General features: G+C 46.1%; 7 protein-coding genes and 4 long non-coding RNA genes across 13 annotated transcripts; 4 read left to right on the top strand and 7 right to left on the bottom strand.

Moving 5' to 3' along the window:
* Positions 1–40,543: 40,543 nt before the first annotated feature.
* Positions 40,544–44,256, bottom strand: LOC115208276 (uncharacterized). Its single transcript, XR_003881133.1, has 3 exons — positions 43,858–44,256; positions 41,339–41,423; positions 40,544–40,874 (listed from the first exon to the last, which is right to left on the bottom strand). It is a non-coding gene; the product is annotated as an uncharacterized LOC115208276 (long non-coding RNA).
* Positions 44,257–59,503: 15,247 nt separating this feature from the next.
* Positions 59,504–132,068, bottom strand: LOC115208269 (tubulin-specific chaperone D-like). The gene is given in 24 exon segments (XM_029776206.1): positions 59,504–59,730; positions 65,098–65,236; positions 67,487–67,572; positions 71,241–71,301; positions 72,043–72,160; positions 73,308–73,381; positions 74,248–74,328; positions 84,101–84,186; positions 85,032–85,061; positions 85,381–85,438; positions 96,066–96,199; positions 96,202–96,224; positions 107,762–107,856; positions 111,610–111,684; positions 111,936–111,996; positions 112,716–112,761; positions 117,353–117,485; positions 118,880–118,935; positions 119,047–119,193; positions 130,143–130,244; positions 131,056–131,153; positions 131,262–131,312; positions 131,522–131,855; positions 131,959–132,068. Coding segments are annotated over 22 exon segments (1,833 nt in total). The 5' UTR covers positions 131,706–131,855; positions 131,959–132,068; the 3' UTR covers positions 59,504–59,730; positions 65,098–65,202.
* Positions 101,441–107,529, top strand: LOC115208264 (zinc finger protein 750-like). The gene is made up of 3 exons (XM_029776192.1): positions 101,441–101,595; positions 104,469–105,820; positions 106,267–107,529. Exons 2-3 carry the CDS (start codon positions 104,496–104,498, stop codon positions 107,066–107,068), a joined length of 2,127 nt encoding a protein of 708 aa, XP_029632052.1. The 5' UTR covers positions 101,441–101,595; positions 104,469–104,495; the 3' UTR covers positions 107,069–107,529.
* LOC115208283 (uncharacterized) lies at positions 119,073–119,972 on the top strand. Its single transcript, XR_003881134.1, has 2 exons — positions 119,073–119,149; positions 119,245–119,972. It is a non-coding gene; the product is annotated as an uncharacterized LOC115208283 (long non-coding RNA).
* Positions 132,069–132,816: 748 nt separating the features above from the next.
* LOC115208245 (ketosamine-3-kinase) lies at positions 132,817–140,903 on the bottom strand. The gene is made up of 6 exons (XM_029776148.1): positions 140,640–140,903; positions 139,839–139,990; positions 136,204–136,295; positions 135,845–135,918; positions 135,046–135,168; positions 132,817–133,663 (listed from the first exon to the last, which is right to left on the bottom strand). The coding sequence occupies exons 1-6, from the start codon at positions 140,778–140,780 to the stop codon at positions 133,322–133,324; spliced, it is 924 nt and encodes a 307-aa protein (XP_029632008.1). The 5' UTR covers positions 140,781–140,903; the 3' UTR covers positions 132,817–133,321.
* Positions 133,843–134,975, bottom strand: LOC115208258 (uncharacterized). Its single transcript, XR_003881128.1, has 3 exons — positions 134,950–134,975; positions 133,946–134,573; positions 133,843–133,881 (listed from the first exon to the last, which is right to left on the bottom strand). It is a non-coding gene; the product is annotated as an uncharacterized LOC115208258 (long non-coding RNA).
* Positions 140,904–140,907: 4 nt separating the features above from the next.
* On the top strand, positions 140,908–148,073 carry LOC115208251 (ADP-ribosylation factor-like protein 16). Its single transcript, XM_029776161.1, has 5 exons — positions 140,908–141,215; positions 141,573–141,631; positions 141,743–141,859; positions 142,768–142,883; positions 144,906–148,073. Exons 1-5 carry the CDS (start codon positions 141,155–141,157, stop codon positions 145,069–145,071), a joined length of 519 nt encoding a protein of 172 aa, XP_029632021.1. The 5' UTR covers positions 140,908–141,154; the 3' UTR covers positions 145,072–148,073.
* Positions 148,074–148,086: 13 nt separating this feature from the next.
* Positions 148,087–189,866, bottom strand: LOC115208235 (epsin-3). 2 transcript variants are annotated; one of them, XM_029776125.1, is made up of 13 exons: positions 189,693–189,866; positions 187,713–187,871; positions 187,377–187,460; positions 187,096–187,209; positions 186,337–186,514; positions 168,859–168,980; positions 167,317–167,394; positions 166,482–166,571; positions 163,178–163,264; positions 157,488–157,683; positions 154,182–154,355; positions 150,742–150,984; positions 148,087–150,458 (listed from the first exon to the last, which is right to left on the bottom strand). In XM_029776125.1, the coding sequence occupies exons 1-13, from the start codon at positions 189,759–189,761 to the stop codon at positions 150,169–150,171; spliced, it is 1,884 nt and encodes a 627-aa protein (XP_029631985.1). In that variant the 5' UTR covers positions 189,762–189,866; the 3' UTR covers positions 148,087–150,168. The 2 variants fall into 2 exon arrangements, with proteins under 2 accessions (XP_029631985.1, XP_029631994.1); XM_029776134.1 differs by lacking the exon at positions 167,317–167,394.
* On the bottom strand, positions 160,861–161,171 carry LOC115208263 (uncharacterized). The gene is made up of 2 exons (XR_003881130.1): positions 161,136–161,171; positions 160,861–161,074 (listed from the first exon to the last, which is right to left on the bottom strand). It is a non-coding gene; the product is annotated as an uncharacterized LOC115208263 (long non-coding RNA).
* A 37,632-nt stretch (positions 189,867–227,498) lies between the features above and the next one.
* LOC115205929 (dexamethasone-induced Ras-related protein 1-like) lies at positions 227,499–228,964 on the top strand. Its single transcript, XM_029772407.1, has 2 exons — positions 227,499–228,241; positions 228,438–228,964. Exons 1-2 carry the CDS (start codon positions 227,557–227,559, stop codon positions 228,962–228,964), a joined length of 1,212 nt encoding a protein of 403 aa, XP_029628267.1. The 5' UTR covers positions 227,499–227,556.
* Positions 228,965–236,936: 7,972 nt separating this feature from the next.
* LOC115208225 (radical S-adenosyl methionine domain-containing protein 1, mitochondrial) lies at positions 236,937–255,693 on the bottom strand. 2 transcript variants are annotated; one of them, XR_003881124.1, is made up of 12 exons: positions 255,296–255,693; positions 254,406–254,539; positions 253,208–253,412; positions 248,584–248,806; positions 248,037–248,179; positions 247,372–247,435; positions 246,925–247,072; positions 240,035–240,089; positions 239,117–239,220; positions 238,418–239,085; positions 237,986–238,053; positions 237,651–237,777 (listed from the first exon to the last, which is right to left on the bottom strand). XR_003881124.1 is itself a non-coding variant. In XM_029776109.1 (10 exons), exons 1-10 carry the CDS (start codon positions 255,437–255,439, stop codon positions 237,612–237,614), a joined length of 1,386 nt encoding a protein of 461 aa, XP_029631969.1. In that variant the 5' UTR covers positions 255,440–255,693; the 3' UTR covers positions 236,937–237,611. The 2 variants fall into 2 exon arrangements, 1 of the variants encoding a protein (XP_029631969.1); XM_029776109.1 differs by lacking the exons at positions 237,986–238,053; positions 238,418–239,085 and having other exon boundaries at positions 236,937–237,777.
* Positions 255,694–257,522: the final 1,829 nt, after the last annotated feature.

Here is a 257,522-nt window from a genome sequence, read left to right as displayed (position 1 = left end):
GTGTGTGTGAAGTGAATATATATATTTAAACAAACCAAATCATCAAGGACAAAACCAACCTAGAACGCCCACAGACAGACTTCAGTGTTCGTGGCCATTTCCTATTGAAGACTTTCATTGTTCCTGTTAGGAATGTTTAGTCTCCTCACCTTGCAGGGCGGTGCAGTTACATGTCTACTCACAACAGACAGGTCAGTGTGTTGACATGATTAGAGGTTAAATCAGTGAACATTAGTAGACACTGATCACATTAGGGGCTGGATTCAATCTGTTTCGCTGAAGTTCAGCGTTACAGTGTGATTTAAAATTGAAATGCAATGTTCCCGAGTTAACGGAGACTGCATTCACGGTAAACGCTGCTTATGTCGGCTCAGTAGGAAATGAACTTTAACCACTAGACGTCTAAGCCTTTGGGGGGTAGGATCATTTACCTATTTGATTTTCAATTGTAAGACCACTGTAGGTATCAAAAAATAATATAGAAAAATTTAATTTGGCCTTTACTACTATAGCCCATAGAAACATATTGAATAACACATTTATAAATGTCAAACTAGACAGTCAAAAAATCAATCATAAGGAATCCGATTTAAGTGTCTGTGCTGTATCTAGGAAAGCTCAGGAAATATTTGTAAAAACAAATTGGCACAGTTAAAGCTGCAATATGTATCTTTCTGGTTGACATGAACAAATTCACATAGAAATGTAGTTATAGATTTGTCGTTGAAAGCAAGTCTAAGAAGCTGTAGATATGTTCTATGTGTGCTATTGCAGTGCTTCCAGTTCTTAAGTTTAGTTTTTTGCGTCTTTTACTTTCGGTTTTGTACACCAGCTGAAAATACAATATTTTTGGTTATGGAAAATATATTTCACAGCAGTTTGGATGGTACAAGAGCATCCTGTCGGGCTGTATCACCGCCTGGTATGGCAACTGCTCCGCCCACAACCGTAAGGCTCTCCAGAGGGTAGTGAGGTCTGCCCAACGCATCACCGGGGGCAAACTACCTGCCCTCCAGGACACCTACACCACCCGATGTCACAGGAAGGCCAAAAAGATCATCAAGGACAACAACCACCCGAGCCACTGCCTGTTCACACTGCTATCATCCAGAAGGCGAGGTCAGTACAGGTGCATCAAAACTGGAACCGAGAGACTGAAAAACAGCTTCTACCTCAAGGCCATCAGACTGAAAAACAGCTTCTATCTCAAGGCCATCAGACTGTTAAAAAGCCATCACTAACATTGAGTGGCTGCTGCCAACATGGACTCAAATCTCTAGCCACTTTAATAATTAAACATTGGATGTATTAAATGTATCACTAGTCACTTTAAACAATGCCACTTTATATAATGTTTACATACCCTACATTACTCATCTCATATGTATATACTGTACTCTATACCATCTACTGCATCTTGCCTATGCCGCACGGTCATCCATATATTTATATGTACATATTCTTATTCATTCCTTTACACTTGTGTGTAGAAGGTAGCTGTTGTGAAATTGTTAGATTACCTGTTAGATATTACTGCATGGTCGGAACTAGAAGCACAAGCATTTCTCTACACTTGCATTAACATCTGCTAACCATGTGTATGTGACCAATAAAATTTGATTTGATTTATAATGATTTTCTTTTTACAATATACTTGCATGTTTTGTCACAAACTTAAATTAGGAAAACAAAGATTTTTGCAACCAGGAATTGGCGGAGTGATTTCTGTCTACATAATGCGCCTTAAACCCCTTTTTACTGTTGGCACAAAACTACTTTGATACCATTTTTTTTAACCAGTACTGGGTTTACCTTCAGAGGTAAATTGTTCAAAGTAGCCCTTGTGCATAGAGTTGTATGGTTTGTTAAACTTCAAAATCAAAGGTTTTTGTTTGGCAAACATTTAAAGTGAAATATCTGAGTCTCTGTTACCGTAGAATTGCCCTTCAGATAACGTCACTTACTGGTTATTAGGCTCCTGTTGTGCTCTAAAGGAACGACTGAGGCCCCTAAAGCAGCGACACGATATCAGGGAGATGCATTAAATGTCAAGGTGATGAAACTGTCCTGTGTTGTTGTTATCTGTCCTGTGTTGTAGAACTGTCCAGCCAGCCAGTCAGACAGCTAACCAGACAGCCAGTCAGACAGCCCGTCAGCCAGCCAGACAGCCAGCCAGCCAGTCACACAGCCAACCAGACAGCCAGTCAGACAGCCAACCAGACAGCCAGTCAGACAGCCAGTCAGACAGCCAGCCAGTCAGACAGCCAGCCAGTCAGACAGCCAGCCAGACAGCCAACCAGACAGCCAGTCAGACAGCCAGCCAGTCAGACAGCCAGACAGTGAGTCAGACAGCCAGCCAGACAGCCAGTCAGACAGCCAGTTAGACAGCCAGCCAGACAGACAGTCAGACAGCCAGTCAGTCAGACAGCCAGTCAGACAGCCAGTCAGCCAGCCAGCCAGCCAGTCAGCCAGTCAGCCAGCCAGTCAGCCAGACAGCCAGTCAGACAGCCAGTCAGCCAGCCAGCCAGCCAGCCAGCCAGCCAGCCAGCCAGCCAGCCAGTCAGTCAGCCAGACAGCCAGTCAGACAGCCAGTCAGACAGCCAGTCAGCCAGCCAGTCAGCCAGACCAGGTCAGAGATCAAATCAAATCAAATGTATTTATATAGCCCTTCTTACATCAGCTGATATCTCAAAGTGCTGTACAGAAACTCAGCCTAAAACCCCAAACAGCAAGCAATGCAGGTGTAGAAGCACGGTGAGGGGGATGTAGCAGCTTTGCCTTTCCTCATTCTGCTCACCTGGCTCTGTTTGGTTTTGGAGTGTTGGGGGTGGTGTTTTGGGGTGGTGTGTCAGGCAGGGTGTGTTGGGGGTGGTGTGTTGGGGGTGGTGTGTCAGGCAGGGGTGTGTGGGGGGTGGTGTGTTGGGGGTGGTGTGTCAGGCAGGGTGTGTTGGGGGTGGTGTGTTGGGGGTGGTGTGTCAGGCAGGGTGTGTTGGGGGTGGTGTGTTGGGGGTGGTGTGTCAGGCAGGGTGTGTTGGGGTGGTGTGTGTTGGGGGTGGTGTGTCAGGCAGGGTGTGTTGGGGGTGGTGTGTCAGGCAGGGTGTGTTGGGGGTGGTGTGTCAGGCAGGGTGTGTTGGGGGTGGTGTGTTGGGGGTGGTGTGTCAGGTAGGGTGTGTTGGGGGTGGTGTGTTTGGGGGTGGTGTGTCAGGCGGGGTGTGTTGGGGGTGGTGTTTTGGGGTTGGTGTGTCAGGCAGGGTGTGTTGGGGGTGGTGTGTCAGGCAGGGTGTGTTGGGGGTGGTGTGTTGGGGGTGGTGTGTCAGGCAGGGTGTGTTGGGGGTGGTGTGTTGGGGGTGGTGTGTCAGGCAGGGTGTGTTGGGGGTGGTGTGTCAGGCAGGGTGTGTTGGGGGTGGTGTGTTGGGGATCTGTGTGTTGGTTTCTGTAGCCTCTGAGAAGTACCTCTTGAGGCAGCCACCTCTCCCGTCCTCCCCCTCACACCCTGTCCTCCCCCTCACCTCTCCCGTCCTCCCCCTCACACCCTGTCCTCCCCCTCACCTCTCCCGTCCTCCCCCTCACCTCTCCTGTCCTCCCCCTCACCTCTCCCGTCCTCTCCCTCACACCCTGTCCTCCCCTCACCTCTCCCGTCCTCCCCCTCACCTCTCCCGTCCTCTCCCTCACACCCTGTCCTCCCCTCACCTCTCCCGTCCTCCCCCTCACCTCTCCCGTCCTCCCCCTCACACCCATCCTCCCCTCACCTCCCCCATCCTCCCTCCCCCCACACCCGTCCTCCCCCATCCTCCCCCTACCCCACACATCCCCCTCACAGCACTAGGCCTGTTTAATGAGTAGCCCCTGTCCTGTACGACGGACGGACGGACGGACGGACGGACGGACGGACGGACGGACGGACGGACGGACGGACGGACGGACGGACGGACGGACGGACGGACGGAGGACGGACGGACGGACGGACGGACGGAACGACGGACGGACGGACGGACGGACGGACGGACGGACGGACGGACGGACGGACGGACGGACGGACGGACGGACGGACGGACGGACGGACGGACGGACGGACGGACGGACGGACAGACAGACAGACAGACAGACAGACAGACAGACAGACAGACAGACAGACAGACAGACAGACAGACAGACAGACAGACAGACAGACAGACAGACAGACAGACAGACAGACAGACAGACAGACAGACAGACAGGACCAGGTCCTCTCTGTTTGGTGTAAAATCATAGTCCATGACAGGAGACTCCCGTCCTACTGCCTGCCTGCTTGGGCCACTTGTTATACTCCTGTTCTGCCTGCCTGCTGGGGCTGCTGGGTAAATAAACAACCATCTGGGAAACATGAAGTTAATTACAGCGCATGTCTCCCTGCGAGCCACAGCCCACTTCCTGTATGTGTCGAGCACGTGCCTGGTGCCAATGACTGGCCTTGTGTGTCTGTTATTGAGGTAGTTGAAGCTGTAAAGTGCTAGAGAAAGTGGTAGAGTTGATAGTAAGTCTGTGACAGTAAATGTTGTATGACATAAAAGAGTAACAGCATCTATTTTGTCTCTTGCTGGACATGGTATACTACAGCTGTCTGCCTTTCTTTTGGCCTGTGGCTCATCCCTTCTTCTCTCTCCACAGAGGGGTGCAGACAGACAGACAGATGGACAGACAGTCTGGCCCAGACACTGTCTTCCTGCTCTGGTGCTCCTGAATGTTGCCAAGCAGCATTGCGACTGTTGGACTAATTTCTCAAAGCCAACATTGTTGTTGTTGTGGAATGTTCATAGCCTGTTCCGGAATGTTCTAAGACCGTTCTGGAATGTTCTAAAAGTGTTCCATTGACGTTCCATTGGAATGTTCTCAGACTTCCATTCTCTGAGTTGTACATCAACTGTCAGACGATGTGAGGTTTGTAATATAGCAGACCCTCTCTGGAGCTGATGTGTAGAAGATGTGAACAATCAACATTTCTGAAACAGAGGATCCAACTGCTTTGTGAAAAGCTTCATGTACAGTTTTGAAGATGTTTCTTATGAAAGAAATGTATACATTAAAAGCCTGCTTTTTAATTTTAATTTTATAAAAATATAGAAGTATAAATTGCAGTGTGTATTATGTCCCTAGGCTGGTGAATTATAAAAACGTTATTTATTCATTTTTCTCCAGTGATTAAAAGGTTTTATTCCCTGGACCATAGTGTTTGTCTTGTGTGTGAAGTGACTATATTTACACAAACCAAATCATCAAGGACAAAACCAACCTAGAACGCCCACAGACAGACTTCAGTGTTCATGGCCATTTCCTATTGAAGACTTTCCTTGTTCCTGTTAGGAATGTTTAGTCTCCTCACCTTGCAGGGCGGTGCAGAGCTCAACTTCTATTCACAACAGACAGGTCAGTGTCTTTGCATCACTAATGTTCAGCGTTACAGAGTGATTTACATTTAAACGTTAGCGGAATCTGTATTCACCGTGAATGCTGCATATGTCGGCTCGGTAATTTCCTACTTTTACATTTCTATCAGGCAATCTGTAAAGCTTCAGTGATCCGGTTTGAATTGAGCCACTAGATCTTCTAACTGATTGGTTATTTAGCTCCAGTCTTCTGGTTTGAACAGATGCCCCCTACCCCTCCCATATGAAACAGCCCTAATTCAAGGTTTCCCTCAGACTGTGGCTGCTGGGAGACACTGGTCACTCTGGGGGAGATTAATATCACTGGTTAGAATGACAGAGAGAAACGGAGAGAGAGAGAAAAATGGAGAGAAACAGAGAGAGAGACAGAAAGAAAGAGAGATGGAGAGTTGAGAGTGTTCTTCCTCTCCCCTGGTTCCTGTGGTGTTGGGGGTGACAGTATTCCTCTCCCCTGGTTCCTGTGGTGTTGGGGTGGCAGTATTCCTCTCCCCTGGTTCCTGTGGTGTTGGGGTGACAGTGTTCCTCTCCCCTGGTTCCTGTGGTGTTGGGGGTGACAGTGTTCCTCTCCCCTGGTTCCTGTGGTGTTGGGGGTGGCAGTATTCCTCTCCCCTGGTTCCTGTGGTGTTGGGGGTGACAGTGTTCCTCTCCCCTGGTTCCTGTGGTGTTGGGGGTGACAGTGTTCCTCTCCCCTGGTTCCTGTGGTGTTGGGGGTCGCAGTATTCCTCTCCTCTGGTTCCTGTGGTGTTGGGGGGGGGCAGTATTCCTCTCCCCTGGTTCCTGTGGTGTTGGGGGTGGCAGTATTCCTCTCCCCTGGTTCCTGTGGTGTTGGGGGTGACAGTATTCCTCTCCCCTGGTTCCTGTGGTGTTGGGGGTGACAGTATTCCTCTCCTCTGGTTCCTGTGGTGTTGGGGTGGGGCAGTATTCCTCTCCCCTGGTTCCTGTGGTGTTGGGGGTGACAGTATTCCTCTCCCCTGGTTCCTGTGGTGTTGGGGGTGACAGTATTCCTCTCCCCTGGTTCCTGTGGTGTTGGGGTGACAGTATTCCTCTCCCCTGGTTCCTGTGGTGTTGGGGGTGACAGTATTCCTCTCCCCTGGTTCCTGTGGTGTTGGGGGTGGCAGTATTCCTCTCCCCTGGTTCCTGTGGTGTTGGGGGTGACAGTATTCCTCTGGTTCCTGTGGTGTTGGGGGTGACAGTATTCCTCTGGTTCCTGTGGTGTTGCGGTGACAGTATTCCTCTCCCCTGGTTCCTGTGGTGTTGGGGGTGGCAGTATTCCTCTCCCCTGGTTCCTGTGGTGTTGGGGGTGGCAGTATTCCTCTACCCTGGTTCCTGTGGTGTTGGGGGTGGCAGTATTCCTCTACCCTGGTTCCTGTGGTGTTGGGGTGACAGTATTCCTCTCCCCTGGTTCCTGTGGTGTTGGGGGTGACAGTATTCCTCTCCCCTGGTTCCTGTGGTGTTGGGGGTGACAGTATTCCTCTCCCCTGGTTCCTGTGGTGTTGGGGGTGGCAGTATTCCTCTCCCCTGGTTCCTGTGGTGTTGGGGGTGACAGTATTCCTCTCCCCTGGTTCCTGTGGTGTTGGGGGTGACAGTATTCCTCTGGTTCCTGTGGTGTTGGGGGTGACAGTATTCCTCTCCCCTGGTTCCTGTGGTGTTGGGGGTGACAGTATTCCTCTCCCCTGGTTCCTGTGGTGTTGGGGGTGGCAGTATTCCTCTCCCCTGGTTCCTGTGGTGTTGGGGTGACAGTATTCCTCTGGTTCCTGTGGTGTTGGGGTGACAGTATTCCTCTCCCCTGGTTCCTGTGGTGTTGGGGTGACAGTATTCCTCTGGTTCCTGTGGTGTTGGGGGTGACAGTATCCCTCTCCTCTGGTTCCTGTGGTGTTGGGGGTGACAGTATTCCTCTCCCCTGGTTCCTGTGGTGTTGGGGTGACAGTATTCCTCTCCCCTGGTTCCTGTGGTGTTGGGGGTTACGGTATCCTCTGGTTCCTGTGGTGTTGGGGGTGGCAGTATTCCTCTCCCCTGGTTCCTGTGGTGTTGGGGGTGGCAGTATTCCTCTCCCCTGGTTCCTGTGGTGTTGGGGGTGACAGTATTCCTCTCCCCTGGTTCCTGTGGTGTTGGGGGTGACAGTATTCCTCTCCCCTGGTTCCTGTGGTGTTGGGGGTGGCAGTATTCCTCTCCCCTGGTTCCTGTGGTGTTGGGGTGACAGTATTCCTCTGGTTCCTGTGGTGTTGGGGGTGACAGTATTCCTCTCCCCTGGTTCCTGTGGTGTTGGGGGTGACAGTATTCCTCTGGTTCCTGTGGTGTTGGGGGTCGCAGTATTCCTCTCCCCTGGTTCCTGTGGTGTTGGGGGTGGCAGTATTCCTCTGGTTCCTGTGGTGTTGCGGTGACAGTATTCCTCTCCCCTGGTTCCTGTGGTGTTGGGGGTGACAGTATTCCTCTCCTCTGGTTCCTGTGGTGTTGGGGGTGACAGTATTCCTCTGGTTCCTGTGGTGTTGGGGGTGACAGTATTCCTCTCCTCTGGTTCCTGTGGTGTTGGGGGTGACAGTATTCCTCTCCCCTGGTTCCTGTGGTGTTGGGGGTGGCAGTATTCCTCTCCCCTGGTTCCTGTGGTGTTGGGGTGACAGTATTCCTCTCCTCTGGTTCCTGTGGTGTTGGGGGTGGCAGTATTCCTCTGGTTCCTGTGGTGTTGGGGTGGCAGTATTCCTCTCCCCTGGTTCCTGTGGTGTTGGGGGTGGCAGTATTCCTCTCCTCTGGTTCCTGTGGTGTTGGGGGTGACAGTATTCCTCTCCTATTCTGGTACCTGTGGTGTTGGGGTGACAGTATTCCTCTCCCCTGGTTCCTGTGGTGTTGTATGTGGTGGTGTATCAAGGTCAACGTGAAAGGCCTCTTTGTTTCAGCGTAGAGCCCCAGTATGAGGACAGAGGAGAAGAGACTGACTACACTGAATACACTACTGTGAATGACTGGCCACTGGACAGAGCACAGGAATCTGGAAATGGAGGTATAGCTTTGATTGGCATGTCAAATGAATCCGGTGTTCCCAGAGGACTCTTTTTTCCATTTTATTTTCCCCTCAAAGTAAATACGAAGAGAGAGTCTAATGGTATTTATTTCTGAACTGTGTGTCACTGCCCACCACACTAGATGCTGCTGCTAATGCTACCCTGATATCTGTGTCTGTTAAGACAACATCCAGAGGCTGCTAATGCTACCCTGATACTGTGTCTGTTAGGACAACATTCAGAGGCTGCTAATGCTACCCTGATTCTGTGTCTGTTAGGACAACATTCAGAGGCTGCTAATGCTACCCTGATGAAGTGTCTGTTAGGACAACATTCAGAGGCTGCTAATGCTACCCTGATACTGTGTCTGTTAGGACAACATTCAGAGGCTGCTAATGCTACCCTGATACTGTGTCTGTTAAGACAACATTCAGAGGCTGTTAATGCTACCCTGATGCTGTGTCTGTTAAGACAACATTCAGAGGCTGCTAATGCTACCCTGATACTGTGTCTGTTAAGACAACATTCAGAGGCTGTTAATGCTACCCTGATAGCTGTGTCTGTTAAAACAACATTCAGAGGCTGCTAATCCTACCCTGATAGCTGTGTCTGTTAAGACAACATTCAGAGGCTGCTAATGCTACCCTGATAGCTGTGTCTGTTAAGACAACATCCAGAGGCTGTTAATGCTACCCTGATTACTGTGTCTGTTAAGACAACATTCAGAGGCTGCTAATGCTACCCTGATGCTGTGTCTGTTAGGACAACATCCAGAGGCTGTTAATGCTACCCTGATAGCTGTGTCTGTTAAGACAACATTCAGAGGCTGTTAATCCTACCCTGATAGTTGTGTCTGTCAAGACAACATCCAGAGGCTGTTAATGCTACCCTGATACTGTGTCTGTTAAGACAACATTCAGAGGCTGCTAATGCTACCCTGATAGCTGTGTCTGTTAGGACAACATCCAGAGGCTGTTAATGCTACCCTGATAGCTGTGTCTGTTAAGACAACATTCAGAGGCTGTTAATGCTACCCTGATAGTTGTGTCTGTCAAGACAACATCCAGAGGCTGTTAATGCTACCCTGATAGCTGTGTCTGTTAAGACAACATTCAGAGGCTGTTAATGCTACTCTGATAGCTGTGTCTGTTAAGACAACATTCAGAGGCTACCTAATTCTACCCTGATGGCTGTGTCTACCAAGACAACATTCAGAGGCTGTTAATGCTACCCTGATAGCTGTGTCTGTTAAGACAACATCCAGAGGCTGTTAATGCTACCCTGATACTGTGTCTGTTAGGACAACATCCAGAGGCAGTTAATGCTACCCTGATGTCTGTGTCTGTCAAGACAACATCCAGAGGCTGCTAATGCTACCCTGATAGCTGTGTCTGTTAAGACAACATTCAGAGGCTGCTAATGCTACCCTGATAGCTGTGTCTGTCAAGACAACATCCAGAGGCTGCTAATGCTACCCTGATACTGTGTCTGTTAAGACAACATTCAGAGGCTGCTAATGCTACCCTGATAGCTGTGTCTGTTAAGACAACATTTAGAGGCTGCTAATGCTACCCTGATAGCTGTGTCTGTCAAGACAACATTCAGAGGCTGCTAATGCTACCCTGATAGCTGTGTCTGTTAAGACAACATTTAGAGGCTGCTAATGCTACCCTGATAGCTGTGTCTGTTAAAACAACATCCAGAGGCTGCTAATGCTACCCTGATAGCTGTGTCTGTTAAGACAACATCCAGAGGCAGTCTTTTTGTCTCTCCTTTTCCCTCAAGACGGAAATGTACCTCGAATGTCTTTCAATAAGTTGACCCAAACAGACAATTGCTATTCCAGACTGCGCTGTGTGCTCAGTTGAATGTGTGAATTCCAGCTGAGGCCCCAGAATCACTCACTGGGAAATGCAAACAGAGTTCCTATGGTTACACTGCTGTGCTGCAAACCTTCTCTCTCCCTCTCCCTGCCTCTCTCCCTCTCCCTGCCTCTCTCCCTCTCCCTGCCTCTCTCCCTCTCTCTGTCTCCCCTTCTCTCCCTTTTCAACTGTCTTCGTCTCTGTCTCTCTAACGCTCTTTCTCTCTTACCCTCTCTCTGCCTCCCTTGCTCTATCACTCTCTCTCCCCCACTTACTCTCCCCCTCTGTCTCTCCTCTCTCTGTCTCTCCCCCTCTCTGTCTCTCCCCCTCTCTGTCTCTTTCTTTGTCTCTCCATCTTCATCTCTCTCTCCATCTCTCCTTGTGCTCCTGAGAGGGGAGAGCAGGAACAGAGGAAGAGAAGAGAAGGCAGGAGAGCTAACGGTTGGCTCTTTGCCGTTGACAATGTATTCTCCTGCACAGCTGTCTGTCCTGTCTGGCTTCTCAGACCACCTTTCTCTTTGAGTGAGTGAGTGAGTGAGTGAGTGAGTGAGTGAGTGAGTGTCTGTGAGTGTCTGTGAGTGTCTGTGTATCACAGAGGGGTGAGCAGAGCAGCTGCTGGGTCCAGACGGTTTCAGTCCTCAGAGTTTTACTTGGCTTCTGAAGAGTGACGTCATTTCCTCCATAATGACCAGCTCACCTCAGCATAATGTTTAAATAGAACTTTGGGTCTCTCTCTCTCTTTCTCCTCTCTTTCTCTCTCTCTTTCTCCTCTCTCTTTCTCCTCTCTTTCTCCTCTCTTTCTCTCTCTCTTTCTCCTCTCTCTCTCTCCTCTCTCTCCTCTCTCTCTTTCTCTCTCTCTCTCTTTCTCCTCTCTCTTTCTCCTCTCTTTCTCCTCTCTCTCTCCTCTCTTTCTCCTCTCTCTCTTTCTCTCTCTCTTTCTCCTCTCTCTTTCTCCTCTCTCTCTCTCCTCTCTCTCCTCTCTCTCTTTCTCTCTCTCTCTCTCTCTTTCTCCTCTCTCTCTTTCTCCTCTCTCTTTCTCCTCTCTCTCTCTCCTCTCTCTTTCTCCTCTCTTTCTCTCTCCTCTCTCTCCTCTCTCTCTCCTCTCTCTCTTTCTCCTCTCTTTCTCTCTCCTCTCTCTCCTCTCTCTCTCCTCTCTCTCTTTCTCCTCTCTCTGTGTGTGTTAGGTGGGCTACTTTACATCTTATTTTGGTCAAAAAAAATATTTGTACAATATCTTTTGTACAGTACTGTATTTTCCATACATTGTCGTACAACGCTTTGGCTGTCGGCTGAAGAATGAGTCAATACTATTACAATTCATTGCTGAATAATACTGTAGGGTTTACAGTAATCATTCCATCCAGATGGCGTAGCAGTTAGACGTCCTTTGTCCTCGTCTTGTCGTGTCCCTTGTATATATATATTTACATATTTTCTTCGCATATCTTTTTATATTTTTTCTTCTTCTAAAAACTCAACTTCAAAACACTCTCCTGCAACCCGCCTCACCAATTGTTTTTTTTAAAAGTATTATTCACCTCAAATCTGAAATCCACAACAGAAGCTAGCCAGAAGTTAGCCAGTTCACTGACTAACGTTAGTATTCAGCTAACCACGGTTGGCGGTCATCAGCTATCCTTTAGCTCGAAAAGCTATCGCCAGTTTTTGTACAACGCAATTCAGACCAGAGCATACTGGACCTATTTTCTCTCCATATCCCCGGATTTCTACCACAAGCTCTGGACATTTACACCTGGATCTCGCAGCTAGCTAGCTGCTATCCGAGTAACTATTGGCTAACGTCGGTCCCGGAGCAAACATCAATTATTCCGCAGCTAGCCAGCTGAAGAGTTCCATCAGCCACTCCTGGGCTACTATCACCTATCCGGACCTGTTTTACTGCCGATGCGGAGCCCCATTGGGCCTTCACAACTGGAATTCCGACGTTATCTGCCCGAGGGAGTTATCCAACTGGCCCCTCCGTCGCAACGTAACCTGAACGCCCATCTGCGGCCCGCTAATCGTTAGCTGCCTTATCGGCTGCTATCTGAATAGGTCTATCGGACAATTTTCTCGGGCCACTATAACTATAACTATTTTGCCAATTGGATTGGTCCCCTCTACCACACGGAACCCCACTAATCTACCGACGGAAACGCACGAGGTGGCTAAAAACAAACCATCTTCTGCCAGCTTGCTACCCATTGCCCGGCTAGCTGTCTGAATCGCCGTGACCCCAACAAACCTACCCTTATGATCACTCGGCTACGCATGCCTCTCCTTAATGTCAATATGCCTTGTCCATTGCTGTTCTGGTTAGTGTTTATTGGCTTATTTCACCGTAGAGCCTCTAGCCCTGCTCAATATGCCTCAGCTAACCTTTCAGTTCCACCTCCCACACATGCGATGACATCACCTGGTTTCAATGATGTTTCTAGAGACAATATCTCTCTCATCATCACTCAATGCCTAGGTTTACGTCCACTGTATTCACATCCTACCATACCTTTGTCTGTACATTATACCTTGAAGCTATTTTATCGCCCCCAGAAACCTGCTCCTTTTACTCTCTGTTCCGGACGTCCTAGACGACCAATTCTCATAGCTATTAGCCGTACCCTCACCCTACTCCTCCTCTGTTCCTCTGGTGATGTAGAGGTGAATCCAGGCCCTGCAATTCCTAGCTCCACTCCTATTCCCCAGGCGCTTTCATTTGATGACTTCTGTAACTGTAATAGCCTTGGTTTCATGCATGTTAACATTAGAAGCCTACTCCCTAAGTTCGTTTTATTCACTGCTTTAGCACACTCTGCCAACCCGGATGTCCAAGCCGTGTCTGAATCCTGGCTTAGGAAGACCACCAAAACTCTGAAATCTCTATCCCTAACTACAACATTTTCAGACAAGATAGAACAGCTAAAGGGGGCGGTGTTGCAATCTACTGCAGAGATAGCCTGCAGAGTTCTGTCCTACTATCCAGGTCTGTACCCAAACAATTTGAACTTCTACTTTTAAAAATCCACCTCTCTCCGTCTCTCACCAATGCCGCCTGCTATAGACCACCCTCTGCCCCCAGCTGTGCTCTGGACACCATATGTGAACTGATTGCCCCCATCTATCTTCAGAGCTCGTGCTGCTAGGTGACCTAAACTGGGACATGCTTAACACCCCAGCCATCCTACAATCTAAGCTTGATGCCCTCAATCTCACACAAATGATCAATGAACCTACCAGGTACAACCCCAAAGCCGTAAACACGGGCACCCTCATAGATATCATCCTAACCAACTTGCCCTCTAAATACACCTCTGCTGTTTTCAACCAAGATTTCAGCGATCACTGCCTCATTGCCTGCATCCGTAATGGGTCTGCAGTCAAACGACCACCCCTCATCACTGTCAAACGCTCCCTGAAACACTTCAGCGAGCAGGCCTTTCTAATCGACCTGGCCCGGGTATCCTGGTAGAATATGGACCTCATCCCGTCAGTAGAGGATGCCTGGTTATTTTTTTTAAATGCCTTCCTCACCATCTTAAATAAGCATGCCCCATTCAAGAAATTTAGAACCAGGAACAGATATAGCCCTTGGTTCTCTCCAGACCTGACTGCCCTTAACCAACACAAAAACATCCTGTGGCGTTCTGCATTAGCATCGAACAGCCCCCGTGATATCCAACTTTTCAGGGAAGTTAGAAACCAATATACACAGGCAGTTAGAAAAGCCAAGGCTAGCTTTTTCAAGCTGAAATTTGCTTCCTGCAACACAAACTCAAAAAAGTTCTGGGACACTGTAAAGTCCATGGAGAATAAGAGCACCTCTTCCCAGCTGCCCACTGCACTGAGGATAGGAAACACTGTCACCACCGATAAATCCACAATAATTGAGAATTTCAATAAGCATTTTTCTACGGCTGGCCATGCTGCCCACCTGGCTACCCCTACCCCGGTCAACAGCACTGCACCCCCCACAGCAACTCGCCCAAGCCTTCCCCACTTCTCCTTCTCCCAAATCCAGTCAGCTGATGTTCTGAAAGAGCTGCAAAATATGGACTCCTACAAATCAGCCGGGCTAGACAATCTGGACCCTTTCTTTCTAAAATGATCTGCCGAAATTGTTGCAACCCCTATTACTAGCCTGCTCAACCTCTCTTTCGTGTCGTCTGAGATTCCCAAAGATTGGAAAACAGCTGCGGTCATTCCCCTCTTCAAAGGGGGGGACATTCTTGACCCAAACTGCTACAGACCTATATCTATCCTACACTGCCTTTCTAAGGTCTTCGAAAGCCAAGTCAACAAACAGATTACCGACCATTTCGAATCCCACCGCACCTTCTCCGCTATGCAATCTGGTTTCAGAGCTGGTCATGGGTGCACCTCAGCCACGCTCAAGGTCCTAAACGATATCTTAACCACCATCGATAAGAAACAATACTGTGCAGCCGTATTCATTGACCTGGCCAAGGCTTTCGACTCTGTCAATCACCACATCCTCATCGGCAGACTCAATAGCCTTGGTTTCTCAAATGATTGCCTCGCCTGGTTCCCCAACTACTTCTCTGACAGAGTTCAGTGTGTCAAATCGGAGGGCCTGTTGTCCGAACCTCTGGCAGTCTCTATGGGGGTGGCACAGGGTTCAATTCTTGGGCCAACTCTCTTCTCTGTATACATCAATGATGTCGCTCTTGCTGGTGGTGAGTCGCTGATCCACCTCTACGCAGACGACACCATTCTGTATACTTCTGGCCCTTCTTTGGACACTGTGCTAACAACCCTCCAGACAAGCTTCAATGCCATACAACTCTCCTTCCGTGGCTTCCAACTGCTCTGAAATACAAGTAAAACCAAATGCATGCTCTTCAACCGATCGCTGCCTGCACCTGCCTGCCGATCCAGCATCACTACTCTGGACGGTTCTGACTTAGAATATGTGTTCAACTACAAATACCTAGGTGTCTGGTTAGACTGTAAACTCTCCTTCCAGGCTCACATCAAACATCTCCAATCCAAAGTTAATTCTAGAATTGGCTTCCTATTTCGCAACAAAGCATCCTTCACTCATGCTGCCAAACATACCCTCGTAAAACTGACCATCCTACCGATCCTCGACTTCGGCAATGTCATTTACAAAATAGCATCCAATACCCTACTCAATAAATTGGATGCAGTCTATCACAGTGCCATCCGTTTTGTCACCAAAGCCCCATACACTACCCACCACTGCGACCTGTACGCTCTCGTTGTCTGGCCCTCGCTTCATACTCGTCGCCAAACCCACTGGCTCCAGGTCATCTACAAGACCCTGCTAGGTAAAGTCCCCCCTTATCTCAGCTCGCTGGTCACCATAGCAGCACCCACCTGTAGCACGCGCTCCAGCAGGTGTATCTCACTGGTCACCCCCAAAGCCAATTCCTCCTTCAGCCGCCTCTCCTTCCAGTTCTCTGCTGCCAATGACTGGAACGAACTACAAAAATCTCTGAAACTGGAAACACTTATCTCCCTCACTAGCTTTAAGCACCAGCTGTCAGAGCAGCTCATAGATTACTGCACCTGTACATAGCCCATCTATAATTTAGCCCAAACTACTACCTCTTCCCCTACTGTATTTATTTATTTATTTATTTCTACTTTGCACACCATTATTTATATTTCTACATTGCACTTTCTTCCACTACAAATCTACCATTCCAGTGTTTTACTTGCTATATTGTATTTACTTCGCCACCATGGCCTTTTTTGCCTTTACCTCCCTTATCTCACCTCATTTGCTTACATTGTACGTTTGTTTTACTCCATGTGTAACTCTGTGTTGTTGTATGTGTCAAACTGCTTTGCTTATCTTGGCCAGGTCGCAATTGTAAATGAGAACTTGTTCTCAACTAGCCTACCTGGTTAAATAAAGGTGAAATAAAAATAAATAAATAAAATCTTACTCCCTCCCAGCAGCTCGACCTCACTGTGTGACCCATGTAGACCCTGATGACAATACAGTTCAGATCACAGTGAATGAATACAGAGGCTCTCTCTCTTACATAGGCTTCTCTGTGCTGCCCATCTGATCTGATCCAGTCAGAAGCCGGGTCGGGGCTGTCTCGTGGGCTGCCCATCTGATCCAGCCAGAAGCCGGGTCGGGGCTGTCTCGTGGGCTGCCCATCTGATCCAGCCAGAAGCCGGGGCCAGGCTGTCTCGTGGGCTGCTCATCTGATCTGATCCAGCCAGAAGCCGGGTCGGGGCTGTCTCGTGGGCTGCCCATCTGATCTGATCCAGCCAGAAGCCGGGTCGGGGCTGTCTCGTGGGCTGCTCATCTGATCTGATCCAGTCAGAAGCCGGGTCGGGGCTGTCTCGTGGGCTACCCATCTGATCTGATCCAGTCAGAAGCCGGGTCGGGGCTGTCTCGTGGGCTGCCCATATGATCTGATCCAGTCAGAAGCCGGGTCGGGGGTTTCTCGTGGGCTGCCCATCTGATCTGATCCAGTCAGAAGCCGGGTCGGGGCTGTCTCGTGGGCTGCCCATCTGATCTGATCCAGTCAGAAGCCGGGTCGGGGCTGTCTCAAACTGCACAGTCACTTGGCAGCTAGAATAAGGGCCAACCGAGAGAGAGAGAAGAGAGAGGGAAGACTTGAAGAGAGAAAACGAGTGAGTCTTCAATGTAATGGAGACATTTCTGCCTCTTTATGGAAGTAGAGGAATCTGAGGAATGTGTTGACTTCACACAAGCGTGCACCGCTTCTCCCCGACCCCCTTTCAGCCTCCCAGCCCCCCTCTCCGCCCCCCTCCCAGCCCTGATTAGTGTGAATCAATGGAGTTCTGTGTTGTGGTGTCTGTTCTGCAAGTGGTCCCCTGCCCCCAGCACAGAGACACAGCCACCACCCACACTGAGCTGAGCCACAGCAGCAGGGCACTGCCTACGGCTGCACAGTCAGACCTTCTATTAGTTCTGACAGCACACTGCTGTCGCCCTCACATCTAAACAGTACCTCCGTCACAACTTTACATTCACCTTGAAAGTCCAACCCACATCAGTCCCGCAGCACAGCCAACGGTTTGATTTGTGATTTAAACCTCTGCTTCAATATTTGTTTCGGGGTTTTTTCACACTAAATTAAGAGACGTTGAGTTTTTCTCTAATCCAGTACTAGACAGCTGTTTTTCTCTAATCCAGTACTAGACAGCTGTTTTTCTCTAATCCAGTACTAGACAGCTGTTTTTCTCTAATCCAGTACTAGACAGCTGTTTTTCTCTGATCCAGTACTAGACAGCTGTTTTTCTCTAATCCAGTACTAGACAGCTGTTTTTCTCTGATCCAGTACTAGACAGCTGTTTTTCTCTGATCCAGTACTAGACAGCTGTTTTTCTCTGATCCAGTACTAGACAGCTGTTTTTCTCTAATCCAGTACTAGACAGCTGTTTTCTCTAATCCAGTACTAGACAGCTGTTTTTCTCTAATCCAGTACTAGACAGCTGTTTTTCTCTAATCCAGTACTAGACAGCTGTTTTTCTCTAATCCAGTACTAGACAGCTGTTTTTCTCTAATCCAGTACTAGACAGCTGTTTTTCTCTGATCCAGTACTAGACAGCTGTTTTTCTCTAATCCAGTACTAGACAGCTGTTTTTCTCTAATCCAGTACTAGACAGCTGTTTTTCTCTAATCCAGTACTAGACAGCTGTTTTTCTCTGATCCAGTACTAGACAGCTGTTTTTCTCTGATCCAGTACTAGACAGCTGTTTTTCTCTAATCCAGTACTAGACAGCTGTTTTTCTCTGATCCAGTACTAGACAGCTGTTTTTCTCTGATCCAGTACTAGACAGCTGTTTTTCTCTAATCCAGTACTAGACAGCTGTTTTTCTCTAATCCAGTACTAGACAGCTGTTTTTCTCTAATCCAGTACTAGACAGCTGTTTTTTCTCTGATCCAGTACTAGACAGCTGTTTTTCTCTGATCCAGTACTAGACAGCTGTTTTTCTCTGATCCAGTACTAGACAGCTGTTTTTCTCTAATCCAGTACTAGACAGCTGTTTCTAATTCCAGTACTAGACAGCTTTTTCTCTAATCCAGTACTAGACAGCTGTTTTTCTCTAATCCAGTACTAGACAGCTGTTTTTCTCTAATCCAGTACTAGACAGCTGTTTTTCTCTAATCCAGTACTAGACAGCTGTTTTTCTCTAATCCAGTACTAGACAGCTGTTTTTCTCTGATCCAGTACTAGACAGCTGTTTTTCTCTAATCCAGTACTAGACAGCTGTTTTTCTCTAATCCAGTACTAGACAGCTGTTTTTCTCTGATCCAGTACTAGACAGCTGTTTTTCTCTGATCCAGTACTAGACAGCTGTTTTTCTCTGATCCAGTACTAGACAGCTGTTTTTCTCTAATCCAGTACTAGACAGCTGTTTTTCTCTAATCCAGTACTAGACAGCTGTTTTTCTCTAATCCAGTACTAGACAGCTGTTTTTCTCTAATCCAGTACTAGACAGCTGTTTTTCTCTAATCCAGTACTAGACAGCTGTTTTTCTCTGATCCAGTACTAGACAGCTGTTTTTCTCTAATCCAGTACTAGACAGCTGTTTTTCTCTAATCCAGTACTAGACAGCTGTTTTTCTCTAATCCAGTACTAGACAGCTGTTTTTCTCTAATCCAGTACTAGACAGCTGTTTTTCTCTAATCCAGTACTAGACAGCTGTTTTTCTCTAATCCAGTACTAGACAGCTGTTTTTCTCTGATCCAGTACTAGACAGCTGTTTTTCTCTAATCCAGTACTAGACAGCTGTTTTTCTCTGATCCAGTACTAGACAGCTGTTTTTCTCTGATCCAGTACTAGACAGCTGTTTTTCTCTAATCCAGTACTAGACAGCTGTTTTTCTCTGATCCAGTACTAGACAGCTGTTTTTCTCTAATCCAGTACTAGACAGCTGTTTTTCTCTAATCCAGTACTAGACAGCTGTTTTTCTCTAATCCAGTACTAGACAGCTGTTTTTCTCTGATCCAGTACTAGACAGCTGTTTTTCTCTGATCCAGTACTAGACAGCTGTTTTTCTCTAATCCAGTACTAGACAGCTGTTTTTCTCTAATCCAGTACTAGACAGCTGTTTTTCTCTAATCCAGTACTAGACAGCTGTTTTTCTCTGATCCAGTACTAGACAGCTGTTTTTCTCTGATCCAGTACTAGACAGCTGTTTTTTCTCTAATCCAGTACTAGACAGCTGTTTTTCTCTGATCCAGTACTAGACAGCTGTTTTTCTCTAATCCAGTACTAGACAGCTGTTTTTCTCTAATCCAGTACTAGACAGCTGTTTTTCTCTGATCCAGTACTAGACAGCTGATTGTAGGAAATGTACAACTCTGCTACCTCTTGACATACATCGGAGGTTCACAGAACTCTGTCTGGCTTGATTTTCCAGTTTTTTGTTTATATGTATGATGTGATGTTTATTTCAGCATGTTTTATTAGTATTCACCATCAATAGACACTGATGTCCTTATACAACAGGATTCAAGGGAGACCCAGAGAGTGGAGAGGCGTGTGTGATTTCTTTTAGAATGCATTGTTTTGAATTGTAATGACCCAACCGAAACAGGGCGGGTTGTCTGCTTTGATGCCTCGCTCAGTTAGAACGTGTCTTTATTTTTGCGTTTTATCGTTGCAGCTGTAGTCACACGAAACAATATAAATGCCATTATTCACTTTTGGGGAGGGGGGGGGTCATTTGAATTGGAAGAGGGCTGAGGCTTTATCATACCTGCTAAATTAGACCAATTCATCCACTTATAGAAACACAACATCAGAGAGAGTGTCAGAGAGAGTCAGAGAGAGTCAGAGAGAGAGCCAGAGAGAGTCAGGGAGAGAATCAGAGAGAGAGTCAGAGCGAGAGTCAGAGAAAGCCAGAGTCAGAGAGAGTCAGAGAGCCAGAGAGAGATTCAGAGAGCCAGAGAGTCAGAGAACCAGAGAGAGTTTCAGAGAGCCAGAGAGTCAGAGAGCCAGAGAGAGAGTCAGAGAGCCAGAGAGAGTTTCACAGAGCCAGAGAGAGATTCAGAGAGCCAGAGAGAGATTCAGAGAGCCAGGGAGAGAGTCAGAGAGCCAGAGAGAGAATCAGAGAGCCAGAGAGAGATTCAGAGAACCAGAGAGAGAGTCAGAGAGCCAGAGAGAGAGTCAGAGAGCCAGAGAGAGAGTCAGAGAGCCAGAGAGAGAGTCAGAGAGCCAGAGAGAGATTCAGAGAGCCAGAGAGAGAGTCAGAGAGCCAGAGAGATATTCAGAGAGCCAGAGAGAGTCAGAGAGCCAGAGAGAGATTCAGAGAGCCAGAGAGAGAGTCAGAGAGCCAGAGAGATATTCAGAGAGCCAGAGAGAGTCAGAGAGCCAGATAGATATTCAGAGAGCCAGAGAGAGATTCAGAGAGCCAGAGAGAGATTCAGAGAGCCAGAGAGATATTCAGAGAGCCAGAGAGAGTCAGAGAGCCAGAGAGATATTCAGAGAGCCAGGGAGAGTCAGAGAGCCAGAGAGAGATTCAGAGAGCCAGAGAGAGAGTCAGAGAGCCAGAGAGATATTCAGAGAGCCAGAGAGAGTCAGAGAGCCAGAGAGAGATTCAGAGAGCCAGAGAGAGAGAGCCAGAGAGAGATTCAGAGAGCCAGAGAGAGATTCAGAGAGCCAGAGAGAGATTCAGAGAGCCAGAGAGAGATTCAGAGAGCCAGGGAGAGAGTCAGAGAGCCAGGGAGAGAGTCAGAGAGCCATAGAGAGAATCAGAGAGCCAGAGAGAGATTCAGAGAACCAGAGAGAGAGTCAGAGAGCCAGAGAGAGAGAGAGAGAGTCAGAGAGCCAGAGAGAGAGTCAGAGAGCCAGAGAGAGATTCAGAGAGCCAGAGAGATATTCAGAGAGCCAGAGAGAGTCAGAGAGCCAGAGAGAGATTCAGAGAGCCAGAGAGAGAGTCAGCGAGCCAGAGAGATATATTCAGAGAGCCAGAGAGAGTCAGAGAGCCAGAGAGAGATTCAGAGAGCCAGAGAGAGAGTCAGAGAGCCAGAGAGAGATTCAGAGAGCCAGAGAGAGAGTCAGAGAGCCAGAGAGATATTCAGAGAGCCAGAGAGAGTCAGAGAGCCAGAGAGAGATTCAGAGAGCCAGAGAGAGAGTCAGAGAGCCAGAGAGATATTCAGAGAGCCAGAGAGAGTCAGAGAGCCAGATAGATATTCAGAGAGCCAGAGAGAGATTCAGAGAGCCAGAGAGAGATTCAGAGAGCCAGAGAGATATTCAGAGAGCCAGAGAGAGTCAGAGAGCCAGAGAGATATTCAGAGAGCCAGGGAGAGTCAGAGAGCCAGAGAGAGATTCAGAGAGCCAGAGAGAGAGTCAGAGAGCCAGAGAGATATTCAGAGAGCCAGAGAGAGTCAGAGAGCCAGAGAGAGATTCAGAGAGCCAGAGAGAGAGAGCCAGAGAGAGATTCAGAGAGCCAGAGAGAGATTCAGAGAGCCAGAGAGAGATTCAGAGAGCCAGAGAGAGATTCAGAGAGCCAGGGAGAGAGTCAGAGAGCCAGGGAGAGAGTCAGAGAGCCATAGAGAGAATCAGAGAGCCAGAGAGAGATTCAGAGAACCAGAGAGAGAGTCAGAGAGCCAGAGAGAGAGAGAGAGAGTCAGAGAGCCAGAGAGAGAGTCAGAGAGCCAGAGAGAGATTCAGAGAGCCAGAGAGATATTCAGAGAGCCAGAGAGAGTCAGAGAGCCAGAGAGAGATTCAGAGAGCCAGAGAGAGAGTCAGCGAGCCAGAGAGATATATTCAGAGAGCCAGAGAGAGTCAGAGAGCCAGAGAGAGATTCAGAGAGCCAGAGAGAGATTCAGAGAGCCAGAGAGAGATTCAGAGAGCGAGTCAGAGAGCGAGTCAGAGAGCCAAGGCACCTCTCTAATCCCCAAGGGGACTGTGTGTCTAGACAGACAAAATACCTTGTAGCCTCCTCCATCACACCCCGCCTCACCCACACCTCTACCCTCACTTCACCCTCCACTGTAGGGTCAGAGGTACAAAGGGCCTGGTGCCCCAGGTGTGTGTGTGTGTCACAGGGTCATAGACGTACAGGAGGATTAGGACCCTGTGGGTGTGTGTGTTGTGTTGTGTTCATCCACCTCTGGCCTGCTGGCCCCCCTACCTCTGAGGAAGCACAGTTCCCGCTCAGCCCAGTCAAAACTGTTCGCTGCTCTGGCACCCCAATGGTGGAACAAGCTCCCTCACGACGCCAGGACAGCGGAGTCAATCACCACCTTCCGGAGACACCTGAAACCCCACCTCTTTAAGGAATACCTGGGATAGGATAAAGTAATCCTTCTAACCCCCCCCCCCTTAAAAGATTTAGATGCACTATTGTAAAGTGGTTGTTCCACTGGATATCATAAGGTGAATGTACCAATGTGTAAGTCGCTCTGGATAAGAGCGTCTGCTAAATGACTTAAATGTAAATGTAATGTAAATGTTGTGTGTTAGGTGTTTCCTGCAGAAGGTGGTGTTGGGACCACACCACAGTCCAACTATCACAGCACTAGTCAGGGGATTGGAACTCCGCTCTCAACTGTGGAACGGGGCGGTGTGTGTGTCTGCTCCATGTTTCAACTGTGGAACGGGGCGGTGTGTGTGTGTGTGTGTGTGTGTGTGTGTGTGTGTGTGTGTATCAGGTACCGTTGGGATTACGCTGCAGTCAAAACACTGGAACGGCCAAATTACACTGAACCCAAAGACTTCAAAGGGTGACACGCACATTTGCCAGTAATACTTCAAAGAAATTGTCCCAGACGTTATGCTAAGTTATCCCTGTAAAAAATAGATATGTTTCTTCAATCTGTTGACATCCTTTGAACTTAATGTTATATTACCATTGAGCTCTGATTGTAGGCTACAGCTACCAGTAATATCTCAATCAACCAACTGTCATCCAACTGTTGTGGTTGGCTTCCTTGATATTACCAATGGCTCCTGTCCTGTGACTGTCTGTCTATGAAAAGGGATGTGGTTTTGTGGTCATGCGAGGTTGGCCCCCTTCTCTCCTTTCCTCTCTCTCCCTCCCCATCCCCTCTCTCCATCTCCCCTGCCCCCTCTCTTCCTCCCCATCTCCCTCCATCTCTCTCCCCCCGACCCCCTCTTCATCCCCATCTCCCTCCCCCTCTCTTCATCCCCTCCTCCCCCTCTCCATCTCTTCCTCCCACTCTCCCTCTCTTCCGCCCCCCTCCCCCTCTCCTCTCCCCCCACCCCCCTCTCTCTCTTTCCTCCTTCATATAATTAACTTAAAATAATGTTCACAACCACCAAAAACAATAACTGTAGCGACCCTTCATGAGGAATGCTTTTCCAACAGTCTTGAAAGAGTTTCCACACATGTTTACACATATGACACTTTCTTTGGTTACTACATGATTCCATGTGTGTTATTTCATAGATTTGATGTCTTCACTATTATTCTACAATGTAGAAAATAGTAAAAATAAAGAAAAACGTTTTAATAAGTAGCTGTGTCCAAACTTTTGACCGGTAGTGTATCTCATACTGGCTGTTGGGGGGGGGGGGGGGGGGTCACCTTGTTTTTTAACATAGGTGTAGCTATGTGTAGCTATGTTTTTCTGTTTTTCTGTAGTGCTTAAAGGCACAATCATTTTGGTGGGGGGAGGGGCTCATTAAATATCTTTAATGTATGGCTCAGGTAGCATCAGGCTCAGGTAGCATCATGTTCAGGTAGCATCAGGTTCAGGTAGCATCAGGCTCAGGTAGCATCAGGCTCAGGTAGCATCAGGCTCAGGTAGCATCAGGTTCAGGTAGCATCAGGCTCAGGTAGCATCAGGCTCAGGTAGCATCAGGCTCAGGTAGCATCATGTTCAGGTAGCATCAGGTTCAGGTAGCATCAGGTTCAGGTAGCATCAGGCTCAGGTAGAATCAGGCTCAGGTAGCATCAGGTTCAGGTAGAATCAGGTTCAGGTAGAATCAGGCTCAGGTAGCATCAGGCTCAGGTAGCATCAGGCTCAGGTAGCATCAGGTTCAGGTAGCATCAGGTTCAGGTAGAATCAGGCTCAGGTAGCATCAGGTTCAGGTAGCATCAGGTTCAGGTAGCATCAGGCTCAGGTAGCATCAGGCTCAGGTAGCGTCAGGCCCAGGTAGCATCAGGCTCAGGTAGCATCAGGTTCAGGTAGCATCAGCCTCAGGTAGCATCAGCCTCAGATAGCATCAGGTTCAGGTAGCATCAGGTTCAGGTAGCATCAGGTTCAGGTAGCGTCAGGCTCAGGTAGGATCAGGCTCAGGTAGGATCAGGCTCAGGTAGCATCAGGTTCAGGTAGAATCAGGCTCAGGTAGAATCAGGCTCAGGTAGGATCAGGTTCAGGTAGAATCAGGCTCAGGTAGAATCAGGTTCAGGTAGAATCAGGTTAGAATGTTCATGTTGATCAAAGCTCCAATCAAATCCAGACATTAATATGCTTTATAATGCTTTATAATGCTTTAGAATGCTTTATATGCTTTAGAATGACACTTCTGGTTTGGATGGGAAATACCGGGTTACCTGGGAGAAAAGTGATTATTCTCGAGATGGTACATTTGTAGAATACCGTGAAAATATTTAACCCTAGTCTATAGCTTATTCTTTAGATGTTTGGGGTTGCTGGTGATCCATGATGTGCAGGTATAATCACAGTGACACTGGACTAGTCCACCTGTCAGAGTCTTTAGGGGGTCTATATGTTTCCATCTAATTGGCGACAGATTTTCAATATGCACAGTTAATAACCTGTTAAGGTGTAGGGGGCAGTATTTTCACGGCCGGATGAAAAACCTACCCAAATTAAACTGGTTACTACTCTGGCCCAGAAACCAGAATATGCATATTATTAGTAGATTTGGATAGAAAACACTCTGAAGTTTCTAAAACCGTTTGAATGATGTCTGTGAGTATAACAGAGCTCATATGGCAGGCAAAAACCTGAGAAAAATCCAACCAGGAAGTGGGAAATCTGAGAATTGTAGTTCTTCTTTTGAATACCTATCGAAACTACAGTGTCTGTGGGTTCCTAAGGCTTCCATTGGCTGTCAACAACCTTTAGAAACGTGTTTCATCCATCTCCTGTTATTGGGCAGAAAATAGGAGCTCAGTCAATGAGTGGACTGCCTGGGACCAGTGAGTTGTTTACTGCGTGGGCACGTTTGGCGCGCCACTCCTTCTTTTTCCTCTGTAATGAATACGCTATTGTCCGGTTGGAATATTATCGACGTTTTATGTTAAAAAGACCCTTAGGATTGATTGTAAACAACGTTTGACATGTTTCTACGAACGGTAATGGAACTATTTGACTTTTCGTGTCTGGATTTACGCTCACGCCTTATGCCTTTGGATAGTGATCTGAACGCACGAACAAAACGGAGGTATTTGGACATAAATATGGAGTATTTCGAACAAAAATACAATTTCTTGTGGAAGTAGGAGTCCTGGGAGTGCATTCTGACGAAGATCAGCAAAGGTAAGAGAATATTTATAATACTAATTCTGAGTTAGTTGACCCCAGAACTTGGCGGGTAACTGTATAGCTTGCGTTGATGGCTGAGCAGTGTACTCAGAATATTGAAAAATGTGCTTTCGCCGAAAAGCTATTTTAAAATCTGACACAGCGGTTGCATAAAGGAGTACTGTATCTATAATTCTTAAAATAATTGTTATGTATTTTGTCAACGTTTATGATGAATATTTTTGTAAATTGATGTGCTCATTCACCGGGCGTTTTGGTGGGAAAACATTTTCTGAACATTACGCGCAAATGTAAAATGCTGTTTTGGAGATAAATATGAACTTTATCGAACAAAACATACATGTATTGTGTAACATGATGTCCTAGGAGTGTCATCTGATGAAGATCGTCAAAGGTTAGTGCTTCATTTAGCTGTGTTTTGGGTTTTTGTGACACATGTCCTTGCTTGGAAAATGGCTGTGTGGTTATTTTTGTCTATGTACTCTCCTAACATAATCTAATGTTTTGCTTTCGCTGTAAAGCCTTTTTGAAATCGGACAATGTGGTTACATTAAGGAGAAGTGTATCTTTAAAATGGTGTAAAATAGTCGTATGTTTGAGAAATTGAAATTATTCGATTTTTGATGTTTTGTATTTCACGCCCTGCTGTTCCATTGGATGTTGGTTTCGCTAGCGGAACGCCTGTCCTCAACAGGTTTCTTTTAGAAACATTTGGCGCCGGACATTGTGACCGGGAAGATTTTAATTTACCAGATATTTGAGAAATGTACAGGACATCCATATGGATTCAGCTCCAACCTGGCGCAGCCAGCTCCATCAATGAGGGATATTGGCCAAATGAGCCCAGTTCTTTAGATATGTTTAATTCTGTTGAGACATTTTCATTGGTTAAATTAAATTAGGTCTGTCTTTTTAACTGTGTGCTCCATATTTAGATGAAGTCGGGTCATTAGTAGGTCTCTTGTAAAATACATAACATTAGCCTGTTGCTGTCATGTGTTGGGTATGGTAGGCACTTGCCTTTGTTGGTAATTGCTGCAATATAGCCTGTTCAGAAGGTTCAAAACAGTTTTGTTTGATTCTGTTGAGCCATTTGCATGTCTTTAAAAACAGCCTATAATAGATTACAAAAACACTTGCTTGTGTTTGACTAATATGCAAAACTTTATAGCAATTTTTTTATAGTTTTTTAGGCTACTTTCCTAAAACAACAAATGGTTCAGCTGTCGGAGAGTTGAACACTAAATGCATCAGGGCATTGCATACATAGGCTTAGATATCCACTGTATGATATTAATATAAAAAATATATAGCCTGTATAAAGGAAGTGAAGCTTAGGCCCCAAAGAGATAGAAAGAGAGAGAGAGATATGCTGGTGCCATGTTACAATCCCGACATGTATTTCTTTATAATAGATGGCTACTGCGTCTGCTATACAGAGAGACTTACAGAAGGAGGTTAATCCAACATGTATTTCTTTATAATAGATGGCTACTGCGTCTGCTATACAGATAGACTTACAGAAGGTTAATCCGACATGCATTTCTTCATATGAGAAAGCTACTGCATCTGATATACAGATATTACCTTACAGAAGGAGGTTAATTTGTTAATTTTCAATCAGAATATGTTGTATAAAGACATGCATTATATTTTGTTATATTATAGGAGTAGCTCTGGTAGGCCTGGAACATTCTTCCTCACCTCAAGTTCAACTGTCAGAGTCAGTAGCTAAAGCTTAATAATAGTCACAACAAACCTTCACAAAAGTTCCTCAACTTTATTAGGGTACTATCACAAGTAAGTCAAGCCATTGTTTATAGGGAAAATACAGTGGCTTGCGAAAGTATTCACCCCCCTTGGCATTTTTCCTATTTTGTTGTCTTACAACCTGGAATTAAAATAGATTTTTTTTGGGGGGGGGGGGGGGGGGGGGGTTGTATCATTTGATTGACACAACATGCCTAACACTTTGAAGATGCAAAACATTTTTTATTGTGAAAAAAACAAGAAATAAGACAAAAAAATGAAAACTTGAGCGTGCATAACTATTCACCCCCCCAAAGTCAATACTTTGTAGAGCCACGTTTTGCAGCAATTACAGCAGCAAGTCTCTTGGGGTATGTCTCTATAAGCTTGGCACATCTAGCCACTGGGATTTTTTCCCATTCTTCAAGGCAAAACTGCTCCAGCTCCTTCAAGTTGGATGGGTTCCACTGGTGTACAGCAATCTTTAAGTCATACCACAGATTCTCATTTGGATTGAGGTTTGGCCTTTGACTAGGCCATTCCAAGACATTTAAATGTTTCCCCTTAAACCACTCGAGTGTTGCTTTAGCAGTATGCTTAGAGTCATTGTCCTGCTGGAAGGTGAACCTCTGTCCCAGTCTCAAATCTCTGGAAGACTGAAACAGGTTTCCCTCAAGAATCTCCCTGTATTTAGCGCCATCCATCATTCTTTCAATTCTGACCAGTTTCCCAGTCCTTGCCGATAAAAAACATAGCCACAGCATGATGCTGCCACCACCATGCTCTACTGTGGGGATGGTGCTCTCGGGGTGATGAGAGGTGTAGCGTTTTCCTTGATGGCAAAAAAGCTCAATTTTAGTCTCATCTAACTAGAGAACCTTCTTCCATATGAGTCTCCCACATGCCTTTTGGCAAACATCAACTGTGTTTGCTAATTTCTTTCTTTAAGCAATGGCTTTTTTCTGGCCACTCTTTCATAAAGCCCAGCTCTGTGGAGAGTACAGCTTAAAGTGGTCCTATGGACAGATACTCCAATCTCCACTGTGAAGCTTTGCAGCTCCTTCAGGGTTATCTTTGGTCTCTTTGTTGCCTCTCTGATTAATGTTTTGGTGGGCGGCCCTCTCTTGGCAGGTTTGTTGTGGTGCCATATTCTTTCAATTTTTTAATAATGGATTTAATGGTGCTCCGTGGGATGTTCAAAGTTTCAGATATTATTTTATATCCTATCCCTGATCTGTACTTCTCCACAACTTTGTCCCTGACCTGTTTGGAGAGCTCCTTGGTCTTCATGGTGCCACTTGCTTGGTGGTGCCCCTTGCTTAGTGGTTTTGCAGACTCTGGGCCTTTCAGAACAGGTGTATATATACTGAGATCATGTGACAGATCATGTGAAACTTAGACTGCACACAGGTGGACTTTATTTAACTAATTATGTGACTTCTGAAGGTAATTGGTTGCACCAGATCTTATTTAGGCGCTTCATAGCAAAGGGGGTGAATACATATACACACACCACTTTTCCATATTTTTTTTGCTTCTAATTTTTTGAAACAAGTTATATTTTTCATTTCACTTCACCAATTTGGACTATTTTGTGTATGTCCATTACATGAAATCCAAATAAAAATCTATTTAAATTACAGGTTGTAATGCAACAAAATAAGAAAAATGCCAAGGGGGATGAATACTTTTGCAAGGCTCTGTATGAGCAGGCTGTTATATTGTGGCGAACACTCAGCATTACAGTTGGACCTTAATTTGGACAGAGTAAATGGCATCCCAGTGGACATTTGAGGGGAGGTGGAGGGGCCATTCTCCAAACACTCTGACAGAGAAGGAAAGAGAAGAGGGGTCCTGATCCTTCTAAAGCTGTGTCTGTGTGTGTGTGTGTGTGTGTGTGTGTGTGTGTGTGTGTGTGTGTGTGTGTCTGTGTGTGTGTGTGTGCTATTGAAGGCTCTGTCTGGGTCCTCTGCAGGACTAATAACAGAGATGTATGGCTCCAACAAGAGGAAGTTGTCAATGTCAGGGCTGCAAATAGCACTTTTATATACTCACACCCACGTCACCCCTTTCCCACACCCCTCCTCCACCACACACCCCTCCTCCACCACACTGACCTCCTCCACCACACACCCCTCCTCCACCACACCCCTACTCCACCACACACCCCTACTCCACCACACCCCTCCTCCACCACACACCCCTCCTCCACCACACACCCCTACTCCACCACACCCCTCCTCCACCACACACCCCTCCTCCACCACACACTCCTACTCCACCACACACCCCTACTCCACCACACCCCCCTCCTCCACCACACCCCTCCTCCACCACACACCCCTCCTCCATCACACCCCCCTCCTCCACCACACCCCCCTCCTCCACCACACCCCCCTCCTCCACCACACACCCCTACTCCACCACACACCCCTCCTCCACCACACTGACCTCCTCCACCACACTGACCTCCTCCACCACACACACCCCTCCTCCACCACACCCCTCCTCCACCACACACCCCTCCTCCACCACACACCCCTCCTCCACCACACACCCCTCCTCCACCACACTGACCTCCTCCACCACACACCCCTCCACCACACACCCCTCCTCCACCACACTGACCTCCTCCACCACACACCCCTCCTCCACCACACACCCCTCCTCCACCACACTGACCTCCTCCACCACACACCCCTCCTCCACCACACACCCCTCCTCCACCACACACCCCTCCTCCACCACACACCCCTCCTCCACCACACACCCCTCCTCCACCACACACCCCTCCTCCACCACACTGACCTCCTCCACCACACACCCCTACACCACACACCCCTCCTCCACCACACTGACCTCCTCCACCACACACCCCTACTCCACCACACCTCTCCTCCACCACACACCCCTACTCCACCACACACCCCTACTCCACCACACACCCCTCCTCCACCACACACCCCTCCTCCACCACACACCCCTCCTCCACCACACACCCCTCCTCCACCACACACCCCTCCTCCACCACACACCCCTCCTCCACCACACACCCCTCCTCCACCACACACCCCTACTCCACCACACCCCTCCTCCACCACACTGACATCCTTCATTTACTAGAATCTGCTGCAGTTCCGTTTAGGCAGCAGCAGCTCCATGGCAACCGTAGGCCCTGTCAAAAAGGACAACAACTTTCTCATGATGTCACCATGGCTTTGTGATTGGCTGGTCTATTGTTGGTCTGTGTGTTACATTCAGGTTTGGATGGTGCGTCTGTCTTGAAGTTCAGCCTTTACTCACTGCCATTCAGAGAGGAACAGTTCAGTAGAGGGTTAATGGAAGTAAACACAGTTTACCCTCCTTTTGAGGACCGGCAGGCAATCAGAGTTGTCCCACCTATTTTTTTTTTTAACCCCTACATGACTGAAATACACATGTTGAATATTCAAACTACCGGTCTAAAAGTCAGATACAGAACTCAATCAGTGAAAGGTTGCTGGATTGAATCCCTGAGCTGACAAGGTAAAAATCCGTTGTTCTGCTCCTGAACAAGGCAGTTAACCCCCCGTTCATAGGCCGTCATTGAAAATAAGAATTTGTTCTTAACTGGCTTGCCTAGTTTAATAAAGGTTAAATAAAAATACAAAATAAAAATGAAATAGCAGAAGTCTCTCTGTAATACGATTACAGTCTACAAAAGCATCAGATGTCATTCAGTGGCCTGGTCATGAACCGTGTAAACCATACACTCTGAGTTTTGGACTGTGTATGGGTCGAGCTTTGGTTTCAAATTCATCCCCCTCCTTCCAACTGGCCAGCTCAGTCTCCCCTGGCTGTTTTCATCCCTCCTCCCACATCATCCCTCCTCTACTCATCATCACCGTTACATTGAATGAGACAATACATGGTGGAAAACTGAAAGTGACCAAATGAAAATAACAATAGCTGTATATTATCATAACGGGGTTGGAATGCTTTGTGTTTGTGTGTGAGTTCAATGCATCCTATCATTAACCCTGCTGTCTGACTGTAACTAAGGACCCCGTAACCAAGGGAGAGCACCGTTCCCCCCCCCCCCCCCCCAGACTCCTTCACTCAGTGTCAGGGTGAGACCCTGGATCGGGATCGGCTGTTTGCACAGTCCAATGAGCTTTGTGTCACCGCGGGACGTCGTCATAGCAACCAGACTGACACCCCGCCGACCCCTGGCCCCTGGCCCTATGTCACGACTTTCAGAGAGAGAGAGGAGACGCATTCTGGAAATAACCACATAAATACAGACATTAGACATATAGATGACAGGGGTAGGAAGAGGGGGGGGAGGGATGAAACAGGGGGGAAGAGGTGAGGGGGGGGCAGGGGTGAGACATGGGCGACAAAGGGGACAAGGGCATGCCATCATAGCCTTCAGGAGAAACAACACATGTTTATGAGACATGATGCTGACGACACAGACATCTTAAGAGTATCGTGGAATGCCACAATGACCACCAACCTTGCTGGGATGGGTGGTGTGATGGCTGGTGTGATGGGTGGTGTGATGGGTGGCGTGATGGGTGGCGTGATGGGTGGTGTGATGGGTGGCGTGATGGGTGGCGTGATGGGTGGCGTGATGGGTGGTGTGATGGGTGGTGTGATGGGTGGTGTTATGGGTGGTGTGATGGAATGTGTGATGGGTGGTGTGATGGGTGGTGTGATGGAATGTGTGATGGGTGGTGTGATGGGTGGTGTGATGGGTGGTGTGATGGGTGGCGTGATGGGTGGCGTGATGGGTGGCGTGATGGGTGGTGTGATGGGTGGTGTGATGGGTGGTGTGATGGGTGGTGTGATGGGTGGCGTGATGGGTGGTGTGATGGGTGGTGTTATGGGTGGTGTGATGGGTGATGTGAGGGGTGGTGTGATGGGTGGTGTGATGGAATGTGTGATGGGTGGTGTGATGGGTTGTGTGATGGAATGTGTGATGGGTGGTGTGATGGATGGTGTAATGGGTGGTGTGATGGAATGTGTGATGGGTGGTGTGATGGGTGGTGTGAGGGGTGGTGTGATGGAATGTGTGATGGGTGGTGTGAGGGGTGGTGTGAGGGGTGGTGTGATGGGTGGTGTGATGGGTGGTGTGATGGGTGGTGTGATGGGTGGCGTGATGGGTGGCGTGATGGGTGGTGTGATGGGTGGTGTGATGGGTGGTGTGATGGGTGGTGTGATGGGTGGCATGATGGGTGGTGTGATGGGTGGTGTGAGGGGTGGTGTGATGGGTGGTGTGATGGAATGTGTGATGGGTGGTGTGATGGGTGGTGTGATGGAATGTGTGATGGGTGGTGTGATGGGTGGTGTGATGGAATGTGTGATGGGTGGTGTGATGGGTGGTGTGAGGGGTGGTGTGAGGGGTGGTGTGATGGAATGTGTGATGGGTGGTGTGAGGGGTGGTGTGAGGGGTGGTGTGATGGGTGGTGTGATGGGTGGCGTGATGGGTGGCGTGATGGGTGGCGTGATGGGTGGCGTGATGGGTGGCGTGATGGGTGGCGTGATGGGTGGCGTGATGGGTGGGTGGTGTGGTGGGTGGTGTGATGGGTGGTGTGATGGGTGGTGTGATGGGTGGTGTGATGGGTGGGTGGTGTGGTGGGTGGTGTGATGGGTGGGTGGTGTGATGGGTGGGTGGTGTGATGGGTGGGTGGTGTGATGGGTGGGTGGTGTGATGGGTGGGTGGTGTGATGGGTGGTGTGATGGGTGGCGTGATGGGTGGTGTGATGGGTGGTGTGATGGGTGGCGTGATGGGTGGTGTGGTGGGTGGTGTGATGGGTGGCGTGATGGGTGGCGTGATGGGTGGGTGGTGTGGTGTGTGGTGTGATGGGTGGTGTGATGGGTGGTGTGATGGGTGGGTGGTGTGGTGTGTGGTGTGATGGGTGGTGTGATGGGTGGCGTGGTGGGTGGTGTGATGGGTGGGTGGTGTGATGGGTGGCGTGATGGGTGGTGTGATGGGTGGCGTGATGGGTGGTGTGATGGGTGGGTGGTGTGATGGGTGGTGTGATGGGTGGGTGGTGTGGTGGGTGGTGTGATGGGTGGTGTGATGGGTGATGTGATGGGTGGTGTGGTGGGTGGTGTGATGGGTGGTGTGATGGGTGGTGTGATGGGTGGTGTGATGGGTGGTGTGATGGAATGTGTGATGGGTGGTGTGATGGGTGGTGTGATGGGTGGTGTGATGGGTGGTGTGATGGGTGGTGTGATGGGTGATGTGATGGGTGGTGTGATGGGTGGTGTGGTGGGTGGTGTGATGGGTGGTGTGATGGGTGGTGTGATGGGTGGTGTGATGGGTGGTGTGATGGGTGGGTGGTGTGATGGGTGGCGTGATGGGTGGTGTGATGGGTGGTGTGATGGGTGGTGTGATGGGTGGTGTGATGGAATGTGTGTCTAAATGACAGGGATAAAGGATGAGGTGATGGATGAGAAGGAAGTAGAGGACAGAGGGTTTCATACAGGAAAGGATGTGAGCTGCTCTGGGATGGGGGTGATAGATCGATTCAGAGGGGTGCAGGGGTGAGGAGGGAGGAGGGAGGGGTGAGGGAGGGGTTGGGTCTCACACAAACCATCCTGACCCCAACATAAACACACACACACACACACACACACACCTCTGACAGTCCAGACACACAGACACACCCTCTGACAGTCCAGACACACAGACACACCCTCTGACAGTCCAGACACACAAAACACACCCTCTGACAGTCCACTCACAGACACACCCTCTGACAGTCCAGACACACAGACACACCCTCTGACAGTCCAGACACACAGACACACCCTCTGACAGTCCAGACACACAGACACACCCTCTGATAGTCCAGGCACACAGACACACCCTCTGACAGTCCAGACACACAGACACACCCTCTGACAGTCCAGACACACAAAACACACCCTCTGACAGTCCACTCACAGACACACCCTCTGACAGTCCAGACACACCCTCTGACAGTCCAGACACACAGACACACCCTCTGACAGTTCAGACACACAGACACACCCTCTGACAGTCCAGACACACAGACACACCCTCTGACAGTCCAGACACACAAAACACACCCTCTGACAGTCCACTCACAGACACACCCTCTGACAGTCCAGACACACCCTCTGACAGTCCAGACACACAGACACACCCTCTGACAGTCCAGACACACAGACACACCCTCTGACAGTCCAGACACACAAAACACACCCTCTGACAGTCCAGACACACCCTCTGACAGTCCAGTCACACCCTCTGACAGTCCAGACACACCCTCTGACAGTCCAGACACACAAAACACACCCTCTGACAGTCCAGACACACTTCCCTGAGCCTAATTTGAACTCATAGTGTGTGTGTTTGGGGGGGGGGGGATATCCATGTATAATCATTAGGGCAGTAGTGTGTGGTCAGTGTTGGAAAAAGTATCCAATTGTCATATTTGAGTAAAAGTAAAGACACCTTAACAGAAAGTGACTCAAGTAAAAGTGAAAGTCACCCAGTAAAATACTACTTTAGTAAAAGTCTAAAAGCATTTGGTTTTACATATACTTAAGTATCAAAAGTAAAACGTATAAATCATTTCATATTCCTTATATTAACAAACCAGACGACACCATGTTCTTTCTATTACTGATATCCAGGAGCAAACTCCAACACAACATCATTTACAAACTAAGCTTGTGTGTTTAGTGAGTCCGCCAGATCAGAGGCAGTAGGGATGACCAGGGATGTTCTCTAGATAAGTGTGTGAATTGGACCATTTTCTGTCCTGCTAAGCATTCAAAATGTAACGAGTACTTTTGGGTGTCAGAATGTAAAAATTTATGGAGTAGAAAGTACCTTATTTTCTTTAGGAATGTAGTGAAGTAAAAGTTGTCAAAAATATACATTTTAAAGTACAGATTCCCCCAAAAAGTACTTAAGTAGTACTTTAAAGTATTTTTACTTAAGTACTTTACACCACTGTGGGTGGTGTTGTCCATGTGTAACCATTAGGGTTTAGGCAGTAGTGTGTGTGTGTGTGTGTGTGTGTGTGTGTGTGTGGGGGGGGGGGGGGGGGGAGCAGTAGTGTATGTGTGTGTGTTGTGGAGCATTAGTGTGTGTGTGTGTGTGTGTGTGTGGGGGGGGCAGTAGTGTGTGTGTGTGTGTGTGTGTGTTGTGGAGCAGTAGTGTGTGTGTGTGTGGGGGGGGCAGTAGTGTGTGTGTGTGTGTGTGTGTTGTGGAGCAGTAGTGTGTGTGTGTGTGTGTGTGTGTGGGTGTGTGTGTGTGTGTGGTGTGGAGCAGTAGTGTGTGTGTGTGTGTGTGTGTGGGGGGGGGGCAGTAGTGTGTGTGTGTGTGTGTGTGTGTGTGTGTGTGTGTGTGTGTGTGTGTGTGTGTGTGTGTGTGTGTGTGTGTGGAGCAGTAGTGTGTGTGTGTGTGTGAGTTGTGACAACAGTTCGTTAGAGGACAAGTGCTAGTGACAGCTGAACAGTCAGCTGGGGAGAGAATGGCTGAGCCCAGGGAAAGTAGAGCTGTACAGGAACACACACACACACACACACACACACACACACACACACACTACTGCTCCACACCACGCACAGACACACACACGGTGAAGGGGTGGACAACTTCCAAATATGACTTCTAGCCCAGCTGTACCATACCCACAGCTGACAATTATCCTTACCACTGGATATATTGTATATTGAAGGCTTAGGACGTTGACGTTCTACCAAGCATAGACCCCCCTTGACACTTCTCAGAGGGGCCAGAGGAAGGTAACAGGTCATCCCGTCTAACCTCTGACCTCTACAGGCCAAGCAGAGAGGAAGTAATTAACAAGGACAAACAGGCATGGAGCCCAAACTGACAACGAAAGACTAATTACTACTGTTTTAGTGGCTGTCTGAGGGTAAACAACTCACTGGTTAATGATTAATGATTTCCCGTCACGAAGAGGAATGGAGGCAGGCTGTCCAACTCAAATAGATGAGGCTTCTAATAAACCCTCTACTAGGAGATGTGTTCACGGCTGAAAGAAACCAAAAAATAAGCTGAATTGTGGGTATAACTATCATTTTAAATATATATCTTTTTACAAATGTCCTAAAACCCAAATACAAGCAAAGAAATTAATGAAAAGAATCTGAAACGACAATGGTCATTGTCCACCGCCCACGACGTCAACACTGAACATTCTGTTTGTTGTGTTGCTACGTACAAGGACAGACAGCGTTCAAAGACACAACAACTAGCAGCCTGTCACGACAAGTAACCAGATACTGAATGACAAAAACACAGCAGATACAAGATATGGACTGAATGAATGTCAAAGGCACTCACCCCCCTCCTCTAAATGACTTTCACACACTACAACACAGCCTGATTTGTTGATGTAACTTCCATGGATAGATAACCTGGGAAAAACAACAACGAGCAGCCTGTCACAACAAGTAACTGCTGTTGCGTTTGCTAGTGGTGCACATGCTCTTCCATGTCCCTGTCAGTTGAAACTAGAAGCACAGAGGGAAAACTCCTCCATGTCCCTGTCAGTTGAAACTAGAAGCACAGAGGGAAAACTCCTCCATGTCCCTGTCAGTTGAAACTAGAAGCACAGAGGGAAAACTCCTCCATGTCCCTGTCAGTTGAAACTAGAAGCACAGAGGGAAAACTCCTCCATGTCCCTGTCAGTTGAAACTAGAAGCACAGAGGGAAAACTCCTCCATGTCCCTGTCAGTTGAAACTAGAAGCACAGAGGGAAAACTCCTCCATGTCCCTGTCAGTTGAAACTAGAAGCACAGAGGGAAAACTCCTCCATGTCCCTGTCAGTTGAAACTAGAAGCACAGAGGGAAAACTCCTCCATGTCCCTGTCAGTTGAAACTAGAAGCACAGAGGGAAAACTCCTCCATGTCCCTGTCAGTTGAAACTAGAAGCACAGAGGGAAAAGTCTTCCATGTCTACAGCTGGCCATGCTCAGATTGGATGACATAAGGTACAGATTTAATGGGTATTTAAGGGGTATTATCACTGCTCTACTATGGAATGTGTAGCATGTCAGAAGAGAGGGGACAGGGTGGGAGAGAAGGGAGAGGGATAGAGGGGGGGGAAATTCTCACTATCAAATGTGCTGACGGGCAAATTCCCTCACACCCTGCTATCTCAGAAATGCAAGGCTGCTGAAAGACTGTCTCTTTTTATTAGGATCTACTCTCTCTCCTTCATTCCTCATCCTATATTCCTGGTCTCCCTCCTCTCTCTCCTTCATTCCTCATCCTATATTCCTGGTCTCCCTCCTCTCTCTCCTTCATTCCTCGTCCTATATTCCTGGTGTCAGGACGTTGGCCTGTGGGTGAGGTTTATGACCCCCCCATAAATACCTTTCTCCCTTCCCTCTCTCTTGACTCTACAGAAGGACTCTTGAAAAGTCTTTGTTAGCGGTTCTGGAGGGGGCAGGGGGGGCCAGTGCCCCTGTGACAACAATTTTGGACCCCCTTGTGGCCCCCCTAAATGTGCAGTATGAAATAATTTTTACATAACTCATTTTTGCTATCGTTCTTTTTTTACATCCGTTATTAGACAGTGGCAACGATGATGATTATGAACATGGTCTTTTGCCTGCTAATGCAGTGAAGAAAACGATATGACAACAATAACGTCTAATGTAACTGGCCCCTCTAACAGTACAACTGGCCCCAGCTTGCCCCCCCCCCCCCCCAGTTGAAATGGTTTAGAACCGCCACTGAAGGTGGGGGGAAAGGAACCATATTTCAGTAATCCAACCAGCTGAAAATATGCGTTGGGACTAAATGAATATGATGCCAGATCAGTTGGCGTCTGAGACATGATGACTGATGACAGGACGACATAAACTGTATCTTGAAAAGTCTACAGGTTACAGTTATCAGATTCACATGGAATTGTTGTGCAATTTAAATGTTTAAATATGAAACTATTTGTGAAAAGATTAAATGTAATTTAGCTTCTTAATGAACAGTTTGTCATAGAGTAAACTATGCTCAACTCAGTGGCCCTGCCCATGTGAACAGACATTGGTTATAAACTATGAAACACGTCCTTCTCTCCCCTCCTATGTAAAGCCCTTGACGAAAATGTAACTTCCTGTTCCGAGGACGTTAGGGCGACAGTCCTACGTTAAACGGGCTCAGATAATAAGCTGTTCCAAGGAAGGACAAAGACCACCTACAGAACTAAGCCGACCTCATCAAGAATCTAACGAAATTAGCATCGAATTTCAACGTGAAGGTGACGACCTACACGCCGGACGGGTGAATTTCGACTGTACCAGCCAGAATATAGCATGAGCTTAAAGCATGGCAACTTGGTATGAACTTTGAACTCTTATTCACTAAAAGAAGTGATACCTCCTAGCCGTCGCGTTAGCGCAGCAACTGTAGACGTGGGCTAGGAGAGGACGGACAGAGTATCTATCCTACCACACGACGACGGTACTACCAAGTATCCATTCTACCATCAGAGATCCAAGCTGGACAAACCGGCCTTCCATCGACGACCAATCTACCGAAGCGCAGCTCAGAGTAAATATTTATTGCATTCTCCTTTTTCAAATGGTTGGTAATTTAGAATGCTAGAGATTCTGTATTTACGATAGCATAGCTTCTCCCTTTGTTCCTCAGTCTTCCCGCTCTTTCACTCAAACCCCCCTTTTCTCTGTGTAACCAGCCGCTATATCCGCTCCGTCCATCAATGTATGATTCATTCTGTGTGATTAGTTAGGTATTTAGTAAATAAATAATTAAACCAAATTTTGTATTGCTGATTCAACTTGTTAGCCAGGGTTCGTGAAGATAACCAAGAATTTACAACTTTCAGATGAGACTAAATAAGGTGAGGATTAAATATTGACTGCTACCGATTACCAGGTCTTTAAGAGTTTATTCGGAAGATAACAGCTCTATAAACATTCTTTCGTGGTGCCCCGACTTTCTAATTAATTATTTACCTGATTAGCTTAATCAGGTAATATTAATGACAGAGAAATTATTTTATAGAAAGCACGTCATATCACTTAATCCGGCATAGCCGAAGACACGACACTGGTCTCCCTCCTCTCTCCGTCATTCCTCATGATTCATTCCTCATCCTATATTCCTGGTCTCTCTCATTCATTCCTCGTCCTATATTCCTGGTCTCCCTCCTCTCTCTCCTTCATTCCTCGTCCTATATTCCTGGTCTCTCTCATTCATTCCTCGTCCTATATTCCTGGTCTCCCTCCTCTCTCTCCTTCATTCCTCGTCCTATATTCCTGGTCTCTCTCATTCATTCCTCATCCTATATTCCTGGTCTCCCTCCTCTCTCTCCTTCATTCCTCGTCCTATATTCCTGGTCTCTCTCATTCATTCCTCATCCTATATTCCTGGTCTCCCTCCTCTCTCTCCTTTATTCCTCATCCTATATTCCTGGTCTCTCTCATTCATTCCTCGTCCTATATTCCTGGTCTCTCTCATTCATTCCTCGTCCTATAGTCCTGGTCTCCCTCCTCTCTCTCATTCATTCCTCATCCTATATTCCTGGTCTCCCTCCTCTCTCTCCTTTATTCCTCATCCTATATTCCTGGTCTCTCTCATTCATTCCTCGTCCTATATTCCTGGTCTCTCTCATTCATTCCTCATCCTATAGTCCTGGTCTCCCTCCTCTCTCTCCTTCATTCCTCCTAGACACAAGCACACACTTCCCTTACTAGGAGAAAACTGTTTAATAACCACTGAACTCCTTTTTCCTAATCAATGATGAGTATTGAGTCTGTCATGACAGTGTTTCTCAATCTTCTCCTCTCTAAAAAAGTTAATACATTGGAAACGGGAAAATCATGATGCGGTTCCTGTTTGTTTATTGACAGATTGTTTTTGCTTTTGCAGTCCACATTCTCATTCAAAGACGCTCCACAAGCACAGAGAGGCAGAGAGGCAGAGAGGCAGAGAGGCAGAGAGGCAGAGAGGCAGAGAGGCAGAGAGGCAGAGAGAGAGAGGCAGAGAGGCAGAGAGGCAGAGAGGCAGAGAGGCAGAGAGGCAGAGAGGCAGAGAGGCAGAGAGGCAGACAGACAGACAGACAGACAGACAGACAGACAGACAGACAGACAGACAGACAGACAGACAGACAGACAGACAGACAGAGGAATGCTGAATCCCAAATGGACCCAGACTACTATCCATTCCATGACCATACTAGCATACCAATTAGAATGTACTGTAGCAAAGTGTGTGGGTCTTGGAACATCACTGAAGGCTGTGACCTTTTAGAAGTGCAGCTGTACTTTGTGATGTGTCACACAGAATGCCATCCTGAAGGATCTTGTGCTACAGTTCTTCAGTTCCTACTGAGAATAGTTTCCCCCAGGCCTACTGGACAGGACCCTATGGAAGAAAACAGAGCGTACAAAAAAGAGAATAAGTACAATATTGAAGTTAATCACGTGTCAAGGAGCTAAAAGTGGATAATATTGTCGTTTCTTTTCATAGACAAACTAAATCAAGTCCTTCCTCTGATAAATAGTTGAAGGTCATATCTTTGAAAGGTTTTCTCTTATCGGAGCAGACCTCGTTCTCGACTAATTACAAAGTAAAGTGAATCATGGTTTGGCAGGCAGAGGAAAGCATCTGGGTCTAATAAGGAATAGTCAACCTCGCTACCAAACAGCCAGTCCTCTTTATATTACAACCCTGATATGAATGGGCTGCTATTCTGCAACAGCACCTGACTTACGACATAAGGGCCAAACATCTATTTCCTTTAGACTAATAAAGTATTCAATCATTGATTCATTCATCCATCCACACACACACCAACATTTTTGATTAGCAGTTCTCAAAATGGTTACCTTGGCAACGAGCTGGGGCTTCTGCACTCCTAGCCAATCACAGAGCTGGTTTCTGTGGGTCCTCACCGTGGCGACGTCCTCCTCCCTAAAACCAGAGGAACCAGAGAGGACAACATAATGTGAAGACAACAGACTGACCCTACAGTAGGACTGACCCTATAGTAGGACTGACCCTACAGTAGGACCGACCCTACAGTAGGACCGACCCACCCTACAGTACGACCGACCCACCCTACAGTACGACCGACCCTACAGTAGGACCGACCCACCCTACAGTACGACCGACCCTACAGTAGGACCGACCCTACAGTAAGACTGACCCTACAGTAAGACTGACCCTACAGAGGACTGACCCTACAGTAGGACTGACTCTACAGTAAGACTGACCCTACAGTAGGACTGACCCTACAGTAAGACTGACCCTACAGTAGGACTGACCCTACAGTAAGACTGACCCTACAGTAAGACTGACCCTACAGTAGTACTGACCCTACAGTAAGACTGACCCTACAGTAAGACTGACCCTACAGTAAGACTGACCCTACAGTAGTACTGACCCTACAGTAGTACTGACCCTACAGTAAGACTAACCCTAAAATAAGACTGACCCTACAGTAGGACTGACCCTACAGTAAGACTAACCCTACAGTAGGACTGACCCTACAGTAGGACTGACCCTACAGTAAGACTGACCCTACAGTAGTACTGACCCTACAGTAAGACTAACCCTAAAATAAGACTGACCCTACAGTAGGACTGACCCTACAGTAAGACTAACCCTAAAATAAGACTGACCCTACAGTAGGACTGACCCTACAGTAGGACTGACCCTACAGTAGGACTGACCCTACAGTAAGACTGACCCTACAGTAAGACTGACCCTACAGTAAGACTAACCCTAAAATAAGACTGACCCTACAGTAGGACTGACCCTACAGTAAGACTGACCCTACAGTAGGACTGACCCTACAGTAAGACTGACCCTACAGTAGGACTGACCCTACAGTAAGACTGACCCTACAGTAAGACTAACCCTACAGTGCAATGACTCCTCTAGAAAACACTGTGACCAATGAGCAGTTAGTAGAAAAGGGAAAAGCCTCATTCTCTGGAACTGGTCTTTAGTAGTTTAATAAATTAGCAGCAGTCCCAGCAGGAGATAAAATAGTCTGTCTGTCCACTGCTCATCTCTTGTTAAAACCCTTTCCAGGAAGTAAGGGGTTTTCCATTTCTAGTTCATGTCCTTAAAACCCTGCACTCAAAGACCTGTTCCAGGATCTGTCCTTAAAACCCTGCACCCAAAGACCTGTTCCAGGATCTGTCCTTAAAACCCTGCACCCAAAGACCTGTTCCAAGGACTGTCCTTTAAACCCTGCACTCAAAGACCTGTTCCAAGGTCTGTCCTTAAAACCCTGCACCCAAAGACCTGTTCCAGGGTCTGTCCTTAAAACCCTGCACCCAAAGACCTGTTCCAGGGTCTGTCCTTAAAACCCTGCACCCAAAGACCTGTTCCAGGGTCTGTCCTTAAAACCCTGCACCCAAAGACCTGTTCCAGGGTCTGTCCTTAAAACCCTGCACCCAAAGACCTGTTCCAGGGTCTGTCCTTAAAACCCTGCACCCAAAGACCTGTTCCAGGGTCTGTCCTTAAAACCCTGCACTCAAAGACCTGTTCCAGGGTCTGTCCTTAAAACCCTGCACTCAAAGACCTGTTCCAGGGTCTGTCCTTAAAACCCTGCACCCAAAGACCTGTTCCAGGATCTGTCCTTAAAACCCTGCACCCAAAGACCTGTTCCAGGATCTGTCCTTAAAACCCTGCACCCAAAGACCTGTTCCAAGGACTGTCCTTTAAACCCTGCACTCAAAGACCTGTTCCAGGGTCTGTCCTTAAAACCCTGCACCCAAAGACCTGTTCCAGGGTCTGTCCTTAAAACCCTGCACCCAAAGACCTGTTCCAGGGTCTGTCCTTAAAACCCTGCACCCAAAGACCTGTTCCAGGGTCTGTCCTTAAAACCCTGCACCCAAAGACCTGTTCCAGGGTCTGTCCTTAAAACCCTGCACCCAAAGACCTGTTCCAGGGTCTGTCCTTAAAACCCTGCACCCAAAGACCTGTTCCAGGGTCTGTCCTTAAAACCCTGCACCCAAAGACCTGTTCCAAGGTCTGTCCTTAAAACCCTGCACTCAAAGACCTGTTCCAAGGTCTGTCCTTAAAACCCTGCACCCAAAGACCTGTTCCAAGGTCTGTCCTTAAAACCCTGCACCCAAAGACCTGTTCCAGGGTCTGTCCTTAAAACCCTGCACCCAAAAACCTGTTACAAAGTCTGCATCCCAATTCTCCACACTTTTCCTAAAGTGTGCATTTGTACAGTCCCTCTCCGGCATTTAAAAGCATAGGATTGAAGGGGGCTTACACCATTGTTAACTTAATGACCGGGAGTGTGCACATGCACACCTGGGGAAGGGGGGAGAATCGGAACGCAGCGCTACGGACTAATTGAGTTCCTGTCTCTGATTCCACTGACCAGTTGGTGTCACTCAGCGACGTCATGACATCATCCATCACGTCAGGGTCGATGACATCGTCGTAGGTCAGCAGCATCTCGTACACCTGGCTGGCTGTGGTCTTCCTGATCAGTCCACTGACACCCCTATCAGATCACAACTTCCTGGGTAAAACGTTGCACTGTAATAGGGAAGGTGTAAACTTGGCAGTAGAAAACCTAAACAGTATATTTGACTTTGAGCTTCTCTATCAAATCTAAACATGGCAAGCAGAAAACCTTAGAAAATTAACAACAATGACAAATGGTTTGATGAAGAACCCAAAAACCTAAGAAAGAAATTGAGAAACTTATCCAACTAAAAACATACAGACCCAGAAAACCTGAGTCTATGCCTTCACTATGGCAAAACACACACACACATTTCTTTCCACAGGGCCGTTTAAGCCCCACCCTCTTCAACATATATATCAACGAATTGGCGCGGGCACTAGAACAGTCTGCAGCACCCGGCCTCACCCTACTAGAATCAAATGTCTACTGTTTGCTGATGATCCGGTGCTTCTGTCCCCAACCAAGGAGGGCCTACAGCAGCACCTAGATCTTCTGCACAGATTCTGTCAGACCTGGGCCCTGACAGTAAATCTCAGTAAGACCAAAATAATGGTGTTCCAAAAAAGGTCCAGTCGCCAGGACCACAAATACAGATTCCATCTAGACACCGTTGCCCTAGAGCACATAAACAACTATACATACCTCGGCCTAAACATCAGTGCCACAGGTAACTTCCACAAAGCTGTGACCGATCTGAGAGACAAGGCAAGAAGGACCTTCTACGCCATCAAAAGGAACATAAAATTAGACATACCAATTAGGATCTGGCTAAAAACACTTGAATCAGTTATAGAACCCATTGCTCTTTATGGTTGTAAAACATCAAATAATGCATGCAGAGCAGAATTAGGCCGATACCCGCTATATTCTACAACCACCTAAAAGGAAGTGATCTATTGGGTGAAATACCACAGTGTGACATCACAGCAGCAAGATTTGTGACCTGTTGCCACAAGAAAAGGGCAACCAGTTTTTGTACTTTAACTATTTGTACATCGTTACAACACTGTATATAGACATAATATGACATTTGTAATGTCTTTATTCTTTTGGAACTTTTGTGAGTGTAATGTTTACTGTTAATTTTTATTGTTTATTTCACTTTTGTCTATGATTTATTTCACTTGCTTTGGCAATGTTAACATATGTTTCCCATGACAATAAAGACCCATACAGAGAGAGAGAGAGAGACAGATGAGAGACAGGCAGAGAAAGAGACAGAGACAGATGAGAGCGCGAGAGACAGATGAGAGACAGATGAGAGATGAGAGAAAGATGAGAGAGATGAGAGACAGATGAGAGACAGGCAGAGAAAGAGACAGAGAGACAGATGAGAGATAGAGAGACAGATGAGAGCGAGAGAGACAGATGAGAGACAGATGAGAGATAGATGAGAGACAGGCAGAGAAAGAGACAGAGAGATGCAGAGAGAGAGAACTAACTCACCACAGGGAAGTGGTGACAGAACCTTCTTACGGACCTCTCCCTGGAACTGGATCAGACCACAGAACCTACAGGAGGGGAGAGAGTAGGGTTAGAGGTCAAGGGGCAGAGTGTGTATATCAGGTTGTGTGTTATGACTAAATGTTTTAACACTGTATCAGAAGTGAGATGCAGTGGAGATGTATTTGGAGTATGAGTGTCGTGTGTGTGAAAACAAACCTCACTCACACAGCGATGGCGGAGCGGAGCTTCCGAGTGTACTTGGACTTCTTAATCTCTTCCTTACAGAGAGACAACAAGACCACACAGAACTGATGACTACAGGAAGAGAGAGAGAGAGACAGACAGACAGACAGACAGACAGACAGACAGACAGACAGACAGACAGACAGAGAGAGAGAGGAGAGAGAGAGGAGAGAGAGAGAGAGAGACAGAGAGAGAGAGACAGAGAGGGAGAGACAGAGAGAGACAGAGACAGAGAGAGACAGAGACAAGAGAGACAGAGAGAGAGGAAGACAAGAGAGAGAGGAAGAGAGAGAGAGAAGAAGACAAGAGAGAGAGAGAGAGAGAGACAAAGAGAGAGAGAGAGAGAGAGACAAAGGAGGAGAGAGAGAGAGAGAGACAAGAGAGAGAGAGAGAGAGACAAAGAGAGAGAGACAAAGAGAGAGAGACAGACAGAGAGAGAGACAGAGAGAGACAGACAGACAGACAGACAGACAGACAGACAGACAGACAGACAGACAGACAGAGACAGACAGAGACAGAGACAGACAGAGACAGACAGAGACAGAGAGCATAGAGAGGGAGAGAGAAAAAGAGAGAGAGAATAGAGGAGAGAATAGAGGAGAGAATAGAGGAGAGAGAAAGAGAGAGCAGAGGGAGGAAACAACAGATTAGCGTAGCTTCTATTCATTCAATCAGACACTATATTACATATCTTCATGTATTCTACATATACAACACTATAACTCTACTATATATCCTGTTTCTGCTGTTTCTGAGAGATAAGGAAGTAGTACTGAGTCCTACCTAACAGGCATCAGTAGAACAACAGTATATAACATGAACACTACTCACTCCTAGTCTGTAGTGAAGGTGTCAAAGCAGGCTCTAGCCAGCATCTGGTCCAGCATCTTCAGGAAGGGGATAGACACCCTACACAGACACACATTACACACATTAGACACACATTACACACAGGACAGACACACATTACACACATTACACACAGGACAGACACACATTACAGACACACAGGACACACAGGACAGACACACATTACACACAGGACAGACACACATTACACACAGGACAGACACACATCACACACAGGACAGACACACAGGACACACAGGACAGACACACATTACACACAGGACAGACACACAGGACAGACACACATCACACACAGGACAGACACACAGGACAGACACACATTACACACAGGACAGACACACAGGACAGACACACATTACACACAGTTTACCACTAGTTTTATTTTGTCTTTAGTTTACCAGGTTAGTTTCATTGAGATTGACGTACCTGTCATTTCTCAGGTTGTCTCTGAAGACGCGCAGCAGTGCATCACTAAACTGTCCCAGAGCTGCTGTGTCCTGCTGAATCAACATCAGGTGGTCAAACAGAGACTGGGAGGAGAAACGCACCTGGAGACGGAGAGACAAGGAGGGAGGGAGAGAGAGAGAGGGAAGGAGGGAGGGAGAGAGAGGGAGGGATGTAGAGAGGGAAGGAGGGAGGGAGAGAGAGGGAGGGATGTGGAGAGAGAAGGAGAGAGGGAGAGAGAGAGAGGGATGTAGAGAGGGAAGGAGGGAGGGATGTAGAGAGGGAAGGAGGGAGGGATGTAGAGAGGGAAGGAGGGAGGGATGTAGAGAGGGAAGGAGGGAGGGATATATAGAGAGGGAAGGAGGGAGGGAGGTAGAGAGAGGGATGTAGAGAGGGAAGGAGGGAGGGAGGTAGAGAGGGAAGGAGGGAGGGAGAGAGAGAGAGGGATGTAGAGAGGGAAGGAGGGAGGGAGGGAGAGAGAGGGATGTAGAGAGGGAAGGAGGGAGGGAGAGAGAGAGAGAGGGATGTAGAGAGGGAAGGAGGGAGGGAAAGAGGGGGTGTGTGGGGGGGTCAGCATGACTGATAGACATCAGTGTGTAGTAACATCAGACAGAGGACTGATAGATAGACATCAGTGTGTAGTTAACATCAGACAGAGGACTGATAGATAGACATCAGTGTGTAGTTAACATCAGACAGAGGACTGATAGATAGACATCAGTGTGTAGTTAACATCAGACAGAGGACTGATAGATAGACATCAGTGTGTAGTTAACATCAGACAGAGGACTGAGACATCAGTGTGTAGTTAACATCAGACAGAGGACTGAGACATCAGTGTGTAGTAACATCAGACAGAGGACTGAGACATCAGTGTGTAGTTAACATCAGACAGAGGACTGAGACATCAGTGTGTAGTTAACATCAGACAGAGGACTGAGACATCAGTGTGTAGTTAACATCAGACAGAGGACTGAGACATCAGTGTGTAGTTAACATCAGACAGAGGACTGAGACATCAGTGTGTAGTAACATCAGACAGAGGACTGAGACATCAGTGTGTAGTTAACATCAGACAGAGGACTGAGACATCAGTGTGTAGTAACATCAGACAGAGGACTGATAGACATCAGTGTGTAGTTAACATCAGACAGAGGACTGAGACATCAGTGTGTAGTTAACATCAGACAGAGGACTGAGACATCAGTGGTGTAGTTAACATCAGACAGAGGACTGAGACATCAGTGTGTAGTTAACATCAGACAGAGGACTGAGACATCAGTGTGTAGTAACATCAGACAGAGACTGATAGATAGACATCAGTGTGTAGTTAACATCAGACAGAGGACTGAGACATCAGTGTGTAGTTAACATCAGACAGAGGACTGAGACATCAGTGTGTAGTAACATCAGACAGAGGACTGATAGACATCAGTGTGTAGTTAACATCAGACAGAGGACTGAGACATCAGTGTGTAGTTAACATCAGACAGAGGACTGAGACATCAGTGTGTAGTTAACATCAGACAGAGGACTGAGACATCAGTGTGTAGTAACATCAGACAGAGGACTGATAGATAGACATCAGTGTGTAGTTAACATCAGACAGAGGACTGAGACATCAGTGTGTAGTTAACATCAGACAGAGGACTGAGACATCAGTGTGTAGTTAACATCAGACAGAGGACTGAGACATCAGTGTGTAGTAACATCAGACAGAGGACTGAGACATCAGTGTGTAGTTAACATCAGACAGAGGACTGAGACATCAGTGTGTAGTTAACATCAGACAGAGGACTGAGACATCAGTGTGTAGTTAACATCAGACAGAGGACTGAGACATCAGTGTGTAGTTAACATCAGACAGAGGACTGAGACATCAGTGTGTAGTTAACATCAGACCAGAGGACTGAGACATCAGTGTGTAGTTAACATCAGACAGAGGACCTGAGACATCAGTGTGTAGTTAACATCAGGACAGAGGACTGAGACATCAGTGTGTAGTTAACATCAGACAGAGGACTGAGACATCAGTGTGTAGTTAACATCAGGACAGAGGGACTTGAGACACTCGTGTTGTAGTTAACATCAGGACATAAGGACTGAGACATCAGTGTGTAGTAACATCAGACAGAGGACTGATAGATAGACATCAGTGTGTAGTTAACATCAGACAGAGGACTGAGACATCAGTGTGTAGTTAACATCAGACAGAGGACTGAGACATCAGTGTGTAGTTAACATCAGACAGTAGAAACTCTGAGATCCAGACCAGAACAATAAAACTATAAAATAGGATATTCCCAGTCCATTGTGTAAGTCTGGAATGACCGTGTGAGAAGCCACATTGAGCAACATTAAATCTAAACAGCTCATCTCCCTGTGTACCAAATGACACTCTTTCCTACATAGTGCACTACTTTTGACCAGGACCCATAGGAAGAGGGTCCTATTTTGGGACGCACCCTCTGATTTCCTGGCATCACTTCCCTCACACAGTGATGACATGCTGGAGAAGAGAGGAATTCTGTCTTTTCTACACTGGCAGTTACAAATGTCTGTAGTGATGACATGGTGGTCTTTCAGGGGTATGAGAGGAGAAGAGAGTTGGACTAAGCAGTGGGAGAGGGGGGAGGGGAGTCTCACAGGAGACGGTTTATGAAATATAGCAACACAAATGTGAAACGGCGGTAAAGGAGACTAGGACGGTGAGAAAGAGTTCCCAGGATCCAACAGGATGCTTCAGCACTTTGGACTCTTGTGTGTGAGAGAACTAGAGGTCGGCCGATTATGATTTTTCAACGCCGATACCGATTATTGGAGGACCAAAAAAAGCATGTCGTTCTGCCCCTGAACAAGGCAGTTAACCCCCCGTTTCTAGGCCGTCATTGAAAATAAGAATGTGTTCTAAACTGACTTGCCTAGTTAAATAAAGGTGTAAAAAAAAAAAAAAAAAAAAATCGGTGTCCAAAAATACCGATTGCCGATTGTTATGAAAACTTGAAATCAGCCCTAATTAAATCGGACATTCCGATTAATCATTCGATCTCTAGTGAGAACCAACTCCAGATCAGCCCAGGGACACAGTTCTGGCTACCTCAGAAGTGTCTGTGTGTCTCCAGTCCAGTCCATCCAGATTATAACAGGAGTCTACCAAGCCACAGGTCGAGAGAGAGAGAGAGAGAGACAGAGACAGAGAAACACAGAGACAGAGAGAAAGACAGACAGAGAGAGAGAAAGACACAGAGAGACAGAGACAGAGAGAGACAGAGAGAGAAAGAGAGACAGAGGCAGAGAAAGCGAAAGAGGCAGAGAGAGCGAGAGAGAGAGAGAGAGAGAAAGAGAGGCAGAGAGAAAGAGAGGCAGAGAGAGAGAGAAAGAGGCAGAGAGAGCGAGAGAGAGAGAGCATGGAGCAGGCCAGACCACCTAACAAGGAATAGGTTTACAGGCATTGCTGACAGATGACTGTAGCTTTACTAACCTCACTACACCCATTAAAACATCACCTTATTGTTCTACATTCCCTCCACAAACACTGAGCTGGGTTCTAAATAACCCCAACCACCACCAATCATCATCAGTGTTGAGGGTGTCTCCCCAGGGACATTAGTCTCACCAGAGGGGTTGTCTTTCCCTAGCTGACTGGGGCTGAGAGAGAGAGAGACCAGGGACATTAGTCTCACCAGAGGGGTTCTTTCCCTAGCTGACTGGGGCTGAGAGAGAGAGAGACCAGGGACATTAGTCTCACCAGAGGGGTTATCTTTCCCTAGCTGACTGGGGCTGAGAGAGAGAGAGACCAGGGATGTCCCTAATGCCATGCTATTCCCTTTATAAAGCACTATTCCCTTTATAAAGCACTGTGACCCTCTATGGGCCCTGGTCAACAGTAGTACACTGTGTAAGGAATAGGGAGCAGTTTGGGACACAAGCCTAGGGCTAAGAGGGAGAGAGGAACCAGGGTACTGGGTCTAGCAGCAGTTGGAGGTTCAACCCTCCCAGTTTGAGAGCCCCTGTCTGAGCCGGGGTCGTGCAGCGTGATGGGAGCCAGCCTGGAGTGGTGGAGGGTCAAATCAAATGGTATTTGTCACATACACGTGTTTAGCAGATCTTATTGAGGGTGTAGCGAAATGCTTGTGTTCCTAGCTCCAACAGTGGAGCAATATCTAACAATACACACAATCTAAAGTAAAGGAATTAAGAATATAGAAATATATGGACAAGCAATGTCAGAGTGGCATAGACTGAGATACAGTAGATGGTATAGAATACAGTATGTACATATGAGATGAGTAATGTAATATGTAAACATGATTAAAGTGACTAGTGCTCCATTATTAAAGTGACCAATGGTGTTCCATTATTAAAGTGACTAGTGTTCCATTATTAAAGTGACTAGTGTTCCATTATTAAAGTGACTAGTGTTCCATTATTAAAGTGACTAGTGTTCCATTATTAAAGTGACTAGTGTTCCATTATTAAAGTGACCAGTGCTCCATTATTAAAGTGACTAGTGTTCCATTATTAAAGTGACTAGTGTTCCATTATTAAAGTGACTAGTGTTCCATTATTATAGTGACTAGTGTTCCATTATTAAAGTGACCAGTGTTCCATTATTAAAGTGACTAGTGTTCCATTATTAAAGTGACTAGTGCTCCATTATTAAAGTGACTAGTGTTCCATTATTAAAGTGACTAGTGTTCCATTATTAAAGTGACTAGTGTTCCATTATTAAAGTGACTAGTGTTCCATTATTAAAGTGACCAGTGATTTCTAGTCTATGTACAGTGGGGGGAAAAAGTATTTGATCCCCTGCTGATTTTGTACGTTTGCCCACTGACAAAGAAATGATCAGTCTATAATTTTAATGGTAGGTTTATTTGAACAGTGAGAGACAGAATAACAACAACAAAATTCAGTCCTTCACGGCGTAGTGTGTTACCAATTGTTTTCTTGGTGACTATGGTCCCAGCTGCCTTGAGATCGTTGACAAGATCCTCCCGTGTAGTTCTGGGCTGATTCCTCACCGTTATCATGATCATTGCAACTCCACGAGGTGAGATCTTGCATGGAGCCCCAGGCCGAGGGAGATTGACAGTTCTTTTGTGTTTCTTCCATTGCGAATAATCGCACCAAATGTTGTCACCTTCTCACCAAGCTGCTTGGCGATGGTCTTGTAGCCCATTCCAGCCTTGTGTAGGTCTACAATCTTGTCCCTGACATCCTTGGAGAGCTCTTTGGTCTTGGGCATGGTGGAGAGTTTGGAATCTGATTGATTGCTTCTGTGGACAGGTGTCTTTTATACAGGTAACAAACTGAGATTAGGAGCACTCCCTTTAAGAGTGTGCTCCGAATCTCAGCTCGTTACCTGTATAAAAGACACCTGGGAGCCAGAAATCTTTCTGATTGAGAGGGGGTCAAATACTTATTTCCCTCATTAAAATGCAAATCATTTTATAACATTTTTGACATGCGTTTTTCTGGATATTTTTGTTGTTATTCTGTCTCTCACTGTTCAAATAAACCTACCATTAAAATTATAGACTGATAATTTCCTTGTCAGTGGGCAAACGTACAAAATCAGCAGGGGATTAAATACTTTTTCCCTCACTGTACATAACGTCTGGGCAGCAGCATCTATGTGGTAGGATCAGTAGGGCAAAGGTTTATATAAAACATTCATTCATTACAGACACCCACACCCCCACACACACACACACACACACACACACACGAATGGTTTAAGATGGGAAAGGAGGTTTCCTTAAAGAAAAGGAAAGACTGCACCAGTCCTGCCAACATCACTAAACACAGATCCATTTGTTCTGGATGAACTCCCATCTCTGTTTTGGGTTTTAGCTTGTTGTTTACAGGAACCAGGTGGATGTGGGCCAGAGGAGCATCAAGCTGATGCCTGGTGCCTGAGAAACAGACTGATAGAACAGATGAGAGTAGAGGTACTGGTGTCCTCGGTGGTGTGAATATTAGCAGTGTGATGGGCTCCAGCCCCCTCTGCAGGCCTTTAGACCCACACACTGGAGAGACCAGTGGTCAAACCACTGGTTCACTAAGGTGCTTTTCCAGAGACAACAACACATTTGCAATAACATGCAGTCTTTGGACTGTAGCAGTGTGGGAACCACAGCTGATGTACCATGGACACACTGAGGGCTAGTGGTGTGTGGTACTGGTACTGGTACTGGTACTGGTACTGGTACTGGGGCAGACAGTGAGATACTGTAGCTACAGACATAACTACAGACACAGGCTGTGGCTATAGACAGATAACAGATACAGACGGTGGCTATAGACAAATAACCACTGACAGATAACAACAGACACAGACTGTGGCTATATACAGATAACCACTGACAGATAACAACAGACACAGACGGACAGATAACCACAGACAGATAACAACAGACTGTGGCTATAGACACATAACCACTGACAGGTAACTACAGACGCAGACAGTGGCTATAGACAGATAACTGCAGACACAGACGGTGACTATAGACAGATAACCACAGACAGATAACCACAGACACAGACAGTGGCTATAGACAGATTACTACAGACAGATACTGTAGCTACAGACAGACAACTACAGATACATACTGTAGCCACAGACAGATAGCCACCGACACATAACTACAGACACACACTGTAGCCACAGACGGATAGCCACAGACACATGCTGTGGCCACAGACATATAACCACAGACACATACTGTGGCCACAGACATATAACCACAGACACATACTGTGACTACAGACAAAGTGGCGGTCAGTGCCGTTTATGATGAGGGAGGATAATCATTTTTTTATGAGCGTGGCCTTATTTCTATTACAGCATGTTGGATGACGATCATTCATATTCCTTCCACCCAGTTCAATGTAACATCAATGGGTTCAGGCTACTACATGATACTGGAATTTCCCCTGTACCCATCATGAGGTTGCTACAACCTAGCCTATGAATGGACGTTTACAACGTAGCTGCACACAGGTGACAGTGATACATTCAATACCATCTTGCACACTCTTGCCTGCATCTAGCTGATCTAGGGTGTAATCATTAGTCCAACAGTTGCAAACGAGAGTTTCTATTGGACAAATTCAGGTGTGTTTATCCCGTTTTTTTCAACAGAATCGGTGCAATGAACACACCCCTGATCACACGCAAAACACAGTTCTCTTTCATAGCAGCCACATACAAACAGCTCATTGTATATATACATTCCTTCTCACATCTATCTACGTGCTCTCCTCCTCTCACCTTCTCCCTTCGCATGTGGACTTCAGTGGACAACACATTAGCTGTCTGTGACCTGGCGAAAAAACCTTTCCAAGCCAAACCTTCATATCATAACGCTAACCGCTACACACAGCCTACATTGTTGTCACGTCATAGTCAGCATGGCTACTAGAACTAACCCGTTAGTGAACCTGCTACAATCATGCAGTACAGTGTACAGTCAGCAAGCAGTTTAGCAGTTACACAGTCAGGCCCTGTTGGCAATACATTAATAAAACCAAAAGCTACCTTGACTTGGAAAAGTTCCAGTGTTGGATAGCCATAGCCAGCTAGCTAACATAGCATCCCTCTCTGTTTGAGACGGGTGTTTCAGTAAGCTAAACTAGCTAGCTACATTAGCTAGCTAAGTAAGTGAAAAAAATATGGAATAAAGCTAAAGTAGCTCTCTCTATCTCACAAACTCTTGCTTCTCCTTCTTTTAACAAAGTATTTGTTAAAAACGGTTGAACTATTGTCTTACTCGCTCTTTGAGTCCACGACTCACCACGTTATGCACTGCGGTGCTAGCTAGCTGTAGCTTACGCTTTCAGTAGTACATTCTGGCTACACCATGGTACTACTGTAGACATTCATTGCAAAACCGTTTTAATCAATTATTTGGTGACATGTGAAAAAGGATAACTTTTTTATACTTCACAATGTGTATTTGTATGAAATTCACTCAGAGGAGCCTCCACTGCTACAGACACATGGCTACAGACACATGGCTACAGGAGCTACAGACACATGGCTACAGACACATGACTACATGAGCTACAGACACATGGCTACATGAGCTACAGACACATGGCTACATGAGCTACAGACACATGGCTACAGGAGCTACAGACACATGGCTACAGACACATGACTACATGAGCTACAGACACATGACTACATGAGCTACAGACACATGGCTACAGGAGCTACAGACATGGCTACAGGAGCTACAGACACATGGCTACAGACACATGACTACATGAGCTACAGACACATGGCTACATGAGCTACAGACACATGGCTACATGAGCTACAGACACATGGCTACAGGAGCTACAGACACATGGCTACAGACACATGACTACATGAGCTACAGACACATGACTACACGAGCTACAGACACATGACTACATGAGCTACAGACATGGCTACAGACACATGACTACATGAGCTACAGACACATGACTACATGAGCTACAGACATGACTACAGGAGCTACAGACATGACTACAGGAGCTACAGACACAGAGCTACAGACACATGGCTACATGAGCTACAGACACATGGCTACAGACACATGGCTACAGACACATGGCTACAGGAGCCACAGACACATGGCTACAGACACATGGCTACAGACACATGGCTACAGACACATGGCTACATGAGCTACAGACACATGGCTACAGACACATGGCTACAGGAGCCACAGACACAGAGCTACAGACACATGACTACATGAGCTACAGACACATGGCTACAGACACATGGCTACATGAGCTACAGACACATGGCTACAGGAGCTACAGACACATGGCTACAGACACATGGCTACAGGAGCTACAGACACATGGCTACAGACACATGGCTACAGGAGCTACAGACACATGGCTACAGGAGCTACAGACACATGGCTACAGGAGCTACGGACCGAGCAACAGACACCGCGCTGCAGACACAAAGCTAGACACGTGGCTACAGGAGAAACAGACACAGAGCTACAGACACATATCCACAGACGCAGAGAAACAGACACACCGCTACAGACACTACAGGCACATAGCTAGACACAGAGTTACAGAAGCTATAGACACAGAGCCACACACACTACAGACACAGAGCTACAGACACCACAGACATAGACACAGAGCTACAAACACAACGCTACATGGGCCACAGACACTACAGACAGAGCTACAGACACATACCTGCAGGAGCAACAGACACAGGGCTACAGGAGCAACAGAGCTACAGACACAGATCCACATACACATAGCCACAGACAGAGCTACAGACACAGAGCTACAGACAGAGTTACATACACATAGCTACAGACACAGGCACATAGCTACAGACAGAGTTACAGGAGCTACAGGGCTACAGGCACAGAGCTACAGGAGATACAGACACAGAGCTACAGGGCTACAGGCACAGAGCTACAGGAGCTACAGGCACAGAGCTACAGGAGCTACAGACACAGAGCTACAGGAGCTACAGGCACAGAGCTACAGGAGCTACAGACACAGAGCTACAGGGCTACAGGCACAGGGCTACAGGCACAGAGCTACAGGAGCTACAGACACAGAGCTACAGGAGCTACACGGCTACAGGCACAGAGCTACAAGAGCTACAGACACAGAGCTACAGGGCTACAGGCACAGAGCTACAGGGCTACAGGCACAGGGCTACAGACACAGATCCACAGGGCTACAGACACAGAGCTACAGACACAGAGCTACAGGGCTAAAGGCACAGGGCTACAGACACCGAGCTACAGACACAGAGCCACAGGGCTAAAGGCACAGGGCTACAGACACAGAGCTACAGACACAGATCTACAGGAGCTACAGACACAGAGCTACAGGGCTACAGGCACAGAGCTACAGACACAGATCCACAGGGCTAAAGGCACAGGGCTACAGACACAGATCCACAGGGCTAAAGGCACAGGGCTACAGACACGTACCGTTGACTCAGTCAGTCCTCCTACAGACACGGTCAACCCCAGTAGTGTGTGGTACTGGGGCAGTCTCAGCAGCTGGGTGATGTGGGGGAAGGCCTGAGACGGAGCATTCCAGTTCAGACTCTCTGCCCCTTCACTGAGAGAGAGAGAGCAGAGAGAGAGAGAGCAGAGAGAGCAGAGAGAGCAGAGAGAGCGAGAGAGAGAGAGAAAAGTGAGAGAGAGAGAGAGAGAGAGAGAGAGAGGGGAGAGAGAGAGAGAGAGCGGAGAGAGAGAGAGAGAGAGAGCGAGAGAGAGAGAGAGCGAGAGAGCGGAGAAAGAGAGCGCACAGAGAGAGAGAGAGGAGAAAGAGAGAGCGAGAGACACACACACACACACACACAGGGTAAGGGTCAATTTAGTTTTTCAATTCAATAAGTGAACTGAAATGTTAATGTTTCATTGAAACTTGCCCACTGTCTGAGATTACCCTGAGCCATCCATAGAGTCTTGTATGAGATTACCCAGAGGCATCCATAGAGTCTTGTATGAGATTACCCAGAGGCATCCATAGAGTCTTGTATGAGATTACCCAGAGGCATCCATAGAGTCTTGTATGAGATTACCCAGAGGCATCCATAGAGTCTTGTATGAGATTACCCAGAGGCATCCATAGAGTCTTGTATGAAATTACCCAGAGGCATCCATAGAGTCTTGTATGAGATTACCCAGAGGCATCCATAGAGTCTTGTATGAAATTACCCAGAGGCATCCATAGAGTCTTGTATGAGATTACCCAGAGGCATCCATAGAGTCTTGTATGAAATTACCCAGAGGCATCCATAGAGTCTTGTATGAAATTACCCAGAGGCATCCATAGAGTCTTGTATGAGATTACCCAGAGGCATCCATAGAGTCTTGTATGAGATTACCCAGAGCCATCCATAGAGTCTTGTATGAGATTACCCAGAGGCATCCATAGAGTCTTGTATGAAATTACCCAGAGGCATCCATAGAGTCTTGTATGAAATTACCCAGAGGCATCCATAGAGTCTTGTATGAGATTACCCAGAGCCATCCATAGAGTCTTGTATGAAATTACCCAGAGGCATCCATAGAGTCTTGTATGAAATTACCCAGAGGCATCCATAGAGTCTTGTATGAAATTACCCAGAGGCATCCATAGAGTCTTGTATGAAATTACCCAGAGGCATCCATAGAGTCTTGTATGAAATTACCCAGAGGCATCCATAGAGTCTTGTATGAAATTACCCAGAGGCATCCATAGATGCAGAACACATATCCAATATGCGTGTCATTAATGGATACATGGAATGCTCAAAAGGCACTAACATGGCGTCCAGTTGGCCAAAGTCTTACATGGCTCGGACACGACTTCACTCTTTCAGATCCCTCAAGTCCCTAGAGGGAGATTCAGGCTAGGAGATGTTTCTGGACAGGGCCTTAGACACACAATGGCAAGTCCCTAGAGGGAGATTCAGGCTAGGAGATGTTTCTGGACAGGGCCTTAGACACACAATGGCAAGTCCCTAGAGGGAGATTCAGGCTAGGAGATGTTTCTGGACAGGGTCTTAGACACACAATGGGAATAGTGCAGTTCTCTAATCACTTTCTGACTGACTGCTGATAGCCGCTTGCTTAATATGAATGTGATATGTGGTTGTCTCACCTAGCTATCTGATAACTACTCTATTGAGGGATAATGTGGTGACTGTGATGTGGTTATCTCACCTAGCTATCTGATAACTACTCTATTGAGGGATAATGTAGTGACTGTGATATGTGGTTGTCTCACCTAGCTATCTGATAACTACTCTGTTGAGGGATAATGTGGTTGTCTCACCTAGCTATCTGATAACTACTCTGTTGAGGGATAATGTGGTTGTCTCACCTAGCTACCTTCAGATCTAAGTCCCTTTGGATAACAGCATCTGCTAAATGACAGAAATGTAAATGTGTTTAGACTCACGTAGGGAAGATGGCGAGCAGCTCCTCTCGGTGGCGAGCAGCTCCTCTCGGTGGCGAGCAGCTCCTCTCGGTGGCGAGCAGCTCCTCTCGGTGGCGAGCAGCTCCTCTCGGTGGGGGATGTGAGGTACTGCAGGGTTGTTACTATGGAGGAGCCTGACGAACACTGATCCAGCATGGGCTCTGTAGCGGTCGATCTTCTCTGCTGACTGCTGGGCCAAGCGACACATCATACCATTCACCCTGAGGAGGAGAGGAGGAGAGGAGATGAGAGGAGAGAGGGATGAATGGAGAGAGGGATGAGACGAGGAGAGATGGAGGAGAGGAGGAGAGATGGATGAGTGGAGGAGAGATGAGTGGGAGGAGAGGAGAGAGGGATGAATGGAGAGGTACAGCCATCATCCCCAATAATATTTGTAATTCCTACTATATCAAATAACATACATCTATAAATAATCTATGAAGCATCTATGAAGGCCTTATGAAGGGTTTATGAGGGCGTTAATCCATTGCTATTCACAGGTCTGGTGAGAGTAGTTGTGGAGCGGTGCCCACCACACACAGAGTCATCTCCATCAGGCTAGTCATGGCTGCCTCTCTCACCCTGGAGAGAAGAGAGATGAATACCTTAAACACACACAGAGTCATCTCCATCAGGCTAGTCATGGCTGCCTCTCTCACCCTGGAGAGAAGAGAGATGAATACCTTAAACACACACAGAGTCATCTCCATCAGGCTAGTCATGGCTGCCTCTCTCACCCTGGAGAGAAGAGAGATGAATACCTTAAACACACACAGAGTCATCTCCATCAGGCTAGTCATGGCTGCCTCTCTCACCCTGGAGAGAAGAGAGATGAATACCTTAAACACACACAGAGTCATCTCCATCAGGCTAGTCATGGCTCCGCCCCCGGGTCCTAAAAGCTAATATTCAAATCAGTCTGTCATGTCCCGAGGGCAGCTTTTGTTTGTGTGATATGGTAATCAGGACATCTACTCTAATGTCATGCCCTGAGAGGGGAGCCACAGTGTGTGTGTGTGTGTGTGTGTGTGTGTGTGTGTGTGTGTGTGTGTGAACGCACGTGCGGAGCGACAGTTGGAGTGAGGTGGTGGAGAGAATGCTGTAAAAAGGGTCCACTTCATTAGACAGACAGACAGACAGACAGACAGACAGACAGACAGACAGACAGACAGACAGACAGACAGACAGACAGACAGACAGGTTGATGTAATATTAAGGTTGTAATAAGGAGTAAAGGTCATAGATCAGATTTATCATTCTCTACAAGCCTCCTCCCTAAGTTTGTTTATTCACTGCTTTAGCACACTCTGCCAACCCTGATGTCCTAGCCGTGTCTGAATCCTGGCTTAGGAAGGCCACCAAAAACCCTGAAATGTACATCCCTAACTATAACATTTTCCGACAAGATAGAACTGCCAAAGGGGGCGGAGTTGCAATCTACTGCAGAGTTCTGTCTTAGTATCCAGGTCTGTACCCAAACAATTTGAGCTTCTACTTTTAAAAATCCACCTTCCAGAAACAAGTCTCTCACCGTTGCCGCTTGTTATAGACCCCCTTCTGCCCCCAGCTGTGCCCTGGACACCATATGTGAACTGATTGCCCACCATCTATCTTCAGAACTTGTGCTGTTAGGTAACCTAAACTGGGACATGCTTAACACCCCAGCCATCCTACAATCTAAGCTTGATGCCCTCAATCTCACACAAATTATCAATGAACCTACCAGGTACAACCCCAAAGCCGTAAACACTGGCACCCTCATAGATATCATCCTAACCAACTTGCCCTCTAAATACACGTCTGCTGTTTTCAACCAAGATCTCAGCCTCATTGCCTGCATCCGTAATGGGTCTGCAGTCAAATGACCACCACTCATCACTGTCAAACGCTCCCTGAAACACTTCAGCGAGCAGGCCTTTCTAATTGACCTGGCCCGGGTATCCTGGAAGGATATTGACCTCATCCCATCAGTAGAGGATGCCTGGTTGCTCTTTAAAAGTGCTTTCCTCACCATCTTAAATAAGCATGCCCCTTTCCATTTTTTTTAAACCAGGAACAGATATAGCCCTTGGTTCACTTCAGACCTGACTGCCCTTGACCAGCACAAAAACATCCTGTGGCGTTCTGCATTAGCATCAAATAGCCCCCTTGATTTACAACTTTTCAGGGAAGTTAGGAACCAATATACACAGGCAGAAAGCCAAGGCTAACTTTTTCAAACAGAAATTTGCATCCTGCAGCATAAACTCCAAAAAGTTTTGGGACACTGTAAAGTCCATGGAGAATAAGAGCACCTCCTCCCAGCTGCCCACTGCACTGAGGATAGGAAACACTGTCACCACCGATAAATCCACAATAATTGAGAATTTCAATAAGCATTTTTCTACGGCTGGCCATGCTTTCCACCTGGCTACCCCTACCCCGGTCAACAGCTCTGCACCCCCTACAGCAACTTGCCCAAGCCTCCCCCATTTCTCCTTCACCCAAATCCAGATAGCTGATGTTCTGAAAGAGCTGAAAAATCTGGACTCCTACAAATCAGCCGGGCTAGACAATCTAGACCCTCTCTTTCTAAAATGATACGCTGAAATTGTTGCAACCCCTATTACTAGCCTGTTCAACCCTCTCTTTCGTATCGTCTGAGATCCCCAAAGATTGGAAAGCTGCTGCGGTCATCCCCCTCTTCAAAAGGGGAGACACTCTAGACCCAAACTGCTACAGACCTATATTTATCCTACCCTCTCTTTCTAAGGTCTTCGAAAACCAAGTTAACAAACAGATCACCGACCATTTCGAATCCCACCGTACCTTCTTTGGACACTGTGTTAACTAACCTCCAGACGAGCTTCAATGCCATACAACACTCCTTCCGTGGCCTCCAACTGCAAGTAAAACTAAATGCATGCTCTTCAACTGATCGCATCTGCCCGCCCGTCCAACATCACTACTCTGGACGGTTCTGACCTAGAACATGTGGACAACTACACATACCTAGGTGTCTGGTTAGACTGTAAACTCTCCTTCCAGACTCAAATTAAACATCTCCAATCCAAAATTAAATCTAGAATCGGCTTCCTATTTCGCAACAAAGACACCTTCACTCAGGCTGCCAAACTGACCATCCTACCAATCCTTGACTTCGGCGATGTCATTTACAAAATAGCCTCCAACACTCTACTCAACAAACTGGATGCAGTCTATCACAGTGACATCCGTTTTGTCACCAAAGCCCCATATACCTCCAACCACTGCAACCTGAATGCTCTCGTTGGCTGGTCCTCGCTTCATATTCGTCGCCAAACCCATTGGCTCCAGGTCATCTATAAGTCTTTGCTAGGTAAAGCCCCGCCTTATCTCAGCTCACTGGTCACCATAGCAGCACCCACCTGTAGCACGCGCTCCAGCAGGTATATTTCACTGGTCACCCCCAAAGCCAACTCCTCCTTTGGTCGTCTCTCCTTCCAGTTCTCTGCTGCCAATGACTGGAACGAATTGCATATTGCATGACCCGTATCTCCCTCACTAAATTTAAGCACCAGCTGTCAGAGCAGCTCAACGATCACTGCACCTGTACATAGCCCATCTGTAAATAACCCATCCAACTACCTCATCCCCATATTGTTATTTATTGTTTCCCTCCTTTGCACCCCAGTATCTCTACTTGCACATTCATCTTCTGCTCATCTGTCACTCCAGTGTTTAATTGCTAAATTGTAATTATTTCGCCACTATGGTCTTTTTATTGCCTTACCTCCCTTATCTTACCTCATTTGCCCCCACTGTATATATACTTTTTCTCCATTGTATTATTGACTGTATGTTTTGTTTATTCCATGTGTAACTCTGTGTTGTTTGTGTTGCACTGCTGTGCTTTATCTTGGCCAGGTCGCAGTTGTAAATGAGAACTTGTTCTCAACTAGTCTACCTGGTTAAATAAAGGACTTGTTCTCAACTAGTCTACCTGGTTAAATAAAGGACTTGTTCTCAACTAGTCTACCTGGTTAAATAAAGGACTTGTTCTCAACTAGTCTACCTGGTTAAATAAAGGACTTGTTCTCAACTAGTCTACCTGGTTAAATAAAGGACTTGTTCTCAACCAGCCTAACTGGTTAAATAAAGGACTTGTTCTCAACCAGCCTACCTGGTTAAATAAAGGACTTGTTCTCTACTAGTCTACCTGGTTAAATAAAGGACTTGTTCTCAACCAGCCTACCTGGTTAAATAAAGGACTTGTTCTCAACTAGTCTACCTGGTTAAATAAAGCTGAAATAAATAAATACATTTAAAAAAAGAAGCAACCAGTTCAAACTAACAGTTAGTTGATGTTTGGTGAGCAGCAGCATTGAAGGCCAGGCAACAGGTCTGGTTAAATCAATCAGAAACTAACAGTTAGTTGATGTTTGGTGAGCAGCAGCATTGAAGGCCAGGCAACAGGTCTGGTTAAATCAATCAGAAACTAACAGTTAGTTGATGTTTGGTGAGCAGCAGCATTGAAGGCCAGGCAACAGGTCTGGTTAAATCAATCAGAAACTAACAGTTAGTTGATGTTTGGTGAGCAGCAGCATTGAAGGCCAGGCAACAGGTCTGGTTAAATCAATCAGAAACTAACAGTTAGTTGATGTTTGGTGAGCAGCAGCATTGAAGGCCAGGCAACAGGCCTGGTTAAATCAATCAGAAACTAACAGTTAGTTGATGTTTGGTGAGCAGCAGCATTGAAGGCCAGGCAACAGGTCTGGTTAAATCAATCAGAAACTAACAGTTAGTTGATGTTTGGTGAGCAGCAGCATTGAAGGCCAGGCAACAGGCCTGGTTAAATCAATCAGAAACAGATATCATTGCCACAGGACTGTCCTGTTAGAACAAAAGGTATGATGATTCAACCTCACGACATGTCTCTCCTTCCCCCTCTCTTACTCCACCTCACAGAGGAATGTGTCCCCACTGGAGAAGGGAGAGAGAGACCGACAGATAGAACGACAGAGAGAGAAAGACAGGGAGAAGGACAGAGACAGACAGAGCGAGAGAGCGAGACAGACAGAGCGAGAGAGAGAGAGAGAGACAGACAGAGCGAGAGAGCGAGACAGACAGACAGAGCGAGAGAGCGAGACAGACAGAGCGAGAGAGAGAGACAGAGAGAGAGACAGAGAGAGAGACAGAGAGACAGACAGAGCGAGAGAGCGAGACAGACAGAGCGAGAGAGAGAGACAGAGAGAGAGACAGAGAGAGAGACAGAGAGAGAGAGAGAGACAGACAGAGCGAGAGAGCGAGACAGACAGAGCGAGAGAGAGAGACAGAGAGAGAGACAGAGAGAGAGACAGAGAGAGAGAGAGAGACAGACAGAGCGAGTGAGAGAGACAGACAGAGCGAGTGAGAGAGACAGACAGACAGAGCGAGAGAGCGAGACAGACAGACAGAGAGCGAGACAGACAGAGCGAGTGAGAGAGACAGACAGAGCGAGAGACAGAGAGAGACAGAGAGACAGACAGAGAGAGAGAGAGACAGACAGACAGACAGAGAGAGAGAGAGAGCGACAGACAGAGCGCGAGAGAGAGAGACAGACAGAGCGCGAGAGAGAGAGACAGACAGAGCGCGAGAGAGAGAGACAGACAGAGCGCGAGAGAGAGAGACAGACAGAGCGCGAGAGACAGACAGAGCGCGAGAGACAGACAGAGCGCGAGAGACAGACAGAGCGCGAGAGACAGACAGAGCGCGAGAGACAGACAGAGCGCGAGAGACAGACAGAGCGCGAGAGACAGACAGAGCGCGAGAGAGCGCGAGAGACAGACAGAGCGCGAGAGAGCGCGAGAGAGCGCGAGAGAGCGCGAGAGAGCGCGAGAGAGAGCGAGAGAGCGCGAGAGAGCGCGAGAGAGAGAGAGAGAGAGAGAGAGAGAGAGAGAGAGAGAGAGAGAGAGAGAGAGAGAGAGAGAGAAAAGAGAGAGAGAGATCAAACAACAACGAGAAAGAGAAAAGGAGAAAGTCCGTCCCACAGCAGGCCCAGGTGACACGCCAGGTGACATTCCTGTCAGGTAAACTAACTAAACATTGCCCGGGGCCACCAGGTGTGACACATGCCTGTAGGGCAGGGAGAGGAGTCTTGAAGGGGAGTGATTCAGGCCCTCTGGGCAGGGGTAAACTTGGGGTAGTGTGTGTGTGTGTGTGTGTGTGTGTGTGTGTCTCACTCACCAGGCTCCTACGTCTCCTCTGCTGTCCAGTGTGTAGTCAGTCATACAGTCCAGCAGAGCTCTGTAGACAGCTGACACATTCCCCTCACACACCACCGAATCAGAACTACCCTGGGCGGATACCCCCACTGTCACACACCCTGACAGAGAGGGAAATAGAGGGGGTTAGGAGGGGAGAGAGACAATAAAACTACTTTTTATTGTTCATTTCACTTTTGTTTATTATCTACTTCACTTGCTTTGGCAATGTTAACATATATGTTTCCCATAACAATAAAGCCCTTAAATTAAAATGTAAATGAAATTGAAAGAGAAAATCTGAGTTGGATATATTGAAAGAAAAGAACAGTGAGTTAGAGAGGAAGGGTAAGATTCAGACGGAGTAGGAGACGGAGTAGGACACGGAGTAGGACACGGAGTAGGAGACGGAGTAGGAGACGGAGTAGGAGACGGAGTAGGAGACGGAGTAGGACACGGAGTAGGAGTAGGACACGGAGTAGGACACGGAGTAGGACACGGAGTAGGACACGGAGTAGGACACGGAGTAGGACACGGAGTAGGACACGGAGTAGGAGACGGAGTAGGAGACGGAGTAGGAGACGGAGTAGGACACGGAGTAGGACACGGAGTAGGACACGGAGTAGGAGACGGAGTAGGACACGGAGTAGGACACGGAGTAGGACACGGAGTAGGAGACGGAGTAGGAGCAGGACACGGAGTAGGACACGGAGTAGGACACGGAGTAGGACACGGAGTAGGACACGGAGTAGGACACGGAGTAGGAGACGGAGTAGGCGACGGAGTAGGCCACGGAGTAGGAGACGGAGTAGGAGACGGAGTAGGACACGGAGTAGGACACGGAGTAGGAGACGGAGTAGGACACGGAGTAGGACACGGAGTAGGACACGGAGTAGGACACGGAGTAGGACACGGAGTAGGACACGGAGTAGGAGACGGAGTAGGAGACGGAGTAGGAGACGGAGTAGGACACGGAGTAGGAGACGGAGTAGGACACGGAGTAGGACACGGAGTAGGAGACGGAGTAGGACACGGAGTAGGCCACGGAGTAGGCCACGGAGTAGGCCACGGAGTAGGACACGGAGTAGGACACGGAGTAGGACACGGAGTAGGACACGGAGTAGGACACGGAGACGGAGACAGAGTAGGACACGGAGTAGGACATGGAGTAGGAGTAGGACACGGAGTAGGACACGGAGACGGAGACAGAGTAGGACACGGAGTAGGACACGGAGTAGGACACGGAGTAGGACACAGAGTAGGACACAGAGTAGGACACAGAGTAGGACACAGAGTAGGACACAGAGTAGGACACAGAGTAGGACACGGAGACAGAGTAGGACACGGAGTAGGACACGGAGTAGGAGACGGAGACGGAGTAGGACACGGAGTAGGACACGGAGTAGGACACGGAGACGGAGACGGAGTAGGAGACGGAGACGGAGTAGGACACGGAGTAGGACACGGAGTAGGACACGGAGTAGGACACGGAGTAGGACACGGAGTAGGACACGGAGACGGAGTAGGACACGGAGTAGGACACGGAGACGGAGTAGGACACGGAGTAGGACACGGAGACGGAGACGGAGTAGGAGACGGAGACGGAGTAGGACACGGAGTAGGACACGGAGTAGGACACGGAGTAGGAGACGGAGTAGGACACGGAGTAGGACACGGAGTAGGACACGGAGTAGGACACGGAGTAGGAGATGGACGGAGAAAGAGGCGATTAAAGAGAGAAACATGAGGGGAGGACAGACATGATAGACAGGTCCTGCAGGTACAACCAGCTGGCTGTTTACTTCTGACTACAACTCTAACACTACAGTTAACCTGTTACCCCAGAAGACAAACAACTAGACAGACAGACAGGGTGAGAGGGAGGGAGACAGACAGACAGGGAGAGAGGGAGGGAGACAGACAGACAGGGAGAGAGGGAGGGAGACAGACAGACAGGGAGAGAGGGAGGGAGACAGACAGACAGGGAGAGAGGGAGGGAGACAGACAGACAGGGAGAGAGGGAGGGAGACAGACAGACAGGGAGAGAGGGAGGGAGACAGACAGACAGGGAAGGAGATAGACAGGGAGAGGTGGAAGAGTACAGGGGGGAGGAGTAGAGAGGTGGAGGAGAGGAGAGGGGGAGGGGTGGAGGGAGAGGGAGTAAAGGGGGAGGTGTAGAGGTTGGGGGAGTGGAGGGGGAGGAGAGGAGAGGGTGGAGGAGTGGAGGGAGGAGGAGTAAAGGGGGAGGAGAGGAGAGGTGGAGGAGTGGAGGGAGAGGGAGTAAAGGGGGAGGTGTAGAGGTTGGGGGAGTGAAGGGGGAGGAGAGGAGATAGATGGAGAAGAGGATGGAGGAGTGTAGAGGACAGACTCACTGTGCCATGGCCTTGGCAGCATCTCTCCTGGCCTCTGTGAAGCACACCTCCCTCTGACTACAGCTCTGCTGAAGACCTGACAGGATCTGATACACACAAGGTAGTCTGATATAACGTGTCCTGTTGAAACTGACCTGAGACACTGTGTACAACGCTGCTACAATAGAATAAGGTCATAGTGAAAGGAGGCTGCTCTTCCCAACATGTCAGGGTTAATATATCAGTACAATAGTGAAATCAGGCTGTATATGTGGTTCTGATGTTATTAACTACCTGGTGTAGTGTTATTAACTACCTGGTGTAGTGTTATTAACTACCTGGTGTACAGTACCTGGTGTAGTGTTATTAACTAACAGATGTATAGTACCTGGTGTAGTGTTATTAACTAACAGATGTATAGTACCTGGTGTAGTGTTATTAACTAACAGATGTATAGTACCTGGTGTAGTGTTATTAACTAACAGATGTATAGTACCTGGTGTAGTGTTATTAACTACCTGGTGTAGTGTTATTAACTAACATATGTAGTGTTATTAACTAACAGGTGTAGTGTTATTAACTAACAGGTGTAGTGTTATTAACTAACAGGTGTAGTGTTATTAACTACCTGGTGTAGTGTTATTAACTACCTGGTGTAGTGTTATTAACTACCTGGTGTAGTGTTATTAACTAACATATGTAGTGTTATTAACTAACAGGTGTAGTGTTATTAACTAACAGGTGTAGTGTTATTAACTAACAGGTGTAGTGTTATTAACTACCTGGTGTAGTGTTATTAACTACCTGGTGTAGTGTTATTAACTAACAGGTGTAGTGTTATTAACTAACAGGTGTAGTGTTATTAACTAACAGGTGTAGTGTTATTAACTACCTGGTGTAGTGTTATTAACTAACAGATGTATAGTACCTGGTGTAGTGTTATTAACTAACAGATGTACAGTACCTGGTGTAGTGTTATTAACTAACAGGTGTAGTGTTATTAACTAACAGGTCTACAGTACCTGGTGTAGTGTTATTAACTAACAGGTGTAGTGTTATTAACTAACAGGTGTATATAGTACCTGGTGAAGTGTTATTAACTAAAGGATGTAGTGTTATTAACTAACAGATGTACAGTACCTGGTGTAGTGTTATTAACTAACAGGTGTACAGTACCTGGTGTAGTGTTATTAACTAACAGGTGTAGTGTTATTAACTAACAGGTGTATATAGTACCTGGTGTAGTGTTATTAACTAACAGGTGTACAGTACCTGGTGTAGTGTTATTAACTAACAGGTGTAGTGTTATTAACTAACAGGTGTATATAGTACCTGGTGTAGTGTTATTAACTAACAGGTGTACAGTACCTGGTGTAGTGTTATTAACTAACAGGTGTACAGTACCTGGTGTAGTGTTATTAACATGTACCAATGTTGGTCCAACTGACTCAGGACATTGACAACATTAACATGTACCTATGTTGGTCCAACTGACTCAGGTGATTGACAACATTAACATGTACCAATGTTGGTCCAACTGACTCAGGACATTGACAACATTAACATGTACCTATGTTGGTCCAACTGACTCAGGAGATTGACAACATTAACATGTACCTATGTTGGTCCAACTGACTCAGGTGATTGACAACATTAACATGTACCTATGTTGGTCCAACTGACTCAGGTGATTGACAACATTAACATGTACCAATGTTGGTCCAACTGACTCAGGACATTGACAACATTAACATGTACCTATGTTGGTCCAACTGACTCAGGAGATTGACAACATTAACATGTACCTATGTTGGTCCAACTGACTCAGGACATTGACAACATTAACATGTACCTATGTTGGTCCAACTGACTCAGGTGATTGACAACATTAACATGTACCTATGTTGGTCCAACTGACTCAGGTGATTGACAACATTAACATGTACCAATGATGGTCCAACTGACTCAGGTGATTGACAACATTAACATGTACCTATGTTGGTCCAACTGACTCAGGACATTGACAACATTAACATGTACCTATGTTGGTCCAACTGACTCAGGACATTGACAACATTAACATGTACCTATGTTGGTCCAACTGACTCAGGTGATTGACAACATTAACATGTACCTATGTTGGTCCAACTGACTCAGGACATTGACAACATTAACATGTACCTATGTTGGTCCAACTGACTCAGGTGATTGACAACATTAACATGTACCTATGTTGGTCCAACTGACTCAGGTGATTGACAACATTAACATGTACCTATGTTGGTCCAACTGACTCAGGTGATTGACAACATTAACATGTACCTATGTTGGTCCAACTGACTCAGGTGATTGACAACATTAACATGTACCAATGATGGTCCAACTGACTCAGGTGATTGACAACATTAACATGTACCAATGTTGGTCCAACTGACTCAGGACATTGACAACATTAACATGTACCTATGTTGGTCCAACTGACTCAGGACATTGACAACATTAACATGTACCTATGTTGGTCCAACTGACTCAGGTGATTGACAACATTAACATGTACCTATGTTGGTCCAACTGACTCAGGACATTGACAACATTAACATGTACCTATGTTGGTCCAACTGACTCAGGAGATTGACAACATTAACATGTACCTATGTTGGTCCAACTGACTCAGGACATTGACAACATTAACATGTACCTATGTTGGTCCAACTGACTCAGGTGATTGACAACATTAACATGTACCTATGTTGGTCCAACTGACTCAGGACATTGACAACATTAACATGTACCTATGTTGGTCCAACTGACTCAGGTGATTGACAACATTAACATGTACCTATGTTGGTCCAACTGACTCAGGTGATTGACAACATTAACATGTACCTATGTTGGTCCAACTGACTCAGGTGATTGACAACATTAACATGTACCTATGTTGGTCCAACTGACTCAGGTGATTGACAACATTAACATGTACCTATGTTGGTCCAACTGACTCAGGTGATTGACAACATTAACATGTACCTATGTTGGTCCAACTGACTCAGGTGATTGACAACACTTGAGACAACATGTATGTGGGTGAAAAGACACTGGAGGAGAGAAAGAGGGCAAGAGAGAGAGAGACAGACGGGGGGGTAGTGAAAGACAGACAGACGGGGGGTAGTGAGAGACAGACAGACGGGGGGTAGTGAGAGACAGACAGACGGGGGGTAGTGAGAGACAGACAAACGGGGGGTAGTGAGAGACAGACAGACGGGGGGTAGTGAGAGACAGACAAACGGGGGGGTAGTGAGAGACAGAGAGAGAGAGACAGACGGGGGGGGTAGTGAGAGACAGAGAGAGACAGACGGGGGGTAGTGAGAGAGAGAGAGAGAGAGACAAGGCGGGGGTAGTGAGAGAGAGAGAGAGAGAGGAGAGAGAGAGAGAGAGAGAGAGAGAGAGAGAGAGAGAGAGAGAGAGAGAGAGAGAGAGAGAGAGAGAGAGAGAGAGCGAGAGAGAGAGAGAGAGAGAGAGAGAGAGAGAGAGAGAGAGAGAGAGAGAGAGAGAGAGAGAGAGAGAGGAGAGAGAGAGGAGAGAGAGAGAGAGAGAGAGAGAGAGAGAGAGAGAGAGAGAGAGAGAGAGAGAGAGAGAGAGAGAGAGAGAGAGAGAGAGAGAGAGACAGACGGGGGTAGTGAGAGAGAGAGAAAGAGAGAGAGAGAGAGAGAGACAGACAGACGGGGGGGGGGTAGTGAGAGAAAGAGAGAGCGTAGCAAGCGAGAAGTGAACTAACCCTCTGGTGAATGCTCTTGAGTCCATCCACACAGTCTGAAGAGATGAGCTCTGTCACCGTTCTACAATCCAGTACAATACAATGTTACTGTCCACAGCGAACAACAGTAACGTTCAACACCCCCAGATAGCACATATCTCACACACTGTTGGGTCTACAAGAGACATAGAGACGGTCAATGACCTATGACTTTATAGGAGCCAAGGGCTTAAGTCAAAGCAGGAAGTCAAATCACGGGTCGATATGCAAAACAGAAAAACAAAGGAAACCCACACACTGCTCCTTATTAAAGCTCTACGTATGAGACCGATTCGTAAAGCGTATTAAAAAGCTTATTAAAAAGCTTATTAAAAAGCTTCTTAAAAAGCGTATTAAAAAGCGTATTAAAAAGCGTATTAAAAAGCTTATTAAAAAGCTTCTTAAAAAGCTTCTTAAAAAGCGTATTAAAAAGCGTATTAAAAAGCGTATTAAAAAGCTTATTAAAAAGCGTATTAAAAAGCGTATTAAAAAGCGTATTAAAAAGCGCATTAAAAAGCGCATTAAAAAGCTTATTAAAAAGCGTATTAAAAAGCGTATTAAAAAGCAGTGTGTGGGTTTCCTTACCTTTCCCTCCTGTTATTCAACTGTTACCAGGCACCTGCAAAAACAGATGGCTCAGACGTGCGAGTGCCTTTTCAATTCCGACACGCAAAACAAAAGCTGTCATTGCGGATGGATTTGACTAAATAACAACGTTTATGTGGTTTTCCTATAAGTACGGCCAATACTGTGATTGGCTGGTTGAGAGGTGAGGTTGCAGTACCTGTTGTTCTGATTGGCCAGCTTGTAGAGGGCGTGGCTGATCTCGGCAGATGCCAGAATGGCGCCATGGCGACTGTGTAGATCAATGCCCAGCGCTATGGGCAGCAGCTGAGGCATAACTGAAAACACAACCATCAAAATTTAAAATGTCATTCTAACTCAATTATTGTATGTGTCTTTTCATTCTTTGCAGGGACACCTGACAGAACATAAACAGTCTACACAGGGGTGTGTGTGGTTGATTTGTTTGAATATAACCTGAATGATTTGTGGCCTGGCTGGTCTACCTGTAATGCCACAGCCTCCGGCACACGTCTACGATATCACTACAGTTTCAAATCTGTCCGACTGCCCTTTGACCTCTCTCTGTGTGTTCTCTATGTGTTCATTATAAACACATAACTCATTCAGTAACAACTTGACAGATTTACAGACCCAGACACAACAACAGTGACTGTCACCCAGTCCATCCCACAGTAAGACACTGTGTTGTGTTACAGCAGGTAGGGAACAGTGACTGTCACCCAGTCCATCCCACAGTAAGACACTGTGCTGTGTTACAGCAGGTAGGGAACAGTGACTGTCACCCAGTCCATCCCACAGTAAGACACTGTGTTGTGTTACAGCAGGTAGAGAACAGTGACTGTCACCCAGTCCATCCCACAGTAAGACACTGTGTTGTGTTACAGCAGGTAGGGAACAGTGACTGTCACCCAGTCCATCCCACAGTAAGACACTGTGTTGTGTTACAGCAGGTAGGGAACAGTGACTGACACCCAGTCCATCCCACAGTAAGACACTGTGTTGTGTTACAGCAGGTAGGGAACAGTGACTGTCACCCAGTCCATCCCACAGTAAGACACTGTGCTGTGTTAAAGCAGGTAGGGAACAGTGACTGTCACCCAGTCCATCCTACAGCAGGTAGGGAACAGTGACTGACACCCAGTCCATCCCACAGTAAGACACTGTGTTGTGTTACAGCAGGTAGGGAACAGTGACTGTCACCCAGTCCATCCCACAGTAAGACACTGTGCTGTGTTAAAGCAGGTAGGGAACAGTGACTGTCACCCAGTCCATCCCACAGTAAGACACTGTGTTGTGTTACAGCAGGTAGGGAACAGTGACTGTCACCCAGTCCATCCCACAGTAAGACACTGTGTTGTGTTACAGCAGGTAGGGAACAGTGACTGTCACCCAGTCCATCCCACAGTAAGACACTGTGTTGTGTTACAGCAGGTAGGGAACAGGACCAATGACATAGCTCACCTGTTGTGGCCATATAATCAGGTGCTTGAGGCGTCAGATTATGCAAAGCCTTTGTCGCTAGCTGTCGAATCACCCTGCAACACAACAGATACACATGCAAAGAAGAACAACACTTCTCCATTACATACAACTGCTTCTACTCTAATAGGCTATACACAGTACCAACGCTTTAATGGCAACAGGCTGGCATATGGACATCCCACTTGGGACAAACACATACGACAAATACTCATTTGAGGTGTGCTTGATTTAGCTTCTGGGACTATGCCATTGGTTTAGCTTCTGGGACTATGCCATTGGTTTAGCTTCTGGGACTATTCCATTGGTTTAGCTTCTGGGACTATGCCATTGGTTTAGCTTCTGGGACTATTCCATTGGTTTAGCTTCTGGGACTATGCCATTGGTTTAGCTTCTGGGACTATGCCATTGGTTTAGCTTCTGGGACTATTCCATTGGTTTAGCTTCTGGGACTATGCCATTGGTTTAGCTTCTGGGACTATGCCATTGGTTTAGCTTCTGGGACTATGCCATTGGTTTAGCTTCTGGGACTATTCCATTGGTTTAGCTTCTGGGACTATGCCATTGGTTTAGCTTCTGGGACTATGCCATTGGTTTAGCTTCTGGGACTATGCCATTGGTTTAGCTTCTGGGACTATGCCATTGGTTTAGCTTCTGGGACTATGCCATTGGTTTAGCTTCTGGGACTATGCCATTGGTTTAGCTTCTAGGACTATGCCATTGGTTTAGCTTCTGGGACTATTCCATTGGTTTAGCTTCTGGGACTATGCCATTGGTTTAGCTTCTGGGACTATTCCATTGGTTTAGCTTCTGGGACTATGCCATTGGATCCATGGTAACGGGCAAACTAAATCAAGTACAGTATTTGAAAGTATTTGATGAAAGTCTAAAGGACATGGATGAGGACAGGAAAGGCCCTTACCCGTCCCAGTGGTTGATCTTCATGGCTACCAAGTGGTCTATCATGGGCCTGGTGTATTCTGGGAAACTGGCGATGTAAACACTGAAGAGAACGAGGCAAGAGGTTATTACTATTTTACTACTACAGGCAATGTTATAACAACTACTACAGGTAATGTTATAACAACTACTACTACAGGTAATGTTATAACAACTACTACTACTACTACTACTACTACAGGTAATGTATTAACAGGGTGAACAACTACTACTTCAGGTAATGTTATAACAACTACTACTACAGGTAATGTTATAACAACTACTACTACAGGTAATGTTATAACTACTACTACTACTACAGGTAATGTATTAACAGGGTGAACAACTACTACTTCAGGTAATGTTATAACAACTACTACTACAGGTAATGTTATAACAACTACTACTACAGGTAATGTTATAACTACTACTACTACTACTACTACAGGTAATGTATTAACAGGGTGAACAACTACTACTTCAGGTAATGTTATAACAACTACTACTACAGGTAATGTTATAACAACTACTACTACTACAGGTAATGTTATAACAACTACTACTACAGGTAATGTTATAACAACTACTACTACAGGTAATGTTATAACAACTACTACTACAGGTAATGTTATAACAACTACTACAGGTAATGTTATAACTACTACTACAGGTAATGTTATAACTACTACTACTACTACAGGTAATGTTATAACTACTACTACTACTACTACTACTGGTAATGTTATACCAACTACTACTACTACAGGTATTGTTATACCAACTACTACTACTACTACAGGTATTGTTATACCAACTACTACTACTACTACTACTACTACTACTACTACTACTACTACTACTACTACTGGTAATGTTATAACTACTACTACTACTACTACTGGTAATGTTATAACTACTACTACTACTACTACTACTACTACTACAGGTAATGTTATAACTACTACTACAGGTAATGTTATACCAACTACTACATGTATTGTTATACCAACTACTACTACAGGTATTGTTATACCAACTACTACTACTACAGGTATTGTTATACCAACTACTACTACTACTACTACTACTACTACTACTACTGGTAATGTTATAACTACTACTACTACTACTACTACTACTACTACTACTACTACTACTACTACTACTACAGGTAATGTTATAACTACTACTACAGGTAATGTTATACCAACTACTACTACTACATGTAATGTTATACCAACTACTACTACTACTACTACAGGTAATGTTATAACTACTACTACTACTGGTAATGTTATAACTACTACTACTACTGGTAATGTTATAACTACTACTACTACTACTACTACTACTACTACTACTACTACTGGTAATGTTATAACTACTACTACTACTACTACTACAGGTAATGTTATAACTACTACTACAGGTAATGTTATACCAACTACTACTACTACATGTATTGTTATACCAACTACTACTACTACAGGTATTGTTATACCAACTACTACTACTACTACAGGTATTGTTATACCAACTACTACTACTACTACAGGTATTGTTATACCAACTACTACTACTACTACTACTACTACTGGTAATGTTATAACTACTACTACTACTACTACTACTACTACTACTACTACTACTACTACTACTACTACTACTACAGGTAATGTTATAACTACTACTACAGGTAATGTTATACCAACTACTACTACTACTACATGTAATGTTATACCAACTACTACTACTACTACTACTACTACTACTACTACTACAGGTAATGTTATAACTACTACTACTACTGGTAATGTTATAACTACTACTACTACTGGTAATGTTATAACTACTACTACTACTACTACTACTACAGGTAATGTTATAACTACTACTACAGGTAATGTTATACCAACTACTACTACTACATGTATTGTTATACCAACTACTACTACTACAGGTATTGTTATACCAACTACTACTACTACAGGTATTGTTATACCAACTACTACAGGTATTGTTATACCAACTACTACTACTACTACTACTACTACTACTACTACTACTACTACTACTACTGGTAATGTTATAACTACTACTACTACTACTACTACTACTACTACTACTACTACTACTACAGGTAATGTTATAACTACTACTACAGGTAATGTTATACCAACTACTACTACTACATGTAATGTTATACCAACTACTACTACTACTACTACTACAGGTAATGTTATAACTACTACTACTACTGGTAATGTTATAACTACTACTACTACTGGTAATGTTATAACTACTACTACTACTACTAGTAATGTTATAACTACTACTACTGGTAATGTTATAACTACTACTACTACTACTACTAATGTTATAACTACTACTGGTAATGTTATAACTACTACTACTACTGGTAATGTTATAACTACTACTACTACTACTGGTAATGTTATAACTACTACTACTACTACTAATGTTATAACAACTACTACTACAGGTAATGTTATAACTACTACTACTACTGGTAATGTTATAACTACTACTGGTAATGTTATAACTACTACTACTACTGGTAATGTTATAACTACTACTACTACTGGTAATGTTATAACTACTACTACAGGTATTGTTATACCAACTACTACTACTACTACTACTACTACAGGTAATGTTATACCAACTACTACTACAGGTAATGTTATAACTACTACTACTACTACTACTACTACTACTACTACTACTACTACAGGTAATGTTATAACTACTACTACAGGTAATGTTATAACTACTACTACAGGTAATGTTATAACTACTACTACAGGTAATGTTATAACTACTACTACTACTACTACCACTACTACTACAGGTAATGTTATAACTACTACTACTACTACTACAGGTAATGTTATAACAACTACTACTACAGGTAATGTTATAACAACTACTACTACAGGTAATGTTATAACAACTACTACTACAGGTAATGTTATAACAACTACTACTACAGATAATGTTATAACAACTACTACTACAGGTAATGTTATAACAACTACTACTACAGGTAATGTTATAACTACTACTACTACTACTACTACAGGTAATGTATTAACAGGGTGAACAACTACTACTTCAGGTAATGTTATAACAACTACTACTACAGGTAATGTTATAACAACTACTACTACAGGTAATGTTATAACAACTACTACTACTACAGGTAATGTTATAACAACTACTACTACAGGTAATGTTATAACAACTACTACTACAGGTAATGTTATAACAACTACTACTACAGGTAATGTTATAACAACTACTACAGGTAATGTTATAACTACTACTACAGGTAATGTTATAACTACTACTACTACTACTACAGGTAATGTTATAACTACTACTACTACTACTGGTAATGTTATACCAACTACTACTACTACAGGTATTGTTATACCAACTACTACTACTACAGGTATTGTTATACCAACTACTACTACTACTACTACTACTACTACTACTACTGGTAATGTTATAACTACTACTACTACTACTACTACTACTACTACTACTACTACTACTACTACTACTACTACTACTGGTAATGTTATAACTACTACTACTACTACTACTACTACTACTACTACTACTACTACTACTACTACTACTACAGGTAATGTTATAACTACTACTACAGGTAATGTTATACCAACTACTACATGTATTGTTATACCAACTACTACTACTACAGGTATTGTTATACCAACTACTACTACTACAGGTATTGTTATACCAACTACTACTACTACTACTACTACTACTACTAGTAATGTTATAACTACTACTACTACTACTACTACTACTACTACTACTACTACTACTACTACTACTACTACAGGTAATGTTATAACTACTACTACAGGTAATGTTATACCAACTACTACTACTACATGTAATGTTATACCAACTACTACTACTACTACTACAGGTAATGTTATAACTACTACTACTACTGGTAATGTTATAACTACTACTACTACTGGTAATGTTATAACTACTACTACTACTACTACTACTACTACTACTACTACTACTACTAGTAATGTTATAACTACTACTACTACTACTACAGGTAATGTTATAACTACTACTACAGGTAATGTTATACCAACTACTACTACTACATGTATTGTTATACCAACTACTACTACTACTACAGGTATTGTTATACCAACTACTACTACTACTACTACAGGTATTGTTATACCAACTACTACTACTACTACTACTACTGGTAATGTTATAACTACTACTACTACTACTACTACTACTAATGTTATAACTACTACTACAGGTAATGTTATACCAACTACTACTACTACTACATGTAATGTTATACCAACTACTACTACTACTACTACTACTACAGGTAATGTTATAACTACTACTACTACTGGTAATGTTATAACTACTACTACTACTGGTAATGTTATAACTACTACTACTACTGGTAATGTTATAACTACTACTACTACTACTACTACTACTACTACTACTACTACTACTACTACTACTACTACTACTACTACTACTACAGGTAATGTTATAACTACTACTACAGGTAATGTTATACCAACTACTACTACTACATGTATTGTTATACCAACTACTACTACTACAGGTATTGTTATACCAACTACTACTACTACAGGTATTGTTATACCAACTACTACTACTACAGGTATTGTTATACCAACTACTACTACTACAGGTATTGTTATACCAACTACTACTACTACTACTACTACTACTACTACTACTACTACTACTGGTAATGTTATAACTACTACTACTACTACTACTACAGGTAATGTTATAACTACTACTACAGGTAATGTTATACCAACTACTACTACTACATGTAATGTTATACCAACTACTACTACTACTACTACTACAGGTAATGTTATAACTACTACTACTACTGGTAATGTTATAACTACTACTACTACTGGTAATGTTATAACTACTACTACTACTACTAGTAATGTTATAACTACTACTACTGGTAATGTTATAACTACTACTACTACTACTACTAATGTTATAACTACTACTGGTAATGTTATAACTACTACTACTACTGGTAATGTTATAACTACTACTACTACTACTGGTAATGTTATAACTACTACTACTACTACTACTACTAATGTTATAACAACTACTACTACAGGTAATGTTATAACTACTACTACTACTGGTAATGTTATAACTACTACTGGTAATGTTATAACTACTACTACTACTGGTAATGTTATAACTACTACTACTACTGGTAATGTTATAACTACTACTACAGGTATTGTTATACCAACTACTACTACTACTACTACTACAGGTAATGTTATACCAACTACTACTACAGGTAATGTTATAACTACTACTACTACTACTACTACTACTACTACAGGTAATGTTATAACTACTACTACAGGTAATGTTATAACTACTACTACAGGTAATGTTATAACTACTACTACAGGTAATGTTATAACTACTACTACTACTACTACCACTACTACTACAGGTAATGTTATAACTACTACTACTACTACTACTACAGGTAATGTTATAACAACTACTACTACAGGTAATGTTATAACAACTACTACTACAGGTAATGTTATAACAACTACTACTACAGATAATGTTATAACAACTACTACTACAGGTAATGTTATAACAACTACTACTACTACTACTACTACTACTACAGGTAATGTTATAACAACTACTACTACAGGTAATGTTATAACAACTACTAATACAGGTAATGTTATAGCGAGCCACTGCCTGTTCACCCCGCTACCATCCAGAAGGCGAGGTCAGTACAGGTGCATCAAAGCTGGGACCGAGAGACTGAAAAACAGCTTCTATCTCAAGGCCATCAGACTGTTAAACAGCCATCACTAACATTGAGTGGCTGCTACCAACATACTGACTCAAATCTCTAGCCACTTTAATAATTAAACATTGGATGTATTAAATGTATCACTAGCCACTTTATATAATGTTTACATACCCTACATTACTCATCTCATATGTATATACTGTACTCTATACCATCTACTGCATCTTGCCTATGCCGCACGGTCATCCATATATTTATATGTACATATTCTTATTCATTCCTTTACACTTGTGTGTATAAGGTAGTTGTTGTGAAATTGTTAGATTACTTGTTAGATATGACTGCATGGTCGGAAATAAGAGCGTCTGCTAAATGACGTAAATGTAACTAGAAGCACAAGCATTTTGCTACACTCGCATTAACTTCTACAAACCATGTGTATGTGACCAATACAATTTGATTTAACTAACTACAGTACTGGACACAGCTAACTAACTAACTAACTAACTAACTACAGTACTGGACACAGCTAACTAACTAACTACAGTACTGGACACAGCTAACTAACTAACTAACTAACTACAGTACTGGACACAGCTAACTAACTAACTACAGTACTGGACACAGCTAACTAACTAACTAACTAACTACAGTACTGGACACAGCTAACTAACTACCTACAGTACTGGACACAGCTAACTAACTAACTACCTACAGTACTGGACACAGCTAACTAACTACAGTACTGGACACAGCTAACTAACTAACTAACTAACTACAGTACTGGACACAGCTAACTAACTACCTACAGTACTGGACACAGCTAACTAACAAACTAACTAACTACAGTACTGGACACAGCTAACTAACTAACTACAGTACTGGACACAGCTAACTAACTACCTACAGTACTGGACACAGCTAACTAACAAACTAACTAACTACAGTACTGGACACAGCTAACTAACTAACTACAGTACTGGACACAGCTAACTAACTAACTACAGTACTGGACACAGCTAACTAACTAACTACAGTACTGGACACAGCTAACTAACTAACTACCTACAGTACTGGACACAGCTAACTAACTACCTACAGTACTGGACACAGCTAACTAACTACAGTACAGTACACAGCTATTTGAAGGCTCCTTTTCAACAACATTTAGCATCAGCCTACAGAACATATTGTCATATTGTTTATTTCCTCAACAACATCTTGGGCCTCAACAGTAATCTGCTGCTCCAGTCAGAAGTGAAGTAGGTCTCCCCCGGGGCTATATTCTTTAACAGGTTTTACTCTATGATGTGGGAGCAATGTTTACTCTGACAGTATAGGTGGTGGTAGAGACGTCACTCATGGGATTAGGATGGTGGCAGTCACATTCTACAGGGAGGCAGGGCTGCGTCTGAAATGGCATTCTAGTGCACTACGTTAAACCAGGGCCGGTAGAGAATAGGATGCCATTTCAGACGCAGTCAGTGACACAGCCTCAGGGCACCTATGGTGACAGTCGCATTCCACGGAGAGGCAGGGCTTTGACAGCTCAGATACCTGAGACGTCAGCGATGCATTGAGAAGGAGAGAAAATGTCCCTGGTTCAACATAAAGGACCTGTCCTGTGCACACTCCTTCACAAAAAAACTACTTTTACAATATAAAGGGGCAGGCTCCATTTAACTAAGGCCAGATAGTACAGCTATGTTCTGTGGTTCTGGGTAGTGTAAAAGCTACTACCAGGTAGCCTCCCCTCACACACAGGGAAATGGTTTCTAAAGACACAACCCTCTGAGAAGGTCTAAATGTGTGCACGTAACCACAGCAGTGTTCTACAATATTGGACCGCTGAGATTTTTCTAATTCTGTAGTGCAGCTCAAGCAATTTCTCCAACTGTCAACACATTCAAATGAATAGAGGACGTGTAACGGAGACGAGTTGGTTGGGAATTGTGGGTAGGAGCGCGTTGGGGCTGTGTCCCCCACCGCGGATGGTGGGGGACAATGGGTCACCTGACTGTCACATCTCAGCATCTGTCAACTATGACTCCGGCTGAACACTTCAAGCTCCCGTCTGGGACAGGTGTCTCTATCGGGATGTTACTGTGTGTTGTAATATACTGTTCTATGTTCCTGTCTATGCCCCTTTCTGTCCAAAGAGGTCATGTCTAGACACCAGCTAGGTTTCATACATTTGGCTTTCATGAGAATATTCAAAAATGTGCATAAAACAGTATCAGATTTTCCTACCAGATGTGTTTCCACCGGTTTGTTGCTGATAAAATGCTGAGCGTGATGACTTAGTGCATAAAGTGGGGGAAAAAAGTATTTGATCCCCTGCTGATTTTGTACGTTTGCCCATTTACAAAGAAATGATCAGTCTATAATTTTAATGGTAGGTTTATTTGAACAGTGAGAGACAGAATAACAACAACAAAATCCAGAAAAACGCCTGTCAAAAATTTTATAAAATGATTTGCATTTTAATGAGGGAAATAAGTATTTGACCCACTCTCAATCAGAAAGATTTCTCACTGTTCAAATAAACCTACCATTAAAATTATAGACTGATCATTTCTTTGTCAGTGGGAAAACGTACAAAATCAGCAGGGGATCAAATACTTTTCCCCCCCCACTGTATAAACATTTATTTTGCGGTTAAGTAGTTTTGTCAAAAACAATGTTGCGTTACATAACAAATGTACCCACACTGGTCTTGGCATGTGCGCTCTGGCAAACAGCTTGCAATTACAATGCGGGTAGGCTAGTCTACATGATGAGATTATTTACAATGCGGGTAGACTAGCCTACATGATGAGATTATTTACAATGCGGGTAGGCTAGCCTACATGATGAGATTATTTACAATGCGGGTAGGCTAGCCTACATGATGAGATTATTTACAATGCGGGTAGGCTAGCCTACATGATGAGATTATTTACAATGCGGGTAGGCTAGTCTACATGATGAGATTATTTACAATGCGGGTAGACTAGCCTACATGATGACATTATTTACAATGCGGGTAGGCTAGCCTACATGATGAGATTATTTACAATGCGGGTAGGCTAGCCTACATGATGAGATTATTTACAATGCGGGTAGCCTAGCCTACATGATGACATTATTTACAATGCGGGTAGGCTAGCCTACATGATGAGATTATTATGGACAAAACTTAGATTGTTTTGATTTGTCAAACGGCAGCCAAGTATTGAAGCATCGATCATCATGTCACCAGAAAAAGACCGTCGATATTTATTGGTAAAGGAACATCAAGCTCATCACTGTGCACTTTCACCTCCCTGTAAAGTTCATCACAACTTATTTCATCTGTACCTTATTAACCTGCATGTTACCTGAGTGGTAGTGGGAGGACAACACACCATATCATCACCTGACTCCAAGCTTTACTTCGATATGATGATTATTATATCTACAGTACAAGTCAAAAATGTGGACACACCTACTCATTCAAGGGATTTTCTTTATTTTTACTATATTCTATATTGTAGATTAATAGAGAAGACATTAAAACTATTAAATAACATATGGAACCATGTAGTAACCAAAAAAAAGTGTTAAATAAATCAAAATATATTGTATATGAGATTCTTTGCCTTAATGACAGCTCTGCAGACTCTTGGCACAGCCTGGAATGAGTAGGTGTGTCCAAACCTTTGAATGGTACTGTATATTAACGCATAAAGGCGTTTCCACCGCTCTCTCACACAATACATTTTACAGACACAAAAAGATACTGTACCCACATTCCCGGGAGTGACTTTTTTCAGGCGTCAGGTAATTCCTCCTCATGAAAAGGTTGGATGGAAACCTAGACTGTGTCTAGTTATTAAGGAGGTCCATTTTGGCTCAAGAGCTCCCCTAGAGGGCAAACCTCTGTAGAGTATCTTTAACTCACCTGATGGCCAGGTAACAGTTGTTCAGGTTCCCAACAGCAAAGTAGTCAGCTGCTACTACTATGTCGATACCGTAGGGGAACGTGCCCTGGAGACAGAGAGGCAAGGGATCACATCTATGGTTTTACTTATGTACCAAGAGAACAGTGGTTTCAGTGTGACCGACTGGGTTCCAACCCAGGTCTCCTGTTAGCCCGTTGAGCTAAAGCCTATGCATTAGACCAGGGAGCTAACACAAATCTCCAGGTCTCAGGCAAGGTTACCAAAACATTTCTTGATCAGCACATAATTTAGTTTTCTGGCAGTTGTAGATCTGTTTAAAGGACTTTAGTGACAGTCAGGCCACGTTACAGTTACACCTGGATGGTAGGTGATCTGTTTAAAGGACTTTAGTGACAGTCAGGCCACGTTACACCTGGATGGTAGGTGATCTGTTTAAAGGACTTTAGTGACAGTCAGGCCACGTTACAGTTACACCTGGATGGTAGGTGATCTGTTTAAAGGACTTTAGTGACAGTCAGGCCACGTTACAGTTACACCTGGATGGTAGGTGATCTGTTTAAAGGACTTTAGTGACAGTCAGTCCACGTTACAGTTACACCTGGAGGTGATCTGTTTAGAGGACTTTAGTGACAGTCAGTCCACGTTACAGTTACACCTGGATGGTAGGTGATCTGTTTAAAGGACTTTAGTGACAGTCAGGCCACGTTACACCTGGATGGTAGGTGATCTGTTTTAAAGGACTTTAGTGACAGTCAGGCCACGTTACAGTTACACCTGGATGGTAGGTGATCTGTTTAAAGGACTTTAGTGACAGTCAGGGCACGTTACAGTTCCACCTGGATGGTAGGTGATCATTATAACTCAAATGTACTGTGTATCATAGCATGTAATAACTAATAACTTATGGTTTTGGTAACTGGGTTCACAAACCTGTCTTCCCACATTCTCCTGGAAGGCAGCCTGGGAGAGAAAGAGAAAAATACACAGTTTAGTAGTTAGATAATAGTCAGTAGTGAGATCTGATAGATATGACAGGGTCTAAGAGACAGTAGTTAGATAATAGTAGTGAGATCTGATAGATATGACAGGGTCTAAGAGACAGTAGTTAGATAATAGTCAGTAGTGAGATCTGATAGATATGACAGGGTCTAAGAGACAGTAGTTAGATAATAGTCTGTAGTGAGATCTGATAGATATGACAGGGTCTAAGAGACAGTAGTTAGATAATAGTCCGTAGTGAGATCTGATAGATATGACAGGGTTAGGAGTGGTCACTCACTGATGCAGCTCTACAACAGTTGATGTTTCGGTCAAACACAGCAGTGATCACCAGAGCACTGAAAAGAGAGAGAGACAAATAGATGGACAGATAAACACACTGATACACAGCCAGGCAGGTGAATTTATTACCTTAATGCCTTCGTATTGGGTGTTGGGCCACAGTGAAGTCATTGCTATGACCGGACAGGAGAAAACCCTTGAAGAACAAAACAGATCACCCAAGTTTGACTTTGTGATTGTTGATAAAAGTATGAACTACTAAACTACCACTCAAGTAAAGTGTTAGCCAGTTTCTTGGTCGACCAACTGAAGAAAAACAACCTAATCTGGGCTGAGAACCAAAATTCAACAAGTTGACATTGTATCAACAACAACAACCTGAAGGAATGTATGATTACATATGACTCTGGGCCATCCTGTAGTCACTGACTCTGGGCCCTCCTGTAGTCACTGACTCTGGGCCCTCCTGTAGTCACTGACTCTGGGCCCTCCTGTAGTCACTGACTCTGGGCCCTCCTGTAGTCACTGACTCTGGGCCCTCCTGTAGTCACTGACTCTGGGCCCCTCCTGTAGTCACTGACTCTGGGCCCTCCTGTAGTCACTGACTCTGGGCCCTCCTGTAGTCACTGACTCTGGGCCCCTCCTGTAGTCACTGACTCTGGGCCCTCCTGTAGTCACTGACTCTGGGCCCTCCTGTAGTCACTGACTCTGGGCCCTTCCTGTAGTCACTGACTCTGGGCCCTCCTGTAGTCACTGACTCTGGGCCCTCCTGTAGTCACTGACTCTGGGCCCTCCTGTAGTCACTGACTCTGGGCCCTCCTGTAGTCACTGACTCTGGGCCCCTCCTGTAGTCACTGACTCTGGGCCCCTCCTGTAGTCACTGACTCTGGGCCCCTCCTGTAGTCACTGACTCCGGGGCCCCTCCTGTAGTCACTGACTCCGGGCCCCCTCCTGTAGTCACTGACTCCGGGCCCCCTCCTGTAGTCACTGACTCCGGGCCCCCTCCTGTAGTCACTGACTCCGGGCCCCCTCCTGTAGTCACTGACTCCGGGCCCCCTCCTGTAGTCACTGACTCCGGGCCCCCTCCTGTAGTCACTGACTCCGGGCCCCCTCCTGTAGTCACTGACTCCGGGCCCCCTCCTGTAGTCACTGACTCCGGGCCCCCTCCTGTAGTCACTGACTCCGGGCCCCCTCCTGTAGTCACTGACTCCGGGCCCCCTCCTGTAGTCACTGACTCCGGGCCCCCTCCTGTAGTCACTGACTCCGGGCCCCTCCTGTAGTCACTGACTCCGGGCCCCCTCCTGTAGTCACTGACTCCGGGCCCCCTCCTGTAGTCACTGACTCCGGGCCCCCTCCTGTAGTCACTGACTCCGGGCCCCCTCCTGTAGTCACTGACTCCGGGCCCCCTCCTGTAGTCACTGACTCCGGGCCCCCTCCTGTAGTCACTGACTCCGGGCCCCTCCTGTAGTCACTGACTCCGGGCCCCCTCCTGTAGTCACTGACTCCGGGCCCCCTCTTTAATCACACCGTTGACATCCCTTCTCTCTCCTTACAAATCATCCACCCATTTCTGTCCTCCCTCTTTTCCTCCTTCCCAATCTCTTTCTGTCCTCCCTCTTTTCCTCCTTCCCAATCTCTTTCTGTCCTCCCTCTTTTCCTCCTTCCCAATCTCTTTCTGTCCTCCCTCTAAGTGTTATAGGAAGGTGTAGGTGTGTGAACTAGGCTGCTGAGGGATACCCAGTTCCTCTGACAGCCAGCAAGCCAACCAGCCAGGCCGCCAGCCAGCCACCCAACCAGCCAGCCACCTAACCAACTAGGCCGCCAGCCACCCAACCAGGCCGCCAGCCAGACACCCAACCAACCAGGCCGCCAGGCAGCCACCCACCAGCCAGGCCACCAGCCAGCCACCCAACCAACCAGGCAGCCACCCAACCAACCAGGCCGCCACCCAACCAACCAGGCCGCCAGGCAGCCACCCAACCAACCAGGCAGGCAGGGAGGGAGAAACTGCCCCAAGCTCTGTTGGCTCTTCCACTCTTCTCTCTGTCCCTGGACACTAACCCTAACCTGACTAACTCTGTTCTCTCTGTCCCTGGACACTAACCTTAACCTGACTAACTGTGTTCTCTCTGTCCCTGGACACTAACCCTAACCTGACTAACTGTGTTCTCTCTGTCCCTGGACACTAACCCTAACCTGACTAACTGTGTTCTCTCTGTCCCTGGACACTAACCCTAACCTGACTAACTGTGTTCTCTCTGTCCCTGGACACTAACCCTAACCTGACTAACTGTGTTCTCTCTGTCCCTGGACACTAACCCTAACCTGACTAACTGTGTTCTCTCTGTCCCTGGACACTAACCCTAACCTGACTAACTGTGTTCTCGCTGTCCCTGGACACTAACCCTAACCTGACTAACTCTGTTCTCTCTGTCCCTGGACACTAACCCTAACCTGACTAACTGTGTTCTCTCTGTCCCTGGACACTAACCCTTACCTGACTAACTCTGTTCTCTCTGTCCCTGGACACTAACCCTAACCTGACTAACTGTGTTCTCTCTGTCCCTGGAGACTAACCCTAACCTGACTAACTGTGTTCTCTCTGTCCCTGGACACTAACCCTAACCTGACTACCTCTGTTCTCTCTGTCCCTGGACACTAACCCTAACCTGACTAACTGTGTTCTCTCTGTCCCTGGACACTAACCCTAACCTGACTACCTCTGTTCTCTGTCCCTGGACACTAACCCTAACCTGACTAACTGTGTTCTCTCTGTCCCTGGACACTAACCCTAACCTGACTAACTGTGTTCTCTCTGTCCCTGGACACTAACCCTAACCTGACTAACTCTGTTCTCTCTGTCCCTGGACACTAACCCTAACCTGATTAACTCTGTTCTCTCTGTCCCTGGAGACTAACCCTAACCTGACTAACCCTGTTCTCTCTGTCCCTGGAGACTAACCCTAACCTGACTAACTCTGTTCCCTCTGTCCCTGGACACTAACCCTAACCTGACTAACTGTGTTCTCTCTGTCCCTGGACACTAACCCTAACCTGACTAACTGTGTTCTCTCTGTCCCTGGACACTAACCCTAACCTGACTAACTGTGTTCTCTCTGTCCCTGGACACTAACCCTAACCTGACTAACTGTGTTCTCTCTGTCCCTGGACACTAACCCTAACCTGACTAACTCTGTTCTCTCTGTCCCTGGACACTAACCCTAACCTGATTAACTCTGTTCTCTCTGTCCCTGGAGACTAACCCTAACCTGACTAACCCTGTTCTCTCTGTCCCTGGAGACTAACCCTAACCTGACTAACTCTGTTCCCTCTGTCCCTGGACACTAACCCTAACCTGACTAACTGTGTTCTCACTGTCCCTGGACACTAACCCTAACCTGACTAACTCTGTTCCCTCTGTCCCTGGACACTAACCCTAACCTGACTAACTGTGTTCTCTCTGTCCCTGGACACTAACCCTAACCTGACTAACTGTGTTCTCTCTGTCCCTGGACACTAACCCTAACCTGACTACCTCTGTTCTCTCTGTCCCTGGACACTAACCCTAACCTGACTAACTGTGTTCTCTCTGTCCCTGGACACTAACCCTAACCTGACTAACTGTGTTCTCTCTGTCCCTGGACACTAACCCTAACCTGACTAACTGTGTTCTCTCTGTCCCTGGACACTAACCCTGACTAACTGTGGGTTCAGTGAGGCAACAGTCCATGGACTGGGGGGAGGAAAAGAAAGAACGAGAGTCTTATCTGAGGAGGAGAGTTCCCCTGGGGACATCCTGCACCTTATATCCTGTGTGAGTTCCAGTGTTTAATAGTGACCAAGCACAATGTCTGTGTGCGTACCCCCCTGTGCGCATGTGTGTGTGTGTGTGTTTGTGTGTGTGTGTGTGTGTATATGTAAATGCCACACTAAAGTGGAGTAAAAATGTCATGAGGCTTTGATGAATCTGGAGCAGGACTGAGCTTGCCTGAGCCCCGGTACCAAACAGCCACCGAAACCAACCGCGCCAGGCGAAACCTGGCTGCAGGGAGCGAGAAACTGGTGTGTGTGTGTGTGGGGGGGGGGGGGGGGGGGGGGGGGTGTTAAAACTGACACTGCAGAGCTAGTCTGCAGAGTCACAGGGTCCCACAGGCCCAGACATGTCCAGGGAGGGAGGGAGGGAGGGAGGGAGGGAGGGAGGGAGGGGCAGGGCACGTAAATGAACATCAACTTCTCTGCAGACACAGGCAGGACAGGTGTGGCGTCATGCACAGCTAAGAGGTACACCAGAGACACCTGACTGACAACCAAGGCCCTCCTCTCATCACCCTCTCCTCAGCATGGCAAGAAACAACACACTCATCCACAGTAACACCACCTTCAGTCACCTTAAATCCTTTCAGGGACAAAGGAGCGTCTGCCTGCCTGTCTGTGAAATACATTAAGCCCGGACAGTGCTCCAAACCAAACCAGTTAGACACGTCGTATGGCTTAACAGCCAGAGGGAGATGGTTTCATCATGCTGAGGTGTGGATGAGGAGAGGCAGAGATAGAGGCTTGTAGTCTATACGTTGAGGTGTGGATGAGGAGCAGCAGAGGCTTGCGATAACGACCCCAGTACATATGATACCGTTGTTACTGGGGACTACGATAACGACCCCAGTACATATGATACCGTTGTTACTGGGGACTACGATAACGACCCCAGTACATATGATACCGTTGTTACTGGGAACTACGATAACGACCCCAGTACATATGATACCGTTGTTACTGGGGACTACGATAACGACCCCAGTACATATGATACCGTTGTTACTGGGAACTATGATAACGACCCCAGTACATATGATACCGTTGTTACTGGGAACTACGATAACGACCCCAGTACATATGATACCGTTGTTACTGGGGACTACGATAACGACCCCAGTACATATGATACCGTTGTTACTGGGAACTACGATAACGACCCCAGTCCATATGATACCGTTGTTACTGGGAACTACGATAACGACCCCAGTACATATGATACCGTTGTTACTGGGAACTACGATAACGACCCCAGTACATATGATACCGTTGTTACTGGGAACTACGATAACGACCCCAGTACATATGACACCGTTGTTACTGGGAACTACGATAACGACCCCAGTACATATGACACCGTTGTTACTGGGAACTACGATAACGACCCCAGCACATATGATACCGTTGTTACTGGGAACTACGATAACGACCCCAGCACATATGATACCGTTGTTACTGGGAACTACGATAACGACCCCAGTACATATGATACCGTTGTTACTGGGAACTACGATAACAACCCCAGTACATATGATACCGTTGTAGATCAGTTAGAAATGTGTATTCGTTGAGGTATTACATTTTTATTATTAAAACAGTGATTTAAACCAAACAAGAAAGTATTTAGAGAGAGATAGATTGAGGATAATCAGTCAAAGAGAGAGAATGGGAGATAGAGAGGGGGGGGGGGGGGCAGGCAGCTAACAGAAAGACAGAAGAACTGGTTTGAGGCAGTGAATAACAACTTACAGCTGTCGTACTGCTGATATGAAAATACCAGGGTCCTCATTTAGAAAACGGTGTGTACACATATTTCCCAAAACACCAGTGCACCGGTTTTCACGCAAAAGTTGGCATTTATAAAAAGTGCTTATCCTCCTTCAGGTTTTAGACCACGCGTACACACGGTTTCTAGTGGGTGAAATATTGCATAGCAAGAAGGCAGAAGTGGCCTAGTAGCCTTGTGTAGATGGGAACATATATGACAATGCTTTTATTCACAACAACAAAGGGATAAGAGGTAAAAATCCCCCCAAAAATTCCATCCAAAAATAATTTGAAACAGGCAGCTACACTGAGTTTACAAAACATTAGAAACACCTTACTAATATTGAGTTGCATCCCCCCTTTTGCCCTCAGAACAGCCTCAATTCATCAGGACATGGACTCTACAAGGTGTCGAATGCGTTCCACAGGGATACTGGCCCATGTTGACCCCAATGCTTCCCACAGTTGTCAAGTTGGCTGGATGTCCTTTGAGTGGTGGCCATGCTTGATACACACAGGAAACTGTTGAGCGTGGAAAAACCCAGCAGCGATGCAGTTCTTGACACACCTTGTACCTACTACCATACCCCGTTCAAAGGCACTTAAATGTGTCTTGCCCATTCACCCTCTGAATGGCACACATACACAATCCATGTCTCAATTGTCTCAAGGCATAAAAATCCTTATTTAACTTGGTTTCATCAGCGCTAAGGCTTGTGGTGTGTTCAGCTGTGACACTAAAGGCCTGTGGTGTATTCAGCTGTGACACTAAAGGCCTGTGGTGTATTCAGCTGTGACACTAAAGGCCTGTGGTGTATTCAGCTGTGACACTAAAGGCCTGTGGTGTATTCAGCTGTGACCCTAAAGGCCTGTGGTGTATTCAGCTGTGACCCTAAAGGCCTGTGGTGTATTCAGCTGTGACCCTAAAGGCCTGTGGTGTATTCAGCTGTGACCCTAAAGGCCTGTGGTGTATTCAGCTGTGACCCTAAAGGCCTGTGGTGTATTCAGCTGTGACACTAAAGGCCTGTGGTGTATTCAGCTGTGACACTAAAGGCCTGTGGTGTATTCAGCTGTGACACTAAAGGCCTGTGGTGTATTCAGCTGTGACACTAAAGGCCTGTGGTGTATTCAGCTGTGACACTAAAGGCCTGTGGTGTATTCATGGGTGTCATTTAGGTCATGTTATCTCTATATAGCTGTCTTTACATCTCTCTGTCCACAGCCGTCAACAACTGAGATGATTTATCTTACTTTACTAACTTTGAACCTCGCGGCTTAAACAATGACGCGGCTAATATATGGATTTTTCCCGCTTTCAATTTTCTTTCTTCCAAAAAAACACATTCTGTGATGTGCTCAGTTTTTTGGAGGCATGAAGCTTTCATTAGACCAATGAAATTGCCGAACGGGTTAAGGTCAAACAACTTTTTTGTTTACTGTTTAGATTAAATCGAGCGCTCTCAAACTTCCCATCATTCTGATTACGGTAGTCATTTTGTCACCCTCATCATGGCAAAGACACGGCGAAATGCATATGATGCAGCTTTCAAGTTGAAGGCGATTGATCTGGCTGTTGGAAAAGGAAATAGAGCTGCTGCACGGGAGCTTGGTCTTAATGAGTCGATGATAAGACGTTGGAAACAGCAGCGTGAGGAATTGACTCAGTGCAAAAAGACAACTAAAGCTTCCTGCAAATTTTTTTATTTTTGTTACAAGCCGTGTTTCGTTAAAGCCTATTTATTATTGTTACAAGCCGTGTTTCATTAAAGCCTGTTTATTTTTGTTACAAGCCGTGTTTCGTTAAAGCCTGTTTATTTTTGTTACAAGCTGTGTTTCGTTAAAGCCTGTGTAAAGTCCATTTGTTTCAATGTACCGGTAGGCACCTGCGGCTTATTTATGTTCCAAATATTTTATTTTTTTTAAATTCAGTGGGTGCGGCTTATATTCAGGTGCGCTCAATAGTCCGGAAATTACGGTAATAGTTATTTATGATGCTGTGAAGTACTAAGGACAATTCTAATGAGATCTTGAAGTGAAACGTGTTTGTTGGACTATATTTGGCCAGGGGCGGCAGGTAGTCTAGTGGTTAGAGTGTAGGGGCGGCAGGTAGACTAGTGGTTAGAGTGTAGGGGCGGCAGGTAGTCTAGTGGTTAGAGTGTAGGGGAGGCAGGTAGTCTAGTGGTTAGAGTGTAGGGGCGGCAGGTAGACTAGTGGTTAGAGTGTAGGGGAGGCAGGTAGTCTAGTGGTTAGAGTGTAGGGGCGGCAGGTAGTCTAGTGGTTAGAGTGTAGGGGAGGCAGGTAGTCTAGTGGTTAGAGTGTAGGGGAGGCAGGTAGTCTAGTGGTTAGAGTGTAGGGGAGGCAGGTAGTCTAGTGGTTAGAGTGTAGGGGAGGTAGGTAGTCTAGTGGTTAGAGTGTAGGGGAGGCAGGTAGCCTAGTGGTTAGAGTGTAGGGGCGGCAGGTAGTCTAGTGGTTAGAGTGTAGGGGCGGCAGGTAGACTAGTGGTTAGAGTGTAGGGGAGGCAGGTAGTCTAGTGGTTAGAGTGTAGGGGCGGCAGGTAGTTAGAGTGTAGGGGCGGCAGCTAGCCTAGTGGTTAGAGTGTAGGGGCGGCAGCTAGCCTAGTGGTTAGAGTGTAGGGGAGGCAGCTAGCCTAGTGGTTAGAGTGTAGGGGAGGCAGGTAGTCTAGTGGTTAGAGTGTAGGGGAGGCAGGTAGTCTAGTGGTTAGAGTGTAGGGGAGGCAGGTAGTCTAGTGGTTAGAGTGTAGGGGAGGCAGGTAGTCTAGTGGTTAGAGTGTAGGGGAGGCAGGTAGTCTAGTGGTTAGAGTGTAGGGGCGGCAGGTAGTCAAGTGGTTAGAGTGTAGGGGCGGCAGCTAGCCTAGTGGTTAGAGTGTAGGGGCGGCAGCTAGCCTAGTGGTTAGAGTGTAGGGGCGGCAGCTAGCCTAGTGGTTAGAGTGTAGGGGAGGCAGGTAGTCTAGTGGTTAGAGTGTAGGGGAGGCAGGTAGCCTAGTGGTTAGAGTGTAGGGGCGGCAGCTAGCCTAGTGGTTAGAGTGTAGGGGCGGCAGCTAGCCTAGTGGTTAGAGTGTAGGGGCGGCAGCTAGACTAGTGGTTAGAGTGTAGGGGAGGCAGCTAGCCTAGTGGTTAGAGTGTAGGGGAGGCAGCTAGCCTAGTGGTTAGAGTAGGGGCGGCAGCTAGCCTAGTGGTTAGAGTGTAGGGGCGGCAGCTAGCCTAGTGGTTAGAGTAGGGGCGGCAGCTAGCCTAGTGGTTAGAGTGTAGGGGCGGCAGGTAGCCTAGTGGTTAGAGTGTAGGGGCGGCAGCTAGCCTAGTGGTTAGAGTGTAGGGGCGGCAGCTAGCCTAGTGGTTAGAGTGTAGGGGCGGCAGCTAGCCTAGTGGTTAGAGTGTAGGGGAGGCAGCTAGCCTAGTGGTTAGAGTGTAGGGGAGGCAGGTAGTCTAGTGGTTAGAGTGTAGGGGCGGCAGGTAGTCTAGTGGTTAGAGTGTAGGGGAGGCAGCCTAGTGGTTAGAGTGTAGGGGAGGCAGGTAGTCTAGTGGTTAGAGTGTAGGGGAGGCAGGTAGTCTAGTGGTTAGAGTGTAGGGGCGGCAGCTAGCCTAGTGGTTAGAGTGTAGGGGAGGCAGGTAGTCTAGTGGTTAGAGTGTAGGGCGGCAGCTAGCCTAGTGGTTAGAGTGTAGGGGCGGCAGGTAGTCTAGTGGTTAGAGTGTAGGGGAGGCAGGTAGTCTAGTGGTTAGAGTGTAGGGGCGGCAGGTAGCCTAGTGGTTAGAGTGTAGGGGCGGCAGGTAGTCTAGTGGTTAGAGTGTAGGGGCGGCAGGTAGTCTAGTGGTTAGAGTGTAGGGGCGGCAGGTAGTCTAGTGGTTAGAGTGGAGGGACGGCAGGTAGTCTAGTGGTTAGAGTGTAGGGGAGGCAGGTAGCCTAGTGGTTAGAGTGTAGGGGAGGCAGGTAGCCTAGCGGTTAGAGTGTAGGGGCAGGTAGTCTAGTGGTTAGAGTGTAGGGGAGGCAGGTAGCCTAGTGGTTAGAGTGTAGGGGCAGGTAGTCTAGTGGTTAGAGTGTAGGGGCGGCAGGTAGCCTAGTGGTTAGAGTGTAGGGGAGGCAGGTAGCCTAGTGGTTAGAGTGTAGGGGAGGCAGGTAGTCTAGTGGTTAGAGTGTAGGGGCGGCAGGTAGCCTAGTGGTTAGAGTGTAGGGGAGGCAGGTAGTCTAGTGGTTAGAGTGTAGGGGCGGCAGGTAGTCTAGTGGTTAGAGGGGAGGCAGGTAGTCTAGTGGTTAGAGTGTAGGGGCGGCAGGTAGTCTAGTGGTTAGAGTGTAGGGACGGCAGGTAGTCTAGTGGTTAGTGTAGGGGCGGCAGGTAGCCTAGTGGTTAGAGTGTAGGGGCGGCAGGTAGCCTAGTGGTTAGAGTGTAGGGGAGGCAGGTAGTCTAGTGGTTAGAGTGTAGGGGAGGCAGGTAGTCTAGTGGTTAGAGTGTAGGGGAGGCAGGTAGCCTAGTGGTTAGAGTGTAGGGGAGGCAGGTAGTCTAGTGGTTAGAGTGTAGGGGAGGCAGGTAGCCTAGTGGTTAGAGTGTAGGGGAGGCAGGTAGTCTAGTGGTTAGAGTGTAGGGGAGGCAGGTAGCCTAGTGGTTAGAGTGTAGGGGAGGCAGGTAGCCTAGTGGTTAGAGTGTAGGGGAGGCAGGTAGCCTAGTGGTTAGAGTGTAGGGGAGGCAGGTAGCCTAGTGGTTAGAGTGTAGGGGAGGCAGGTAGTCTAGTGGTTAGAGGGTTGGGCCAGTAACCGAAAGGTTGCTAGATTGAATCCCCGAGCTGACAAGGTAAAAATCTGTAGTTCTGCCCCTAAACAAGGCAGTTAACCCACTGTTCTTAGGCGTCATTGTAAATAAGAATTTGTTATTAACTGACCTGCCTAGTTAAATAAAGGTTAAATAAACCATTTATTAAAAAAATTGAAACATTCTGTAATCTAAAAGCCCATGTTTAACCTTCTCTATTATTAGGGCAGAATCCGACTTTGAGATCCGCAAGTTTTCAAATCGACATCAATTCACTGAACTGAGAAAATTAAAAACGGAATTGACCCCGACCGGAGGATGAGGAAGAAGTAGAGGAGTGTTACCAGGCGATCTGCGTGACGAAGGGCTTCAGCTCGGTGGGTTCGTAGGCCCTGGCAAAGGCCCAACAGACGTAGCAGGCTGCGTCTCGTACGTTAGAACCAACACTACACGCTCCTCTCTTTTCATCATAGACCATTCGGCCTTCAGGATCAGAGGCACCACTGGAGGGGGGGGGGGGGGGGGGGGGGGAGAGACAAATGAGTAGTCCACAGACAAAGATAACATCTTAAACAGTTCAGAAGTAGTGTAAAGGCAGTTCATTAGAACTTCATATGTACAGTGGGGGGAAAAAAGTATAAAAAGTATTTGATCCCCTGCTGATTTTCTACATTTGCCCACTGACAAAGAAATGATCAGTCTATAATTTTAATGGTAGGTTTATTTGAACATTGAGAGACAGAATAACAACAGAAATATCCAGAAAAACGCATGTCAGAAATGTTATAAATTGATTTGCATTTTAATGAGGGAAATAAATATTTGACCCCCTCTCTCAATCAGAAAGATTTCTGGCTCCCAGGTGTCTTTTATACAGGTAGCGAGCTGAGATTAGGAGCACACTCTTAAAGGGAGTGCTCCTAACCGCAGCTTGTTAACTGTAAAAAAGGCACCTGTCCACAGAAGCAATCAATTAATCAGATTCCAAACTCTCCACCATGGCCAAGACCAAAGAGCTCTCCAAGGATATCAGGGACAAGATTGTAGACCTACACAAGTCTGGAATGGGCTACAAGACCATCGCCAAGCAGCTTGGTGAGAAGGTGACAACATTTGGTGCGATTATTCGCAAATGGAAAAAACACAAAAGAACTGTCAATCTCCCTCGGCCTGGGGCTCCATGCAAGATCTCACCTCGTGGAGTTGCAATGATCATGAGAACGGTGAGGAATCAGCCCAGAACTACACGGGAGGATCTTGTCAATGATCTCAAGGCAGCTGGGACCATAGTCACCAAGAAAATAATTGGTAACACACCATGCCGTGAAGGACTGAAATCCTGCAGCGCCCGCAAGGTCCCCCTGCTCAAGAATACATATACATGCCCGTCTGAAGTTTGCCAATGAACATCTGAATGACTCAGAGGACAACTGGTGAAAGTGTTGTGGTCAGATGAGACCAAAATGGAGCTCTTTGACATCAACTCAACTCGCCGTGTTTGGAGGGGGAGGAATGCTGCCTATGACCCCAAGAACACCCTCCCCACCGTCAAACACGGAGGTGGAAACATTATGCTTTGGGGGTGTTTTTCTGCTAAGGGGACAGGACAACTTCACCGCATCAAAGGGACGATGGACGGGGCCATGTACCGTCAAATCTTGGGTGAGAACCTCCTTCCCTCAGCCAGGGCATTGAAAATGGGTCGTGGTTGGGTATTCCAGCATGACAATGACCCAAAACACACGGCCAAGGCAACAAAGGAGTGGCTCAAGAAGAAGCACATTAAGGTCCTGGAGTGGCCTAGCCAGTCTCCAGACCTTAATCCCATAGAAAATCTGTGGAGGGAGCTGAAGGTTCGAGTTGCCAAACGTCAGCCTCGAAACCTTAATGACTTGGAGAAGATCTGCAAAGAGGAGTGGGACAAAATCCCTCCTGAGATGTGTGCAAACCTGGTGGCCAACTACAAGAAACATCTGACCTCTGTGATTGCCAACAAGGGTTTTGCCACCAAGTACTAAGTCATGTTTTGCAGAGGGGGTCAAATACTTATTTCCCTCATTAAAATGGAAATCATTTTATAACATTTTTGACATGCGTTTTTCTGGATATTTTTGTTGTTATTCTGTCTCTCACTGTTCATATAAACCTACCATTAAAATTATAGACTGATAATTTCTTTGTAAGTGGGCAAACGTACAAAATCAGCAGGGGATCAAATACTTTTTTCCCTCACTGTAGGTCATTACTAAAGTGATATATAACTCATTGATTAAAATTGTGTGATTTGCCGTTTTGGTGGTGTAAGGTACACACAGCTGTATTATAATGTATCATTACTGTTTTACTAAATTGGTCCATAAGACCAATCACATCATAGGTTTATCCATCTCCCCTGACGACGGTTGTATCATTATGGCAGCTTGTAGTTCATGTGGGATTCTAAGCCACCTATCAGATCCTCTTCCTGTCCTCGCCTCATTGGCCCTGGCCTCTGTGGTTCACTCTGATGCAAGACACTCAGAGACTGGTGGGGTTAATAGTGTCGCTGTAAACCAACACCTCTCACATGTTTTACTGCCAAGAGAGTTTTAACCGCAGCTTCAACTCCTATGACTGTGTACGGCATATGACCAAGGCAAAACTTGTTGAAATTACGTCACATTTTACACAATATAATTATCTGCTACAAACTACCTGAGAACTGGAGAGGGAAAAAGCATTGAGACTCATCAGAAATGAAAGCTGATACCAGCCATGCTTAAACTACCTCGGCCGAAATCACATCCAACAGTCAAATGTTGTGCGCTGGAGTAGAGAGGGTCCAACACGGTGTAGCGTTTATAACAACTTAATGTAATGACAATCCATTGTTGTGTTCGCTACGTACAGTGTATTCAGAAAGTATTCAGACGACTTGACTTTTACCACATTTTGTTAAGTTACAGCCCTATTTTAAAATGGATTAAATTGACAAAGCAAAAACTGAAATATCACATTTAAATAAGTATTCAGACCCTTTACTCAGTACTTTGTTGAAGCACTTTTGGCTGCGATTACTGCCTTGAGTCTTCTTGGGTATGACGCTACAAGCCTGGCACACCTGTATTTGGGGAGTTTCTACCATTCTCCTCTGCAGATCCTCTCCAGCTCTGTCAGGTTGGATGGGGAGCATTGCTGCACAGCTATTTTCAGGTCTCTCCAGAGATGTTCGATCGGATTCAAGTCCGGGCTCTGGCTGGGCCACTCAAGGACATTCTGAGACTTGTCCCGAAGCCACTCCTGTGTTGTCTTGGCTGTGTGCTTAGGGTCATTGTCCTGTTAGAAGGTGACCCTTCACCCCAGTCTGAGGTCCTGAGTGCTCTGGAGCAGGTTTTCATCAAGGATCTCTCTGTACTTTGCCCCGTTCATCTTTCCCTCGATCCTGACTAGTCTCCCAGTCCCTGCCGCTGAAAAACTCTGCCGCTCTGAGAGTCACCTCCCTGACCAAGGCTCTTCTCCCCTGATTGCTCAGTTTGTCTGGGCGGCCAGCTCTAGGAAGAGTCTTGGTGGATCGAAACTTCTTCCATTTAAGAATGATGGAGGCCACTGTGTTCTTGGGAACCTTCAAACCTGCAGACATTTTTTGGTACCCTTCCCCAGATCTGTGCCTCGACACAATCCTGTCTCGGAGCCCTACGGACAATTCCTTCGACCTCATGGCTTGGTTTTTGCTCTGACATACACTGTCAACTGTGGAACCTTATATAGACAGGTGTGCCTTTCCAAATCATGTCCAATCAATTGAATTTACCACAAGTGGACTCCAATCAAGTTGTAGAAACATCTCAAGGATGATCAATGGAAACAGGATGCACCTGAGCTCAATTTTGAGCCGCATAGCAAAGGGTCTGAATACTTATGTAAATAAGGTATCTGTTTTTTATTTTTATTTTTGCAAAAATGTCCCAAAAAATATCTAAAAACACTCATTATGGGGTATTGTGATGTCATTATGGGGTATTGTGATGTCATTATGGGGTATTGTGATGTCATTATGGGGTATTGTGTGTAGATTGATGAGGACATTTCTGTATTTCATCCATTTTAGAATAAGGCTGTAACGTAACAAAATGTGGGAAAAGTCAAGGGGTCTGAATACTTTCTGAATGCACTGTATTCCGATAAAGAATGCAGCTAGTCTCATTCCTTCAGTTTCCCAGTCATAGCCTGCCTAGGCTATATGCCTGCGCTCAAAATCAACAAAGGTCATTTTTTAAAACCTTTTTATTTAACTTATTTATAATGACGGCCTACCCCGGCCAAACCCGGACGACACTGGGCCAATTGTGTGCCGCCCTATGGGACTCCCAATCGCGGCCGGTTGTGATACAGCCTGGATTTGAACCAGGGTGCCTGTAGTGACGCCTCTTGCACTGAGATGCAGTGCCTTAGACCGCAGCACCACTCAGAGCCCAGGTAGGCAGGCATAAAGTCTCAAATATGTATTATTGGTACTGGCAGCTGAACTTATCAACACTAAATAGACACAACTTTGACTATACATGTTAATTCCAGACTTGATGCCCAAAGTCTATTTTCTGTCAGTTTATCCACTCACTAGCAGCATTGCTTCGAGGAGGTACGAGAAAGATAGACGCGCTTTCTAATTTGAAGCGCATGACGCAGTTGGCTTCCGGCCCGTCTGTTTTCTTTCTAATTCCAGCGTGTACACGCACGTTCACACGTGTAAAAAAAAAACTGTTTGATTTGGGCTTTAGATATACTAAGATACAAAGTCTGAGGTCATTCATTTTCTAAAGTATCCATTTTCAATGTTGACAGAGGTCAACACCAGCGCCACAGCCATCAACACCCTTATTTACCTGAATGCAAAATGACCTTTCCCATTATTGCCAATGTCTATCATCCTCAGGGTGTTGTGGGAACTTCTGTTAAAACACTTTGCTCAAACAGACATTTAAAGATGGGACTGGATTCATGATTGCGTATTTAAGAGAAGTATGTCTAAGCTTTGCCCTGCCCACCTTAATGCCCATGTTGTGTTTCCCATGAAGAGAACAATAGAGAAAGGAACGGAGACAGGGAGGGAGACAGGGAGGGAGAGAGACAGGGAGGGAGACAGGGAGGGAGGGAGACAGGGAGGGAGAGAGACAGGGAGGGAGAGAGACAGGGAGAGAGAGAGACAGGGAGGGAGACAGGGAGGGAGACAGGGAGACAGGGAGACAGAGACAGGGAGGGAGAGAGACAGGGAGGGAGAGAGACAGGGAGGGAGAGAGACAGGGAGGGAGACAGGGAGACAGAGAGACAGGGAGACAGGGAGACAGAGAGACAGGGAGGGAGAGAGACAGGGAGGGAGAGAGACAGGGAGGGAGAGAGACAGGGAGGGAGACAGGGAGACAGGGAGGGAGACAGGGAGACAGGGAGAGAGACAGGGAGGGAGAGAGACAGGGAGGGAGAGAGACAGGGAGGGAGAGAGAGACAGGGAGGGAGAGAGACAGGGAGGGAGAGAGACAGGGAGGGAGAGAGAAAACGGAGACGGACAGTTTTCTCCCATCATGTAAATGGTGTCTCGGGGCCTGAATAATATTCAGCTAGGATGGATGTTGCCTGAGGGCCCGACTGTTTCTGCTGGAGGCCACGCCCACTCAGGGCCCTACTGTTACTGTTGGGATAAAGTAGGCTCCGCCCCCTAGGTAAACTAGTCCAAGGTAACAGGACAGGTAAGACCTCACAGACAGGAAGTCAGATCAACACTCACCACAGACCAGGCAGCAGAGCACACACACACATTTGGGACACTACTGGAGACACGGTCCCAGAACTACTGGCTGATGTTCCTACACTCTGGAGCGAGCCTCCTCACAAACACAGCAGGTAAGACTGCTTTCTCACTACCTAACTACCACGGGTTTAACCGGCCAACAGGAACGGCAGTTAGTCAACGCAATCATGACAAGCTGTTCTTTATTTTCTGCATATCCAGCTGAACGGTACCTTGTAACCGCTCTGTGGTTCAGTGTGTGGAGGTTTCCATGTGAAGCTGAGTCTACAGGTGTATTTTGGGGTGAGACTGTGCACCTGTCAGGCCACCTGTTACCTGTGTGTTCTAATAACCTACTGCCTGCATGGTACTGACGGACAGACCCACAAACACACCTGGCCACTACCTCAACAGTCAACACTGGCTTGTTACGTCTGAGACAGAGGAAGTGGATCATAGCACATGGAAGTGATTACAACATGTTGTTGGTTAGATGAACCAGATGTTTACTAAGAACACCTGGTAAGGTACGGACGAGAGGGGTTTGAGATGGGAAAGTTGGAAAAGGATAAGAAAACGGAGTTGTTTCTGTGAGGGCTTTGTATCTGGTAGACTACGAGTGTTGGCTCTGTTCCAGGTAGTGAGAGCAAGATTACACAACAAGGTTCTCCAACCGATTTCTCCAACCGATTTCTCCAACCGATTTCTCTTCTTGAGAAGGGAGTGGCGTTCCGTTCTGCACCACACCTGAGCAGGAACCTGAGAGACGACTTCTTGCGACAGTGTGTGACGGAACGGTTCAGTCTCTTTAGGCGGAGCCCTGAACCGTGTGTGTGTGTGTGTGTGTGTGTGTGTGTGTCTATCCTAACCTGAAGACAGGGCCTTAGGTGACAGCTCTTTCTGAAAGGAAAACATCTGAATTGTTAAACTCGTTAAACTGAGACGTTAAACTGAGACGTTAAACTGAGACGTTAAACTGAGACGGTTCTCATTTGAACACCAGTTCTATTTAGATGTGCATGAACGCCCTTTTTCTGGTGCTGCTGCATCTTAGTTGTTGTTCGCCGGTGCTGTGTCAGTTTACTACACACACACACACACACACACACACACACACACACACACACACACACACACACACACACACACACACACACACACACACACACACACACACACACACACACACTTTTCCTGTAACAAGCCCCTGACTCCTGAGTAACAGTCTCTCCAGGAAGACCATGCTGTCAGAAGGCCAGTCATACTCTCTCTACAAGGTTGATCTGGTGTGATGAGCTCATCCGATAAGGTAGCAGTGCCATGCCCGTGCCTAGAGCCACGTATCACTGCATCCCGCTGCAGCACAGGTGGAGTCATGGGAAACAGGTGCCTTTCGCTTCCCACGCCTTCAGGCAGGCAGTTTAGTGAGGGACAGAGAGACAGAGAGACAGAGAGAGAGGAGCGTGTTGTTACATGCCCTCCAGGTCTGCTAGGCAGGGTGAGGTCTACCATGCCTACTGATCTCCTGCTCTGCCTACCTGCCTGGATGATGCCTAGTCTAGCCACTCTCCTGCCTACATGATGCCTAGTCTAGCCACTCTCCTGCCTACCTGCCTACATGATGCCTAGTCTAGCCACTCTCCTGCCTACATGATGCCTAGTCTAGCCACTCTCCTGCCTACCTGCCTACATGATGCCTAGTCTAGCCACTCTCCTGCCTACATGATGCCTAGTCTAGCCACTCTCCTGCCTACATGATGCCTAGTCTAGCCACTCTCCTGCCTACATGATGCCTAGTCTAGCCACTCTCCTGCCTACATGATGCCTAGTCTAGCGACTCCCCTGCCTACATGATGCCTAGTCTAGCGACTCTCCTGCCTACATGATGCCTAGTCTAGCGACTCCCCTGCCTACATGATGCCTAGTCTAGCGACTCTCCTGCCTACATGATGCCTAGTCTAGCGACTCCCCTGCCTACATGATGCCTAGTCTAGCGACTCCCCTGCCTACATGATGCCTAGTCTAGCGACTCCCCTGCCTACATGATGCCTAGTCTAGCGACTCCCCTGCCTACATGATGCCTAGTCTAGCGACTCCCCTGCCTACATGATGCCTAGTCTAGCGACTCTCCTGCCTACATGATGCCTAGTCTAGCGACTCTCCTGCCTACATGATGCCTAGTCTAGCGACTCCCCTGCCTACATGCAGGTGGTTTGCATACTGTGAAAGCTGGATAGTTGTTCCTTGTTCCAAACATAACATACAGAGCAACTGTTAGTGGAATAGGTTAGCCTGAGGGCCTCTACTCACACTGAGGCAGACCCGCACTACTATCTGTCCATCTGGCACAAGTTTGACTCAGTTAATACTCGTAATTTACATACTAGGACGCTTGGCTTGATCCATGTGTGTATGCATGTATGTATGTATGTATGTATGTATGTATGTATGTATGTATGTATGTATGTATGTATGTATGTATGTATGTATGTATGTATGTATGTATGTATGTATGTATGTATGTATGTGTGTATGTATGTGTGTATGTATGTGTGTATGTATGTGTGTATGTGGACTGGACTATATGCCCTGAGGGTGCAGTGGTTCATGTCCTTAGGGAGGGGACTTCTATCTGCTCAGGCCAAAGAAAAAGACAGACAGAGAGGAGAGGTCAGTGTAAACTAGTCTAACTACTCTCCTCCTCTAGCTGAACCAGTTGAACTAGACTAGTATCCATGTTAATCCTACTCAGTAAACGCTGGGACAGAATGTGCTGTTAACAAGACTTCCAACAAAAGGATCATGAACCAAAAGGTCCTAAAACACTCATCTACCCTGACATTTCCTTAACGATCATTAATTATGTAAAGAAACTAAGCGTTAAAACACATTTCATTGTTCATATAATATGAAGAAAGCATTAAAAATGTGAATGTGCAGCACAACTAATCCATCAATCTGCTACCTCTTCCTCTTGTCTGTGCAGTGAAACTGCACACACACCAGATCCAAAATGCTCAGCGTTCAGGAGCGCAAGCCCAAGAGGCCTCACTACATCCCACGGCCCCCAGGAAAGCCCTACAAGTACCAGTGTTTCCAGTGCCCATTCACCTGCAACGAGAAGTCTCACCTGTTCAACCACATGAAGTACAACCTCTGTAAGAACTCCATATCACTGGTGTCTCAGAAAGGAGGCCACACGGGGAGGCAGACCAAGACCCCTGGCCCTGCCAATGACAAACTGGCATCTTTAACCCTGAAAGATAAATCAGGGCCACTTCCTGTGGAACGGCTCATGACCCCTGAGGGTCACAGAGGAGGAGTGGAGAACAGGAGAGAAGAGAAGGAGGAGAAGGAGGAGGAGAAGGAGGAGGAGAAGGAGGAGAGAGAGGAGGCGTGTGGGAGTCCAGTCAGGAAAGACATTCAGAGTGTGATTAAATCAGACACAAAGGATCTGAAAGAGGCCAAGGCTTTGCCACGCCCGTCAGCCTTCTCCCAAGTCACACCCAATCAGGAGAACCCAGAGGGCGCGCTAAAGTCGTCCCACAACCAATCAGGGGAGCCGTCTCTGACTCCGCCCATGCCATCATTCCATAACCCCACCTTCGCCTGGGGCCCAATGGCAACAGCCTCCATGCCGCTGAAGCCCCTCCCACCTCACATAATACCTGAGTACCCTCCCTACCTGTTTCCTGATCGCCACCCGGCCCTCCACCCCCTCTACCAGCCCTACTTCATCCCAGGAACGCATCACCTTTCTGGGCCAAACTCCCAGTCCTACCGGCCTAGCTTCCTGGAGAACCCACAAAGACCTGTGATACCCATGAACCCAGACCACTCCCACCCATCTCTCATCCCTCCATACCCCTACAGATACGGTCTCCCCCTGCCCTATGGCCTGTACCGCCCCCCGGACCACCCACACCCACACCCCATCCCTCTCCCAGGCTCCAGGTACCTTCCTCTGGATGTGTACGGCCCAGGACCAGGCCCCGGCCTGGGACCTAGGGACTATGACTTTTACCTCCACCCCAGGCTCCATGGTGAACCCCACAGCAGACCCACGGAGGAAGGGACCAGCCAGGTGGAGCAGAGCAGAGACAAGCCCACCAGACTGAGCCCCATGGAGGGGTGTTCTGCCTTGGGCTCCCCTGACAGACCCAGCCCTCCACACCCCTTCAGCCAGAGAGACACTACTGAGGGTTCCAGATGTACCGTCCTGGGGGAACCACAGCCTGTCAACCAATCAGGAGGACCAGAGCCAGCCTCGCAGCCAATCAGAGTAGACGCGAGCAAAGAGGACGCACCACAGAGCTTGATGACGCACATGGAAAGAGGGTAAGTGATGATACAACAACATGCACTCTCCTCACACAGCTCTTTACCAGCCAAAACAGCTGAAGCTCTAAATAGTCTATACAGATGTTTCAGTGTCTAATCTAAATAGTCTATACAGATGTGTCAGTGTCTAATCTAAATAGTCTATACAGATGTGTCAGTGTCTAATCTAAATAGTCTATACAGATGTTTCAGTGTCTAATCTAAATAGTCTATACAGATGTTTCAGTGTCTAATCTAAATAGTCTATACAGATGTATCAGTGTCTAATCTAAATAGTCTATACAGATGTGTCAGTGTCTAATCTAAATAGTCTATACAGATGTATCAGTGTCTAATCTAAATAGTCTATACAGATGTTTCAGTGTCTAATCTAAATAGTCTATACAGATGTATCAGTGGATGTCTAATCTTATGCATATTATTTGTCTTTCTTCCTCATTCAGGTCGGCAGCCAACCGCACAGAGCACTCCACCTCTGACGAAAGCAACGACTCCTCATCTGAACGAGATGGTGACGATGATGATGATGAAGACACTGAGGAAGATTTGATGCCCCTGAACCTCTCCAAAAAGGACCAGGAGTCAGACCTCTTCACCAGCAGGGGGAGCTGTCCTGAAACAGGGCATCCGGAGGAGGACCTGCCACTGAACCTCAGCCTTAGGGCCACACCAGGCAGTCCAGATCACTGCTCCAAAATGGCCGCCACAGGGAGGGAGTTTGTTAGTGTCCAACCAGGCAACCCAGACCATTGCTCCAAAATGGCCACCTTAATCGCAGTGGATCTCAGTCAACAGGGCTCCAGCCCAGCTCCCACCCAAACAGACAAGGAGCCCAGTGACCAACAGAGACAGACTGCAGCCCTGGCACTCTGCCAGCTGGCTAGCTCCTCCTCTTCCTCCAGCTGCAGCCTCAGCTCTATGGCAGCAGACAGCCCGTCAGTACGCCCAACACCAACAGACTGCCCCTGTCCCCCAACAACCACAGCCCTCACCAGAGAGGTGAAACACACAACTTCAGGCCTCTCCAAAGAGGTCAAACAGGAACACACAGCCAAGGGCCAGACTGAACAGTCTAGTACCAAAGTTAGGGGGGTGAAGAGAGCTGCCAGGGGAGAGAGCCAGCTCCCAACCAGGAAAAACACCAAGTTTACAGCACCTCACAAACAGAGACAGACTAAGAGGGCCCGGGTGGTGAAAGAGACAGGAGGAGGGAGAGCACTGAGGAGGAGACCTCTCTGCTGCTGAACACAGTGACAGTTCAACCAATACCCATCCAACAGACACAGGAAGTCGACAGTGGCTCAAAACCCCCATGGCCTGTAGTCTAGGACCAGGATGTAAAGGAGTAAAGTGGAGCTGTACAGTTGAACCTCCACGGACACTCCCCTGTCTGTCTATAGGACAATCAAATGTTTACCAAGCACTAAAAGCAAGACCAGCATGTGATGGTGTCTACCGTAGGCTACAGGGAAAACCCCTTTTCAAAATTAACTCCTCACCTGCACTGACTTGACCCAAATAGCCTCTCATATAAATGTTAACCCTTTATATCTGATCACACAACACTGCATATAGCAAGGGTGGAACTATTTAAGTGACTATAATATTTGGTATACTACAAGGTGCATGGTGGTGGGATAAGTTGTATATATTTAATACGGTTCTAAAAAGCATTACCAAAATAAAATCTGTCCATATTTATCCCATGGGTTGTTGTTCTGTATGGCTGTTGTGACTGAGGGTTTATGGGAAGGGAAGTGCAGTTCACTCACACATCCAGGGGTTGTTGTTCTGTATGGCTGTTGTGACTGTGAGGGTTTATGGGAAGGGAAGGGGGTTGCTTTGCAGGTACAGACGACATGTTGTGTCGTAGTTCAAATACAAGAAGCTCCCGCACGCCGCTCTAGCTAGCTGTGTGTGCAGGGTTTTGTTACGTACCGTCCGGGAGACGAGAGGGCACCAGCAGGCCTCTTCTCCCCAGCTCTGCCAAAGCCAAGCAGCCTCCATGCCACGCGTTGTCCGTCTCCTGGAAACTAGAACAAGAACACACACCAAGGATGACATTTGACCTCCGCAAAACTGACCTGAGCTCCGCAAAAACTACCTTAAAAACGGTCATGAACAGTCAAAATCAGGTTTTCATCAAATTGAATGATATTTGGATGAAACCAGGTCAAAGTGTGACAACCAAAGTATGAAAAATGACTGTTGCTTCTACATTGATAAAGTTACTGGTCCCCTCCCCCATGTCAAACACTTGGATTCAGGAGGAGGGATTATTAAAGCGATAGGGTGACATCATCCCAACTCTCATTTTAATACACCAATGGTAACATGATATTCTCTTACCTAATTGTCATAAGTTACGCCTTGTAAGCAACATCGGAGAAGGTGTGTTTGCAGAGGGGCGTGACTGATATAACTAGATAGCTACTCTGCTGGTGCCAAAATGTGACTCTAGGATGTCAGCAAATATAATTAGAAGGAAGGGTCATTCAAAACGCCAACGCCGTTGTCATGTCAACACATGTGAACCGCATCACAAGAGACTTGCCAAACGGGAGGATGTATCATATTTATTTGTTACATCACTAGCTAGTGTTCCATCACTTGGCAACAGATTTTCATGTGAATATTCTAGAATCTGCATAAAGAAAATATTCATTTTCCCAGCAGTAGTATGTTTCCAGCAAACGGTCCTGTTGCTGATACAAATCAGTGTGTGATGTCATAGTGCAGACAAAATGGACTTTTACGCTGAAGTTTTCATGTACCGAATAAAAACGTAAAAGTTGATAGTGTTTCCATGGCCTTTTCACCTCTACTGATAGTTGTGTCTGGTCTGGACACCTGCGCTCTAGACAACAGCTGACACATACAGTGCAGGTAGGCTGGTCTACAAGAAATTATTATGGATAAAAGCTAGAATATTTTTATTTGACAAATGGCAGTCAAGCATCGATCATCGTGTCACCAGAATAAGACCGTCGATATTTATTGGTAAAGGAACATCAAACTCATCACTGTGCACTTTCACCTCCCTGTAAAGTTCATCACAACTTATTTCATCTGTACCTTATTAACCTGCATGTTACCTGAGTGGTAGTGGGAGGACAACACACCATATCATCACCTGACTCCAAGTTTCCTTCAATATCTTATTACCGTAATTTCCGGACTATTAAGCGCACCTGAATATAAGCCGCACCCACTGAATTTAAAAAATATATATTATTTTGAACATAAATAAGCTGCACATGTCTATAAGCCGCAGGTGCCTACCGGTACATTGAAACAAATTAACTTTACACAGGCTTTAACGAAACACGGCTTGTAACAAAAATAAATAGGCTTTAACGAAACACGGCTTGTAAAAAAAAAAGAATACTTTTTTGCAGTAAACAGTAGCCTACCAAGAAAGTCATTGGTCACCATCTTCCTCCTCCTGTGCACTGAAACCATCTCCTTCGGTGTCGGAGTTGAATAGCCTCAGAATTGCTTCATCCGATATTGGATCGTTTTCATTGTCGCTCTCGTCACTTTCATCCGGAGGCAAATCCCCCGCTGAGCCCTCTTCAACACGCAGCAGTCCCGCCTTTCCAAACCCGTTGATGATAGTGGATTTTTTGACAATGCTCCACGCTGTCAGGACCCACAAATTTGAAAGCGGGAAAAATCCATATATTAGCCGCGTCATTGTTTAAGCCGCGAAGTTCAAAGTGTGGGAAGAAAGTTGCGGCTTATAGTCCGGAATTTACTGTATATCAATAATTGCGCATAAAAAGGCGTTCCCACCGCAGTTTCCCCGCATAATTAATTTTACAGACAGAAAAAGATCCCACCATGTCTAACGAACAAATTAACAGTCGGTATTTCTAAAATTACAGCGTGATTTTGTATTTTTTTTTTTATGTTGCTTTGTGTTTCACCAAATTAGCTTGAGATGATTTTACAGCAACACTGCATCTAAGTTTCATAACGTTTCAAAGACCTGTCGGTCAAGGCCAGCTCATGAATATAAGCTCCCCGCCCACTCAGCCGGTCTTTATAAACTTCCTGGTAGTTAGCCATGAGAAAAAGAGAGAAAAAAAAAATAATTAAGCAATTCTATCTACGCCAAAAAAACATTATGGGGGGTATTTCAATCACTCAAAGGGTTATTTTGCATTGGAATCAAAATGACTGTTTGGGAGCTTTAATAAATTCAGCAAAAAAAGAAACGTCCCTTTTTCAGGACCCTGTCTTTCAAAGATAATTCGTAAAAATCCAAATAACTTCACAGATCTTCATTGTAAAGGGTTTAAACACTGTTTCCCATGCTTGTTCAATGAACCATAAACAATTCATGAACATATGAACATGCACCTGTGGAACGGTCGTTAAGACACTAACAGCTTACAGACGGTAGGCAATTAAGGTCACAGTTATGAAAACTTAGGACACTAAAAGAGGTCTTTCTACTGACTCTGAAAAATACCAAAAGAAAGATGCCCAGGGTCCCTGCTCATCTGCGTGAACGTGCCTTAGGCATGCTGCAAGGAGGCAGGAGGACTGCAGATGTGGCCAGGGAAATAAATTGCAATGTCCATACTGTGAGACGCCTAAGACAGCGCTACAGGGAGACAGGACGGACAGCTGATCGTCCTCGCAGCGGCAGACCACGTGTAACAACACCTGCACAGGATCGATACATCCGAACATCACAGCTGCCAGACAGGTTCAGGATGGCAACAACTGCCTGAGTTAGACCAGGAACGCACAATCCCTCCATCAGTGCTCAGACTGTCCGCAATAGGCTGAGAGAGGCTGGACTGAGGGCTTGTAGGCCTGTTGTTAGGTAGGTCCTCACCAGACATCACTGGCAACAACATCGCCTATGGGCACAAACCCACCGTCGCTGGACCAGACAGGACTGGCAAAAAGTGCTATTCACTGACGAGTCGCAGTTTTGTCTCACCAGGGGTGATGGTCAGATTCGCGTTTATCGTTGAAGGAATGAGCGTTACACCGAGGCCTGTACTCTGGAGCGGGATCGATTTGGAGGTGGAGGGTCCGTCATGGTCTGGGACGGTGTGTCACAGCATCATCGGACCGAGCTTGTTGTCATTGCAGGCAATCTCAACGCTGTGCGTTACAGGGAAGACGTCCTCCTCCCTCATGTGGTACCCTTCCTGCAGGCTCATCCTGACATGACCCTCCAGCATGACAATGCCACCAGCCATACTGCTCGTTCTGTGCATGATTTCCTGCAAGACACAGGAATGTCAGTGTTCTGCCATGGCCAGCGAAGAGCTCGGATCTCAATCCCATTGAGCACGTCTGGGACCTGTTGGATCGGAGGGTGAGGGCTAGGGCCATTCCCCACAGAACTTGCAGGTGCCTTGGTGGAAGAGTGCGGTAACGTCTCACGGCAAGAACGGGCAAATCTGGTGCAGTCCATGAGGAGGAGATGCACTGCAGTACTTAATGCAGCTGGTGGCCACACCAGATACTGACTGTTACTTTGATTTTGACCCCCCCTTTGTTCAGGGACACATTACTCGATTTCTGTTAGTCACATGTCTGTGGAACTTGTTCAGTTTATGTCTCAGTTGTTGAATCTTGTTATGTTCATATAAATATTTACACAAGTTAAGTTTGCTGAAAATAAACGCAGTTGACAGTGAGAGGACGTTTATTTTTTTCTGAGTTTACCTCAACATATATCTGTATATTGTCTGATAAGATGTTCCCCAGTGGCACAGACAAATAACATAACATAACACGGCAAATGAACCAGTTGTTACCTGAAACAGTCCAACACTGATCCGACCACCTCGTCAGCCAGCTCCTTGGGGAGTCTCCCTGTCATCCTCCCAATACTGAGAAGAGGGAAGACATGTTGGATCCTATCGGAGCAATTCATCTGTACTTCATCAACATGAGGGATCCTCCCTATAGGCACTTTTCTGGTTTTTAGGTGTTTTGTCTGTTCAGGTGCCACATTTATTCTGTACTACATCAACATGACAGACATAACTCAGTGCTCCTGCCTATAGCCATCATCCTGCCTTCTGAAAGACAGACGCTTAGTGTTTATCATTGTTATTCAACGTGACAACAAGGCTCTCACCCCTTAGCAGCAGACCAGCGCACGATGGTCTCCTTGTCTTTCAGCCCACCCAACAGTTGCTCTGTGAAATAACAGACAGACAGACAGACAGACAGACAGACAGACAGACAGACAGACAGACAGACAGACAGACAGACAGACAGACAGACAGACAGACAGACAGACAGACAGACAGACAGACAGACAGACAGAGAGAGAGACAGACAGACAGAGAGAGAGAGAGAGAGTCACTACCTCTCTATGTTATTCAACTCAAAATGTATTGGCTAGATATTTCAACTCCTTGTGTGAATGTCTGACTGAAACTATTTATGGGGCTGCTTTGAGCCACAGCTCGTTGTAGCTACGTTAACAATCTAACCACATCATTGTTTTGGCGAGACAGCGTGCTGTGGAGAATCCTCACCACCAGGTGACCTCGCCACCAGGTGACCTCGCCCCTCACCACCAGGTGACCTCGCCACCAGGTGACCTCGCCACCAGGTGACCTCACCACCAATGTGCTCACCACTACGTTGGTAAGACAAAACACTACAGGAAAGAGGCTGGTTTAATGTGATGTTAGGGGTGTAGTTTACACCATCACCTACAGCCAGTCAATCAGTCAACATCAGAAGATCACCTACATTTAACTTATTTAGCAGATGCTCTTATCCACAATGGATGAAGGAGGTAAGACAACTACTTATCACAATGGATAAAGGAGGTAAGACAACTACTTATCACAATGGATGAAGTCAAATTGCTGATCAAAAAGCAACTATTGAAGGACATTCTTACCGTACTGGAGAAAGTCATCTCTCTTGCCATGCTTGAATAGCTGGGCCTAGAAGACAGACGGGAGACAGGTGAGACAGGTGAGACATAAGAGAGGTGAGACAGGAGACAGAGGAAAGACAGGTAAAACAGGAGAGAGGGGAGAAACAGGAGAGAGAGAGAGGAGAGAGAGGAGAGAGAGGAGAGAGAGAGAGGAGAGAGAGGAGAGAGAGGAGAGAGAGGGCAACAACATCAATATCGTGGATGAGATCGAAATAATACATTTTCCTTTAAAGTTGTGAAATTCCAACACCTGTTTTGTTCATAATGTTGTGGGATCACCACTAACCTCTACCTTCTGGATGTCATTACATGTAGTCTGGGATTAAATCACCACTAACCTCTACCTTCTGGATGTCATTACATGTAGTCTGGGATTAAATCCCCACTAACCTCTACCTTCTGGATGTCATTACATGTAGTCTGGGATTAAATCCCCACTAACCTCTACCTTCTGGATGTCATTACATGTAGTCTGGGATTAAATCCCCACTAACCTCTACCTTCTGGATGTCATTACATGTAGTCTGGGATTAAATCCCCACTAACCTCTACCTTCTGGAGGTCATTACATGTAGTCTGGGATTAAATAACCACTAACCTCTACCTTCTGGATGTCATTACATGTAGTCTGGGATTAAATCCCCACTAACCTCTACCTTCTGGATGTCATTACATGTAGTCTGGGATTAAATCCCCACTAACCTCTACCTTCTGGATGTCATTACATGTAGTCTGGGATTAAATCACCACTAACCTCTACCTTCTGGATGTCATTACATGTAGTCTGGGATTAAATCACCACTAACCTCTACCTTCTGGATGTCATTACATGTAGTCTGGGATTAAATCCCCACTAACCTCTACCTTCTGGATGTCATTACATGTAGTCTGGGATTAAATCACCACTAACCTCTACCTTCTGGATGTCATTACATGTAGTCTGGGATTAAATCCCCACTAACCTCTACCTTCTGGATGTCATTACATGTAGTCTGGGATTAAATCACCACTAACCTCTACCTTCTGGATGTCATTACATGTAGTCTGGGATTAAATCCCCACTAACCTCTACCTTCTGGATGTCATTACATGTAGTCTGGGATTAAATCCCCACTAACCTCTACCTTCTGGATGTCATTACATGTAGTCTGGGATTAAATCCCCACTAACCTCTACCTTCTGGATGTCATTACATGTAGTCTGGGATTAAATCACCACTAACCTCTACCTTCTGGATGTCATTACATGTAGTCTGGGATTAAATCCCCACTAACCTCTACCTTCTGGATGTCATTACATGTAGTCTGGGATTAAATCACCACTAACCTCTACCTTCTGGATGTCATTACATGTAGTCTGGGATTAAATCACCACTAACCTCTACCTTCTGGATGTCATTACATGTAGTCTGGGATTAAATCACCACTAACCTCTACCTTCTGGATGTCATTACATGTAGTCTGGGATTAAATCACCACTAACCTCTACCTTCTGGATGTCATTACATGTAGTCTGGGATTAAATCACCACTAACCTCTACCTTCTGGATGTCATTACATGTAGTCTGGGATTAAATCCCCACTAACCTCTACCTTCTGGATGTCATTACATGTAGTCTGGGATTAAATCCCCACTAACCTCTACCTTCTGGATGTCATTACATGTAGTCTGGGATTAAATCCCCACTAACCTCTACCTTCTGGATGTCATTACATGTAGTCTGGGATTAAATCACCACTAACCTCTACCTTCTGGATGTCATTACATGTAGTCTGGGATTAAATCCCCACTAACCTCTACCTTCTGGATGTCATTACATGTAGTCTGGGATTAAATCCCCACTAGCGAGGACTGCCGTGTGATAAAGGTTCATTTTAACTTCTCTTCTAATGCCATTCTCTCTGTCTCTTTTCTCACTCCCCATTTCTCAGCGGCTCTTTAAAGTTTTGCTGCGTGGCCAAATTCAAAAAGGCAACTGTGCGAAACAAAGATCTTACTAGAGCTCGTTGAAGCCCCTCGGGGCCGTCAGAACACACAGAGCCAGGTTTAAACGCTCTGAGCGCCACATAGAGAGAGACAAGCCGGTTTCCCCTCCCAGTCATATTACAGAGCACAGAGAGAAGGAGAGACCGTTTGTAAACACGTAGCGCCAGTTTCAACGCCAAAAATATTTACTTTGATACACTGCTGGCTTGAGGGTTGATTAAATTAGCTTCTTAGACTGACACAACACAACAGTTGACCTGAAAACAAATGTACTAAAATATACTGTTTTATCAAGGTGGTTGGTGAAACCACAACGATAGGACATTAAGACATTAAGACATTAAGACATTAAGACATTAAAGACAAAGTGGAAGAGAGTGAGGGACTGGGGATTAGTGTGGGCAGGTAGGCCATAGCACCTCTATTGGTAACGTACTGACTACCAGCAGTATATCTATAGACTACCACACTGGTACTGACTACCAGCAGTATATCTATAGACTACCACACTGGTACTGACTACCGGCAGTATATCTATAGACTACCACACTGGTACTGACTACCAGCAGTATATCTACAGACTACTACACTGGTACTGACTACCAGCAGTATATCTATAGACTACCACACTGGTACTGACTACCAGCAGTATATCTATAGACTACCACACTGGTACTGACTACCAGCAGTATATCTATAGACTACTACACTGGTACTGACTACCAGCAGTATATCTATAGACTACCACACTGGTACTGACTACCAGCAGTATATCTATAGACTACCACACTGGTAAAGTACTGACTACCAGCAGTATATCTATAGACTACTACACTGGTAAAGTACTGACTACCAGCAGTATATCTATAGACTACTACACTGGTACTGACTACCAGCAGTATATCTATAGACTACCACACTGGTAAAGTACTGACTACCAGCAGTATATCTATAGACTACCACACTGGTACTGACTACCAGCAGTATATCTATAGACTACCACACTGGTACTGACTACCAGCAGTATATCTATAGACTACTACACTGGTACTGACTACCAGCAGTATATCTATAGACTACTACACTGGTACTGACTACCAGCAGTATATCTATAGACTACCACACTGGTACTGACTACCAGCAGTATATCTATAGACTACCACACTGGTACTGACTACCAGCAGTATATCTATAGACTACCACACTGGTACTGACTACCAGCAGTATATCTATAGACTACCACACTGGTAAAGTACTGACTACCAGCAGTATATCTATAGACTACTACACTGGTACTGACTACCAGCAGTATATCTATAGACTACCACACTGGTACTGACTACCAGCAGTATATCTATAGACTACCACACTGGTAAAGTACTGACTACCAGCAGTATATCTATAGACTACCACACTGGTACTGACTACCAGCAGTATATCTATAGACTACTACACTGGTACTGACTACCAGCAGTATATCTATAGACTACCACACTGGTACTGACTACCAGCAGTATATCTATAGACTACCACACTGGTACTGACTACCAGCAGTATATCTATAGACTACCACACTGGTACTGACTACCGGCAGTATATCTATAGACTACTACACTGGTAAAGTACTGACTACCAGCAGTATATCTATAGACTACTACACTGGTAAAGTACTGACTACCAGCAGTATATCTATAGACTACCACACTGGTAAAGTACTGACTACCAGCAGTATATCTATAGACTACCACACTGGTAAAGTACTGACTACCGGCAGTATATCTATAGACTACCACACTGGTAAAGTACTGACTACCAGCAGTATATCTATAGACTACCACACTGGTAAAGTACTGACTACCAGCAGTATATCTATAGACTACCACACTGGTACTGACTACCAGCAGTATATCTATAGACTACCACACTGGTAAAGTACTGACTACCAGCAGTATATCTATAGACTACTACACTGGTAAAGTACTGACTACCAGCAGTATATCTATAGACTACCACACTGGTACTGACTACCAGCAGTATATCTATAGACTACTGCACTGGTACTGACTACCAGCAGTATATCTATAGACTACCACACTGGTAAAGTACTGACTACCAGCAGTATATCTATAGACTACTACACTGGTACTGACTACCAGCAGTATATCTATAGACTACTACACTGGTACTGACTACCAGCAGTATATCTATAGACTACCACACTGGTACTGACTACCAGCAGTATATCTATAGACTACCACACTGGTAAAGTACTGACTACCAGCAGTATATCTATAGACTACTACACTGATCCCAGATCTGTTTGGGCTGTATAGCCAACCCCTGGGATCTGGAATACCAGTTCCTAAAACAGGTCTGTGACCAGGCTAGCTAATTACCACCAGAGGCATGTCTTCACGTTCCCTCCCTCAGTCGTAAAACACTGACAGCAGGTGCAGCACTAAACACCTGCCAAACTGCCAAACCCACAAAGGCTATGATCGCCCACGAACATGGCAGCCGTACATGTAGGCTCTTGTAAACTAAGCCTGCTCACTGCAACACACACACACTCGAGGACAGACAAACTGTGTGTGTGTGTGTGTGTGTCATACCAGAGACTGCAGGGCCCCGTCCAGGATTACAGTACCTCCCATGGTCTGGTCACTGGCCTGAGAGATGGTGGTCAGACTCCAGTCCAGGAAGTCTCCTAGTCGCTTCAGCTTCACATCAGGACGTGTCACAAACCTGTAAACACAGACAGTTACATGACAACAGGCTAGGACCAGTCAGTAAACTGTAAACACAGACAGATGACAACACACTAGGACCAGTCAGTAAACTGTAAACACAGACAGTTAGATGACAACAGGCTAGGACCAGTCAGTAAACTGTAAACACAGACAGTTAGATGACAACACACCAGGACCAGTCAGTAAACTGTAAACACAGACAGTTAGATGACAACACACCAGGACCAGTCAGTAAACTGTAAACACAGACAGTTAGATGACAACAGGCTAGGACCAGTCAGTAAACTGTAAACACAGACAGTTAGATGACAACACACTAGGACCAGTCAGTAAACTGTAAACACAGACAGTTAGATGACAACACACCAGGACCAGTCAGTAAACTGTAAACACAGACAGTTAGATGACAACACACCAGGACCAGTCAGTAAACTGTAAACACAGACAGTTAGATGACAACACACCAGGACCAGTCAGTAAACTGTAAACACAGACAGTTAGATGACAACACACCAGGACCAGTCAGTAAACTGTAAACACAGACAGTTAGATGACAACACACCAGGACCAGTCAGTAAACTGTAAACACAGACAGTGAGATGACAACACACCAGGACCAGTCAGTAAACTGTAAACACAGACAGTTAGATGACAACACACCAGGACCAGTCAGTAAACTGTAAACACAGACAGTTAGATGACAACACACCAGGACCAGTCAGTAAACTGTAAACACAGACAGTTAGATGACAACACACTAGGACCAGTCAGTAAACTGTAAACACAGACAGTTAGATGACAACACACTAGGACCAGTCAGTAAACTGTAAACACAGACAGTTAGATGACAACACACTAGGACCAGTCAGTAAACTGTAAACACAGACAGTTAGATGACAACACACCAGGACCAGTCAGTAAACTGTAAACACAGACAGTTAGATGACAACACACCAGGACCAGTCAGTAAACTGTAAACACAGACAGTTAGATGACAACACACCAGGACCAGTCAGTAAACTGTAAACACAGACAGTTAGATGACAACACACTAGGACCAGTCAGTAAACTGTAAACACAGACAGTTAGATGACAACACACTAGGACCAGACAGTAAACTGTAAACACAGACAGTTAGATGACAACACACTAGGACCAGTCAGTAAACTGTAAACACAGACAGTTAGATGACAACACACCAGGACCAGTCAGTAAACTGTAAACACAGACAGTTAGATGACACACCAGGACCAGTCAGTAAACTGTGTGTGTGTGATAGGTTCATTCCAAGGCCAATTCATCTTCAAGTACAAGTACGCCCTCTTCTGGATAGAACATGAAACGCATCACAAATGTTGCCTTTTTTAAACAATAAAGTTGAATACTTACTTTGATACCAACACAGATGCAGCATCCCTGGACTTATCACTGACCACCAGGTAAGACTGGAAATAACAACAGACCAACGGTTACAAACGAAATACATCATACAGGGACTGGATCTGGGAGGACACGACTGAACATTGCCCAAGGCAGGAGAGTCTGGAATTAGTTACCTTGGCGATGGCCAGGATGCGGTCCATGATTGGTTCTCTGGTCTGGCTGGGGTCAGAGGTCAGGTGACCGTCAAGACGAGAGAGGTCAAAGGGTATCAGACAGGTCATGGACAGCCACAGCAGCAGCATGTAGCGGGTCTCCCAGGTCTGACACAAGGGGCAGAAAGAGAGGATTAAAGGTCAAAGGGCATCAGACAGGTCATGGACAGCCACAGCAGCAGCATGTAGCGGGTCTCCCAGGTCTGACACAAGGGGCAGAAAGAGAGGATTAAAGGTCAAAGGGCATCAGACAGGTCATGGACAGCCACAGCAGCAGCATGTAGCGGGTCTCCCAGGTCTGACACAAGGGGCAGAAAGAGAGGATTAAAGGTCAAAGGGCATCAGACAGGTCATGGACAGCCACAGCAGCAGCATGTAGCGGGTCTCCCAGGTCTGACACAAGGGGCAGAAAGAGAGGATTAAAGGTCAAAGGGCATCAGACAGGTCATGGACAGCCACAGCAGCAGCATGTAGCGGGTCTCCCAGGTCTGACACAAGGGGCAGAAAGAGAGGATTAAAGGTCAAAGGGCATCAGACAGGTCATGGACAGCCACAGCAGCAGCATGTAGCGGGTCTCCCAGGTCTGACACAAGGGGCAGAAAGAGAGGATTAAAGGTCAAAGGGCATCAGACAGGTCATGGACAGCCACAGCAGCAGCATGTAGCGGGTCTCCCAGGTCTGACACAAGGGGCAGAAAGAGAGGATTAAAGGTCAAAGGGCATCAGACAGGTCATGGACAGCCACAGCAGCAGCATGTAGCGGGTCTCCCAGGTCTGACACAAGGGGCAGAAAGAGAGGATTAAAGGTCAAAGGGCATCAGACAGGTCATGGACAGCCACAGCAGCAGCATGTAGCGGGTCTCCCAGGTCTGACACAAGGGGCAGAAAGAGAGGATTAAAGGTCAAAGGGCATCAGACAGGTCATGGACAGCCACAGCAGCAGCATGTAGCGGGTCTCCCAGGTCTGACACAAGGGGCAGAAAGAGAGGATTAAAGGTCAAAAGGCATCAGACAGGTCATGGACAGCCACAGCAGCAGCATGTAGCGGGTCTCCCAGGTCTGACACAAGGGGCAGAAAGAGAGGATTAAAGGTCAAAGGGCATCAGACAGGTCATAGACTCTGTCATATCCTCACATGGTCTCTCCTATCATTGCTACGCAGACGACACACAATTAATCTTCTCCTTTCCCCCTTCTCATAACCAGGTGGCGAATCACATCTCTGCATGTCTGGCAGACATATCAGTGTGGATGACGGATCACCACCTCAAGCTGAACCTCGGCAAGACGGAGCTGCTCTTCCTCCCGGGGAAGGACTGCCCGTTCCATGATCTCGCCATCACGGTTGACAACTCCATTGTGTCCTCCTCCCAGAGTGCTAAGAGCCTCGGCGTGACCCTGGACAACACCCTGTCGTTCTCCACTAACATCAAGGCGGTGACCCAATCCTGTAGGTTCATGCTATACAACATTCGCAGAGTATAACCCTGCCTTACACAGGAAGCGGCGCAGGTCCGAATCCAGGCACTTGTCATCTCCCGTCTGGATTACTGCAACTCCCTGTTGGCGGGGCTCCCTGCCTGTGCCATTAAACCCCTACAACTCATCCAGAACGCCGCAGCCCGTCTGGTGTTCAACCTTCCCAAGTTCTCTCACGTCACCCCGCTCCTCCGCTCTCTCCACTGGCTTCCAGTTGAAGCTCGCATCCGCTACAAGACCATGGTGCTTGCCTACGGAGCTGTGAGGGGAACGGCACCTCTGTACCTTCAGGCTCTGATCAGGCCCTACACCCAAACAAGGGCACTGCGTTCATCCACCTCTGGCCTGCTGGCCTCCCTACCTCTGAGGAAGCACAGTTCCCGCTCAGCCCAGTCAAAACTGTTCGCTGCTCTGGCACCCCAATGGTGGAACAAGCTCCCTCACGACGCCAGGACAGCGGAGTCAATCACCACCTTCCGGAGACACCTGAAACCCCACCTCTTTAAGGAATACCTGGGATAGGATAAAGTAATCCTTCTAACCCCCCCCCCCCTTAAAAGATTTAGATGCACTATTGTAAAGTGGTTGTTCCACTGGATATCATAAGGTGAATGCACCAATTTGTAAGTCGCTCTGGATAAGAGCGTCTGCTAAATGACTTAAATGTAAAATGTAAAAATAGACAGCCACAGCAGCAACATGTAGCGGGTCTCCCAGGTCTGACAGGAAGGGGCAAGGAGAGAAAGATTTGAATTAAATGTATTGAACTGTGAGAGTAGGCAACAACACATCGTGGCTGACCCTCAACACAGGGGCCCCTCAGGGGTGCATACTTCTATACCTCCTGTCCGCCCTGTTCACCCACGACTGCATGGCCAGGCACGACTCCAACACCATCATAACGTTTTCAGACTACACAACGGTGGCAGGCCTGAACACCGACCACAGTGAAACAGACTAAAAGGAAGGTCAGAAAACTGGCAGTGTGGTGCCAGGACAACAACATCTTCCTCAACGTCAGCAAGACAAAGGAGCTGATTGTAGACTACAGGAAACGGAGGGCTGAGCACGCATCCATTTACATCGACGGGGCTGTAGTGGAGCGGGTCGAGAGCTCCAAGTCCCTCATGTGTCCACATCACTAAGGAACTATCATGGTCCAAACACAGCAACACAGTCGTGAAGAGGGTACGACAATGTCTCTTCCCCCTCAGGAGGCTGAAAAGATTTGTCATGGGCCCTCAGACCCTCAAAAGGTTCTACAGCTGCACCATTGAGAGCATCTTAACTGGCTGCATCACCACTTGTTATGGCAACTGCTTGGCATCCGACCACAAGGCGCTACAGAGGGTAGTGCGTACGGCCCAGTACATCACTAGGGCCGAGCTTCCTGACATCCAGGACCTCTATACCAGGCGGTGTCAGAGGAAGGCCCTAAAAATGGTCAAAGACTCCAGCCACCCTAGCCATAAACTGTTCACTCTACTACCTCACAGGAAGCTGTAGCGATGCACCAAGTCTGGAAACAACAGGACCCTGAACAACTTTTACCCCCAATCCATAAGACTGGTAAATAGTTAGTTAAATAGTTAACCAATCCATAAGACTGGTAAATAGTTAGTTAAATAGTTAACTAATAGATACCAGGACTATCTGCATTGACCTTTTTTTGACTCCTCACATACGCTGCTGCTACGGTCGGTACATTTTATTCCTAGTTAGACGTACATATCTACCTCCATTACCTCGTACCCCGGCACATTGACTCAGTACTGGTACCCCGTATATAAAGCCAAGTTATCATTGACTCAGTACTGGTACCCCGTATATAAAGCCAAGTTATCATTGACTCAGTACTGGTACCCCGTATATAAAGCCAAGTTATCATTGACTCAGTACTTGTACCCCGTATATAAAGCCAAGTTATCATTGACTCAGTACTGGTAACCCGTATATATAGCCAAGTTATCATTGACTCAGTACTGGTACCCCGTATATAAAGCCAAGTTATCATCGACTCAGTACTGGTAACCCGTATATATAACCAAGTTATCATTGACTCAGTACTGGTACCCCGTATATAAAGCCAAGTTATCATCGACTCAGTACTGGTACCCCGTATATAAAGCCAAGTTATCATTGACTCAGTACTGGTACCCCGTATATAAAGCCAAGTTATCATTGACTCAGTACTGGTACCCCGTATATAAAGCCAAGTTATCATTGACTCAGTACTGGTACCCCGTATATAAAGCCAAGTTATCATTGACTCAGTACTGGTACCCCGTATATAAAGCCAAGTTATCATTGACTCAGTACTGGTACCCCGTATATAAAGCCAAGTTATCGTTACTCGTTGTGTATTTATTATTACGTGTTTTACTTTTCTATTGTTTCTCTCTGTATTGTTGGGAAGGACTGTAAGTAAGCAGTTCACTCTAAGTCCATAACATTTGATTTGTAACCATAACAAGATACAGACAGGGACAATACAAAGACAAACATGTCACTTCTATACATATAATACATTAAACAACGTGGAAGTAAACGGTTAAATCCCTATAGGCCTAATCTAGAAAGTAAACAGTTAAATCCCTATAGGTCTAATCTAGAAAGTAAACAGTTAAATCCCTATAGGCCTAATCTAGAAAGTAAACAGTTAAATCCCTATAGGCCTAATCTAGAAAGTAAACAGTTAAATCCCTATAGGTCTAATCTAGAAAGTAAACAGTTAAATCCCTATAGGCCTAATCTAGAAAGTAAACAGTTAAATCCCTATAGGCCTAATCTAGAAAGTAAACAGTTAAATCCCTATAGGCCTAATCTAGAAAGTAAACAGTTAAATCCCTATAGGCCTAATCTAGAAAGTAAACAGTTAAATCCCTATAGGCCTAATCTAGAAAGTAAACAGTTAAATCCCTATAGGTCTAATCTAGAAAGTAAACAGTTAAATCCCTATAGGCCTAATCTAGAAAGTAAACAGTTAAATCCCTATAGGCCTAATCTAGAAAGTAAACAGTTAAATCCCTATAGGCCTAATCTAGAAAGTAAACAGTTAAATCCCTATAGGCCTAATCTAGAAAGTAAACAGTTAAATCCCTATAGGCCTAATCTAGAAAGTAAACAGTTAAATCCCTATAGGCCTAATCTAGAAAGTAAACAGTTAAATCCCTATAGGCCTAATCTAGAAAGTAAACAGTTAAATCCCTATAGGCCTAATCTAGAAAGTAAACAGTTAAATCCCTATAGGCCTAATCTAGAAAGTAAACAGTTAAATCCCTATAGGCCTAATCTAGAAAGTAAACAGTTAAATCCCTATAGGTCTAATCTAGAAAGTAAACAGTTAAATCCCTATAGGTCTAATCTAGAAAGTAAACAGTTAAATCCCTATAGGCCTAATCTAGAAAGTAAACAGTTAAATCCCTATAGGCCTAATCTAGAAAGTAAACAGTTAAATCCCTATAGGCCTAATCTAGAAAGTAAACAGTTAAATCCCTATAGGCCTAATCTAGAAAGTAAACAGTTAAATCCCTATAGGCCTAATCTAGAAAGTAAACAGTTAAATCCCTATAGGCCTAATCTAGAAAGTAAACAGTTAAATCCCTATAGGCCTAATCTAGAAAGTAAACAGTTAAATCCCTATAGGCCTAATCTAGAAAGTAAACAGTTAAATCCCTATAGGCCTAATCTAAAGTAAACAGTTAAATCCCTATAGGCCTAATCTAGAAAGTAAACAGTTAAATCCCTATAGGTCTAATCTAGAAAGTAAACAGTTAAATCCCTACAGGCCTAATCTAGAAAGGTAACAACAAGAGGGTAAAAGCAATGGATACTCTGCTTATGAACGTGGAATGTAATGTTTATCAATGTATACTTTATGAAGGTACCCTTCAACTAAAGGGTTATCCTTCCATTGAGGTCTGTAACATGAGAAATCAGGAGCTCTAACATTAGCTACTGAGCTAGGACCTGATAGACCCACCTTCCATTGAGGTCTGTAACATGAGAAATCAGGAGCTCTAACATTAGCTACTGAGCTAGGACCTGATAGACCCACCTTCCATTGAGGTCTGTAACATGAGAAATCAGGAGCTCTAACATTAGCTACTGAGCTAGGACCTGATAGACCCACCTTCCACTGAGGTCTGTAACATGAGAAATCAGGAGCTCTAACATTAGCTACTGAGCTAGGACCTGATAGACCCACCTTCCATTGAGGTCTGTAACATGAGAAATCAGGAGCTCTAACATTAGCTACTGAGCTAGGACCTGATAGACCCACCTTCCATTGAGGTCTGTAACATGAGAAATCAGGAGCTCTAACATTAGCTACTGAGCTAGGACCTGATAGACCCACCTTCCATTGAGGTCTGTAACATGAGAAATCAGGAGCTCTAACATTAGCTACTGAGCTAGGACCTGATAGACCCACCTTCCATTGAGGTCTGTAACATGAGAAATCAGGAGCTCTAACATTAGCTACTGAGCTAGGACCTGATAGACCCCACCTTCCACTGAGGTCTGTAACATGAGAAATCAGGAGCTCTAACATTAGCTACTGAGCTAGGACCTGATAGACCCACCTTCCATTGAGGTCTGTAACATGAGAAATCAGGAGCTCTAACATTAGCTACTGAGCTAGGACCTGATAGACCCACCTTCCATTGAGGTCTGTAACATGAGAAATCAGGAGCTCTAACATTAGCTACTGAGCTAGGACCTGATAGACCCACCTTCCACTGAGGTCTGTAACATGAGAAATCAGGAGCTCTAACATTAGCTACTGAGCTAGGACCTGATAGACCCACCTTCCATTGAGGTCTGTAACATGAGAAATCAGGAGCTCTAACATTAGCTACTGAGCTAGGACCTGATAGACCCACCTTCCATTGAGGTCTGTAACATGAGAAATCAGGAGCTCTAACATTAGCTACTGAGCTAGGACCTGATAGACCCACCTTCCACTGAGGTCTGTAACATGAGAAATCAGGAGCTCTAACATTAGCTACTGAGCTAGGACCTGATAGACCCACCTTCCATTGAGGTCTGTAACATGAGAAATCAGGAGCTCTAACATTAGCTACTGAGCTAGGACCTGATAGACCCACCTTCCATTGAGGTCTGTAACATGAGAAATCAGGAGCTCTAACATTAGCTACTGAGCTAGGACCTGATAGACCCACCTTCCATTGAGGTCTGTAACATGAGAAATCAGGAGCTCTAACATTAGCTACTGAGCTAGGACCTGATAGACCCACCTTCCATTGAGGTCTGTAACATGAGAAATCAGGAGCTCTAACATTAGCTACTGAGCTAGGACCTGATAGACCCACCTTCCATTGAGGTCTGTAACATGAGAAATCAGGAGCTCTAACATTAGCTACTGAGCTAGGACCTGATAGACCCACCTTCCATTGAGGTCTGTAACATGAGAAATCAGGAGCTCTAACATTAGCTACTGAGCTAGGACCTGATAGACCCACCTTCCATTGAGGTCTGTAACATGAGAAATCAGGAGCTCTAACATTAGCTACTGAGCTAGGACCTGATAGACCCACCTTCCATTGAGGTCTGTAACATGAGAAATCAGGAGCTCTAACATTAGCTACTGAGCTAGGACCTGATAGACCCCACCTTCCATTGAGGTCTGTAACATGAGAAATCAGGAGCTCTAACATTAGCTACTGAGCTAGGACCTGATAGACCCACCTTCCATTGAGGTCTGTAACATGAGAAATCAGGAGCTCTAACATTAGCTACTGAGCTAGGACCTGATAGACCCACCTTCCATTGAGGTCTGTAACATGAGAAATCAGGAGCTCTAACATTAGCTACTGAGCTAGGACGTGATAGACCCCACCTTCCATTGAGGTCTGTAACATGAGAAATCAGGAGCTCTAACATTAGCTACTGAGCTAGGACGTGATAGACCCCACCTTCCATTGAGGTCTGTAACATGAGAAATCAGGAGCTCTAACATTAGCTACTGAGCTAGGACCTGATAGACCCACCTTCCATTGAGGTCTGTAACATGAGAAATCAGGAGCTCTAACATTAGCTACTGAGCTAGGACCTGATAGACCCACCTTCCATTGAGGTCTGTAACATGAGAAATCAGGAGCTCTAACATTAGCTACTGAGCTAGGACCTGATAGACCCACCTTCCATTGAGGTCTGTAACATGAGAAATCAGGAGCTCTAACATTAGCTACTGAGCTAGGACCTGATAGACCCACCTTCCATTGAGGTCTGTAACATGAGAAATCAGGAGCTCTAACATTAGCTACTGAGCTAGGACCTGATAGACCCACCTTCCATTGAGGTCTGTAACATGAGAAATCAGGAGCTCTAACATTAGCTACTGAGCTAGGACGTGATAGACCCCACCTTCCATTGAGGTCTGTAACATGAGAAATCAGGAGCTCTAACATTAGCTACTGAGCTAGGACCTGATAGACCCACCTTCCATTGAGGTCTGTAACATGAGAAATCAGGAGCTCTAACATTAGCTACTGAGCTAGGACCTGATAGACCCACCTTCCATTGAGGTCTGTAACATGAGAAATCAGGAGCTCTAACATTAGCTACTGAGCTAGGACCTGATAGACCCACCTTCCATTGAGGTCTGTAACATGAGAAATCAGGAGCTCTAACATTAGCTACTGAGCTAGGACCTGATAGACCCACCTTCCATTGAGGTCTGTAACATGAGAAATCAGGAGCTCTAACATTAGCTACTGAGCTAGGACCTGATAGACCCACCTTCCATTGAGGTCTGTAACATGAGAAATCAGGAGCTCTAACATTAGCTACTGAGCTAGGACCTGATAGACCCACCTTCCATTGAGGTCTGTAACATGAGAAATCAGGAGCTCTAACATTAGCTACTGAGCTAGGACCTGATAGACCCCACCTTCCATTGAGGTCTGTAACATGAGAAATCAGGAGCCCTAACATTAGCTACTGAGCTAGGACCTGATAGACCCACCTTCCATTGAGGTCTGTAACATGAGAAATCAGGAGCTCTAACATTAGCTACTGAGCTAGGACCTGATAGACCCACCTTCCATTGAGGTCTGTAACATGAGAAATCAGGAGCTCTAACATTAGCTACTGAGCTAGGACCTGATAGACCCACCTTCCATTGAGGTCTGTAACATGAGAAATCAGGAGCTCTAACATTAGCTACTGAGCTAGGACCTGATAGACCCACCTTCCATTGAGGTCTGTAACATGAGAAATCAGGAGCTCTAACATTAGCTACTGAGCTAGGACCTGATAGACCCACCTTCCATTGAGGTCTGTAACATGAGAAATCAGGAGCTCTAACATTAGCTACTGAGCTAGGACCTGATAGACCCACCTTCCATTGAGGTCTGTAACATGAGAAATCAGGAGCTCTAACATTAGCTACTGAGCTAGGACCTGATAGACCCACCTTCCATTGAGGTCTGTAACATGAGAAATCAGGAGCTCTAACATTAGCTACTGAGCTAGGACCTGATAGACCCACCTTCCATTGAGGTCTGTAACATGAGAAATCAGGAGCTCTAACATTAGCTACTGAGCTAGGACCTGATAGACCCACCTTCCATTGAGGTCTGTAACATGAGAAATCAGGAGCTCTAACATTAGCTACTGAGCTAGGACCTGATAGACCCACCTTCCATTGAGGTCTGTAACATGAGAAATCAGGAGCTCTAACATTAGCTACTGAGCTAGGACCTGATAGACCCACCTTCCATTGAGGTCTGTAACATGAGAAATCAGGAGCTCTAACATTAGCTACTGAGCTAGGACCTGATAGACCCACCTTCCATTGAGGTCTGTAACATGAGAAATCAGGAGCTCTAACATTAGCTACTGAGCTAGGACCTGATAGACCCACCTTCCACTGAGGTCTGTAACATGAGAAATCAGGAGCTCTAACATTAGCTACTGAGCTAGGACCTGATAGACCCACCTTCCATTGAGGTCTGTAACATGAGAAATCAGGAGCTCTAACATTAGCTACTGAGCTAGGACCTGATAGACCCACCTTCCATTGAGGTCTGTAACATGAGAAATCAGGAGCTCTAACATTAGCTACTGAGCTAGGACCTGATAGACCCACCTTCCATTGAGGTCTGTAACATGAGAAATCAGGAGCTCTAACATTAGCTACTGAGCTAGGACCTGATAGACCCACCTTCCATTGAGGTCTGTAACATGAGAAATCAGGAGCTCTAACATTAGCTACTGAGCTAGGACCTGATAGACCCACCTTCCATTGAGGTCTGTAACATGAGAAATCAGGAGCTCTAACATTAGCTACTGAGCTAGGACGTGATAGACCCACCTTCCATTGAGGTCTGTAACATGAGAAATCAGGAGCTCTAACATTAGCTACTGAGCTAGGACCTGATAGACCCACCTTCCATTGAGGTCTGTAACATGAGAAATCAGGAGCTCTAACATTAGCTACTGAGCTAGGACCTGATAGACCCACCTTCCATTGAGGTCTGTAACATGAGAAATCAGGAGCTCTAACATTAGCTACTGAGCTAGGACCTGATAGACCCACCTTCCATTGAGGTCTGTAACATGAGAAATCAGGAGCTCTAACATTAGCTACTGAGCTAGGACCTGATAGACCCACCTTCCATTGAGGTCTGTAACATGAGAAATCAGGAGCTCTAACATTAGCTACTGAGCTAGGACCTGATAGACCCACCTTCCATTGAGGTCTGTAACATGAGAAATCAGGAGCTCTAACATTAGCTACTGAGCTAGGACCTGATAGACCCACCTTCCATTGAGGTCTGTAACATGAGAAATCAGGAGCTCTAACATTAGCTACTGAGCTAGGACCTGATAGACCCACCTTCCATTGAGGTCTGTAACATGAGAAATCAGGAGCTCTAACATTAGCTACTGAGCTAGGACCTGATAGACCCACCTTCCACTGAGGTCTGTAACATGAGAAATCAGGAGCTCTAACATTAGCTACTGAGCTAGGACCTGATAGACCCACCTTCCATTGAGGTCTGTAACATGAGAAATCAGGAGCTCTAACATTAGCTACTGAGCTAGGACCTGATAGACCCACCTTCCACTGAGGTCTGTAACATGAGAAATCAGGAGCTCTAACATTAGCTACTGAGCTAGGACCTGATAGACCCACCTTCCATTGAGGTCTGTAACATGAGAAATCAGGAGCTCTAACATTAGCTACTGAGCTAGGACCTGATAGACCCACCTTCCATTGAGGTCTGTAACATGAGAAATCAGGAGCTCTAACATTAGCTACTGAGCTAGGACCTGATAGACCCCACCTTCCATTGAGGTCTGTAACATGAGAAATCAGGAGCTCTAACATTAGCTACTGAGCTAGGACGTGATAGACCCACCTTCCATTGAGGTCTGTAACATGAGAAATCAGGAGCTCTAACATTAGCTACTGAGCTAGGACCTGATAGACCCACCTTCCATTGAGGTCTGTAACATGAGAAATCAGGAGCTCTAACATTAGCTACTGAGCTAGGACGTGATAGACCCCACCTACCACTGAGGTCTCGTAATTAAGAAATTCAGGCTCACCTCTGGGTCTTTGGGGTCCTGTCGACACAGGAGGTCCAGGACTGGCTGGACATCAGCCACCTCATGAGGGAAGAGCTGCATGAAGATCTTATACCCTCTCACCTGGCCGAGACAAAAACACCTGAGTTAGAGGAGTCTGGCTTGTCCCAACTGCACAGGCTGAGAAAGCTGAGCTAGCACCACACGTCTAACTGTAGCCTGAGGCCATAGGGTAAGACACCACTGAAACAACACACACATCAGAACGCTGGGCTTCACAAACTGAAATCTTACTATCTGTGTGATGATGTAGATGAATCCATCTGTCTGTAGTTAGTTACCTTGGAGATGAATCCATCTGTCTGTAGTTACCTTGGAGATGAATCCATCTGTCTGTAGTTACCTTGGAGATGAATCCATCTGTCTGTAGTTAGTTACCTTGGAGATGAATCCATCTGTCTGTAGTTACCTTGGAGATGAATCCATCTGTCTGTAGTTACCTTGGAGATGAATCCATCTGTCTGTAGTTACCTTGCAGATGAATCCATCTGTCTGTAGCTACCTTGGAGATGAATCCATCTGTCTGTAGTTACCTTGGAGATGAATCCATCTGTCTGTAGTTACCTTGGAGATGAATCCATCTGTCTGTAGTTACCTTGGAGATGAATCCATCTGTCTGTAGTTACCTTGGAGATGAATCCATCTGTCTGTAGTTACCTTGGAGATGAATCCATCTGTCTGTAGTTACCTTGGAGATGAATCCATCTGTCTGTAGTTACCTTGGAGATGAATCCATCTGTCTGTAGTTACCTTGGAGATGAATCCATCTGTCTGTAGTTACCTTGGAGATGAATCCATCTGTCTGTAGTTACCTTGGAGATGAATCCATCTGTCTGTAGTTACCTTGGAGATGAATCCATCTGTCTGTAGTTACCTTGGAGATGATGTAGAGGAATTTGAAGCCCAGGTGTACCAGCAGAGGAGGAGACTGTTCACTCCTGATGAGCTCCAACAGCAGGTTCAACATCCACTCTGTGGTCACAGGAAAGAAACACTGTCATCATCATGCTATCCTAACAAGCCCATGTTCCACTAAAGCAGAATAACATGTGCTGTGCTGTGTGTGTGTTGTGTTGTTACCCAGATGTGGATCCAGAAGATGGGGCTGCTCCTGATAACGGTCCATTATCACTGTAGAAAGAAAAGAACTGGTCAACATAAAGTTGTTGACTTTTCTGTCACTGCTTATGATTGTGGTATGTCTGAGTTATAAATATATTATTAAGACTTTGTCTGTAGTTAGTACATGCATTTAGGCCTACAGCCCACAGATTGTTCCATGCAAGACTGGATCAAGTTGGCCACAACAACAGACTAAACATGTCGAGTATGAATCTCACCGAGGAACCTCTCTATGGCTGACTCCAGTGTCACGATGTTCTCGTGAACCACTGGTAGGCTGGAGATCAGGGCTCGAATCTCAGTGTTCTCGGTAAAACCTCCCAAGACACTGGCTTTAGCGATCACCTCGGGCTCCCCGCCGCCGCCTCCATCCTCCCCGGAATCCATGTCGGTCTGGGCCATTATACTTGCCTAGATGACCGGTACATTTCACAGCTAGCTTGCCTTGAAGTTTTGATAGCTAGATGAGAACCGTGTGACTTCTAGCATGGGCGTGTCAATGATTTGGCTTCTATTCATGCTGATCCAATGATGCTAGCTAACTAGCTAGTACTGTTGGTTGGCAAGTGGCAACAGAAAGCAAACATAATTTGAGTGATCAGTGAACACACACACACCTCATACATTTGGTTATCGTAGGCTTATGAATGCATACCTGTACTTGTGAAAATTCTGTCCAGAAAAGGTATTATTATAACTTCAGATAATGATGATCACGCAGTGGCCGAGGTCTGTTATCTGTTGTGAAGTTTGCACGTTGCTACACCCTACAGTACGTTATGCGATTGGGGACAAAAAAGCGTTTCGTTAATGAGGGACGGGACGCGCCACATCAGAGGTTCACGCATCAGACATATTCAGAGGTGGAAATATTATCTCACCTCATGTATTTTATGAAAATAGACACATAAATACACTGAGTGTCCAAACATTAACAACATCTGCTCTTTCCATGACATAGACTGACCAGGTGAATCCAGGTGAAAGCTATGATCCCTTATTGATGTCACCTGTTAAATCCACTTCAATCAGTGTAGATGAAGGGGAGGTGACAGGTATAAAAAATATATATATAATTTAAGCCTTGAGACAATTGAGACATGGATTGTGTATGTGTGCCATTCAGAGGGTGAATGGGCAAGACACATTTAAGTGCCTTTGAACGGGGTATGGTAGTAGGTACAAGGTGTGTCAAGAACTGCATCGCTGCTGGGTTTTTCACGCTCAACAGTTTCCTGTGTGTATCAAGAATGGTCCACCCCCCAAAGGACATCCAACTTGACACAACTGTGGGAAGCATTTGAGTCAACATGGGCCAGCATCCCTGTGGAACACATTCGACACCTTGTAGAGTCCATGTCCTGATGAATTGAGGCTGTTCTGAGGGCAAAAGGGGGGTGCAACTCAATATTAGTAAGGTGTTTGTAATGTTTTGTAAACTCAGTGTATATTTGCCCTTTATTAGGTTATTGTCCTTATTGAGGTATTCAAAACATAGTGTAATGTATATTGGTCACGATACAGGAAGTAATGTACTTTATTTAGCATTGCATTCTTAGTATTAACACAGCTTTTAACAAAGCTAATTGTTACAACTCAAACAGATCATAACCTTGCTTGCTGCTATGTTTATTTAAGCAAACGGATGTGCAATACCCTATGTTTAGTCTTACACTATAGCATTAAAATCACTTCTGCTTTCAAACGGCAGTGGAATGTTAACTCCAAAAATGTGACTTCTCAAGCATTTCAAGATAAAGAGGGATATGGAGTGGGTTTCGTGGAATCTCTCTTCTATACCATAGCATCATAGTTTTGTTTCTTGCTTTTCGAGTTAAAAGGTTTTCAAAATAACTAATATTTTCACCCAAAAATGATTTGTTCCCTTCTGGATGGAAGACTAGGCTGTAGTGTAAGACTTTGTGAGGTCATTCAATCTGGTCAGTGTCATTGGTGTGTCTGTTTTACAGAGCATTATGGGTAGTGTAGTTGTACATCATGCTACTGTACATATATGATCAGTATTTGGCCAGATCCTTCATGATCCTCAGTGAGGACCCTCTGTATCCTCCACCAAAGTGATTCCAGTGGTTCAGATAGTGGAAGAGTTGATACAGCTGATTCCTCTTCTCAAACCCCGGGGCCTTGGGGATCTTGTTGTGGTACCCAGAGTAGAAGGAGTCGCTGAACCCTCCGAACATCCCGGCGATGCCCAGCTCGTACTCAGCGTGGCCATAGAAGGAGGCGGGGTCGAAAATGACAGGGCCGTCGGAACACTCTGCTACGTTTCCCCCCCACAGGTCCCCGTGAAGCAGGGCGGGGAACACCTCGATGTCGGTAAATAGCCGAGGGATTTTCAGCTGAGAGGAGATATCAGACAGAAGATCAATCCCCCATAAAGTCCTCTCGGATCTCAAAAATAACATAAGGCATAGGAGTAAGGGCTTGGTTTAGGATTGGGGATAGTATAGAACCTTATGGAGCTGGTGCTGTAGTCTGTGTTATTGTTTTAACAGTTCCCTGTAGTTACCTAGTTATATTGTTACCTGTAGCTGGGACCATAGTTCTCTGTAGTTACCTAGTTATATTGTTACCTGTAGCTTGGACAATAGTTCCCTGTAGTTACCTAGTAACATAGTTACCTGTAGCTGGGACCATAGTTCCCTGTAGTTACCTAGTAACATAGTTACCTGTAGCTGGGACCATAGTTCCCTGTAGTTACCTAGTTATACATGTAGCTGGGACCACAGCTTCCTGTAGTTACCTAGTAACATAGTTACCTGTAGCTGGGACCATAGTTCCCTGTAGTTACCTAGTAACCTAGTTACCTGTAGCTGGAACCATAGTTCCCTGTAGTTACCTAGTAACATAGTTACCTGTAGCTGGGACCATAGTTCCCTGTAGTTACCTAGTAACATAGTTACCTGTAGCTGGGACCATAGTTCCCTGTAGTTACCTAGTAACCTAGTTACCTGTAGCTGGAACCATAGTTCCCTGTAGTTACCTAGTAACATAGTTACCTGTAGCTGGGACCATAGTTCCCTGTAGTTACCTAGTTACCTGTAGCTGGGACCACAGCTCCCTGTAGTTACCTAGTAACCTAGTTACCTGTAGCTGGAACCATAGTTCCCTGTAGTTACCTAGTTACCTGTAGCTGGGACCATAGTTCCCTGTAGTTACCTAGTTATACATGTAGCTGGGACCATAGTTCCCTGTAGTTACCTAGTAACATAGTTACCTGTAGCTGGGACCATAGTTCCCTGTAGTTACCTAGTAACATAGTTACCTGTAGCTGGAACCATAGTTCCCTGTAGTTACCTAGTTACCTGTAGCTGGGACCATAGTTCCCTGTAGTAACATAGTTACCTGTAGCTGGGACCATAGTTCCCTGTAGTAACATAGTTACCTGTAGCTGGAACCATAGTTCCCTGTAGTTACCTAGTTACCTGTAGCTGGGACCATAGTTCCCTGTAGTAACATAGTTACCTGTAGCTGGGACCATAGTTCCCTGTAGTAACATAGTTACCTGTAGCTGGAACCATAGTTCCCTGTAGTTACCTAGTTACCTGTAGCTGGGACCATAGTTCCCTGTAGTTACCTAGTAACATAGTTACCTGTAGCTGGAACCATAGTTCCCTGTAGTTACCTAGTTACCTGTAGCTGGGACCATAGTTCCCTGTAGTAACATAGTTACCTGTAGCTGGGACCATAGTTCCCTGTAGTTACCTAGTAACATAGTTACCTGTAGCTGGGACCACAGTTCCCTGGCCTCTCTGTCTCCATAAGACTTCTCCACCATGTTGAGTTGGTGCTGTAGTCTGTGCTGAGAGTAGAATGTTACCCAGTCACTCTGCCACTCATTCTCCTGGGGAGAGAGAGAGAGACAAAGAGAGGTTAGAAAGTGGAACTCTGATAAATGACATTAAAAATAGGCAGGTTTTCTCATCCAGTTGGTCTTTAAATCCCATGTTGAAGGCACAGAGACGTTGGTGGTTTAACCAATAAATGACTTGGCGCTGTCACTGCTGTGATAAGGAGCGGACCAAAGCGCAGCGTTTTCGTAGTTCTACATCTTTATTTAATAGTGAAACGTGATGCAATACATAAATACTTAAACTAACCAGAAAACAACAAACCGTGACGCAGAGAGGGAAAAAACACACTACTCAAAATATAATCACCCACAAGGACAAACATCAACTTAAATATGGCCTCCAATTAGAGGCAACGACAACCAGCTGTCTCTAATTGGAGGTCATGCCAAACAACGACCAACATAGAAATACAAAAACTAGACCTGAACATAGACATACAAAAACAGATAAACACCCCCTGTCACGCCCTGACCACTCTACCATAGAAAATAACAACTTACTATGGTCAGGATGTGACAGGAGCTGTATATAGAGTGTGGAACTATCTTTATTTAGATTTATAGCATACAGTTACGTTACCACATATTCCAGTCTCGTATTCACTAGTGGGAAAGGTGGAAATCTAGTGCCTCCCAATATCAGACAATCTGTTGCATAGTAGCTCACCTGAGGGAGGTATCCACAGCATGTGGGAACCTGGAACCCAAACTGGTCAATGACAGGAACATCAGGTCCTTTTCCTGTTTACATTTAAATGGCAGGAACATCAGCTCCTTTTCCTGTTTACATTTAAATGGCAGGAACATCAGGTCCTTTTCCTGTTTACATTTAAATGACTGAAACATCAGGTCATTTTCTTGTTTACATTTAAAATGGCAGGAACGTCAGCTCCTTTTTCCATTTAATAGAGTGAAGGCATGCAGTAGTCTGATGTTGTATATGTGAGAAAGCTAGACTTTTAAACTGCACAAATTGTTTTACCCCAAAATCAATCAATCAATCAATCAATGGACTAGGTGACTTACCAACAGTCTGCTGTTCCTTGTTCTGTCTGTCGCTTTGTCTCTGGTTGTGTAGGTGCAGATCAGCCAGACGCTCTCCCAGCTGCTTAGAGTGCCTGGGGGAATCAATCAGATAACCATTAACACACTCAATCATCACAATTTATTTATTTTTATTTTTATTTCACCTTTATTTAACCAGGTAGGCAAGTTGAGAACAAGTTCTCATTTACAATTGCGACCTGGCCAAGATAAAGCAAAGCAGTTCGACAACATACAAAAACACAGAGATACACATGGAGTAAAACAACATACAATCAATAATGCAGTAGAAAAAAATAAGACTATATACAATGTGAGCAAATGATGAGATAATGGAGGTAAAGGCAAAAAAATGCCATGGTGGCAAAGTAAATAAAGTATAGCAAGAAAAACACTGGAATGGTAGATTTGTAGTTTGAAGAAAGTTAAAAGTTAAAATATAAATAATATGGTGCAAAGGAGCAAAATAAATAAAATAAATAAATACAGTAGGGGAAAAGGTAGTAGTTTGGGCTCAATTAAAGATGGGCTATGTACAGGTGCAGAGATCTGTGAGCTGCTCTGACAGCTGGTGCTTAAAGCTAGTGAGGGAGGTAAGAGTCTCCAGCTTCAGAGATTTTTGTAGTTCGTTCCAGTCATTGGCAGCTGAGAACTGGAAGGAGAGACGACCAAAGGAGGAGTTGGCTTTAGGGGTGACCAGAGAGATACCTGCTGGAGCGCGTGCTACAGGTGGGTGCTGCTATGGTGACCAGTGAGCGGAGATAAGGGGGGACTTTACCTAGCAGGGTCTTGTAGATGACCTGGAGCCAATGTGTTTGGCGACGATTATGAAGTGAAGGCCAGCCAACGAGAGCATACAGGTCGCAGTGGTGGGTTGTATATGGGGCTTTGGTGACAAAACGGATGGCACTGTGATAGACTGCATCCAGCTTGTTGAGTAGGGTATTGGAGGCTATTTTGTAAATGACATCGCCGAAGTCGAGGATTGGTAGGATGGTCAGTTTTACGAGGGTATGTTTGGCAGCATGAGTGAAGGATGCTTTGTTGCGAAATAGGAAGCCAATTCTAGATTTCACTTTGGATTGGAGATGATTGATGTGAGTCTGGAAGGAGAGTTTACAGTCTAACCAGACACCTAGGTATTTGTAGTTGTCCACAAATTCTAAGTTAGAACCGTCCAGAGAAGTTATGCTGGATGGGCGGGCAGGTGCAGGCAGCGATCGGTTGAAGAGCATGCATTTAGTTTTACTTGTGTTTAGGAGCAGTTGGAGACCACGGAAGGAGAGTTGAATGGCATTGAAGCTCGTCTGGAGAGTTGTTAACACAGTGTCCAAAGAAGGGCCAGAAGTATACAGAATGGTGTCGTCTGCGTAGAGGTGGATCAGAGATTCACCAGCAGCAAGAGCGACATCATTTATGTATACAGAGAAAAGAGTTGGCCCAAGAATTGAACCCTGTGGTACCCCCATAGAGACTGCCAGAGGTCCAGACAGTAGGCCCTCCGATTTGACACACTGAACTCTGTCAGAGAAGTAGTTGGTGAACCAGGCGACGCAATCGTTTGAGAAACCAAGGCTACTAAGTCTGCCGATGAGGATGTGGTGATTAACAGAGTCAAAAGCTTTGGCCAGGTCAATGAATACGGCAGCACAGTAATGTTTCTTATCGATGGCGGTTACGATGTTGTTTAGGACCTTGAGCGTGGCTGAGGTGCACCCATGACCAGCTCTGAAACCAGATTCCATAGCGGAGAAGGTGCGGTGGGATTCAAAATAGTCGGTAATCTGTTTGTTGACTTGGCTTTCGAAGACCTTAGAAAGGCAGGGTAGGATGGATATAGGTCTGTAGCAATTTGGGTCAAGAGTGTCACCTCCTTTGAAGAGGGGGATGACAGCAGCTGCTTTCCAATCTATGGGAATCTCAGACGACACGAAAGAGAGGTTGAACAGGCTAGTAATAGGGGTTGCAATAATTTCGGCAGATAATTTTAGAAAGAAAGGGTCCAGATTGTCAAGCCCAGCTGATTTGTAGGGGTCCAGATTTTGCAGCTCTTTCAGAACATCAGCTGAATGGATTTGGGAGAAGGAGAAATGGGGGAGGCTTGGGCGAGTAGCTGTGGGGGGTGCAGTGCTGTTGAATGCAGTAGGGGTAGTTAGGTGGAAAGCATGGCCAGCCGTAGAAAAATGCTTATTGAAATTCTCAATTATAGTGGGCTTATCGGTGGTGACAGAGTTTCCTATCCTCAGTGCAGTGGGCAGTTGGGAGGAGGTGTTCTTATTCTCCATGGACTTTACAATGTCCCAGAACTTTTTAGAGTTGGAGTTGCACGAAGCAAATTTCTGTTTGAAAAAGCTAGCCTTGGCGTTTCTAACTGCCTGTGTGTATTGGTTTCTAACTTCCCTAAAAAGTTGCATATCGCGGGGGCAGTTCGATGCTAATGCAGAACGCCACAGGATATTTTTGTGTTGGTTAAGGGCAGTCAGGTCTGGGGAGAACCAAGGGCTATATCTGTTCCTGGTTCTAAATTTCTTGAAAGGGGCATGCTTATTTAAGATGGAGAGGAAGGCATTTAAAAAAAATAACCAGGCATCCTCTACTGACGGGATGAGGTCAATATCCTTCCAGGATACCAAGGCCAGGTCGATTAGAAAGGCTTGCTCGTTGAAATGTTTCAGGGAGCGTTTGACAGTGATGAGTGGAGGTCGTTTGACCGCTGACCCATAGCGGATGCAGGCAATGAGGCAGTGATCGCTGAGATCTTGGTTGAAAACAGCAGAGGTGTAATTAGAGGGCACATTGGTTAGGATGATATCTATGAGGGTGCCAGTGTTTGCGGCTTTGGGGTTGTACCTGGTGGGTTCATTAATAATTTGTGTGAGATTGAGGGCATCAAGCTTGGATTGTAGAATGGCTGGGGTGTTAAGCATGTCCCAGTTTAGGTCGCCTAGTAGCACGAGCTCTGAAGATAGATGGGGGGCAATCAGTTCACATATGGTGTCCAGAGCACAGCTAGGGGCCGAGGGGGGTCTATAGCAGGCGGCAACGGTGAGAGACTTGTTTTTGGAGAGGTGGATTTTTAAAAGTAGAAGTTCAAATTGTTTGGGTACAGACCTGGATAGCAGGACAGAACTCTGCAAGCTATCTCTGCAGTAGATTGCAACACCGCCCCCTTTGGTCGTTCTATCTTGTCTGAAAACGTTGTAGTTAGGGATGAAGATTTCACCGTTTTTGGTGGACTTCCTAAGCCAAGATTCAGACACAGCTAGGACATCCGGGTTGGCAGAGTGTGCTAAAGCAGTGAATAAAACAAACTTAGGGAGGAGGCTTCTAATGTTAACATGCATGAAACCAAGGCTATTACAGTTACAGAAGTCATCAAAAGAGAGCGCCTGTGGAGTAGGAGTGGAGCCAGGCACTGCAGGGCCTGGATTCACCTCTACATCCCCAGAGGAGCAGAGAAGAATAAGTAATAAAGTAAGACATAACAAGAATACTAGACTAATGCATACAGAAGAAGAAGAACAGGAAGAAGATGATGAAGAAGAAGAAGATAAATAAAGAAGAAGAAGAAGGAAAGAAAGGTCTGTATTAAACAGTGTATGAGGAGATTCTCATACCTGCTGAGACCCCTCATGTCAACATGTTCCATGACGAACACAGCCCCTCCTGTATCCAGCTCTATCACCTTGACAGGCTTGGGGACCTTCACTGTGTCTGTCATGACGATGGCTACCAAGCTAGCCAACTCCCCATCAAACATACGCTTCGCCTGGGGGACGAGGATAAGACATGTGATGATCATCATGACATTGACCAATTATACCATACCTTTGTGATGAAATGTATTGTACAGAAAAAGTGATGACACCAGTGGAGGCTGCTGGGGGAGGACGGCTCATAATAATGGCTGAAATGGAGTTTAATGGCTGGAATGGAGTGAATGGAATGGTATCAAACGCATGGTATATCTTTTTTTTTGTCGATGCCATTCCATTAACTCCATTCCGGCCATTATTATGAGCCGTCCTCCCTTCAGCAGCCTCCACTGGATTACACCTACCATGGAAGTAGTCTAGCAGCCTTCAGAGAAGGCAGTTTATGACTTTTCAGAGGTCAGGATTAGGACTGCCTATCACATAAAAACATCCATCTCTGTGCACAACAACAGCGCTCTGATTTGGCCATCACATGACTGGACGGCTCTATTGTGAATCCTAATCCTTTGCTCTCAGAGTGCTGACTAATGTAATTCATTTGATAGTGTGTAGCCAAATAGCCTGCAACAAAATATTGTTTGATATAACTGACAAATGATCCTTATTAGGCTACTATTTTACAGTGTTAATCTATTTTGAGTGACTTCACATGTCAATGTAAAGGCATGCAGTATGGAATTAGTAATGAAGTAAATGAAGAACCTGACTCTTGTGGTTGATCTTGACAAACACTCTCCCGTGGTCAGTATCGAAGCTCTGTCCCTGGCTGATACAACCTCCTCCAGAATGGCCTGCTGACTTCAGCATGGATGTTCCCAGCTCCTTCTTTAGCTGAGCTTCCATGGCTGTTCTCCAAGATGCTCTCCAAACGCTTGAAGAAGAACCTATTGTTCTTGTTTGACTCCCAAACTTCTTTAGGGTTGACTCCCACTCCTGTAGCTGTCTGTTTATGTTTTGACAACTGGGTGGAAGAAGGCGTGGCTTGTTTTCGAAGGAAAGGAAGTGATTCAATGTTTTGGTTCCGGGTCCGTCGGTGATGAAATAACTAATGAGAAATTGGATTTGCAAAGATTTGCTTCTTATTTGTGCAAACATAGCAACTAAAGTTGATCATATGAGCGTCGCCATGGTGTCAAAGTAAGCTGGAGAGGCTTGCTTGCTAGCTAACTAGTCTCGACAAGTTTGATACGGATCAAGTCTTTGTTGGTTTTTACGAAATGTGTTTGCTGCTCGGTGCAACCGGTGTTGGAAAAACTCTTCTCTTGAAACGTTTACAGAATATCCTTTCAAATTAACCAGCATTGAGATTGATTTAGCAAGCAAACAAGATAATAAGCTAACGTTTGCTAGCTAGCCATTGTGACCATGGATGCGTCTCAATAATCAGCGGCTTCCTTTCCTCGTATCCTCATCTTCCTCTCCTTCATCTGCTTGGAATCTGATGACAGTTTTCCAATACACATCCACCATATTCTTCTTCTCACCTATCCTGTGTTTAATATCAGTGCAAATGAAGAAGATGTAGGAGAGGAGACTATTGAGACGAAGGCAGCCCATGTCTCACTCCAATATGTATCTTCAGAGTACATTTCCATGCTACAGTGTCTATTTAATCACCCTTAACAGACTATTCACAGCTCAGTGTGAGAGATGGCACAGCTGATTTAGGGGAACCCCCTGTTACTCTACCTACGGTGAGTCCATTCGGTATTCACCACAGTGATTGTTGTGTCAGTCACCATTTGAGGACGTCTTGAACAGAAAAGGGATATTCTAGGCTACTATTATGTCTCCATCTGTTACAGGTGGGCACCAACCTGACAGATCTGACTCTGAAGAGAAAGAGGGTGACTGTGAGAGAGCTGGGAGGCTGTATGGGTCCTATCTGGCCCAGTTACTATACGGACTGCTCCTCTGTCATCGTGAGTCCAGAACCACATCCATACAGTGTATAAGTCTCCCTGAGTAGCGCAGCTGTCTAAGGCACTGCATCTCATCTCAAGAGGCGTCACTACAGTCCCTGGTGCGAATCCAGGATGTATCACATCCGGACGTTATTGGGAGTCCCATAAGGCGGTGCACAATTGGCCCAGCACCGTCTGGGTTTGGCCGGGGTAGGCCGTCATTGTAAATAAGAACTTGTTCTTAACTGACTTGCCTAGTTAAATAAATGTTAAATTAAAAAGTTGAGTTAATATTACTACTCTGAAGAAGAAGAGGGTGACTGTGAGCGAGCTGGGGTGGGTCAATACTTCTCTCTTATTGGACATAGACATTTTATCAATTAAACCTCTACGCATTCAGGTTTGTCCAGCCCTAGTCCAAGATGGCAGCAGCATCAGAACCACGTCATGACTTCTATACAGGAAGATGTTCCTCTCAATTTGGAAAGAATTCCTTGTAAATGTTTAGAATAACCTCAATAATACTGTGTACACATATTCCATCAATGGTGAAGTTTAATGCAAAAATAGTCAATATTTCTATATGATCAATAAGCAAAGCTCCTCTGATCAGAAATAGAGATCAATCAGGGGTATGAATAGGCTAATATCACTGCAGTACACGATAGACCATCAGCCCAATAAACTGGGAGATCAACCAGAGGTATGAATAGGCTAATATCACTGCAGTACACGATAGACCATCAGCCCAATAAACTGGGAGATCAACCAGAGGTATGAATAGGCTAATATCACTGCAGTACACGGTAGACCATCAGCCCACTAAACTGGGAGATCATCTGTGCATTCTGCATAATTTCAGGCTTTGATCGACTGCAGGCATGAAATGATTTAAAATCATATCATTGTGTTTGTCCTCTATATAGTTCATGGTGGACTCTGCTAACACCACCCAGATGTCGTCGTCCTGTATCCAGCTCCTGTCTGTCCTGTCTGCAGAACCTCTCCACACAGCCTCTGTCCTGGTTATCTTCAACAAGAGGTCCTGTAGTAACACACTACACTACACATTCTCTGGCTAAGATCACAGTGGACTTTTGAGACTAAACATTCAGATAGAAATGTAATGAATAGATGTGACGTGATCCCTTATTCTCTACATGACAGACAATCAGGTTTGTTCAGCACAATACAGTTGTATCTGAATGTTTTGCAACATTGCACCTTACTGGACAGACTCCTGGCTACCAACCAGACGTACAGTCATGTCCATAAATATTTGGACATTGAACAAGTTATCATTTTGGCTCTGTACGCCACCACAGTGGATTTGAAAGGAAACAATCTATATGAGCTGAAAGTGGAGACTTTCATCTTTAATTTGAGGGTATTTACCTCCAAATCAGGTAAACGGTGTATTTTAGTACTTTTTATATATGGGGCTCAATTTTAGGGGCTTAAAAGTAATTGGACAACGTAACAATCATCAATTAAATTGTGAGTTTTAATACTTGGTTGCAAATCCTTTGCTGTCAATGACTGCTTGAAGTCTGGAACCCATAGGCATCACCAGATGCTGGGTTTCTTCACTGGTGATGCTCTGCCAGGCCTTAACTGCAGCTGTCTTCAGTTCCTGCTCGTTCTTGGGGTGTTTTGCCTTCAGCAAGTGAAATGCATTCTCAATTTGATTCAGGTCAGGTGATTGAGTTGGCCATTGCAGAACATTCCACTTCTTTGCCTTACAAAATTATTGGGTTGCTTTCGCAGTATGCTTCGGGTCATTGTCCATCTGCACTGTGAAGCGCCGTTCAATGAGTTTGAAGCATTTGGCTGAATCTGAGCAGATAATACAGCCCTAAACCCTTCAGAATTCATCCTGCTGCTTTTGTCAGCAGTCACATCATCAATAAATACAAGGGAACCAGTTCCATTGGCAGCCATACATGTCCACACCATAACACTACCTCCACCATGCTTCACAGATGAGGTGGTATGCTTCAGACCATGAGCAGTTCCTTCCCTTCTCCATTCTCTTCCCATCATTCTGGAACAAGTTGATCTTTGTCTCATCTGTCCAATGGATGTTTTTCCAGGACTGTACAGGCTTTTTTACATGTTCTTTGGAAAACTCTAATCTCCTGTTTTTGAGGCTTACTAATGGTTTACATCTTGTGGTAAACCCTCTGTATTTACTCTGGTCAAGTCTTCTCTTGATTGTTGACTTTGGCACAGATATGCCTACCTCCTGGAGGGTGTTCTTCATCTGGTCAACTGTTGTGAAGGGGTTTTTCCTTCACCAGGGAAATAATTCTTCTGTCATCCACCACAGTTGTTTTCTGTGGTCTTCCGGGCCTTTTGGTGTTCCTGAGCTCACCAGTACGTTCTTTCTTTTTAAGAATGTACCAAATAGTTGATTTGGCAACACCTAATGTTTTGGCTATCTCTCTGATGGGGTTGTTTGGTTGGATTTCTCAGCCTAATGATGGCTTGCTTCACTGGCAGTGACAGCTCTTTGGACTTCATATTGAGGGTTAGCAGCAACAGATTCCAAATGCAACACTTGAAATCAACGCAGGACCTTTTATCTGCTTACTTGTAAATGAACTAATGAGGGAATAACACACACCTGGCCATGGAACAGCTGAGCAGCCAATTGTCCAACTACTTTTTGGTAAAGACCCTCAACTTAAAGCTGAACGTCTGCACTTTCAGCTCATATTCATTATTTAATTTCAACTCCGAAATGCTGTGGTAGACAACTAAAATAATAATAACTTGGTCAATGTCCAAATATTTATGGACCTGACTGTATCTAATTCCTCCCAATATACTCCCACTTTAAATGCTTTTTTCCCCCACCGCGTTGCATGACTATCAACAAACCATTTCTCTCCCTCCCTGCAAATTTTCTGACTGATTGTCATCCCACTCTTCCCCTCGGGATCTCCATTGTACCATGAGTCTAGTAGAGATAAACTTTATTTGCCTCCTTTACATAAATTAAACATTGCCTCTCCCTCGCTTTGCAAATGTCTAACCCTTTCTCCTCCCACCCTTCCTCCAGGGACCTCCCTTGTACCATGAGTCTCGTAGAGATGATGTCACTGTTCAGGATGGATGACATCATCGCCTCTGCCACCCAGCCAATCACGACCCTGGAACTGAGCGCTCGTTCCGGCCAGGGACTCCAGGAGGTGTTGGGCTGGCTGGACTCCACCCTAACTGACTGACAGAGTGATGTCATAGAAGCATCTTCCTTCCAGGAAGCAGTTCCTCATTGCTGGTGCTTTCAAGACAACTGGGAACTCTGGAAAGGTCAGAAAGTCAGTGCTGTAGGAGGCCCGAGTTGGAATTTCAAGTTGGATGACCGTTCAAAAAAAATGTAAAAAAATCCCAATTGTCTTGAACGCACTGAAGTCAGAGATTTCTGAGTTCCCAGTTGCTTTGAACGCAACATAAGTGACGTCATTGTCACTGAACTTGGAATGATGTCACCACCAACTGTAAAGTGAGGGTACTGTATCTCACGCCGTTACACACGAATCCTGTCGGCAAGAAGATGTCCTCATCCTCATGATCTCAGCACACCAAGAATGATGCGGTCATTCACAACACGTCTTATTGAGGAGGCCTGATATTAATGCTTTTATGGCTGGAATATCATGCCTGTATTTATTGTCAGCACTCTGTATAGATACTGTATCTACCAGCAGATGTTTTTTAAAGGCTGAGGGAGAACACTGTTATATAATTTGGTTAAAATATTTCCAAACAGGGAAATGCATAATCATGTGTGGAGTAGTGTCCATGATGTAGCCTAACTATACTGGAGTAGTGTCCTCGATGTAGCCTAACTATACTGGAGTAGTGTCCTCGATGTAGCCTAACTATGCTGGAGTAGTGTCCTCGATGTAGCCTACCTATGCTGGAGTAGTGTCCTCGATGTAGCCTACCTATGCTGGAGTAGTGTCCTCGATGTAGCCTAACTATGCTGGAGTAGTGTCCTCGATGTAGCCTAACTATGCTGGAGTAGTGTCCTCGATGTAGCCTAACTACTGGAGTAGTGTCCTCGATGTAGCCTAACTATGCTGGAGTAGTGTCCTCGATGTAGCCTAACTATGCTGGAGTAGTGTCCTTGATGTAGCCTAACTATAGTAGAGTAGTGTCCTCGATGTAGCCTAACTATAGTAGAGTAGTGTCCTCGATGTAGCCTAACTATACTAGAGTAGTGTCCTCGATGTAGCTTAACTATGCTGGAGTAGTGTCCTCGATGTAGCTTAACTATGCTGGAGTAGTGTCCTCGATGTAGCCTAACTATAGTAGAGTAGTGTCCTCGATGGAGCCTAACTATACTGGAGTAGTGTCCTCGATGTAGCCTAACTATGATGGAGTAGTGTCCTCGATGTAGCCTAACTATGCTGGAGTAGTGTCCTCGATGTAGCCTAACTATGCTGGAGTAGTGTCCTCGATGTAGCCTAACTATAGTAGAGTAGTGTCCTCGATGTAGCCTAACTATACTAGAGTAGTGTCCTCGATGTAGCCTAACTATACTGGAGTAGTGTCCTCGATGTAGCTTAACTATGCTGGAGTAGTGTTCTCGATGTAGCCTAACTATGCTGGAGTAGTGTCCTCGATGTAGCCTAACTATACTGGAGTAGTGTCCTTGATGTAGCCTAACTATACTGGAGTAGTGTCCTCGATGTAGCCTAACTATACTGGAGTAGTGTCCTCGATGTAGCCTAACTATGATGTAGTGTCCTCGATGTAGCCTAACTATGCTGGAGTAGTGTCCTCGATGTAGCCTAACTATGCTGGAGTAGTGTCCTCGATGTAGCCTAACTATACTGGAGTAGTGTCCTTGATGTAGCCTAACTATGATGGAGTAGTGTCCTCGATGTAGCCTAACTATACTGGAGTAGTGTCCTCGATGTAGCCTAACTATGCTGGAGTAGTGTCCTCGATGTAGCCTAACTATACTGGAGTAGTGTTCTCGATGTAGCCTAACTATACTGGAGTAGTGTCCTTGATGTAGCCTAACTATACTGGAGTAGTGTCCTCGATGTAGCCTAACTACTGGAGTAGTGTCCTTGATGTAGCCTAACTATGCTGGAGTAGTGTCCTCGATGTAGCCTAACTATGCTGGAGTAGTGTCCTCGATGTAGCCTAACTATACTGGAGTAGTGTCCTCGATGTAGCCTAACTATACTAGAGTAGTGTCCTCGATGTAGCCTAACTATGCTGGAGTAGTGTCCTCGATGTAGCCTAACTATGCTGGAGTAGTGTCCTCGATGTAGCCTAACTATACTGGAGTAGTGTTCTCGATGTAGCCTAACTATACTGGAGTAGTGTCCTCGATGTAGCCTAACTACTGGAGTAGTGTTCTCGATGTAGCCTAACTACTGGAGTAGTGTCCTCGATGTAGCCTAACTATACTGGAGTAGTGTCCTCGATGTAGCCTAACTATGCTGGAGTAGTGTCCTCGATGTAGCCTAACTATGCTGGAGTAGTGTCCTCGATGTAGCCTAACTATGCTGGAGTAGTGTCCTCGATGTAGCCTAACTATACTGGAGTAGTGTCCTTGATGTAGCCTAACTATGATGGATTCATTGATATGGGGAAATGATGGATGACGGATGACAGTGGAAATACAGTAACTGTCATACAGATGTGTGGAAATACAGTAACTGTCATACAGGTGTGGAAATACAGTAACTGTCATACAGGTGTGTGGAAATACAGTAACTGTCATACCGGTGTGTGGAAATACAGTAACTGTCATACAGGTGTGTTGAAATACAGTAACTGTTATACCGGTGTGTGGAAATACAGTAACTGTCATACAGGTGTGTTGAAATACAGTAACTGTCATACAGGTGTGTTGAAATACAGTAACTGTTATACAGGTGTGTTGAAATACAGTAACTGTCATACAGGTGTGTTGAAATACAGTGACTGTCATACAGGTGTGTTGAAATACAGTAACTGTCATACAGGTGTTTGGCCCCCGGGGGGCAGACAGACATTGTGTAGAAAAGTCAACCCTTCGAAGAGTGTGCTTCTCTAAGCATTCAATATGTAGAAATATTCCATTATAAAGTGTTTGATATTACAATCTAGCTCGGCATATATATATATAAATAAAACACAGGTTGAATGGTATCAAAGCAACAAGTCAAGAAATATACTGTTGATCAACATGATCATGAAATAAAAGCTGTAAAATATGAATGAATGCAGATGCCAGGTGGTGTTATTAGTTCATTATACCCTTATATTTGATGATGACAATCAGTGTTTCACAAGTAATGATTGAGCAATGAGAGGGAGAAAATAATCATGATATCAATTCATACATTCTTCTAATATGTTGCGTTGCTAATAGGGTCGAATGCGAGCTTCCCAACTTCCACTGCAATTGAATTTCCACTTCTCCCATTGACATCAACGCAAAACTCAACTTGAAGTGAGAGCGTTAGGATTTGCCCCCTGTAGTGAATCCTGCAGTGGTTCCGGTCTCTTGAAAAGCAGATTTCATTCAGTTCTCCCTCAATAGAACTACCTTCGAATCTCTCTCACCATCACCACAGCTCCATTCCAACAGCAAACCACCCTTACAACTCAGTCAGACTGAGCCTTACTAGGACCAATGCAACAAAAAGGAAACTTAAAACTCAGTGTTCATTATGTGGATGGGGATTGGCTGGCGTCTCATCAATCGGCGTGGAATGTTCTATGCCCGTTCTCAGAAATCAGAGTTGTAGTCGGTGCTAGGAATCATTCTGAACTTTTGCAGATAGAATAAGGTAAGTGTGTCGGCTCTCTTCAATCTGGTAGACAATCATATCTGTTCTATATGATACATTTCTGTCTGTGCTGGGAAACATTCTGAACAGATAGAAATAGATTGAATAGAGCCGACACGCTTCCCCTATTCTATCTGGCAGATAATCATATCTGTTCTACATGATACATTTCTATCTGAGCATTCTGTAACGTTACATCCTCCTGAACAGACTTGTCTGAGTTATCCCCTGGGGCATCATGGGAGAGATAATAGGAGGGAAAGAGCCAACCAATGAAAGCAGTCCAGAGAGGGGACCGACCAAACAGCATAGAGCAGTGCGGCAGGAACAGTGAGCGTCCTGTCAAAGTGCATTGTGGTCCGTCGGTCGGAGAGATAAGCAGGCATATCTGGTGTACAATCAGTTCAGTGCTGGATCAGGAGCAACAGTGAGGAGCCAATCAAACTAAAGTATGCAGCAGAGTGGGCGGGGCATGTGACTAGGTAAGAAGCCGTTGGAACAGCAGTTAACTAACCTGATCCCAGATCTGTTTCTGCTGTATAGCCAATGACCCATAGGAGTTGGCAGGACAACACAAACAGATCTGAGACCAGGTTAGTGCAGACACACTCATCTGTAAAGTATTGCTAATTACTTTAACATGGAAACGTCTTCACCTGCTGTGCTTCCTATAGCGGAGGATGAGCTTGGGCATCGGCGTGTATGTACAGTATCTGTCATGGTTTAGGATTAGGTTACTATAGACCTAAACACGTTCTGGCCATATTCTCTTTCTACCTCTCGTTCCTCCTCCATCACTCCCTTCAGCAGAGAGGAGTAACAGGACAGGTTGTGGTTAAAGCGTAGAGCAGGTCGTAGCAGACGCAGTAGCAGAGGCAGCAAGCTAAGGGTTACAGGACTATAGCCCATAGAAAAACAACAACAGAATAACAACTTAAGGGGATTTCCGTTCAGTCTGAATTCCAGTTGTTGAGTTTTGAGGTTAGATTGACAGAAAACAACCTAATAAGAGTCATTTCTATTGTCTCTGTTCCATCCAGCAGAGTTAGAGGACAGACAGACCAACATGAAGGCCGGCCGTGCGACAGCGGGTGGGACAGCGGGTGGGACAGCGGGTGGGCGTCCTATCACATCTGACTACAAAACATCGGCCGTCGTTTTCTATTCAGTTCTCGACAATTCCACATGTTGAATCGTCACCGCTCGAGGACACCCAGCAGGACACCGCTCGTGGACACCCAGCAGGACACCGCTCGTGGACACCCAGCAGGACACACCGCTCGAGGACACCCAGCAGGACACCGCTCGTGGACACCCAGCAGGACACACCGCTCGTGGACACCCAGCAGGACACCGCTCGTGGACACCCAGCAGGACACCGCTCGTGGACACCCAGCAGGACACCGCTCGTGGACACCCAGCAGGACACCGCTCGTGGACACCCAGCAGGTGATCTACTGCGCATGGCAGAAGTTGGTGTTGGTCTATCTTCCATCTTAGGGGTTCAGTTCAGCTGGACAGACATCATAGGAAGGGATTCTGACTGTGCTGCTCTCCCAGAGACGAGATGGAGGAAAGAGGTAACAGAGGCTGTGGCAGCCCAGGTATGTCCAGGGCTCCATGGGTGGGCTGGGTGAGGGAGGAGGGCAGGCTGGCCGGCTGGTGGCTGGCGGGCAGGGGCAGAGAAGCACTGTAGGGCAGGGAGGGAGGACCGGAGGGGGGGACGGGGGACGTGGAGCTGGGACGCATCTGATTCAGGGTGAGACGAGACTGTTCACTCTGGAACGGATTGAGGGGAGATGGAGTACTCAGACCTGGAGGGGGGAAGGAGATAGGGGAGCAAGAGGGGGGGGGCAGAGAGAAAGTCAGTAGGAGCACTTTTAACCATTACACGTTAAATATTTAAATACTTAACCTGCGCTTAATTATTACGTTTGTCCAGTAAGCTGCGATAGGATCAATGGAATAGTCCCAAAAGTGCAATCTTCAACCTGCAATTGCCCCAGGTCTGAGTAAGTGACTGAGTAGCACTTTACTTGTAAATTGGATGGGGTACATGGTTTGCTGTAGAGCAGGGATATGATTGACTGTGTTCACCTGAGAGAAATGGGTTCTTGGTCTTGGCTGGGGGGTTGGCTGGTATCAGGCTGTCCAGATTGACCAGGGAGGCCCCTGTGGGCCCCAGGAAGGATTCAGGGGTCCGGCAGGTCCGAGGGCTGGGGACCCCCAGACTTTCCCCTATACGAGACAGATCAAACAGCTCCGGGCTGCCCTCACCCTCACCTCGACTGTTCAGGCTGAAATGACCTCCGTCCATCGCCTCGTCAAACAAGTCACCATCTAATGGACAGTAAATAAATATATTGGACTAGGTCTCTCTTGGAAAAGAGATATTTATCTCAATGAGAATAAACCTGTATAAATAAAGGTAAAATAAAATGTTTTAAAAAATATGTTTAAATGTTCAAATATGTTTAGAAATATACTGTGCCTTCGGAAAGTATTCAGACCCCTTGATCTTTTACACATTTTGTTAAATTACAGCCTTAATGTTTTGAAATTTTAGCAAATGTATATATATATATTTTTTAAATGATATATTTATGTAAATAAGTATTCAGACCCTTTGCTATGAGACATGAAATTGAGCTCAGGTGCATCCTGTTTCCATTGGTCATCCTTGAGATGTTTCTACAACTTGATTGGAGTCCACCTGTGGTAAATTCAATTGATTGGACATGATTTGGAAAGGCAGACACCTGTCTATATAAGGTCCCACAGTTGACAGTGCATGTCAGAACAAGAACCAAGCCATGAGGTCGAAGGAATTGTCCGTAGAGCTCAGAGACAGAAATGTGTGGAGCACAGATCTGGGGAAGGGTACCAAATTCTGCGGTATTAAAGGTCCGCAAGAAAACCGTGGCCTCCATTACTCTTAAATGGAAGTAGTTTGGAACCACTAAGACTCTTCCTAGAGCTGGCCGCCCGGCCAAACTGAACAATCAGGGGAGAAGGACCTTGGTCAGGGTGGTGACCAAGAACCCGATGGTCACTGACAGACCTCCAGAGTTCCTCTGTGGAGATGGGAGAACCTTCCAGAAGGACAACAATCTCTGCAGCACTCCACCAATCAGGCCTTTATGTTAGAGTGGCCAGATGGAAGCAACTCCTCAGTAAAAGGCACATGACAGCCCGCTTGGAGTTTCCCAAAAGACACCTAAAGACTCTCAGACAATGAGAAAGAAGATTATCTGGTCTGATGAAACCAAGATTAAATTCTTTGCCCTGAATGCCAAGCGTCACGTCTGGAGGAAACCTGGCACCCTCCCTACGGTGAACCATGGTGTTGGCAGCATCAAGCTGTGGGGATGTTTTTCAGAGGCAGGGACTGGGAGACTAGTCAGGATCGAGGCAAAGATGAACGGAGAAAAGTACAGAGAGATGCTTGATGAAAACCTGCTCCAGAGAGCTTAGGACCTCAGACTGGGGCGAAGGTTCACCTTCCAACAGGACAATGAACCTAACCACACAGCCAAGACAACACAGGAGTGGCTTCGGGACATGCATCTGAATGTCCTTGAGTGGCCCAGCCAGAGCTCGGACTTGAACCCAATCGAACATCTCTGGAGAGACCTGAAAATAGCTGTGCTGCAGTGCTCCCCAAATACAGGTGTGCCAAGCTTGTAGTATCATACCTAAGAAGAATCGAGGCTGTAATCGCTGCATCAGATGACCTGGCCTCCACAATCACCCGACCTCAACCCAATTGAGATGGCTTGGGATGAGTTGGAGTGAAGGAAAAGCAGCATATGTGGGAACTCCTTCAAGACTGTTGGAAAAGCATTCCTCATGAAGCTGGTTGAGAGAATGCCAAGAGTGTGCAAAACTGTCATCAAGGCAAAGGGTGACTACTTTGATTTCTTAAACACTTTTTTTGGTTACTACACTGACATTTTCAACCTGTCCCTGATTGAGTCTGTAATACCAACATGTTTCAAGCAGACCACCATAGTCCCTGTGCCCAAGAACACTAAGATAACCTACCTAAATTAATACCGACCCTTAGCACTCACATCTGTAGCCATGAAGTGCTTTGAAAGGCTGGTCATGACTCACAACACCATTATCCCAGAAACCCTAGACTCACTCCAATTTGCATACCGCCACAACAGATCCACAGATGATGCAATCTCTATTGCACTCAACACTGCCCTTTCCCACCTTGACAAAAGGAACACCAATGTGAGAATGCTATTCATTGACTACAGCTCAGCGTTCAACACCATAGTGCCCTCAAAGCTCATCACTAAGCTAAGGACCCTAGGACAAAACACCTCCCTCTGCAACTGGATCCTGGACTTCCTGAAGGGCCGCCCCCAGGTGGTAAGGGTAGGTAACATCTGCCCCGCTGATCCTCAACATGGGGGCCCATCAGGGGCTCAGTCCTCTCCTGTAGTACTCCCTGTTCACCCACGACTGCATGGCCAGGCACGACTCCAACACCATCATTACGTTTGCCGACAACACAACAGTGGTTGGCCTGGTCACCGACAACGACGAGACAGCATATCGGGAGGAAGTCAGAGACCTGGCCGTGTGGTGCCAGGACAACAACCTTTCCCTTAATGTGATCAAGACAAAGGAGATGATTGTGGACTACAGGAAAAGGAGGACCAAGCACGCCCCCATTCTCATCGACGGGGCTGTAGTGGAGCAGGTTGAGAGCTTCAAGTTCCTTGGTGTCCACATCACCAACAAACTATCATGGTCCAAACACACCAAGACAGTCGTAAAGAGGGCACGATAAAGCCTATTCCCCCTCAGGAAACTGAAAAGATTTGGCATGGGTCCTCAGAGCCTCAAAGTTCTACAGCTGCACCGTCAAGAGCATCCTGACCGGTTGCATCACTGCCTGGTACGGCAACTGCTCAGCCTCCGACCTCAAGGCATTCAGAGGGTAGTGCGAACGGCCCAGTACATCACTGGGGCCAAGCTTCCTGCCATCCAGGACCTCTACACCAGGCGGTGTCAGAGGAAGGCCCTAAAAATTGTCAAAGACTCCAGCCACCCCAGTCATAGACTGTTCTCTCTACTACCACACAGCAAGCGGTACCGGAGCGCCAAGTCTAGGTCCAAAAGGCTCCTTAACAGCTTCTACCGCCAAGCCATAAGATTGCTGAACAGCTAATCAAATGCCTACCTGGACTATTTGCAAACTTTTGACTTGTACTGTATGTAAATGTGATATTTCTAAAAAACGGTTTTTGTTTTGTCTTTATGGGGTATTGTGTGTACATTGATGAGATGTTTTTTTTTTAATCAATTTTAGAATAAGGCTGTAACCTAACAAAATGTGGAAAAAGTCAAAGTCAAGGGGTCGGAATACTTTCCGAAGGTACTGTATGCTTCTGCCCGTACATAAATATCTTACTGTCTGTCTGTCTGTCTGTCTGTCTGTCTGTCTGTCTGTCTGTCTGTCTGTCTGTCTGTCTGTCTGTCTGTCTGTCTGTCATAGGGAGCCAGAGATAACCAGTCACCTGTAGGGCTGCCAGTTCGAAGAGCATCTGGGATAGAGAATGGGTCTACTACCCCCGGGGTCTCCCAGGGGTCCGGAGGGGACAGGCTACGCTCCCAAGGAGGGGCGGGGCTACCGTAGGTGGGAGGAACCATCCAGGGAGACTCTATCACAGCGGGGGTGGAGCGAGCCTCCACTGCAGTAACAGGACAGGGTAAGGATTTACATTATTACACGTCTATAACAGATCATAAACATTACATTATAGCTACATAGAGCTTTATTAACATTATTATTTACTAACTGTTTCACAGTTTTCTTTAATATGAGGGTGTCTATTGGTAAGAGAATAACTACCAGAGCCTGGAATACATTGTGTAATCAATTGATTATTGGCTTACAGTACAGTATGAGTGGTGAGCAAAGAGAGAGAGAGAGATAATGCTGGAGGGCAGACAGTACAGTATGAGTGGTGAGCAAAGAGAGAGAGAGATAATGCTGGAGGGCAGACAGTACAGTATGAGTGGTGAGCAGAGAGAGAGATAATGCTGGAGGGCAGACAGTACAGTATGAGTGGTGAGCAGAGAGAGAGATAATGCTGGAGGGCAGACAGTACAGTATGAGTGGTGAGCAGAGAGAGAGATAATGCTGGAGGGCAGACAGTACAGTATGACTGGTGAGCAGAGAGAGAGATAATGCTGGAGGGCAGACAGTACAGTATGAGTGGTGAGCAGAGAGAGAGATAATGCTGGAGGGCAGACAGTACAGTATGAGTGGTGAGCAGAGAGAGAGATAATGCTGGAGGGTAGACAGTACAGTATGAGTGGTGAGCAGAGAGAGAGATAATGCTGGAGGGCAGACAGTACAGTATGAGTGGTGAGCAGAGAGAGAGATAATGCTGGAGGGCAGACAGTACAGTATGAGTGGCGAGCAGAGAGAGAGATAATGCTAGAGGGTAGACAGTACAGTATGAGTGGTGAGCAGAGAGAGAGATAATGCTGGAGGGCAGACAGTACAGTATGAGTGGTGAGCAGAGAGAGAGATAATGCTGGAGGGCAGACAGTACAGTATGAGTGGTGAGCAGAGAGAGAGATAATGCTGGAGGGCAGACAGTACAGTATGAGTGGTGAGCAGAGAGAGATAATGCTGGAGGGCAGACAGTACAGTATGAGTGGTGAGCAGAGAGAGAGATAATGCTGGAGGGCAGACAGTACAGTATGAGTGGTGAGCAGAGAGAGAGATAATGATGGAGGGCAGACAGTACAGTATGAGTGGTGAGCAGAGAGAGAGATAATGCTGGAGGGCAGACAGTACAGTATGAGTGGTGAGCAGAGAGAGAGATAATGCTAGAGGGTAGACAGTACAGTATGAGTGGTGAGCAGAGAGAGAGATAATGCTGGAGGGCAGACAGTACAGTATGAGTGGTGAGCAGAGAGAGAGATAATGCTGGAGGGCAGACAGTACAGTATGAGTGGTGAGCAGAGAGAGAGATAATGCTGGAGGGCAGACAGTACAGTATGAGTGGTGAGCAGAGAGAGAGATAATGCTGGAGGACAGACAGTACAGTATGAGTGGTGAGCAGAGAGAGATAATGCTGGAGGGTAGACAGTACAGTATGAGTGGTGAGCAGAGAGAGATAATGCTGGAGGGTAGACAGTACAGTATGAGTGGTGAGCAGAGAGAGATAATGCTGGAGGGTAGACAGTACAGTATGAGTGGTGAGCAGAGAGAGAGAGAGATAATGCTTGGATAATGCTGGAGGGCAGACAGTAGACTATAACTGTATTAATGAGTCAGTGCTGACTGAAGACAATAAGTGCAGTATAATGTGGATACAGTCCCAATTCACTCACCATCCCCCCCTGGCCCTATCCCTTCCCCCCCGGCCCTATCCCCTCCCCCTGGCCCTATCCTATCCCCCTTCCACACCTGGCCCTGGCCCTATCCCTTCCCCTATCCCTTCCCCCCATGGCCCTATCCCTTCCCCCCCATGGCCCTATCCCTTTCCACTTGGCCCTATCCCTTCCCCTATCCCTTCCCCCCATGGCCCTATCCCTTCCCCCCATGGCCCTATCCCTTCCCCCCCATGGCCCTATCCCTTTCCACTTGGCCCTATCCCTTCCCCTATCCCTTCCCCCCATGGCCCTATCCCTTCCCCCCCATGGCCCTATCCCTTCCCCCCCATGGCCCTATCCCTTTCCACTTGGCCCTATCCCTTCCCCCCCATGGCCCTATCCCTTCCCCCCCATGGCCCTATCCCTTCCCCCCCATGGCCCTATCCCCTCCCCCTGGCCCTATCCCTTCCCCCCCATGGCCCTATCCCTTCCCCCCCATGGCCCTATCCCTTCCCCCCCATGGCCCTATCCCTTCCCCCCCATGGCCCTATCCTATCCCCCCCATGGCCCTATCCCTTCCCCCCCATGGCCCTATCCCTTCCCCCCCATGGCCCTATCCCTTCCCCCCCATGGCCCTATCCCTTCCCCCCCATGGCCCTATCCCCCTTCCCCCCCATGGCCCTATCCCTTCCCCCCCATGGCCCTATCCCCCTTCCCCCCCATGGCCCTATCCCCCTTCCCCCCCATGGCCCTATCCCTTCCCCCCCATGGCCCTATCCCTTCCCCCCCCTGGCCCTATCCCTTCCCCCCCTGGCCCTATCCCTTCCCCCCCATGGCCCTATCCCTTCCCCCCCATGGCCCTATCCCTTCCCCCCCATGGCCCTATCCCTTCCCCCCCTGGCCCCATCCCTTCCCCCCCTGGCCCTATCCTTCCCCCCCATGGCCCTATCCCTTCCCCCCCATGGCCCTATCCCTTCCCCCCCATGGCCCTATCCCTTCCCCCCCATGGCCCTATCCCTTCCCCCCCATGGCCCTATCCCTTCCCCCCCATGGCCCTATCCCTTCCCCCCCTGGCCCTATCCCTTCCCCCCCATGGCCCTATCCCTTCCCCCCCATGGCCCTATCCCTTCCCCCTGGCCCTATCCCTTCCCCCCCATGGCCCTATCCCTTCCCCTATCCCTTCCCCCCCATGGCCCTATCCCTTCCCCCCCCATGGCCCTATCCCTTCCCCCCCCATGGCCCTATCCCTTCCCCCCCATGGCCTTATCCCTTCCCCCCCATGGCCCTATCCCTTCCCCCCCATGGCCCTCTCCCTTTCCACTTGGCCCTAACTACACTGTGTACTCATATCCAGACCAATAGATGTCTATGATCCAGACCCTTCAGATCTGCAGTCATCGGAGGAAGAGGTAGGGCCAAGGGGAAGGGTTAGGGAGTGAATTGGGACCGGCTGTTAGAGTTCAAGCTCTTTAGAGGCTTGGAGCAGCTCTTACCCAGTGAGTCCCAGGGGTCGGAGGCTGCCCCAGAACCAGGCAGGTGACCAGGCCCAGCAGCAGCCTGGGCCTGGGGGAGGGGGTGGTGGAGAGGGGTGCGGACGTTCCCCCCTGGCAGGTTCCAGGAGTTGGCACTAGCACTAGGAGGCACCTCAGACGACACAGCAAACACCTCCACCAGGTCCATCATAGCAGACTATCCACAGAGAAACAACAAGTAGGTTCTAATCATTAAATAAGTAAGCCTTGGAGCAGCCAGAGAGGCCTATAGAGCAGGAGCCAATCTTCTGTTTCTGTAGTTGGAGGCAGCTTGACCCCTGGACAGGACACTAGTCTTTTGCAGGGCCTTATAGTCATAGTCATATGGGTTATAAGATAGGAGGATAGTTATAGGAGTTATAAGATAGGAGGATAGTTATAGGAGTTTTGGGATAGGAGGATAGTTATAGGAGTTATAGGATAGTTATAGGAGTTATAGGATAGGGGGATAGTTATAGGAGTTATAGGATAGGGGGATAGTTATAGGAGTTATAGGAGTTATAGGAGTTATAGGATAGGGGGATAGTTATAGGAGTTATAGGATAGGAGGATAGTTATAGGAGTTATAGGATAGGAGGATAGTTATAGGAGTTATAGGAGTTATAGGAGTTATAGGATAGGAGGATAGTTATAGGAGTTATAGGATAGTTATAGGAGTTATAGGAGTTATAGGATAGGAGGATAGTTATAGGAGTTATAGGATAGGAGGATAGTTATAGGAGTTATAGGAGTTATAGGATAGGAGGATAGTTATAGGAGTTATAGGATAGGAGGATAGTTATAGGAGTTATAGGAGTTATAGGATAGGAGGATAGTTATAGGAGTTATAGGATAGGAGGATAGTTATAGGAGTTATGGGATAGGAGGATAGTTATAGGAGTTATGGGATAGTTATAGGAGTTATAGGATAGGGGGATAGTTATAGGAGTTATGGGATAGGGGGATAGTTATAGGAGTTATAGGATAGGGGGATAGTTATAGGAGTTATAGGATAGGGGGATAGTTATAGGAGTTATAGGATATTTATAGGAGTTATAGGACAGGAGGATAGTTATAGGAGTTATAGGATAGTTATAGGAGTTATAGGATAGGAGGATAGTTATAGGAGTTATAGGATAGGAGGATAGTTATAGGAGTTATGGGATAGTTATAGGAGTTATAGGATAGGGGGATAGTTATAGGAGTTATAGGATAGGGGGATAGTTATAGGAGTTATAGGAGTTATAGGATAGGAGGATAGTTATAGGAGTTATAAGATATAACATCTCAGCATATATTTTAGCCTTACCTATGCTTTGACTCTCTACTATGGCCTCCAAAACTATGTCGGCGCTATACAGCTCATACAGAGGAGTGTGTTGACTGTTCTGGTTACAGTCCATATGGAGAATACTATAGTGTTGACTGTCTCCCCACTGTCCATATGGAGAATACTATAGTGTTGACTGTTCTGGTTACTGTCCATATGGAGAATACTATAGTGTTGACTGTTCTGGTTACTGTCCATATGGAGAATACTATAGTGTTGACTGTTCTGGTTACTGTCCATATGGAGAATACTATAGTGTTGACTGTTCTGGTTACTGTCCATATGGAGAATACTATAGTGTTGACTGTTCTGGTTACTGTCCATATGGAGAATACTATAGTGTTGACTGTTCTGGTTACTGTCCATATGGAGAATACTATAGTGTTGACTGTTATGGTTACTGTCCATATGGAGAATACTATAGTGTTGACCATGTGATGCTATACCTCAGACCAGGCTGTCCCCCACGCTCCCGTGGGGAACTCAGACCAGGCTGTCCCCCACGCTCCCGTGGGGAACTCAGACCAGGCTGTCCCCCACGCTCCCTTGTGGAGCTCAGACCAGGCTGTCCCCCACGCTCCCTTGTGGAGCTCAGACCAGGCTGTCCCCCACGCTCCCTTGTGGAGCTCAGACCAGGCTGTCCCCCACGCTCCCTTGGGGAGCTCAGACCAGGCTGTCCCCCACGCTCCCTTGGGGAACTCAGACCATGTGATGCTATACCTCATCCCCCCCACACAGACAGAATGTAAAAACCAGCAAGCCTGTCAAAAATACGGTGTGGAAATGGACTGACAAGGCCATTAGGGAGTTAAAGGAGTGCCAAGACACCAGGGATTGGAACATACTGAAGGACAACAATGCCAACATACACGACTACACAGACAAGGTCACAACCTACATCAGTGGATGTGAGGAGAATTGCATACCATCAAAGACTCTTCTATCACACAGCAACAACAAGCCATTGTTCACTGGTGAGCTTAGGGCTCTTCACTGTGCCAAAGAGGAGGCCCACAGGGCTCTCCGCTCTGCCAAAGAGGAGGCCCACAGGGCTCTCCGCTCTGCCAAAGAGGAGGCCCACAGGGCTCTCCGCTCTGCCAAAGAGGAGGCCCACAGGGCTCTCCGCTCTGCCAAATAGGAAGCCCACAGAGCTCTCCGCTCTGCCAAAGAGGAAGCCCACAGAGCTCTCCGCTCTGCCAAAGAGGAAGCCCACAGAGCTCTCCGCTCTGCCAAAGAGGAAGCCCACAGAGCTCTCCGCTCTGCCAAAGAGGAAGCCCACAGGAGCAAGACCAGTGTCCTCTATGGAGAGGCCAAGATAAAGATACAGTCAGGAATGAAGTCAGCCAGACAGAGACAGGCTGGAGCAACAGTTCTCCAGCAACAACAACTCATCTGTCTGGCATGGACGGAAACAAACTAGAAACCTTAAAATCCTCCAGCAGCAGACGATCCCTCACTGCACAATAAACTAAACCAGTTCTACTCCAGATTTGACTCACAAAGGCCCCTCAATCACCAGGACAATAACTGTCCTTACCAACCCCTCTCTCCCATTTACCCCACCCCCACCCCCCTCTCTCCCATCTACCCCAACCCCCACCCCCCCTCTCCCATCTACCCCACCCCCATCCCCTCTCTCCCATCTACCCCACCCCCACCCCCACCCCCCCTCTCCCATCTACCCCACCCCCACCCCCCTCTCTCCCATCTACCCCACCCCCACCCCCCCTCTCCCATCTACCCCACCCCCACCCCCACCCCCCCACCCCCCCTCTCCCATCTACCCCACCCCCCCACCCCCACCCCTCCAGGTTCCTTTCTCGTTTACCCTTCTGCCATCCCAGGAACTTCTCACCCCCCCTCCTTCCCCCAGCCAGTCCCAGTCTGCCCTCCCCTTCCCCCACCCCTGGTCGTCACGGGGCAGGAGGTCAAGACTCTTTAGGAAACAGATCAGCAGGAAGCCTGCCGGCCCGGACAAGGTCTCTCCAGCCACACTTAAGAACTGGGCTGACCAGCTCTCCCCTGTTTTCACTGATTAATTCAACCACCAGTTCACCTACAGAGCTACCAGGTACTGTCCCATCTCTAAACCTTCACCTCGACCCACTACAGTTCACCTACAGAGCTACCAGGTACTGTCCCATCTCTAAACCATCACCTCGACCCACTACAGTTCACCTACAGAGCTACCAGGTACTGTCCCATCTCTAAACCATCACCTCGACCCACTACAGTTCACCTACAGAGCTACCAGGTACTGTCCCATCTCTAAACCATCACCTCGACCCACTACAGTTCACCTACAGAGCTACCAGGTCTGTGGTCCACACTGTGAACATGGTCCTACACTACATCCTCAAACACCTGGGAAACCCAGAGACATATGCAAGGGTATTGTTGGTGGACTTTAGCTTTGCATTCAATACCATCATCCCAGAACTGCTACAAGATAGACTCTCCCAGCTGAACGTGTCCAGCTGCATCTTCCAGTGGATCACTGACTTCCTGACCAACAGGACACAACACGTGAAGCTGGGAAAAGACCTTTCAGACTCTTTATCCCTCAGCACCTGGAGCGCCACAACGATGCGTAGTCTCACCTGTACTGAACTCACTCTACACCAACGACTACACCTCCAACAACGCACCTGTCAAACTACTGTAGGTTATATAGTGGTACGGTGCGTTAACTGTTATATACTGTAGGTTAGATAGTGGTACGGTGTGTTAACTGTTATATACTGTAGGTTATATAGTGGTACGGTGTGTTAACTGTTATATACTGTAGGTTATATAGTGGTACGGTGTGTTAACTGTTATATACTGTAGGTTATATAGTGGTACGGTGTGTTAACTGTTATATACTGTAGGTTATATAGTGGTACGGTGTGTTAACTGTTATATACTGTAGGTTATATAGTGGTACGGTGTGTTAACTGTTATATACTGTAGGTTATATAGTGGTACGGTGTGTTAACTGTTATATACTGTAGGTTATATAGTGGTACGGTGTGTTAACTGTTATATACTGTAGGTTAGATAGTGGTACGGTGTGTTAACTGTTATATACTGTAGGTTACATAGTGGTACGGTGTGTTAACTGTTATATACTGTAGGTTATATAGTGGTACGGTGTGTTAACTGTTATATACTGTAGGTTATATAGTGGTACGGTGTGTTAACTGTTATATACTGTAGGTTATATAGTGGTACGGTGTGTTAACTGTTATATACTGTAGGTTAGATAGTGGTACGGTGTGTTAACTGTTATATACTGTAGGTTATATAGTGGTACGGTGTGTTAACTGTTATATACTGTAGGTTATATAGTGGTACGGTGTGTTAACTGTTATATACTGTAGGTTATATAGTGGTACGGTGTGTTAACTGTTATATACTGTAGGTTATATAGTGGTACGGTGTGTTAACTGTTATATACTGTAGGTTACATAGTGGTACGGTGTGTTAACTGTTATATACTGTAGGTTATATAGTGGTATGGTGTGTTAACTGTTATATACTGTAGGTTATATAGTGGTACGGTGTGTTAACTGTTATATACTGTAGGTTATATAGTGGTACGGTGTGTTAACTGTTATATACTGTAGGTTATATAGTGGTACGGTGTGTTAACTGTTATATACTGTAGGTTACATAGTGGTACGGTGTGTTAACTGTTATATACTGTAGGTTACATAGTGGTACGGTGTGTTAACTGTTATATACTGTAGGTTATATAGTGGTACGGTGTGTTAACTGTTATATACTGTAGGTTATATAGAGTGGTACGGTGTGTTAACTGTTATATACTGTAGGTTACATAGTGGTACGGTGTGTTAACTGTTATATACTGTAGGTTATATAGTGGTATGGTGTGTTAACTGTTATATACTGTAGGTTATATAGTGGTACGGTGTGTTAACTGTTATATACTGTAGGTTATATAGTGGTACGGTGTGTTAACTGTTATATACTGTAGGTTATATAGTGTTACGGTGTGTTAACTGTTATATACTGTAGGTTATATAGTGGTACGGTGTGTTAACTGTTATATACTGTAGGTTATATAGTGGTACGGTGTGTTAACTGTTATATACTGTAGGTTATATAGTGGTACGGTGTGTTAACTGTTATATACTGTAGGTTATATAGTGGTACGGTGTGTTAACTGTTATATACTGTAGGTTATATAGTGGTACGGTGTGTTAACTGTTATATACTGTAGGTTATATAGTGGTACGGTGTGTTAACTGTTATATACTGTAGGTTATATAGTGGTACGGTGTGTTAACTGTTATATACTGTAGGTTACATAGTGGTACGGTGTGTTAACTGTTCCTACCCCAATTCCACCAGACGCCGCCTCTCGTTTACTCTCCTCCAGAGCTTTTTGGAGCAACGACTCGTCTCCTTGGCGACTCCGTTGCTCCTGGCAACACACACAGACACATGGACACTGTTAGGCATGACATGGCTCGGAGACAAGCTCACTGATTCTAACACTAACACACACACTAACACACACACTAACACACACACTTGCTGTCTACCAAATGGCCCCCTATTTCCATATACAGTGCATTATGGGACCAGGACCCAGAGGGCACTATAGAGGGAACAAACGTAGTGCTTTGACTCTGGTCAAAAGCAATATGTAGGGAATAGGGCTCTGGTCTCAAGTAGTGCACTATATAGGGAATAGGGCTCTGGTCTAAAGTAGCGCACTATACTAACTCAGAGAAACAGTCACAAAAAACAGAAATGCAAGGTTAGACAACACAGACTACTGGACCACAACAACACAGACTACTGGACCACAACAACACAGACTACTGGACCACAACAACACAGACTACTGGACCACAACAACACAGACTACTGGACCACAACAACACAGACTACTGGACCACAACAACACAGACTACTGGACCACAACAACACAGACTACTGGACCACAACAACACAGACTACTAGACCACAACAACACAGACTACTGGACCACAACAACACAGACTACAACAACACAGACTACTGGACCACAACAACACAGACTACAACAACACAGACTACTGGACCACAACAACACAGACTACTGGACCACAACAACACAGCAGAGTGAGTTCCCAGTCTAGAGAAGCAGAGTGAGTTCCCAGTCTAGAGAAGCAGAGTGAGTTCCCAGTCTAGAGAAGCAGAGTGAGTTCCCAGTCTAGAGTAGCAGAGTGAGTTCCCAGTCTCGAGAAGCAGAGTGAGTTCCCAGTCTCGAGAAGCAGAGTGAGTTCCCAGTCTCGAGAAGCAGAGTGAGTTCCCAGTCTCGAGAAGCAGAGTGAGTTCCCAGTCTCGAGAAGCAGAGTGAGTTCCCAGTCTCGAGAAGCAGATTGAGTTCCCAGTCTCGAGAAGCAGAGTGAGTTCCCAGTCTCGAGAAGCAGATTGAGTTCCCAGTCTCGAGAAGCAGAGTGAGTTCCCAGTCTAGAGAAGCAGAGTGAGTTCCCAGTCGAGAGAAGCAGAGTGAGTTCCCAGTCGAGAGAAGCAGAGTGAGTTCCCAGTCGAGAGAAGCAGAGTGAGTTCCCAGTCGAGAAAAGCAGAGTGGGTTCCCAGTCTCGAGAAGCAGAGTGAGTTCCCAGTCTAGAGAAACAGAGTGAGTTCCCAGTCTAGAGAAACAGAGTGAGTTCCCAGTCTAGAGAAACAGAGTGAGTTCCCAGTCTAGAGAAACAGAGTGAGTTCCCAGTCTAGAGAAACAGAGTGAGTTCCCAGTCTAGAGAAACAGAGTGAGTTCCCAGTCTAGAGAAGCAGAGTGAGTTCCCAGTCTCGAGAAGCAGAGTGAGTTCCCAGTCTCGAGAAGCAGAGTGAGTTCTCAGTCTCGAGAAGCAGAGTGAGTTCCCAGTCTCGAGAAGCAGAGTGAGTTCCCAGTCTAGAGAAGCAGAGTGAGTTCCCAGTCTCGAGAAGCAGAGTGAGTTCCCAGTCTAGAGAAGCAGAGTGAGTTCCCAGTCGAGAGAAGCAGAGTGAGTTCCCAGTCGAGAGAAGCAGAGTGAGTTCCCAGTCGAGAGAAGCAGAGTGAGTTCCCAGTCTAGAGAAGCAGAGTGAGTTCCCAGTCTAGAGAAGCAGAGTGAGTTCCCAGTCTAGAGAAGCAGAGTGAGTTCCCAGTCTAGAGAAGCAGAGTGAGTTCCCAGTCTCGAGAAGCAGAGTGAGTTCCCAGTCTCGAGAAACAGAGTGAGTTCCCAGTCTCGAGAAGCAGATTGAGTTCCCAGTCTCGAGAAGCAGAGTGAGTTCCCAGTCTCGAGAAGCAGATTGAGTTCCCAGTCTCGAGAAGCAGAGTGAGTTCCCAGTCTAGAGAAGCAGAGTGAGTTCCCAGTCGAGAGAAGCAGAGTGAGTTCCCAGTCTCGAGAAGCAGAGTGAGTTCCCAGTCTCGAGAAGCAGAGTGAGTTCCCAGTCTCGAGAAGCAGAGTGAGTTCAGTCTCGAGAAGCAGAGTGAGTTCCCAGTCTAGAGAAGCAGAGTGAATTCCCAGTCTAGAGAAGCAGAGTGAATTCCCAGTCTAGAGAAACAGAGTGAGTTCCCAGTCTAGAGAAGCAGAGTGAGTTCCCAGTCTAGAGAAGCAGAGTGAGTTCCCAGTCTAGAGAAACAGAGTGAGTTCCCAGTCTAGAGAAGCAGAGTGAGTTCCCAGTCTAGAGAAACAGAGTGAGTTCCCAGTCTAGAGAAGCAGAGTGAGTTCCCAGTCTAGAGAAGCAGAGTGAGTTCCCAGTCTCGAGAAGCAGAGTGAGTTCCCAGACTCGAGAAGCAGAGTGAGTTCCCAGTCTCGAGAAGCAGAGTGAGTTCCCAGTCTCGAGAAGCAGAGTGAGTTCCCAGTCTAGAGAGTAAACCATTGACCCGGTGATGAGCAGCCAGACAGACAGACAGACAGACAGACAGACAGACAGAAGGAAAGGAAGACAGACAGACAGACAGACAGACAGACAGACAGACAGACAGACAGACAGACAGACAGACAGACAGACAGACAGACAGACAGAAGGAAAGGAAGACAGACAGACAGACAGACAGACAGACAGACAGACAGACAGACAGACAGACAGACAGACAGAAGGAAAGGAAGACAGACAGAAGGAAAGGAAGACAGACAGACAGACAGACAGACAGACAGACAGACAGACAGACAGACAGACAGACAGACAGACGGAAAGGAAGACAGACAGAAGGAAAGGAAGACAGACAGACAGACAGACAGACAGACAGACAGACAGACAGAAGGAAAGGAAGACAGACAGACAGACAGACAGACAGACAGACAGACAGACAGACAGACAGACAGACAGACAGACAGACAGACAGACAGACAGACAGACGGAAAGGAAGACAGAGAGGTGTTGAGCAGAGCTGAAGGACCAGAAGGGTTAAAGACACGGGGGGGGGAGAACATGCTCCCCACCTTCCCCTCTCAGTGGGCCAAACCTAGTCCCTATGTAGTGCACTACTTTGGGCCCGAGACATATGTGGCTAGTCTGGTCAAGCAGTCTGACCTCTGCACTCACGTTTCTGTCTTACTCCGCCATAATGTGAGCTGGCGAGATCAGGCTGGTTCCACCAGGCCACTATAGCACAGTGCACTACATAGTGACTAGGATGCCATCTGGGACAGGGCCAGGGGCACTACCTGCTGGTGCTCCTCTTTGCTCAGGCTCAGGGCGATCTGGAGCTGTCTCTCTTCATCCATATCCAAGGCAACCGGAGGAGGCGAGGCCGGCTATAAGGGAGCCAATCGGTGGAGTGGAGAAGGGGAAATACAAGTCAGTCGTTGGTGGATAAATAAAAACACTTCCTAACCTGCCTTGATATTCACATTGGTGCAGTTCCAGGTCTTTTTTACAGACGCACTGCGAATCTCAGAAGAACGCTGTATCACATCATGTGGTTGCTGAGATGTGCAAAATAGGTGACCTGGAACGCCACCATTGTTGATACATTGCATGGAAAGCAAGCCCTCTTTGCCCCTCCCCAAGACAGGGATTGGTGTGTACACCAGAAGAGGTCAGAGGGCGGGATCTCATACCATTGGTCTAAAGAGAGAGGGAGATGGTGCTATTGGTTAGTGGAAACAGAAGGATGCAGCCTTATCCCATCTGTGACCAGAGAAAAGGTGCAGCACAGCAAGCTGCTTGGCTGTTCAGGAACCAGGGTCAAAGCTCATTTGACCCACAGGTCTAAGAGAGAGAGAGAGAGAGACAAAGAGACAGAGAAAGAGCTTGCAGCAGGAGGTAAAATGGTTTGGTTAGGGTTAGGTTTAGTATTGCAAAAATCTGGTAACTTTCCTGAAATTCCCTAATTTCCCAGAAATCCCAGTTGAAGAATTCCCAGAATCAGGAGGGAATATAGAGGGAGAGAGATGTCCAACCGGGACTTCTGGGAATTTTGGGAATGTTTCTGGATTTTTACAACCCTAGTTAGGGTTGAGGATGCAGGGGGCTAGAGGGGCTACATCTCAGCAGTACCTTCTGAGCTTCCTCCTTGCTGAGGCTCAGGGCGATCTGGAGCTGGGTCTGTTCATCAATGTCCACCGGGGGAGCAGGCTGGAGTGTTAAAGGGGGTCGTGTTATTAGCAGGGCTAACTGCACTCAAAACACTTCTGCTTTTCATTTGTTTCTAGTCAGGGATCAGGGACACCAGGTGAGTGGACTCTGGCCAATAAATTACATGGATGAATTAACGGGTAGGAAAAAAAAACTGAAATCATTTGTCTCTCGACGGCCAGTAGTTGAATAAGTTCTGTGTTAGGAGTTGGACTAACAACTGGAAATTGAAAGTCTGTAAAAGTTGTCCAATATTCAGCTTATAAAGTTAGTCAACGATGAGTTTTTGTGTGTTTTACAAAAGGAGCTAAGAGATTGTGTGTGTTTTATAAAAGGAGCTAAGAGATTGTGTGTTTTAGTCCCAGGCCTCGGTGCAGTATGCACCATCTAACAACACAGAAACAGAGGCCATTCAGTGCCATCAATACCAGGCTAGCTAACAGTGGATCAATACCAGGCTAGCTAACAGTGGATCAATACCAGGCTAGCTAACAGTGCCATCAATACCAGGCTAGCTAACAGTGGATCAATACCAGGCTAGCTAACAGCGCCATCAATACCAGGCTAGCTAACAGTGGATCAATACCAGGCTAGCTAACAGTGGATCAATAGCTCCACCCTGTCCAGTCCTTCATTCACTCAGCACAGCTGCAGGCGGATCACTCTGCAGCATCGCACTCTGTAATTGGCCAGATCGGCAGCCAACTCTGAGTATCAGTGTCTTTGATTGGCCAGGTGTTATAGATCGCATCACAAGGAGAGAGGGGTGATATTGGTTTCTATTAAAGGCTCAGTGAAATGGATGACACTTAGAGGACAGAGAGAGGGGGGGGGGGGGGGGGGGATTGAGCTCTGCAGGGGAGTGTGTATGAGTGGGAGGGAGGCAGCCACGTCCATAACATTCTCACACTGCATGTAGTCAGAGTGTGTCAGTGCCTCTTGTTCAGTGTGTGTGTGTGTGTGTGTGAGTGTGTGTACTGTGTGAGTGTGTGTACTGTGTGTGTGTGTGTGTACTGTGTGTGTGTGTGTGTACTGTGTGAGTGTGTGTACTGTGTGTGTGTGTGTGTACTGTGTGAGTGTGTGTGTGTGTGAGTGTGTGTACTGTGTGAGTGTGTGTACTGTGTGAGTGTGTGTACTGTGTGAGTGTGTGTACTGTGTGTGTGTGTGTGTGTACTGTGTGAGTGTGTGAGTGTGTGTGTGTGTGTGTGTACTGTGTGAGTGTGTGTACTGTGTGAGTGTGTGTACTGTGTGAGTGTGTGTACTGTGTGTGTGTGTGTGTACTGTGTGTGTGTGTGTACTGTGTGAGTGTGTGTACTGTGTGAGTATGTGTACTGTGTGAGTGTGTGTACTGTGTGTGTGTGTGTACTGTGTGAGTGTGTGTACTGTGTGTGTGTGTGTACTGTGTGAGTGTGTACTGTGTGAGTGTGTGTGTGTGTGTGTGTACTGTGTGAGTGTGTGTGTTACCTTTTCACTCTCCTCTCGGCTCATGGCCAGAGCCAGCTGCAGCTGTAGCTCCTCCTCCCCGCTGGTCTGGGGGCGGGCCTGCTCCATGTCTGATGCGGCACGGCGAGGAGAGGAAGAGGTGGCTGGGAGGAGGAAAGAGGGAGGGAGGGGAGAAAGAGAGAGAGAAAGAGGAGGGAGGTGGCAGAGGAGAGAGAGAGAGAGAAGGAGAGAGAAGGAGGGAGGGAGAGATTGAGAGGGAGGAGGGAGAGAAAGAGGAGGGAGAGAGGGGCAGGTGGCAGAGGAGAGAGAGAGAGAGAGAGAGAGAGAGAGAGGGGGAGGGATAGAGATTGAGTGGGAGGAGGGAGAGAAAGAGGAGGGAGAGTGGAGAGAGGGGCAGGTGGCAGAGGAGAAAGAGAGAGAGAGGGAGAGAGATTGAGAGGGGGGAGGGAGAGAAAGAGGAGGGAAAGAGGGGGAGAGGGAGAGAAAGAGGAGGGAGGTGGCAGAGGAGAGAGAGAGAGAGAGAGAGAGAGAGAGATTGAGAGGGGGGAGGGAAAGAAAAAGGAGAGAAAGAGGAGGGAGAGAGAGAGTGTGTGATTTTTAAGAGCAGAGTTTTAGTAGAGAGAGCTGGGTTTGCATGTTAAGTCTGCTGTCCAACCACTGTGTGTTGTGGTATTCCAGCAGGCCTGTGTTGGCATGGCATACTCTGCCTTGGTCTGCAAGTCTGCACCCCATTCTCCATTTAGTGCACTACTTTTGACTATGGACACTGGTCCTAAGTAGTGCACTATATAGGGAATAGGGGGCCATTAGGGACGGATCCTAACTGCTGCTCTCTGCCTCCTGCACTAGGAACAATGGTGGCTTTTGTGGAGTAGGTAAAGGAGAGGGGTAGAGGAGGTATTTTTTTATTTTAATTTTTACCTTTAACCTGGCAAGTCAAAGTCTTATTTTCAATGACGGCCTACCAAGAAACAGGGGCAGAACGACAGATTTTTTACCTTGTCAGCTCAGGGATTCGATCTTGCAACCTTTCAGTTACTTGTCCAACGCTCTAACCAGTAGCCTAGCTACCCCCCCCCCCCCCCAAGTAAAGGAGGTAGAGGAGGCAGAGGGGGTAGAGGAGGCAGAGGGGGTAGAGGGGGCAGAGGGGGTAGAGGAGGCAGAGGGGTTAGAGGAGGCAGAGGGGGTAGAGGAGGCAGAGGGGGTAGAGGAGGCATAGGGGGGGTAGAGGAGGCAGAGGGGGTAGAGGAGGCAGAGGGGGTAGAGGAGGCAGAGGGGGTAGAGGAGGCAGAGGGGGTAGAGGAGGCAGAGGGGGTAGAGGAGGCAGAGGGGGTAGAGGAGGCAGAGGGGGTAGAGGGGGCAGAGGGGGTAGAGGGGGCAGAGGGGGTAGAGGAGGCAGAGGGGGTAGAGGAGGCAGAGGGGGTAGAGGAGGCAGAGGGGGTAGAGGAGTAGGTGGGCTGTGAGGGTAGAGGGGTAGTGGAGGTAGATAATGAACGGGGATAGATGGGTAGGGGGTAGAGGGGGTCATGGCTGTAAGGGGGGAGATCATGGCTGTAAGGGGGGGGAGGTCATGGCTGTAAGGGGGGGAGATCATGGCTGTAAAGAGGAGGTCATGGCTGTAAGGGGGGGAGATCATGGCTGTAAGGGGGGGAGGTCATGGCTGTAAGGGGGGGAGATCATGGCTGTAAAGAGGAGGTCATGGCTGTAAGGGGGGGATATCATGGCTGTAAGGGGGGGGAGATCATGGCTGTAAGGGGGGGAGATCATGGCTGTAAGGGGGGAGGTCATGGCTGTAAGGGGGGAGGTCATGGCTGTAAGGGGGGGAGGTCATGGCTGTAAGGGGGGGAGGTCATGGCTGTAAGGGGGGGTCATGGCTGTAAGGGGGGGAGGTCATGGCTGTAAGGGGGGTAGGTCATGGCTGTAAGGGGGGGAGGTCATGGCTGTAAGGGGGAGGTCATGGCTGTAAGGGGGGGAGATCATGGCTGTAAGGGGGGAGATCATGGCTGTAAGGGGGGGAGATCATGGCTGTAAGGGGGGGAGGTCATGGCTGTAAGGGGGAGGTCATGGCTGTAAGGGGGGGAGATCATGGCTGTAAGGGGGGGAGATCATGGCTGTAAGGGGGGGAGATCATGGCTGTAAGGGGGAGGTCATGGCTGTAAGGGGGGGAGGTCATGGCTGTAAGGGGGAGGTCATGGCTGTAAGGGGGGAGATCATGGCTGTAAGGGGGGGAGATCATGGCTGTAAGGGGGGGAGATCATGGCTGTAAGGGGGGGAGATCATGGCTGTAAGGGGGGGAGATCATGGCTGTAAGGGGGGGAGATCATGGCTGTAAGGGGGGGAGGTCATGGCTGTAAGGGGGGGAGGTCATGGCTGTAAGGGGGGGAGGTCATGGCTGTAAGGGGGGGAGGTCATGGCTGTAAGGGGGGGAGGTCATGGCTGTAAGGTGGGGGAGGTCATGGCTGTAAGGGGGGGAGGTCATGGCTGTAAGGGGGGGAGGTCATGGCTGTAAGAGAGGGTCATGGCTGTAAGGGGGGGAGGTCATGGCTGTAAGGTGGGGGGAGGTCATGGCTGTAAGGGGGAGGTCATGGCTGTAAGGGGGGGGTCATGGCTGTAAGGGGGGGAGGTCATGGCTGTAAGGGGGGGAGTCATGGCTGTAAGGTGGGAGGTCATGGCTGTAAGGGGGGGGTCATGGCTGTAAGGGGGGGAGGTCATGGCTGTAAGGGGGGGAGTCATGGCTGTAAGGTGGGAGGTCATGGCTGTAAGGGGGGGAGGTCATGGCTGTAAGGGGGGGAGTCATGGCTGTAAGGTGGGAGGTCATGGCTGTAAGGGGGGGAGGTCATGGCTGTAAGGGGGGGAGGTCATGGCTGTAAGGGGGGGAGGTCATGGCTGTAAGGGGGGGGAGGTCATGGCTGTAAGGGGGGGAGGTCATGGCTGTAAGGGGGAGTCATGGCTGTAAGGGGGGAGGTCATGGCTGTAAGGGGGGGGAGGGTAATGGCTGTAAGGGGGGGAGTCATGGCTGTAAGGGGGGGAGGTCATGGCTGTAAGGGGGGGAGGTCATGGCTGTAAGGGGGAGGTCATGGCTGTAAGGGGGGGAGGTCATGGCTGTAAGGGGGAGGTCATGGCTGTAAGGGGCGGAGGTCATGGCTGTAAGGGGGGGAGGTCATGGCTGTAAGGGGGGGTCATGGCTGTAAGGGAGGGTCATGGCTGTAAGGGGGGGTCATGGCTGTAAGGGGGAGGTCATGGCTGTAAGGGGAGGTCATGGCTGTAAGGGGGGGAGATCATGGCTGTAAGGGGGGGGTCATGGCTGTAAGGGGGGGAGGTCATGGCTGTAAGGGAGGGTCATGGCTGTAAGGGGGGGGTCATGGCTGTAAGGGGGGGTCATGGCTGTAAGGGGGGAGGTCATGGCTGTAAGGGGGGAGGTCATGGCTGTAAGGGAGGGGTCATGGCTGTAAGGGGGGGTCATAGCTGTAAGGGGGGGAGGTCATGGCTGTAAGGGGGGGGTCATGGCTGTAAGGGGGGGGTCATGGCTGTAAGGGGGGAGGTCATGGCTGTAAGGGGGGGAGGTCATGGCTGTAAGGGGGGGAGGTCATGGCTGTAAGGGGGGGAGGTCATGGCTGTAAGGGGGGGTCATGGCTGTAAGGGGGGGAGGTCATGGCTGTAAGGGGGGAGGGTCATGGCTGTAAGGGGGGGGTCATGGCTGTAAGGGGGGGGGGTCATGGCTGTAAGGGGGGGAGGTCATGGCTGTAAGGGGGGGAGGTCATGGCTGTAAGGGGGGGAGGTCATGGCTGTAAGGGGGGGAGGTCATGGCTGTAAGGGGGAGGTCATGGCTGTAAGGGGGGGGGGTCATGGCTGTAAGGGGGGGGGTCATGGCTGTAAGGGGGGGGGTTATGGCTGTAAGGGGGGGGGGTCATGGCTGTAAGGGGGAGGTCATGGCTGTAAGGGGGGGAGGGTCATGGCTGTAAGGGGGGGAGGTCATGGCTGTAAGGGGGGGAGGTCATGGCTGTAAGGGGGAGGTCATGGCTGTAAGGGGGGGGGTCATGGCTGTAAGGGGGGGGGTCATGGCTGTAAGGGGGGGGGGTTATGGCTGTAAGGGGGGGGGTCATGGCTGTAAGGGGGGGGGGGTTATGGCTGTAAGGGGGGGGTCATGGCTGTAAGGGGGGGGTGGGTTATGGCTGTAAGGGGGGGGTCATGGCTGTAAGGGGGGGGGTCATGGCTGTAAGGGGGGGGAGGGGGGATCATGGCTGTAATGGAGGGGGCTCAGGGTTGTAAGGGGGGGGGTCATGGCAAAAGGGAGGGGGCTGTGGAGGGAAGGAGGGGGGCAGTACTGTATATTCGTCCCACATGGCACCCTATTCCCAATGTAGTGCACTACTTTTCACCAGAGCCCATATAAAAGGCAATATAGTGTGATTTGGGACGAGGCCATTGGCACAGTCCAGTCTATCTCTGCTGAACCCCAATCACTTCCAGTACACCGCCTCTCAATGTGGCCCGCCTGGGCTGGACTGTAGTCTGGCTGGGATCTGGGTTCAAATACTATTCCATATCTTCTCAGATAGTGAGAGCGTTTGCTTTAGCCTGCCTGCAGTGCCAGGTGGGCGGGGTCTCTTCTATGGGTTCCATTACGCCAGACAAGCTCAATCAAAGCACAGACAAAGTATTTTGACATGATTTCAAATTGTATTTGAACCCAGGCCTGTCTGGGAAGGGACAGGGAGCTACTGCCACAGTGCCAGGCCAACCCTCTGACCCCCACTCAACCACCCAGCCCATCCATCAGGTCCGTCTAAACCCGCAACAACAGACAGGACAGACAGACTCAAAGATCATCAATCCAGGACACATAGTATGTCCTCCATCATCACTGACCAAACTGTCCTTCTGTAACAGTGTTGAAATCAGGCTGGAGTGACTTTCCCAGACAAGGCCTACTGTATATTATGGAATATGTCAATATGGATGTAGTCTGAATCATTTCACAGTAATTATCTCCAAAATATGTAGTAATATAAAAAGAACAATTATCCAGCACCAAGTGGGAGATTAGCTCAGTACTTTTTAACTGATCAACCCCAGTAATTGTTTCACAGTGAGGAAATGGAGTTGTATGATATTGTTTGTACTGTAATTGAATAAAAACAATATGAAATATTTTATCTAATTCCTATCCCCTGACCCTGTTGCAACAACCATTCATCTGGACCGCTGGGTCTGGTTCTGACCCGTACAGTACTGTATGTTAGGACTGAAATAAACCATTTATCTGGACCGCTGGGTCTGGTTCTGATCCATACAGTACTGTATGTTAGGACTGAAATCAACCATTAATCTGGACCGCTGGGTCTGGTTCTGACCCGTACAGTATGTTAGGACTGAAATAAACCATTCATCTGGACCGCTGGGTCTGGTTCTGACCCGTACAGTACTGTATGTTAGGACTGAAATAAACCATTCATCTGGACCGCTGGGTCTGGTTCTGACCCGTACAGTACTGTATGTTAGGACTGAAATAAACCATTCATCTGGACCGCTGGGTCTGGTTCTGACCCATACAGTACTGTATGTTAGGACTGAAATAAACCATTCATCTGGACCGCTGGGTCTGGTTCTGACCCGTACAGTACTGTATGTTAGGACTGAAATAAACCATTCATCTGGACCGCTGGGTCTGGTTCTGACCCGTACAGTACTGTATGTTAGGACTGAAATAAACCATTCACCTGGACCGCTGGGTCTGGTTCTGATCCATACAGTACTGTATGTTAGGACTGAAATCAACCATTCATCTGGACCGCTGGGTCTGGTTCTGACCCGTACAGTACTGTATGTTAGGACTGAAATAAACCATTCATCTGGACCGCTGGGTCTGGTTCTGACCCGTACAGTACTGTATGTTAGGACTGAAATAAACCATTCATCTGGACCGCTGGGTCTGGTTCTGACCCGTACAGTACTGTATGTTAGGACTGAAATAAACCATTCATCTGGACCGCTGGGTCTGGTTCTGACCCATACAGTACTGTATGTTAGGACTGAAATCAATCATTCACCTGGACTGCTGGGTCTGGTTCTGACCCATACAATGTGTGTGTGTGTGTATATGTATATATATATATATATATATATATATATATATATATATATATATATATATATATATAGTTTTCTTCTACATAGAAAAATCTAGAGTGGGCCACCTTTGGCCAAACAGTAAAATATATATATATAGTGCCAGTCAAAAGTTTGGACAGACCTACTCATTCAAGGGTTTGTCTTTATTATTACTATATTCTACATTGTAGAATAATAGTGAAGACATCAAAACTATGAAATAACACACATGGAATCATGTAGTAACCAAAATAGTGTTAAACAAATACATTTAATATTTGAGATTCTTCAAATAGCCACCATTTGCCTTGAAGACAGCTTTGCACATTCTTGGCATTCTCTCAACCAGCTTCATGAGGTAGTCAACTGGAATGCTTTTCCAACAGTCTTGAAGGAGTTCACACATATGCTGAGCACTTGTTGGCTGCTTTTCCTTCACTCTGCGGTCCAACTCATCCCAAACCATCTCAATTGGGTTGAATTTGGGGGATTGTGGAGGCCAGGTCATCTGATGCAGCCCTCCATCACTCTCCTTCTTGGTCAAATAGCCCTTACACAGCCTGGAGGTGTGTTTTGGGTCATTGTCCTGTTGAAGAACAAATGATAGTCCCACTAAGTGCAAACCAGATGGGATGGCGAATCGCTGCAGAATACTGTGGTAGCCATGCTGGTTAAGTGTGCCTTGAATTCTAAATAAATCACAGACAGTCTCACCAACACCAGCACCACCACACCATCACCCCTCCTCCTCCATGCTTCACGTTTGGAACGACCCATGCGGAGATCATCTGTTCACCTACTCTGCATCTCACAAAGACATGGTGGTTGGAACCATAAATCGCAAATTTGGACTCATCAGACCAAAGGACAGATTTCCACCGGTCTAATGTCCATTGCTCGTGTTTCTTGACCCAAGCAAGTCTCTTCTTATTATTGGTGTCCTTTAGTAGCGGTTTCTTTGCAGCAATTGGTTACTGCATGATTCGATATGTGTTATTTCATAGGTTTGACGTCTTCACTATTATTCTACAATGTAGAAAATAGTAAAATTAAAGAAAAACCCTTCAATGAGTAGGTGTGTCTGGTACTGTACACTACCGTTCAACAGTTTGGGGTCACTTAGAAATGTCCTTGTTTTTTAAAGAAAAGCAAATTTTGTCCATTAAAATAACATTAAATTGATCAGAAACAGTGTAAACATTTTTAATGTTGTAAATAACTATTGTAGCTGGAAATGGCAGATTTTTTATGGAATATCTACATAGGTGTACAGACTACAGAGGCACATTATCAGCAACCATCACTCCTGTGTTCCAATGGCATGTTGTGTTAGCTAATCCAAGTTTAGCATTTTAAAAGGCTAATTGATCATTAGAAAACCCTTTTGCAATTATGTTAGCACAGCTGAAAACTATTGTTCTGATTAAAGAAGCAATACAACTGGCCTTCTTTAGACTAGTTGAATATCTGGAGCATCAGCATTTGTGGGTTTGATTACAGGCTCAAAATGGCCAGAAACAAAGACTTTCTTCTGAAACTCGTCAGTCTATTCTTGTTCTGAGAATAGAAGGCTATTCAATGCAAGAATTTGCAAGAAACTGAAGATCTCGTACAACGCTGTGTACTACTCCCTTCACAGAACAGCGTAAACTGGCTCTAACCAGAATAGAAAGAGGAGTGGGGGGCCCCGGTGCACAACTGAGCAAGAGGACAAGTACATTAGAGTTTCTAGTTTGAGAAACAGACGCCTCACAAGTCCTCAACCGGCAGCTTCATGAAATAGTACCCACAAAACACCAGTCTCAACGTCAACAGTGAAGAGGCGACTTCGGGATGCTGGCCTTCCAGGCAGAGTTCCTCTGTCCAGTGTCTGTGTTCTTTTGCCCATCTTAATCTTTTATTTTTATTGGCCAGTCTGAGATATGGCTTTTTCTTTGCAACTCTGCCTAGAAGGCCAGCATCCCGGAGTCGCCGCTTCACTGTTGACGTTGAGACTGGTGTTTTGTAAAAACAAGGACATTTCTAAGTGACCCCAAACTTTTGAACGGTAGTGTACATATATACTTTTTAAACTTTTTTTTCAGGATGTAAAAAAAGTTTTCAGTTTAAACTTAAACGACTAAAACCACATATAAAGTATGTAGAAAAGATATTGGACCTATATATTTTTAAATAACAATCACCAAAATACTTAATTTTTTCTAAACTTAATTTTATTATTATTATGCATTCAGGAGTATTTTTGTCATGGCATGGGGCCCCCATTGATTTTGTAATAATGTTTGAGTCACTCAGGCATAAGACATTGCGAACTTTGTAGATTTGAATGAAATTAACTTTAAAACTGCACATTTTGTCATTGCGGTCAACAGGAGGGTCTCTAAAATGTCCAGTCGGCAACTGCACCAGTGGTGCATTGCCTAAGCCACATTTTAACCCTGAAAATAGTCTGGTGTGTGTGTGTGTGTGTCTGTGGGGAAATCAAACATGCCACAGACACCAGAAGTATAACATTAACACAGTGTGACTAACTGAAACCATGCTCACGCTACTTAGCTTCCCACACACAACCTTTACACAGCTGGTGTACAGACCACACACATGATAATACACAGGCAACTGGCTTTGGTCTCTGCACCATCCTTCTGTACTGTTCAACAACTCCACTACATCCTACTGTATCATAATACTACTAACTAACGACTCCACTACATCCTACTGTGTCATAATACTACTGTACTATCTAACGACTCCACTACATCCTACTGTATCATAATACTACTAACTAACGACTCCACTACATCCTACTGTGTCATAATACTACTGTACTATCTAACGACTCCACTACATCCTACTGTATCATAATACTACTAACTAACGACTCCACTACATCCTACCACAGCCCTGTATAATACATGATGCCCAGTCCCAGCTAGCTAAACGTGGCTACCACAGCCATGTATAATACATGATGCCCAGTCCCAGCTAGCTAAACGTGGCTACCACAGCCATGTATAATACATGATGCCCAGTCCCAGCTAGCTAAACGTGACTACCACAGCACAGCCATGTATACAGAGATCCATGATGATACAGGGGGAAAAGGTAGAGATTGAGTGTGTGTCCCATTCTTTGTGTTTGCTGTTTAGCTGGAGTGAAAGAGAACAGGAGAATGTTAGGAATGCAGCTATAGAGAGCGTCTCACACACACACACACACACACACACACACACACACACACACACACACACACACACACACACACACACACACACACACACTTGGATAGCGTAACCAAAACTAACAAACACTTTATGTAGGAATGGGGATTAACCAGGATGATACAATAGACAGAGACATGGATTGTTTCCCAAATGGCACCATATAGTGCACTACTTTTGACCAGAGCCCCATGGCCAATGGCACCCTATTCCCTATATAGTGCACTACTTTTGACCAGGGCCCTTAGGGAACAGGGTACCATTTGGGGCAAAGTTATTCATTGAGACTTGTCCAGGTCCTTATGTCCAGCTGCCTGTCACGTGGACCAACAGGACAATAGTTCCTACTTGAATAGGGCCTGTGAGGGACAATGCCCACAGGTATACAACTATAGAAACACAATCTATTATGCCATCATTGACATGAATGGGAAGATATTTTCTATAGACTCTATTTCTGTGTACACAACCAGCCATCTTTACAATGAATCCAGATACTGCTGACAGAACGCTCCATCTGTATCTCTGGAGACCCAAGTAACTGAACTTTTAGAATACAGTATATAGACACACACACACACACACACACACACACACTGACTGACTCGTTGATAAGATCAGAACAGTGAGTTCATACTGAGTGTATATGTCATATGCCATCTGTCATCTAGAATAATCTACTGTATGTCATGGTCACAAGATAAGAACATGAAGAGCCAAAACATTCCAGCTCAAATCCCCTTGAGTAATAAGGAAGACGTTAGTGGTCACTGCACAACAGGGGAGGTAGAGACAGAGATGTTTCCTTTACTGGGAGAAATACTCTCAAATAAGATAACATTTTTTTCAAGACAATATGTCAATCAATGTCCAACTTCTGTGCATTTACTAATAACATAAAGCTGGGAATCAATCTGGGTGGGGAAAAATGTAAATATGACTGCCTGATATGTATATGACTGCCATAGACTGAGGGACATCCCATGACCAGTAATTCCCTGAAGTATTTACATTATATATAAGTGATACATAGTGTAACCATCCTCCGTGTTGTTGTTTACTAGTGATACATAGTGTAACCATCCTCCGTGTTGTTGTTTACTAGTAATACAGTGTAACCATCCTTCGTGTTGTTGTTTACTAGTAATACAGTGTAACCATCCTCCGTGTTGTTGTTTACTAGTAATACAGTGTAACCATCCTCCATGTTGTTGTTTACTAGTAATACAGTGTAACCATCCTCCGTGTTGTTGTTTACTAGTAATACAGTGTAACCATCCTCCGTGTTGTTGTTTACTAGTAATACATAGTGTAACCATCCTCCGTGTTGTTGTTTACTAGTAATACATAGTGTAACCATCCTCCGTGTTGTTGTTTACTAGTAATACAGTGTAACCATCCTCCGTGTTGTTGTTTACTAGTAATACAGTGTAACCATCCTCCGTGTTGTTGTTTACTAGTAATACATAGTGTAACATTACTCCGTGTTGTTGTTTACTAGTAATACAGTGTAACCATCCTCCATGTTGTTGTTTACTAGTAATACAGTGTAACCATCCTCCGTGTTGTTGTTTACTAGTAATACAGTGTAACCATCCTCCGTGTTGTTGTTTACTAGTAATACATAGTGTAACCATCCTCCGTGTTGTTGTTTACTAGTAATACATAGTGTAACCATCCTCCGTGTTGTTGTTTACTAGTGATACATAGTGTAACCATCCTCCGTGTTGTTGTTTACTAGTAATACATAGTGTAACCATCCTCCGTGTTGTTGTTTACTAGTAATACATAGTGTAACCATCCTCCGTGTTGTTGTTTACTAGTAATACAGTGTAACCATCCTCCGTGTTGTTGTTTACTAGTAATACAGTGTAACCATCCTCCGTGTTGTTGTTTACTAGTAATACAGTGTAACCATCCTCCGTGTTGTTGTTTACTAGTAATACATAGTGTAACCATCCTCCGTGTTGTTGTTTACTAGTAATACATAGTGTAACCATCCTCTGTGTTGTTGTTTACTAGTGATACATAGTGTAACCATCCTCCGTGTTGTTGTTTACTAGTAATACAGTGTAACCATCCTCCGTGTTGTTGTTTACTAGTAATACATAGTGTAACCATCCTCCGTGTTGTTGTTTACTAGTAATACATAGTGTAACCATCCTCCGTGTTGTTGTTTACTAGTAATACATAGTGTAACCATCCTCCGTGTTGTTGTTTACTAGTAATACATAGTGTAACCATCCTCCGTGTTGTTGTTTACTAGTGATACAGTGTAACCATCCTCCGTGTTGTTGTTTACTAGTAATACAGTGTAACCATCCTCCGTGTTGTTGTTTACTAGTAATACAGTGTAACCATCCTCCGTGTTGTTGTTTACTAGTAATACAGTGTAACCATCCTCCGTGTTGTTGTTTACTAGTAATACATAATGTAACCATCCTCCGTGTTGTTGTTTACTAGTAATACAGTGTAACCATCCTCCGTGTTGTTGTTTACTAGTGATACATAGTGTAACCATCCTCCGTGTTGTTGTTTACTAGTAATACATAGTGTAACCATCCTCCGTGTTGTTGTTTACTAGTAATACATAGTGTAACCATCCTCCGTGTTGTTGTTTACTAGTGATACATAGTGTAACCATCCTCCGTGTTGTTGTTTACTAGTAATACATAGTGTAACCATCCTCCGTGTTGTTGTTTACTAGTGATACATAGTGTAACCATCCTCCCTGTTGTTGTTTACTAGTAATACATAGTGTAACCATCCTCCGTGTTGTTGTTTACTAGTAATACATAGTGTAACCATCCTCCGTGTTGTTGTTTACTAGTAATACATAGTGTAACCATCCTCCGTGTTGTTGTTTACTAGTGATACATAGTGTAACCATCCTCCGTGTTGTTGTTTACTAGTGATACATAGTGTAACCATCCTCCGTGTTGTTGTTTACTAGTAATACATAGTGTAACCATCCTCCGTGTTGTTGTTTATTTATTAGCTCTTTTTTCTTTTTTATAATCATATTTTTATTTAATTAAACGTATCGACCGAAGATTCCACAATACAACAGCAGTAGTGTTGTACCTGTATCCATGACTATATGCAGTACTATTATCACCACTGAAATGAACAGGATTTCATTATCCTCAAAGCATTGTATTTACTGAAACGCTGTACCACTATACTGCAGTGGTAATATCTACAAATTGTATTTCATGCCAATAAAGCAATCTGAATTTTGTTAGGCTATACACACACTAGGTTGTTTCCTGTGGTGTAAAGTACTTAAGTAAAAATACTTTAAAGTACTACTTAAGTTGTTTTTTGGGGGAATCTGTACTTTACTATTCTGTTTATATTTTTTGACAACCTTTTCTTCACTACATTCCTAAAGAAAATAATGTACTTTTACTCCATACATTTTCCCTGACACACAGACGTACTCGTTACATTTTGAATACTTAGCAGGACAGACAGCCCAGGTAGCCTAGTGGTGAGAGCGTTGGACTAGTAACCGAAAGGTTGCAAGATCAAATCCCCGAACTGACAAGGTAAAAATCTGTTGTTCTGCCCCTGAACAAGGCAGTTAACCCACTGTTCCTAGACTGTCATTGTAAATAACAATGTGTTCTTAACTGACTTGCCTAGTAAATTTATTTTATTTTAAATGGTCCTATTCACACACTTATCAAGAGAACATCCCTGATCATCCCTACTACCTCTGATCTGGCGGGCTCACTAAACACAAATGCTTCGTTTGTAAAAATATGTCTGAAAGTTGGAGTGTGCCCCTTGCTATCTGTAAATGGAAAAATAATAATAAAACATTTTTTTTTTAAATGGTGCTGTCTGGTTTATTTAATATAAGGAATTTGAAATGATTCATACCTTTACTTTTGATACTTAGGTATATTTTAGCAATTACATTTACTTTTGATACTTAAGTATATTTAAAAACAAATACTTTTAGACTTTTACTAAAGTAGTATTTTACTGGGCGACTTTCACTTTTACTTGAGTAATTTTCTATTTAAGTATCTTTACTTTTACTCAAGTATGACAATTGGGTACTTTATCCAGCACTGGTTGTTTCCTGTGGGATAACACTAACATGTTGTGTTCGTTAGCCAACTTACTGACTAGCTATCAGTGCAGACCTGAGCAGAGCCAGACCACATCTCTCAACATGGATTCTCACTGAAGAACAGCATGGCTAATCTTATCAATGTTATCTTATCAATGTTTCAGGCATTCAAGCCTTCATGCGTTCATTACATTCTGGCTCCATGATGTGTTCCACTGCCTCTTCAATGCTTCAGGCTGTGGGAACATGTTTGACCTTTTAAAATGTATCACCGCTATCAATCAAACTGTAATATACTGTCACTATCCGGCTACCACCCAGGACTCTACCCTGCACCTTAGAGACTGCTGTCCTATGTATATAGTCATGGAACACTGGCCACTTTAATCGTGTTTACATACTGTTTTACCCACTTCATATGTATATACTGTATTCTAGTCATGGTTCATCCTACTGTATAACTACTGCTGTCCACTTCATATGTATATACTGTATTCTAGTCATGGTTCATCCTACTGTATAACTACTGCTGTCCACTTCATATGTATATACTGTATTCTAGTCCTGGTTCATCCTATATAACTACTGCTGTCCACTTCATATGTATATACTGTATTCTAGTCAAGGCTCATCCTACTGTATAACTACTGCTGTCCACTTCATATGTATATACTGTATTCTAGTCCTGGTTCATCCTACTGTATAACTACTGCTGTCCACTTCATATGTATATACTGTATTCTAGTCAAGGTTCATCCTATATAACTACTGCTGTCCACACCTTTTCTATTTATATAATGTCCATTTATATAGAGTACCAGCCAAAAGTTGACACAACTACTCATTCAAGGGTTTTTCTTTATTTTTACTATTTTCTACATTGTAGAATAACAGTGAAGACATTAAAACTATGAAATAACACATATGGAATCTTGTAGTAACCAAAACAGTGTTAAACAAATCAAAATATATTTTAAATATATATTATTCAAAGTAGCCACCCTTTTCCTTGACAACTTTGCACACTCTTGGCATTCTCTCAACCAGCTTCACCTGGAATGTTTATATATACTGTTTATATATACTGCTAATAAAAATAAAGGGAACACTTGAACAACACAATGTAACTCCAAGTCAATCACACTTCTGTGAAATCAAACTGTCCACTTAGGAAGCAACACTGATTGACAATAAGTTTCACATGCTGTTGTGCAAATGGAATAGACAACAGGTGGAAATTCTAGGCAATAAGCAAGACTCCCCCAATAAAGGAGTGGTTCGGCAGGTGGGGACCACAGACCACTTTTCAGTTCCTATGCTTCCTGGCTGATGTTTTGGTCACTTTTGAATGCTGGCGGTGCTTTCACTCTAGTGGTAGCATAAGACGGAGTGTACAACCCACACAAGTGGCTCCGGTAGTGCAGCTCATCCAGGATGGCACATCAATACGAGCTGTGGCAAGAAGGTTTGCTGTGTCTGTCAGCGTAGTGTCCAGAGCATGGAGGCGCTACCAGGAGACAGGCCAGTACATCAGGAGACGTGGAGGAGGCCGTAGGAGGGCAACAACCCAGCAGCAGGACCGCTACCTCCGCCTTTGTGCAAGGAGGAGCACTGCCAGAGCCCTGCAAAATGACCTCCAGCAGGCCACAAATGTGCATGTGTCTGCTCAAACGGTCAGAAACAGACTCCATGAGGGTGGTATGAGGGCCCGACGTCCACAGGTGGGGGTTGTGCTTACAGCCCAACACCGTGCAGGACGTTTGGCATTTGCCAGAGAACACCAAGATTGGCAAATTCGCCACTGGCGCCCTGTGCTCTTCACAGATGAAAGCAGGTTCACACTGAGCACATGTGACAGACGTGACAGAGTCTGGAGACGCCGTGGAGAACGTTCTGCTGCCTGCAACATCCTCCAGCATGACCGGTTTGGCGGTGGGTCAGTCATGGTGTGGGGTGGCATTTCTTTGGGGGGCCGCACAGCCCTCCATGTGCTCGCCAGAGGTAGCCTGACTGCCATTAGGTACCGAGATGAGATCCTCAGACCCCTTGTGAGACCATATGCTGGTGCGGTTGGCCCTGGGTTCCTCCTAATGCAAGACAATGCTAGACCTCATGTGGCTGGAGTGGGTCAGCAGTTCCTGCAAGAGGAAGGCATTGATGCTATGGACTGGCCCGCCCGTTCCCCAGACCTGAATCCAATTGAGCACATCTGGGACACCATGTCTCGCTCCATCCACCAATGCCACGTTGCACCACAGACTGTCCAGGAGTTGGCGGATGCTTTAGTCCAGGTCTGGGAGGAGATCCCTCAGGAGACCATCCGCCACCTCATCAGGAGCATGCCCAGGCGTTGTAGGGAGGTCATACAGGCACGTGGAGGCCACACACACTACTGAGCCTCATTTTGACTTGTTTTAAGGACATTACATCAAAGTTGGATCAGCCTGTAGTGTGGTTTTCCACTTTAATTTTGAGTGTGACTCCAAATCCAGACCTCCATGGGTTGATAAATTGGATTTCCATTGATTATTTTTGTGTGATTTTGTTGTCAGCACATTCAACTATGTAAACAAAAAAGTATTTAATAAGATTATTTCATTCATTCAGATCTAGGATGTGTTGTTTAAGTGTTCCCTTTATTTTTTTGAGCATATATATATATATAAATATAAAAACTGGGTGGTTCGAGTCCTGAATGCTGATTGGCTGAAAGGCGTGGTATATCAGACCGTATCCACGGGTATGATAAAACATTTATTTTTACTGCTCTAATCACATTGGTAACCAGTTTATAACAGCAATAAGGCACCTCTGGGGTTTGTGATATATGGCCAATATACCACGACTAAGGGCTGTATCCAGTCACTCCACGTTGCGTCGCGCATAACAACACGATATTGGCCATATACCACACCTCCTCAGGCCTTATTGCTTAAATATACAGTACCAGTCAAAAGTCTGGACACATATCAGTTAAAAATAGAACGTCATCATGTTTTGGTCACAAAGAAAAAAAAACACTCGCCTAGTTAGTTGGCTACAGCTGGTTGTACCATTTCACCATAGCCTATAATCACTAGTTATTACTTCTAAACAAAATACCTTTTAGGGTGGATTCTTGTTGTTTGGTTTACTGTTTGAACAGTTGCTGAGATTATATTTGGTTATCAATGCAAAATAAGCTACTTTGATGAATAGCCTATACATTGTATAGATCAGATCTAGGAACCAAGCGACAACACTGCCCCCGCGGCTGCAGAAGGAATGATATGGCGTCTCAATGTTAAGGACGTTAAAGAGAATATGTCCAATGCCTGAGCGTATTTACAAGGAGCCGCCCCTTTTGTGACAAAAAACGATATTGCAACTCCATAGACCGTAGTAAGCTTTAGGAGAACTAGGTTAAGGTTAGGAAAAGGATTTGGGTTAGCTGAAATTAAAAAAATTGTCCCTGACCCTACTCAAACTTATCTAGCCACAACCTGGCCCGACCTCAGAATAGCCTTCTGCCACGTCCTGACCAGTATAAGGGGTTATTGGTTATTGTAGTTTGGTCAGGACGGGGAAGGGGTATTTGTTTTATGTGGTTCGGGGTTTAATGGGATATGTATTTATGTAAGAGGGGTGTTTGATTTATGTGATCCGGGGTTTTTGGGTAATGTTCTTGTTTTGTATTTCTATGGTTTTCTATGTTGTGTATTTCTTTGTGTTGGCCTGGTATGGCTCTCAATCAGGAACAGCTGGACATCGTTGTTGCTGATTGAGAGTCATACTTAGGTAGCCCTGTTTCACCTGTCCCTTTGTGGGAGGTTGTTGTTGTACTGCTGTGTGTTAGCCTGCAACACTGTTCGTTCGATTGTTTCCTGTTTCCTGGTTGTTGGAGGTGTTTCTCCCAACCATGTATTATTGCTGTGGGAGAAGTTTTATTATGGTTTTGAGTAAACACGTTTTTGTTTGCACTCATCCCTGTGTCCTGCGCCTGACTCCCATACTTCTTCTAACGAAATCATTACACCTTCGTTTCCAATAACGCGATTGGGTGTGTGTGTGCGTGCGTATTCTCAGTTGCATGGTACTACTCACAATTGAAAGAGGAATGGGACTCCCTGGACCGGCTGAAATCATCCCCGTAGAGTGCAGTCATGCTGGGCTGGCTGGTGCGGCGGCCTGGGTAGGGTGGAGGTAGAGAACCAGAGCCCATCCCTGACCCTGCGGCTGCTCCAGCCATCCTCTCCTTGGTCTTCAGGGCCAGGGTCCTCTCCTAGACAAATAGATAGCTACTTATTTACAGACTGTAGATAGGGATTTTATTCATCACCGAGGGGACAATACCGGGACGGTTTCCTGGACACAGATTAAGCCTAGACCAGGACTAAAACATCAGATCAATGGAGAAGTTCAGGACCAGGCATAATGTGCCTCATGTCAAACAGAAGTCCAGGACCAGGCATAATGTGTCTGATGTCCAACAGAAGTCCAGGACCAGGCATAATGTGTCTGATATCAAACAGAAGTCCAGGACCAGGCATAATGTGTCTGATGTCCAACAGAAGTCCAGGACCAGGCATAATGTGCCTCATGTCAAACAGAAGTCCAGGACCAGGCATTATGTGTCTGATGTCCAACAGAAGTCCAGGACCAGGCATAATGTGTCTCATGTCAAACAGAAGTCCAGGACCAGGCATAATGTGTCTGATGTCCAACAGAAGTCCAGGACCAGGCATAATGTGTCTGATATCAAACAGAAGTCCAGGACCAGGCATAATGTGTCTGATATCAAACAGAAGCAGACACACATACTGTACAAAACCAAACCAACAGAATACAGGTACCATGTCATACCTGTTTCAGCCTCTCCTCATCCCTCATCAGGGCCACCAGCTGCTTGGCCTTCTCCCTAACATTTACCCCCTGGTCCCTGCCATCCCTGTCTGTGAACTGGAAGTCCCGTAGGGTCTAGAGAGGAGGAGGAGAAAGAGGAGGAAGTATACTTTATAATAGTTTTTTTGCAGATTGTTTTTTTGGTTTCAACCCCCCCTGAGAAAGAAACCATTTAGTAGCCAGCTCAGTGCACTCCCAGACATTTATCCCGACAGACTCGGGATTCGAACCGTCAACCTAACCTGTATGGTGTAGACGTTCTCCCTGCACTGCTGCGCCACACGTTCCGAGCCCGTTTTGATCAGGTAGTCGAGTAGTGTCAGGGCCTAGTAATAAAATAACAATCCACTTCACTTATACACAGCACATTTCAAACAGACAGCGCACAAATCTAACAGTAGATAAAAAAGACAAGGCAACGCGTTAAACGATAAAAACAGAATATGATTAAAAAAAAATTACAAAATACATAGGAACAGGATATTTAAAGAATGAAGGAATGCTAACAATTGTATGTTGTAAATATCATAGAGAAAACAGTTAGTTTCCAAAGCCAGAACAAACAGGCGAATGTTGACCTTGTAGACGTGTCTCCAGTTCTTCCCGCTGTCGTTGAGGCGTTTCCAGATCATACCCATGACCTCAGTGAACGCCACCACGTTGAAGGTCAGGTCAGCGATCTCTGACATCAGAGAGGAGGGGGGGCCCCACGGGTCGTTGGAGGTCGCCTCGCGGACCTTAATATAATAATATTAAAACATATTTAGTTTGAAAAAATACAATTCAGGCCGGGATTCAATCCGATCTCATTTTTGTGAGCTATGCGCCATTTAAAAAGTAATTTCTGAATGAGTCGACATATGCAGCATCCACCGTGAATGAGGTCTCCGAAACATTCCCTTTAAAAGCACCATCGGTCTGAATCCCAGCCTAAGATAAATTATAAACTTCAATACATAAGAATGATATATGATGGCTCTTTCCTCAGACCCAAAGAAGCTTTACAATATATACAGTTGAAGTTGGAAGTTTACAAACACTTAGGTTGGAGTCATTAAAACTCGTTTTTCAACTACTCCACAAATTTCTTGTTAACAAACTATAGTTTTGGCAAGTCAGTTAGGACATGTACTTTGTGCATGACATAAGTAATTTTTCCAACAATTGTTTACAGACAGATTATTTCACTTATAATTCACTGTATCACAATTCCAGTGGGTCAGAAGTTTACATACACTAAGTTGACTGTGCCTTTAAACAGCTTGGAAAATTCCAGAAAATTATGTCATGGCTTTAGAAGCTTCTGATAGGCTAATTGACATCATTTGGGTCAATTGGAGGTGTACCTGTGGATGTATTTCAAGGCCTACCTTCAAACTCAGTGCCTCTTTGCTTGACATCATGGGAAAATCTAAAGAAATCAGCCAAGACCTCAGAAAAAAAATTGTAGACCTCCACAAGTCTGGTTCATCCTTGGGAGCAATTTCCAAACGCCTGAAGGTGCCATGTTCATCTGTACAAACAATAGTACACAAGTCTAAACACCATGGGACCACGCAGCCGTCATACCGCTCAGGAAGGAGACGCGTTCTGTCTCCTAGAGATGAACGTACTTTGGTGTGAAAAGTGCAAATCAATCCCAGAACAACAGTAAAGGACCTTGTGAAGATGCTGGAGGAAACAGGTACAAAGTATCAACATCCACAGTAAAACGAGTCCTATATCGACATAACCTGAAAGGCCGCTCAGCAAGGAAGAAGCCGCTGATCCAAAACCGCCATAAAAAAGCCAGACTATGGTTTGCAACTGCACATGGGGACAAAGATCGTACTTTTTGGAGAAATGTCCTCTGGTCTGATGAAACAAAAATAGAACTGTTTGGCCATAATGACCATCGTTATGTTTGAAGGAAAAGGGGGGAGGCTTGCAAGCCGAAGAACACCATCCCAACCGTGAAGCACGGGGGTGGCAGCATCATGTTGTGGGAGTGTTTTGCTGCAGGAGGGACTGGTGCACTTCACAAAATAGATGGCATCATGAGGACAGAAAATGATGTAGATATATTGAAGCAACATCTCAAGACATCTGTCAGGAAGTTAAAGCTTGGTCGCAAATCGGTCTTCCAAATGGACAATGACCCCAAGCATACTTCCAAAGTTGTGGCAAAATGGCTTAAGGACAACAAAGTCAAGGTATTATTGTGGGAAGCTTGTGGAAGGCTACCCGAAACGTTTGACTCAAGTTCAACAATTTAAAGGCAATGCTACCAAATACTAATTGAGTGTATGTAAACTTCTGTCCCACTGGGAATGTGATGAAAGAAATAAAAGCTGAAATAAATCATTCTCTCTACTATTATTCTGACATTTCACATTCTTAAAATAAAGTGGGGGTCCTAACTGACCTAAAACAGGGAATTTTTACTAGGATTAAATGTCAGGAATTGTAAAAAAACTGAGTTTAAATGTATTTGGCAAAGGTTTATGTAAACTTCCGACTTCAACTGTAGGTAACCACACAAATGTTAAATAGCAACAACAACAATCACAACAACAAACCTTGATCTCTGCCTCTGAGTATTGGTTGACCATGTTCTTCACCTGGCGGCGGAGAGATGATGTCTGCATGGTGATTGGTCAGTGTTTCACAGGTGTTAAGAAGTAGGTAATGGAATCGTACAGTGGGCCCGCCCACTAGCTTTCTTCTCACAGGTAGTGTTAAGATGGGGGAGGGAGGTGGGGGGGGGGGGGGGGGGGGGTCAGTAGAGTTAAGATGGGGGAGGGAGGTGGGGGGGGGGGTCAGTAGAGTTAAGATGGGGGAGGGAGGTGGGGGGGGGGGGTCAGTAGAGTTAAGATGGGGGAGGGAGGTGGGGGGGGGGGGTCAGTAGAGTTAAGATGGGGGAGTCTTATACTGTGTTGGAGGAGGTGGGGGGGGGGGGTCAGTAGAGTTAAGATGGGGGAGTCTTATACTGGGTTGGGGGAGGGAGGTGGGGGGGGGGGGGTCAGTAGAGTTAAGATGGGGGAGGAGATGAGATGTGGTCCTCTAGATGAGTTCAGTGACGCCCAGAGTGTGTGTTCCTGGTCAGGAAGAGAACATCACAGTGAGACTGACATACAGATGCACACTGTAATATCAGTGACCAATAGACCAGGGCTGTGTCCCTAATGCACCCTATATAGTGCACCCCATTAGACCAGGGCCCAAAAGGCACCCTATTCCCTATATAGTGCACTACTTTAGACCAGGACCCATTGGGTAGAAGTGGTGCACTAAGTAGCGTACTAGGGAATAGGGTGCCTTTTGGGGTGAGAAGAGAAAGAGAGAAAGAGAAAGAGAGAGAGACATGGTGGGACCTGACCACACACACAGAGAGCTGACTATAGACGATCTACCATCCCTCTCTGTCCAGTCAGCCATTTCAGAATCATGAAGGACAAAAGGACGTTTCTTTTTTTTACAGGAATACAAATATTAGTTTTGAGGAGGGGGGCTTAACTGTAAGGACACAGCCCTTTATAGTGCACTACATTTGACCAGAGCCTATAAGGGGACATATAGGGGATAGCGTGCATTTTGGGACGCACACCTAAATAATATAAATCCTACACACTGCCATTGTCAGTATCACTTGTTTGTCAAGCTTACAGCCTTCGTCAAAGCTTTTACTTTCATTTTGAGGGTGTAAAAATAACCAGTTAGGGCCCATCCCAAATGGCACCCTATTCCCTATATAGTGCACTACTTTTGGTAGTGCACTATATAGGGAATAGGGTGCCATTTGGGATGGGCTCTAACTGATTATTTTTAGTCTGTAGTCATAGGCATTTTCTTCTTTGAAAGTTTTGTTATCACAACAGACAGGGAGGAGCCAACCCCCTGCTTGCTTATCTAACAGGATTCCATCATCACCATGGCAGCAGAGCAGAAAAGTGGCTTGGGCACCTAAGGTGAGAGTTACTAAACAGCTACGGACAAACCTGTTACACTACTGTAATAGGAAACGGCTGTGGATTTACCTGTTACACTACTGTAACAGGAAACGGCTGTGGATTTACCTGTTACACTACTGTAACAGGAAACGGCTGTGGATTTACCTGTTACACTACTGTAACAGGAAACGGCTGTGAATTTACCTGTTACACTACTGTAACAGGAAACGGCTGTGAATTTACCTGTTACACTACTGTAATAGGAAACGGCTGTGGATTTACCTGTTACACTACTGTAACAGGAAACGGCTGTGAATTTAACTGTTACACTACTGTAATAGGAAACGGCTGTGAATTTACCTGTTACACTACTGTAACAGGAAACGGCTGTGAATTTACCTGTTACACTACTGTAACAGGAAACGGCTGTGAATTTACCTGTTACACTACTGTAATAGGAAACGGCTGTGGATTTACCTGTTACACTACTGTAACAGGAAACGGCTGTGAATTTAACTGTTACACTACTGTAATAGGAAACGGCTGTGAATTTACCTGTTACACTACTGTAATAGGAAACGGCTGTGAATTTAACTGTTACACTACTGTAATAAGAAACGGCTGTGAATTTACCTGTTACACTACTGTAATAGGAAACGGCTGTGAATTTACCTGTTACACTACTGTAACAGGAAACGGCTGTGGATTTACCTGTTACACTACTGTAATAGGAAACGGCTGTGAATTTACCTGTTACACTACTGTAATAGGAAACGGCTGTGAATTTACCTGTTACACTACTGTAATAGGAAACGGCTGTGGATTTACCTGTTACACTACTGTAATAGGAAACGGCTGTGGATTTACCTGTTACACTACTGTAATAGGAAACGGCTGTGAATTTAACTGTTACACTACTGTAATAGGAAACGGCTGTGGATTTACCTGTTACACTACTGTAATAAGAAACGGCTGTGAATTTACCTGTTACACTACTGTAATAGGAAACGGCTGTGAATTTACCTGTTACACTACTGTAATAGGAAACGGCTGTGAATTTACCTGTTACACTACTGTAATAGGAAACGGCTGTGGATTTACCTGTTACACTACTGTAACAGGAAACGGCTGTGGATTTACCTGTTACACTACTGTAACAGGAAACGGCTGTGGATTTACCTGTTACACTACTGTAACAGGAAACGGCTGTGGATTTACCTGTTACACTACTGTAACAGGAAACGGCTGTGGATTTACCTGTTACACTACTGTAATAGGAAACGGCTGTGGATTTACCTGTTACACTACTGTAATAGGAAACGGCTGTGAATTTACCTGTTACACTACTGTAATAGGAAACGGCTGTGAATTTACCTGTTACACTACTGTAACAGGAAACGGCTGTGGATTTACCTGTTACACTACTGTAACAGGAAACGGCTGTGAATTTACCTGTTACACTACTGTAACAGGAAACGGCTGTGAATTTACCTGTTACACTACTGTAACAGGAAACGGCTGTGGATTTACCTGTTACACTACTGTAATAGGAAACGGCTGTGAATTTTACCTGTTACACTACTGTAATAGGAAACGGCTGTGGATTTACCTGTTACACTACTGTAACAGGAAACGGCTGTGGATTTACCTGTTACACTACTGTAACAGGAAACGGCTGTGGATTTACCTGTTACACTACTGTAACAGGAAACGGCTGTGAATTTACCTGTTACACTACTGTAACAGGAAACGGCTGTGGATTTACCTGTTACACTACTGTAACAGGAAACGGCTGTGAATTTACCTGTTACACTACTGTAACAGGAAACGGCTGTGGATTTATACCTGTTACACTACTGTAATAAGAAAGTATAGGGCCCACCTGTCTGCCCACTCTAACACACACCTGTCCCAGACCTGACCAAGATCCTTATAGGATAGAAACGTTGTCAACTTATAATCATACATGTTGGAGAAATTCATTGTGCCAGACTACTTTCCTATTACAAGATTGTTTCATCCCAGCAGCACCCCACGAAAAGTGATGTGACTTTAACTACATACACTCTGGTAAAACATTATGCACTCTCTTCTACACTACTTAATGTTACCAGCATGCTGCCATGGCCCTGAGTCAGCCCAGGTCTGGACTGGACTACAACAAACTACTTAATGTTACCAGCATGCTGCCAGGGTCCTGAGTCAGCCCAGGTCTGGACTGGACTACAACAAACTACTTAATGTTACCAGCATGCTGCCAGGGCCCTGAGTCAGCCCAGGTCTGGACTAGACTACAACAAACTACTTAATGTTACCAGCATGCTGCCAGGGCCCTGAGTCAGCCCAGGTCTGGACTGGACTACAACAAACTACTTAATGTTACCAGCATGCTGCCAGGGCCCTGAGTCAGCCAAAACACCACCATCATGCCAGTAACTTTCCTCTCATAATTCAGCAGTACCTATTAAACAAAGTGTTAAGAGCAAGCAGACTGAGGATCTATCCTCGAACTCAGTCAGAAGTTGACCTGGCCGTACATCTCCATGTCTGAAACTTCTAGATGCTTTAGGATTGAAGGCTGGTGAATAAGTGAATGGTATACTATATATACAAAAGTATGTGGACACCCCTTCAAATTCGTGGATTCGGCTATAACATCCACACCCGTTGCTGACAGGTGTATAAAATTGAGCACAACGCCATGCAATCTCCATAGACAAACAGCCCGGCCCGTACTGAAGAGGTCAGTGACTCTTCAGTTGGCATCCTAGGACGCCGTCAACAGTTGGGGAAGGCCCTTTCTTGTTTCAGCGTAACAATGCCCCCGTGCACAAAGTGAGGTCCATGCAGAAATGGTTTGTCGAGATTAGGCTTAATCGCCCAACATCAGTGCCCGACCCCACTAATGCTCTTGTGGCTGAATGGAAGCAAGTCCCCGCAGAAATGTTCCAACATCTAGAGGAAAGCCTTCCCAGAAGAGTGGAGGCTGTTATAGCAGCAAAGAGGGGACCAACTCCATATTAATGCCCATGATTTTGGAATGAGATGTTCGACGAGCAGATGTCCACATACTGTTTGTCATGTAGTGTAAATGGTGTGTTTTAGAAGCAGTGCTATTGACTTGTATCGATCCAGCTGAAGCCCTCTTGAATGTATCGATCCAGCTGAAGCCCTCTTGAATGTATCGATCCAGCTGAAGCCCTCTTGAATGTATCGATCCAGCTGAAGCCCTCTTGAATGTATCGATCCAGCTGAAGCCCTCTTGAATGTATCGATCCAGCTGAAGCCCTCTTGAATGTATCGATCCAGCTGAAGCCCTCTTGAATGTATCGATCCAGCTGAAGCCCTCTTGAATGTATCGATCCAGCTGAAGCCCTCTTGAATGTATCGATCCAGCTGAAGCCCTCTTGAATGTATCGATCCAGCTGAAGCCCTCTTGAATGTATCGATCCAGCTGAAGCCCTCTTGAATGTATCGATCCAGCTGAAGCCCTCTTGAATGTATCGATCCAGCTGAAGCCCTCTTGAATGTATCGATCCAGCTGAAGCCCTCTTGAATGTATCGATCCAGCTGAAGCCCTCTTGAATGTATCGATCCAGCTGAAGCCCTCTTGAATGTATCGATCCAGCTGAAGCCCTCTTGAATGTATCGATCCAGCTGAAGCCCTCTTGAATGTATCGATCCAGCTGAAGCCCTCTTGAATGTATCGATCCAGCTGAAGCCCTCTTGAATGTATCGATCTAGCTGAAGCCCTCTTGAATGTATCGATCCAGCTGAAGCCCTCTTGAATGTATCGATCCAGCTGAAGCCCTCTTGAATGTATCGATCCAGCTGAAGCCCTCTTGAATGTATCGATCTAGCTGAAGCCCTCTTGAATGTATTGAAAATGTGATTTAATAATCTGGCCCCATTACCAAAGTCCCAGAGAAAAGTAGTGTTTCGTTGCAAAACCTGGTTTTTGACAAGACTGGTATATAGATTATAGACATTTACTACTAATAAACCCTAATAAACCCTAATAACCCCCCTAATAAACCCCCTAATAAATCATTTATAAAGTCCACCTTCATGTAAAATGTTACCTAGATAAAACAAGTCTATTCACCAATACATAGATGACAAAATGATCAACAATTAAGACAACAGGAACATTGACATTAACAATTATTTCAGTACAATGTCAAGTAACTCATCTTGGAACCCAGAATCAAATGTTCATGTGAACGCTGGCCTCCGGCCTGCTAATGTCACAAGTGTTGGGAGAGAGATTACAGGTAACTGACTAAAATCAGATCATGACTCAGTAGGTGTACCTAGCCTCCATTGCTGTGATATAGGGCCATATGGATACAGCTGTACAGTAACATCAGTGTCATAGTCCTGGTTGGAAATAGACTGGTGTCTGATGAAAACAGCCATGGATGCTTCCTGTACGGTCAGATGACCACTACCACTATCTCCAGTGGTCCTTACACATCCAGGCCAGAAACAACCCCACTACCACTATCTCCAGTGGTCCTTACACATCCAGGCCAGAAACAACCCATACTTCTTGACCTCTTATATTAGGGGTGGCAAGTAGCCTAGTGGTTAGTAACCGAAAGGTTGCTAGATCAAATCCCCAAGCTAACAAGGTAAAAATCTGTCGTTCTGCCCCTGAACAAGGCAGTTAACCCACTGTTCCCTGATAGGCCGTCATTGTAAATAAAAATGTGTTCTTAACCTGACTTGCCTAGTTAAATAAATAAATATTAGTTAGATGGAACCTTCCCCGTAGGATTCACACTGACTTCAGATCTCCACAAGTCAAGTACCCCACTACCAGGGGTCGTTTTGACAAGGGCCTATAGGGGATAGGGGTCGTTTTGACAAGGGCCTATAGGGGATAGGGGTCGTTTTGACAAGGGCCTATAGGGGATAGGGGTCGTTTTGACAAGGGCCTATAAGGGATAGGGGTCGTTTTGACAAGGGCCTATAGGGGATAGGGGTCGTTTTGACAAGGGCCTATAGGGGATAGGGGTCGTTTTGACAAGGGCCTATAGGGGATAGGGGTCGTTTTGACAAGGGCCTATAGGGGATAGGGGTCGTTTTGACAAGGGCCTATAGGGGATAGGGGTCGTTTTGACAAGGGCCTATAGGGGATAGGGGTCGTTTTGACAAGGGCCTATAGGGGATAGGGGTCGTTTTGACAAGGGCCTATAGGGGATAGGGGTCGTTTTGACAAGGGCCTATAGGGGATAGGGGTCGTTTTGACAAGGGCCTATAGGGGATAGGGGTCGTTTTGACAAGGGCCTATAGGGGGATAGGGGTCGTTTTGACAAGGGCCTATAGGGGATAGGGGTCGTTTTGGCAAGGGCCTATAGGGGATAGGGGTTGTTTTGGCAAGGGCCTATAGGGGATAGGGGTCGTTTTGACAAGGGCCTATAAGGGATAGGGGTCGTTTTGACAAGGGCCTATAGGGGATAGGGGTCGTTTTGACAAGGGCCTATAGGGGATAGGGGTCGTTTTGACAAGGGCCTATAGGGGATAGGGGTCGTTTTGACACGGGCCTATAGGGGATAGGGGTCGTTTTGACAAGGGCCTATAGGGGATAGGGGTCGTTTTGACAAGGGCCTATAGGGGATAGGGGTCGTTTTGACAAGGGCCTATAGGGGATAGGGGTCGTTTTGGCAAGGGCCTATAGGGGATAGGGGTCGTTTTGACAATGGCCTATAGGGGATAGGGGTCGTTTTGACAATGGCCTATAGGGGATAGGGGTCGTTTTGACAAGGGCCTTTAGGGGATAGAGGTTGTTTTGACAAGGGCCTATAGGGGATAGGGGTCGTTTTGGCAAGGGCCTATAGGGGATAGGGGTCGTTTTGGCAAGGGCCTATAGGGGATAGGGGTCGTTTTGACAAGGGCTTATAGGGGATAGGGGACTTTCTGTACAAGGCCTCAGTCACCAGGCCAGTTCAATGTTCAGCTCCTAGCTACGTATGCATTGCATTTGGCTTCATTTCCTCTCTCTACCATCTACTGGCCCTGGGACAACACTGATGTATTCCTGCCATTCCTGTGTTGGAGTCTGTACAGGAAATAGATATAAAAATGCTCAAGTTAGAGAACCCTGTGCACTGCAGGAGAGAGTGGAGTTGGGAATAGATGGAGGGTGTGTGTGTGTGTGTGTGTGTGTGTGTGTGTGTGTGTGTGTGTGTGTGTGTGTGTGTGTGTGTGTGTGTGTATCACAACCTAAAGGTCATCATTCCATTGGTCCATAGTGAACAATCCCCTACTTCACAAAAAAAAACTATAATATTATCCTGTAGTTAATTAAATTATTCTGCAGCTAGGAACTAGCCTGGTCCCAGATCTGTTTTCTCCTTCTATAGCCTGGTCCCAGATCTGTTGTCTCCTTCTATAGCCTGGTCCCAGATCTGTTTTCTCCTTCTATAGCCTGGTCCCAGATCTGTTGTCTCCTTCTATAGCCTGGTCCCAGATCTGTTGTCTCCTTCTATAGCCTGGTCCCAGATCTGTTGTCTCCTTCTATAGCCTGGTCCCAGATCTGCTGTCTCCTTCTATAGCCTGGTCCCAGATCTGTTGTCTCCTTCTATAGCCTGGTCCCAGATCTGTTGTCTCCTTCTATAGCCTGGTCCCAGGTCTGTTGTCTCCTATAGCCTGGTCCCAGATCTGTTGTCTCCTTCTATAGCCTGGTCCCATGTCTGTTTTCTCCTTCTATAGCCTGGTCCCAGGTCTGTTTTCTCCTTCTATAGCCTGGTCCCATGTCTGTTGTCTCCTTCTATAGCCTGGTCCCAGATCTGTTGTCTCCTTCTATAGCCTGGTCCCAGATCTGTTTTCTCCTTCTATAGCCTGGTCCCAGATCTGTTGTCTCCTTCTATAGCCTGGTCCCAGATCTGTTGTCTCCTTCTATAGCCTGGTCCCAGATCTGTTGTCTCCTTCTATAGCCTGGTCCCAGGTCTGTTGTCTCCTTCTATAGCCTGGTCCCACGTCTGTTGTCTCCTTCTATAGCCTGGTCCCAGATCTGTTGTCTCCTTCTATAGACTGGTCCCAGGTCAGGCTAGGTCCTAGCTGGAGTAACACTCAGGCTAGGTCCTAGCTGCTGTAACACTCAGGCTAGGTCCTAGCTGTAACACTCAGGCTAGGTCCTAGCTGTAACACTCAGGCTAGGTCCTAGCTGTAACACTCAGGCTAGGTCCCAGCTGTAACACTCAGGCTAGGTCCTAGCTGTAACACTCAGGCTAGGTCCTAGCTGTAACACTCAGGTTAGGTCCTAGCTGTAACACTCAGGTTAGGTCCTAGCTGTAACACTCAGGTTAGGTCCTAGCTGTAACACTCAGGTTAGGTCCTAGCTGCAGTAACACTCAGGTTAAGTCCTAGCTGCAGTAACACTCAGGCTAGGTCCTAGCTGCTGTAACACTCAGGCTAGGGCCTAGCTGCTGTAACACTCAGGCTAGGTCCTAGCTGCTGTAACACTCAGGCTAGGTCCTAGCTGCTGTAACACTCAGGCTAGGTCCTAGCTGCTGTAATACTCAGGCTAGGTCCTAGCTGCTGTAACACTCAGGCTAGGTCCTAGCTGCTGTAACACTCAGGCTAGGTCCTAGCTGCTGTAACACTCAGGCTAGGTCCTAGCTGCTGTAACACTCAGGCTAGGTCCTAGCTGCTGTAACACTCAGGCTAGGTCCTAGCTGCTGTAACACTCAGGCTAGGTCCTAGCTGCTGTAACACTCAGGCTAGGTCCTAGCTGCAGTAACACTCAGGTTAGGTCCTAGCTGCAGTAACACTCAGGTTAGGTCCTAGCTGCAGTAACACTCAGGTTAAGTCCTAGCTGCAGTAACACTCAGGCTAGGTCCTAGCTGCAGTAACACTCAGGCTAGGTCCTAGCTGCAGTAACACTCAGGCTAGGTCCTAGCTGCAGTAACACTCAGGCTAGGTCCTAGCTGCAGTAACACTCAGGCTAGGTCCTAGCTGCAGTAACACTCAGGCTAGGTCCTAGCTGCAGTAACACTCAGGCTAGGTCCTAGCTGCAGTAACACTCAGGCTAGGTCCTAGCTGCAGTAACACTCAGGCTAGGTCCTAGCTGCAGTAACACTCAGGCTAGGTCCTAGCTGCAGTAACACTCAGGCTAGGTCCTAGCTGCAGTAACACTCAGGCTAGGTCCTAGCTGCTGTAACACTCAGGCTAGGTCCTAGCTGCTGTAACACTCAGGCTAGGTCCTAGCTGCTGTAACACTCAGGCTAGGTCCTAGCTGCTGTAACACTCAGGCTAGGTCCTAGCTGCAGTAACACTCAGGCTAGGTCCTAGCTGCTGTAACACTCAGGCTAGGTCCTAGCTGCTGTAACACTCAGGCTAGGTCCTAGCTGCTGTAACACTCAGGCTAGGTCCTAGCTGCTGTAACACTTAGGTTAGGTCCTAGCTGTAACACTCAGGCTAGGTCCTAGCTGTAACACTCAGGCTAGGTCCTAGCTGTAACACTCAGGCTAGGTCCTAGCTGCAGTAACACTCAGGTTAAGTCCTAGCTGCAGTAACACTCAGGCTAGGTCTTAGCTGCAGTAACACTCAGGCTAGGTCCTAGCTGTAACACTCAGGCTAGGTCCTAGCTGTAACACTCAGGCTAGGTCCTAGCTGTAACACTCAGGCTAGGTCCCAGCTGTAACACTCAGGCTAGGTCCTAGCTGTAACACTCAGGCTAGGTCCTAGCTGTAACACTCAGGTTAGGTCCTAGCTGTAACACTCAGGCTAGGTCCTAGCTGTAACACTCAGGCTAGGTCCTAGCTGTAACACTCAGGCTAGGTCCTAGCTGCAGTAACACTCAGGTTAAGTCCTAGCTGCAGTAACACTCAGGCTAGGTCCTAGCTGCAGTAACACTCAGGCTAGGTCCTAGCTGCAGTAACACTCAGGCTAGGTCCTAGCTGCAGTAACACTCAGGCTAGGTCCTAGCTGCAGTAACACTCAGGCTAGGTCCTAGCTGCAGTAACACTCAGGCTAGGTCCTAGCTGCAGTAACACTCAGGCTAGGTCCTAGCTGCAGTAACACTCAGGCTAGGTCCTAGCTGCAGTAACACTCAGGCTAGGTCCTAGCTGCTGTAACACTCAGGCTAGGTCCTAGCTGCTGTAACACTCAGGCTAGGTCCTAGCTGCTGTAACACTCAGGCTAGGTCCTAGCTGCTGTAACACTCAGGCTAGGTCCTAGCTGCAGTAACACTCAGGCTAGGTCCTAGCTGCTGTAACACTCAGGCTAGGTCCTAGCTGCTGTAACACTCAGGCTAGGTCCTAGCTGCTGTAACACTCAGGCTAGGTCCTAGCTGCTGTAACACTTAGGTTAGGTCCTAGCTGTAACACTCAGGCTAGGTCCTAGCTGTAACACTCAGGCTAGGTCCTAGCTGCAGTAACACTCAGGTTAAGTCCTAGCTGCAGTAACACTCAGGCTAGGTCTTAGCTGCAGTAACACTCAGGCTAGGTCCTAGCTGCTGTAACACTCAGGCTAGGTCCTAGCTGCTGTAACACTCAGGCTAGGTCCTAGCTGCTGTAACACTCAGGCTAGGTCCTAGCTGCTGTAACACTCAGGCTAGGTCATAGCTGCTGTAACACTCAGGCTAGGTCATAGCTGCTGTAACACTCAGGCTAGGTCCTAGCTGCTGTAACACTCAGGCTAGGTCCTAGCTGCTGTAACACTCAGGCTAGGTCCTAGCTGCTGTAACACTCAGGCTAGGTCCTAGCTGCTGTAACACTCAGGCTAGGTCCTAGCTGCTGTAACACTCAGGCTAGGTCCTAGCTGCTGTAACACTCAGGCTAGGTCCTAGCTGCTGTAACACTCAGGCTAGGTCCTAGCTGCTGTAACACTCAGGCTAGGTCCTAGCTGCTGTAATACTCAGGCTAGGTCCTAGCTGCAGTAACACTCAGGCTAGGTCCTAGCTGCTGTAACACTCAGGCTAGGTCCTAGCTGCTGTAACACTCAGGCTAGGTCCTAGCTGCTGTAACACTCAGGCTAGGTCCTAGCTGCTGTAACACTCAGGCTAGGTCCTAGCTGTAACACTCAGGCTAGGTCCTAGCTGTAACACTCAGGCTAGGTCCTAGCTGTAACACTCAGGCTAGGTCCTAGCTGTAACACTCAGGTTAGGTCCTAGCTGTAACACTCAGGTTAGGTCCTAGCTGTAACACTCAGGCTAGGTCCTAGCTGTAACACTCAGGTTAGGTCCTAGCTGTAACACTCAGGTTAGGTCCTAGCTGCAGTAACACTCAGGCTAGGTCCTAGCTGCAGTAACACTCAGGCTAGGTCCTAGCTGCAGTAACACTCAGGCTAGGTCCTAGCTGCAGTAACACTCAGGCTAGGTCCTAGCTGCAGTAACACTCAGGCTAGGTCCTAGCTGCAGTAACACTCAGGCTAGGTCCTAGCTGCTGTAACACTCAGGCTAGGTCCTAGCTGCTGTAACACTCAGGCTAGGTCCTAGCTGCTGTAACACTCAGGCTAGGTCCTAGCTGCTGTAACACTCAGGCTAGGTCCTAGCTGCTGTAACACTCAGGCTAGGTCCTAGCTGCTGTAACACTCAGGCTAGGTCCTAGCTGCTGTAACACTCAGGTTAGGTCCTAGCTGTAACACTCAGGTTAGGTCCTAGCTGTAACACTCAGGCTAGGTCCTAGCTGTAACACTCAGGCTAGGTCCTAGCTGTAACAATCAGGTTAGGTCCTAGCTGTAACACTCAGGCTAGGTCCTAGCTGTAACACTCAGGCTAGGTCCTAGCTGCTGTAACACTCAGGCTAGGTCCTAGCTGCTGTAACACTCAGGCTAGGTCCTAGCTGCTGTAACACTCAGGCTAGGTCCTAGCTGCTGTAACACTCAGGCTAGGTCCTAGCTGCTGTAACACTCAGGCTAGGTCCTAGCTGCAGTAACACTCAGGTTAGGTCCTAGCTGTAACACTCAGGCTAGGTCCTAGCTGCAGTAACACTCAGGTTAAGTCCTAGCTGCAGTAACACTCAGGCTAGGTCCTAGCTGCAGTAACACTCAGGCTAGGTCCTAGCTGCAGTAACACTCAGGCTAGGTCCTAGCTGCAGTAACACTCAGGCTAGGTCCTAGCTGCTGTAACACTCAGGCTAGGTCCTAGCTGCTGTAACACTCAGGCTAGGTCCTAGCTGCTGTAACACTCAGGCTAGGTCCTAGCTGCTGTAACACTCAGGCTAGGTCCTGGCTGTAACACTCAGGCTAGGTCCTAGCTGCAGTAACACTCAGGTTAAGTCCTAGCTGCAGTAACACTCAGGCTAGGTCCTAGCTGCTGTAACACTCAGGCTAGGTCCTAGCTGTAACACTCAGGCTAGGTCCTAGCTGTAACACTCAGGCTAGGTCCTAGCTGTAACACTCAGGCTAGGTCCTAGCTGCTGTAACACTCAGGCTAACTAGGCCTCTGTTTCTATCTAAATCAGGAATGGGTTCTATTTCCTTTCTCTTTCCTCACTCCATCCATAATGCAGGCTTGAGGATAGAACTACACCCTGTGTACCTAACAGTATATCCACCTTGACATGCCTACACGGTACCATCTCCTTCTCTTATTCAGTCAGTGGGTCAAAGAGAAACAGTGGGCACTGGGCAGCTCTCACACATACACACCAACACAAACTTCGTATATACTCACAAACAGGGCTGGTCTGACCAACCAACACTCCACTCCGACCCTAAAGACAAACACAAACAGGGCTGGTCTGACCAACCAACCAACACTCCACTCCGACCCTAAAGACAAACACAAACAGGGCTGGTCTGACCAACCAACCAACACTCCACTCCGACCCTAAAGACAAACACAAACAGGGCTGGTCTGACCAACCAACACTCCACTCCGACCCTAAAGACAAACACAAACAGGGCTGGTCTGACCAACCAACCAACACTCCACTCCGACCCTAAAGACAAACACAAACAGGGCTGGTCTGACCAACCAACACTCCACTCCGACCCTAAAGACAAACACAAACAGGGCTGGTCTGACCAACCAACACTCCACTCCGACCCTAAAGACAAACACAAACAGGGCTGGTCTGACCAACCAACACTCCACTCCGACCCTAAAGACAAACACAAACAGGGCTGGTCTGACCAACCAACCAACACTCCACTCCGACCCTAAAGACAAACACAAACAGGGCTGGTCTGACCAACCAACCAACACTCCACTCCGACCCTAAAGACAAACACAAACAGGGCTGGTCTGACCAACCAACCAACACTCCACTCCGACCCTAAAGACAAACACAAACAGGGCTGGTCTGACCAACCAACCAACACTCCACTCCGACCCTAAAGACAAACACAAACAGGGCTGGTCTGACCAACCAACCAACACTCCACTCCGACCCTAAAGACAAACACAAACAGGGCTGGTCTGACCAACCAACCAACACTCCACTCCGACCCTAAAGACAAAAACAAACAGGGCTGGTCTGACCAACCAACCAACACTCCACTCCGACCCTAAAGACAAACACAAACAGGGCTGGTCTGACCAACCAACCAACACTCCACTCCGACCCTAAAGACAAACACAAACAGGGCTGGTCTGACCAACCAACACTCCACTCCGACCCTAAAGACAAACACAAACAGGGCTGGTCTGACCAACCAACACTCCACTCCGACCCTAAAGACAAACACAAACAGGGCTGGTCTGACCAACCAACACTCCACTCCGACCCTAAAGACAAACACAAACAGGGCTGGTCTGACCAACCAACACTCCACTCCGACCCTAAAGACAAACACAAACAGGGCTGGTCTGACCAACCAACCAACACTCCACTCCGACCCTAAAGACAAACACAAACAGGGCTGGTCTGACCAACCAACCAACACTCCACTCCGACCCTAAAGACAAACACAAACAGGGCTGGTCTGACCAACCAACCAACACTCCACTCCGACCCTAAAGACAAACACAAACAGGGCTGGTCTGACCAACCAACACTCCACTCCGACCCTAAAGACAAACACAAACAGGGCTGGTCTGACCAACCAACACTCCACTCCGACCCTAAAGACAAACACAAACAGGGCTGGTCTGACCAACCAACCAACACTCCACTCCGACCCTAAAGACAAACACAAACAGGGCTGGTCTGACCAACCAACACTCCACTCCGACCCTAAAGACAAACACAAACAGGGCTGGTCTGACCAACCAACCAACACTCCACTCCGACCCTAAAGACAAACACAAACAGGGCTGGTCTGACCAACCAACACTCCACTCCGACCCTAAAGACAAACTCATCAATACAAAACAAATATAAGAGGATACTTAAAGGGGCAATCTGTAGTTGAAACAATAACAAAGTGTAGCCCTCGTCACTGTTTCTGTAAAACCTGAGTGATGGGGCTGGAGAAATGTAACCAATCTCATATTCATAGACAGAGCTATGGATGCAAAGACTGACCATCCGTGATAAAATGATAGTTTTAACCGTGTTTTGAGGCTACACAGTGTTTGTTTACGTTTACTTTGCTTACATAAATTGGAGTAAAACCAGGTTATATTTTGGGTTGTGATGGGGTACGACAGTTGAACTAAGCTCCTGAGGAAGTTATAAGTTATATTATTCAATAATCAATGAGTACATATTATTCATTTCTAAGTCTGATGCAGATTTCCCCTTTAATATGTGTTGTCTCTAAGAGGACATAATGATTGCCTCATACAACTGAGAGACCATGACCTTGCCCTTGATTAAACAGACCTCCCACCCTGCATGAGCACAAGTACAGTACAAGTTATAAATGATGTATGACTAAGCATGAAGACGTGTAATAGGCCTATTCTTGATGTAGGATCAAAGGCCTGCAAGTGTAGACAGCACTGGTGGTTAGGGACCTGTACATCCCTGGGTTGGACACAGGTAGACCCAAGTGAGTTTGTCCAGCCTAATGCTGTCCAAGGTAGACCTACATGAGACTGTGTGATGTAGGTGGAATCATGGTTTCATTTGAATGTTTAAAACCTTAGAAAGAGGCCCACAAATAATTTCTGACAATAGTCCATCTCTGGATTGATTTCAGAATTGGCTACGTTGTAAATAATCTTCAGAGACCTTGCTGAAGTTTGTTACATTGTAACGAATGAGTAGGCTATCGGCCACATGCCTACAATAGCCTACATCACTTAACATCATAGGTGTGTCAGATTTAAGCAATCGGGGAGTTTTCTTGTTCATGTTCTGCTATCCTTACTGTCGACAAGTGTCTGCCCAACCTAGCACCTGGGTCTACCGTTTTAACAAGCTTGTAGCTATATCCTAGATTAATTGCCCTGTCCAAGGTATCAGTTTCGCCCTCCGAGTTTAGGTATAAACTGGGGCAATGAACCCACATCATGCAGCACATTGCGTCAGATAGGACAGGGCAGGGCCCGGTTTCCCAAAACAGTAGGGCAGAACAGAGCAGCGAGCCCAACCAGGCAGGCACAGAGCACAACAGTGACTCAGCTATCGGTGCTAACAGATAAATACTAAACCGACCAAACGAACCGCTCAAACAAACCGAAAATCACGTCTACCAAACCACTGGGCAGTTTCCCGAAACACCTTTCCTTCTTACCTCTTGCATCGCGCGTCATTGGCGTCCCAACTTCGGGAACCTTTCAAAAGAAATACCTCCTCTCCTCAACATGTTTCCGAGATCCCGTTTCGAAGGAAACACAAATCGTTGAAAAGGGTACTAAAAGCCACAAACGAAAAAGGATCTCCAGAGCAGTTCAGGATTATGTTCGGAATAAATGTTCCGAATATTATTGATTTCGGTGCAGGTGTCTTTGAAATTCTATCTGGTGTCCGGTAGAAAAGTTTATTGTGTGTGCATAAGACTGAACACACAAACACATGAGCGCGGTGCTCGCAGATGGTAAAGAAACCCCCTGAGCACACACAGTAAAATGGAACGACAGAGGGAGGGAGAGGTAGAATAGGGAGGGGTGCGTTGTGCCTGCGGAGTCAGGCTTTAACCCGCTGTATCCCGGGTGGTAAGCGACTTCATTCTCTCTCTCTCGCAATCCAATTTATTTTTCAATTTAAGGGTTTTTATTGGCATGGGAAACATATGCTTACATTGCCAAAGCAAGTAAAATAGATAATAAACAAAAGTGAAATAAACAATAATTCATTTACAGTATACAGTACACTCACAAAAGTTCCAAAAGAATAAAGACATCTCTCTCTCTCTCTCGCTCTCTCTCTCTCTCTCTCTCTCTCTCTCTCTCTCTCTATTCTCTCCAGTCAGAGGCCAAATGACCTGTCACAGACCAGTGATGTGGGGACACTTTCACATACAGGGTGTCAGACACAGCTCTTGGTCTGTTTGGGGAGTACTTTAACAAATGGTCCTTCATTTCTCATCATACAGATATATACTGGTGTGTTACTGCACTGTTTATTGGCAGGTGAGATTTACATGGAGAGTCAGAATCTATGACAGATTATAGAGAGTTAGATGGAGTGTCAGGATCTATGACAGATTATAGAGAGATAGATGGAGTGTCAGGATCTATGACAGATTATAGAGAGATAGATGGAGTGTCAGGATCTATGACAGATTATAGAGAGATAGATGGAGAGTCAGGATCTATGACAGATTATAGAGAGTTAGATGGAGTGTCAGGATCTATGACAGATTATAGAGATAGATGGAGAGTCAAGATCTATGACAGATTATAGAGAGTTAGATGGAGTGTCAGGATCTATGACAGATTATAGAGAGATAGATGGAGTGTCAGGATCTATGACAGATTATAGAGAGATAGATGGAGTGTCAGGATCTATGACAGATTATAGAGAGATAGATGGAGTGTCAGGATCTATGACAGATTATAGAGAGATAGATGGAGAGTCAGGATCTATGACAGATTATAGAGAGTTAGATGGAGTGTCAGGATCTATGACAGATTATAGAGAGATAGATGGAGAGTCAGGATCTATGACAGATTATAGAGAGTTAGATGGAGTGTCAGGATCTATGACAGATTATAGAGAGATAGATGGAGTGTCAGGATCTATGACAGATTATAGAGAGATAGATGGAGTGTCAGGATCTATGACAGATTATAGAGAGATAGATGGAGTGTCAGGATCTATGACAGATTATAGAGAGATAGATGGAGAGTCAGGATCTATGACAGATTATAGAGAGTTAGATGGAGTGTCAGGATCTATGACAGATTATAGAGATAGATGGAGAGTCAGGATCTATGACAGATTATAGAGAGTTAGATGGAGTGTCAGGATCTATGACAGATTATAGAGAGATAGATGGAGTGTCAGGATCTATGACAGATTATAGAGAGATAGATGGAGTGTCAGGATCTATGACAGATTATAGAGAGATAGATGGAGTGTCAGGATCTATGACAGATTATAGAGAGATAGATGGAGAGTCAGGATCTATGACAGATTATAGAGAGTTAGATGGAGTGTCAGGATCTATGACAGATTATAGAGAGATAGATGGAGAGTCAGGATCTATGACAGATTATAGAGAGTTAGATGGAGTGTCAGGATCTATGACAGATTATAGAGAGATAGATGGAGTGTCAGGATCTATGACAGATTATAGAGAGATAGATGGAGAGTCAGGATATATGACAGATTATAGAGAGATAGATGGAGAGTCAGGATCTATGACAGATTATAGAGAGATAGATGGAGTGTCAGGATCTATGACAGATTATAGAGAGATAGATGGAGTGTCAGGATCTATGACAGATTATAGAGAGTTAGATGGAGAGTCAGAATCTATGACAGATTATAGAGAGTTAGATGGAGTGTCAGGATCTATGACAGATTATAGAGAGATAGATGGAGAGTCAGTATCTATGACAGATTATAGAGAGATAGATGGAGTGTCAGGATCTATGACAGATTATAGAGAGATATATGGAGAGTCAGTATCTATGACAGATTATAGAGAGATAGATGGAGAGTCAGTATCTATCACAGATTATAGAGAGATATATGGAGAGTCAGGATCTATGACAGATTATAGAGAGAGAGATGGAGAGTCAGTTTCTATGTCAGATTATAGAGAGATAGATGGAGAGTCAGTATCTATGACAGATTATAGAGAGATATATGGAAAGTCAGGATCTATGACAGATTATAGAGAGATAGATGGAGAGTCAGTATCTATGACAGATTATAGAGAGATAGATGGAGTGTCAGGATCTATGACAGATTATAGAGAGATAGATGGAGTGTCAGTATCTATGACAGATTATAGAGAGATAGATGGAGAGTCAGTATCTATGACAGATTATAGAGAGAGAGATAGAGAGTCAGTATCTATGACAGATTATAGAGAGATAGACGGAGAGTCAGTATCTATGACAGATTATAGAGAGATATATGGAGAGTCAGGATCTATGACAGATTATAGAGAGATAGATGGAGAGTCAGTATCTATGACAGATTATAGAGAGATAGATGGAGTGTCAGTATCTATGACAGATTATAGAGAGAGAGATAGAGAGTCAGTATCTATGACAGATTATAGAGAGATAGATGGAGAGTCAGTATCTATGACAGATTATAGAGAGAGAGATAGAGAGTCAGTATCTATGACAGATTATAGAGAGATAGATGGAGAGTCAGTATCTATGACAGATTATAGAGAGATAGATGGAGTGTCAGGATCTATGACAGATTATAGAGAGATAGATGGAGAGTCAGTATCTATGACAGATTATAGAGAGAGAGATAGAGAGTCAGTATCTATGACAGATTATAGAGAGATAGACGGAGAGTCAGTATCTATGACAGATTATAGAGAGATATATGGAGAGTCAGGATCTATGACAGATTATAGAGAGATAGATGGAGAGTCAGTATCTATGACAGATTATAGAGAGATAGATGGAGTGTCAGGATCTATGACAGATTATAGAGAGATAGATGGAGTGTCAGTATCTATGACAGATTATAGAGAGATAGATGGAGTGTCAGGATCTATGACAGATTATAGAGAGATAGATGGAGAGTCAGTATCTATGACAGATTATAGAGAGAGAGATAGAGAGTCAGTATCTATGACAGATTATAGAGAGATTGATGGAGTGTCAGTATCTATGACAGATTATAGAGAGATAGATGGAGAGTCAGGATCTATGACAGATTATAGAGAGATATATGGAGTGTCAGTATCTATGACAGATTATAGAGAGAGAGATAGAGAGTCAGTATCTATGACAGATTATAGAGAGATAGATGGAGAGAAAAGCTAATTGACATAGGCCATATATGCAGTGCATTCCTAATGTAATCAGACCCCTTGACCTTTTCCACATTGTGTTACGTTACAGCCTTATTCTACAATGGATTAAAATGTTTTTTCCCCCACTCATCAATCCTCACACAATACCTCATAATGACAAAGCAAAAAAAACGTTTTTTAGAAATGTGTTGAAATTTATAAAAAATAAAACACAGAAAAATCGCATTTACATAAGTATTCAGACCCTTTACTCAGTACTTTGTTGAAGCACCTTTGGCAATGATTACAGCCTTGAGTCTTCTTGGGTATGATGCTACCAGCTTGGCACACCTGTATTTGGGGAGTTTCTCCCATTCTTCTCTGCAGATCCTCTCAAGCTCTGTCAGGTTGGATGGGGAGCGTCGCTGCGCAGGTATTTTCAGGTCTCTCCAGAGATGTTCGATCGGGTTCAAGTCCGGGCTCTGGCTGGGCCACTCAAGGACATGCAGAGACTTGTCCCGAAGCCACTCCTGTGTTGTCTTGGCTGTGTGCTTAGGGTCGTTGTCCTGTTGGAAGGTGTACCTTCATCCCAGTCTGAGGTCCTGAGCGCTCTGGAGAAGGTTTTCATCAAGAATCTCTCTGTACTTTGCTCCATTCATCTTTGCCTGATCCTGACTAGTCTCCCAGTCCCTGCCGCTGAAAAACATCCCCACATCATGATGCTGCCATCACCATGCTTCACTGTAGGGATGGTGCCAGGTTTCCTCCAGACGTGATGCTTGGCATTCAGGACAAAGAGTTCAATCTTGGTTTCATCAGACCAGAGAATCTTGTTTCTCATGGTCTGAGAGTCTTTAGGTGCCTTTTGGGAAACTCCAAGCAGCCTGTCATGTGCCTTTTACTGAGGAGTGGCTTCCATCTGGCCACTCTAACATAAAGGCCTGATTGATGGAGTGTTGCAGAGATGGTAGTCCTTCTGGAAAGTTCTGCCATCTCCACAGAGGGACTCTAAAGCTCTGTCAGAATGACCATCGGGTTCTTGGTCACCTCCCTGACCAAGGCCCCTCTCCCACGATTGCTCAGTTTGGCCGGGCGGCCAGCTCTAGGAAGAGTCTTGGTGGTTCCAAACTTCTTCCATTTAAGAATGATGGAGGCCACTGTGTTCTTGGGGACCTTCAATGTTGCAGACATTTTTTTTACCCTTCCCCAGATCTGTGCCTCGACACAATCCTGTCTCGGAGCCCTACACACAATTCCTTCGACCTCATGGCTTGGTTTTTACTCTGACATACACTGTCAACTGTGGGACATATAGGCAGGTGTGTACCTTTCCAAATCATGTCCAATCAATTGCATTTGCCACAGGTGGACTCCAATCAAGTTGTAGAAACATCTCAAGGATGATCAATGTAAACAGGATGCACCTGAGCTCAATTTCGAGACTCATAGCAAAGGGTCTGAATACTTATGTAAATTGGGTATTTCTGTTTTTTAATACATTTGCAAAATTTTTCGAAAAACCTGTTTTTGCTTTGTCGTTATGGGGTATTGTGTGTACATTGATGAGGAAAAAAATGCATTTTTAATCCATTTTAGAATAAGGCTGTAACGTAACAAAATGTGGAAAAAGTCAAGGGGTCTGACTACATTCTGAATGTCCTGTAGTTATGTGATGCTGCAGCTGGTGATGATGATGATGATTATAGGAATGACGATGAAGGTGGTGATGATGATGATGATGATGATGATGATGATTATAGGAATGAAGATGAAGGTGGTGATGATGATGATGATGATGACTATATGAATGACGATGAAGGTGGTGATGATGATGATGATGACTATATGAATGACGATGAAGGTGGTGATGATGATGATGATGATGATTATAGGAATGACGATGAAGGTGGTGATGATGATGATGATGACTATATGAATGAAGATGAAGGTGGTGATGATGATGATGATGATGATTATAGGAATGACGATGAAGGTGGTGATGATGATGATGATGATGATTATATGAATGACGATGAAGGTGGTGATGATGATGATGATGATTATAGGAATGACGATGAAGGTGGTGATGATGATTATAGGAATGACGATGAAGGTGGTGATGATGATGATGACTCACAGCACTTACAGTAATGACATTCTCTCAGGGTCATAATAAGACAGAGTGGAGATCCAAATGGATTCCCCCATGCACACACACACACACACACACACACACACACACACACACACACACACACACACACACACACACACACACACACACACACTACGCTCTCGACTTGTCTCCACCAATGGGATGTTGTGTGATGTCATGTCTTTATGCATAATACAGTACAAGCCTGTCCTCTGAATCAGTTTCTCTCTCAGAGAAAATAAGGACACATTCTCTTCTGTGTGTGTGTGTGTGTGTGTGTGTGTGTGTGTGTGTGTGTGTGTGTGTGTGTGTGTGTGTGTGTGTGTGTGTGTGTGTGTGTGTGTGTGTGTGTGTAGGCTACATAGATAATGCTTATGACGAACACACAAACACACACATACACACACGGGCGGCAGGTAACCTAGTGGTTAGAGCGTTGGGCCTATAGCCGAAAGGATCAAATCCCCGAGCTGACAAGGTAAAAATCTGTCATTCTGCCCCTGAGCAATGCAGTTAACCCACTGTTCCCCAGGTGCCAATAACGTGGATGTCGATTAAGGCAGCCCCCCCACCTCTCTGATTCAGAAGGGTTGGGTTAAATGTGGAAGACAAATTTCAGTTGAAGGCATTCAGTTGTACAACTGACTAGGTATGCCCCCTTTCCCCATTTCTCACACACACACACACACACACACACACACACACACACACACACACACACACACACACACACACACACACACACACACACACACATAATAATAAAGCAGAGATGAACCTGTACCCAGCTGTAATCAAAGTGAAAGCGCATTCCTATACAGTTTGACAAAGGACATCTGCTGATCCTGTGACTGACTCCATGGTTGGAGAGGAATCAGGATATTCAGGAAATACCCGCTCCCTCCGCCTTGAAGTGACAAAGAATCCACTTAAAGAGACTGTGTACCAAATGGCCCCCTATTCCCTATATAGTGCACTACTTTAGACCAGAGCCTTATAAGAATAGGGTGCTCTTTGAGGACACAGTATCCCCTGCCTCATTTGTTCTCTCTAGGCCTCCATCCCTCTCTGTCTGGTCGCCGCCACTAGCCTGTCTTTATTCCTCCTGAAAACAGAGACCTGTCTTTATTCCTTTCTGAAAACAGAGACCTGTCTTTATTCCTCCTGAAAACAGACTCCTGTGCAGTCTTTGTGCCCAAACAAAGAGAGGCCTGCTGATGTCACTGCAGACGGGGGCGGGAGATGGAGTGGGAGGGAACAAGAGGAGGACTGCAGCAGAGGAGGTGGGGTGGGAGGGAACAAGAGGAGGACTGCAGCAGAGGAGGTGGGGTGGGAGGGAACAAGAGGAGGACCGCAGCAGAGGAGGTGGGGTGGGAGGGAACAAGAGGAGGACTGCAGCAGAGGAGGTGGGCTGGGGCGGAGAGGACAAGAGGAGGACCGCAGCAGAGGAGGTGGAGGAGGACAAGAGGAAGACTGCAGCAGAGGAGGTGGGGTGGGAGAGGACAAGAGGAGGACCGCAGCAGAGGAGGTGTGGTGGGAGAGGACAAGAGGAGGACAGCAGCAGAGGAGGTGGGGTGGGGCGGAGAGGACGAGAGGAGGACTGCAGCAGAGGAGGTGGGGCGGGGGAGGACAAGAGGACGGCAGGCTAGTGACATCACATGGGAATGATGGGAACTCATGACAGAGAGGGAGAGAGAAACTAAGGAAGGAGAGAGAGAGAATCAGAATCAAAGCCCTTAGTCTACTAGCAACTAGCATGGTCTGTCTATAAAGCCCTTAGTCTACTAGCAACTAGCATGGTCTGTCTATAAAGCCCTTAGTCTACTAGCAACTAGCATGGTCTGTCTACAAAGCCCTTAGTCTACTAGCAACTAGCATGGTCTGTCTACAAAGCCCTTAGTCTACTAGCAACTAGCATGGTCTGTCTATAAAGCCCTTAGTCTACTAGCAACTAGCATGGTCTGTCTACAAAGCCCTTAGTCTACTAGCAACTAGCATGGTCTGTCTATAAAGCCCTTAGTCTACTAGCAACTAGCATGGTCTGTCTACAAAGCCCTTAGTCTACTAGCAACTACACTGAGTATACTAAACATTAGTATTCTAAACCCCACCCCCCTGACCCTCAGAACAGCCTCAATTCTTCAGGGCATGGACTCTACAAGGTGTTGAAAGCGTTCCACAGGGATGCTGGCCCATGTTGACCCCAATTCTTCCCACGGTTGTCAAGTTGGCTGGATGTCCTTTGAGTGGTGGACCATTCTTGATACACACGGGAAACTGTTAAGCGTGAAAAACCCAGCAGCGTTGCAGTTCTTGACACAAACTGGTGTGCCTGGCACCTACTACCATATCCCGTTCAAAGGCACTTCAATAGTTTGTCTTGCCCTCTGAATGGCACACATACACAATCCATGTCTCAATTGTTTCAATCTTTCTTTAACCCTCTCCTTCATCTACACTGATAGAAGTGGATTTAACAGGTGACATCAATAAGGGATCATAGCTTTCACCTGGATTCACCTGGATTCACCTGGATTCACCTGGATTCACCTGGTCAGTCTATGTCATGGAAGGTGTTCTTGATGTTTTGTCATTGTGAAATCGACCATGTCTTCCTCTCTGCTGCCCTCATGTGGTTTTGCCTCAACAGTGTCTCTGCTCTTTTCCGAGGTTGTGTTTTTTTTATCTGTAGTTTCATCAGAATGTCTTATCAAGTGAGGACTGCAAACAGAAAAAGTCGATGTCATGCAGGTTGGCATTTATTGTCATGAATCTTGTTCTGGAGGCAGCTCTGCAGAGTGGTCTCTCGCTGGCACAGCCACAAAGTCATCACATCTGATTTTGGACTGAACCTTAAGCTTAACCACACTGCTAACCGTAATGTCTGGCCCAAACCTTAACGATAACCTTAACCACACTGCTAACCCTAATGTCAGACCCTAACCTTAACCACACTGCTAACTCTAATGTCAGACCCTAACCTTAACCACACTGCTAACCCTAATGTCAGACCCTAACCTTAACCACACTGCTAACCCTAATGTCAGACCCTAACCTTAAATTAAGACCAAAAAGCTCATTTTTGTTTTCATGAATTTTAACTTTGCAGCTGGACTATCTTGCTGGAAATGGTTCAGTTCTGCCTCCAGGGAAAGATTCATGACAATAAACGTCAACTTGCACAAATGACACCCTATTCCCTACATAGTGCATTACTTTTGATCAGGGCCCATAGTGTTCTGGTCAAAAGTAGTACACTATATAGGGAATATTATGCCATTTGGGACTCAGATCTAATCTCTTGACCAGACTATCCTACTGTCGGATTCCTCTCTTCACACCATAGACTATGAGCCTCAATGAGGTTGAAATGTCACAGAATATCTACTGAATGTATTTTATACTGTTTCCATAGGCCTGTGTGGGTGGAAAATACCTCAAAGTAATGCATTTTACCCTTAAAAAAACAACAACAAAAAAACATTACGTGCTTGACATTTTAAAAACAGTTTATTACAGATTTCACGTTAAGGACAAGGTTTGTGGGCTTGTGTCAGCCCTCTAGACTCTTCGGTAGGCGACAGAACGTTGAAGTGGTGATAGAATGGAGCCTTGAGTTCCCGAGACTTAGCAACAAGAGAGCTGTTTCCATGGCAACGTGGATCTACCTTCCCTTTCCTCTATCAGGAGCACACCGAGTCACATTACTCTGTTGTGTGTGGAGAAAACAACTCTCTCTCTGTTCCAAATGGTACCTTATTCTCTATATAGTCCACCACTTTTGAACAGAGTCCTATGGGTCTTGGCTAAAAGTAGTGCACTACATAGGGAAAAGGGTGCCGTTTCGGATGCAACCAGTGTGGCTGTGTGGAGAAAATAACTTCTATGTGCTGTGTACTCATTCAAGACAGTGGCCTTGATTAGAATAAAGGAGTGGAGATGGAGACATGGGGACATGGGGAGAGGGAGACATGGGGAGATGGAGACATGGAGACATGGAGAGATGGAGACATGGAGAGATGGAGACATGGGGAGATGAAGACATGGGGAGATGGGGAGATGGAGACATGGGGAGATGGAGACATGGGGAGATGGAGAGATGGAGACATGGGGAGATGGAGACATGGAGACATGGGGAGATGGAGACATGGGGAGATGGAGAGATGGAGACATGGGGAGATGGAGACATGGAGACATGGGGAGATGGAGACATGGGGAGATGGAGACATGGGGAGATGGAGACATGGGGAGATGGGGAGATGGAGACATGGGGAGATGGAGACATGGGGAGATGGAGACATGGAGACATGGAGACATGGGGAGATGGAGACATGGGGAGATGGAGACATGGGGAGATGGAGACATGGGGAGATGGGGAGATGGAGACATGGGGAGATGGAGACATGGGGAGATGAAGACATGGGGAGATGGAGACATGGGAGATGGAGAGATGGAGACATGGGGAGATGGAGACATGGGGAGATGGAGACATGGGGACATGGGGAGATGGAGAGATGGAGACATGGGGAGATGGAGACATGGAGAGATGGAGACATGGGGAGATGGAGACATGGGGAGATGGAGACATGAGGAGAGGGAGACATGGGGAGATGGAGAGATGGAGACATGGGGAGATGGAGACATGGAGAGATGGAGAGATGGAGACATGGGGAGATGGAGACATGGGGAGATGGGGACATGCGGAGATGGAGACATGGAGACATGGGGAGATGGAGAGATGGGGAGATGGAGAGATGGGGAGATGGAGAGATGGGGAGATGGAGACATGAGGAGAGGGAGACATGGGGAGATGGAGAGATGGAGACATGGAGACATGGGGAGATGGAGACATGAGGTGAGGGAGACATGGGGAGATGGAGACATGAGGAGAGGGAGACATGGGGAGATGGAGACATGGGGAGATGGAGAGATGGAGACATGGAGACATGGGGAGATGGAGAGAGGGAGACATGGGGAGATGAAGACATGGGGAGATGGAGACATGGGGAGATGGATAGACAGAGAGACAGAGAGAGGGATGGAGAGACAGAGAGAGGGATGGAGAGACAGGGAGACATGGAGACATGGAGAGACAGAGAGAGGGATGGAGAGACAGAGAGACAGAGAGAGGGATGGAGAGACAGAGAGACAGAGAGAGGGATGGAGAGACAGAGAGACAGAGAGAGGGATGGAGAGACAGAGAGACAGAGAGAGGGATGGAGAGACAGAGAGACAGAGAGAGGGATGGAGAGACAGAGAGAGGGATGGAGAGACAGAGACAGAGAGACGGATGGAGAGAGAGAGACAGAGAGAGGGATGGAGAGACAGAGAGAGGGATGGAGAGAGAGAGAGGGATTGAGAGACAGAGAGAGGGATGGAGAGACAGAGACAGAGAGACGGATGGAGAGACAGAGAGACAGAGAGAGGGATGGAGAGACAGAGAGAGGGATGGAGAGACAGAGAGAGGGATTGAGAGACAGAGAGAGGGATGGAGAGTCTGAGAGAGGGATGGAGAGATGGAGAGAGAGAGACAGAGAGAGGGATGGAGAGACAGAGAGAGGGATGGAGAGATGGAGAGAGAGAGACAGAGAAAGGGATGGAGAGACAGAGAGATGGATGGAGAGACAGAGAGAGGGATGGAGAGACAGAGAGAGGGATGGAGAGACAGAGAGACAGAGAGAGGGATAGAGAGACGGAGAGAGGGATGGAGAGACGGAGAGAGGGATGGAGAGACAGAGAGACAGAGAGAGGGATGGAGAGACGGAGAGACAGAGAGAGGGATGGAGAGACGGAGAGACAGAGAGAGGGATGGAGAGACAGAGAGAGGGATGGAGAGACGGAGAGACAGAGAGAGGGATGGAGAGACAGAGAGAGGGATGGAGAGACGGAGAGACAGAGAGAGGGATGGAGAGACAGAGAGAGGGATGGAGAGACGGAGAGACAGAGAGAGGGATGGAGAGACAGAGAGAGGGATGGAGAGACAGAGAGAGGGATGGAGAGACAGAGAGAGGGATGGAGAGACAGAGAGAGCGTTGGAGGAGTGGGTAGTTGTTTTGATGTATTGTTGCGTCTGTTCGGTTTTTGCGTGTCACTCTGTCTCCACTCCAATATCTGGTTTACACTTAATGTGAAACTGCAAGGCATTGTCTGTACCTCACGATCTGTAATCCAGAAACCTTCAACAGTCAATCCTACTCCACAGGGCTGGTTTACCCAGACTCTCCACTGAGTCTGCTTTTAGCAGATAGAAAGTCTATTCCTGAAATAAAATAAACATTTCAGTAGAGAGTCACAGTTGGTTTTTCATTGACGTCAAAGTGTTTGAATGTGTGACTTCTCCAAGAGTAGGGTGCAGCACAGACTGTTCACAGAATGGCACAGAATGTTCTCTGCTTTTAACCTAGGTGCATTCTGGCTCAGAATGTTCTCTGCTTTTAACCTAGGTGCATTCTGGCTCAGAATGTTCTCTGCTTTTAACCTAGGTGCAGCACACGGGCCCAGAATGTTCTCTGCTTTTAACCTAGGTGCATTCTGGTCCAGAATGTTCTCTGCTTTTAACCTAGGTGCATTCTGGTCCAGAATGTTCTCTGCTTTTAACCTAGGTGCAGCACGCTGGCCCAGAATGTTCTCTGCTTTTAACCTAGGTGCATTCTGGTCCAGAATGTTCTCTGCTTTTAACCTAGGTGCATTCTGGTCCAGAATGTTCTCTGCTTTAACCTAGGTGCAGCATTTGACATCTTCTGGTATCAGACAGTATGGTACCTGGAACATAGTCTGGACAGACTCAGGACCCAACATGTAACAATACCGATATTCTGTTGCTGTAGGTCTGTTTATCCTTTCCATTCGGAGAAGTAATGTGTTCAAAAAGAGGTGTGATGTCATGTGTTGTCTCTCCTTTCATGTGATGATGATGATGATGCGTCCTTCTCTGTCACATGTTGATTTTCCCATGGATGAACAGGGGACAGCAGGTGTCACGTTCAGTGTTCCCCCCTGGACATACAGGCAAAGCAGGTGTCACGGTCAAAGTGTTCCCCCTCTGGACATACAGGCACAACAGGTGTCATGATCAAAGTGTTCCCCCTCTGGACATACAGGCAAAGCAGGTGTCACGGTCAAAGTGTTCCCCCTCTGGACATACAGGCACAACAGGTGTCATGATCAAAGTGTTCCCCCCTGGACATACAGGCACAACAGGTGTCATGATCAAAGTGTTCCCACTAGACCCACTGACACAATAATGTAGACAGAGACAGAGAGACAGAGAGAGAGAGAGAGAGACAGAGAGAAAGAGAGAGAGAGAGAGAGAGAGAGAGAGAGAGACAGAGAGACAGAGAGAGACAGAGAGACAGAGAGAGAGAGAGAGAGAGAGAGAGAAAGCATTTGTGAGAAAGATGAACATATTGATGGATAGGACAGACAGCAAATTGAGGGACAGATCTGTTGTTGTGCGTTTCTGTTTTTCTCAGGTAATTGTAGGTGACTGCTAAATCACATTACTGTTCTTGCTTTAGATTACTAGCTGGATGACCCATCGCTGGGTGGTGTTGTCTTGAACAGTGTAGGCCTATCATTGAAATTACAACCCACTGGCTGGGTTCTGAACCTCCATCATGTAATATGAAGTATGAACATGATGTGCCCTTTCTTCCCTCTCTGAAAGTGAGATGGTGTCCGCATCCCAAAATGGCACCCTATTCCCTACGTAGTGCACTACCACTGGTCTGAAGTAGTGCACGGGCGTAGGATATAGAGGTGCCATTTGGAATGCACTAATTATGACACAATCAAATATGATCCAGTTTATCACCTCGGTTCTAAAGAGCGACTGCATCAGTAGTTACTGTGATTCATAGCAGCCCTTGAGGGTGTTAGTGAATATTTAGGTGTCTGTCACAAATGGCACCCTATTCCCAGCCCCATTGGCCCCGGTCAAAAGTAGTGCACTATATAGGAAGTAGGCTGGCATTTTGGACGCTACCGAAGTCTCTCCACAGAAGGGATAAAGTAAGTAGCCTGTGAAAGGCGTGATCACAGCGAAAACTGAACACGATGAGGCTCAAAAACACAATGTGTCACACGGCAGAAAGCTCTAGAACTATTGAGATGTAAGGTAAATAACAACCAGCCACAGCAAATAGACCAACCTGTTGTTGTTGTACTGCTGCATGGGACACTGATCCTTTACTGCTGCATGGGACACAGATCCTTTACTGCTGCATGGGACACTGATCCTTTACTGCTGCATTAAACACTGATCCTTTACTGCTGCATGGGACACGGATCCTTTACTGCTGCATTAAACACTGATCCTTACTGCTGCATGAAAAACTCTTCCTTTACTGCTGCATTAAACACTGATCCTTTACTGCTGCATGGGACAGTGATCCTTTACTGCTGCATGGGACACTGATCCTTTACTGCTGCATTAAACACTGATCCTTTACTGCTGCATTAAACACTGATCCTTTACTGCTGCATGGGACACGGATCCTTTACTGCTGCATTAAACACTGATCCTTTACTGCTGCATTAAACACTGATCCTTTACTGCTGTATTAAACACTGATCCTTTACTGCTGCATGGGACACTGATCCTTTACTGCTGTATTAAACACTGATCCTTTACTGCTGCATGGGACACTGATCCTTTACTGCTGCATTAAACACTGATCCTTTACTGCTGCATTAAACACTGATCCTTTACTGCTGCATTAAACACTGATCCTTTACTGCTGCATTAAACACTGATCCTTTACTGCTGCATTAAACACTGATCCTTTACTGCTGCATGGAACACTGATCCTTTACTGCTGTATTAAACACTGATCCTTTACTGCTGTATTAAACACTGATCCTTTACTGCTGCATGGGACACTGATCCTTTACTGCTGCATTAAACACTGATCCTTTACTGCTGCATTAAACACTGATCCTTTACTGCTGTATTAAACACTGATCCTTTACTGCTGCATGGGACACTGATCCTTTACTGCTGCATTAAACACTGATCCTTTACTGCTGCATTAAACACTGATCCTTTACTGCTGCATTAAACACTGATCCTTTACTGCTGCATTAAACACTGATCCTTTACTGCTGCATTAAACACTGATCCTTTACTGCTGCATGGAACACTGATCCTTTACTGCTGTATTAAACACTGATCCTTTACTGCTGTATTAAACACTGATCCTTTACTGCTGCATGGGACACTGATCCTTTACTGCTGCATTAAACACTGATCCTTTACTGCTGCATTAAACACTGATCCTTTACTGCTGTATTAAACACTGATCCTTTACTGCTGCATGGGACACTGATCCTTTACTGCTGCATTAAACACTGATCCTTTACTGCTGCATTAAACACTGATCCTTTACTGCTGTATTAAACACTGATCCTTTACTGCTGCATGGGACACGGATCCTTTACTGCTGCATGGGACACTGATCCTTTACTGCTGCATGGGACACGGATCCTTTTCTGCTGCATCGGACACTGATCCTTTACTGCTGCATTAAACACTGATCCTTTACTGCTGTATTAAACACTGATCCTTTACTGCTGTATTAAACACTGATCCTTTACTGCTGCATTAAACACTGATCCTTTACTGCTGCATTAAACACTGATCCTTTACTTCTGCATTAAACACTGATCCTTTACTGCTGTATTAAACACTGATCCTTTACTGCTGTATTAAACACTGATCCTTTACTGCTGCATTAAACACTGATCCTTTACTGCTGCATTAAACACTGATCCTTTACTGCTGCATGGGACACTGATCCTTTACTGCTGTATTAAACACTGATCCTTACTGCTGCATGGGCCACTGATCCTTTACTGCTGCATTAAACACTGATCCTTTACTGCTGCATGGGACACGGATCCTTTACTGCTGCATGGGACACTGATCCTTTACTGCTGCATGGGACACGGATCCTTTACTGCTGCATTAAACACTGATCCTTTACTGCTGTATTAAACACTGATCCTTTACTGCTGCATTAAACACTGATCCTTTACTGCTGCATTAAACACTGATCCTTTACTGCTGCATTAAACACTGATCCTTTACTGCTGCATGGGACACTGATCCTCTACTGCTGCATGGAACACTGATCCTTTACTGCTGTATTAAACACTGATCCTTTACTGCTGCATGGGACACTGATCCTTTACTGCTGTATTAAACACTGATCCTTTACTGCTGCATGGGACACTGATCCTTTACTGCTGCATTAAACACTGATCCTTTACTGCTGCATTAAACACTGATCCTTTACTGCTGCATTAAACACTGATCCTTTACTGCTGCATTAAACACTGATCCTTTACTGCTGCATTGAACACTGATCCTTTACTGCTGCATGGAACACTGATCCTTTACTGCTGTATTAAACACTGATCCTTTACTGCTGTATTAAACACTGATCCTTTACTGCTGCATGGGACACTGATCCTTTACTGCTGCATTAAACACTGATCCTTTACTGCTGCATTAAACACTGATCCTTTACTGCTGTATTAAACACTGATCCTTTACTGCTGCATGGGACACGGATCCTTTACTGCTGCATTAAACACTGATCCTTTAATGCTGCATGGGACACGGATCCTTTACTGCTGCATGGGGCACTGATCCTTTACTGCTGTATTAAACACTGATCCTTTACTGCTGCATGGGACACTGATCCTTTACTGCTGCATTAAACACTGATCCTTTACTGCTGCATTAAACACTGATCCTTTACTGCTGTATTAAACACTGATCCTTTACTGCTGCATGGGACACGGATCCTTTACTGCTGCATGGGACACTGATCCTTTACTGCTGCATGGGACACGGATCCTTTTCTGCTGCATCGGACACTGATCCTTTACTGCTGCATTAAACACTGATCCTTTACTGCTGTATTAAACACTGATCCTTTACTGCTGTATAAAACACTGATCCTTTACTGCTGCATTAAACACTGATCCTTTACTGCTGCATTAAACACTGATCCTTTACTTCTGCATTAAACACTGATCCTTTACTGCTGTATTAAACACTGATCCTTTACTGCTATATTAAACACTGATCCTTTACTTCTGCATTAAACACTGATCCTTTACTGCTGTATTAAACACTGATCCTTTACTGCTGCGTTAAACACTGATCCTTTACTGCTACATGGGGCACTGATCCTTTACTGCTGCATGGAACACTGATCCTTTACTGCTGCATGGGGCACTGATCCTTTACTGCTGTATTAAACACTGATCCTTTACTGCTGTATTAAACACTGATCCTTTACTGCTGCATTAAACACTGATCCTTTACTGCTGCATTAAACACTGATCCTTTACTGCTGCATGGGACACGGATCCTTTACTGCTGCATGGGGCACTGATCCTTTACTGCTGTATTAAACACTGATCCTTTACTGCTGCATGGGACACGGATCCTTTACTGCTGCATGGGACACTGATCCTTTACTGCTGCATTAAACACTGATCCTTTACTGCTGCATTAAACACTGATCCTTTACTGCTGTATTAAACACTGATCCTTTACTGCTGCATTAAACACTGATCCTTTACTGCTGCATTAAACACTGATCCTTTACTGCTGCATTAAACACTGATCCTTTACTGCTGTATTAAACACTGATCCTTTACTGCTGCATTAAACACTGATCCTTTACTGCTGCATTAAACACTGATCCTTTACTGCTGTATTAAACACTGATCCTTTACTGCTGCATGGGACACGGATCCTTTACTGCTGCATGGGGCACTGATCCTTTACTGCTGTATTAAACACTGATCCTTTACTGCTGTATTAAACACTGATCCTCTACTGCTGCAATAAACACTGATCCTTTACTGCTGCATGGGACACTGATCCTTTACTGCTGCATGGAACACTGATCCTTTACTGCTGCATTAAACACTGATCCTTTACTGCTGCATGGGACACGGATCCTGGGACTTCACAGAGAATCATTATATTATGCTGCAAACAACGTGATGCTTTTTAATTTGCTTCCTTTATTATCCACACAAACCCTGACCCTGTCCATCATGGAAATACTGTGATGCTTTAGAAAACTCTAATTTAATACATTTTTTATAAAAACCTTCATCTATTTTTATAGCACACAAATTAGCTCAACCTGGTCACAAAGCTGAAACATTAGGAAACCAATTAGTGACTACAGACAGATAGCAATGATCTTAATAATTACTGCAGTGTGTCATACAGGGGAAACAGTATGCCGTTTACTGCAGTGTATCATACAGGGGAAACAGTATGGCTGTGTGCACACGGTGAATGATGATCTGTCACGTTTCCCACGTTCCCCCCCTACGTGTGAGCCCCAGGTCCCACGATGACTAGCTAGCTGGATGATGTGGGTAGAAAGCCATCACATTATTACAGAGAGAGGGGAGAACAGGGCCAGGGGTGTCCCGTCGCCCACGTATCATCGGATGTCCAGAAATAGCCAAAATCTACTGTCTAAATATACCCCATATACCTCATATACCTATAACTATACCCCATATACCTCTAATTATACCCCATATACCTCTAATTATACCCCATATACCCCTAATTATACCCCATATACCTCTAATTATACCCCATATACCTCTAATTATACCCCATATACCCCTAATTATACCCCATATACCTCTAATTATACCCATATACCTCTAATTATACCCCATATACCTCTAATTATACCCCATATACCTCTAAATATACCCCATATACCTCTAACTATACCCCATATACACCTAATTATACCCCATATACCCCTAATTATACCCCATATACCTCTAATTATACCCCATATACCTCTAAATATACCCCATATACCTCTAACTATACCCCATATACACCTAATTATACCCCATATACCTCTAATTATACCCCATATACCTCTAAATATACCCATATACCCCTAATTATACCCCATATACCCCTAATTATACCCCATATACCTCTAATTATACCCCATATACCCCTAATTATACCCCATATACCTCTAATTATACCCATATACCTCTAATTATACCCCATATACCCCTAATTATACCCCATATACCTATAATTATACCCCATATACCCCTAATTATACCCCATATACCCCTAATTATACCCCATATACCTCTAAATATACCCCATATACCTCTAATTATACCCCATATACCCCTAATTATACCCCATATACCCCTAATTATACCCCATATACCCCTAATTATACCCCATATACCTATAATTATACCCCATATACACCTAAATATACCCCATATACCTCTAAATATACCCCATATACCCCTAATTATACCCATATACACCATATACCCCTAATTATACCCATATACCTCATATACCCCTAATTATACCCCATATACCCCTAATTATACCCCATATACCCCTAATTATACCCCATATACCTCTAATTATACCCCATATACCTCTAAATATACCCCATATACCCCTAATTATACCCCATATACCCCTAATTATACCCCATATACCTCTAATTATACCCCGTATACCCCATATACCTCTAAATATACCCCATATACACCTAAATATACCCCATATACCTCTAAATATACCCCATATACCTCTAAATATACCCCATATACCCCTAATTATACCCCATATACCTCTAAATATACCCCATATACACCTAAATATACCCATATACCTCTAAATATACCCCATATAGCCCTAATTATGCCCCATAAACCTCAGCTAGAGATGGAGCACAGCTAGAGATGGAGCACAGCTAGAGATGGAGCAAAGTTAGAGATGGAGCACAGCTAGAGATGGAGCACAGCTAGAGATGGAGCACAGCTAGAGATGGAGCACAGCTAGAGATGGAGATGGAGCACAGCTAGATATGGAGTACAGCTAGAGATGGAGCACAGCTAGAGATGGAGATGGAGCACAGCTAGAGATGGAGCACAGCTAGAGATGGAGCACAGCTAGAGATGGAGCACAGCTAGAGATGGAGATGGAGCACAGCTAGAGATGGAGCACAGCTAGAGATGGAGCACAGCTAGATAGGGAGTGGGAGCACAACTAGAGATGGAGATGGAGCACAGCTAGAGATGGAGCAAAGTTAGAGATGGAGCACAGCTAGAGATGGAGCACAGCTAGAGATGGAGATGGAGCACAGCTAGAGATGGAGCAGTACTGAAAATAAGGAGCTGACCAGTGCTGGACAGAAACACATTAATTAAAAAAATATTAAATCATCAATTTAAAAATGACAGTAATGATTATACCCCATTTCATGATTTAATATTTTTTTAATTAATGTGTTTCTGTCCAGCACTGGTCAGCTCCTTATTTTCAGTACTGCTCCATCTCTAGCTGTGCTCCATCTCCATCTCTAGCTGTGCTCCATCTCTAGCTGTGCTCCATCTCTAGCTGTGCTTCATCTCTAGCTGTGCTCCATCTCTAGCTGTGCTCCATCTCCATCTCTAGCTGTGCTCCATCTCTATCTGTGCTCCATCTCCATCTCTAGCTGTGTCCCAACTCTAGCTGTGCTCCATCTCTAGCTGTGCTCCATCTCTAGCTGTGCTCCATCTCCATCTCTAGCTGTGCTCCATCTCTAGCTGTGCTCCATCTCTAACTGTGCTCCATCTCTAACTGTGCTCCATCTCTAACTGTGCTCCATCTCTATCTCTAGCTGTGCTCAATCTCTAGCTGTGCTCCATCTCTATCTCTAGCTGTGCTCCATCTCTAGCTGTGCTCCATCTCCATCTCTAGCTGTGCTCCATTTCTAGCTGTGCTCCATCTCCATCTCTAGCTGTGCTCCATCTCTAGCTGTGCTCCATCTCTAGCTGTGCTCCATCTCTAGCTGTGCTCCATCTCCATCTCTAGCTGTGCTCCATCTCTATCTCTAGCTGTGCTCCATCTCTAACTGTGCCTCATCTCCATCTCTAGCTGTGCTCCATCTCTAGCTGTGCTCCGTCTCTAGCTGTGCTCCATCTCTATCTGTGCTCCATCTCTAGCTGTGCTCCATCTCTAGCTGTGCTCCATCTCTAGCTGTGCTCCATCTCTAGCTGTGCTCCATCTCTATCTCTAGCTGTGCTCCATCTCTAACTGCGCTCCATCTCTAGCGGTGCTCCATCTCCATCTCTAGCTGTGCTCCATCTCCATCTCTAGCTGTGCTCCATCTTTAGCTGTGCTCCATCTCTATCTGTGCTCCATCTTTAGCTGTGCTCCATCTCCATCTCTAGCTGTGCTCCATCTTTAGCTGTGCTCCATCTCCAGCTGTGCTTCATCTCTAGCTGTGCTCCATCTCTATATATGCTCCATCTCCATCTCTAGCTGTGTTCCATCTCCATCTCTAGCTGTGCTCCCACTCCATCTCTAGCTGTGCTCCATCTCTAGCTGTGCTCCCACTCCATCTCTAGCTGTGCTCTCACTCCATCTCTAGCTGTGCTCACTCCATCTCTATCTGTGCTCCATCTCCATCTCTAGCTGTGCTCTCACTCCATCTCTATCTGTGCTCCATCTCTATCTGTGCTCCATCTCTAGCTGTGCTCCATCTCCAGCTGTGCTCCATCTCTAGCTGTGCTCCATCTCTATATATGCTCCATCTCCATCTCTAGCTGTGCTCCATCTCTAGCTGTGCTCCATCTCCATCTCTAGCTGTGCTCCATCTCTAGCTGTGCTCCATCTCTAGCTGTGCTCTCACTCCATCTCTAGCTGTGCTCTCACTCCATCTCTATCTGTGCTCCATCTCCATCTCTAGCTGTGCTCTCACTCCATCTCTATCTGTGCTCCATCTCTATCTGTGCTCCATCTCTATCTGTGCTCCATCTCTAGCTGTGCTGTGGGTTTCCCTGACTAGTGCATTGGAAGGCTATAGCCTACACTTGACTGATATCACATGATTACAGATTTTAATACTACCATAAAAGGAGCGGAGTGTTGATGCGATGTGATGATTCTATCTAATGACGTAGCAACCAATATGCCCAGCCATACTCTATAAATACCCGCGCCGACGCTCCTCTCCGCACACTGCAACGCTCCACTGCAACGCATCACATGGTGAAGCAACAGGTGTAACAGACCTGTAACAACAGACACCCCGGATGATCCCCGTGCCTGGAAGGAACATGGAGGTGAACACAACAGAGAAAGTGGTCTACCTTTCCGTTGATGGCACCACCGACACGTTCAGCTCTTGTGCCACTGCCGGGCATCCACAGACCCAGCTCAGCATGAACGATCATGTTGAACAGACCATTTCCAACCAGCTACCCAATGTTAAAGTCACAGGTGTCAACTGTCAATCACCTACAATCCTCATGCAATTCAAAAAGGTCTCGAGCATGACCAAGGCAAGTAAAGGGATCTTTAATACGGTCACTGAGCACTGGAGACACACGGACAAGAAGACGAGGGTGGTCCGGTCTTCCAGCACGGGGACCACTCAGGCTACATCCTCGGAAAGGTTCCCCAAAAGAAGATCCTTCGACCCGCTAGCGACGTTGCCCCTCCCGGACCAGACTCCATGCACCGCGCCACTGGAGGAGATGCGTCTCACCAAGCCCCGTAACTGCCGGCGCGTTGTAGTACTCGGCGCGCCCAGAGTGGGCAAGACGAACATTCTCAGGCGGTTCCTGCGCGACGGGTTCGAGGAACAGTACGAGCCGACGGCAGAAGACTTTCACAGGAAGTTGTACCAGATCCGAGGAGAAACCTATCAGATTGATATCCTGGACGCAGCGAAGGAGAGAGACTTCCCCGCTAGACGGAGGCTGTCCATACTGACAGGTGTGTAGGTTATGAGTGTATAGGCTATTGACTGAGTATAGATCTAATTGAGTTGGACAATGAAATGTATTTTTGTGTGTATTGAATTGGCCTTTGCATAACCTTGATCTAATACATTGAGTTGGAAAATGAATGTGGGTGTTTTTTGTTGTTGCATTGAATTAAATCACTAAATCTGTACTCTTCACTACAACAGGTGACATATTTCTCCTGGTGTTCAGTGTGGATGACAGAGACTCCTTCAAAGAGGTGTACACACTGCGCAAAGAGATAATAGCAGCCAAGACCAAGCTGATGAAGCTGAAAGAGAATGCCCGGGTTCCCATAGTGATATGCGGCAACAAAGTGGACTTAGAGGCGGAGAGGGTCATCAGTCGTCTGGAGATGTTCCAAGCTCTTGGGGAGGACACGGCGCTCTTCGAGACATCAGCCAAAGACAGTACCAGTCTAGAAGAGATGTTCCAAGCCCTTGTCAAGCTAGGCGGTCTCCCTACCGAGACGCGTCCGTCGCAGCACCGCGAGATCTCCATACGTGCCTACCAGGCGCTGAGCGCCAGCAGAAGCCGTTGCGGCAGACGTAGCCGTGCGTTGGTTCCAGACACGCCATGCGGTGCGGTGTACCCACTGGCCCGCCGCCCCAGCTTCAACAGCGACCTACAGCGGGTAATGGGCCCCAGCCCCACTAAGCGGAGCAAACCCATAGAGAAGTGTCAAATTCAATGAATTTAGGGACTTCTCAGTACAAGAAACATATTGTAGTATTACAATATATAACCACTATGTCAAGAGTTATACTCTGCTTTAGGCTATTGGCTGGACCAGTTGAGCCAACTATGTAAATTTAGATTTTTTTGTCTACTGTGAAATAATAAAAAATGTATTATCATATTGATATGAGTGTGTTGTGATATTTTAGGTAGACATCATTTTACACTTAGCAGACGCCCAGAGTAAGATTCAACTAAGTTAGTAGGGAGAAAAAAACCCATCAAAGACAATTTGAAACAAGTGATTGATAGCAAACAATTGACTTTCTATAGGCATTGGTTATATATATATTCCATTTAACAGACGCTTTAAATGGAATCCAAAGCGACTTACATTCACGCGTGCATAAATGTTACATGTGGGTGGTCCCAGGTATCGAAACAACTAGCCTGGCGTTGCAAGCGCCATGATCTATCAGCTGAGCTACAAAGCTTCATATCAAATACGTAGGATGATCATTTCTGGACAGATTGACAGGGGAAGTACGTGGGTGGTAACAGCCTGCAGGGGTGCTATGTTCTATAACACCTCTCCAGTGGGCACGACAGTTCTCTCCTTTCTGTTAAAAGCTCAAGGCACTGCGGTTTCAGAAAAGACAGTGACAGACAATAAACTGCACATAATTCCTTTTAGGGGCAAGTAGACAAAACCATTCATTCTGAATGTGAAAACATTGAGAGAGAGAGAGTACAACGAAGAATACACATTATTCCAAAACATTATTCTATAAAATGTATTTTATGATAGAGCTTACTGTCCTGCCCTTGTCTAAAGCAAACGTTGACCACATTGAATTTCCTTTAATTATAAAAAACAAATACAAATAAACAGACTGTTTATCAAAATAACAAATCTGAACACTCAAACAAATGTGTGACGTAGTAATTGAAGAGTTTCATTCCAAAAAGCTATATATCCGTTTTCAGAAATGTTGGTAAATTAGCTTTTATTGTTTAAAGAAATTATGTGTGGTTGTTCAATGACAGACGTGTTTACTTTTAAATAACTTGTTTCATTTTAGAGACAAATAATCATGTTTTTTTTGCTAAATGCTATATATCTGCGTCACTCTCAGAGAAATAAGTAGAACTGTTCAGTTTTACACAGTCAAACGTAACAACACATTTTTTTTAAATTAAGAACTAAAAAAATAATTATTCAATACAGTAATTTGAGATCTGTATGTAAAACATTTAAATTTCAAATTGTAGTCATTTAGCAGATGCTCTTATCCAGTGCATTAATCTTAAGATATGGTGAGACGACCACATATCACAGTCAAATATACAGGATAGGAACATTCCAGCTAAACTGTAGTGTTTCGCAAAAAAAAAAAACATTTTCATACACATCTAAAATCTACTATTAAAAAAACAAGAACTATCTATGAATAATAACATTAATATTTTACAGACACATGAAGGCACCCATAAGCAATCATTTCTGATGAAAAAACACAAATGTGAAAATGTGCTTAGTTAAATAAAAGGGGTAAAAAAAATGTTTTTACAAAGAATTGTGTTTTGGAAATAAACTCATCAATTATGTAGGCAATTAAAGGCTGTGGGTCTTCACTATTCTGATCCTACCTGCCTGGTATATTGGGTCATAGAGGTCCATCAATGAATGATACATTTGTATTCATTGGGTCCTTGTCAACAGCCTCCAATTTGACTGCACCTGCAGATGATCCACTATTGAAATGCAAAAAAACCTCAGCAGCACGTTGTAGGAGTGGTGAACATTTCCCAGCAGTGTCAGTACTGGGAAACATCTGCTCACATTACTGCTAATCATTCATCCAAATATTTCTGAAGAACAGAGCAGCAAGAGTATAGGCCTATCATGATACCAAGGAGGTCTCCTAAATGGAACTCTATTCCCTACATAATGCACTACTTTAGACCAGAACCCTATGGGTCAAATGTAGCACACTACACAGAGAATAGAGTGTCAACACAGGGCCCTTCTCTATACAGGCCAACACAGGGCCCTTCTCTATACAGGCCAACACAGGGCCCTTCTCTATACAGGCCAACACAGGGCCCTTCTCTATACAGGCCAACACAGGGCCCTTCTCGAAACAGGTTAACACAGGGCCCTTCTCTAGACAGGTCAACACAGGGTCCTTCTCTATACAGGTCAACACAGGGCCCTTCTCGAAACAGGTCAACACAGGGCCCTTCTCGAAACAGGTCAACACAGGGCCCTTCTCTAGACAGGTCAACACAGGGCCCTTCTCGAAACAGGTCAACACAGGGCCCTTCTCGAAACAGGTCAACACAGGGCCCTTCTCTATACAGGTCAACACAGGGCCCTTCTCGAAACAGGTCAACACAGGGCCCTTCTCTAGACAGGTCAACACAGGGCCCTTCTCTATACAGGTCAACACAGGGCCCTTCTCTATACAGGTCAACACAGGGCCTTCTCTAGACAGGTCAACACAGGGCCTTCTCTATACAGGTCAACACAGGGCCTTGTCAACACAGGGCCTTCTCTATACAGGTCAACACAGGGCCTTCTCTATACAGGTCAACACAGGGCCCTTCTCTATACAGGTCAACACAGGGCCTTCTCTAGACAGGTCAACACAGGGCCCTTCTCTATACAGGTCAACACAGGGCCCTTCTCTAGACAGGTCAACACAGGGCCCTTCTCTATACAGGTCAACACAGGGCCCTTCTCTAGACAGGTCAACACAGGGCCCTTCTCTAGACAGGTCAACACAGGGCCTTCTCTATACAGGTCAACACAGGGCCCTTCTCTATACAGGTCAACACAGGGCCTTCTCTATACAGGTCAACACAGGGCCCTTCTCTATACAGGTCAACACAGGGCCCTTCTCTATACAGGTCAACACAGGGCCTTCTCTATACAGGTCAACACAGGGCCCTTCTCGAAACAGGTCAACACAGGGCCTTCTCTAGACAGGTCAACACAGGGCCCTTCTCGAAACAGGTCAACACAGGGCCTTCTCTAGACAGGTCAACACAGGGCCCTTCTTTATACAGGTCAACACAGGGCCTTCTCTATACAGGTCAACACAGGGACTTCTCTAGACAGGTCAACACAGGGCCCTTCTCTATACAGGTCAACACAGGGCCTTCTCTATACAGGTCAACACAGGGCCTTCTCTAGACAGGTCAACACAGGGCCTTCTCTATACAGGTCAACACAGGGCCTTGTCAACACAGGGCCTTCTCTATACAGGTCAACACAGGGCCCTTCTCTATACAGGTCAACACAGGGCCCTTCTCTATACAGGTCAACACAGGGCCTTCTCTAGACAGGTCAACACAGGGCCCTTCTCTATACAGGTCAACACAGGGCCCTTCTCTAGACAGGTCAACACAGGGCCCTTCTCTATACAGGTCAACACAGGGCCCTTCTCTAGACAGGTCAACACAGGGCCCTTCTCTATACAGGTCAACACAGGGCCCTTCTCTATACAGGTCAACACAGGGCCTTCTCTATACAGGTCAACACAGGGCCCTTCTCTATACAGGTCAACACAGGGCCCTTCTCTATACAGGTCAACACAGGGCCCTTCTCTATACAGGTCAACACAGGGCCTTCTCTATACAGGTCAACACAGGGCCCTTCTCTATACAGGTCAACACAGGGCCTTCTCTATACAGGTCAACACAGGGCCTTCTCTAGACAGGTCAACACAGGGCCTTCTCTATACAGGTCAACACAGGGCCTTCTCTATACAGGTCAACACAGGGCCTTCTCTATACAGGTCAACACAGGGCCTTCTCTATACAGGTCAACACAGGGCCCTTCTCTATACAGGTCAACACAGGGCCCTTCTCTATACAGGTCAACACAGGGCCTTCTCTATACAGGTCAACACAGGGCCCTTCTCTATACAGGTCAACACAGGGCCCTTCTCGAAACAGGTCAACACAGGGCCTTCTCTATACAGGTCAACACAGGGCCCTTCTCTATACAGGTCAACACAGGGCCTTCTCTATACAGGTCAACACCGGGCCCTTCTCTAGACAGGTCAACACAGGGCCCTTCTCTAGACAGGTCAACACAGGGCCCTTCTCTATACAGGTCAACACAGGGCCTTGTCAACACAGGGCCCTTCTCTATACAGGTCAACACAGGGCCTTCTCTATACAGGTCAACACAGGGCCCTTCTCTAGACAGGTCAACACCAGGCCCTTCTCTATACAGGTCAACACAGGGCCCTTCTCGAAACAGGTCAACACAGGGCCCTTCTCTATACAGGTCAACACAGGGCCCTTCTCTATACAGGTCAACACAGGGCCCTTCTCTAGACAGGTCAACACAGGGCCTTCTCTAGACAGGTCAACACAGGGCCTTCTCTATACAGGTCAACACAGGGCCCTTCTCTAGACAGGTCAACACAGGGCCTTCTCTATACAGGTCAACACAGGGCCTTCTCTATACAGGTCAACACCGGGCCTTCTCTAGACAGGTCAACACAGGGCCCTTCTCTATACAGGTCAACACAGGGGCCTTCTCTATACAGGTCAACACAGGGCCCTTCTCTATACAGGTCAACACAGGGCATTCTCTATACAGGTCAACACAGGGCCCTTCTCTAGACAGGTCAACACAGGGCCCTTCTCTATACAGGTCAACACAGGGCCCTTCTCTATACAGGTCAACACAGGGCATTCTCTATACAGGTCAACACCGGGCCCTTCTCTATACAGGTCAACACAGGGCCTTCTCTATACAGGTCAACACAGGGTCCTTCTCGAAACAGGTCAACACAGGGCCTTCTCTATACAGGTCAACACAGGGCCCTTCTCTAGACAGGTCAACACCGGGCCTTCTCTATACAGGTCAACACAGGGCCCTTCTCTATACAGGTCAACACAGGGCCCTTCTCGAAACAGGTCAACACAGGGCCCTTCTCTATACAGGTCAACACAGGGCCCTTCTCTATACAGGTCAACACAGGGCCCTTCTCTAGACAGGTCAACACAGGGCCCTTCTCTAGACAGGTCAACACAGGGCCCTTCTCTAGACAGGTCAACACAGGGCCCTTCTCTAGACAGGTCAACACAGGGCCCTTCTCTAGACAGGTCAACACAGGGCCCTTCTCTATACAGGTCAACACAGGGCCCTTCTCTATACAGGTCAACACAGGGCCCTTCTCTATACAGGTCAACACAGGGCCTTGTCAACACAGGGCCCTTCTCTATACAGGTCAACACCGGGCCCTTCTCTATACAGGTCAACACAGGGCCCTTCTCTAGACAGGTCAACACAGGGCATTCTCTATACAGGTCAACACAGGGCCCTTCTCTATACAGGTCAACACAGGGCCCTTCTCTATACAGGTCAACACAGGGCCTTCTCTAGACAGGTCAACACAGGGCCCTTCTCTATACAGGTCAACACAGGGCCCTTCTCTATACAGGTCAACACAGGGCCCTTCTCTATACAGGTCAACACAGGGCCCTTCTCTAGACAGGTCAACACAGGGAACAGGGGAAAAAACAAGTTTAGAGTAGGCAGAGAAACAGAGAGAGATCTAATTCCTACATGCTCCATTTAACATGACAGTAACGTCCTGACATGGAGAGATGACAGCCCACACCACATAGCCACAGCTGATATTGTGTGCATTCCAAATGGCATCCTATTCCCTATGTAATGCACTCATTTTGGTTAGGGCTCAGGTCAGGGCTCATAGGGCTCAGGTCAGGGCTCATAGGGCTCAGGTCAAGGCTCATAGGGCTCAGGTCAGGACTCATAGGGCTCAGGTCAGGACTCATAGGGCTCAGGTCAAGGCTCATAGGGCTCAGGTCAGGGCTCATAGGGCTTAGGTCAGGGCTCAGGTCAGGGCTCATAGTCTCAGGTCAGGGCTCAGGTCAAGGCTCATAGGGCTCAGGTCAAGGCTCATAGGGTTCAGGTCAGGGCTCATAGGGTTCAGGTCAGGGCTCATAGGGCTCAGGTCAGGGCTTATAGGGCTCAGGTCAGGGCTTATAGGGCTCAGGTCAGGGCTCATTGGGCTCAGGTCAGGGCTCATAGGGCTCAGGTCAGGGCTTATAGGGCTCAGGTCAAGGCTCATTGGGCTCAGGTCAGGGCTCATAGGGCTCAGGTCAGGGCTCATAGGGCTCAGGTCAGGGCTTATAGGGCTCAGGTCAGGGCTCATAGGGCTTAGGTCAGGGCTCACAGGGCTCAGGTCAGGGCTCATAGTCTCAGGTCAGGGCTCAGGTCAAGGCTCATAGGGCTCAGGTCAAGGCTCATAGGGCTCAGGTCAGGGCTTATAGGGCTCAGGTCAGGGCTTATAGGGCTCAGGTCAAGGCTCATAGGGCTCAGGTCAGGGCTCATAGGGCTCAGGTCAAGGCTCATAGGGCTCAGGTCAAGGCTTATAGGGCTCAGGTCAGGGCTCATAGGGCTCAGGTCAGGGCTCAGGTCAAAAGAAGTTACAATTTTAAGGAATGCACACAATTTCTTTAATTAGCATGAATGAACATTAATATCAGAATGAATAGTAGCACTTTACATTTTTATTGAGTAAGAAATTGAACCAACTATGCATTTCCCAGTCTATCTTAATTGGCAATCGGTTATAATTATCCTATTATAAATGTGTTCTTCTTATTAACCCATGTACACTATAACTACAATACACCCAGCGTGTCAAGAGCCCATCTCAACAAGCCTCCACAACACGCTCCAGTCTACAGTGTTGCGGTGCTGTCTTCATGCTTAAACAACACGCTCCAGTCTACAGTGTTGAGGTGCTGTCTTCATGCTTAAACAACACGCTCCAGTCTACAGTGTTGCGGTGCTGTCTTCATGCTTAAACAACACGCTCCAGTCTACAGTGTTGCGGTGCTGTCTTCATGCTTAAACAACACGCTCCAGTCTACAGTGTTGCGGTGCTGTCTTCATGCTTAAACAACACGCTCCAGTCTACAGTGTTGCGGTGCTGTCTTCATGCTTAAACAACACGCTCCAGTCTACAGTGTTGCGGTGCTGTCTTCATGCTTAAACAACACGCTCCAGTCTACAGTGTTGTGGTGCTGTCTTCATGCTTAAACAACACGCTCCAGTCTACAGTGTTGCGGTGCTGTCTTCATGCTTAAACAACGCGCTCCAGTCTACAGTGTTGCGGTGCTGTCTTCATGCTTAAACAACACGCTCCAGTCTACAGTGTTGCGGTGCTGTCTTCATGCTTAAACAACGCGCTCCAGTCTACAGTGTTGCGGTGCTGTCTTCATGCTTAAACAACACGCTCCAGTCTACAGTGTTGCGGTGCTGTCTTCATGCTTAAACAACACGCTCCAGTCTACAGTGTTGCGGTGCTGTCTTCATGCTTAAACAACGCGCTCCAGTCTACAGTGTTGCGGTGCTGTCTTCATGCTTAAACAACGCGCTCCAGTCTACAGTGTTGCGGTGCTGTCTTCATGCTTAAACAACGCACTCCAGTCTACAGTGTTGCGGTGCTGTCTTCATGCTTAAACAACGCGCTCCAGTCTACAGTGTTGCGGTGCTGTCTTCATGCTTAAACAACGCGCTCCAGTCTACAGTGTTGCGGTGCTGTCTTCATGCTTAAACAACACGCTCCAGTCTACAGTGTTGCGGTGCTGTCTTCATGCTTAAACAACACGCTCCAGTCTACAGTGTTGAGGTGCTGTCTTCATGCTTAAACAACACGCTCCAGTATACAGTGTTGAGGTGCTGTCTTCATGCTTAAACAACACGCTCCAGACTCTTCCTGGTGGATTACATGCTGTGTACCTGTCAGACCTTTCATCACAGCTGATGGACAACAGAAGGTTTAAGCCTGTCTGTCTAATCTGGGATCTGCTCTGCACCTGGGCCAGATACAGGGACCACGTCACTCTGCCCAAACACACACACACACACACACACACACACACACACACACACACACACACACACACACACACACACACACACACACACACACACACACACACACACACACACACACACACACACACACACACACACACACACTCTGTCTCTGCCAGGTGATCCTGCCCCCTGCATCTTCTCACACTATGATGATGGGGATGCAGAGCTCCTTTAGAGGGACCTTGACAATAACAGTGTTTCACTACAGCTCTGATGACAGATAACTAGATAAGAGTGGAGAAACTGGAGTCCGTGGCACGCTAACCTTCATAAACAACCTATTTAACTGCTGCTTTTGGTAACTGCTTGTCGTGTGTGTGTGTGTGTGTGTGTGTGAGATTACCTCTACTACATTGAAGGGGTAGGGAATGATTTGTTCATAGAGGACATGGTGTGGAGAACCTTTCCTGAGTCCCGACAGCATCCTGTTCAACTGTAAATATCCTGTACAGAGCTTTATCAGCATCTCAGGCCCATCTAACCTGTCACTGATCAGAACATGGTGCCTACAGTTTAGTGTCATCTTACTGCAGCCGATCTACTTCATCAGGGTAGATGGTAGATTTGACCAGTATCTACAGTTCATAGTGGCTGCCGGGTCAGTCTCCGGGTCGGTCTCCGGGTCAGTCTCCGGGTCGGTCTCCGGGTCGGTCTCCGGGTCGGTCTCCGGGTCGGTCTCCGGGTCGGTCTCCGGGTCGGTCTCCGGGTCGGTCTCCCCTGTCTGTCAGCCAGGCTTGGAGACCCTCTGTCCTCCATCTCTCTGGTCTCCTATGGTGGCCCCCCTGGCCTGCTGCTCCTGGAGCCCCTGGGTGTAGGCCTCCAGCAGCAGCAGCAGAGTGGGTAACATGCTGTCCAGTAAGGCCAGGCCCTGCCACGAGCACCGCAGACCCCTACACACAAGACAAAAGGGGTTGTCAGTGTTTCCCAAACTCAGTCCCGGGGACCCCAAGGGGTGCACGTTTTGGTTTTTGCCCCTACCACTACACAGCTGATTCAAATAGACTCATACAGACACGGAGATACAGCTACTGGGTCCCACTTTAAACAAACCACAAGTTATAAGGCTTAGAAGACCTGTCTGTTGAAGGTCTGGGTTACCTGTCATCCAGGATTAGAAGGCCTGTCTGTTGAAGGTCTGGGTTACCTGTCATCCAGGATTAGAAGGCCTGTCTGTTGAAGGTCTGGGTTACCTGTCATCCAGGATTAGAAGACCTGTCTGTTGAAGGTCTGGGTTACCTGTCATCCAGGATTAGAAGACCTGTCTGCTGAAGGTCTGGGTTACCTGTCATCCAGGATTAGAAGACCTGTCTGCTGAAGGTCTGGGTTACCTGTCATCCAGGATTAGAAGACCTGTCTGTTGAAGGTCTGGGTTACCTGTCATCCAGGATTAGAAGACCTGTCTGTTGAAGGTCTGGGTTACCTGTCATCCAGGATTAGAAGGCCTGTCTGTTGAAGGTCTGGGTTACCTGTCATCCAGGATTAGAAGGTCTGGGTTAGGTCTGGGTTACCTGTCATCCAGGATTAGAAGACCTGTCTGTTGAAGGTCTGGGTTACCTGTCATCCAGGATTAGAAGACCTGTCTGTTGAAGGTCTGGGTTACCTGTCATCCAGGATTAGAAGACCTGTCTGTTGAAGGTCTGGGTTACCTGTCATCCAGGATTAGAAGGCCTGTCTGTTGAAGGTCTGGGTTACCTGTCATCCAGGATTAGAAGACCTGTCTGTTGAAGGTCTGGGTTACCTGTCATCCAGGATTAGAAGACCTGTCTGTTGAAGGTCTGGGTTACCTGTCATCCAGGATTAGAAGACCTGTCTGCTGAAGGTCTGGGTTACCTGTCATCCAGGATTAGAAGACCTGTCTGTTGAAGGTCTGGGTTACCTGTCATCCAGGATTAGAAGACCTGTCTGCTGAAGGTCTGGGTTACCTGTCATCCAGGATTAGAAGACCTGTCTGCTGAAGGTCTGGGTTACCTGTCATCCAGGATTAGAAGACCTGTCTGTTGAAGGTCTGGGTTACCTGTCATCCAGGATTAGAAGACCTGTCTGTTGAAGGTCTGGGTTACCTGTCATCCAGGATTAGAAGGCCTGTCTGCTGAAGGTCTGGGTTACCTGTCATCCAGGATTAGAAGACCTGTCTGTTGAAGGTCTGGGTTACCTGTCATCCAGGATTAGAAGGCCTGTCTGTTGAAGGTCTGGGTTACCTGTCATCCAGGATTAGAAGGTCTGGGTTACCTGTCATCCAGGATTAGAAGGCCTGTCTGTTGAAGGTCTTGTACTTCAGAGGATGAGCTGAGAATCTGGTGTAGATCTGCCCTGGGATTGAACAACTGCCAATGCTGCCACAGAAATAGCATGAATCAGAGACATAAAGACAGATGTAGACAGGAAGTAAGGTGAACCAGAGACATAAAGACAGGAAGTAAGGTGAACCAGAGACATAAAGACAGATGTAGACAGGAAGTAAGGTGAACCAGAGACATAAAGACAGGAAGTAAGGTGAATCAGAAAAAACGGTGTGGAACGTACAAATACTAAACACAACATCAGGTTTAAAAAAATGCTTTTATCACTGATGGCCCCTATTGATGCAAACAATGAATCTAGAAACAACTGAAACCTCCTCTTGTATATTTACTGTGTATATATATACTGTGTATATATATACTGTGTATATGTATACTGTGTATAGTATGTGGACAGACTATGTAAACATAATCTGACCAAATTATGTGAGATTTTTGGTTCTGGGTTAACTGAGATTACCTGGTGAGTGATGCCGTCAGTATTCTGGGTTAACCTAGATTACCTGGTGAGTGATGCCGTCAGTATTCTGGGTTAACTGAGATTACCTGGTGAGTGATGCTGTCAGTATTCTGGGTTAACTGAGATTACCTGGTGAGTGATGCTGTCAGTATTCTGGGTTAACTGAGATTACCTGGTGAGTGATGCCGTCAGTATTCTGGGTTAACTGAGATTACCTGGTGAGTGATGCTGTCAGTATTCTGGGTTAACTGAGATTACCTGGTGAGTGATGCCGTCAGTATTCTGGGTTAACCTAGATTACCTGGTGAGTGATGCCGTCAGTATTCTGGGTTAACTGAGATTACCTGGTGAGTGATGCCGTCAGTATTCTGGGTTAACTGAGATTACCTGGTGAGTGATGCCGTCAACCAAACGCAGTCCCATGACCAACACTTCCTCCAATCTGCAATCAGTTGAATAAAGTTAACAAGTTGCTACAGTACATCATCTGCATGCTGTGAGAAAGGAAGTCTTGTCCGCGTCAGAATGGCCCATAGGGCAGCATTTCCTGTTTCTGTAGCGTGAGCGCTTGATGTACAAATACAACCCTTGAATAGAATCCCATGTTATGACTGAGTCTGGAGTATTATTAGAAGGTCATTAATGTGCAGCACCGTATGAACTCTGCAGGTGAACAGTATTATTAGAAGTAGGTCATTAATGTGCAGCACCGTATGAACTCTGCAGGGGAACAGTATTATTAGAAGTAGGTCATTAATGTGCAGCACCGTATGAACTCTGCAGGGGAACAGTATTATTAGAAGGTCATTAATGTGCAGCACCGTATGAACTCTGCAGGTGAACAGTATTATTAGTAGGTCATTAATGTGCAGCACCGTATGAACTCTGCAGGGGAACAGTATTATTAGAAGTAGGTCATTAATGTGCAGCACCGTATGAACTCTGCAGGTGAACAGTATTATTAGTAGGACATTAATGTGCAGCACCGTATGAACTCTGCAGGGGAACAGTATTATTAGTAGGTCATTAATGTGCAGCACCGTATGAACTCTGCAGGGGAACAGTATTATTAGAAGTAGGTCATTAATGTGCAGCACCGTATGAACTCTGCAGGGGAACAGTATTATTAGTAGGTCATTAATGTGCAGCACCGTATGAACTCTGCAGGGGAACAGTATTATTAGAAGTAGGTCATTAATGTGCAGCACCGTATGAACTCTGCAGGGGAACAGTATTATTAGAAGTAGGTCATTAATGTGCAGCACCGTATGAACTCTGCAGGGGAACAGTATTATCCTCCCGTTGTGGGGTCTGAGACGCCGACGGCTCCCACCATTAGCTCTGACAAATTGAAAACCCTAGTCATTGGCGACTCCATTACCCGCAGTATTAGACTTAAAACTAATCATCCAGCGATCATACACTGTTTACCAGGGGGCAGGGCTACCGACGTTAAGGCTAATCTAAAGACGGTGCTGGCTAAAGCTAAAACTGGCGAGTGTAGAGAGTATAGAGATATTGTTATCCACGTCGGCACCAACGATGTTAGGATGAAACAGTCAGAGGTCACCAAGCGCAACATAGCTTCAGCATGTAAATCAGCTAGAAAGATGTGTCGGCATCGATTAATTGTCTCTGGCCCCCTCCCAGTTAGGGGGAGTGATGAGCTCTACTGCAGAGTCTCACAACTCAATCGCTGGATGAAAACTGTTTTCTGCCCCTCCCAAAAGATAGAATTTGTAGATAACTGGCCCTCTTTCTGGGATTCACCCACAAACAGGACCAAGCCTGGCCTGCTGAGGAGTGACGGACTCCATCCTAGCTGGAGGGGTGCTCTCATCTTATCTACGAACATAGACAGGGCTCTAACTCCTCTAGCTCCACAATGAAATAAGGTGCTGGCCAGGCAGCAGGCTGTTCGCCAGCCTGCCAGCTTAGTGGAGTCTGCCACTAGCACAGTTAGCGTAGTCAGCTCAGCTTTCCCCATTGAGACCGTGTCTGTGCCTCGATCTTGGTTGGGCAAAATTAAAAATGGCGGTGTTCGCTTCAGTAATCTTACTAGTATAAAGACCTCCTCCATTCCTGCCATTATTGAAAGAGATTGTGATACTTCACATCTCAAAATTGGGTTACTTAATGTTAGATCCCTCACTTCCAAGGCAGTTATAGTCAATGAACTAATCACTGATCATAATCTTGATGTGATTGGCCTGACTGAAACATGGCTTAAGCCTGATGAATTTACTGTGTTAAATGAGGCCTCACCCCCTGGTTACACTAGTGACCAAACCCCCCGTGCATCCGGCAAAGGCGGAGGTGTTGCTAACATTTACGATAGCAAATTTCAATTTACAAAAAACAAAACAATGACGTTTTCGTCTTTTGAGCTTCTAGTCATGAAATCTATGCAGCCTACTCAATCACTTTTTATAGCTACTGTTTACAGGCCTCCTGGGCCATATGCAGTGTTCCTTACTGAGTTCCCTGAATTCCTATCGGATCTTGTAGTCATAGCAGATATTCTAATTTTTGGTGACTTTAACATTCACATGGAAAAGTCCACAGACCCACTCCAAAAGGCTTTCGGAGCCATCATCGACTCAGTGGGTTTTGTCCAACATGTCTCTGGACCTACTCACTGCCACAGTCATACTCTGGACCTAGTTTTGTCCCATGGAATAAATGTTGTGGATCTTAATGTTTTTCCTCATAATCCTGGATTATCGGACCACCATTTTATTGCGTTTACAATTGCAACAAATAATCTGCTCAGACCCCAACCAAGGAAGATTAAAAGTCGTGCTATAAATTCTCAGACAACCCAAAGATTCCTTGATGCCCTTCCAGACTCCCTCTGCCTACCCAAGGACGTCAGAGGACAAGAATCAGTTAACCACCTAACCGAGGAACTCAATTCAACCTTGCGCAATACCCTAGATGCAGTTGCACCCCTAAAAATTAAAAACATCTGTCATAAGAAACTAGCTCCCTGGTATACAGAAAATACACGAGCTCTGAAGCAAGCTTCCAGAAAATTGGAACGGAAATGGCGCCACACCAAACTGGAAGTCTTCCGACTAGCTTGGAAAGGCAGTACCGCGCAGTATCGAAGAGCCCTCACTGCTGCACGATCATCCTATTTTTCCAACTTAATTGAGGAAAATAAGAACAATCCGAAATTTCTTTTTGACACTGTCGCAAAGCTAACTAAAAAGCAGCATTCGCAAATGGAGGATGGCTTTCATTTCAGCAGTAATAAATTTATGAACTTCTTTGAGGAAAAGATCATGATCATTAGAAAGCAAATTACGGACTCCTCTTTAAATCTGCGTATTCCTCCAAAGCTCCGTTGTCCTGAGTCTGCACAACTCTGCCAGGACCTAGGATCAAGGGAGATACTAAAGTGTTTTAGTACTATATCTCTTGACATAATGATGAAAATAATCATGGCCTCCAAACCCTCAAGCTGCATACTGGACCCTATTCCAACTAAACTACTGAAAGAGCTGCTTCCTGTGCTTGGCCCTCCTATGTTGAACATAATAAACGGCTCTCTATCCACCGGATGTGTACCAAACTCACTAAAAGTGGCAGTAATAAAGCCTCTCTTGAAAAAGCCTAATCTTGACCCAGAAATTATAAAAAACTATCGGCCTATATCGAATCTTCCATTCCTCTCAAAAATTTTAGAAAAAGTTGTTGCGCAGCAACTCACTGCCTTCCTGAAGACAAACAATGTATACGAAACGCTTCAGTCTGGTTTTAGACCCCATCATAGCACTGAGACTGCACTTGTGAAGGTGGTAAATGACCTTTTAATGACGTCAGACCGAGGCTCTGCATCTGTCCTCATGCTCCTAGATCTTAGTGCCGCTTTTGATACCATCGATCACCACATTCTTTTGGAGAGATTGGAAACCCAAATTGGTCTACATGGACAAGTTCTGGCCTGGTTTAGATCTTATCTGTCGGAAAGATATCAGTTTGTCTCTGTGAATGGTTCGTCCTCTGACAAATCAATTGTAAATTTCGGTGTTCCTCAAGGTTCCGTTCTAGGACCACTATTGTTTTCACTATATATTTTACCTCTTGGGGATGTCATTCGAAAACATAATGTTAAATTTCACTGCTATGCGGACGACACACAGCTGTACATTTCAATGAAACATGGTGAAGCCCCAAAATTGCCCTCGCTAGAAGCCTGTGTTTCAGACATAAGGAAGTGGATGGCTGCAAATTTTCTACTTTTAAACTCGGACAAAACAGAGATGCTTGTCCTAGGTCCCAAGAAACAAAGAGATCTTCTGTTGAATCTGACAATTAATCTGGATGGTTGTACAGTCGTCTCAAATAAAACTGTGAAGGACCTCGGCGTTACTCTGGACCCTGATCTCTCTTTTGAAGAACATATCAAGACTGCTTCAAGGACAGCTTTTTTCCATCTACGTAACATTGCAAAAATCAGAAACTTTCTGTCCAAAAATGACGCAGAAAAATTAATCCATGCTTTTGTTACTTCTAGGCTCGACTACTGCAATGCTCTACTTTCCGGCTACCCGGATAAAGCACTAAACAAACTTCAGTTAGTGCTAAATACGGCTGCTAGAATCCTGACTAGAACCAAAAAATGTGATCATATTACTCCGGTGCTAGCCTCCCTACACTGGCTTCCTGTTAAGGCAAGGGCTGATTTCAAGGTTTTACTGCTAACCTACAAAGCATTACATGGGCTTGCTCCTACCTATCTTTCCGATTTGGTCCTGCCGTACATACCTACACGTACGCTACGGTCACAAGACGCAGGCCTCCTAATTGTCCCTAGAATTTCTAAGCAAACGGCTGGAGGTAGGGCTTTCTCCTATAGAGCTCCATTTTTATGGAATGGTCTGCCTACCCATGTGAGAGACGCAGACTCAGTCTCAACCTTTAAGTCTTTACTGAAGACTTATCTCTTCAGTAGGTCCTATGATTAAGTATAGTCTGGCCCAGGAGTGTGAAGATGAACGGAAAGGCTGGAGCAACGAACCGCCCTTGCTGTCTCTGCCTTGTCGGTTCCCCTCTTCCCACTGGGATTCTCTGCCTCTAACCCTTTTACAGGGGCTGAGTCACTGACTTACTGGTGTTCTTCCATGCCGTCCATGGGAGGGGTGCGTCACTTGAGTAGGTTGAGCCACTGACGTGGTCTTCCTGTCTGGGTTGGCGCCCCCCCTTGGGTTGTGCCGTGGCGGACATCTTTGTGGGCTATACTCGGCCTTGTCTTCGGACGGTAAGTTGGTGGTTGTAGATATCCCTCTAGTGGTGTGGGGGCTGTGCTTTGGCAAAGTGGGTGGGGTTATATCCTGCCTGTTTGGCCCTGTCCGGGGGTATCATCGGATGGGGCCACAGTGTCTTCTGATCCCTCCTGTCTCAGCCTCCAGTATTTATGCTGCAGTAGTTTATGTGTCGGGGGGCTAGGGTCAGTCTGTTACATCTGGAGTATTCTCTTGTCTTATCCGGTGTCCTGTGTGAATGTAAATATGCTCTCTCTAATTCTCTCTTTCTCTCTTTCTTTCTTTCTCTCGGAGGACCTGAGCCCTAGGACCATGCCTCAGGACTACCTGGCATGATGACTCCTTGCTGTCACCAGTCCACCTGGCCATGCTGCTGCTCCAGTTTCAACTGTTCTGCCTGCGGCTACGGAACCCTGACCTGTTCACCGGACGTGCTTGTTGCACCCTCGACAATTACTATGATTATTATTATTTGACCATGCTGGTCATTTACGAACATTTTAACATCTTGACCATGTTCTGTTATAATATCCACCCGGCACAGCCAGAAGAGGACTGGCCACCCCTCATGGCCTGGTTCCTCTCTAGGTTTCTTCCTAGGTTTTTGGCCTTTCTCAGGAGTTTTTCCTAGGGAGTTTTTCCCAGCCACCGTGCTTCTTTCACATGCATTGCTTGCTGTTTGGGGTTTTAGGCTGGGTTTCTGTACAGCACTTTGAGATTTCAGCTGATGTACGAAGGGCTATATAAATAAATTTGATTTGATTTGATTATTAGTAGGTCATTAATGTGCAGCACCGTATGAACTCTGCAGGTGAACAGTATTATTAGTAGGTCATTAATGTGCAGCACCGTATGAACTCTGCAGGTGAACAGTATTATTAGAAGTAGGTCATTAATGTGCAGCACCGTATGAACTCTGCAGGTGAACAGTATTATTAGAAGGTCATTAATGTGCAGCACCGTATGAACTCTGCAGGGGAACAGTATTATTAGAAGTAGGTCATTAATGTGCAGCACCGTATGAACTCTGCAGGTGAACAGTATTATTAGAAGGTCATTAATGTGCAGCACCGTATGAACTCTGCAGGGGAACAGTATTATTAGAAGTAGGTCATTAATGTGCAGCACCGTATGAACTCTGCAGGGGAACAGTATTATTAGTAGGTCATTAATGTGCAGCACCGTATGAACTCTGCAGGTGAACAGTATTATTAGTAGGTCATTAATGTGCAGCACCGTATGAACTCTGCAGGTGAACAGTATTATTAGAAGTAGGTCATTAATGTGCAGCACCGTATGAACTCTGCAGGTGAACAGTATTATTAGAATTAGGTCATTAATGTGCAGCACCGTATGAACTCTGCAGGGGAACAGTATTATTAGAAGGTCATTAATGTGCAGCACCGTATGAACTCTGCAGGTGAACAGTATTATTAGTAGGTCATTAATGTGCAGCACCGTATGAACTCTGCAGGGGAACAGTATTATTAGTAGGTCATTAATGTGCAGCACCGTATGAACTCTGCAGGTGAACAGTATTATTAGTAGGTCATTAATGTGCAGCACCGTATGAACTCTGCAGGGGAACAGTATTATTAGAAGTAGGTCATTAATGTGCAGCACCGTATGAACTCTGCAGGGGAACAGTCTGAAGAGCAGACAGTAGATCAGCTGACTCAGTCAACCAGTCTGTCTATGCCCTCTAGTGGCTGATATTGACAGTGCACCTACTGATTTTTTAAGCATCATGAAATGTGATAGTTTGTTATTCCCGATCCAGTGACGAGAAGCTTATGGCGATGACGTGGCACGACACAATTTTCTGTTTGCACAGACGGACCACTTAGAAGTCAAATCATGGTGAAAATAGTTATCTTACCCACTCAGAGATCATAGATTATTAACAAATTGACAAGAGTTTCATTCTGGAGTGGATTATCCCTTTAATGAGCAGCACGGTGTGAACTCTGCAGGTAAACAGCCTGAAGCGGAAAGTAGTTGACTCACAGTCCCAGGTGGGTGAGGGGTATCCTGCGTCGAGTCCCGTGACCCCTCTGCTGCACCTCTCTCACCCAGACATCAGGCTCCAGAGTCTGGGTACGGGCCTCTCGACACACACCCCCCTCTCCATGGGGGACGAAGCGACCATGGGCACCTGGCAGACAGAAGAGTCCCACTTCAAATAAACAACCACAGATAAAGGCTTTATAGAGCATTCATAACGGTGTTATAGAGCATTCATAACGGTGTTATAGAGCATTCACAACGGTGTTATAGAGCATTCATAGTCTTTAGAGCATTCATTGCGGTGTTATAGGGCATTCATAACGTCTTTACAGAGCATTCATAAAGGTGTTATAGAACATTCATAAAGTCTTTATAAAGCATTCATAAAGGTGTTATAAAGCATTCATAAAGGTGTTATAGAGCATTCATAAAGCACTATTAACTCACCTGGGCCCACTCCAAGGTACTGACTGGCCTTCCAGTAGCTCATATTGTGTTGGCTGATGGCACCCTTCAAAACAAACAGAAAATATACAAGGTATGTTACTGATGTGTGCTGCCTGTAGCAGGTAATATTCATATTCAATAGTTATGACAACCAATACAGCACAGAGAATAGCCTGGTGTTTCTACTGCAGAGTTTTCTACTAAATGAATTTCTACAGCAGGGTTTTCTACTAAAGGTATTTCTACAGCAGGGTTTTCTACTAAAGGTATTTCTACTGCAGGGTTTTCTACTAAATGAATTTCTACTGCAGGGTTTTCTACTGAAGGTATTTCTACTGCAGGGTTTTCTACTAAAGGTATTTCTACTGCAGGGTTTTCTACTAAATGAATTTCTACTGCAGGGTTTTCTACTAAAGGTATTTCTACTGCAGGGTTTTCTACTAAATGAATTTCTACAGCAGGGTTTTCTACTAAAGGTATTTCTACTAAAGGTATTTCTACTAAAGGTATTTCTACAGCAGGGTTTTCTACTAAAGGTATTTCTACTGCAGGGTTTTCTACTAAATGAATTTCTACAGCAGGGTTTTCTACTAAAGGTATTTATTCTATAGCACAGTGGTAGGACAGACACAAGGACACCCACAGAGAAAGAGAGTAGAACTTACATTTCTTGCAAAGTTGGACACCTCATACTGCAGATAGCCTCTCTTCTGAAGAATCCTCCTGGCTGATTCATACATGACAGCTGTGATGTCATCACTGGGCACGCTCAGTTGGCCTTTCTGGACCTGTCTGAAGAGCTGTGTGCCTGCAGTTGACATATTTACATTGGAGTCATTTAGCAGCAGAATCTCTTATCCAGAGTGACTTACAGTCAGGTCATATATTCATTTGGATACCTATTACCTGTCAATCACTACAGCTACTAATTCAACTACATTAAGTAAAAACAACCACATATCACAGTCACTGCAAGTAAAACCTTCTTCAAAAAATCTGCAAACTCAGTCTGCTGGGGGCGGTGTAGTGGTGGTGTTCCTGCTACTGTCTCTCCTGTAGTCCTCCCCTCCATCTCCCCATCTCATTTTGTCATCTGTACCTGTCAGTTCAACTTCTAAATACCCACGCACAAGAACTCTCATCTGTACCTGTCAGTTCAACTTCTAAATACCCACGCACAAGAACTCTCAGTGTCAGTAAGGAAAGACATGCCTCTCTCCAGGGTCAGCTGGTACAGGGAGACATGGTCATCACACACCGACAGCAGCTCATCCAATTCCAACTCCCAGGATGCAACACTCTGACCAGGACGTCCGAACATGACGTCGACCGACACCCTACCCGGGCAGAGCCTCCGAGCCTCTGCTACAGTCTGCAAAGCATGCTGGGAGTTATGGTCTCTCCCCAGAACCTTCAGGCCGTCGTCCCGGAGAGACTGTTGGAAATAAGCAAATATATGAGACATGTAAAAACAGTGTTTCATAAAGCTCTCCTTCAGCTCCCCGACCTGCTCCCCGACCTGCTCCCCGACCTGCTCCCCATAGGAAAAGGACAATTTGTTCTCAGAACAAAGCTAATGATCAGTGACTGATTGTTCAGAACAAAGCTAGTGATCAGTGACTGACTGTTCAGAACAAAGCTAGTGATCAGTGACTGACTGTTCAGAACAAAGCTAGTGATCAGTGACTGACTGTTCAGAACAAAGCTAGTGATCAGTGACCGCCTGTTCAGAACAAAGCTAGTGATCAGTGACTGCCTGTTCAGAACAAAGCTAGTTATCAATGACTGCCTGTTCAGAACAAAGCTAGTGATCAGTGACCGCCTGTTCAGAACAAAGCTAGTGATCAGAGACTGACTGTTCAGAACAAAGCTAGTGATCAGTGACTGACTGTTCAGAACAAAGCTAGTGATCAGTGACTGACTGTTCAGAACAAAGCTAGTGATCAGTGACTGACTGTTCAGAACAAAGCTAGTGATCAGTGACTGACTGTTCAGAACAAAGCTAGTGATCAGTGACCGCCTGTTCAGAACAAAGCTAGTGATCAGTGACTGACTGTTCAGAACAAAGCTAGTGATCAGTGACTGCCTGTTCAGAACAAAGCTAGTGATCAGTGACCGCCTGTTCAGAACAAAGCTAGTGATCAGTGACCGCCTGTTCAGAACAAAGCTAGTGATCAGTGACCGCCTGTTCAGAACAAAGCCAGTGATCAGTGACCGCCTGTTCAGAACAAAGCTAGTGATCAGTGACCGCCTGTTCAGAACAAAGCTAGTGATCAGTGACTGACTGTTCAGAACAAAGCTAGTGATCAGTGACCGCCTGTTCAGAACAAAGCTAGTGATCAGTGACCGCCTGTTCAGAACAAAGCTAGTGATCAGTGACCGCCTGTTCAGAACAAAGCCAGTGATCAGTGACTGACTGTTCAGAACAAAGCTAGTGATCAGTGACCGCCTGTTCAGAACAAAGCTAGTGATCAGTGACCGCCTGTTCAGAACAAAGCTAGTGATCAGTGACTGACTGTTCAGAACAAAGCTAGTGATCAGTGACCGCCTGTTCAGAACAAAGCTAGTGATCAGTGACCGCCTGTTCAGAACAAAGCCAGTGATCAGTGACTGACTGTTCAGAACAAAGCTAGTGATCAGTGACCGCCTGTTCAGAACAAAGCTAGTGATCAGTGACTGACTGTTCAGAACAAAGCTAGTGATCAGTGACCGCCTGTTCAGAACAAAGCTAGTGATCAGTGACCGCCTGTTCAGAACAAAGCCAGTGATCAGTGACTGACTGTTCAGAACAAAGCTAGTGATCAGTGACCGCCTGTTCAGAACAAAGCTAGTGATCAGTGACTGACTGTTCAGAACAAAGCTAGTGATCAGTGACCGCCTGTTCAGAACAAAGCTAGTGATCAGTGACCGCCTGTTCAGAACAAAGCTAGTGATCAGTGACTGACTGTTCAGAACAAAGCTAGTGATCAGTGACCGCCTGTTCAGAACAAAGCTAGTGATCAGTGACCGCCTGTTCAGAACAAAGCTAGTGATCAGTGACCGCCTGTTCAGAACAAAGCTAGTGATCAGTGACCGCCTGTTCAGAACAAAGCTAGTGATCAGTGACTGCCTGTTCAGAACAAAGCTAGTGATCAGTGACTGCCTGTTCAGAACAAAGCTAGTGATCAGTGACTGACTGTTCAGAACAAAGCTAGTGATCAGTGACCGCCTGTTCAGAACAAAGCTAATGATCAGTGACCGCCTGTTCAGAACAAAGCTAGTGATCAGTGACCGCCTGTTCAGAACAAAGCTAATGATCAGTGACCGCCTGTTCAGAACAAAGCTAGTGATCAGTGACTGACTGTTCAGAACAAAGCTAGTGATCAGTGACCGCCTGTTCAGAACAAAGCTAGTGATCAGTGACCGCCTGTTCAGAACAAAGCTAGTGATCAGTGACTGACTGTTCAGAACAAAGCTAGTGATCAGTGACCGCCTGTTCAGAACAAAGCTAGTGATCAGTGACCGCCTGTTCAGAACAAAGCTAGTGATCAGTGACCGCCTGTTCAGAACAAAGCTAGTGATCAGTGACTGCCTGTTCAGAACAAAGCTAGTGATCAGTGACCGCCTGTTCAGAACAAAGCTAGTGATCAGTGACTGCCTGTTCAGAACAAAGCTAGTGATCAGTGACTGCCTGTTCAGAACAAAGCTAGTGATCAGTGACCGACTGTTCAGAACAAAGCTAGTGATCAGTGACCGCCTGTTCAGAACAAAGCTAATGATCAGTGACCGCCTGTTCAGAACAAAGCTAGTGATCAGTGACCGCCTGTTCAGAACAAAGCTAATGATCAGTGACCGCCTGTTCAGAACAAAGCTAGTGATCAGTGACCGCCTGTTCAGAACAAAGCTAGTGATCAGTGACCGCCTGTTCAGAACAAAGCTAGTGATCAGTGACCGCCTGTTCAGAACAAAGCTAGTGATCAGTGACCGCCTGTTCAGAACAAAGCTAGTGATCAGTGACTGACTGTTCAGAACAAAGCTAGTGATCAGTGGCCACTTGTTCAGAACAAAGCTAGTGATCAGTGACCGCCTGTTCAGAACAAAGCTAGTGATCAGTGACCGCCTGTTCAGAACAAAGCTAGTGATCAGTGGCCGCCTGTTCAGAACAAAGCTAGTGATCAGTGACCGCCTGTTCAGAACAAAGCTAATGATCAGTGACCGCCTTTTCAGAACAAAGCTAGTGATCAGTGACCGCCTGTTCAGAACAAAGCTAGTGATCAGTGACCGCCTGTTCAGAACAAAGCTAGTGATCAGTGACCGCCTGTTCAGAACAAAGCTAGTGATCAGTGACTGACTGTTCAGAACAAAGCTAGTGATCAGTGGCCGCCTGTTCAGAACAAAGCTAGTGATCAGTGGCCGCCTGTTCAGAACAAAGCTAGTGATCAGTGACCGCCTGTTCAGAACAAAGCTAGTGATCAGTGACTGCCTGTTCAGAACAAAGCTAGTGATCAGTGACTGCCTGTTCAGAACAAAGCTAGTGATCAGTGACTGACTGTTCAGAACAAAGCTAGTGATCAGTGACCGCCTGTTCAGAACAAAGCTAATGATCAGTGACCGCCTGTTCAGAACAAAGCTAGTGATCAGTGACCGCCTGTTCAGAACAAAGCTAATGATCAGTGACCGCCTGTTCAGAACAAAGCTAGTGATCAGTGACCGCCTGTTCAGAACAAAGCTAGTGATCAGTGACCGCCTGTTCAGAACAAAGCTAGTGATCAGTGACCGCCTGTTCAGAACAAAGCTAGTGATCAGTGACCGCCTGTTCAGAACAAAGCTAGTGATCAGTGACTGACTGTTCAGAACAAAGCTAGTGATCAGTGGCCACTTGTTCAGAACAAAGCTAGTGATCAGTGACCGCCTGTTCAGAACAAAGCTAGTGATCAGTGACCGCCTGTTCAGAACAAAGCTAGTGATCAGTGGCCGCCTGTTCAGAACAAAGCTAGTGATCAGTGACCGCCTGTTCAGAACAAAGCTAATGATCAGTGACCGCCTTTTCAGAACAAAGCTAGTGATCAGTGACCGCCTGTTCAGAACAAAGCTAGTGATCAGTGACCGCCTGTTCAGAACAAAGCTAGTGATCAGTGACCGCCTGTTCAGAACAAAGCTAGTGATCAGTGACTGACTGTTCAGAACAAAGCTAGTGATCAGTGGCCGCCTGTTCAGAACAAAGCTAGTGATCAGTGGCCGCCTGTTCAGAACAAAGCTAATGATCAGTGACCGCCTGTTCAGAACAAAGCTAGTGATCAGTGACCGCCTGTTCAGAACAAAGCTAGTGATCAGTGACTGACTGTTCAGAACAAAGCTAGTGATCAGTGACCGCCTGTTCAGAACAAAGCTAGTGATCAGTGACCGCCTGTTCAGAACAAAGCTAGTGATCAGTGACCGCCTGTTCAGAACAAAGCTAGTGATCAGTGACTGACTGTTCAGAACAAAGCTAGTGATCAGTGACCGCCTGTTCAGAACAAAGCTAGTGATCAGTGACCGCCTGTTCAGAACAAAGCTAGTGATCAGTGGCCGCCTGTTCAGAACAAAGCTAGTGATCAGTGACTGACTGTATTGCATCACACTCTTATCCTCCATGGACTCCTCCTCTCCTTCCTCCCTATCCACCATTAACAATGTTTTCTGTTGTTTAGGTTTCCGTAGCAGAAAAGGTTTTATGGGAAAGGGTTGCTAGCCTAACCGTTCCCATTAATCTTATAGCCCAGGGGATGTACAGTAGAAGGACGTACTTCAACACTTCTGAGAACGCTTTCTGGAAATCTACTATGTGCAACTGACTGAACACCAGCCTTAATCTCACCTGCACCCCGATGGAAAAACGGTTGACACCAGCATGGAGGAAGTCCTCCAACTTAGAGCTTCCTACGGGGGTGGGGTTGACCTCCAGAGTGACTTCTGCCTCCTCTGATAGTCCAGCGTGCCTGGCAACTGTCTCTAGGACCGCAGCGATAGTGGAGGGGCGGGCCAGGCTAGGAGTCCCACCTCCAAAAAACACAGAGGTGATCCTGAAGATGAGAGAGAGACATGGAGAGAGAGAAAGAGAGAGAGAGACAGAGAGAGAGACAGAGAGAGAGAGTTAAAAAGAGACATGGAGAGAGAGAGAGAGAGAGAGACAGAGACATAGAGAGAGAGAGAGAGAGAGAGAGAGAGGGAGACAGAGAGAGAGAGCGAGAGAGACATGGAGAGAGAGAGAGAGACATAGAGAGAGAGAGACAGAGACAGGGAGAGAGAGAGAGAGAGGGAGACAGAGAGAGGGAGACAGAGAGAGAGAGCGAGAGAGACATGGAGAGAGAGACATGGAGAGAGAGAGAGACAAGGAGAGAGAGACAGGGAGAGAGAGAGAGGGAGACAGAGAGAGAGGGAGACAGAGAGAGAGACAGGGAGAGAGAGAGAGAGAGACAGGGAGAGACAGGGAGAGACAGAGAGAGAGAGAGAGACAGGGAGAGAGAGACAGGGAGAGACAGAGAGAGAGAGAGACAGGGAGAGAGAGACAGGGAGAGAGAGACAGGGAGAGAGAGACAGGGAGAGAGAGACAGGGAGAGACAGAGAGAGAGAGACAGAGACAGAGAGGGAAACATGGAGAGAGAGACAGAGAGAGAGAGAGACAGGGAGAGAGAGACAGGGAGAGACAGAGAGAGAGAGACAGGGAGAGAGACAGGGAGAGAGAGACAGGGAGAGACAGACAGGGAGAGACAGAGAGAGAGAGACAGGGAGAGAGAGACAGGGAGAGAGAGACAGAGAGTGAAAGACAGGGAGATGTTAAAATAGAAAGAAGAAAAAATGCAAAGACTATTGTGTGTTTGGAGTTGAACTCCAGGAGGCGGAGGAGCAGCCTGAGTCTGAAAACGGCCCCCTGTTCCCTCCATAGTCAGCCTTAGGCACTCTGGAAATAGTGCACTGTTTATGGAATAGGGTGCCATTTCAGATGTTCCCATGGAGACACTAAAGCTAAAGGCGATGGCCCACAGAGGAGGGTTGAATTTAGACTGTAAACCTACCGGGACACCTGGCTGAGCTTTAGTGAGGTCTCCGTCTCCCTCTGGAGACACTCCAACATGACGTCCTGCTTGTCAGAGCCAGGGATGTACTTGTTGAAGTTACAGTAGGAGCATCTCTTCAGACAGTAAGGCCACTATGAACAGGAGAGGATCAGGGTTAGTATCAGGGATGTACTTGTTGAAGTTACAGTAGGAGCATCTCTTCAGACAGTAAGGCCACTATGAACAGGAGAGGACCAGGGTTAGTATCAGGGATGTACTTGTTGAAGTTACAGTAGGAGCATCTCTTCAGACAGTAAGGCCACTATGAACAGGAGAGGACCAGGGTTAGTATCAGGGATGTACTTGTTGAAGTTACAGTAGGAGCATCTCTTCAGACAGTAAGGCCACTATGAACATTAGAGGACCAGGGTTAGTATCAGGGATGTACTTGTTGTTACAGTAGACAGAGGAGGCTGGTGGGAGGAGCTATAGGAGGACAGGCTCATTGTAATGGCTGGAGTGGACTCAATAGAACTGAGTCCAACACACTGTTCCCATGTGTTAGGCACCATTCCATTTTTTTTTAACATTTAACCTTTATTTAACTAGGCAAGTCAGTTAAGAACAAATTCTTATTTATAATGACGGCCTACACCGTCCAAACCTGGACGACGCTGGGCCAATTGTGTGCCGCCCTATTGGACTCCCAATCACGGCCGGTTGTGATACAGCCTGGAATCCATTACAGCCATAATAATGAGCCCATCCTCCTATACCATCTCCCACCAGCCTCCTCTGCAGTAGGCACATCCCTTCAGACAGTATGGCCACTGTGTGTGTGTGTGTGTGTGTGTGTGTGTGTGTGTGTGTGTGTGGGTGGGTGGGGTGGGGGGTCTAACAATACTCACGTGCACATAGAGTGAAGCCTCGGTTGAGAATGGTGGAGAGGAGAAACCGGCTAACGTGGAAACTGCACCACTCACTTCCCTACTGAAACACCGACCCACGCAGACCGCAGGCCCGCGGACAGCTGTTAAACATGTTTTCAGCATCCTTTCACTCAATATGTGAGCGAATGTCAGACAATCATTTCAAGTTGTTGCACTACTGTACAGTAACGTTACATCGTAAGTTGGTTGCCTTTGAACTGTAGCACCTACCACATGCAAGTCAAACTAACCGGTTATTTTGGTAACGATGTATCTATCCGTGATTTACCGCGGGTATAATCATAACATGACACAATGTAGCTAAAACGTTACTGTCCACAGACCGTGCAATAGCATGCGATCAACTTCCTACCACAACACACTTCTAGAAACAGGAAGACAACAAACCGATTTCCGTTGTGTAATACCTACTACAACCAGACGGTGGTGCTGTTTCGTTTGATGTAAATTTGCCACCTTGCTGTACTGGCAGAATGATTGGTCAGGCTGATGGGCCAGACCATTCATTTTTCCCAGGGCCAGGAGTTGTTCCTGGTAAAGTAAAGTGCTCGGGAAAAAACTCATCATATATTTTGGCCTCCAAAACAGTCAGGCTATAAGTGTAAGTTTATATAGAGACATGTGACCACTGAGCACCATATACCGCTGGCTAATCTCTAACCATATTGTATATCGGGAGATGTCAGATGTCTCCAGGCAACAGGTCTGAAATGTAAGAGAAATAGAGCCGTAGCAGGAGTTTGACTATCTAGACGATGTTCACATGGACCAAACATCATGTTTGCAATCTGAGACGACAAGAGCTACATGGCATTTTTTTATATTTTTTATTTCACCTTTATTTAACCAGGTAGGCTGGTTGAGAACAAGTTCTCATTTACAACTCTGGCCAAGATAAAATAAAGCAGTGCGACACAAACAACAACACAGAGTTACAACATGGAATAAACAAACATACAGTCAATAACACAATAGAAAAGTCTATATACAGTGTGTGAAAATGAGGTAAGATTAGGGAGGTAAGGCAATAAATAGGCCATAGTGGCAAAATAATTACAATTTAGCAATTAAACACGAGTGATAGATGAGCAGAAGATGAATGTGCAAGTAGAGATACTGGGGTGCAAAGGAGCAAAACAATAAATAACAATATGGGGATGAGGTAGTTGGATGGGCTATTTACAGATGGGCTATGTACAGGTGCAGTGATCTGTGAGCTGCTCTGACAGCTGGTGCTTAAAGCTAGTGAGGGAGATATGAGTCTCCAGCTTTAGTGATTTTTGTAGTTCGTTCCAGTCATTGGCAGCAGAGAACTGGAAGGAAAGGCGGCCAAAATAGGTGTTGGCTTTGGGGGTGACCAGAGAGATATACCTGCTGGAGCGCGTGCTACGGGTGGGTGCTGCTATGGTGACCAGTGAGCTGAGATAAGGCGGAGCTTTACCTAGCAAAGACTTATAGATGACCTGGAGCCAGTGGGTTTGGCGACGAATATGTAGCGAGGACCAGCCAACGAGAGCATTCAGGTTGCAGTGGTGGGTAGTATATGGGGCTTTGGTGACAAAACGGATGGCACTCAGTGACAGTGTCATAAATATCTACTGTAGACTCAGTGACAGTGCCATATAGATTTACTGTAGACACAGTGACAGTGCCATATAGATTTACTGTAGATACAGTGACAGTGCCATATAGATTTACTGTAGACACAGTGACAGTGCCATATAGATTTACTGTAGACACAGTGACAGTGCCATATATATCTACTGTAGACTCAGTGACAGTGCCATATAGATTTACTGTAGACACAGTGACAGTGCCATATAGATTTACTGTAGACACAGTGACAGTGCCATATAGATTTACTGTAGACTCAGTGACAGTGCCATAAAGATTTACTGTAGACTCAGTGACAGTGCCATATAGATTTACTGTAGACACAGTGACAGTGCCATATAGATTTACTGTAGACTCAGTGACAGTGCCATATATATCTACTGTAGACTCAGTGACAGTGCCATATAGATTTACTGTAGACTCAGTGACAGTGCCATATAGATTTACTGTAGACTCAGTGACAGTGCCATATATATCTACTGTAGACTCAGTGACAGTGCCATATATATTTACTGTAGACTCAGTGACAGTGCCATATATATTTACTGTAGACTCAGTGACAGTGCCATAT

This window comes from Salmo trutta, chromosome 1, assembly GCF_901001165.1.
Source record: "Salmo trutta chromosome 1, fSalTru1.1, whole genome shotgun sequence".
In the NCBI taxonomy this organism is placed as follows: Eukaryota; Metazoa; Chordata; class Actinopteri; order Salmoniformes; family Salmonidae; genus Salmo; species Salmo trutta.
The sequence above is the reverse complement of the archived record's forward strand: the minus strand, read 5'-3'. Positions and strand labels throughout refer to the sequence as shown.

Coding starts and splice junctions, on each gene's coding strand:
- LOC115208264 (XM_029776192.1), top strand. CDS start 104,496: ATGCTCAGCGTTCAGGAGCGCAAGCCCAAGAGGCCTCACTACATCCCA. Junction 105,821..106,266: donor ATGACGCACATGGAAAGAGG/GTAAGTGATGAT, acceptor TTCCTCATTCAG/GTCGGCAGCCAACCGCACAG.
- LOC115208245 (XM_029776148.1), bottom strand. CDS start 140,780: ATGGAAGCTCAGCTAAAGAAGGAGCTGGGAACATCCATGCTGAAGTCA. Junction 136,296..139,838: donor GACATGAGGGGTCTCAGCAG/GTATGAGAATCT, acceptor TGATTCCCCCAG/GCACTCTAAGCAGCTGGGAG. Junction 135,169..135,844: donor GCTGTGGATACCTCCCTCAG/GTGAGCTACTAT, acceptor CTCTCTCCCCAG/GAGAATGAGTGGCAGAGTGA.
- LOC115208251 (XM_029776161.1), top strand. CDS start 141,155: ATGTGTTTGCTGCTCGGTGCAACCGGTGTTGGAAAAACTCTTCTCTTG. Junction 141,632..141,742: donor CCCCTGTTACTCTACCTACG/GTGAGTCCATTC, acceptor CATCTGTTACAG/GTGGGCACCAACCTGACAGA. Junction 142,884..144,905: donor CTGGTTATCTTCAACAAGAG/GTCCTGTAGTAA, acceptor CCCTTCCTCCAG/GGACCTCCCTTGTACCATGA.
- LOC115208235 (XM_029776125.1), bottom strand. CDS start 189,761: ATGCAGACATCATCTCTCCGCCGCCAGGTGAAGAACATGGTCAACCAA. Junction 187,461..187,712: donor ACTGGAGACACGTCTACAAG/GTCAACATTCGC, acceptor TTTTATTACTAG/GCCCTGACACTACTCGACTA. Junction 187,210..187,376: donor AGAACGTCTACACCATACAG/GTTAGGTTGACG, acceptor CCTCCTCTCTAG/ACCCTACGGGACTTCCAGTT.
- LOC115205929 (XM_029772407.1), top strand. CDS start 227,557: ATGATCCCCGTGCCTGGAAGGAACATGGAGGTGAACACAACAGAGAAA. Junction 228,242..228,437: donor GAGGCTGTCCATACTGACAG/GTGTGTAGGTTA, acceptor TCACTACAACAG/GTGACATATTTCTCCTGGTG.
- LOC115208225 (XM_029776109.1), bottom strand. CDS start 255,439: ATGCTGAAAACATGTTTAACAGCTGTCCGCGGGCCTGCGGTCTGCGTG. Junction 254,540..255,295: donor AGGCTTCACTCTATGTGCAC/GTGAGTATTGTT, acceptor TCCTGTTCATAG/TGGCCTTACTGTCTGAAGAG. Junction 237,778..239,116: donor CTTCTAATCCTGGATGACAG/GTAACCCAGACC, acceptor TCTTGTGTGTAG/GGGTCTGCGGTGCTCGTGGC.